Source organism: Dromaius novaehollandiae, chromosome 17, assembly GCF_036370855.1.
Source record: "Dromaius novaehollandiae isolate bDroNov1 chromosome 17, bDroNov1.hap1, whole genome shotgun sequence".
Lineage (NCBI taxonomy): Eukaryota > Metazoa > Chordata > Aves > Casuariiformes > Dromaiidae > Dromaius > Dromaius novaehollandiae.
In genome coordinates, this window is record NC_088114.1 from 14,123,625 (window position 1) to 14,375,179 (window position 251,555).

General features: G+C 49.7%; 1 protein-coding gene across 3 annotated transcripts; it reads right to left on the reverse strand.

The window, feature by feature from the left end:
• Positions 1–19,191: 19,191 nt before the first annotated feature.
• On the reverse strand, positions 19,192–110,846 carry RBM19 (RNA binding motif protein 19). Of its 3 annotated transcripts, none has more exons than XM_026119205.2 (25): positions 110,676–110,846; positions 109,385–109,567; positions 108,687–108,818; positions 108,403–108,441; positions 107,206–107,419; positions 105,816–106,063; positions 105,219–105,296; positions 104,882–104,960; positions 104,031–104,102; positions 103,099–103,299; positions 102,078–102,208; positions 101,538–101,659; positions 100,619–100,715; positions 99,983–100,093; positions 99,299–99,499; positions 98,485–98,602; positions 95,315–95,463; positions 93,630–93,690; positions 91,823–91,902; positions 90,512–90,567; positions 88,150–88,266; positions 55,924–56,029; positions 46,000–46,120; positions 34,495–34,619; positions 19,192–19,599 (listed from the first exon to the last, which is right to left on the reverse strand). In XM_026119205.2, exons 1-24 carry the CDS (start codon positions 110,709–110,711, stop codon positions 34,528–34,530), a joined length of 2,844 nt encoding a protein of 947 aa, XP_025974990.2. In that variant the 5' UTR covers positions 110,712–110,846; the 3' UTR covers positions 19,192–19,599; positions 34,495–34,527. The 3 variants fall into 3 exon arrangements, with proteins under 3 accessions (XP_025974990.2, XP_025974989.2, XP_064378382.1); XM_026119204.2 differs by having other exon boundaries at positions 105,219–105,299; XM_064522312.1 differs by having other exon boundaries at positions 95,315–95,453; positions 98,481–98,602; positions 105,219–105,299.
• Positions 110,847–251,555: the final 140,709 nt, after the last annotated feature.

Here is a 251,555-nt window from a genome sequence, read left to right on the forward strand (position 1 = left end):
CAGAACATAATACTCAGCAGCTTCATCTAGTAAAGTCAAGCGGTTTTTGTGAAGAACTAAGCTGTGAACACCTCCAGCCCCCAGTATAGGGGTTTTTTTTTTGAGGAAACGCCTCTCAGCAGCAGCCTTAGACAGTGGAAGCTTCAAGTATGAGTTGGTCTGTGAATGCATCAGTTGCTAAGTGCAACAAAAAACTTATAGGTGAGGAAAGAGGGGAAGTGATTAGTGCCACAGCCCCTTCCCTGGGGGGAATGAGATGACCCAAGAGCTGCCTTTATCCTTTGTTACCCCTCCCTCATCCCCCAGGTGGGTGCTCAAGATTGCACTTCCCTGGGAGGGGCTGTGCCAAACATCACTGAAATATCAAACTGAGACCCAAAATGTGAAGGTTCCAAAAGCATAAAAGGGGAATTCAAAACAAAATGCCAGGAGTGCCCAAATTATTCCTTGTGACATTTTTCTTGGAACAAAGTACTTGCAAAAGATCATTTTTGTTTAATCTGAGATACACATTTAGTTTTGGTCCGTTCAATATCTACCTTTGATCACTTTGGTCATTTTAACCCAGGAACGTGCTCCTCCAGTCACCTAGGGGCCAGCATCCCAGGAGGATGCCAGGGTTGACGCACACGGTACCCTGCAAACCCTGGAGGGAAGCATCCCTGAGGACGCTGGACTTGAGGAGGAGGATGCACTCCAAACTACAATGCCCAGAAAGCAACGTGCTGCTAGGAAAGTAAGTTTGTGTTTTGGTCAAGTGCTTGGAAGCTTAATGTGTTGAATATATTCGAGAAGATATCTAATTCATCTCTGATTTGAGCCCAAACAAGTTACTTCTGCCTCCTGGCTCAATTAAATTTAACCATTTCTGACAAATGGAGTTTCCATTGGAAAGTTGTCACATGGCAAAACCAGCATTTAGCATCAGAAAGGATCACTTCACTGGAAGATTTCTTAACAAGTTCTCAGAGGTAGTTTGCTGCATTTTGGGCAATAGCTTTTCCAGAAAAGTCAGGAGACCTGGAAGACTGGTTCTGTCCTGGCTATTGCCCTGCTGCGGGCTCTTACACCCTTGGGGCATGATGTGCAGGGGTTTCTGCAGGGACTTGCAGGCCCACAGTCCTGCAGCAGCTCCTGGCCATCAGGGTCCTCACTGTTTGCTGCGCCAAGGGAAGGCAGACCCCAGCACCCGACGTCATGACAAGTCCCACTGCACAGCCCAAGGGGACCAGCTTCATCCTGAAACAAAGCCTTCAAGGGAAGTGGGGTGAGATACAGCTCACCCAGACACCCTGGATCGCAAGCATAAACATGAAGGAGGTTGAACGCAGCAGCAAGAACAACCTGGAGATAGCTCCAAGGGTGGAGAGCACAGCAGACAACTATGCTCACCTAGGAGACCTCCCTCTCTCTCAGCATCTGCTTTTCATCTCTCCCATCTCTACCTCCTCTTGTCAACACCCATAGTCCTCTGTGTAGCAAGAAGAGGAAGGTGTGTATGAAAGGGGCAAGACACCATGGCTTGTGTCCTCAGTTAGAGGAACAGCCCTCCTCCAGTAAACCACCTTGCCATTCGGCCACTCACATGCAAGGTCTTCCAGGAGATGGAGGATGCCGAAGAGTGTCCACATATCGCAGAGCATCCCCCTGCCCTCGCTGCTGATTCAGGAGGGTCAGCTGTCACCGTTCAGAGGAGGAGCCCTTTGGAGCCACGGTTGGAGCCTGCTCACCCTCCCTGAGCAGGGGTGAGACTTTTCCTCCCACCCTGCCTGGATCCCAGGGGAAAGGTAGAAATCAGAACAGGGATTGTGTTACTCAAGGGAGGAGGAGATGCAACCTGCACAGGCAGTAACAAAAGGGGCAGGAAAACATTACCATAATGAGGAGCTCATGTGGCATGATTAAAATACTCCGATTAACTTAGTCCCATTGAGCTGCAGGAGAAGCTGCGTGTGATTAACCCTTATTCACTACAGAGCAAAGTGGTTTGATTTGGAGGGAGGGGAGAGAGGGGGTGTTTTCAAACACCATCAAGGGGAATCTTTAGACTCAAGTGTCAAGCAGTTTCTCAGGGAAGATTGATGGGCAGCTCTCGTCCCAGCAGAGCGAGGTGGGCAGCTCTGTGCTGCGTGCTGGTGGCCAGCTTGATGCCAGTGGGGCAGTTGCCGAGCAGGGCAGAGCCGCAGAGAAGGGATGGGCTCTCAGCAGCTGAGGGGGTGCATGGGTTTAGTATTGCCAGGCCAGCTGAGGACTGAAACAGCTCGAGACAAGGGACAGGCAGTAGGATGAGCAACATCAGTGACAAAGAGGACTTTCAGAAGTGAGGAGCTGGCCTGGGAACTGTACGAGAGTGGGGGCAGGAGCTTCTGTAACGAGCAATGGGAACCTGTGCCCGCCTGAGTTGTCTTTGCAACCTTATTCCCACCCTGGGAAGAAGCTCCAAGACCCCTAGGAGTGACCAAGGAGGTGAAAGCTCATGGTTTGGTTTAGAGGTGCATTGCCTGTGGGATTAACACATTGCTTCCCCTCTACCAAGCTGCAAAGGCCATCTGAGACATGCTGCCCTCCTCACCCTTGATTATTTGTGCCTAGTGCTGCTTCTAGCAATAAAGCACTTGGCTTTCTCTGCCAGAGCTGGGCAGCACAGAGCAGGGCTGAGGCCCTGGGAAAGGGAATACATGAATCATTGCTGAGTCTACAGAGCACCAGGATAATTCTCAACAGGACACAAGGGGAGCTGAGCATCCCTTTGCTGTGCATCCCAAACCCCTGGACTGGCCACCCTCTCCTCACTGGAGGAAGCTCTGACCTTGTTGCAGTTGTCCTGTCTGTCCTGGATGGAAACAGTACTGCTCTGGATGGAAACAACGCACTTTGGAAAAGCAAGTCTCAGGATTCCCATTTCGCAGCCTGTCCCTGCTAGAATGAGAGTCCCTGCACACGCATGGGCCCCACAGGCCTCTCTAGAGCCCTTTTAGGAGCCCTGAGCATCTCAACACAGGCAGCCCGTGAGGAGAGCCAGCCTGCCAAGGCCCTTTGGAAGTCAGAGCTACCATTTCACAAACCAAATCAATTCAGCGTTAATTTGAAAAGCAACACATTTGTCAAGCCTCTTTCCTCCAGCTGACAGCTCAAGGCATGCTCAGACCAGCGCACCGCAGCAGGACGGGTCCGGGCAGCCAGCACAGCCACCCAGGGAAGGGAAGGCAGGCTGCACACAGCGTGGATGGAGACCAGCTGGCTCCCAGGAGGTTCCTGCTTTGCACACTCAGAACACGCCACCGAGCTGACTTCTTTGCTGACAGCCCCCTCCTATAGCACTTGCCCCACTGCCAGGTTGGGAGACCTACGGCAGCTCTAACAGCACACATCAGGGAGCACAGGTAGCAAAAAGCCGCAGGAGGCCTTCTCCATGCAACATGGTTGGCCCAGGCCTGCCAACAGCAAGCCTGTTCCTGCAGTGGCTTTGCACTTCTAGCATGTGCCCAATTAAAGGGATCTCATCCTGTCATCACTGCAGCTGGTCCCCAGAGCTAACATCAGCACTTTGCATCTTCTGCCTGCAGTGGGGCCTTGTCCCACCTCTGTGGGGCTTTTGTTCCACCGTTGCCACTTTCTGGGCAACTTGCAAAACAGAGAACCATTCCCTCTCTGAGCAAGTGGGTGTGCAATTCCCAGAGGCTGGGCTGGAGCACGAAGTCCAACCCAAATCACATCCTTCGCATCTTGCCCTCTGCTCTCCCTGCACGAGCCTCTCCAGGCCCCTGGATAGCTCTCTGCTGCCATCTCCCCAGCAGCTTTCACTCCAGAAGTACAGGAGAGTCACTTCAGGGTGGGGGAAAAAAGAGCCTCTCAAAGTGGGCAAAGCCCTTTTAATTAAAATATGCTTCAACCTGGTGAGGAACAGCATTGCATTCCCCCTTGCGGTGCTCAGGAAAACAAGGAGAGATCTTGTACAGAGACAGTTTTAACTTGCAACCCACATTTTGTTTGCAAAAGCAGAGCAATGAAGAAGGGGAAGATACCAACACTAGCTGCCAGGTTTCCTGCAGTCTGTGGTCCTGGTGTGACACTGGTTAAACCATCCAGCTATACTGTTTGTATAGTTGTATGCAAGCAGAGGACCAGGGATTTTGCTGCCAGTGAGGTTCCCAGCTTGCTCACATGCTTTTGGGGAACAGCCCCAAATACCCCGTGACTTGACTGAAACCCCTGCTAGAAACTTGACCTACTTCCAGCAGCACCACTTGGTCTTTTCCCAGCCACCTCCCAGGCCATGAACCAGGACACCCTCACCCTCTCTAAAGCCATGCATAGCAAGCTGCTCCGTGTACTCGCACACAGCTCAGTCCTTTCCTTAAAGCAGCCGGAAAGACAACCCATGTTCTGTGAACATCTGCATGCAGACGTCTGGAACAGTATCCCTGCACATCACCAGCACAGGCACTGGACCTGGCATGTCCGTGCCTGGACAACACTGCTGTAATCAGAAGATGTTGCCTGCAGATGGGTGCGTATAGGGTGTTTGTGCCACCAGAAGCCAGGGCGTGCAGTATGAGTGAATGCAAAGGACTGACCTCGCATTTGCTGTGTCCTTAGTGCAGAGAAAAAACAAGACAGAAACAGAAAGCACATCTCAAAAGCACTGCAACAACAAAGTTCACCAACAAGCCAATGGACCCTAAGGACTCAGTGCAGTGCAACAACATGTTAAGACCAATTTTGCTACATTAGTCTCCACATGTAAGCTTGTGAAAGACCTGCCATTTATTTTCTTCTATTTAAGAACACATTGTACATGGAAAGGAATTACAACAGTTTTATTGTGGTTGTACAATACCACTCGCTTCTCTGGAGACGCTGCAGATGCACATTGGTGAAATCGTAACTAGAATGAGGCCCACCAACCCCCCTCAGAGGACATTAAGGGGGAAACATCTCCCAGCCACCGAGCAGAGTCCTGCACATCCCTCAGCCCTTGGTAAGGCCAACTGCAAAGAAATCTAAAGGCTTGGGATCCATCTTAGGCCAACAGAGTCATTTGTAATGTTTGCCTTCCTACCCTGTTCAACTTCCAGACATTTAAACAGCATACTTGAGATGGTGGGGAGGAGAAATACTATCAAAAGATGGAAAACTAACACCCATCTGCCCCGCAAATTCAAAGTTCACATGCAAGACTCAGTGCTCCACTGGGCTGAATTCTTAGCACAAACTGATCAGCAGTTGTACTTCAATTTACAGAGCAATCACAACTGAGAAACAAAACTTGAAGACAGAATATTCACGATCAAGCCATATGGTTAAAACAGTCAGAAAAGGTTTGTTGAATACATTCAAATAATTAATACATATGAGAACATTGCAATTCCCTCATTGCTAGTCCACAAACAGAAAGAAGCTAAATTCATTAGATTAATATTTGTTGAGACATATTAGTTTAGCTCTAATTTCACGATCAGATGGCATTTTCTGGAAGTTGAAAAGCAAGCTCTGAAGACTCATTGAACCTAAACCGTGGCATTAAAACAAGCAATTTAAGAATTTTCTGATGAGAAAGTCCATGTAAAGTTGCTGGCTTGCTTTTTACACCATCCTCCCTTCAACTGGGAAATCAGCATCCCTTCTTTCTAACCTTGTCTTGGGCCATAGCCCAGATTTTTTAGTATTAAAGCATGCAAACAGCTCCTCAGTCGAACACATCAGCGGGATGCTTAGTAGAGGGAGATAATGCTAGACCCCTTCCCCTCAGGCACTTGTTTGACTTCAACCCAACAGCCAGAAATTGTTACCTCGTGCACAAGCTCATTTCACACAATCGTCTGAATTAGTTAATACTGCTGTTAATAGCCTTCAAGTACCAAATGCTTTCCAGGGCTGTCCAGTCAATGCCTTTCCAGCTCTGGTTCCCTCAGCTCAAGGTGGAGATGAACTGGCAAAGCACCTCACCCTGATGGAGCGTTTCCAGGCCTCTCTTCTGTCAGTATACAGAACGCACAAACTAGCAATTGGAACTAAAAAGGCATTATTCAATATAACGAAACCATCTCCTGAAGCTCAGCACAGGTAGTTTTGTCTAGGGAATCAGCGTTACTGAATCTGGGTTGCCGCCTAGTTTTAACAGGTCGATGACCTTCTCTGCACACCGTCTGCAAGACCTCAGAAGAAGCTCCAGAGCCTTTAGAGTTACCCTCGTCCTGCTGGTGCAAACTGAACTAGATAAGCCAGACTGTGCTGGGCTAACCTGAGTGTTGTCCGCTGGCTGCAGACCAGAGTGAGGTCCAGTCTCTTCGCACCAGGAAATTGCAGCTAAGCAGAGACCTTTGCACCCAAGTTGAGACTTTCCTGCATTTTATTATCACCATGTGGAGACCTCGCTTAATAACTGGTTTGGACACAGCAACACTGTAAGCGACAACTGCCAACCCCTTCACTCTATTTCAGTTGCTCCACACACAGAAACCTCCAAGTCCCTGGATCTGTACAAAGTATGTCAGCGTAAGGAAGATTTTGAATACCAAAGGACTTCAGTGCATGTGTCAAGGAGCTGGAATGAGCATGTGGCTGCTCTGAGGCTGTCAAGCTACAGGGGGCAGGAAGGAAGGATTTGGAGATCATTCTGCAATTCTGCATTCTGTAAGTTATTCCAATATTCCTCACTCCATCTCAGGCACCAGATCCCAGAAGTCAACACTTCTCTACAGCCAGCCCCAATTCTTCGCGTGTTTTAGAGCTCAGAGAGCAGCTTTCCCCTTTCCTTCGTGATTTCAGGGGAGCCTGAGTTGAGGGCAGAGCTTCTGGCAGATCTTTCATCTCATACCTTTTTGAAGAAGCCCTTGAGCAGCTCAGGGTAGGGGTTTGGAGAGAACAGTGGTGCATGAAACAGCCCCGGTAGGATGATCAGCACCACAGTCATCTATGGGTGCTGATGACCTCATTATTCCCTGGGGCTGCATCAGATTGGCAGGAACAGGGCTCTTCCCACCATTCCGGAGGGATGGCCCACACTGACCAGCAGGCTCCATCCCAGGAGTCGCATCCAAATGGCTGGTTGTTTTGGTAGCAAATCTGAATTTAAGCACTATATATATATTTTTTTAACTCGCTAAGCTTAATCAGATCCCCCACCCTCCCCAAGAAGTGCTCTTCAGCCATGCCCATACAGTCGTGCAGAGCACTACCCACGCAGAACAGCTTGCCGGAAACAAAGCTGGACCATGGGCTGCAGTGGAAGCCAGGACCTGCCTGTCCCTGGCAGCCCTAGGGGCAACCTGGTCCCATCTCTCCTGGGAACGCCACTGCACCTCAAGGTAATAACATGCTTCATTCCCCGCTCCTTAAAAAAACTTTTAGGGAGGCAGAATTGATTCTTAAGTGTTATTATCTTAATTAGAGTGCACATTTGCTACTGCTGACAGAGCCAAGGGCCAGGCTCTCAGCTGGTGTAAGCCATGGGAAGATCTCAGTGGCTTTGCACCAGCTGGAGGGGGGAAAGAAAAAAAAAATCAGGTGGTTCTGTCAAGTCTGAGATGCCAGCTACATTCCCAGAGTGCTAACACATCATCTCTCCCCTCTTCCCACTCGTCCTCCCCGCTGCCCGCCCGGTGTTTGCTTTGGCCTCAAGATCCCACTTTGTCCATCTGGAAAGGTTACTGTAAACTCGTAGGAAGGAAGGGCAAAAGTAATCAACCCCCCCGGGTGACCCCTCACCCCGGCCCTGGCGTTATTTGCGTCCAGGGCTAATACACTCGAACCCAGCTGCTCGGCAGCTGACCCCCAGAGGTCTCCTTGCTGACAAAAGGCCTATCTTCTCTCCGCCTAAATGATTTAAATTCTAATCAAACATCATTTATAGTACATCTCGGAGCCGTCTCCCGGGAACTGCTCCCACGTGAGCCGTTGCCAGGGCAACCAGGGGGTCTCATTTCAGAAATGTCAGATTGCATTATTGTCTTCACACTTCTCTGATAACCTGGTGTCTCTCCCTCTCCTTCCACCATCCCCACGGTTCGCGCCCGCCTTCCCCCCTCCTCACCGCTCAGCTCCCCACCCTCCATCCCAGGAGAAAATGACTGGCTCCATTTCATGCCTTGCCCTACCAACCCCACCCTCCCATGTAGACAACGCGAGGTGCACTTTGGGCTCCGCTGTGTGGTCTGGTGTCATTTTATTTTGCTAGATATGAAAATGAGAGCTCGTTTTCTGTTGACCACGCTGGGGCGGAGCAGGAGATGCTCCCGTTGTCCCCCCGCTGCATGCCCCTGCCTGGGCTCAGCAGTACCGGACATACCGGAGCACTGTGGGGTCGGAGCACAGGGGCTGCACAGGGCTCCTTGCTGCCTCCTTGAATAACTGGCAAGTGCAAAGGGGAGCACAGAGCTCAGAAAAGCTCCTCTTTCTGCCTGGGCAAGACCCTCTCTCCCACAGCATCCGCAGCAGGGAGTTTCCCTCCCAAGAGCATCTCAAGCAGGGTGTCCCTGCAGGACCTGAGGACACTGTGCCATGGGAGGACAACACAACCTCCGCTGTTTGGAGCTTTTTCTGCTAAGCCTTAAGCTTGCACTCCAGCAGAGGCGAGTACTCAGGCCAAGGAGCAGGCGGCCTCCGGACACTTCCAGGCCAAGGGACCCGCATGTTCCTTCTGGAACATGGCCGCTTCTCCACTCCCGTGATTTTCCAGCTACCCCTTTGCTGGCTCCTTTACATAGCTCACCCTGATGCTGGTGGTCCAGTAAAGCCATTGCCCTGTGCAACAACAGCTGCCCATAGGTCTGCTGGAGGCAAACAGGCAGCTTGTGGAGGAAGACCACCTTTGCTCAGTGAAGCTTCTCTCCTAGGATATCTTTCAGGTTTTATCTTTTAAAGTTTTCTTTCAAGATAGATGGGTTTCCTGAGCTAGCTCTGTAGCTATGCAGTGCTCCTAGCCACATTACACCAAGTTCTCTCAAACATCTAGGAAGCTTCCCAGAAAAGCTGAGGAGTTCAGGTCAACTCTATTAGTTCACGACTGTTTTTAAAACAACATAAAAGAGCCACTTAATCACAATCTACAAACTACATGATCAAGGCAGAAACTCCACACCCCCGGTGCAGTACTAGTGAGTACACCTACACAGCAGGTTACAGGTTACAGGAAAAAAAGCAAGAGGTTATCACATCACGCAGTTTTCATTAAGGTCACAGTCGCGTTGAGCTTTGGATTACATCTGGAAAACAAAATGGGCCAAGTTTTTGAGCACTTCTGGCTAAGCTCCAGGCTGGCCTTGCCAGTGTGGGGCAGGACCTCAGCCCAGGGGCAGGAGGGCAGAGACACAAGCATTTGCCCACCACACACACACCCGTGGACAGAGAGGCTGCAGCGGCCTTGGGACACAGGCCAGCTTCAGAGCACGTAGCACCCAGTGCAAGAGGACCAGAGGCAGCCGCAGAGGGAGACCTGCTTTGGAGAGCTTTAGTTAAGCAAAACAGGCACGCACTGGGGCAGGGAGGCCCCAAGGACTAAGGGGAAGCCCTGGTGCAGGATGCTGTCGTTGGGGGGGGGGGGGGGGGGGTGAGGGAGGGCACTCAACCTTTGCCTTCCAACACCACCAAGCCCTACCTGATATAGCCACATAACTACCAACGGAAAAGGAGAAGAGTCACCAAAAAGAGAGCATGGACACTTCACACAACAGCAGCTAGATCAGAGCCACTATCCACACACGAAGCCTTCAGCCCAGGTGGCAGAAAGACCCCAGCTCTCGCCCAGCGCAGTACCTTCTCCTCAACACAGTGCCCACAAGACTCTTCCCTTTGCTGTCACCATGCTCAGGACACACAGCTTCCTGGTGCACCAGCAAGCCAGAGAGGCCTACTGCATCTCATCTCATCTTATCTCCTCTCCTCAAGGGGGAGGAGCTCAGCCCGTATTGCCTCCAGGTTCCTCCTGTTCCCGCATCTTCTGAAGGCCCTGCTGCCCCATCCCAGGCAGTTGCTCTCATCAGGCCCTTGCTGGCAGCAGGTCCAGCAGCACATGGCCACTGCAGAAAGAAACTTGCTCCTTTCCTCCATCTCCCAAACTTTAGCCTGGTGCATTAAAACCATGGCTGGCTGACACATCTCTATAAGGTTTTACACAGATCTGAGCTATCAAAACGCAGTGCAGTCTGGGTGCAACACAGCCATGGTTTTCATATGCCAGCAAGGATCACCAGAAGAACTTTGGGGATTTTGATCGCAGGTGAAAACAGTACTGCTTTTACTACTTTGGGAAGGGTCTGGTAGGGAGCAAAGTAATGTGCCAATACTCCCTGAGGCAAAACTGGGGAATTTTTGTGATTACTCCCTTCTGGAGTGAAAATCCTCCTGCTGTGTGTAAGGATGTCAGCACCAGGGTCTACCGTACCTATGAAAAAATAGAAAGGCTAAATGGGGCAAGGAGATGAAGTCTTAGCCTGTTTTCACAGCCCTGTATTTTGCTGGTGAAATGCACTGTGCCTGGAGAAGAGCACCTGCGGCCGAGGGCTTTGTGGGCAGTGGGATGCTCCGAAAGCCTGAGCCTAATCCCATCGCCTGCCTCCCACATGCCACCGGGCTCATGGCTGATCCCGGGCTTAGAGCATCTTCATTAGACAGGGTTCACCAATTCGGCTGCACCAACAGGGCTTTTCAGTGGAGACGGGGCTCATGCGAGGATGGCAGCTCTTTGTCCAGACGGAATAAGCTGTGCCGGGCCGCTGGGCCCCAGCCAGGTGCCTAAAGCAGGCTGTTGGGATCACGTGCGCTGTGTCTGTCTGTCTGTCAGGCTGTCCCTCGGCCTCCTTCCCAACTCAGTGGCCAATTTGACACAGGGTTTGAGGTCTTCATTGCCTTTGCATTCCTGCAAGTCCTGTAAATCCTCAGAGACACAGAGCAGGTGAGGTCTGTCGTGGTGTCCCCACCAAGGTCAGCGTGACGCACGTAAGATGTGAGATGAGGCCCTTGGGACTCACCCTCATGAAACAGCTTCACTGGACACCAGCAACACTGGAAAAATTAGCCTTGCTCGGACTTTTGCTGGGAGAGTGCCGGTGTCCAGGAGCGGTATCTTCTCACACTGACGTTAGCTTCCTGGCAGAAATATTTAGCCCAGGTCACGCAGCCTGGCCTCCCTGATGCTCCATGTGTCTCTGGGACCTTCATGTCTTGCAAGCAATTTCATTTCTGCGCAGGCACCCACTGGCCGGGCTCCCCTGGCACGGTGAGGGCCGACAGCGACTCCAGGGCTCAAGGCGACGTTTTTCTCCTGCCTCCCCTTAGCATGTCCCAGCGTGCAGTGAGAAATCCCCCTCGCACTGTGCTCACTCCCCGGCAGACAAGGCCATGTCCCATCTGCTCTCTTCCACCATGAGGTGGGTCCCTCCCTTCCACCTGTCTTCTTCTGCCTCCCGTCCTGCCCCCACCCAAACCCAGGCTGGCCACCAAGGCCCTGTTCCCGGTGCACCCAAACCTCCCCATCCCGATCCACCCCGGGCAGCAGGATTTGGCCAAACAGTCCCGGTCCCCATATTCTGTCCCCCCCGCATTCCCGTTCCCCTCCGTCCCTCCCAGGGCACAGTGCTGGGATGGCAAAGCCCGGCTGGCCACGTCCCCATCCCCGCGGTGCTGGCCGCGTCCCCGTCCCTGCGCCGTGCTGGGGCGAGCGCGCTTGCGTGGGCCCGCGCACATCGATCCGTCTGCCGGGCGTCTCGGCTCTCTGATAAATCCCGGCAGCTGTAATGAACCTCCCAACACTTGCTCTTCCCAAAGAATAAACCAGCCCTGGCCCAGGCGGTTAATATTTAACTGAATAAGGGCCATAAATATGGAAAATGGGACTTTTAATTAAATAAGCAGCTTTTAAAAGGGCCCTTGGGCCGAAGAGGCTTTTGTTTAAATATGATTGATTTGACATGTCCTTTCCCTCTCACTTGCTCTCGCTCTCTCCCGCTCGGCGCGCGTCTCGGAAGCCGGGCCGCTCGTCCCCGTCACCCGGCTGCCGCCAGCTGCGCAGGGCCGAGGCCGGGAGACGGATGGCCGAGGGCTGCCGCTGCCCGGGAGCTTCCCTGCCGCTCTCCGCCCTCCCGGCGGGCCAAGGGCAGCGCGGGCTTTCCGCTGTCTGCTGAGGGCCGGGCTGGTGGGAGGCAGCGCCGGGAGGTTTCCCGTGCGGCAAGTTGAGCTGCCGAATTGCAGCAAAGTGCTGCAGCGACTTGCAGGGTGCGGAGGTGGGGACTGGGCAGGACGGGCGGACACGCAGCACAGTTGCCCAAGCTCTGCTTTGGCAGGAAAACCCTGAGCCTGCCGGGGACAGAAACTGAAATCGTTCATGGGAGTCCAGGAGTTACTTAAATGCCCCCCTAATTCAGTCGTTGCTGCCTGTTATTGCAGAAAAACCCTCTGGAAATCCGAAGCGCCTTGCCCTGCAGATTCCCAGCGGCCTCTGTAAAAAAAACGTGTTTCTGCCCCATAACTGGGTGGCCCCAGAAGACGCAGCGGCACTGCTCCCGCTCCCTGAAACAGGCACCCCCAGAGAGGCTGAGCCACCGATGTGCCCCAGTCCCAGGCTCATCTCCCCCCATGGTTTGGGGGCAACACAGCCCCCAATACACCCCCGCAGCCGGCCCTCGTGTGCCATCAGCCACGCGTCTGCCGCCGCCTTCCTAAAGCCCGAGTCCAGTGGGACCCTGCTAAGACCAGGGCTGGGCTCCCTCGGCTCCCTCGGCTCTCGGCGAGGCGGCTGCAGGGACGGAGGGTGGCCACCAGCCCCGCTCCGCAGCAGCGCATCGCGGTGCCACTCCCCTGCCACCCCCGCAGGGCCACGTCCACCCCGTGGCACCCAGGGCAGTGCCGCCGTCGGGCAAGCACAGCCTCAGCAGAGGAGCTGCGCACGCAGCCTTGGCCAAACCTGTTTCTCCTCTTGGGCGCTGGTGCCCGCGGAGGGGCAGACGCAGTGGAGGGAAGAGGAACCACCCAAACGTGGTGTTGTCTCCGTGTCCGACATCTCCCCCTCCCACCCTCGCTTCCAGCCTCCCCGGGCCAGCAGCGAGGAAAAAATCCGCCTCGATGAGAAATGGCCAAGAAACGATGGAGAAGGAGGGAGTTTCTCCCCAGAGCGTTTTATCCCTTGCAGCGAAGAACCCTGCAATGCCCAAAAGCCTGGTTCGGATGTGCCCAAAGCATTGGAAGCCTGACAGCACCCGGGTCTGACCCCAAGCCCAGGGTGTCCGTGGGACCCTGTCGAGGTTGGGGCACCTTGGGGGCAGCAAGCAGAGCCGTGGGTCTCCTGCCATTGCGGCCCTGCTCCCTGGGGCTCAGGATCTGCCGGGGCAGCAACATCGCTGGTGCCCCCCACCCCGAGTGCCCCGGCCCCTTCCTCCCCGGGACCGGCACGAGGGCCCTGCGTCGGCACAGCTGATGGAGAAGGTGGGCAAAATCCCCCAGCTCAGTCCGGGACTCCCTTTCTGGCCGCAGGCCGTTTCTAACACCCACGGCCACCGCGCGACAGCTCTTTTCTGATTCATGAATCATTTAAAAGAAACCACAGTTTGTTTAATCTTAGATGTATTCAAAAGGGACCCCGTCAAGATAAAAAACCTTGATTAGAAGCAATGGCCAGAGCAAGGGCAGGAAGATCACTTCAGCTCATTACCACTGATACAATTTTTAAGATCAAAAATAGAGCAAAACGCTTCCCCTGGCTGCGGAGCCGCGTGGCACCCCTCCTCGGCTGGTGATGCTCCGCCGCAGCCCCCGGGACGGGCAGGCTCCTGCCCGCCCTGTTCGTTCACCCCCGCCTGCTTTTTCTCCCTGGAGGGGAGGAAGCTGCGTGCTGGTTGCTACCTTCTGCCGCCGCACCTCCCTCTCTTCTCTTAAAGATATTAGTGCTCCTTTTTATAGCCGATGCTGTAACTCCCCTCCTTGAGTTTATATTTCCAATAAATCCTCTCCTCTGTCTGAGGTTCAAGCCACAAGGATCTCGCTGCTGGGGCCTTGTGCGCGGTGCAGACCACTCACAAGCTCCGAGGAGCTCGCGGCCTCACTAGCAAGGCAAGGGGTGGCAGGGGAAACTGAGGCAGGCGGCTGGGAAATCACTTGCCAGGTTGGTAGCAGAGCTAGAAAAAGAGTTTTAGTCCAAAGCTTTGGGTGGGATTGATCTCCTCAAATTTCAGCCAGATCCCTGCTAGGGATCCCATCCGGGCCGGCATGCCCATCCCTCCTCCCAGGGTGCCCATAGCCTGGGTGCGTCACTGCGGGTGCGAGCTGCAGCGGTGGAGACGCCTGGGCCGGGGCCGGGGCAGAGGCCTTGGGGGACACTTGGCCTTTGGGTCTGCACTGCTGCCGGCTGGGTTTGTAGGAGCCAGCGGCTGCCATTTACAATGGAGAATATTTCCTGTTTTGGATAGGAAAACAAAAGCAATTAAATGCATCTGAACTACTACTAATGGTGACAACAGCAGCCCAAAGGCACGGGCAATTTGGGCTTTGGGGGGGAGAAAAGCAGTCACGGCAGCGGTTGAATCCTCCCCCGCTTTCCCAGACCAACACTTTGTTTTTTACCTTTCCACGCTTGAAGGAAAGGAAAGCCCAGGAGAAAAACACGGGGAGGGCTGGGGAGGAGCCGGGCGAGCGGAGGGGAGAGCAGCGAAGGGGAGCTGCAGGGACGGTCGCCGTCCCCGACGGTGGGGACACGCAGGGCCACCGCTCCATGGCAGGACGCGGGGGCTGCGCTGGCCCCCGGGGGATTTACGGCCGTGGCGGCAGCCCCGCTCCCTGGATCCCGCTCGCGGCACGCGGGCTTTATGGAGGAAGCCTTGGGGCACACGCGCGGGCCATAACTCACGCCTGCCTCCGCGACACCAGTGCCGCTGCCTTGGCAACGGATGAGGGTTTTGCACGGCGCCGTGGCCTGCCGTCTGCTCGCAGATGAGGCCGGCTGGTCCTGCGAGCTGGGGGGCAGCGGCGCGGCCACGGGTGCAAACAGCAAGGACGGACCAGTCCAGACGAAGGGGTTCCTGGGCCAGGGACATGCAAGGACCCGGCCGTGCAGAGCTGCAACTGCACGGCCACGACCGCTTGCAAACCAGGGCAGAAACGACTCTGCTGTCTGTCGGCAGGAGGGAGCCCATAAATGCAAAGAGGGGATGATAAATGCTCAGGAGATCTCACTACACACTCCAGAAATGCGAGTTTGAACCTCGTTTTGGAGAGCTGCTCCCAGGCAGTTGTGGTGAAACAGCGGTGCCGGGGAGCCCGCATGCCCGCGCCCCCGTGCCGAGCAGCTGGGCAGGGGTCGGGACGCCCCTGGCAGAGCCAAGCCGAAGAGCACTGTGCTTTGGCGGCGAGGAGATGTACATGCACGCAGTTCGGCTGCAAACGTGCCGTAAAAACAGGTCTTAATAGCTTTGCTATTGTTTGACATTTGGGTTTTACTCGCTGTAGAAAGCGGCACTAATTACTTCTTAGTTACACAGGAGTTGCAGTGTAACCAGAGCGCGGGGTTTTATGGAGTGCTGCGGGCTGTAATTGCTCGGTGAGAACCGCGCAGTTTCCACGCCTGAAAAAGTCACAGGAAGATCCCCGTGGAGGCCACCCCAGGGCCCAGGTCAGCTCTGCACCCGACCCGATGGACATGGGGCCAAGACCTGCCTGGAGAGCATCACCCAAGGTGGACACAGAGCCACCTGAGCTGAAGCACTGACACACAGCCATGGGGAGGCCATAGACAAATTCAAGGAGGAGGGTCCACCGTTGGCTATTAAACTTCATGCTCTGGAAGCACCTTGGCCCACAGAGTCCCCTAAACCATTTACCAGCAGCTGGAAGACCTTCCAGGAAAGGTCACACTATACGTCTCATGTCCTTTCTCTAAGTGTCTGCAGATGTCCATTGGCAGACACAGGTTTTGGGGCTGGGTGAGCTTGGGTCTGACCACCCTTGGGGTTTTTATGGTGAGAAGAAGAAGATGACCCTTGGCCCTGAAGCACACTGCCTGGCAGAGCAGCAGCTGATGCCCTCTGCAGCTTGCAACCTCTCTCCATGAGGGAGACACTGCCTTGAAGGGCAGATACAGATGCAGCCGTACATCCCCACCACCCTGGACAAGCTACCTGAGCACAGGCAATCTGGCTGGATCAGCCAGGATGGGCTTTGAAGCACATCTGAGCTTCTGATCTAAGCTTATTGGGGCAGCTTGTGCCTAGACCTCAGCACATCTGCCCAGATGTTCCGCCTTGGCAGATCCCTATGCAACCATGACAGCTTTAGTGCTTAAAGGGGAGTAGCCAGGCTGTCTCCACTACAGCGAGTCGATCCTTATGGCAATGCTGACTTCACTCCCATCCTTCTCCTCTTCTTGCAAATGCTAATGTGCAAGAATCAGCATTGAAATGCCCAGCCCCAGCCTCTGGAGCAGAAATCTCTGCTGTCAGCATCACGTTCATCCTACCGGAGTACTGAAGGCACAGGCAGGGACACTGTTCCCAGAGTGTGAGTCCTCTCATGTCACCACAACCTTCCTATTCACACTTCCCAGATGGGGAAATTAAGGCAGAACACTGCTAAGTGACTTGCTTAGGTGACCTAAAAAGTCTGTGGCAGAGGAAGGACTCAAAAACAGGTGGTGAATAAGGGACAATTTCCTACCACCCCTCTACTACAAAAACAAGAAGGCATCCAATGAACAAACAGTGGCAGGTCCAAAACAGAAGGTGTTAAGCTGTGAAACTGCTCGCTGCAGGGTGTTCCTGATGCCAAAGGAGGTTAGAACAACTCATGGGAGCAAAATCCATGGAAGACCATCAACCACCCTAATTTCAGCTTGGGAAAACCTTCGGAGCCAAGCTCACCGAAGGCTGTGGTGAGAGTACTGGAAAAGGGGTGTGTTACACACATGCCCTGGGCTCCTGTGCTAGAGACTCTGTATGAGCCAGTTTGATGGCTGGCCCCCAATGGCAGCTAATGCTATAGCAATATTAATCCTTCACCTGTTCAATTCTGCGTATTTTCCATTCACCGTTCTCCCATATCTATTCCCCATCTACGCTGCACGCCTCGGGCTCCCTTCATTCAGCACAAGCGTGACAAGTTTCAGCTGAGAGAGCGCACAGTTAATTATCTCCACGAACAACTCAAGGGAAGCAAAGTATTCCCTGGACCTTGACCTGTTGCTTCAATGGGATTTCACATGCGAAGCTACTGAGATGGGGAAGAAAAGAAAGAGCACTAACTTGGAGAAGAGCAGGTTAGAATTCATGTCCTTTACGGGTATCTTCTGGTGTGAAGCCTTGACTGCAGATCACTGAAAAGGAGGTGTCCTCATTCTGGAATCAGACTGCGGTGCTGGTGCTGGTGCTGGTGGGTTGTCTCCCACGGAAATCACAGTAACATTCCTCTGGCCAGCTGGATTTGCTAAGATCATCAACACTTCAAGTAAACAAACTTTTCCTTTGGTCTAAGCATCCCCCTTGCCAGTGGTGACACAACTCACAGACAGCACCTAGGTACGAAGTCTGGTCAATGCCGGAGGTCACCAGAGGTCTTTAAGAGCAGGCAGGACTAGCACTGGCAAGGGGAGACTTGTTCCTCCCTTGGGTCCCTTCCAGTCGACCCTGTGTGATTCTGGGTCCTTTGCGTCACAGGAAATACAGTGCAAAAGGACGTGGTTTCGGCTTGTTTCTAGGTAAATTGAACTCTGGGTCTTAACCTCATGCTTTCAGCAGCTCACACTTCCCCATGACATCCATGCGCTGATCTGGATTCCCTGTCTCAAACGTCACCATCCAGCTAGATTTCCTTCTTGGAGGAGAGCTTCCTTTTGAGCTGCCTTTCATTTATTAGTATGGAAAGCCATTTACAGTGATGTACTCTTTATAGTTATGCATACAAATTGCTAAACATTTTGTACCTTGCCTTTAAAACATGCCTCCCTTAAAAGAAGGCACTGCCCTAGATTAGTCACTGCTGAACACATGCACGCTGCATCCTTCCCACGGCGCTCGGGCAGAACAGCTCACCCTCTCCAGATCATCCTCAGACATCTCCAGATTTGCATGCTTGATGCAAGAAACTGCAGAAGGTCCTAATATTTCTCCCTACGAAATCTGGGCCCGTCTCAACCCTGGCACCTAATCTCTCTGGCCACTTATGGCAACTGGAGCCAGTAAATCCTACTGGATTTGCCATCACCAGAAGCCAGGAAGCACAGGTCTCGGGAGGGTGATAAATCAGACCAGGGTCAGGTACCTTCCAGGTGACACTGAAGCTGGAAAATCATTTTATAAAATGGGAATGATGCTGACATATAAAATTGCCCTTTTGGGGTAAGCAATTTGCAACAAACACTTGTGAGGTGCTTTGAGATCACTGCACTAACTGGACAACTACGAGATGAAACGTTTTCGATACAAGTGGCTTCTGGCAGCTGAAACAAAATCTTTGGTGCCTACCTTTCCGGCTCCTATGGGAAACGTCAGCCTAAATCACGGTCCCCGAAACCGTCCCCTCCAGACGTCACAGGCCCACAGGCATTGAAGGGCTCAGCCCCCACCAGAATCAGTGGCACTTCTGTGGCCTCAGGCTCAAACCAAGATCATGCGAGAAAACCAATCCAGACATGCAGCCTGGAGAGATATAATCTTCCAAGGAGGTCTTATGCCGTTCTCCCACAAACAAATCTAAAAACGGGGGATGCTGGGATCATATCTAGTTCTCGGGGACGCAAGGCAGAAGGCAGAGCTCACCATGGCAGCGGAGAGATAGGGAGGTTTTGCAGAGGTTTTTTTTAAAGGTATGCAGTTCTCAAAAAGAAAAAAAAAGGCCCAGTGTTTGCAGCCAACACGTGTAATCTGTTGCAGTCCTTGTCAGACAAAACAGTTTTGCCGTAAGACAGCGATTCCCAGAGGGGAAAGGGGCGAAGTGAAAATACTTTATCAGCTGCGTACATATGTAAAGCGGTACCCTGGTTGAAAAGCAAAGCCTCTTTCCCTTTGAAAGCAAGGAAGGGAGAGACGGGAGGCAATTGCCTGAGAGCACGGACAGAAATGACACAGGCACAAAGCAGAACGCAGGAAACCCTGGGCCTTGCTCCTAAAGTATGCTTATCTTCCTATCAGACTGAAATAACTACCTAGCTGTGGAGAATAGAAATTCAAAAACAACTCTAAACAAACCTGAGATTCAGCCAATTTTGGAAAACTCTTAAAATATATGTATGTCTTTTAATGTACACAAATTATTATTTAATTCAAACATTAAGAAAAAATTCTGCTGGAGTCTCTGGGGGTCAGCAGGGGACCTTCCATTAACTGTCCAAATTTCTGTGCCAAGAGATGCAGAGTTTTCTGAGGTGAAGGAAGTCCCATCCCTGCCCGGTGCCTGCTGCTGATTTAAGAGGATTTCCTCAGGTGTGAACCGTCCCCAGACAAGGGCTCTTCTTCTGCTCTGAATTCAAGGTCTGTTTGAAAGGCTCTGAATACTAAGACCCGGACTTGAAGCATAAATCAGCCCTCTGGTCCACAGGACGTGCGAAGGGCTTCAGATGGCAACAAGTGTGTTTACCGCAGAACAGCCAGTGGAGGTTTCTCCCTCTGTCCATCAGTAGGTGACCTGAGAAGAAGGAAGAAAAATTAACGACATGTAGCAGTTACCTGTCATCACTGACGAGACAGCGACCCGCAACCGAACGCGCTGCCGTCAGGTTTGATTTCCCCAGGTTTGGCCGCGCTGTGACGGGGCCAAGCGAGGTCCGGGGAGGGGGACGGGAATGGCCAGCCGCGTCTCCGGGCACAGCGAGCAGCCAACGCGCGCTTCCCGCCGGCTGCGAATGCTGATGCAGCCGGGCTGGGTCCTGCGCGCGGGCACAGGGTAAGCAAACGGGATGGGGGGAGGAAGAGAAAAAGGAAAGGAGAGGAAGAGAAGAAAGGGAACGCGAAGAGGAGGAGGGGGAGACAGAAAGAGCACGCGCGGGTGCCCATCTGGGCGATGCATCACATTGAAATTGTCCCGCATTAAAAATTCACCAGCCAGTGAATTTTCAAGGGATTTGTAGTAATTAGATGACAAAATGCTGGCAAATCTCAGGCTTGCCAAAGATGTTACTCAGGGGTCAAAGACTCGACACTTTTGGCTGGGTAATTTGTAAGTGTCAATCACACTCAGTCATCAGAGAGAAAGGAGAGATCTAACGGCTGAATTCTAACTAAGTCCAATGCTCTTGCCTTCAGCCACCCTGGCTGCGCTCACCCCCCGCCGCCCCCCTTTCATCTAATGCAAACGCAATCGTCGCCGCTCGCGAGGGACTCGAGGCACAGCAGCTTAAACACAGCTTCTCTTTTTTTTCCCCCCTGCTTTCATTTCTAAAAACTTCCCAATTTCGATTTTTCATCTCCAAATTTCTGGTGGGAGGAGCGCCTGCCCTGGTTTTCAGCTGCCTGGCGAAGCAGTTGCCCGGCTCGCAGCGTGCCTGCGTTTCCATCCCGTTTCTCCTGCCGGGAGCAGGATTCACGATTCGAGATCCTTCGGCAGTGAGCCCTCCGCTGCCTTGCAGGGGCTGAGAAACGGGTGGTTTTAATCGCTTCTTTGGACATGTTCTTAAAATTGCTCTTGCAGTGGAGTCTGTCTTCCCGTTTCCCAGGGCTGTCTTAGCCCAGTCACACACGCTGGTCTGGATTCGGCCAAGACGAAATAAAGAGGTTCCTGCCTCCAACCTGCCCATCTCTGCCTCCCTGCCGGAGGTTACCGAGCCTTCAGCTCTGCCAGCACAACTGCATGTGTCTGACTGTCAAAACAATCTGGGGCAATTTAGACACTGGTAGGATTTTGCTAACCCGGGTCATTTTGTAGGAGCAACCAAGGGAGCGGTTGCACTGGCAGAGCTGGCGGGGCGCATCCAGGCTCGGGGTGAGCTGGTGGCGGTAGCTCTTTGGTCTCCCCTGCGGCCAGAGCAGCACACCTGCCTGGAGCTCTAGGGGGAAAAGAAATTGTCATGTTTTCTCCTTCGCTGGCTTATAGATCAGACCACGAAATGCAAAATTCAGTTTTACCCAGAGTGTCACGAGAGATCTCTGCCCTGACCACACCACGGGACTGTTCCCACGGGGCTGGCCGCTGCCCTCGCCGGGGAAGTTTGCGGGGCAGGGGCCGCTTGGCTCGTACCCGGCGGACCCCCAACACACGGCCGTGCTGCTCATTAGCTGAGCTGTGATAGTGCCCACAGCCAGCCTGGGGGACGTGTCAACCAACGCACAGCGACCTGCACTCGCCAGCAGTTACAGGCGCGCAGGAGGTGACTTGCCAAGGCACGGGTGGTGGCAAGCTCCTCACTCCTTGCCCAGATGCAGGGCACCGCATCCCGAGGACCGCACCCCTCTGCACACCTTGCCCGGCCGCACCCGGCGCTAACGCAGCCTGGGCTTCAGCTCAGTCTCTTCCCTCCCTCCTCACCCACTAGCACGGTATCGCAGGAGGCGCAGGCAGAGGGCAGAAGTTTGGGCTGCCGCAGACGGGCAGAGGAGGACGGGAGTTGTCACGTTGAGCCTTGGAAGAGCTCTGACGAAGCGCCCAGCCCTCCGCTCCCTCGAGCATCTGGGACTGTCCGTCCGGCAGTCCCTGCTGCGACCCTGTCCCCGGGCTGATGGCCCTGGCCCGGCTACACCGCCGCACCCGCTCCTCTGCGGTGGCCCAACGCTGCACGTCCTGCAAACCACACTGCCAGCTCGGTCTGCGTCTCAACAGACGGATCAAACCCCTCCCTGACCCACGAAAGACGGGGCCTTTTATTTTAGGTCACCAAACGCCGGAGAGGCAGGTGCACAATTTCCTTCCCTTCGCTAGTGGCTTACAGGGATGTCCTCATTACACCTGCTAAATCCCATCCCCGTTTTTGGACCGTAAGGGGAGGTTTAAGCCGCAGGAAAGGGATGGAGGGATACAGGGAGGGCTCTGGCCGCCAGCGCTGCAGTGCTTTAGCTGCCGGGGTGTCTAGCACATCAGTCACATCCCGAGGAAAAACATTCTGCCTGCGTGCCCCGAAATGACTTTCCAACACACTTAAATAAGCCAAGTCACAGGGAAAAAAAAAAAAAGGCTCGTTTGCTCCATGCCTCCCAGTGTGCTAAATTTTCTGAGTGTCCTCAATCCAGAAGCATGAGGGGGCGGGGTGGAAGGGCAGGAGGAAAATCGCCTTTGGAAAGAGTAGCTGCAGTTTATTTTGAATCCATTGCAATTCCTTGCTGTAGGACGCTGGGACTGTAATATCGGGTAACTCAGCCAAGCGGCAGCGTGGTGCTCTCAAGCCATTGCGCTGCCCTATATAAGTGAGCTAAGGGGACTGTAAAAGTGGCTGTAGGTTTCTCCGCAATTTAAAAAGTCATTTAGCAGCTGCAAAACACTGCCTGACAACAGCCAGGCCTCCGAGGGGGATCCTTTCTTTAACTAGTCGATGGCTGGATTTGCAGATTCTATTATACATGTTTAAATAGCATTAATTATGGATTGAGGCACCCAGAGATCTGCATAAGTGCTTTCTGATTTTCTTTTCTTTGGGTGTCTTAACACAGTGATCTCTCCGCTTTCTTTTCCTTTTGGTGGTTTCTTTCCATTTCAGTGATGCCCCCTTCAGCCACCGGAGCTCATAAAACAGCAATGCCCTGTGCAGCTTTTTAGCCCTTTCCTGTACAACACTGATACACTTACAGCCTTACCTCCCCCTCCAAGAGCTGTTTTCCTCCCACCTGGACGGCAGAGGATACCGATGTGACCATGCATGCAGACACAGCAAGCGAAAAAAGCCAATTCTGGGCCTTCAGGCATCAGATTGGACCCTGACCTCCAGGAGAGCAGACTCCTCTCCTGCCTCCTTGCTTTCCTTTCAAACGTCGCAGACCATGGAAGAACCTTGGACCCTGAACGAGCGAGGCACTTCGGACAAACCTTTCCGACGGCAGCAGCCTGACTCGGGGTGCTGTTGCATGATCGGATTCACAGGCATTTCAGCTGCCTTTGAAAACGGACCTTGAGCTCGTTTACATGTTTTTGAACACGTTACTTCTCGCACAAATACCTACGGTGCATCTGAGCGGAGGGCCCAGCAGGACTAGGAGCAGCCACTCATCGTCCCTGCCTCGGATGGGGCTGAGGCCGACGGGGTCAACAGATCCCCCCTGTGCCTTGGTAGCACCGATTCTGGGAGCTCACCTCCAACACAGGCCAAGGCGAGCATGGTCACCGTCCTCGGAGACAGCAAGGAGGAGGGAACAAACTGTCCTCTGGATCCTCCGGGATTCGGACAGGGCAGGCTCCAACAGCAGGGTGGGAGGGAAAGCCTGACCACGGGAAGGTAGCACAGCCTGTGCAACAGAGGCTTTTAAGGCGACATTAGAGGAACATTTGTTGGGAACAAGCAGCTGATCTGCCGTAGGGAAGGACTAGGTGACCTCCTGAGCTCCCTTCCACTGCGGCTCCGTAAGGTGTAAGACGCTGGAGAGAAGTTTCCCACATTCCCCATTAATATCACCAGCCACTCAACAGCGCCCATGGGGCAACGCTGCCTCCTAATTGGAGTCTGCTGCTGGCAGATGAAGACTGATAACCCACCTCATTCCACCCGAACGGAGCTCCCAACGTTATCTCGCTCTCTCTTACAGGAGAAAAATTAACCACCAGACAAAGTAAAATCTAATTTTTACTTGGATGAATATGAAAAAAACTTCTTTTCCCCCACACAACCTCTACTAACACAGGCTAGGGACCTTCCTCTTACAGCCCACGTGTATGATGGGGCAGGAGTGCGAGTTAGAAACATGGGACGGGCAGCCTGTGGGTCAGTTAGGTCCTGGGGCCCTTCTGCAATGGGGAGGACAAGAAACCACTGCCTGAGGGTTGGGACACAGGCTGGGGTCCCCCAGCTACTGCTCCCACCACACGGACCTCCCTCGGCCACCACTCGCCCAATGCCGCGGCCCAGCCTGCGGGGGAACCGCCAGCTCCACTCTCCTCACCTGCCCTCTCCCCGTCTTCATTCCCGATAATCCCACCAGGACAGCTACAACCTGACCACGCACAGCAGTGACCCCAAAAGAGAGCTGATGCTAATAATGTGGCAAAAATTATGGACCACGGCACCAAGAGATCCGCACCCGGTTGTGCTCCTACACGAGGCCAGAGTATCTCCCTGCTGGAAGACACCAGCTGTTGAAATCCTACAGAAGGGGAACTCGGTTGCCTGCCTTTCTCCAAACTCCTCCATTCCCTCACCGTTCCTAGGTCTTGCTGACAGGTTTTTATGCTATTTCCCTGGCGTTTGGCACTGGTTTGCATATTTCATTGATTCAGGTCACATCGCGTACACATATGCCTCAGCCAACGTTTGTTGATATTCTCTCTGCCTCTCCTCCTAGCTCCAGTTTGGGGTGAAAGCCTCCCTTATTAGCCAATTTGGATACCCATTTACTGTGAATTACTGAGCCTGATTATTATTCATGAATGGATAAGTCTGAAATCTCAAGCCCTGCCATGCGATTTCTCTCCCTCTCAAATGCATATATTTAGGGAAAACAGGAGGCAGCATGTCTCAGCCACACGCAGCCACACTCCAGAGAAAGGAAAGCTGCAAAGTGGCTTCTCGCTATCCTATTTTATTTTCCAGCGAGGGTACTCAGACCTGCCGCAACCAGTATCAGCGCGCGCTTAAGGTGGAACGTGATGGTGCCAGGCAAGACGTTAGTCATGGTGTGACCCCGGGGTAAGTCCAGATATGCTGTAACATGAAGCAGAAGTTCACGTTCCCTAAGTCGTGAGCAAATCACCAGCCGGCATCTGAGAGCGCTGTCCTTGCGTGCAGTTGCAGCCTGAGGCCGTTCGAGTTTGCTGCTGTCCCCTTCCATTAAAGGGTCAAACTACCTTGAGTCACCTTGGCTCTGGCTGAAGCTAAGAGCAGGCCTGAGGACAGGCAGGTACTATGGACCGGCTGATCCACGGTAATTGGTCACGCAGTGGTAACTTGTCTGTGTGTCTGATCCCTTAGACACAGTCAGAATATTTTAATGCCGGCTGCAGGAAATGTAAAGAAGGGACTCGGGGCCCGGCACAGGCGGCCCGGGCACGGGAGGCTGGCGGCGCAGGGGTATCAGCGGGCTACGCCATCGTCTTCGCTAATTCTCCAGCAGGGGAGAAGCAAACAGGGCGCAGAACTGCAAGGGGCACAAGGAGGGAGGAAGGAGTACAATCATGAGCTGAAGAAAAGCAAGCCTCGACTGCTAGTTAAAAAGCAAGTTTGCAGCACACCTGCACCCCCAGCAGGGACCTGGACTGCAGGCGGCAGAGATTTAGGTGACGCGCACGTTACGCAGCTGCTCCCACCTGTAGCTCTGCACGGTATTTTGCAAATGGGGAAACTGAGGCAGCAAGGGGACGGTCTCCAGGTGAGAGCGTGCCAGTCAGGCAGCAGCATCTGCCTCAGGACAGCATCTTCCGATCCACGCCATCGCAAAGGAGCAGCAACCAAAGCACTAGCATGTCTGGTCTTTTAAAGCCCAAACCCTTACTGGATTTTTCCTGCCACATCTCGTGCAGGAAGAGAACTTCAGGTATATACAGCCACTGCACTCACTGCTTCTGCGAGCAGACAAGCAGAGCTAGTGGAGTTACAGGGGAGACGGGAATGGCTGCCAACACCAAAAGGCAGGAAGAAAGGCTTGAGATAACACAGCTCCCGCAAGGAGCCAGCAGCTGGCTGCAGCTCGGGCTGGAGAGCAGCAAGCACGATGCAGCAACGCAGGGAGATTTAAGCTGTTCCTGCATCCCTGGCAGCGAGCTGGCAAATGGCATCCACAGTGTCTGCTGCAAAGAGACACACTCAGGTTCTTCTTCAGTGCTTCCTTCTCCTCTGCAAGCCAGGCAAATGCCTGGATAGAAAACTCTCCCTTTTGCAAAGGCAGAACTGGACTAGAGAGAGGAGAACAGCTGAAATTTATGATTTATGCTCTGGCCAGCACCAGTGCAATAGAGATGAAAAGAAATCACCTGGATCCGGGCACAGCGATGGCAGGTGAATGACTCTGGCAGGTCACACAGCGCTTTGCGAGCAGCAGCAATTCGAGCACGCAGCTCAGGAAAACAACAGCTCCCAGCCCTGGACACTACCGGCCTGTCCATGCGCACACAGAGTCCCCCACCTCCTCCTGTCTGAGACGCAGGACAGTGCGGAAAAACACCACAGATCGTGGTCAAGACTTTTCCGAAGGCAATGAGTCATTTTGAGTAATCAAACAGGGCACCTCAACGCAGCCTGACTTGGAGAGAGCAGCGAGAACTGTCGCTCCTCGGAAATGCGCAGCCCTGAAAATGGAGGGACCTGCAGCACCTAGAAAAATCTGGACACGTTCAATATTCTCTCTGCGCTGACTTGGTTGCTGTCCCCTTAAGTAGATAACAGCCCACAGAGGCCTCTGGCAACAGGCAGTAATAAAGTAAAGCTAGTTTTACATTAAAATCCGTTAACCCTCTAATTCAGCAAAAAGGATGCATTTGAATAATATCCTAATCCAATTCCAAAGAAAGCCCTGAGAGGGGTGTACGGCGGGTGCACAGGGAAGAGTCGGTATCCGTCACAGCTACTGCTGCCGTCCATCCTGCCAGGGTCTCCCCCTGCAAGTAGCCAACGCAACATGGCAAAAACCCGCCTGCCAGGGCGGCAGCTTTCTATCCGGGATCTGTGGACCGCATGGGGATCATGCACCACATCCCAGGGCTTGCAGGAATTCAGGGACAAGCAAGTTGCTTGTCAGCAGGGCTTTACTCGGCTGTGCAGGGATCCACGCCACTGGAAAGGCAGTGAGAAGCAACGTGAATCATGAGAGTGAAAATCACCAATTTAAGTTCTCCGACGGGCAGAACACGGACAACTAGGGATGCAGCTGTGCCTTGGTATGGCAGCAGTGAAAACATTACGTCAGTCCTCCCCAGCTCAGATCAGCACAAAGCCACCCACTATTAACATTCTCAGCTAATATTAACCACCCTTAACTGCTCCCTTCCCCACCCCTGGCCCATGGGCAGTAGTCCTCAGGAAGGTGGACACCCAGTGCAGTGGTGTCTTACACCAGCCAGGAGACACTCTCCAGACCTCTCCTGCTGGAGCCCGAAATAATTCACGCAGCCCTCAGGACTGTAACATCTCCAGCACCTCTGGTTCTCTCACCCACAGACTGAAGGGTGCAACAACCTGGCCAAGACCAGAAGCTTGAAACCAGGCTGTTCATCCAAGGCTCCCTCTGGAGTCAACAGGGAGAAATCAGCACATCCTGGACGCAAAGTATCTCATCCTGAAGTTGACTCACAAAGCAGATCAGCATCATATCCTAAAAGTGCCCAAATTTCTGCATGGACCACAAGGCAGCCTAGGGGTGACTGGTCACAGGGTGGCACCTACACTGAAAGCGCAAGCGAGACAGAAGGTCACCAGCTGTCGTGTGCCCAAGGTTATGAAGATAACAGTGGCAGAGCAAAACGATGGTTACCAGTGTCCCAAGTTCTCCACAAGCACTCCCTGAAGTGCCCTTGCTCCTCTGTAGTGCACTATTTGCTGATAACATACTTCCCTCTAATTTATACACACTGAGAAGTGTCTCCTGCTACCATGTACGTCTCCACCGCTACCACTGGAGATAGCCTCCCCGACAGCTGGGCACTAAAGGATGTCTGGATGATCGAGGAATCAACCAACAACCTGTTTGAACTGATATTTTCTCTCAAACTGAAACTTTACGCACTTTCAATCACAGCTGAACCCAACGGGAACTGCACGGAGCTATTCGCAGGCTGACTCCAGGCAGGGAACATCTGACTCTGCTCCAGGTGCTTTCTGGTATTGCCAACTCCTCTGCAGCATGCAGCACGGTGTGGCAAACTACTGTCACTCTGAGTCTGTTCTTCCTCGCAACCTGAATGACGCAAAGCCGACACACGGGGCCCGTTCCTCATCTCCTGCCAGAGGTCCTTACAGATGGGGAAAGACCAAAGGAGAGAGAAAGTGTGAAGCACAGAATCACAGAATGGTTGAGGTTGGAAGGGACCTCTGGAGATCGTCTAGTCCAACTCCCCTGCTCAAGCAGGGTCACCTAAAGCACACTGCCCAGGACCCTGTCCAGGTGGCTTCTGAACATCTCCAAGGATGGAGATTTAAGCTCTCCCTGCATCCCTGGCAATGGGCTGGCAAATGGAGCACCCCACTCAATGGAGAGGAGCAGCCGGAGGAGTGAAACAGAAAAGGGTCTGAGCTGCATCTATCCCAGCTCCAACTGAAAGCACTGCTTTTTGTCCCAGAGGTTTGCTTAAATACCCTACTGACGTATTTTAAACAGCGTGAATAAACGCCCTTTTTGCTCAAGTGCTGTGTGCCTCAGACTACAGCCTCTTGTGCTGCTCCAGGTCTGCAGAAAGATCTGCAAATTGACAGGGCAGCTCCGCTAACTTCAGTGGCCAAACTTTCACCTGCAATATTCAGAATATCAAAATCAAGTGTGTGGAGGCGGGGGAAAGCCTTACGCCAGCCTCCTGCACCCGCTGCCAAAGAGCTGAAGAAAAGGCTCAACCGAGCCCTCTTCCCTCCATCTCTCCATGTTACATCTGCAAACAGGGAGGGGAAAAACTCCTGTCTGGACCCCAAACCACAGCCACGACTGGAGCTGGCTCTGCAGCCTGCACAAAATGGGGTCGATTGTTAATTTGTGGTTTTTCAACCGAATTCGCTGTCCCGCTTCCTCCCACTGTAACTGCTCCACATTTCCCTGCCTCCTGACGCGCACCAGCTCCAGGTCTTCCGCCGACATGCAGCGAAGCGCCGGCAAAGGAGCTGCCGACCCCCAAGGTCAGCTCTCGAAGCCACAAGCGGGGCAGCACAGCGGCCAGGGCTGGACCTCAGCAGTGACCCCACTGCCTAGTTACAACAGTTCTCATATTACCATTTGTTAGAAATACAACTTTTACAAATAATTTTTACTGCCTGTGCTAAAAGTAACTATTTTTACTCCTCAACAAAATAAGCGTATTAAGATAGTGTTCAGCCTGAGAAGCACTGCATAGGTTAGGGACCAATGAGAGACTATTTCCCATGTTTAACTATGTAGACAGTTAAAGAGTTTGCATTATTTTATCATCAGGATCATTTCAGACAAAAAAAAAAGGCAGTGGGGAGTGATGAATTTCATGAAGACCTACTTAGGCTTTCATTGGAATTCAAATTAATTAGCAGATAAATGCCTGTTCTCAGAAAATTCATGTCAAACGTGCTGTCCTTTTAGGGGTGCAATATGTGGGATTCTTAATATCTAACAAAGAAGTCGAGTCTTTGCTTGCAGAGTAGAAATTAACTCAAACTGTACTCCAGAGCTGTGATCAGCACTTCCATAATTAATGTACATACATATATCTGTACACACATACACAGCCCCCCCAGTACACATCAAATAGATTTCTTTGATACCAAATTGTCTGAAAAATTAACCAATGTCAAACTGCTCCACAAGATAAGTATCATTAAGGGAAAAAGAAAATCTTCATTATGTTTGAAGGTATGGAGAAAAAAACCCCTCATGAATGTTTTCCAGCTTGTTTCCAGACAAGGAAATAACATGTTTTAAAACATATCAAAGGGTTAAATTAATTTTCATTAAAATTTAAATTTGAGCAGGCTCCCTCTCTTCTTCCCTCCTTCCTCCCCCTTTGAACGTTTGACTGGCAACCATTTCATATTTCAATCTCGGCAGAACAAATTGAATTAGATGTTGAAACCAAACTCTGCTCTGTTCTCTAAAGCCTACATGCTCTGCTTGCGCTAATCCTTTTCGTCGCTGCTGCAGACCTCAGAGACGCGCAGCAAGAAATCTGCCCCGCCACAAAAAGACAATGAGGGGAGGGGAAAAAAAACACAGGGAAAAAAAAAGCAGGAAAAACCAACCCCAACCCGCAACCCTGCAAAGCTTTGCTGAAACGGGCTGCTGGGCGACACGTGCCTGCGAGGGACCCTGCCCAGCTCCTGCGTCCTCTGCTCGGTCCCTGCCCATCCTCAGCCGAACTGAACGCCGCTATTTGGTCCTTGTCCCTTCTGGATGCTGAGGCACCTTTCTGGTCTGATCTGACTCCCTCCAGTCTTTCACCCAGAAACATTTTTCCCATGAATTTTGGGCGGTTTTTCACCACCGCCACCCTTTCGCGGTGCCACGCGTTCCCCATCCTTCCGCCATCTCGTTTCCAATCCCCCGCCCGAGCCACTCGGCAGCTCGCCCACCAAGAACCGCGTCGTCGCCGTCTGCCCCGTTTTCCCGCTGTGAGACCGCCGCGCTCTCCATGACCTCAGAGCCGTTCTGGGACCCGCGGCGCAGATGGCGAAGGCGGCGGGGAGCAGGAGACGCATCAGGAGACGGGAACGCCGCTTATCAATGCCAAGCAAAGAAAGAAAAGAAGAGATCCCCCGCGCCCTGACGAGCTCATCGCCATTGTTACGTCCCTTCCCAGCTCCCTGACACGCTGACACCCCGTTTGACAGCACTGCTCCCACACCCGTGCCTCAGTTTACCCGCCTGTTTAATGGGCGCAAATACCCGCCTGCTGCGGGGCAGGGCTGATGCTCAAACACTGCGCTAAGGGACGAGCTGTGCTACACCGCAGAGGTCTCGAGGGGGCACCCCCCGTTTTGGGGACCAGCAGCATCGGGTCCTGACGGCGGAGGGTGGGTTTGGGACCTGGCGGCGGCTGGGACGCAGCAGCAGAGCTCCTGAGGTGCTGCGTGGTTCGGGGGACTGGCGCAGGGTGTTAAAGCTGCGGCAGGTCTCAGCGCTGAGCTGCAGCCTGAATTACAGAGGTAGCGTAGCCCACCGCGGCCACCTCCGTCGCTTCCTTCTCCGGGCCCTCCCGAAAACCAGGCAGAGCCTGCGAGCCCCACGTCAGCTTCTGATGAGCGCCGGGCCCTGCGGGAAAATCGGCCTGATTGCAAGTGCAAGGCTGGGGTGGGTTTGCAGGCACCAAAGCTGCAGCGACGCTTTGGCAAATGGCACAGCAAACGGCACGGGGACGGCAAAACCCCGGGGACCCAGGACGGGCAGCAGCAGGAATATGTCCAAAGCACCGGGCCTGCCTCGGCGTAAGCAACACTACCTCTCCTCTCCCTCCCGCGCCGCTGCGTCCCCTCCCCGCGCCTTCCCTCCGGCTGGCTTCTCGAGAAGGTGTTAACGGCACATACATCCGGAAGCATCCTTAAATTAGAGCCGTTCCAAGGGAACAAATGTTATCTTGAGGCCCTGGTACTTATTCCAGATGCACTGCGTGAAGCAGACAGTTATTTAACCCAACTCGGATTATTCCTGTGGTCACGTAACCACCTTCCCGTTTATCAGCAGAGCCCCGGTGCTGTGCATGCTTCCGTCACCGGCGGCAGCCCGGGAAGGCGGCCGCATTAGGGAGGTTATTGGTCGGCTCTGGGCCCAGATGCGCTCGCTATTCAGGAGGCCAGCAGTGTTGTGGGTTTAACAAAAGTCCAATAATAAGTAAGGTTATGAGCATCCCACTGCTAGGTGTATTGGGTACCGCCTTGCAACAATAGGCAGATATTGCTGGGAGGAAAACAGCCTCTCCGGCGGTAATACGGATCGCGCACACAAACACACGCCACGGAGCGCCGGGCGGTTTCCCGCTGGTGGCGTGGAGGAGAGCTCAGATTTCCCCCCTTCCCAGGGACAGCCCGGCGTCCCTTCGGAAGCGTTCGGAGTGGCAGCGCACACAATGACACTTCCCCTTACAAACAGCAGGTTTATAGGCAGAAGCGTTTCCTGAGCTGCCCCCCGAATGGAGCCAAACTCCTGGTGGCCTTCCCAGAGGCCTCCTGGGGCCCATGTTCCATTTTGATGAGCTTTAGGAACCTACGTCATTTATGTGGCTATAAAAATTGGAGCCAGAACGTGTCAAATTTGTTCCTTGCCAGTGCTGAGAAAACAATAAATCCTGCTAGAGGAAGCAATGCAATAACTTTCCCTCCAGCATGTAGGATTTGTCAGCCCAACACCCTGAATCACCTCCCGGCAGGCAACGGGCCAGCGGGGCACCCTTAACTCTCTTCCCCTACTCGAGTTTCTCTGCACAGCATCCACCCCATCGGAAAGCACCAGCTATTCTGCCCATCGGCAAGAGAGATGAGCCCACGGCAAGCAAACACATAAACAGATTGAAATGGGGAGCGGAGGGAGGTCTGGACTATCCCTATGTTCCCTTCCTTCTCCTTTTGGAGGAGGTGTCCAATTAAAATCAATCAAAAAACCACAGAAGTTGAGATTCTTCCTCCCAAAAGGGGGGAGCAGGGCTGAGTCTGAAGCCCAGCAGAGCGGCAGGCTGGACGGATGCCGGTCTCACGGCCCCGGGTAGGGAAGGACGAGGCAGACAAGCCAGCTCTGCTCTCCTGGCCCTCGCACAAGAGCGTGAAGCGGCATGGGCACACGCGCGGTGCCACCACAGCTCTCCCTTCCCTGCAAGCCCCAGAAACCCAGCAGCTGCAAAGCAAATCAAGGACAGTAGTGAATGTTTTGAGGGGGTGGAGAGGGTTAAGAAATAGGGCGCATGTGCCTGTTTACTCTCCAAGCTTCCGGCTAACAGCAGTTCGAGGATATCCCAAGCCAGTAATTCCATCTGGACTACAGTGTTTTAATAGCTACTGATGGGCTTATTCTTCCTGAACTTGTCTAGTCTCTTTTGAACCCATGCAGGATTTGCTAGGAGGTCTCAGGATGAGGTGGAAGGGTTGCTAAACTGTACGCTGTTTGACGGCAGGAGAGCTATTTGGGCCTGGCTCCCTCTTGCCAATCTATGTCATCTCTGGCTCTCTAGCCTCCAGTGATGCAACTAAAAGAAGACACATGCCAAGAAGGAGCAATGCCAATCAGTACTTGAGACGGCATGAACCAGATACTGTAAGCAGCTTAACCAGTCAAAGGGAGAAAGTGGTGCAATTACTGGAGTCCTATTACATCTCACTCGAGCCTCTGTGCCTTCTGTTTTTTTTTTTTTTTTTAATCATATCTCCTTGACTTGTTTTTCTTTTGAAAGTTTTCTCCCAACGGGATTGACAAGTTTTCCTCTCTGCCAAATGGGTACATCTCACTAGCAGAGAGCGCAACATCCCCCTCCACGCTGCCCTGCCAGTTCACCCAGCCATGGAGAAGTCGGTCTTGCCACCGGACAAGGCTGACGTCTCTCCTCCACAGTGCCCTTGGCCTCTCTGTCAAGGTCCAAGCTGGACCTCGTTGTGGCTTACTCTGCCACCAGCACCTTCCCTATAGGTGCTGACAACTTCACTCTGGCCAACTGAGCAGAAATAACTGCAACTGCAAGGAAACCGCTATCAAGAGATGCCTGGTTGCTACAAACCTAGCATCAAGGGACACCTGGCCTGCACTTGCCAGCCCCTGAGCTTGCTGATCCCTTCGAACAGCAATAACAGAACTACACTGCTTTTTGGGTGGGTGGTGGAAGAAAAACCCAGCTTTGCCCAAAAGCCCAGCAGCCAGCCAGCCCCCACAAGCAGCCAGCCAGCGTCCGAGTGACCCTGGGGCGAATGGTCCCCTTGGAGCGAGCCACGGAGGTCGCCAACGGTGGCAGGGGAAAGGTATTTGTCAAACTGTCTCTTTTGTGGCAGCAGCTGCAGGTTGGTCTCTAGACAGGCTCTTTTTTGGCAGCCCATCGGTTCTCCCACAAAGAGAGCGAGGGACAATTTGCGATTTGACAGCTCTGCTGGCTTCCTTGTGGGAAGGAAGAGAGGCTGGGGAGCATGTAACAACACAAGCAGTGCACACACTCGCTTCAATTTGGAGCCTAAACAGCAGAACTGAGCACGATTCTGGGCCGTATCCCCTGAGACCATGGCAAATAGCCTGCCAGGACGAAAGTGAAGACAGGCAGTGGGGTGGGATCCTCATGCAGGGGCTGCCAGCCTTGGCAACAACACCAACAGGCACCAGGACCTGGGAACTCCTCGTTCCTCTGTTCTGCTCAGAGATTTCACAGCATGTCTGCTCCATCCCAGGCACTTAATACCCAGCGTTTCCCCAGCTGAGGGCTCTGGGCTTATGGGGGAGCCCCGGGTGTAATCTTTCCAAAGTGCTGTGGGACGTGTGGACGTGCACCATTAAGAAACTCAAGAGCTGTTGCCACATGCAAGGGAAGCTTGTCCTCCTCCTGTGCAGGGCCTCAAGGTTGCAAAGCTCACCAAAGAGTCACCCATTTCTGAACTGCTGCCAAGTAGCTCTCTCATCACCACCATACCTGTACCGACATGCTTGCCTCGATCCCTGCAGTTACATATTTACACCTTTCTTGGGCTGTATGTCCATGCCATGCATGTCCCAAGAGCTTTGTTCTCCTTCAGTGTCACCCAGTGTTGCCAACCTTGACACAGCCCAGTACATTTTTGCATGGAGGGCTAGTTCTTCCTGCCACCGTCCCCAGTGCCCAGGTACCCACCTCTCTGGACGCCTGGCAGCTGCTGAAGACCAGCTAGTCATTCCCATCTTTGATGTTTTCCTCCTCTTCCAGCTGCTCCATGATTTCATCCAAAAGCTCCGATCGTTTTTTCTTCTTTGGGGAATCTGTCCAGGCCCAGATGGTAGAGAAGGCAATGTAGGAGAAAAAGAAAGGCAACAATTACAAGCCAGGCCTCGCAGCACACCACTGTCAAGGAGAAACCCCAGCCCAGAGCCACATGGGATCTGTCTGTGCTGGGCACAGCCTGCTATTCCTAGTGGATTTAGCAGGGGAAATCTCTGCTGCCTCCTGCCTCTCTGCTTGAAGCCATGGACCATGCAGGAAAACTACCACCAACATACTCTGTTTGTAGGCTGCTTCTTAGGTGAAGCTACCAAGAAGACCACCCCAGCACTACGACGATGGATGGAGACTTGGAGCAGCAGAAGTCCAGGCACAGCCTGTTCCAGCCTCCGAGGCAACTATATGAGGGTATTGCCTGCAATGGGGAGAGAACAGGGCAGGAGCGTGCTGGAGTTGGGGGTGGCTGTCCCTGGTTGTCACAGCACTGGGGACAGCAGAGCAGGCCTTCGGAGGGGATCTGGGCAGCCGGATAGATCCCTCCCCTTGGAATCTGTGCAAGAAGGGCTGGGATTGCACGTGGTCCTCCTCCTTGGGGAGACGGGGGTGTCTGGGAGAGGCAGAGAAGAACCCACCAGCCAGAGGTAGAAGGAGACAAGAGCATGTCAGGAGAGAAAGTGAGAGGCAATCGACACCTTCCTCACCAGGTGAGTAGACAGGGAGAGAACGGGATGCCTCGTCAAGCCCTGGCCACTGCCAGGCTGTCTCCTCATTAGCTCCATCTCCAGCCCTCCTCATCCCCTTCCCTGTTAAAGCCCCTCAACCATCATTTCCTTCTTCATAACAAGCAGGCTCCGGCAGAGCACAATAGCCTCTGGAAATTGGATTTGCAGGGAGGTAACTGGCGGCAGTAAGCAGAAATGCAAACGGCAGACGCGGCAAAGCATGAAGTATGGGCCAGTCACCTCCTGGCCGGCAACAGCAGTGGGACTCGGCCACGGAGAGCAGCTTCGTTCCCAGCTCTAAGGCTTTGCTGGGAAGCAACCTGCCATGCTGTGTGCACAGGCTCGTCCTTAAAACCCTCGGTGACGCCAGCCCGTCCCATTCACCCCAGTTTGCTGATCACATGTCAAAGAGAGGTCACAGGACCTACCTAGACACAAAGCTGGGTTCAGCAAGGCTCTTGGCAGGACACAGACCCGTCCACATGGTTGCGGAGACACACAACGATCTCCAGACCCTGCGGCTCAGCCCGTATCTCCCGCATCTGGCGAGAAGCCCCGGGGCGGTCTCACCCCTTGGTCCCCCACACTGCCGCCAGCGAGCCGACCCCTGTCACGCCTGAGGACCTCTTCTCCTCGCTCGCTCCCATGCCGCTGGCAGGCAGCACCGTCCCCCGTGACCCTGCCAGTGTCTGCAGACCGCAGCCGGCCACGGAAGCCACAGGGAGCTTTCCAGGCACGGTCCGATCCGCTCCGGACACACGGCCCCACACGCTCCCAGGCCCCCGGGCACCGATGCCTACAGGGGTGTCGAGGGTCACAACGCACCAAGACAAAACATGCGCCCTTGAGCAAGGGTCCGAACCCCCAACATCAGCACCTGGTTGAGGTGGCAGCTAAGCCACTCGGCCCACGCGCTGACGGGAAAATCGGTGCTGCCTCGTCCCCGACGGGCAGGAACAGGAACGGCCCTGCGGGCAGGAGCCAGCCGCAGCCCCTCTCCCCCCGCTCCCCCCCACCCGGCGGCTCTCGCTCCCGCGAAGCACATGGCGAACAGCTGTCGAAATCCCGCTTTCAGACATCAAAAGCCTCGCTGGGTTTCGCAAACAAACAAACATACCAGAGGACTGAAGAAAAGGTGTAAAATAAATAAATGGAACAAGCTGTGCATTTTCTTTTAGTATTACAGCTGCTGCGGGAGATAAACAACAAGTAAATGTCACAAAACATCAATACAGAAGAAATTAACCTGACAAAAGCTCACATCCCCCCTCCTCTGCCTCCCCCCACCTCCAAACAATTTTGCATTTCTGGAGTTCCCATCTAATGATTTTATTTTTCAATTAATTCCTTGACAGAATGCCAGGATCCGGCTCCCTCCTCTCCCTGTGCGGCGGCAGCGGGGAGACGGGGGTGCCGAGCCCGCGCAGCCGTTCGCGGCTCCAACTCGGGGCCGACCTTTGGCGGGTGGCAAGAAGCTGCGGGGTCCCATCAGGAGGGGAGGAAACCTGAAGCGTTAAAGCGAGGAGCCCAGCGGCAGCTCTTTGCAGCTCCGCCGGCGGAAGGAGCAAGGGACAATCGAGAACACGGGGAAGCGCAAGCTCCGCGGTCAGCCGTCTCCTTTACTCTGCCCACCGTGCCCAGCTCCGGCACTGGCTCCCAACACCTCCTGCTCCCCGCGGTTGTCCCCGCATGAGTATTCAAGAATTAGAAATAGCATCAATCGCGGTCTTAATTCCCAAATTCTCTGCAGATACAGTTTTCCCCTCTCCATCTGCCAGACTCTTGCAGATATCCCCGCGATGATCGGGGCTCTGTGCAGAAGAGGACGGGTGCACGTGCACACACCTATGATCAGCGTTATATTTCAGACTGTTGCAAAACAGGACCCGACCTGTTTGGCAGGAAGGGACTTTGGCCACGGAGCAGCAGAAGCTGTGTGCCTGGGGCAGCCGGGATCTGGGGCACTGCAAACAGAAAGGAAACTCCAGTGCAACTGAGAGGCAAATGCAAAATGAAACGCAGTCTGAAAGCAAACGCCGAGATGCCCCCAGCACCGCCGCCGAGGACGGCAGCTCACCTTGGCGGCCGTGAGCCGGACACAGCAGCACGCGGGGGCCACAGCTGCAGCAACCTCCCTGGACGGCGGCTCGGAGCCGCCCCCAACGCCGGGCCGGCCGCACAGTGCGGCGCTTCTCGTGCCCCTCAGCGCCCGGCTCTCGCACCTCTAACGCCATGGCCAGACCCCAGGAGAGGCCGCCCGGCCCGGCAGCGCGGTGCACCCGGACCCAGGGGTCCTGCAGCGCCTGCAGCCACGTGCGCTGGGGGGTTGCAGGGCTCCGCTCCATCGCGCTCGGGGCAGATCAAGTGGCAAAGCAAGGAAGGGCTGGTATAAAACCAAGTGGATTTATCGGGAGCACACGTGAACGGGAGGAGGCTTCACTGGAGATTTGGGATTTCCGATACGAAACAAATAAAGGCAGCACTGGCCACAGAAGTGCCCCTCTCTCCAATACGCCCCAGCCCACGCTTACACCCTGATCCTCACTCAGCCCACTCCCACGCGACACAGAGAGGAGCTCGGCGCCCTCCCAGCAACGGCAGCACCCAAACCCCCAAGACACGATGCAGAGCCATCCCTTCGCCCCGCTGCGCTACCCTGACCCCGGCCACACTCCCCGGAGCACCCGGCTCCCGTGGCAGCTTGGGCACAGCCCTGCATGACAGGGCCCCAAATTGCAGAGAAACAGTAAAAACCTCGGCGGGCTGCACCGAATTCCCAGTGCAACCAGGCCCCCGGGATCGGGTCTAGCGATTCCCAGCTCGGCTCAGGCGCGGAGCTGCCTGGGAGCACAGCGAGCGGCTGCGCGGCTTCCTAACGAGGAGGGAAAACGCAGGGGGTGGGGAAGCGAATTGGTCCGACTTCGGTTGTGCTGCTCCGCGCTGGTTAAGGTTTGCCCGCTAACGATCCCATTTGCTTCCTTTAAACAATAGCCAAAGGCGGCGGGGGTGGGCCGAGCGGGGGATTACCACGGGATTATAGCGTGGCAGGGCTGCGGAGGCCACGCTAATCCTGCAGGGTTTTACTCTCTGGCTACGGCATGTGTTTGCATTAGTTACAGATGCTCTCTAGAAAAAAAAAATTTAAAAAAAGGAAGAAAGAAGAAAATAAATACAAAGGGAGCAAAACGGAGAGAAGGCGAGGAAGAGCAAGAGCCCCGTCACGCAGCCGAAAGGCAAAAGGAGCGCTTGGAGGTGGGCCGTGCAAAGCAGGAGCAGTCTGGAAAAGCTTCTGGGGACCAGGCAGGGGACAAGACCCTTCCCACAGGACCTGGCCACACCGGCTCCAACTCCGGCATCCCCGGGGCCGGCGGGTCGAGGGCAGCCCGACGCTCCGCAGCCCAAGAGCCGGCTACAGAGAGGTCTCTCCCCACCAAGGGCATCGCTCAGCTCTGCTGCAGCCGGGACGCGGGCCAGGGTGCTGGTGAGGTTTCCTCTTCAAACCGAATGAAGAAATAAAAGGAGGCAAACGCATCGTACACCGGCATCGCTCCACCGGTGCGGACCGACGTTGGCAAGAGCTCCTCTGCCCCCGGCCAGACTGCTCTGCCTCCAACTGCGGCCAGCAGTGGCTGCGCGGGAGAGGACAAGAAACGGGTCAAGTACGGAGCGCTCCTTCCCCTGGCAAATCCTCTCGGCTTCCAGCAACCAGCTATAAATAACCAGTGGGCTCCTCATCTCGCCGGAGCGAGCTGCAGTGGGGCTCCTCTGATTTACACCGGCCCTGCAGCCTTCTGCTGAGCCAGAGGGTCTCGTTAGAAATATTTCTGCTCCGCTGCCCTCTCCTTTCTCGCCCTCTCCCCATGGCTCTTACAACCGAAACGTGAAATAGGTCCCCGGCCAGGCCCCTCTCCCCGACCCAGCTCATGCAATTCCGTTTATCCGCATGCCCGCCACCCTTCCCGAAGCCTCCGCTCGGCCCTCTTCCCGCCCCGGCAATAAAAGAAAGTCATTCTTTCCCCTTCCCGAGTCGAGCGCAAAATTCCCCATCTGTCAATTTAATTCTTTGATCGATGGGAAAGAGCAGGAAAAACGGCCCAGCACAGCTGGCTTCCCAAGTTAGCCCTGGTAGGATACCGCCAGCCCCGCTGGTGACGGCTGAGTGAAATGTTTGTGAAGCGCAGAGAACACAAGTCAATAGTAATTTAGCCGGATTGGGAGCGAGTACCTTCTCCGCACGGACTGCAAACTCCCGGGAGAGAGGCAGCGCGCACACGCTGGGGCATCGCCGGCTCGCTCGGAAACGCTCCTCGAACACGGCCGAGCTCGGGGGCTGCACCTGCAACGCTCGCCCCGCGGCGAGTGTGCCGTGAAGGCAAGGAAAGGAAAAGGAGGTTTTATTCGCCTACGCTCTGCGCGCAGGGCGTTTATGCGATCGTGGGAAGGCAGGAGAATTGCAGGTTTGCATCAGGGCTCCGCAGAAGACCCCAAACCTCTCCCCTGGGAGGGGGGCACAGACGCGGATCTGCCCCTTGCCCCAGGGCTGGCCGGCTCAGCCACAGGGCGTTGGGACCCCCTCGTCTCTAGTTATTAGCCTCTCGGGAGCAGCAGAGCCAACATATTGTCCCTGCTGGCTCTGAAGACATCCGTGATCCCTCTTTCCCAAGGGGAGGATTGGCACAACGGCTCTCGGGTACCACCCCCCAAAACTAGGGCAGAGAGACAGGCCATTGGTGGTAAGACATGTGGGGGAAGGACTCATCCAGCCCCCACTGCCCTGATGTAGCCTGTTTGCCACAATCCTGCTTTGCCTGAGAGGCCGGTTTAGTGGCCCCCAAGGCCAACCAGCAACCAACACTTCTGTGGCTTCTCCTTATCGCTCCTCAGCTGCCCTTCTCCTAACTCCCTCCCCGCCCGGGGTTGGTTCATGCCCTTAAGCAAAAAGGTTTCTATCCTTCACAATTTTTTTTTCTCTTTACCCTCTTGAATATTACACTAGACAGTCTCTCCATCCAGAGCAGTATCAAAACCTCCCTTGACACCTGCAAAGCTCTCGGCCTCTCCAGCTACCTTGTGACAGCGAGTTCCACAGATTAACAACACGCTGCGGGGAGCACTTAAAACTCAAGAAAAAGAAGTGTTTTTGCTGATACAACACCCTCTTGTCTCAGGATGAAAAGAAAGTACACTGAGAAGTGAGAAGAGGACTTAATCCTTTACACACTGTGCCTGGAGACAACATTGTGAGCACACAGTGTGTTACGACGGTCACAACAGTCAGGACCAGGCTGTGGTCTGTCTTCTCCTGATAGCATTAGTGAAACCATTTCTGGCAGACTGTGGCCACTTCTGGGGTCCCCACTTTCTCTTCGAACATTACAAAGATTCAGGACAAGCCTTAAAAGTGACCTGAAAAATACATAAAATGAGAAGGAAGCCTATTCCATTTTACTGCATCTATTAGACCTATCGAAAAGATGGCTCAGAAGTGGCTTGATTGCTATGACAAATGCTTGCAAGGAGAAAAGATTTAGCAGATCAGAGCTCTCTTTAACCTAACAAATAACAGCAAAGTGAGACCTGACAGCTGGAAGCCAAATCTATATAAATGGTGCCTAGAAATAAGGTGCATAATTGTACCAGAGAGAAGTCAGTAACGGGACTTGAAAGATTCTCTGTCTCTCACAGCCCAAGTGTAGACTTTCAGAAAGTATTTTATTGCTAGGACAAAAATTACTGGCCTGTAATCACCCTGCTGGGTGAGAGGTTTTGGCCTGCGCTACTTAGAACACCAGCCTGAATGATCAAGGTGGTTCTTCAAACCTGGAGACGCTGGAATCAGCTGTGATGGTAGTGAGACCTGTACGATGAGACAGGGCGAGATGAGTTCGTTGCTCGTTCAGGTCGAACTTGTAATCAAGCCAATGGAAGTAGAGGCCAACGTGTCATCTCATCGGACATGGATGATAACAACCCCCAAGACCTTACTGCAAACTTCTCGCCCTCTCCATTAGCACTCTTTAGCCTCTCCTACGCAGAGATCCATCACCTATTAACTTTGGAAACACCTATGTATCACTGTTGTGCCCACAACAAACCAAAAACTGCTTAGAAGAAATAGAAGAAGAGAAAGAAGGAGCTTTTCAAAATTCCTAAATTCCAATTACATAAAACTTGGAAGAAATGTGTCCCGAAATCCCCATGAGATAAGGAATATCAGAGCTGTTTGTCCTGCTTTGACACCTTCACCTTCTTCTGGTATGTGCAGAAAACTCTTCTCGACATGTTCCTCGGTTGCTTTTATTTCTGTGGGATAACTAGGAAGAGTGCCAGGAGCAGCAGCAGAGCCCATATGTCACCCAGTATTGATGGCACGGCCCTGCCAGCACGGCTTAATGTAAACACGCGACACCGTTACAGCAAGCCTGCGCCTCATGCGACCGTCGTCTCCAAACGGCACAGGTGCCTTGTGGTGCTGGAGGGTTCCAGACCCAGAAGAGACTTTGGGCGGGGGAAAAAGTCTCTCGTGGCATGGCAATGCACACCACTGGAAAGAAATTTCGGTCAGGAAATGGGAAATAAGCTGAGTTGGATGGCAGGATAAAACTCACCCCATCCACTGCACCACTGCTTTTGAAGGCATCTGTCTCCAAGTTCTGCTTCTCAGACACGGACCGTTTGGCTCAGCTTGGGTAGCAAAGCAAGGTGAACACAGCAGTGGCTTTTCGTTGTCAAAGAGCAGCTGAGAGATGGATGGCACCAGGAATCTCCGTCTTGACTAAGTGTTTCCTTTGGGTTTCCTGGAGCCTTGAAGACCCAAAATAATCTTCTCTCCCTCCCTCTCCACCATTTTCAGATGGATCCCTTCCTACCTGGAGATCACTGACCATACGGACCTGGCCACTGCAGCCCGCAAAAATGTAGGAAGGACCTCACAAGTTGCCCACATAGAGTTGGGTGAGGAAACTCACAGGGACATCCACAAAGAGGTCACTGCCCTCTCCATCAGAGCACCCAAAGGACTGAAGACAACCCTGCAAGCAGCCCTGGATCCCCAGGAGATGCGTCAGGCCTGGGATCTGCCCCTGACCCGCCCGTAAAGATCTGGGGAGATCATGGGCATGTGATGGGAAGGGCTCTGACTCCCACCAGCAAAAGCAATAGCTGAACCGCAGTGTCCCAGGTGAGATGTAGGCGAACTAAACCTACCACCCTGCTTCAAAAAACAGAGGAGGAGAGTGAAACACCTGAGAGAGCAGCCGAATACCAAACCACTTTCCTTCTGCCCGTGACACCAGCAAGAGAAGATATTTAAGTGTATTTTTGCATCAGATTGTTTCCACCCCATCATGCCTCCTCCACGAATTGACAGGCGCTGTGGCCCAAGGCAGGACCGAACGTGTCCCTCTGCCACCGACCGGCTGTCAGAGGCGCGTCTGGGCGAGCGGGGGCAGCTGGAAACCAGCTCCCTTCCCTCCGCTGCCCTCGTCCTCCTGCTCCGGCGAGCGCAGCCTCGGCTTGGCCGGACAGCAGGGCTCACTCCCAGCAGGGCTGAGCGAGGAAGGGGGAAGAGGGAGGTCTGGCATGAAAGGACAGCAGAAACTGGGACCTGGGCGAGCAAAAGGAAAGAAAAAGCTCTCCCCTTCCCAGCAAAGCTTTCCGCTCCCTAGTTACCTTGCTGCTCTCCGGAGCGCTTGCAAAGGCAGCGTAAGTGCCTGCTGCCTTGCACGAAGCACGTTCCCGGGTCTCGGGGGACCTAAAGCAAACGCGGCTCTGATCTCCGTGGCCCAGAGCGTGAACCCGGCAAGCACGAAGCCCAGGACGAGCCGCCCTTCAGGCGAGGTAAACACGCACCCCGCCGCGCCGGCAAAGCAAAACCCTGCCCGTCCTTTGGAAAGCGCCAGGGCGGGAGGGGGGAGCGACCGAGCGGGCGGCCACGAGCCCCGCCGGCAGAGGAGGAGGAGGGAGCCGAGCCGGCGCCCGCGGAGGCAGCTGGGCCCGGGCAGCGCACCGCGGGTTCAGGTGGCGGCTGGCTGCCCGCGGCACACGTGCCCCCGCGCGGGACTGCTCGTGACCGGCAGCAGATGGAAAGGGCTCTGCTTGGCGCCTCGCCGGCAGCTCGGCCCGGCCCCGCGGGCACCTCAGAGCCGCCCCTGCACCTCGCAGGGACAGGAGCAGAGGGGAGGGAAACAGGGATCGACAGGAGAAAGCAAGCTCGGTTTCTAGCTTGCGGAATCTAGGCTACGTCATCAGTGACATGAGTCGGGCGGTCTCAGCCCAGCTGCTTCGGCAGGTTAAAAGGAAGGCGGAGGACTCAAGGCAGGGCTGCGATGCTTTACCAGCTTTGTGCCTGTCCTCTCCAGCCTGGGCTCCACTCCAGAAAATCAGCCTCCAGCTAAGAGGGGGAGGGAGCGCGAAGGAGAAGGCAGAGCAGCGTCCCCATGGTGGCTGGCAGGAGACGAGAGCGGCAGCGTTTCCCTCTTTCTTGCCATCGCTCTCATTTTCTCCACAACCACAGCAACTGGGGCAGGACCTAGGTCCCACTCTTCTCAGAGCCCCTGGGCACCGCTGTCAGAAAACCCGTGGCAACCCTGCCGTGAAATCAGGAGAGGGAACCCCCTAAACTGGCACCCAGAGAAATAAAATCCCATCTGCCAAACTCCAGCCTGCAAACACGGCGTAGCCAGGCTAAGCCCTCTTGATTTGCCTTCCCCGCTTCCAGGCATGGCCCAGCTCTCCGTGCCTGCTCCGCGCGCCCCAGATGGGCTTTGTCATGGAGATCCGGCCCTGGCAGAGCCCCTTCTGCAGCGGGACTAGCCACCAGCAGCATCGCAGCGCGGGAGGGAGCGGGAACACACGTGTGCACAAGGTAGGGCTGAAGTCATTGGATGTTATTTCTCTCTCTCCCTCCCTGAGATAGGTTGGAGACCAGAGATGACTGCCTTCTTCAATCATATTTTCAGTCCCTGAAGCTGGGGAGTGATAACCTCGCTCCTGTTTCTTCAGCCAAGACCCTGGAGCCATCTCAGCCTCAAAGCTGTATTCCTCACAGGACAAAAAACCACTCTCTCTGCAGGTCTCCGTGAGTGCTCACCTCCGTGAGGAAGACCCTCGACAAGGGGGCTGGAGCAAATGCAGCGAGAAATCAAGACAGAGGCTGAGCCTGGGGGAGAGGTGGGGGCGGCAGAGCTTGCAGGCAGCATCTGCTGCACGTCTGCAACTATCATAAAGCCGAGACCGTTTCCCCCCACTGCTGGGCAGAAGAAAAGGGGAAAGGAGATCCCAAATATAAAATGGGGCACATGAAACATCCCTTCTGCTCCCTGCTCCATCCAGGCAGAGATTCATGTTACTCAGATTAGACACAACGTTCCCCCTCTGATGCTGGGTGGCTGCATCCATCCCCAAGCAGTGCCCATCCTCCCTGCTGTCTCACACATGCTCCCAGCGACACAGCTCTACATTTGCCTAGACAGTGCGGTGCATTTTGGTCTCCTTTTCGGCACCACGTCGGAGATCAGCCTGTTGTTCCTCGCGCTCTCCCAGTTTGCTGCACACCCGGCTGCAGCAGGACCCACCCTCGTCCATTCCCCAGCCAAACCGCATCTTTCCCAACCTGCTGCCTGTCTGCAGTAATCAGCACTCCCCAAAGGCGAGGCAGGTCCCGCCGGAGGCAGGCTCGCTGCACAAGCAAGGCGTGCTGCGCTTTCCAGCTCCGCGGATGGAGGAGCGCAGCCCCAGAACCGCCTATGCCAACCCCCTCGGCGGCGGGCGCGAACATGATGGCGAGGGGAGCTGGGAAGGGATGCGGAAGGAGGAGCATTGATCTCCGGCTTAGTCCTCCTGCCCAGGGGATCACCTCCTACATAAATATTTGCCAAGCAATGCATTTGTACCTGTCAATGGCTGTCAATAGAAGCCTGCAGCACTGTTATCTGTGGAGCTGCCGCTCTCCAGAACCTGATCCAAACGAGACTCTCCGGATCTCAAACAACGGTCAAATTATTTGCCCTTCTTAATCAGGTTCTTATGCCCTGTGAGGGAGATGAACGCCATCACCCCCCTCCCATGCGCCTGCCTTTTACAAGAAATGATCCTCGCTGGGAAACGAAAGGGGTTATCTCAGCACAGCACCGTCTCCAAACTGGCATCTCACCGGCTCAGTACCCCGCGTCTCGCCGCTCATGCAGAAACAGGGGCATCAAAGCTGCTTCCCCCGTGCCCTCCTCAGCCTGTTCACACCTACAGAGCACCCCGGGGTGCAGGCAGGCAGCGCAAAAGCCCTTCAGCAGGCATGTGGCATCACAAGATGCCTGAGCCTGCCAGCACATGGAGAGTTAACACGCTCCCGTGCACGCGGAGAGCTGCTGCAGACAAAGGAGAAGCCAGCCTGGATTCCTCCTGCTTCACCCTGTCTGGGGACGGAGCGCAGCCCTCCATCGCTGGCTTCTCTCTGCAGCTCCTCGGCACAGTTTCCTCCCCAGGCAGAGGAGGTTTCCTCCGGCTTTCCTGCCTCGGTGGGCTGTGCCCGCCTTTGCTGCGCGAGACCCCTCGCACTGAGGTTGTCAGGCTCCAGCATCTCTCTGCCAGCCCGGGGCACACAGCTGCCGGGAGAGGGCTGGCGTGGACCAGCAGCGTATGCCAGATGGGACAACGCCAGCCACAGCGGTATTGACAGGCCAGAAGGATGCCGCTACGTTACCGTGGAAATGTTCTGCTGTTTTCCGTCTCAAGGCCTCCACCGTCTCCTCCGTGTCTGCCCACTCCAAGACCAGCCTCCGGCCGTACAAATGAGTGCTGTGGCACAGGGCGTTGAACGCTTTCTGCAGATTTGGAAAAAAGGAAGAAAATTAGTACAGACTCATAGGACAAAACCAAAGATGCCCATCCCTCCACCCTGAATCTAAAAGGCCACCAGAGAACATCCTACTTCCACTTTTCCCTGATTGGGTGGGATTCATCTCTCACCACTATCCAAGACTGGCTCTGACTTGATCATCTACTTTCTACATACATGCAGCAGAGCACATGTCCGTTGCAAATCCTGCAGGCTGCTGTCCCTCACCAGGGAGCAGGTTGAAATCCAGCACAAAATTTGGATGCAACCTTGCATTAGCCTGGGACCATGCCTGAGCCAGGAAAGCCCCAACTTGGAAAGGCTGACTAGACTTGGTGCAGTGCTAGCTACCATGGCTAAACTGCAGCAGGTCTGCATGCAAAGCCTTCACTCGCCTCGTGGGCAAGTGCTGCAGCGCTGGGTGAGCATGGGTAGAGCAACCTCACGACTCGCCCCCCACCCACCTTGGCAGACGTCCTTGAAGGATGGAAGAAAGATCCAACTGTCTGCTGCATTTGGGACCAGCTCTGTGCTGGCACAGTCAGGTACAACACAAATGGGGGCTGAGAGGCTGCTTTCTGCTCAGCGGTGCTTTGCAAGGCATCAGCCGGGGCAACACCTTTCCAGAACCCCAACCTCTCCAGGGAAAGCTGTCTTTCTCTCGCCACCCTTTTGGTGATCTGCCCATGACGGGAGCAGACACAGGAAAGGCCAGAAGCCCACGCTGGAATCTCCTTCGTTTTTCGCCTCCAGTGGTTTCATGTGTTATAGAAATCAGGATGTATCCTGATTATCAGATACTGCTTAAGAACATCCGTATGACTATAACCTCTGCTAACGTTGAATACAAGCATGTTGGTTAGTGCATTAACTCAGAAAGCTTTCTGTATCTTCAGCTAACCAACAGATGCATTCACAAAACACTGACTGGATCCAGGGCAGATTTACTTTGTCGTCAGTTCCCACAGACTTTCAAGGGAATCCAGGATCGTGCAGGATTGAGCCCATAATGCAAATACACAAACACCTAAGTCAAACATTTTTTCAGAACCACTCATCCCCAGGGGCTCACAAAGCGCTTCACAGCAATCCAATACATGGCTAGGCACAGGGATACAGAAAAGGAGTCCAAAATTCTCTTTTAAAAACCTCAACTAAGACTGAGATTAAATAGGTTCATAAGGTCTGGAAAGGAGCATGTGTGGATCAGATACAGCAGCACACACAAACGTGGAGACTAGAGCAGACCCCTCTCTCCAACAGGGAAAGGCCATCACATGTGGAAGCCCCTAAAGGGGCACCAACGTGAAGGTAAGACTGGCAGAGCCACGCAGTTCATCCTGTGGAGGCACGTCAGCCGGCCAACGCGGCGGGCAGACGGCACGGACAACACGAGCGCCCTTTCAGTCGATCCAAATGTGTTGTTGACAACAAAAGAAAACATGTGGAGTTAATCAGCTCTACTGCCTGCTTTTTGGATGTGGGTTGAACGCCTTTTAAAATCTAGGTCAATTTTGAAAGAAAAAAGCTTCTCTGCAAAAAGCCCAAAATCGTAATGAAAAAGTCCAGGATTCTCCTCCAAGTGCTTTGCCACGCAGGAGTTCTGAATTACCGAGGTTGCCCCGAAACGGCGCGGCTCCGGGCACGCTCGCTGCTCTCGCAAGGGGCTTTGGCTGGCCACCGCGGCTCCCAGGCAGCCAGGGCTCTGCCCGAACTGCCGCGCTGGCGTATCTGGAGTCCTGTGTGGTGGCTTTTGTGCCCAGCTGCTCCGATGAAGGCACAAGAATTTCCAGGGCCGGGTAATTAGCAACGCACTTGCCAACAGGATCCTGTTCATCGCACTGCCTACTAGTCCAGCTCAGCTAACGGCTGCTTTGTGCTACCAAGCAAAAGGCTGTAGGATATGTCTTTATCCCACAGAAAGCTTTGGCTGTCGTGCCATCTCACGGCACCGAGTTCCAGAGATTTATAAAACCCCAAACAACGCATTTCCAGCGACTAGCTTTCCACACCCTGCATGTCCCCCTCGGTCCGATTCTCTTTCACTCAGATCATTCTCATTCGTTACGAGAAAGAGGAAAGAGCAACACCAGCTCCACCTTCTCTGCAGCTCTCACTGATTTACTGCTATATCCCATCGTTGCGCGTTCGCCGCCTCGCCAGACTCCCCCGAACCACGCGAGGCCGCGTGCCTCATTTTCGGGGGTGTCTTCCCTTCCGAAAGGCGGCAGCCTCACCGGTGCTTTCGCAGCTACAGCTGTTTTTATTTGCTGCTGCTGTTGTTTTAAAGGCCTATTTTCACTTGGAATGGTATCCAATTAGCAGAGCAATGTGTTGGCTTAAACAAACACTCGGGGGGAGGTGGCAGTAGGGAGTTGTGATGGCTGTTTACATTGGCACAAAGAGCCATTTCCAAAGCCTGGCAAACAAACTGCCGCTCTCATCGCTGGGTCTCATTCGCTAATTTATACTTTTTAATTTCTCACTTCCTGCAGCACGAGGAAGAGAAAGGCTGGAGGACGGGAACAGCCAGGAATGAACCAGGTAAGGCCATGGCAACCTTGTTTTGCCCTTGCAGCAGGTCCCTGCGGGGGGACAGGTCACACCAAATATCCCTAAAAAGCATCTGCTGGTGACCACCACCACTGGTGCAAAGTGCTGTGCTTAGGACAACCTCATGGGCTGTCATGCTCCGAGCAGTTTGCTCTGTCACCTCCTTCCTCACGCCCTCATCTTTGCAGGATTGCCCCCGGGCCTCATCCGGAGCCCCCTCGTGCAGCCAGCCAGCCCCATCCAGGATGTGGTGTGGGTTCGCGAGGAGCCTGGGAAGAGGTCACAGACAAGAGAGAAGCCAGATGCTGCCATGAAGTTGTGCAGCATGGAAGAAAGCTGCTGGGAGACAGATCTCCCAGCAGCCTGGTCATATGGGTCTTTCCCAGCCTAACACAACCCCAAAACAAGTGGCTTCACACCCAGGAAGACACTAAGTTTGGGAGGCTGGGATGCGCCACATGGACAGTCCCGGCACGCTGGCCATCTCACCCACTGTTCCAGACCATGTAGTAAAGGCATGCTGGGACCAGTAGCCTCCATGGTCCCATCTTCCAGAGGCTTCCCAGGTTGGGCAGCAGAAGAGAAGCTGGGTGTTTCAGATTAAAAAAAAAAAAAAAATCATCTAACACATCATTTCCTTTGGAAAAGGGCCCAAAACTAAAACTTACATGTTCATTGCTTGGTGAAGAATTAGGAATTTTTCACAGAGAAAAAAAAAATACATCCACGATTTAAAAGACAACCGATTGACAAAGCGATGAAGGTGAAAAAGATTATCCCCCTATATCCACATCACTGGAAATCTTCCAGCGAGAAGAGGAAACTGGCCACTGTTGCTGTTCCAAATAAAAGATTAGGTAGGGGAAAATGTATTTAATTACATGAGAAATATGAAACAAGCAAAGGTAGACTACTTTCCAAAGAAAGTGGGGCTGGAAGCGCTGTATATTCTCAGGGTCCCAACCCTCTGCCTGAGTGTCTTTTTCCCCAGGATACCTCCTCTGAAGACCAAACTGTCAAATCACCAGATGCTTATTTAGTTATATCTCAAGTACTGATAGACAGAGTTGTGGCTGTCTGTTCATACAGGAGACAGATTCACTGGAAGAGACCTCTTTATTACAGCTTTGCATCATTACATGCCTTTAAAAAAGCGGGACCTTCACCACAAGGTCTTGCTATCCTTAACCGTTGAAAAAAGATCCCATTGCAGCTGCTGCATTTGGTAATATACCCACCAGAAGGTAACCTGAAAAGCTCAGGTGCCCTGTCCAACCTCCGCCCAGGTCTCCCTTGCTTTCTAAATGCTTTAAGGTTTGCATGAAAATCATGGCCTGGTCTTCCTGGAAAACGGGACGTGAGCATGCTTAAAAAAACTTTGCTTCTGAGCCCTCACGAGTATGATTTTGCAGAGCTTGGTTCAAGCTTAATTCCTGCTCGATATGGCAGAAATTCCTCGTGAGCTAAGTGCTCCTGACAATCCTAAACCGACAGTGGGGCTTTGGGAGAGCTGGCCGGCTGCGGCAGAGAGGCTCCGCACGTGCTACGAACAGACTAGCCTCAGTTTTCTGCGGCGATGCAAACTGCCCCTTCAGATACTCGTCCTTTGTTACCGAGCTTGGCGATATTGTTCATCTATAGCAGCGACTCACAGGGCACTTATTAGGAGGCATCTTTTTCTCTGTGTGTCTGTGTGTGTGTCTGTGTGCGCGTGTGTGACAGGCTAAAGAAACCCAGCCAGCTACATCTAAATCAGAGCCAGGAAATGTTGCAGGCACATGCGCAAAACATCCTTTTGGGAACTGAGCTACTGAACTGGAATGATGTAAAGCAGCACTTTAAATTGCTGGTGGCTAGGGCTTGGGCAGGCTTAGAGCCCTGGCAGTTGCTTGCGAGGCAAAAGGAGCACGGGAAAAGCAGAGGGAAGAAGGAGAGAGGCTGGAACAATAGTGTGAAAGCCATTTTAGAGATCCAGGAAGGGAATTCCAAAATTAAGGGATGGCTGATAAACATACCTGAAGACTGGGCTGCAGGGACAAGGCAGACACTGCTGGAGCAGAGTCTGCAATACTGGGGCTTTGCAAAGTCAGAGATCAAGAGACTGGACCATTGCACTCATCTCCCCCGAGTGCTATGGCTCACCATCCCCAAACGCTGTATTCATTTCGAGGACAGCACTGCTCTGCCTATAGATTCCCCCTCGCCCTATTAAATGCTCAAGCTGAAGAGCCTCAGGGCCAGAGTCATTAGAGGGACAAAGGGTCAACAACATTAGGAGACTGATAAATTTCCACCTCTCAAAAGAAAGTCACAACTGAGGATGTTCTCTGCAATGCCAGCTGCACACAAGGATGTTTTTTTCTTCCATGCGTGTGTTTTTTAAAGGGTTGACTGTCTTTCCCGAATGGGCAATTTCTATTTGGAGACCAGATGTATTTTTATATCAACAGGGGAGAACAGTGGAAACTCTACTTGCAGTTAATAGTTTAAAAATAAAAACAATCCCACAACAACTCTGCACTGGGAGCTTCAGGAAACACACCACGTAGTTAATGCTTCCTTAACCAGAGTTAATTTGTTATTTCCAGCAAATCGAAGTTGCCCTTCTCTTCCCCCCAAACTCCATAGAGTCCCAGCCAGTGGTCATCCCTCTTTGGAGATTTCAAATCAAAGGCTTGATCAGTGCATGCAAGCCCTTTTTGTGAATATTATGAAGCCAAGGTATTGGAAAGAAGGAGGTAGGAGAGGTGCTAGGGGTTGGAGGAGAGGCATGATGGGTGGATGGATGGTATCCCATGTAATGGCACAGTGAATGGGTTATAGCCCTCGAGCTGTCCTGGCTCCTTTTGGAAACTTTGTCCCTGCCCTTGCTTTCTTTGACGTGGTTTTCTCCCCATTTTCTGTCTCAGCACATACATGTGTGCTGTAGTCAGCTAAAAGGATGCTCACAACATACAAGAGAGAAGGCTGCTAATCGCATTTAATGGCAGCGAAACCCCTTCAGTTCATCACCATCCATCACACAGGGAAGTAATTCCAACAAACCAAGAGATAACCCCTGCCTCAGACCTTACTGTGGACAAGACAGGTATGGGATTCGGGGCTCTGACAGTCGAGCAGGGTGCCCTGCAGCATCCCCTGCCCTGCCTGAAGGTTACCTCCCCTGCAGGCACACAACCAAGTTGTGGTGGCATCTTACTTGCCGCCTAATGAGCGCAGTTCAGGTGTTCACCCCTCTCACAACAGCACCTTTCAGGCTCTCCTTGAGCTGGCTGTGGTGCATCAGTGAAGCCAAGGGAACAAAATCCAGACCTACAAGACAGGTCTTCCAGGCCCAACACCAGGGATTTCCAAAGGGGAGCCCCACATCTCTGTCCTAGCTTTGGAAAAATCTCTGTGCACGCTCCCACAGAAGCCACAACTGCCCAGGAAAAAAGACAAACATGGAAGGCCACAGGCTTCAAATGCCCAACAAAGGCACCGTAACCATCCTATTACAAAAACATCATGTTTTGTAAGACATTTATATGCTATTTCCAAATTACCACTCTGAGCAAAAACATCATTGATAGTCCACAGCTATTCAGCTCAGAGGTCTCTCGGCCTGCTCCCCTTCTCTCTCATTTCACTTAGCAATAAACTCTAAGCCAATTATGCCTGTGTTTACAATATTCAGAATCCTATTCATCAATCCACAGCGCATCCTTTTCCAGACAGCCAATGGAGAGTACTTGATGTGCCACTTGTGAGACAATTAAATCCCTCAAAAAGACGATGGCAAAAAAAAAGAAAAAGAAAAACAGAAGGAAGAAAGCTGCTTTGCTGCAGGGAAGAAAAACCCAGCAAATGATCTTTCACAGGGTGACTCACTCGCTGCATGCTTGCCTCCTGCGGGCAGCGCATCCGCTCCTTTGCAAACTGCTTCCCGGTCTGGGGAATGAAGGCCTTGGAAGGGGTGGTCAGGGCAGAATGCATGGGAAGAGCTCCGAGGAAAAGAGCGCCAGCAGAGGCAACGTCAACACTTAGAGGATGGGGCTTGCTGGCTCCATACCACCAGCATGCTGCACAGAGCCGTTAAAGGCCATCCTGCAGCACTGCAAAACTTTCCAGCATTAACCAGGCTGCTCTGACATTTGTCTCTCCATCTCTTGCTGTGATGAGGATGTTTAAACCTCTCGTACCCTGAGTGCTGGAGCTGGGGAGGCCCACTCTCTAGCAGAAAAGGTGCACTTACTTGCAGTTCCCTGAACAAGGGCCCTACCAGAACCTCTCTCTCCTGTCTGGCTGCCCATTTTCACCAAATACAGAAGAACCTCCCATCTTTGAGATCTCTGTTTGTCCAGTGCAGCCGAAATTAGCCAACAGGTTCATAAGTGACTGAAGAGGGACAGGAGACAGGCATTGAGAATATTGTACAATACCACAACAAGCATACATATACAACATATAACAAACAATAAAGAACAAATTAGACTCCCATATAAACCTTTCTGTTAAATATTTACAAGCTTCCTCAGGAAAAGATTCAGTTTCCAAGAAAAACACCAAGAACAAAGCCTGAAAGAACAACTCTGGCATGAACCAGAAGTTAGAGTAAATTTGACCAGAGGCTCAATTTTAGCAAAGAGCCACATGCAAAACGTGCAAAGCAGGGGAAGGGAACCACATTCAAGAGGATTCACTCCACCGTACACTGCCGAACGAGCCAGCCCAGGTGGGGAGGACGAATATTAAGCTGAAGGAAGTTTGAATTACGATCAATACAGGACTAACAAAGAAACTCTATGCACTGTGTTATATGGGAGGTCAGACTGGAACAGATGATCTAATAGTCCCTTGTGATCTCCAATCAATGAATCCTGTCTAAAAACATAAACACAGGCTACGCTTATTCCCTCCTCCTCTCTCCTTCCCCTCCGCTCAGCGTCTTGAAAATTTGGAGTCTCTGTAAGTCAGCAGAGCTATTTGGTTCCTTTACGTCAGCGATATCATCCCTTGGCTCGTACCTACAACTGTTCCACTTCCAGATACGGAGCAAATCCCAGGAGTCAGTGGCAGGGCTGAAACCAGCACTGCTCCAGCTGTGGGAATACTCCGGCAATGGGAAACAGCTGCTCAAGGCCCTCTTCTGCCAAGTGCATGAGACCGACTATGCCCGGTTCATCCTTCTGGCAAAGGGTAAAAGCAGAATACAGACAGGCTACAATCTCCTTATCTCTTCTGGAAATATAGCACTTAACCATGTAAGAAAACTGAGAAAGGGTGGGACATTTTGAACTGCAGTCTATCATGGCTTAAAACACTATGAAATATTTTCCAACATAAAGTGCATGTGGATTGCAAAAATATCACGATACTGCAACAATAAGGTTTTGACCTTTTCTTGGTTAAAGCAAAATGTACTTTTGACCAGCAGGTTTCAGGAGTCCCTTGGCTCAGCTCTTGGTGCTCAGAAGGGAGTTTCCCTTGGCACAGCTGCCTGCTGTGGACATTTTCCATATCGCCTTTAAACAGCCATTCTGAGAAAGCATCCTTGTCCAAAGTAGCACAGCAGTTCCTTCGATTCTGTCAAGGCATTTATCCCCTCTCTTCGGTCCAAGAAAATGACTGCATTACAGAACCTGATCTTTGTTCCTGTGTTTAGGAACCGGGCTTTTCTGCCACCCACCCACATATGCTTCCAATTACCCCAGCCTGTGACTCCATCACAGGGTGCTGAGATAGCATCACCAAGTGACAGTAGCACTTTGGGGACTCACTAGGTAGTCAACATGCAAAAAGTCACATACCTCTTATTCTGTATTTAGATGTAGCCCTATTCCTTCTTTAACATGGCTGTGGAATACCCTGGTGCTTTAACAAGGCAAATCGGACACAGTCCTTCCCTCTGCTTCCCCATCCTTCACCAATTCACAGCTACTGCTCTTCTGTTATGCTCAACATTTGAAAAAACTCCAGAGGGAAACGTTGTTCCCAGAGGGGTCTCCGAGCACAAGGAGGAACAGATGAACACTGGCCTCGTACAGCTGAAAAATCAGGAAATGGCCACTCAGTGTCCCAAACTGTCCCCAGACCAAGTCAGTGGTGGAGGTGGGACATGTACTCAGGGTTCCTGATTTGTCGCATTGGGCCAAAAGCATTTCCTTCCTGCTTGTCACCTTGCTTCTGACAAACCTGAAAAACAATTCCCTGTTCTTCTACTTCAGGAGGTTTTTCAGCCGTTATATTAGTCACACTAAACAACTTTTGCCCGCTGTGGCCCAGTTTGCAGTTTCTGCTGAGTACTGCCCTATCCACCCGCTGGAAACGCTGCCCATCTTTTTAATGAATTTCCCCTGCCTCCCAGAAGAAACCCTGTGCCGGTAAAAAAAAGCCTCACCAAGGCCTCACCCAAACCCTCCAGGACTAAATCCTCCTTTATAGCAATATTGAAGGCTGGGTGTTTGGAAATACTGGTTCTACCCTGCTCTTTCACTGTGTACTCTTTGCCTAGGACACGACTGCTCTTTCTAAAGCAACATTGTTCAGGTCTCCAGGATGTTTTTCTGCAAGGTATTCAGAAAGCACTTTAAAAGGAGCGGTTTTTTCCCTTTGAGTCAGCTACCTCCGATTTACCCAGTGTCAGTGGGACCAAGAGCATTCATCTAGTGGTCCCTGAAGCCCAGATATCCCAGAGCCAGCTGTCCCCAACGGCCTCGAGGGACAGCTCCTCGAGTGACAAAAGTTCGTGTGTGGGTACAGGTGTGCAGGTGTGTGGAGATCCAACTGGTTTGATAGCTAGATGGTTAGTATCATTTCTGTGAGCTCTTTCTCCCAAAGACAGCAGCTTGCAGCCCTCAAAGCAAGGCACAGCAAGGAACCTGGCTGCCCAAACAGCTTTTCCCCCTCTTTTTTCACAGTTACAGATGAAAAGCAGGTTGACCAGACAGAACTAGAGAACGATCCTAAGTTTTAGTTTTACCTCAGGTGGCAATTTGCCAATACCCCAACCTTCACTGGCCGAATCTCCCGTGGGCTGCAAATCCAAATGTAGACAAGGAGAGAAATAGCCTTCAGCAGTTGCCTACAGGGGGGTTTTAGCCTCACTAGATCTTTGATGAGGACTAAAAAGACTGCCCACATCTAGGCTAATCCCTCAATGCGACAGAGCCTCCCATCTCACTTCCTCACCTCCTAGTCTGAGACCAGCCTGGAAAGGAGCCGGGGGGAAGACAACTCAGCAGATTTAAGTCTCACCTTGGCATCCTGCTTGGTGAGGAAATCCACAAAGCCAAAGCCGCGGTGAGATCCCGTTCCTGCCATCTTCTTGGGTAGCCGGACAGTCTTCAGCTCTCCAAAGGCGCTGTGAATCAAAGAGAGAGCAAAAAGCAAAGGCATCTTGAGATCAAAGAAAGGACCAGCTTTTTATCACAAACCACAGCGCTATCCATTATGGATACATGTCTCTGGCTTCTTGGCATAGAGAACTGTGGCCGCTCTGCTTTCCTGTGAGCCGCGTGTCCAAAGCAGACAAAAACTCAGCTTGGATTTCAAGGGCCATCCTTTCTGGTTACAAACCTCAACACAGCAGAAACCTTCTCCATTTTAACTGTTGTAATTCCCCTCTCCTAAGAAACCTGCAGAAACCTAGGACCCAACCTGCAGGCCCATACCCCGTTCTGGCTGGGCAAAAAGCATCTCCTGTAGCACGACGTTAACGCTAGGCAGGGGTGCTCCTGACGGTAATTAAAAGCGACTTGTCTTCACCTTTGAAGATCCATGCCGCAGTGCACCGGGCATTGATGCGAGCCAGCGCCTGAATATCGCTCTGCGAGCAGGCTCTTTCCCCAGCAGCTCCCTCGGTCCCCGGGGGCCTGGTCTACGTGCCGTGTTCACAAAGGTATGATCGCCCTGCTCTGCTGATGCTGGCTATGATTTTTCAGGCTGGGTTTCCTCACTTTTCCCCTTTCCTTTGGTAACTGCATTTCTCACTCTGTAGCCAGGAAGCTAGCCTCTGTCACTTGCTAGAATAAAACTGCTTGTATTTAAGTTTGCTGAGCGTATAAAGGGGAACAGCTGAATCTGTCAGACCCCAGACCCGCGCTTGCTCCGGAGGAAACAACCTCCAGATCCAACAACGTTTCAGACAATTTTTTGATTGCCAACAACACAGAAAGGCAGGAACAGGGAAATGAAGGGGGTTCTCATTTAGCCGAAGGGCGTGCATTAGGGCTGGCAGCGTCAGGTGCTGGACACGGCGCAGTGAAAAGGCAGGCTATGCCTTTGGGACGCCTCGTCACAACGTGCATGTCCTCTCAGAACGAACTTGTCACTTGAACACTAAAGCACGTGGCCAGCCCATCAAGCTGGACCTCGTCCATAAAACTTGAAAACAGAGCCTGAGGGAGAGCTCAGCTTGCGAGAGGGCTCACAACTCATACGGCCCAGCCCACCCCTCCGCAAGCCCTCTCAGATACAACCCCTTGGAGAAATTCCCAGACAAAGGAGAGGTTTTCTCTGCATCCAAGCTCTAGCTTCCTTTTCTCCTCCCCTCCCCTTATGGCCATCTATCAAACACATATGCACAAACTGCAGGCAATAAATATTTAATGTAGACCGGGTCTGAGTAGATGTGTTATTTTATTTGAAAATCTGCACACACACGCACATACACAAAAGCAGCCTGGGATGCAGCAGTGCCAAGGAGCACCCGGGAATAAACACAGTAAAGGCCATAAATGCTCTCGTGAAATGATATAAGCTAAATCCTGGGAGTTAACCTGGTGCACTGGCAGCATGACCAGGCATTCATCTACCCAATTTTCTTAGGCAACGTGGTGTGTAAATGTACCATTATGAAGCCTCAAAATGAATCCGCACGTCTCCTCCTCGGAGCCTTCCTCCCTCTCCTTCCCTCCCTCCTGCCCCCTTCAAGATGACGCTATGCAAACAAACAAACAAAATCAAATGGTGGAGCCGGAGCAGCCTTGGGAAGCAGGGATGCTTGGCTGCGGGAGCGGCAGGAACGCTGCATGGCTTCCCGCAGCTGAAGGATCCTCCTGCAAGGTGGCTGCAGATGACAGCGGACACGGTAGCTCTGCAAAGGGCTTTGTCATTTGCTGCAGCTTTGTAGCATCTTGGATGAGCTAACTGAGTTAAAGGGACAGATAATGAGAGTTCTTGTCCCAAAGAGACTAATACCTAACTAGAAAAGACGGACAGTGGGTGGCATCGGCAGGGAAGGCCTTGCTCTGACCTGTCACACCACGGAAAACACGAACTGTGCCATGGCCGTTGCCTGACGAGGAACAGAATATCGACCAAGGCACTTGCAGCACCGCAGGGGATTTATGAGAAAACACCTGGCTCTGGTAGGCACTACAACGTCATCTCCCTTTAACATGACACCAAGACCCAGTTCACACAGTGGGCAAATAGAGGCACAAATGGGACGACTCTACAAAGACACCTCAGCGACACTGAGCAGTTCGGCAGCCACAGATGGTTGGGGCACCAGAGGGGAAATCGCGGCCACGCACATGAGCGGGGGCAGAGATGGGAGAAGAACGTCAGCCACAGCCACGAGATTGCTCTTTCCCCAGAGCAGCCCGAGAGTTAGGTGGCTGCTGGATATGTGCCACGTCACCTCACACTGTCCCCAATGGACAGACACGTTCACCCAACACCCTGCCTGACCAACACCCTCCCATGGCTCTGATAAATCACCACAATGTCTGTTAACCCCTGTGGATCTTCTATGATGGCTTTTATAAAGCTCTTTAAAAAAAAAAAAATCCTGATTTGCTCAAAAGGCATGAGAGCAATCAGAAGCAGGCTGTAGCCCTCCTCAGGGAGGGACAGATTTCATTCCCTTCTGGGTGCCTCGGGCATCACAGGGGAGCTCCATGCCACACACTGCTTACATCTACATTATAAGGTGGAGACAGGCTCAGGACTGAAGCTTGGTCTGACCTGCTGCCACACTGCGACCACCAGCCAAGGGCTGCAGTGCATCTAGCCCTGCCATTCCCTGTTCCCGTGGCTGGAAGAACGAGGACCAAAGACACGGCAGGGCACCACACACCTTGGGGGCCACTCTGAGAACCCACTGCCACTCCGCGCTGGAGACATGCCCAAGCAAAGACAGTGCAGAGAGCATGGCAGCCCTGATCCGGACCCAAACCAGACCAGAAGTGGCCAAGAGGCATCATGTGTTTGAAGGCACACGTTGCGGGATGAAGGGTGGGGGACAGGCATGAGCCCAAGAACAGCGGTACCCACCAAGAGCTCCCGGAGAGACGCAACCATCAGAGGAAACCGCAGCGCAACTTTCAACAGGGAGCAGGCAGAGAGGGAGGGCAGGGAAAACAGAGGGGCACAACAGCCACTGCTCAGAGACAGAGCTGACCCCACGGGGGCTGAGGAGTAAAACACCCTCCCTCCCACTGTGGCGCTAATTAGAAACCACAACACAGCAATTACCATCCAAGGAGCTGTGAATGAAGTGGAGAGAGTGGGCCTTTAATGTTCTCCTCTCCAGCACAAGGCAGAGACTCACACTTCTTTTTTCCAATTATTTCCTCCAGATTTGGGAGGAGGGGGGCCGAGGTAGAGGGAACCCAATTACCTCCTGCAGCGCAGGTTTGTCGTGCGCAGGGAAGCCAGGCGCCACCACATTCGCTCCCATGCTGGCTGCATCGATGCCACGGGCGCAGCCGTCGAGCTCCGGGATGGCCGCGCACCGGGTGATGCCACAGCTGCCAAAGGCAAAACGCACGGGATGTGGGGACAGGGGAAGGGGAAGGGATGCGGTCTAGCACCCAGGCAAAATCCAAGCAAGACAATAGGAGGGAGGAAAGCAGTTTTTACACAGGCCAATATGTGAACAGCTAGACTGCAGCTCGTCTATAAGTTCCAGTTGAGCTGCTTTAAAACATGTGCTTCCCTAGAGCCGGGGATGGCTGGGGGGGTGGGTGGGCTCCCAGCAACTGGGAGCTGTTATATCTGCCACCTCCTTCCCCTTGCAGCACAGGCAGCTCTGATGTATGCAAATCCTCTGGCGTGCCAGCACAAGTGTGAAAACGCAGCGCCCACCCCAGGAGTGGGGCTTTCCTCTCGGAGACTGATGTCTCTCTCCTCTCTCGGTGGCAAATTGGATGGAGATCAGAAAGCGCTGGCATCACACCCCGCTGTCGGAGCGGCTCACGCAGAGCACAGTGCCGTGCCACGCTGGCTCCCCTCCCTCTGCGCGGTGGCTTGCAAGGAAATCTGTGGCATTAGCACGGGAGCGTGAATACCCAGTGGCCACAGACCCTTTCTGAACCGGGATACTCGCAACCAGGACCTGAGCTCCAAGGTCTTGGTGCTAAGGAGAAACCGAGTTCCAAGGACATAAGAGTGTCCTGGCTGAGGTTTTGCTGTCGGTCTGGAGCAGAAAGTTGAAGTCAGCGACTCCAGTGTCATTGGCCTGGTGCGCAGTGAAACTCCAGCGCTACGATGAAGATGTCTGCGTCTGTTTGCACGCCTGGATGGAGACAGATGGGCGTAAGCGTCACTGGCACGCTGCGCTTGCTGGATACGAGGCAGAGCCCTTCCAGGGCGAAAGGAGTGCAGCCACGTCAACACGGCGCCGTGCCCAACGTGCAGCTAACATGGTTACACAGCTTCCAGACCCAAACTGGCATCGATCCAGACAGCTCAGCCCAGGCACAGCAGCTTGGATTTGTACCCACCTGCATCAACACATTCTCCAAGTGCTCCACGGTCCTCTGTGCATCAGGGCCAGGGCTTAGCTACAGCCCAAGTGCTGAAGGACTTGGAGGTCACAGGAGCAAAGTCTTTTCCTTCTTGAGATACCAACTTGCTTGCAGTTAGCCCAGCTTAACTTTGCATAAGATTGCAACCTCCCTTCGGGTGAATCCTGCCCCTGCCAGACCCACATACCCAGCCCGGGGCTGGATTGCTGGCAGAACACTCCCGCAGCTCTTAGTGGCACATTGCACCGGGCTGCTCTGTGAATTCATCTGTAACCAGCGCTCTCTCACTCGCTCCTGGAGCCAAGGTGTGCGGCAAAAACAAATGCACAATGTTTTATGTAAATGACTTCCACACGGAGCTGCTCATGATTAGCACAGGCAGTTCAGAAGGCAAAAGCAAACAGCAAGAACTTTGCCGCGGAGGCAGCGGGTTTGCAAACCACCCAGCAACCTGCAGTGCGCTCAGCTGGTTCACCACCTCTCTGCTCCTGCCTGCGTGTTCTGGAAAAATGGTGTCTGAATGGCAGTTCTCTGCAATCACAGCGATTTCACTCCTCAGCTTCAACGAAAGCTGCTACCCCGGGAGAGAGAATTAGCTCACTGGAAGTGCAGTGAAATGGAAGCCAGCAAAAGCGGGGTTAGGGTGGAAAGCAGAGCCCAGGTAGAAGCATGGGAGGAGTTTGGAGGATTCAGTTTTCCCAGCCTTAGGCTGCCTATATTCCCTGCGCACCGCAGGCAGCTTGCCAGCCAGGCTGGCAAAATCCAGGCTCAAGCCTGAACTTGCTGTCCCAGGCTTGGCATGTTTTCACCCCACTGGCTGATAGGGATGACAGCCCTGACCAAATACTGGAGCAAAGTATTTCCTAAACCAGAACCTTTTTTTCATGCTGATCCACCTTTACAAAGGGAAAGGGGAAACCAGTGAAGACTTGTATTGGCCCTGGCTGAGCAACTATCAACGGGGATATATATCAACACAGTCACAACCCTTCCTCGACAAGTTACTGATCCCAGAACTCAACAGAAACACAGATGTTCCAGCCGGCTCTGGAGGATCGGCCCGGAGAAGCCAGGAGGGACTGCGAGAGCCTAAGAGTTACCCTCCTCACCACCGGCACTCATCGCTGCCACGGGGGCTGGAGCACTGCCCACATGCCATTCCTGCGTATTGACAATCTCCCTGCTGCTTTGTCAACTCTTCCTGTGGTTCTGCAGATATCCTCTCACTTCACTGGCTAAGCAGAGGGAGGAGAAGTAGATTTCTCCTCCATGCTGCAAGACATAACCTGAGAGCTGGCTGCAGGTCAGAGGAACATCACTCCTTGGGATTGTAATTATATCCTTCCGGCACGGGCCAGCTGGGAGGCAAGTCCTTTGCCTGCTAATTATAGGACATTATATTGCTGTTAAACAGAGCACAGTCTAGCTTGGTAGACAACACACTGCTCATTTGGCTTTGCCTAACTGTTTACTAGAAGCTGTTTGTGCCTCCTCACTCGACATGACGAAGAACCTGAAGGAAGCAGAAGCATGGAGAAGTACAGGAATGCGAGTTTTGTCTAGAAACCCCCTTCCTCCGCCAGCGCCACTCCCTCAGCTTCCTCCACCGTTCTGCTAACAGCACCACCAAAACTCCTCCGGGTTCCCACCTCGGTACTGCCAGGCACACAACTGCCAGCACCGCCGTCTGCCACTGACTCCATCAGCTCTTTTTTAAAGAACTCTTCTTTTCCCATCATGTTTTATCTGCATTTCTGCCCCTTGCCTCCAAGCCTCCTCCTACCCTCGCCGACCCTCCTGACGCCCAGATCTGGTCTCCCACCGCACTGCCTCTGCAGCCCCAGTCAGAAGCAACCACCTACTTAATCATGTTTTACCACTCCGCAGTTTCTTACATGACAGACACCTATAGATCAGGCTGAACACTAACCCAGCTGGAAAGTCTCTTCTATCTACCGAACACAGGAATCTAGTACTGCTACGAAACAGGGACAAACCCTTCTAGACCTACCTGTACCGCTTTTCACTCCAAACTCCTGAAGATCCAAAGTCGCAGACGCCCACAAGGAAACCAGCCAAACACTTGCTGAGCAAAAGACCTCAGTCAGATATCTTCTGACCATCACTGCTCTACCTGTTCTTAACCCTCTTCCATACCATTCTCTGTCTGAAATAGGAGTATTTAAACTGCAAGCTTTGTGACAGGCCTTTTCTCCTCTTAGCCAAGTGCCTATAGTGTCTTTGGTACTACAGCAGTATCACCGAAGACTGTATCAGACGCTTGTGCAGTTCAGACCATTATGATGATAAAATGCTGAAACTGAATCATTATTTTCAAGTTGCAAACACAAAGTTGCCTTCACTCTGCTTAATCTTGATATGTCCTTAGCTACAAACTGATCAAAGACTCTGGCTGCAAAGCTCCATAGGGAGGAACACAACTGACATCTCCAAACCATGCAAATGGTTGAAAAGACCAAGTGTTGTCCACTCCCAGAACAGAAGACCTTTGTGCTAGGTCTTTGTGCAAAACAAACAAACAGAGTCCTTATGTGGCTCCAAATATACACAGATGTCCCACTTCATGGAACAGTCCTAAACCTTCCCTGGTTTATCTCCCTTTGAGAAAAAAAACAACAACAATCACATTGAATCCTAGTCATGAAAACCTCTAGCACATAGCTCTCCAACCTTCTCAGGGGTTGCTCTTGCTGCCACCATCTTCTCTCCCTGCTCCTTTCCTGCTGATTTATAAAGGCTGCCCTACCATCCCCAGAGCCCCGTCGCTGCCTAGACCTTCCCTTTGTGACTGATGGCAGCTCTAGGAGGGAGCTCAAGCAAGAAAGCCAGGCAGACTGGGATGTGGGCTCTGCTCTGTGCTCCGTCACTTGAAAGCCCACCATCTAACCGTTCACCAGCAGCAGTGCTGGACGGGGAGCACAGCGTCCAAAAGAGACAAGTCCTTCCCTGCCGTTCCCACGCTGCACACCTTCTCCAGCAGCAGGCCTGAGCCGCGTTTCAACCCAGCACAATTTATTCAATTGCTTTGCAATGGTAGTCTTAATTTTTTTTTTCTATCGCCCCCAAATAGGACCTTCCCTCCCCCAACAAATTACTTCTCTGACAGTCTCTGCTTCTGCACCGATTTGCTGATTATAGGGGGAAAAAAAAAATAATGGCCCTTTTTTCTTTCTTCCTCCTTTAGGAATGCAGGACCCTGCCAAATGGTTTTGCCCCTGGGCTGAGTCATGGTCAGTTCCACCCCCTGCATGAGAGAGTTAATGAAATACCCAGCGGAAGGTCCCTCCCCGCCTCCCGCTCCAGGACTTCAGCTGACTCCAGGACGGCTAATCCCATTACAAGAAAATAACGTGGATAATTCAAGCTAATGAAATCGTTACAAGAATGTGGACAGCCAGGGGTGGACATTCAGAGCCAATTTAACACTCCTTGGTGTTGTTATCCCCAGCACAGGAAACATCTGAAAGGAGGAAGGGAAAGGAGAGAGAGAGAGAAAAAAAAAAAGCCTTCCTCTCTTGTTAGCTTAAATCCTGTTAGAGAGTTCAGGAATTAATCGGCCACCTATCTCCCCTATTACCATTATCATCATCATCATCATCAATAATGTCTCCTCGCTAACCTCTGAAAATTACCAAATGAATGCGCAGGTGGGCACTGAAGGAGTAAAGCCTCCCGACACGCCAAAGCAAGTGCATTACTGCTGCTGCTTCCACCTCCGGCAGAGAAACGGGGAAAGATGAGGGCTGGAGGGACTTCGCAGCTGCCCAGGCGCCCTGGCTGTTCCCCAGCACACGGGCTGCACAGCTGAAGCAATCCTGAAAAGCAGGTCCTTGCCTGCCCTGTCCCCACCTCGAGCCAACCTAAAATCCTGGTCCTTCAGTTCCTGCAGGAGCTCCTCACCTACTGCTCTGTCTGCACTGGACAGTCCTGCTGGAGACGCGCTGGACAATCAAACCACCTCCTGGCCCTCAAAGCCCCTATGAAAACCAAGCGGTACAAAGGCATGTGCACTCCTTGCTCTTTACTACACAGACTTTCAGTCTTTCAGGCTTCCTCTCCCCTCTGCCCACAACCCTCGTCTTTGTTTGGAGGCCTCTTGATCCAGCACTGCAGCAAAACTGGGTTTTGCCTTAGTAAATACCCGATCTTCACTTCCAGCGCTGGCTGAGAACGCTGCTGGGAGAACGGCAACTTTCCACTCCAGACAGAGCTGCCTGTCAAAGTGACACAAGCCCCTTACTGAGACCAGCCTTGTGGGCGAGATGTGGACGCTAAGGAAACAGGTCCCACTTTTCACAGGAACTTCTGTAGTAGGATGTAGCAAGCCTGAGATCAGATTCGCCTGCTGCTGCCTGCTGTGGTCACATGTGTCAAGTAAAGCACAACACAGCCAGCGCGGATGGGACATGCCCAAGGTCAGCCACTGGCTCTGCACAAAGCAGCAACAGCAGTTCACCAGGATTCACCCTTTTAGCACTAAGCATATCCTGGTGCAAGCTGCTGCTTGGGTTGTGCTCATGGATGCGGTGGGGCACCTTTCCTATGTCACGCAAATGAAGCGGCACTATCTACCTGGGTTAGGAGTTTCATCAGCTCTCACCGTGACAAGATTTCAGAGTTATTCGAGCCCATATCCTCACCTCACATGATATCATGGAAGTTCAAAACGCCTCCAGGATTTTCATCTGCATACAAGTATTTCGCACCTGCCCCTTTGCTATGCTACTGGGTAACAGCAGAGCCAGCTGCCTTCCCATGATGGCACGATCTTGCCCTACATTGTACATACCTTTGTATTGCCCCAAAAGCACAGGTAACTCATTCCCTGGAAGCTTGTAAAAACTGCTTGACAGGCCAGTAACAGCACAGTGAAGCAAGGGGGGAATGCGTCACGGGTCTCAAAGAAACACCACGTTTCCCGAGGACACAGATTTCTCTCTAAAACAGGGCTTTAAATACGGAGCACCATTTAACTCAGACCTATGCAAAGAGACCACAAAAATCAGGAATGGTTGTTTCAAGCCACAAGGTTCTCTGGGATCGGTGCCAACGTCAGCGGTGACAGCCAGGCAGGACCAAACACCAAGAGACACTGCAGCCCTTGAGCGACTGCAGAGGCTCCCGGGGAGCTGACTGCCTTGCAGTGACGCTGGGGAGTGAAACGAGGACTCCCGGGCTCCATTTCAGGCTCAGCTTCCCATGTGCTGGTGACCTTGCAAAAGCCACATCTTTCCCATTTTTCAAGCTCGCTGCCTGCAAAGCTGCAGCTGCTGCTTACCAACGTCATGCAGTCATGCAAGGCTTCAATCAACCTGTGAAGGCAGCAGAGGGATTTGGGATTAAAAAACAAGGTGCAACATGAATGTGAGCGTCTTCAGTGCAAGAGACAAAATAACAGACCCACTGCAAAAGCAGCAGAAAAAGTGGAAGTTGTCTAAGAGGGTGATTTGGCTCTGCAAGAAAGAGAAGCCACCCAGGGAGTCTGGCACGGCGTGGAAGGGGCTGGCTGAAGGAGCCTCTGCAACCGAAGAGCAGCTTGGGATGACCCCGTGGCGTGAGCACGGCCGTGCTTTGCGGGGAGGTCGGCCAGTGGGATCTCTCCCCTCTCCTTAGACGAGGAAATGAAGGCCAGAGAAAGGTATGAGAGAAAAACACACTGCGCTGTGGGACCTGTAGAAGAGGACATCTGGTTTCCAGCAGGCCCATTCCTCTCCTCCTGCTCCTACATGGAGATTCTGTGATGGTTTGTACAGGGGAATTTTTCACCTTTCTGTCACTGTGGCACAAACAGCATCTTTCCCCTTTTCTCAGGCTCTATTTCCAAATTAACACCAGCCAGATTTCCACCTTCCCCCCACCCAAATTTGGCTGAAAGCGACCAATGATTTCCAAAAGCAGCATCGCCGGCGGCAGGGGAGGGAAGGAACGCAAGGAGCCCTCCGGGACGTGCCCAGAACGAATGGCACCGTTCGACTTCTCCGGGTGCTCTCTCGCGAACATGTCTAATTACATCCAGACGGCGCTTTCGGCACACCTGCCACAGCAACTGTTTATCTTGCCGAGGACTTAAAGAGCATCATTTGCAAAGTTTGCTAGGAAGGAAAAGCCAATTAGCATGTCGCCGGCGAGGCACAAAGGACCCTCTCACTTTATCTCTGCCGTGGCTCCCTCTCCACGGCTCGGCAGAGGACCCTTTCATGCTAATTCCCCCTCTCCCTCCCTTCTGCAAACACCCACTCCCTCGCTTTGGCTCCTCCGGTCGGAAACATGCTTCTGCAGTTTCTCCAAGAGAAAAAAAAAACAGACCCAAAGCAAACCTGTGAGATAGCAGAGGGAGGGGGCAGTGGTTGGAAGGCAGCCAGAGCTGCCGAAACCCAAGACTGCTTTCACACAGTCTCTTCCCACCTGCTTCCCAAACACCCTGGGAAGGAGTAAACAGCGCTCCGAAGGGCTCCCCGGACCAGGGAGATGTCGAGAGGCAGCAGGGCAGAGCGGTGCTTGAAGCAGAGCCCAAGACACAGCAATGAGGGTGATTCTTTGTGCTATGCGTAGTGGAGGGGCTTACAAATTTTTAAAATTTGTGTGAATTTGGGGAAGAGGCAGGCGGCACTAGCCAGTCAGACCTGCCTTCAGGTGGCAAAATAAAATGACACTTTGCCAACAAATACATGCAAAAAATCAACCCGACAGAATGACAGTGGCCGGGGTGATGTGTGGTGGAAGAGGAGTCTGCAGCGCCACGCTCCTGCCTCTCCATCCCTGTCCCAGTGCCACACTTCCAAATTCCCCTCTTCAGCCCTGTGGTGGCTCAGCACATCTGCCTCTGCTCAGCCTTGCTGGTCACGTCTCCCTCATCCCACGCTTGCTTCGCTGCCTCGCAGCACCCAGAGCCTGCCGCCCGGGAACGCTCCCCTCTCCCATTCGACACTTCCAGCCAAACCCATCCTTCTTCCTTCATCCCCATCCCCACCGTCCCGCTGGTTCAGGATACCACTGTCGCAGGTTTTGCCAGGACTCTCCTCTCTCCCCCTCTTCCGGCTGCAAGTCTTTGGATCTCATCCCTGTTTTCTGGATGTCACTTCAAATCCTCTTCCTCTTAGTGCTCCTGCTAATGAGTTGATGTCTCCTGCCTTCCCTCTCCTTGTCAGCTCCCCGCTCTCTTCTCGCTTGGGACCACCAGTTGACTCATTTGTTTTCGTTGTTGATTTAAGTTTCATCGCTGTGCCTTTCTGATATGCCTTCCCACGCTCTCCGGATTAAAGGCAGCTCTAAGCTCCACGTAACACAGTGCCCGAGCACGGCACGCTGGTCACGGCTCCAGGACACACAGGGAGCTCGCAAGATCAGCATGGCAACAGCCCGGGGCCTGCTTGGTCTCAGCCTCTGGAAAAGCTGGTCCATCCTTTAGATTGCCCTTGTTTTCCAATCTCTGAGCCCCTTTTGGGTGGGGTGGTGAAAACTAAGCACAGTTTAGCTCCTTCTGCATTACTCCTGAATTTTGGCCCAGATCTTCAAAAGATGTTTAGAAACCCAACACTGTGAATGTTCCCAATGCCGCAGACTATACGGACATAGATGTGCTGCTTCCAGGGCGTTACGAATTTACCCGCTCATGCTAAAGAGGCGTTAAGTCCCATTTTTCCGGAGAAGGCTCATTCGGCAGCAGCTTCCCTTGGAGCTCGTGGTAAAGCAGGATCAGAACTGCGACTGCCTTGGCCCCAGACCAACATGTAACCACAGGACTTTCCCCCTCCCCAAGAGACAGGACAGGAATTCAGTGCCCATTTCTCACTGCTTAAACCGCTTGTTAAAAATGCAGCAAAACATTTTACCCCTTCTCGATTTATTTTCCTTAACAGTTGCTTATAAGGGACCTTATCAAAAGCTTTCTGAAATTCCAAGTAAATTAGTCATTAGGCAGGTTTTCAGAACAGTAATTAGGCCACTCCATGCCCCTGATGTATTATTTACCTGAGAAGATATACATAATTAGGGCTCTTCTTTGTAACTGGTATTACACGCACTAAATTCTACTCCAGTCTATCGTGTAATTATGCAATTAGGCTGCATGCTAAACAGAAAGAAACCAATTCTGAAAACCAAGCAAAAAGAAAAAAAAAAAGTAATTATTATTTTTAAATCCTTCATCACCAGCATAGTGGCAGGTTTGAAAATTTTAATATCCCTCCACTTAACTCATCTTTAAACAGGTGCTAGAATCAGGTTTGGTTTCCTAATTTGGTTTTGTTTAATCCTACTTTGTACGGTTTAACGTTGTGCAAAAGATTCAATTCCTTAAAGAGATTTGCTTTAAGGCTGGGGTTAGAGGGGGTATTTCCCTTCCTTGGTCCGCACAGCTTTTGCGGTGCTCGTGGAAGGACCCACAGCCTCCCTTTGCCTCCCTGCGTCCCCCCCCCCCCAAATAACGATTATTTTTCAACAGCTTCCCGGCCGCAGACAGGTACAGTTGCTATGGTACAACTGTCACAGTAATTTAGCCCTACCGAGCTGGCTCCCACAGAATAATTTAACTGGGCAACGTGGCAAAAAGGAAGGTGGGGAGCGCTGGGTGGCGGAGCTCCAGCGATGAGACTTCTGCTGCAGGAGAATGCAACTCCCAGGCTGCAGCCTCCGGAAGAGACGTGCACAAAACCGTCTAGCTAGCCCTGTTGTTCCGTCTCGACAAACCTGTACGCAGCCTTTGTGCACCTTTCTAGGAGAGGATTGGACTCAGCAATCTCCGATTTGTTCCTGTTTTCCTTCTGGTTATACTTAAAAGCGCGATCTCTTCTGCAGTCCCTTCCTTCTGAGCTCCTCGCCTTGATATCCGAACGCATCCCACAGCGTGCTGCACAACCAGATTAACATCTGTCCCATCTTTGTTTCCTCATCCCTGCTGCTAGGGCAGCATGTGCCATGGGGTGAAACATACGGCGGGGAGGTTTTTTCAATCTACCTATTGTTATACATCTATTTTAGAGTTGCAAGATCAAAGAAAAGCGCTCGGGACTTACTGAGCATGCTTACAACTCCCTGAGAAGATACCTGCTTATTATCTGCATTTATTTTCATGTTTAAAGACTCCCGTGATTCATTATTTAGTGTGACAAGATTTTTGTTCTGAAACTTTACATCTTCGGGCTCAAAATTTCTAAGCCACCTCAGGCAGTTCCCAAGGCACAGATCCTGAGGAAGGACACAGAGAAAGGTGCGCTGGTCCAGCGAACTTCATAAGCTTTAGGAGGCCACTGGTTTAAACACTACTGTTGGACTTAAATTGAACTCTGCAAGAAAGTTGAGGGTTCACAGCTGTCTAATGGTCCAAAAATATGTGAGCTGGTGACTTAGAAGACTTAAAAATAGCAGGTATCGCACATCTATGTCAGAAGAAGTCATTCAAACCCAGCAGAGAGGTTGAAAATCCCACCGTAATTTTATCTAGATTTTTTTGCTGCTTTTCTCCACTACTGCCATCTTACAAAATGGCGAACTCACTCAGTCTCCAAGCCTTGTCCCTGTAAGACCATTCCTCTGCCGCTGCACTTCAATCACTGCACAGGCTCTGCTATCTGTGCTCAGGCTAATGCTTGTTCCAAAAGATGCCACCAAGGGTCCCCATCTAGTAGAGCCACTAACGCACACCTATCCTAGCAGTAAGAATTCTCCAGGAAGACCGTATATCACACAATTATTCTGTACATACACAACTTATAACCAAAGGGCTGGGACTAGTGCTGATTATGAGGAAAAGAGTTAATCCACCACTGTTTTGTTTGTGGTAACTGTTTTTCAAAGCCTAGGCTCAGCCCTCTTGGCTACTCTCAAATTCTGTGATTTCACCTAACTGGCCATTTTTTCTTTGAGGTTACAGTAAATTTTTCTTTCTAGGTGATGGAAAAGACATTCAGGCCTAGCAGAAACCAATACAGAAGAGGTTTCCATTGCAAGAGAAGACCGTCTCTACCAGGACAACCAATAGAGGACTTCTCTTGAGCCCTCATATCACACCAACCTCTAAGCACTATTGCAGGACCAAACACCTATCAGGCAAACTACAGCTTCTGATCTGCAGCTCCCACAGTCATTCTCACCGAGATGTACAAGAGAACAGTCATGACCCTTATACCCCAAACCCCGTGAAATCTCCACCAGGCAAATCCTTGCATGGACTTCAGTGAGAGCCTCCACACTTGCAAAGCGTTTCTCAGAGCTTGTGGTCCTAAGCCATAATTCTCCCTGTATGCAGCACCTTGCAGGACCAGGGCTTAGGAGTTACCAAGTCACCACAGTAATCACCAGCAGGTCAGGATTTCAAAGGAACCCATGGCTTGAACAGCACTGAGATTTGGGGATTTATCTCTCCTGGGCTCTTTTGAAAATCCTGATCAGAGTGCAGCTATGGTCAAAAATAAGTTATGCTAAAAATAGTATTCACAGGAGAGCCCAGTACAAATTGACTTTCCCCTATGATTCTTATGAGTCAGCTAGTTGCAAAGACAGAAGAGAAAATTCATATAACTAGCAAAGCAGTAAACACAGAATGGAGACCCAGTCATGCCTCATGGGCCCTCAAAGGGGTACCTTGGGTATACTTCTGAAAAGGCAGCTTTGCAGTTAAAATGCAAGGCTGAAATGACTGTACCAGCAGTCAAAAAGGAAAAAAAAAAATCAGATTCAACTGTAGAACCTCCTGCGCAGAGCTGAAGGAGAATAAATATAGAAGCAATGAGATATTTATAGGCAGACAGCTATTTTAACATAGCTCTGCTTTAAAGAGAATCCTTATTTAAGTCTTGTTTCAGTAAAGCTGCAGAGTGACTTAGAAAAATAACCAGATTAATTATTTTCATCGGGAGAACAGAGGAACACGTAGGGAAGATCAAATGCATGCAAATGCATTAAGAACGTGGATGCTCAAGTGAAGTGCTTCTGTTCTAGTTACTCAAATACAATAAGAATCGTGAGATCTCCCTAGCACAGGGTTGTCTCTAAAGAGCCTACCCTAACCGCATCATAAGTCTTCGACAGCTCAGAACAAGACAAAGCATTAAAAATAGGCACACATCTAATCATTGACGAGGTAGGGCTCAGCGCTTTCCCCTCCCTGCAGCTGGCGGGCTGAAGCTTCCCATGTGGTGGCACTTCAACTGTCCAGTGCTGTCTGCTCCAGAGAAACAACCAACAGCAAAAATTATAAATAAAAAATACAAAAATATAAAATATATAAAAATATTTTTCATTGCTGGACACAACTGAGAAGCACTCTGTTACCTGTGTAGGAATATTTCTAAAGGCACATCACCTCTGCCTCAACGGCAACATCTGGTTCCAGGAAAGACTGCCCAACTCATTAAACACAGGTCTTCAGGGCAAAGACTCCACACGCACATGACTTGCACCCGCCCAGCAGAATCCCGACTTTGGCTGGAACAACAACTCAATCCAACTGAACAAGCAAGAGCGCGTGTCTCCACGCACAGTTACGCTGGTGGACTCCATTCTCTTCAACACAGAGAAGAAGATCCTGCTGGGATGGATGGACAGGACGAGCTTCCGAGTTACCCAAGCTACACAAGCTTCCACCGCCAGCAGGGCTGCCTGCTCACACTGCTAACGCACTGCAGCAGGGAAGCAAAAACAGCAGCAGAAGTCCCAGGACAGCTCTCCAGGGCCCGGAGGCAGGAACCACCAAGGCAGCGACGTACCTCTCTGCTGCTGGTATGTGGCAAGAGGCAGTGCATGGCGAACGCCGCCAACCTAACCTCGCTAATTTAAGAAATGGACTTTGATATGGGTAAGCATGTGCTTCGCTGTTTCCCCATCCCCCCCCAGCCCGGCCCCTCCCAACTCGAAGCCTCTTAAATAAAATAAATTAAACCACCCAACAAAAACACACAGCCTGAGCCTTTTACAGCTCTGGCCTCCGGCGGGAGCCAGAAAAATGCAAATGAGGCCAGAGCTCGGGTGAACGGTTCAGAGGCAGCTCCAAATGCTGAACTGCGGATCGGTGTGTTTGGGTTCAAGCCCTCTTCATCCTCCCCTTTCTGCTGCTGGTCCCTCCCAAAAACCCCCAGACCTGCAGGAATGCTTGGCACAACGCCATGGGCGTTCGCCCTCGATTGCAGCAAGAGCAGACGCTTGCACCTTGCTGACAGATGCCATCAAAGCAGCTTCACGATCACGGGCTTGACGTGAACATGAACGTGAGGTACAAAGAAGGGGCTATCGGAGAGGAGAGGAACCACGTTCTTCTCAGCCTGCCGGCCACGCACGCGCCAGCTAACCTGCAAGAGCTGCAACGCACACACAGACGCCGAGAGGGAAAACCAAGGACAATGACACACTTAAAAATAACCCACCATGCCTGACCGGGGTTAAAGAAACATGCCCAGAAAGGAATGGAGGAGTTCCTCGCCCGGACAGTGCACTCGAACAGCTCCCGCCTTTGTTTGCTGGCTGCTCGGGCAGGCCCCGGCCCCACGGCACGTTGCGAGCGTGACGGAGCTCGATCCGCCTCAGCAAAACGCAGCCACTTCTAGCACAGGCTGAGAGGGATCATGCTGTACCTAGAGCATGTTCCTATCGATGCTATTTTAAGGCAGGGAGGGGAATGACTTGCCGCATTGGCAACACGGCAGATTTTACCCCCACCTTGCAGGGAGTTAAAGGCAGAACAGGGAGCTCATTTCTCGGTCTGGGGAACGTGCTGCGAGGCTCCCAGGTCAGAGTTTTCCACTGAAGATCCTAACTTCCAGTGGCAAAACAAACAGGCCTTGCTGTCTGAGCTGGTACACAAGCTGCCGTCACATGCTGGAGCTGAGGACTCGGACAGGATGAGAACAGGCAATGACTCCCCAAGAAGAGATGTTCAGTTTGAATAGATGCACTTGCTAAGTTACAAGCTTTCCTTAGACTCTCCCAACAATATTAAGCCACAGGGCTCAGAAGAACCACCACAATTTGGTCGTCTCTCAACAACTGCTACACTTGGGGGTTGGAGAGGAACAAAACCCACAAATATCCCAGAAGCAACATCTCTCCTGCTTATTTCTGCTCGAAACCTGTGTTCCAGTGTCAGGTGTAAACTGGGACATGCACAAAGTGTCTATACCTTCAGTTGATGATGTCCTCAAAGCATGCTAGATGCTAAATCCACTTGGCTGATGACAACCTGAATGAAAAGAGCTTCTGATTTTAAAAGATGCGAATTCTTTTTGGGGACAGTTTGGAACATTAGGAGCTACCACTTGTTTCTCATATCAAATCTGGGTTTCTAGCTGGCTGCCAGGTGGATTCTTCTACTAAGAACTGAACATACCCTGAAGCCATCCCTGTGCTGGGGATACCAAGTTTGACCTCTCTTACTTGACCATCTATTTGCCTAAAATTCATAGCAACTTAATACTGTAGCTCCTTCTGCTGCCAGGCAGATGATACCAACAGCACGATTATAGACCTCTTTTCCTCCAAAGGGACAAATATATCTGAAAATGTAATCTTAAATACTTTGCCTAACACCACTTTAGCACTGAACATTTCTGAGGGACTCCTGCGCACACAAACCGCAAGACCCCAAAGCGGCAAACCTCCCCTTCGTACCACCCGGAGGGGAACCGAGGCATGGCTTCACGATGAGACTTGCTAGCAGCCAGTCAGAGGGAGACAGGCTTGACTGTTCCAGCGGAGTGCTGGCAAAAGCCATTTCCCTAACAGATGCCTGATGTCTGCAGGAGAACCGAAGGCACATCCTTGCTGCCTCTGAACAGTGGGACGTGCCACGAGCAGCGGCACAGACGAGAGACCAGCTCCCACTCAGTCGCTTCAAGTGGAGGATCCCTGAGGTGGGAAAGAGTAAAATCTGATGCTAAGGATTGTCACCACAGATCGGTCACATACAACAAGCCTGCCAACAGCTAGCTGCTGTGTGGTGCTTTAGCCTTGTGAAAAGACAGTCCAGAGAGCTTTCCCGCAAGCTCCCACTGCTCCAGAGGTCAGTGCAGGGAATACGCCGCACCACAGAGACGCCAGCATCACCAAGGGATGCAGCCAGGTAGAAAGATCCTGCTTTCAATGCGCGTGTCAGTGGGCAGCCTTCTCAAGGCAGAGGGGACTTCAAAAATGAACAGGAGTCAGGAAAGCACTAGTCTGATGCTCAGAGGTAACAAAATAGATCCATAGATTCAGGAATATTTAATAAGCGTGAGCACTAATAATGCTTAGTACTTGGCACCCTGAAAACCCAAAGCCACTTTCTTATCTTCCAGCCAACTGTTTGGCTTTATGATACCTGTAGAAACCCAGTAACCTCAAACCCTCTGCCTAGGGGTTAAAAGTTTTTGCAGGCAGATGGACAGGCAAATATGGCAACAAACAGCAAAGAAAGAAAGGGGGGGGGGGTCACCAAGGGAGACCAGCTCAGAGTGGTCTTCAACCACATGTCAAAGTGTGTTATTGCCCCAAACACTGCTTGGAGCCACAGGATGCTGCCGCGCTCCGAGCCGTGGGCAGCACAGGCTTTGCCGATACCATCATCCACTACCGGGGCTCTGCCAGCTCTAGAGCTCCAGCCCTCAAGGGTACCTCCTTCCTCCAGAGGCAGGCAACTCCCTTCCCCAAGTTTATTACAAAGCTTCTCAGTCTTAAACGGCAAAGCCCATTAGCAAACTAATATTGAGAGGGCTATTCCCTTTAAAGTGTCATTTCCTTCTCTGCTGTGCAAACAGGGAAAACCAGGCTGTTGCCACTCCTCCAAAGCAGATGCATTTTGCCAAGTGCTGTAAAAAGCGCGGCTGTAGGTGATGCACTGAGAGAAAAGGAGAGAAGTTCATCCTGAAGCTACAAAAAATAAAAAAGCACACCTGGACACAAGCTGAGATACCTAAGGATAACAGAAACTGCTGGGACTGGTGCAGAATCCCTGCTGCTGGGGAGAGAGGCAGCTGCCAGGGAGGGCTCGGCGTGCTGAGCCTGCTTCGGGGCAGGGGCGAGCAGGCGCTGTCGGAGCCCCGGCCCTAACTCGTGTGATAGCAGAAATGCAGAGATGTCCCTGCAGAGGTGACGGCTCCGAGAGACACAGTAAACAAATGGCCAAAGATGCTGCAAAGGGAGGAAGAAACAAGAGAGGAGGCGATGGCAGCAAGGGAGAGCCAGACTGCACCTGCTTGTGCTAAAAGGGGGAGGCAGGCAACTGGTTAAAGACCAACTTTCAAACAGCATCTGTGCTGCCCACAGGTAGGGCAGAGCAGCTTGCAGGCTGCCCGCCCCTCCCCGCTGCGGGCAGGGACGACTTCCCTGCTGCAGCAGACCTAATTTCATGGGGTTTTTGCACAAGCAGCAGGGTGGAAAATGATCATCGGGAGGCAGCGCGTGGAGAAGCACCCCCCTGTTCCCCAGGCCCCCCGCCAGCACAGCGCAAGGCGGACAGCCCGAGCCCGGGCACACTGGGCCAGCGCCGCGGCGAAAATCGAGGCTACCGCTGAGCGCTCCAACTCCCAGCGGCGGGGAGACGCGGGCCTCCCCTGCCGCCACCCTCGCGCAGGCTGACGAGGGAGACAGCGCAGTCCTGCGTGACACCGTGAAATTAATATGATTTTGGGGAAAGCTGGCAGTGAGTAATGAGCAGCTGAAATACCTCGTCCCCACCCCCTCGCCCCCGAACTCGCTTAACCCTCCGGCTGCCGGCCTGGCAGCCTGGCACAACGAGAGCAGGATCGAGGCGGGGGGATTCAAACCCGGGCTAAAGAGAACCAAGGAGGGCTCAAGCTCCCACCTAGCAACTGCACTTGCAGGGCAAGTTTGGTGCAAACCCAGATGGTGCTGCTTGCCATGAGGCCCAGCGTGTGACGACGCCGAGATCAGTGCTGCTGGGCTCAGAAACACAGGAATTGTGATGCTGAGCCTTGCCCACGAGGGAAGCAAGGAGCTTTCTACAAGCCAAGCTCCGTAAGAAGATGTCAGAAACAACGGGGGGTGGAAGAGGACCAAGCCTCTCCTCCAAACCTCCCTGGGCAAACCCCAAAAGGCCACCTGAGAGGGGAACAGCCTGGCACGCCCAGAACACACCAGTGGGTAACACCTCTGCTAAGAAGCTGGTTTGCGAGGAGCAGATCAGAGAAGGCTGCTACCCCATAGACCGTTTTCCCAGGGTCAGTTTCCCTGGCATCCAGTAAGATGAAAACTCACTCCGAAAAATGTCCCTTCTGCAGCAAATGCTTAAGGGGGTCCTTCTGTGAACTCCTGGCCATCTAATAGCTGTCAGTTCCACACCATCTTCCCCCAACGACAAGTCTCAGGAGTTTCCTCCCACACTTATTTTTACCAAGTTCTCAGATTTAAGAGCTCTTCTCCTCTGCCAGATGCTTGGAAGTGGTCAGCTGGTGCAGATATTACTGAGGGAGGAGGAAAGGGAGGCAAGAAGACAGATGGTCAGTGTGATCTGCCTTAGCTTGGTTTCGTACGGAAAAGCAAGATGTGGGCAGGAGCACAGACATAAAGGTTCACAGCGCCGCAAACTGCAAAAGCCAATGCAGCTCCAAGCCCCAGGGCAGGGCGAGCCTTCGGTGGGGGATCTGCTCTGTGGGAGGCGAGTCTGTGTACAGGGAAAGGTGGGCAGTTGTAACTGTATCCCAAGGGCTTAAAACTCACTCAGATTAGAAGAGGCAGAAATGCTGTAGCAGGCTTGAGGTTAAAAAAAACGCTAATAATACAAAGAGAGATGCAAATACAGGAGACAGTGTCATCCTGAGCAGAAAACTGTGACTCATTAGGGGCTTGTTCAGGACCTTTTCACGAAGTGAGACCAAAAACTACCCGCACATCTATGCTAGCAAAAGAAACAAAGGTGGATGGGTCAACGTGCAACAGAGGTGAATTTTAAGATCAAGAAAACAATCATTTTGATTGTTTCTCGAGTGAAAAGCTAAGACATCAGCTTAGAAGTTAGCCCAGTGTAGTTTTGACACAGCAGATTCTGCAACCCCCCACCGCCAACCCAAAGGTAGCCCGACAGGTAGCCTGGCAAAGGGGCAGTTTTGAAAATGAACAAGAAAAGGCTGCAACCTAAGACAAAAAAAAAAAGTCTGTTCTTCTAAGGCACGCACATACTCTCCACAATTCAGACAAAAGGAGACTTTATAATACTAATTGCACTGAGTGGGTTATATATAGGAGATGGCAGACAGGGTTACTATAGGCTTCGCTGCTTGTTTCCTATTGAGGAGAAAAAGCACACGTACACACATGTATATCCACTGTGGTCCCACTTGGCATAGAAAAGTGCCCAAAACCCCAATACCAGGGCTATTTTTGAATAAGACATTTCAAAACAGTCCCTTCCCCATCTCTGCTTACTTCCCAAGCCCCTCTGCACTGATGAGCAACCAAGTTTGTGCATAAAACTAATTAAGTTCCATCAGCAGGTTCAGCTTAGTGCCTTGGCGAGAGACACTTCTGCAAGAGCCGGAATGAAGCAGCCTCGAATGTCCCCAGTGTGCACTGGACAACTGGACTGAGCAGAAGCAGGCAGCTGAAAGCTCCTCAGCAGAGGTTTCAGGCGAGCAAGAAGGGGACCTGCAGGTATGGAGTATTTGGAGTGTGTGTCGGGGGAGAAAAAAATCAAATATTGCAATGAATATTCAAGACAGGGAAAGAGATGTACAGAAAAATCTTCCTTCTGCTCTTGGGAAGATCCACCTTTTAAAGCAACCCTGTCAAGATAACACAGAGTTAAACATTTCCTTATCTATGTTAAACACCTTTATAATTCAAACTGCAAAACAGCACTGAAAACCTATTTCATTCTCCCCCGCCCCATGGCTCATTTTGGATAGTCAAATTAACTGGTCAGTTCCATTGCTGGTCTCTGAATACTAGTCCAATATTGCTGCGTCTGGATTTCCAACACAGAAGGAAGCGACTTAAAGAAGGACCAAAAAAAGAAAAAGTTTCATTTACACTTTTAAATAAGGTGAGGTAAATAAACCAGCCCAGCAGATCCCTGCTCTCTCATCTGGATTTCTCAGCTCACAACGTTAATGCACATATCTGCAAGCTGCTGCCCAGAAAGGCACCTGCATCCTGCACTTCCAGGCGTGCTGCTCCTGCTGACCTGGAATTTGGAAGCGGGTGCAAACAATGCCGAGTAAATCCGCCGCGCTAAGCCGGGCTGTAAGCACGCACCTGGGGTAGACTGCGCAGCAGAGAACAAGGTCACGCACAATCCAAACGCGTCAGAAGAGCGGATTACACGGGGTGGTCTAACTGTGGCAGCTGCACGGGCCGGATCCGGGGTTTGGGATCCGCCACCGCGGCAGGCAGGGGCACTCAGCTGCTCGGGCAACCGCCGCTGCCAGCACTGCTGCTCCCAGCCGAGGGGCTGCCCGCTGAACCACGCCAGGTTGCCTGGCCTCCCTGCTTCCAGGTTGGGATGGTGCAACCAGGCTCCGAGCTGGAATGTGTTAGGTCCTGTATGAATGTGACCTAAAGGATAACGTACGCAGGGCTTCAACTCCCCTGAACGGCAGAAGTAAGCAAGTTTTGCATGCAGAGGGAGGACCATCAGGTATGACAGACTGCAGCGCACAGCCCGTAAGAGGCGAGACTTTAATCTTCCAACAGCTTCCAGCAGGGAGAGAAAATGGGGCGATAAGAGACAAAGGGAGGGAAGAGATCCAGACCACGCAGTGCGATCACAGGTGAGACCGCTGCAGCCCGACACAACGACACTGCGCATCCAGGATCCGTTGCCAACACCTCCGAGTCTCCCGGCAGGCTCCAGGGACGGCTCATTGCTAGAGGCACACCACACCGGAGGATAGCGGAGAACCTAACGGAGCAGAGGAACTCCACCTTCCCCGCACAAACCTAAGAGCCACTGAAGGACACCGGTGGGATGGAGGTCCAGACAGCAAGGAGGGAGCAATCAAGAAGGCAGTTTCCTAACACCATGAGAGAAAACATCTCCAAAGATGCATTTGTATTTTTACAAGTGCCTCTGGGTTGCATTCGCAGAGGAGGCCCACAAAGCAGGCGGGCAAGAGGTGCGGAGCTGCACTGGAAGCACCATGTTTGAAAGCAGGTGGTTTTAACCAGACCCCAGCTTCAGTGATGGAGTAGCAGCCCAAAATGCCCCAGATAGCAGACACGTTCCTACTCAGACGCTCAGGAGGCTGACGCACAGTCCTCGCATCCTAATTAGGGAGCTGAAACAAAGTGCCACATCATCTGCTGGCACCATCTGAAGCTGCTTTCATCTACACCTCCTGAGGATATGGCCCTGGACTGGCTCACGGATACTCTTTCCAATGCACGCAGCCCTGCAGTGCAATGGCTCGATTTGCGCTGTGTTCAGGAAGCCACCTTTGAAACGGGACTCTTACAGCACAGGGCTTTTTCTTCAGAGATGGGCCGCATCAGGGCGAAAATGCTGTTGGCATGGGAATGCACCTGCCCACTGGAGACACCACACCACGCAGATGCACCTATGCACGCGTTTGGACAGGAACTGCCACCTACCACCAGCGTAGCTGCTCAGGCTCAATCTGTGAACTCGGAAAGCTGGTAAACCGCACGGGGCTGGAGCCTGAGCTCAGCTGCCTGCCTGCCTGCGAGGGTCCAGACTGCTTCACTGGCAGCACGTTCCCAGCTCAGTTTTGGTCTGGGCCAACGACCCCTCTCACCAGGGCCTGGCTCAGGGAATACCGTCGCTTGCCCATGCTGTCCCCCAGGCAGCAGGACAGAAGCCACCCTTTCCAGAGGAAGAGAATTTGGCTGTATGGATGTGAGCAGTGCTGCCCCACTGGCCATCAGGCTGCTTTAGTTACTAGTAAAGGAGCTTCATCTTCTAGTGCATTTATCAGAGTGATGGAAAGCTGCTACATCTCTGCTGTACCCCTAAACCCCAGCCTCCCCCTTCCCGAATCCTTTTTCGGCAGCCACTGCCTTGCTTGCTGTATCTTCTTCCAGGTCTCGTCCCTCCAGCCTGCCGCTTCTGCTCGAGGCCTGTCCCCCTCTCAGGGCAGCCTTGGCAGCTCGCCCACAGCTGCCCCCGTGGCTCCCCGTTCCGGGAGGAACGCAGGGACCCCAAGCCCCCCCCTCCCCACCTTCCAGAGGGTCTCGTGCTCCCCACCCTGCTCTAACTACATTTCCCCCTCAAACAACAGGATCAGTCTCTTTCCAGTCTCAGGCTTTAAACGGAGGACTTTCTTCCCGACATATCAAATTCTCTTTTCGCCTGCAACAGCCACAGATTTACCACCAGCAACGATGATGGAAGGGGAGCCTTCAAGCTCCTCATTCGTCCTCGGCTTTGCTGTCTCATCTGAGCTCCACGTGCAATTAAGAAGGCATGCCACTTGGAGCAAGCCTTTGATATAGCCACAGCCATTGGAAACCACTCAGGTAAACGCACGCTCCCAGCTAATCACCATCGCTTCCCACTCAACAGTTCGATACCAAGCAGGGCATGTGTTTGCAGTACAGGACACTCATGCTGCCATCAGCTCGAACATATCAGCCAGTTCAAAACAGGCTTATCCGGCTGGGCGTTCAGCCGCGGGATCTCTCTGGAGGCTCGAGAGAAGGATCGGTCACGTCTTTAAACAACCCGTTTGCTTCCTCAAGAACACGATACAGCAATCCCGCTAAACACCAACCAAACTCCGGAGGCACCGTTAGTGCTACGAGCACTCAAATCTAAACAGGTTCTCCTCTTACTGAGGCATATTTAACTCTTGTTCCTAGAACTGTTTTTGACAGGTTTCCACCTGAATGCATAGCTCTCGGCAAGATATACGTGCCACGGTACTTCCATGCACTGCTGCCAATATCCTAATCCGCAAGTGAAGCCAGAAAGCTGGGATCACACACAGGCCTGAGGGCTGGGTGCAGAAAGTCTAGTGATTTCACAGGGTGCTCCTGCTTGCTCAGACTCAGCCTTAGGCATCTCCTTCTGGGCGCAGTCACACAAGCACGGTATCATGGGGCAGGCAAAGGTGTGAACATTGCAGAGTAGCCAGCACGCTTCAGGGCCTCCGAGGCACCCCGACCCGGCTTTCCGCTTGCTCAGCCACAGGCTAGGTCAGGGCGTTTCTACCACGGCCAGCTGCACCCGGAGTGCAGGATACCTCCCGGCCTGCCCAGCCAGGGCGATCCAGGTCTCTGCCGCTACCTCCTGGCACATCACAGCCCTGCTACTGCTGCATTTGAGCAACCGTTTTCCCCATCTTTCTCAGGAGTACAGCGTGTCTTTCTCCGAGGCACAGAAACCCCAAACCACAAAGGCAGTTAAGAGAATGATCAATACAGGCCTAAACAACACGAGCGAAGAATTGAGGAATGCAGCCAAACAGTCCCTGGCCCACAGGCCCAGCCTTCCTCCCCTCATCTGCAGATTGCTCCAGTACAGGATTTGGCTAATCTGACTTTGCAACAAGCAACAAGGGAGTTTTCTGGGCCACACGCATCGGATTTCAGAAGAGACCAACCGGCTCTTCTCTCGGCACAGGAGCCCCCCTGGTGACACGGGCTGCAGGTTGCTCTGGGGAACATCGCTCTATTCCCTGCTGGGGGAGTAGAAACTATTGGCTTTAAATCAGCGACTGCACACAGGTGAGCTAAGAGACATCTAGCTGGTAGGCTTTGCTTGTTACCCAAGCAGCTACCCTCCTCTTCTCTGAAACGCGAGGCACCGTCCTTCGGGCTGCATCTAGCTGCAGACCAACAGCTGGACCCTCGTGCTAAAATGACACAGAAACACAGCTTAGTCTGTTCATGGATGTGACCCAGACGAAGGAGCCACAAACCCAACAGTGGTTTCTCCCAACCTTCTCATGCAGGGTTGCTAATCTGCTTCACATCCTTCCACCAGTTTTGCTTTCCAGGGTGCCTAACAGCTACACATGTAGCTATTTTTCCGTCTCCCTGTGACACTCAAGTAACGTTCCCAACATATTTTATCTGTGCTGATTTGATTTTGCTTCAGTTTTAAAGGGCTAATAGTATAATAAACAAAGTTTTACAGTCCTATGAAGCACAATTATTTTTGTAATGCATGCACCCTTACCTAGAGTGCTATGGGGAAGTTTCCAGCTATTAAAGAGTGGAGAAAGATCTGCACATCAGTTTGAAGCAGCTAAGAGGACGCAGCAATGGATTTGAAAACATATTTTTAACACGATGTCTAAGGTTTTAAAAGTAAAAGCAGCACTTGGGAGAGTAATTTGACACTAGACTGTTCAACAAATGTTTCCAACATTATGCATCCTAGGGCTGTTTGCACCGAATACTCTAATTAAAACTGCCCAGCACTTGCATTGGGAGAAACCCCCATGTTTATGAAGGGACTCATTTTTCCCTCTTCTGCCTTTAGCAAAGATTTCCATGGCTTCGACAGGGCAGCAATGCTCAGGGAAGGAGAAATTGTCTCCAGTCATGTAGACTCCATTACTGGGAGAAAGGTGTGAACAGCAAGCATGTCTGGCAGACGGATTCATTATACCACCGTGTCCTTTATAATGGGAAATGAAAAGCCCATTCTGATAACTACACTTTGTTATAATAGGTCAGAAGAAGTGAAAGGCATCATCTTATAAAATTAACTTCATAAAGACTGCCTCAAAAAAGAAAAAAAACACTCTGCTCAGTTTATCCACCATATCTTTCTTTCAGAGATTTTTCTTCTTGTAGAAGAGACACGATTCCAAAATCTTGTCCCACTGACTCTGCTTTCACTTTTACCCTCTATCACAAGGAATAGATCTGTTTTCTTCTAATCAGTCTCAGGCACTTGTTTTGCCAGATGCAATAAATGCCATGTCTTTGTCAAGACCAAGAAATTACTCAACAAAGAAGTTAAAATTAAAAGAGACACCCATCCCCGAAGGTCTTTCTAAGAAGCAGTATTACTTTCTTTAAAAGGAAAGTCAGAATACGGAGATAAACATATCTGATAACCTGTTCTGTGCTCTGGTATACCTTTCAATTGCTTTTTCTGGTAGCTGTTTCCTTAGTCAAACTAAAGTCCAGTCTTTCAGTTAATTACAATTTTTATGATTTAACAGCTTTACACAGTGTGCTTGAACTCAGTGCCTACAGCTGAAAGACAAGAGATGGCCAGATGTGCAGTAAAACATCTTCTAGGACTTCTGACCCCTGGTCTTGTTCTGAACACCACCCTGAATTTGGAGGATTAGCGTCTGTTGTAACTAACTGGCAGAGAAGGGCTGCTCCGTTTTCTGAAAGTGATGGTCATTGCAATTTTAGGGGAATTTTATGTATAAAGGCCCAATTACAGATTCTCAGCTACATTTTGTAGAGCAGACAGAAGGAAACTGTTCCAGCCCCAAAACAGGCAACTGGAGAGACTCTCCAATAACTGTTTCCTTTGACGGTACAACTGTCAGGTATGTCAAATTCTAGGAAGACTCTATAGTACTTATCCCTCTGGTTGCATTTGATTGGGTGAAGTCTTGAAGAAGCCCTTTTTAAATCTAGTTATTCCTCTTTTGGCAAAAATAAAATAAATATCTCCTTGAAATGCTATACAGCAATTGCAAGAACACCTTTGTTTTTAATATTCAAGAAAGTTGGCATAGATAGGGAAAAGGAGAAGGGAAGAGGATGCTATGAAACAAACTGCTAATTGGAACTTCAAATGAGTATTGCATGGATCTAATGTGATAGATTTTAAAGGAGCCCAATTTTCAGAAATTGCCAGAGCTCCAATCTGTGAAAATGTGGCCTTTCACAAGACTCCAATTCAGCGTGCCACATCTAGAGTTCCTTTTGAAAAAAGTCTTGCCATAAAAGCCCCCCAATTTGGCAGCCAAAATTAACAGCCTTCATGGGATATCAGTCCTTTTGTCTTCCTTTCCTAACCATGGCTCTTTGGAAAGAGCTGTTGAAGGACGATTTATCTTTTGTCATTTTTCCAGGTAGCGAAGATGAGAGTAGAATCTAATAAAGAAAAAAAATGGGGGGGGGGGGGGAACCCACCCACAAAAGCTAAATCTTCACACCTAGCCCAAAAGCAGCCACTGTAATTGAAAAGCATTTCTCCCTCCAAGGAAAATAACACCAATCGGGTCTCAGAAAATCCCCAGGCGGTGTGACAGAGCCCGACACCTTCAGCACAAGCACCTGGCAGGATACGTGCTGAGCCGAGAGCCATGCGCCCGGTGGCCCCAGCAAAGCCATCTCGGAGGGTTGGAGCATCCTGACCAGAGCAGTCGTTTTTTCCAGCCCAGGTCTTGTGTGGGAGGTGGGCAACAAGTAAAGCTTACAAGAGCCCTGCATGGAAGACATTTATTTTGCAGGCAAAGGACTTCAGCCTTCGAGGCCATTAACCTGAGTGTTCACAACTTTCAAGTACAGAGAAAATAAAGCATCGTCTCTCTCCACCCCAAGGATTAAAACTCTATATCCCCAAACTCTGAAATCAAAAGAAACATGTTTGCTTTGAATCTCCTGTGAACTATGAGCTTGGGGAAAAAAATCAATTTGAATTTCACACCCACACACAGATCTTTCCAAAGGCCTGCTCCCTCCCAGCGGTCCACCCGTCACCAGGAACGGGCAAGGAGGAAGCTCTTGGGAGCAAAGCATCCCCAAATTTGCTGGCGGATGATGCAGAACGCACCTGCGGTTGCGTGCTGGGAAGGACACGTGTCACCAGCCACTTCTGAACCACAGCAAGGTTTTCCCCCGTGGTTTGCAGAGTCAGCTTGCAGGAGCTGAGGAAAGGCAACAGCAAGGAAGGGTGCACACACACAGCCCCAGCCTGCCTTAGACTGCCAACACAGTGCCCTGCACCATCATTCTTATTCTTAAGGCAAGTTCAAGCAGTTAAGTGATGGAACCATAAACGGTGACATCAAAAGTGTAAAGACAACCAGGGCAAGATTTCCTGAACCGCCAATGCTGAGCTGACCATGTACAGAGGCTTTCAAAATTTGCCATTCAAAACACCCAGCTCCATCATTTTGCTGTGTTTCACTATCATTAACACACCTACTTTGGGGTAGATTTAAAAAGGAGGATAGGTATTTCTCCTTGAGCTGCTCAAAGCTCAAAACATGAAAATATTTGTTTGGGATACAAAAAATTAATTTTCTCTTGCCAAGACAATTAGGAGGGAAAAAAAAAAAGGCACAAAAGGAAGCAGGCAAAGAAACAATATCAGCTGCACGGCTACAAAGCGGCTTTTGAACATGTGAAACAATAGAGGAGATGCTTGTCCTGCAAAGCCTGCCACCCCCGCAGGCCCGGGGCCGCTGCCCCGCGCGGCAGTGCCTGGCGGCAGGCCGGCGGTCCCCAGCCCCGCGGTCCCCAGCCCCGCGGTCCCCAGCCCCGCGGTCCCCAGCCCCGCGGCTCCTGGGCAGGCTAAGAGTGCCCCCTGCAGCCCTCACGCCTCCGCCGCCTCCAAGCGATTGCTCGCAATTTCAAATAGATAAATAACAAAATACAAATAAGACAGGTTCCTAAATGCAGAAAGAGCTAAAAGCTCTAGAGCAAAGGCATCTGATTTAAAACCACAAAAAGCAATCTTGGAGGATGAAGTGCTTCGTGGTGCTCTGTCATGCCTAGTTTCAGCCTCTCTGAAGGGAAAGAGGTATGGCAGGGGTAGAGGAAGGATTGTGGGTCCCCCCTACCCCAGCCATCGGCTTTTGTTTTGAGGATAAAAACACATCTCTAAATATCTAAGCAAATGAAATGGACGTTCACGCATCGTTCTTAAAATGCTGTCAACGGCGCACACAGCTAGAAGCTGCATGTTCCCTGCAATATTAATCAGACTGCTCCACTGCTCCCTCCTCTCCGCAGCACTAAGGTGCCAGACAACAAGACAGAAAAAAAAAAAAAAAAAAAAAAAAAAAAAGAGTAACAGTCTCTGCTGGGCACCTCTGTCCTCTAGGATAAGTACACAAGTCTGCCAGCTCTTTGCACTTAACACAGGACCCTAAAAGCCAAAGAGATCCCTCTGGTTTTGTTTGCTCTAGTGTTACAGAAGACACAACTGCGGCCAAACTGCACCGAGTTTTAAATTGGTGCTGTCCCACATGCTGAGAAAACTCAACGCTGAGCTTTGATGGCCAAATTTTTTTGCCCTGGTCCAAAAGGACCTCTCATAGCAGTATATCAAAGCAAAAGCACTCAAGACCTTTCTAGTGCTTTGCAGCTTTAAAAGAAAACAACCTTTTGCTGTTCTGCAGGAATACTCATGCTGTGCCTACCATCTCCCCTTTAGCAACAAAGTGTGTGTGAGAGCCGAGCCACAACCTGGGTCTGGTTAAACCCAAGGAGCCGACTCCAAAATGCTGATGCAACGCACAGCTTTCCTCACAACCTTACGCCTTTCCTCCACTCTGCCAGAAAACAGCCTAGCAGCAAAGAAACCACCGTCCTCACCTGGGGTCAAGCCAGGAGATCATTACCTGTTAATAAAATTGGTAGAATTCACTGCATATACGGAAACGCATTGCTTCCCCTGTTCCCAACAAATTGCTGCACAACGGCTCCTCGCAAGACAGTTTTCAATGCTTAGTTTTGCGAGGTTTTAACGGTTTAAGCAATTCCACAACCCAGTCCCTTTGGAAACAACCACCACAGCCTTGACAAGACTCAAGAGCCTGCCTTCTGCTTAGGTAGATTTACACTAACCCAACAGAAAAGCCACCTCCTAACGCAGTTCTGAATTCTGCCCTGCAGATGGAAGCTATTGCCCCTACTTTGCAGAAGGTTAAAAAAACAAGGGACAGAAATGGACATCAATTCCCTGAACTTTCCTCTGCAGGTCAGCAGCAGAGTGCAGACCCTAGCCTGGGTCACTCAGCAATCAAAATAACATTCTCTTCCTGGGAGCAAGAAACATGCCTTACTTTACAAAGTTTTACCTCTATTCTGGGATGCATTACATGGCTTCATAAGTCACTGCACAAAAGGCTGAGGATAGAAAGAAAATGGACATCGGCCAACATACAGACGAGCAGGGTCACTCTTTTCCTGTAGGCTAGGATCCTAAAGCCAGTGCTACCGCAGGCAGATCTCAAGTCTGACAAGATAATTCTTGCTGGAGAGGCTGTTACAGATAGCAGAGTCTCACATCCCTGCAGTCACAGGGCTGCTGATGACAGAGCAACACCACACCGAATGTCAGACACATCCACGTGTACACAGTAAAATGCACCTGGAAGGCAAACTGAGATTTAAGCGCCCCATCCACAACGTAAAGGAAATACACTGTCATGTGCGCAAGACAGATGGGGGACAGAGCCAGTTCCCGATGAAAACCAATCATACCAGCTGTCCACAGCAGCTCTCCTGGTGCTCCTCCTCAGCCAGGTGTGCCAGGCACCAGGAAAGCTGCTGCACATGCTTCACACAAAAGGGGGGGGGGGGGGGGAAATCAGTGCTATGTCATTTGTTCAACAAGTGAGGAGATCTCCTAACTCTGCTGATGTCCGCTGCACAGTGTGACAGGCCACACACCTCTCACAACTCCCAGCAGCTCTAGCAAAAACGTGTGCTGATGCAATCTTTCTTCCAAGCAGAATTTCTATATCAGTATAATCTGCTAAAACATTTATTTTTACATTCAGTAAAGGCTCATTTACTCTCCCCCCCTGCCAAAAAAAATCTCATAGATTCCTTATTAAAATACATCAGCTCCAGCAAGGAGCACTTCGCAGACCAGTGAAAAACACTTTCCTACCTGAAGAGTTCCCTGATTTCCTTCACGGTAGCTTGGAATGGGATATTTCGGACCAAGATCTTGGAAGTCGTTTGCTTCTTGAGAGTTTGTTTCTTTCGGGATGGTTTCACAGTGGGCCTAAGGAGTCAACAGCAAAGGGCAGTTAAAGACCATTACAAAGTACCACATCCAGGGCCTTCTGGCTACTTTAAAGTTTGGAATCTAGAAAAATTAGCCAGGTAGCTCACAACTGACATCCTCACTGGCATTTTACTGGCAACAATGGAAATTTCAAAGAGTAGATGGAGAAGAAATGAATTTAACTTACTGTTAAATCCTACATCTAAAAAAATCAGTTTTCAGCTTTCTTATTGCAATCACAATTTTAAAATATATTTAATCCACTTCGACATGCACACTTGGCTACTCCCCCAAAGAAAAGGTCACGCATCATGCCTGTACTCACATTTGCCACTAACTTCTGTTTTGACAGCAAGTCTCGTATATTCTGTTGTCAGAAGGATGTGCACTATTTCTGCATATTTAAATGATTAATGCATGCTAACTTTTTCTTACTGACTTAGAAAATAGTTAATGAAACTTTTAAACAGATTTTTTTCTTTTGCTTAGGACTGGTTGCATTTGAGTAAGATAAAAATTTATCCAATACAAAAAAACAGCAGCTTGTTTCATAAAGTAAATCATTCCACATCATAGGCTGGATACCAACCAAAGGAATTTCAAAATGCAAAATGGATAAAAATGGCTTATTAAAGAACTGAAATAAAAGCTGTAGATAGTGAACTGTCAAGACTGCTTTTGGTCCCCAGGGACCAGATTTTCAAAGCAATTTTGACATTTAAGAGATACATCCTCCAATAGGGTTTCCAAAGTCTCTAAATGACAATTTTCAGGTGCCAATATGCACCTTTAAACATCTGGGTTCACTTTCAAGCTTGCACTTAGAAGTCTGTATTCAATAAAAACTACGAAGAAAACCCTAAAGCAGGGCTCCAACTCATTTTATCCAAAAGAAACCACCTCCTTTGTATCTGGCAGTCTAAACAAAAGAAGTTAAAGCCAAAAATTTTCAAACAAGAAAAAACATGATTTTTTTTGATTTATCTGCAGCAGATTGCTATTTTTAAGCCCTTGGTTTCCCTGATGAATTCAGTTTTATTACCCAGAGACTATTTGTCATCTCAAGAATTCTTTAAGCCCACTCAAACTTAAATAACTGTTGATTTTGCGACGCTAAGTTGTCACCACAGCCTAGGCTGTGCCAGAAGACTTCCCTTCTCACTACTGTTTCAGAAGCTGCGAAGAGTATAACCACCCCCCACTGCTGTGGGAGGCCACTGAACTCCTTTCCCCATCCTGCCTCCTAACCCTCCAAAATCTGGAAGCTCTGCAGATACCTCTGCTGACCCTCAGTAAGGTTTGGGTTGTGCCCCCTGGAAAGGGGACAGACCTGTCACACACGGGGCCCCAGGCATGAGACTTCACAGAACGAGCACTCACTCCCTGCAGCCAGGCCCGAATCCCTGCACTGGCAGAGCAGATCCACCAGCCACCCACACCAGGAGTCGCAGAGAGGGACAGGCATCGAAGAACACTACTTATATCCCTTCTTCAGGCCCCTTATGCTAAGGTCCCTCACCTTCACTTGTGTGCAATTGCAAGCAGTAACACACTGCGTGCAACGAACTCCACCTCCAAGCTCAACTTGCAGCAACAGCAGCCTCTGTTTGTGTTTAATTCCTTGAGGCTGCTTTGACCACTGGTCCCCTGCCCTTTGCCTGCACCATCTCTGCAGCTGATACAAGGGAAGGGACTAGACCTAGTTAGTCCCAGATGAACCGCAATATCATGGGTGCAGTTCATCAAAACCCCATGGAGCAGGAGTCACACAGGCTTCAGCATTAAAGGTATAAATCTGAGCTAGTCACCCTCTATTCAACAGCAAAAAAGGCACCTCCAGAGAAAAGTCAGTCTCACCTGAGGTACCAACTCAACGGCATCTTTTAGAGGAGTCTTTTTCTAGACTGTAGGGAAGTGTCACGTGCCTGGTTCAGACTCACTTTTGGGGTCACACCACTGCATGCTGCTTATGGGTTTCACTGAAGAATACATCAATTACTGCTGAAAACAGTTGAGCTAACACCTTTGCATCATTCTTCACTGTTTTTCTTTTTTTCCTCTCCCAAATAAGGCTAAGTAAAGCAATTCCTGGTACAGCATTACAAAGGCTGATGTGTTTAGCAATCAAAGCACTACTGATCACAGCCCTCATGATGCAGAAATGCTAGCTAAGACATGAAGAACCCAACAAGAACTACCACAGCTTAAACTTAACCACAGTACAGAGGAGGGACAGCTTTACCTGACAGCTCTCTCTGAGATTTTCACTTCCAGCTTATGGCCATCTACGGAGCAGCCCTAAAAGTCAAAACAAAATAAACGGAAAAACACTGAAGTCACAACAGCTTTCAAGCTTCCAGGATATGAGCACAGCATTTCAAATCTTCGCTCCTTCCCATGTATTCCTCTTTCCCCACACCAACGCTCTCTGTTGAACACCATTCATGCAAGACAAGGTTTTCGATACAAGGTTAGGGACTACTTGACTAACTGAAGGAGCAGCCAACATCCCTGATCTAGCTGTCCATCAGCCTCAGCTCCACCACTAAATTAGCAAAGGCAAGCCACTTCACTTGAGCTACTGTAGCCTCTCCCTCTAGACTGCAAACTCTCCAAAGCAGGGACTGGCTTCCTATTTCTGCTGGACTGAGCCAAGGACATCTCATTTGCAGCCAGCAGCCAATACAGCAAGAAAGTCTTTCATCTCTTGCTTCCTGTGCCTTGGTGATTCAGCACAGGAAACAAACTGCATTTTGTCTCATCAGTCCTGACAGGGCACACAACATGCAAGGCCATTACACTGGGAACCTGGAGCTCTGCTGTTCGCTCACTGTCCACTCCCTCTGCAAAATATCCTTTTCCTTGCTTTCTCTGCTCACACATCTACCATAAAACTATGTAGACTATGGAATATGTAATCACCACCTGTTTAAGGTGGGATTCACAGACTGTGGTCACTGAATGTGCATGGTCACAAGCATATGCAGCAGTTCCTTCAAATCCATCTAGAAAAGGATCATTCCAATTCTCTGGTCAGTAACACCCAGGTAACATGGGCTGAATAGTTCAGTTAAGTTCTTCTAACAGCAACAGGAATGATTCCTCCTCCCTTCGGAGCACAGCCCTACAGCACATGTCATGGAGAAGGCATGAGGCTAGAAGACCCTGGAGCAATGGCAGACTCATAGAGAATAAAACGGTGAACCGCACAGCACTAAACACTAAGCAGTATTTAATTCTTTGTTAGTTGGGCCTGAGTCTTTGTCACCTCTGCAAAGGAAACCTTGCAGAGTGAATTCATTAAACTTCAAGCCTTCTACATTTTCTGCCACCTCCATATTGGATCACTACTAGAAAACTCTTTCCTGCATGAGGTCTTGTCCCTTACATACCCTCTTCCCTTGCAGGCCTAGCCCATTTTAGAGACTGCTCCATCAGTACAGTATCACTCATAGTACCAACATCCTTGGCTAGATTCTGAACTTCACTGTTCGTCCAAGCCTTTGTCCATCATCTGTGAAAAGAAATCTGGACCAACACTACCTAAGCTTACCTGGAGCCGACGTAGGGCTTTCTGAGCCTGCTCTGGCTTCTTGTACTCGACAAACCCAAAGCCCATTGAAAGCAAAGCACCTATCGGAAAAGAAAGGAAACGCATTAAATTAGTAGGAATCAAGGATGATACTAAGCAGGAGATCACCCACCACTGATTGATTTTAAGCAAGATGCCGCTCTAGAATGGATGCTCTATTTGAACAGCCTGGCCTTTCTTGTTTTGGTGCTGATGCCAGAGGATAACTGAAGTTGTATGCAGAACAGATTTTTGCTTTGCGTAATTGCAGTGCATCCACATTAAATAAAACAACAACAAAAAAATCCATGTTAAATAAAACAATAAGTCCTGCAAAACAGCCGCTGTTTGTATTCAGAGTGAGTGATCCTATTATGGATACACACTCCCCCCCCGCCAATGCCCAGGGATTTCTCCTCACGACTGAGACCTTCATTTGGAAGGTTTGGCAACAATCCGGAAATGGGTATGACTTCTGCCTCTGGGATAGAAACGCACAGGCTGTAGGGTGGTCCCAAGACGATACTTTTCTAATCCACAACCCATTCAAGAATTAATTTTGGCCAACACTTGAAAGTCAGTCACTAAACAATGTTGGGAACTGAGCAATTGAGATCTGCTTAAACTCAGACTGTCACATGCTGCATTTCCCATCCTCACAAAGTGCAAGCCCTGTGTTTCACCTGAGAGAGAGAAGGCCTTTGAGGTCTCCAAGACACCACTAGCAAGTGCATACACAAACCTGGGTGGACAGCTCCAGCTTCCAAGCCAAAGATGAGGCCTCTTTCACACAGCCCTTTAGTTCTTCCCTGAACCAGCAAAAGTTTGCAGCACCCCCAGTCACACCATGCTTCTGAGGGATGCACTGACAGTTTCAAAAGCCCATAAATAAGGCTGGGTGAAAAAAGGAAAAACCCACAACTGAAAACAAAACATCGAGTTTCCGACTTCAAAACTGCAATGGCAGCAGGCTAACAGAGATCAATCACCTTGCAGTGACAAACAGATCACTTTGGAAAGGAGAATGAGATCAGCCTAAACAAGTGTTGCAGACTGGTATTGGGCATGCCTACAGCTGTACATTTGAGCAGCACAGTCTCCCTTTTTTTTTTTTTAATTTCTTTTTTCCATTGAATGGATCAGAGTTTTCAAGCATCTCATGCAAGAAGGGCCCTGCACAGAGATTTCCTAAGATAAATCCCCATAAAGCTGTGCAACTCTCTAGTTTAAAATGTGAGAACAAGACATAGCCCATGTAGTCAGTACTTGCCTTAAGCAAACTCCTTCCCATCCAACCAGCCAGAAGCCAGGCACAGTCAGTACAACAGACACAACCAGTCGTCACAGCCGCAGCCTGGGGTTCAAAGGAGGCAGGCAGAAGGCAAACTAACCACATTCAGCACAGTACAGAACCAGACAGCCTCGAAGATCCTGGTCACTACTGTGTATAAAGTATTTTGTGCACAGGTTTAATCAACACAGGGCACTGGTTCCATTCAACTTTCATTCTGCTCTCTTCTATGATCCTGAAGGAGTTGGCTTCTCTATCCTGATCTCAAGAGAAGGCCACGTCTCCACATATCCCACAATTGAGCTTAACCTTCTAGACTGAACCCTGGGGTATTTTTGGTTGCTGTTTTCAGCCATTTCAACAGGCATACTTCTAGCCATATTAAGGATTTCACCAACGACAGACAAACGCTCTGCCAGATGAATGCTAAAGCAATGCCACACCTGAGCCCTCCGCAACTAGCCGAGGGAAGGAATTGAACAGCAACATCTAGAGTACCTGCTTTGTCTTTCTTCTTGGATATTGTGCAGCTCTTCACAGCTCCCACTTTGGAGAATGTCTGCAAGGAATTTGGACACGTGACTTAATTCTCTTTGTCAAAGGCTTACAACTCAACTCAAGTGACAACGTGGCCCTCTTCCAGAGCTGGGAACACACGCTCACGGGCCCACCTCCCCCCCGACACACACCTAACAAGGAGACAGTGCAGCTGTGTCTTTTCTTATAAAGATATTTCTATACAAATACATATAGACACACAAACACATACACACTTTTATGCAAATCTGTGCATATTTACTCCCAGAAATTCTCCACCACTCCTCAGTAACTGTGCAGGGACCTGGAACAGCTTTGGAGGAACATTATAGATTACAAAACACTTTCACCCAGGTATGGACCTTAGGGGACAGGCGACTGCCATGGATGCAATATTCTAGACTGTCCCTTCCAAGCCCAAACAGGAGGGACTGCAAGGTAGCAGGGGCTGCCCTGCAGTGGCAGATGTATTCCAGAACCAAGGTACAAGGTGCTAGCATGGGCTTTGGCTCGTTTAACTGATTTCCTCTATTCCTGATCGTTTCCTGCAGGAGGATGTTGGCAGAGCTCAGCCACCTGCCATGCAGCCAAGAGCATGTGGAGACATGCCGAGTCCCAGGATCTGTACGCTGCTGGCTTTGCTGTCATCTGGATCAAAGTCTCCACGTTGCTTTTATGAAGGTAAATGCTTGGGACACCTGCCAAAGTACTGGGACCACAAATCACTCAAGCTCTTTCTGCTCCCAGTCTGTCCAGGCCCCATGAATGACAACACAGGCTGAACGTGCTGAGCTCTGCCCGTCTGGCACCCACACATAAACCAAGCTCACTTGCCATCCATAAAAAAAGACAGCTTGGACATGTTTTGCTGCCATGTCCTCAGTGGAGAAAGCAGCCTCCCTTAACAGAGAGCTAGGGTACACAGACTGCTCAGACTTCAAAGACAGGTAGGAGATTACTAACTAATAGGTATTTGGGCAATTAAGCTAGCTTTTTAGAACTATCCTGGCTCTACTATTAACATCCCACATGGCTTTAGAAATGCTACAATATCTCCCCTTGCTGAGGTAAAGCAGCACTGTCTCTCCTGTTAAGGCACAGACAGCTCAAGGTTGGTAGAAATGTAGATCAAAAGTGCCTCTCAGTGAAATCATGCATTAAATACATTAACACATAAAGCAATATCACAGCTGCAGAAGTGCTGGTCCCAAGAACAAGCGTTACAGAAAGCATGGGCGGTGGAGAGTCTTAGAATATTTCTACCGCTTCCGCCTGTCCCAAGATGGAATTAATCCCCACCAGAACTGTTTCAGACATGTTTGTCTAATTGATGCCTAAAACCCCAAAGTGGAGGTTCCCTGTCCCAGCGTAATGAGCGATCTCCCTCCCATCATTAGAAGGTCACACTGGCTGCAATTTAACTCCTTTAAACACCTTGTCCTCACCACATTACAGCTGCAGAACAGCTTGCCCCTTCCACTTTGCAGAAGACTAGAGCCCTTGCTTCTAAGCCTGTGCAGGGAGCAAGGACATGACTCCAACAGGCATCGCAGTCTGGCTGTTAACCACACACACACTGCCTTCCTGCTCCTCTGAGCAGACTGTGCTTGGCAAAACCTAGTCCCCCCTCCTTGCTCATGGCTCACCTCTTTCAGCGTGTCTTCTGTGGTGGCAAAGTTGAGGTTTTTGATGAACAAGGTACACCCTGGAATGCTTTCTTCTTCCTCTTCCTCCTCCTCTTCTTCCTGTGCTGCTGTCACCTCTGAGCCCTTCAGAGTTGCATCAGTATCATTACCTGATAGAGAGAAAACAAACCCAACACAGTAAGATGCAGCAAAACCAAATTCTGGGTGAGCTTGTCCTCTGTTCCAGCTGCTATTTGCAGCAGGAACAAGCCACTTCTCCGCTGGCTCTTTCTAGGTGAGCACAGACTGAAGCAGTATAATAAGGTATATAAACATGTCCCTGTGGAAACTAAAATACTGCCTGTTCTTCAAACATGCAGTTCCATGAACCTTCTTCCTCAGCACTCAAACACCCTCACATCAAACCTAGCCAGACACCTGCTGCGCTGTGCAAGCGGCCTCTGCCTCAAAGCAGAGGGACAAAGGAAAGGCCAGGCGGAGAGGGAGGAAGAAACTCACATTTCCCTAGAAGGCCCTTTCACACACTTTGTTTAACAGGCAAGGAAGTGGGAGGCAAGGCAGGCTGCAAAGATGGAGAGGGTCAACAAAGGGAAACGAGAGCCAGCTGAGGTGCACAGTGCACTGAAAGTCATCAGTGCCAACATCAGAGACTTTCCTTACACCACCAGCTCCAAAGGAGTAGGAGGAAAACCAGCATCTGCCAATCCTTCTACAGACCAAAATGCTCCAAAATCCCCCACTGATACCTTCCAGCTTCAGCTCCAGCACTGGGGTGGGATGATCCTTAGCTTTATTGCTCCAAGCTTTATCTACTAAAACGAGCAGCCTCTCCTGACATCTTGGTATGCAGCAGCCTTGCTCCAGGTCTCAGTACATCCCATTGAACATGCCGGGCCACCGAAAGCCAAGTAATCAAGCAGGAATTCAACACAATGACTTCCTCTGGGGCACCTAAGCCCTGCTGCTGAGTTTTGAGGTCTTGTCCGAAGTAAGGGAAGTTAACACAAGCCTGGCTACTGTAGAGGGCTTAACGCAGATCAGTGGGCAAGTCAGCTGGTATTTGCAGTTTGCCTTACTAAGGAAGGAGGCTTTGCCAATTGCTCTTTGACACTGTCCATCCATTCATTTCCCTCTCTTCCAAGCTTCTAAAATGTCTTAATAATTTTGACCATATTTAACACAATGAAGAGGCCTCAAAGCTACTGGGTGGCTACCCATTTCACGAACACAGAAGGGTAGGAGAGAGGAGGGCTGTTAGTCCCCTCTCTGAAGCAGAGGCTGCAGTGGGACTAGGACCTTATTAGACATCAGGGTAAGACATAAGCTCTCACCCTTTGGCTCACCAACTCCTTTAGTTGCTAGATAACTTGTCTTTCAGACTGGCTTCATCCCCTACAGCACAGCTGATGCTGTGCTCAGGAGGGCCAAGCTAATCATCTCCCTTTGGCATTAACACATCTCCCCTCCGTGATTTTTATAGGCTTAGTTCTCTCTCATTTCACCTGAAGGGAACCTGCACTGGCTCAAGGGCACTCGGAGACCCCTCGCTCCGTCCCAAGAGCTGCTTTTCCCCACGTGGCTCCATTTGGTTGGCCTCCCTGGCCCCTTGGCATCACGCAGCCCAAGCTTTTTCGGTTGGGTGGTCAAATCCTGCTCACTACCGCTGGCTGGATATTTGCCAACATTGAAAGAAGAAAAACCCATCACCTTTGAAGAAATCTCATTTGAGGGAGGGGAGGGAAGAGATGTAGCGAGATGGGGGAGGGATGAAAAGGTGCTTCCATCTGTGGCTGGCGCAGTAAAAGGCAGCCATGCACCGCCACGCAGGGCCCTATCGTAGGCGAGTTGAGGAGTTTACTGCACATCCCCTCCCTTCCCTCTCCCCGATGCAGAGCGTCAGACACTGGCAGCAAAGACCATTATCAGCCCCGAGCAGCCTTCCAGGAGCTCCTGCGCTTAAAGCCCTTTATCTGGAGGTGAGGGTCTCGGTTACAGGGAGATAAAGTGGCTCCCCCACCTCCCCCTGACTCTAGCCCTCCCCTGTGACCTGCATGCAGAATTGCAGCCCAGGAAGATGCTTTTTATCAGCTTTCCTCCCCCCTCCCGAAACCTCAGAGTCCTGAAAGAGCTTCCAGCAGAGAAACCCACATAAAGCTATGGTTCTCGAGCCCCGCCCTTAAAATGAGAGATCTTGAAACATTTTAAATATACAGGGAAGATTTAGTTTTCACAGGTCCTGGGATGGGGTATACTGGGGGGAGAGAGCAGGTTGTGTCCATGCAGCAGGAGCAGTGGGAAATCACCCAAAGTGTACGGCAGGGCTTAAAACACAAGAGCACAAAGAAATACACGCAGGGACCCACAGCCTGCCACGGGCAATTCAGCTGCTCCAGCCACTGCCGTTGGGTGTTCCCGTTGTCCCTATGAGCCTGGCTCCTTACGGGCACTGCCTGCATCCTTACACAGCACACATCTGCACATATGCTCAGCTGGGGTAGGGCCTTGCTTACACAGAGCAGCTAATGCTCTCCTGACAGCTGCTGCCAAAACCAGGCCTTGTCCTAGCAACAGGGAGGTAGGACTCAATTTGGTGTCGCAGGGCTTATGCTTTGGCAAGCCACAGCTAAGCAACAGCCAGTCCAGGCTGGACCATCGTCACAGCTGATAATGGCATCTGCGTTCCCATCCAAGTACCTGTCCAAGCATTTCCAAGTCCCTCAGCACTGCATTATCCGGGAGACTACGCACCAGTACCATATTAGATCACCCTCACTACTGTCCAAGTAGGGACACATACACTCAACAGATCACCTGCCTTATTGCAGCTTGCCAATATCAGACAAAGAATAAAAATTTCTTCCCATTGCCAAAGCAAGAGCTCATGTCAGCCCAACCCAACCCGGACTGTGTCCTGCGCACTGTGAGCGGCCCTGGATTCTCCACACCGCATCCAGGCAGCGACGAAAGCCGAGACAAGAATAAGCATACCATTTGTGTATAAGAACAACAAACGCACTGCAGAGAGACAGGTGCCCCTAAGGACCATACAGAGGACTTCAGATAACACTGGTTCCATCCCAAAATGTCAGGAACCTCAGTGTTGCCACTTTACATGGGAAGGAGCAGGGAAACAATCAGAGGGATTTCTGTTTCAAAGTCAAAGCTCTTACCTGATTCCAGCCTTGTTTTCCCTTCCTCTTCTTGAGCCTCAAGGGTTTTTTTCTGAGGGGCTGGCCCAGAAAAGACACCCATTGGAGCCCATTCCAGATACAGTGGCACCGAGTGAAACTGTAAAGACAACACAGAAGAAAAAGAGTGGAGGGTGAGGCCTGAAGAAAGGACTGTTCTCAGCAAACACTTTGGCATGGGAAACTGGAGTGGAAAAGCTGAGCAGCATTTTCAGCTGACTCAGTTCTCTTCCACTGAAGTGAAACTGCACACAGGACCAGTCTGTCATATGACAGCTAGAGGTCATGCAGCAAGGTCATGGCTAGGCAAAGGATGTCCAAGTGGAATTCTTGGCTTCAGTACCACACTGCTGTATCGCAAGAGGTGACAGACACCCTCTCCAGGCCACTGAGGGTTTTGTAGAATTATCACAGTCTTCTCTCCCTAGTTGTCTCTGCAGGCTGAGCGCCCTACTCTGTCAGTGTTGCGTAAGGATGCACTGGGCATCTCTCTAAATCCAAGTGACAGAAAATAACAGCTGTGACTCTTTCTGCGGTAACCTATTTCCCTCAAAAACCGTTTGGATCTCACATCTGTAGCAAGTAGTCCTTTCTGCAGGATCACAGTTAACCAAGATCCTGTATCGCGTTCACTCAGGTGAACCGCTCATGCTCATCCTCAAGACTTTACACAGACAAACCAATTTCTACCAGCCAACCTGGCAGGATTCGGTGCTCCAGCTCCTTTTGCCAGCCTGGTAGGATGTCTTACTAGACAACGCTCTCTGAGCAGCTGCCTGCTCTGTGCCATGCTCACCTTCGAGTAGGCCAGCCTGGTGAAAGCTTGTTTGGCCTCAGTTAGCTCCAGGAACTCCACAATAGCTGTGATGCCACCTTCTGGGAGTAGCACCCGGCCCAGGCTGCCGTGTTTGCCAAAAACCTCCTCTAGCTCTGCTACGCTTGTACCGGCAGGGAGGTTTTTTACCAGGATCACAGTTTTACTCCGCTCACCAGCAGCCTGCGACATTTGGAGGGAAAGGAGGAAGGGGAGAGAGAATAAAATAGATTGTTTTTTGCTTCTTTCAATAACTGATGATTTCAGATCCAACATAACATGCTCCCTCACTCCATGTCACACCTTTCCAGGATACAAAAGCGCCATCAGCCTTTTAGAATACACTTTCTACCAACAAGATCCACACCCCAAAACAAAACCTCCGTTCCACACATGCTCCACACAAGGAGATTTCAGCTCCAGGTCCACCCTGGTACGGACACAGGACACTCTCTGCCTACAGCCAACTGTCGCACTGCGGCACACTTTCAGCCATTCTGGGGGTGGTCGCGTATTCAAATGCACAGAACAGTTCCTAACCCATCTGAGGGTTCAGTCCTGCAACATGTCGAGGATTTAATTACTAATTTCTATGAGAGCTAAGTACCCCAGGGCCAGACAATCCATTTAGAAGAGGTAGCTCCACTTTGCTGCTGGGCACCTCACCTGACTGAAGGAATCCAGGCTGACTCCATTTTCAATGAGGAACCGGCGTATTTCCTGGACCAGCTCAGTTTCTCCCAGAGCAACCCTCACTGCCACGCTGTCTTTACTTTCCTGTAGGCAAGAACATCAGTCAACAGCGTGACACAGGTCAAAACAGAGAAGCAAAGGGCTTGATCTAGGAAGGTGCTGGGCACCTGTTTTTCCTGCTGCTCTCCGAATCAGATCTAAAGAGAATTCTGCAGGGAGCTTGAAGGTAAAACGCTCCAGCTCCTTTGAAGCTGCTGGGAGTTTTGCTGTTGGAGCGAGAAAACCTCCCCAAAGGTAAAGTGAAGTTTCCAGGAAGAATCTAAGTTATAGGGTATAAATTTCCAGCAGCTTCTAGTCACCTAGAAATGCAAAATCCAGGGTGGAGACAGTCATTTTGCCTTCCAATGACAAAGGGGTCATCAGGCTCAGATCCCACAGTAAGGCTATAGGACCATGGATCTTTCAATCTGACTGCTTGGTGTTCGTGACTGCACAGAGGCTTTTGTGGCACAAAAAGACCAGGTAGGCTCTGGTGAAGAAGCCAGATAGGTGAAGAAACAGACAGGAAAACAATTTGCCATCCCTGGGCTGATCGATAACTCAACTCACGTGATCCAGCACTTTGCTTTTGGAAGCATTGTATTTCTGAGCAATAGCATCAGCTACGGCATTTGTTCCCACAAACAGCGTGTTCCAGTTGTGCGAGCTAGAGAGAGAAGGAAAAAGTCAGGTTCAGAGTCGTCCAGGCCCTTCTTCCCCTAGCATTTCTCTATTCAATGGCCCTGAGAAAAAACAGCTTTGAATGTTATCACCAGCAGCCAGGGGGATAAGCTAGAGGAAAAGGGTGAAGATCCTCAGACAAGGGACAGGATGAGGGAGATGCAAACAGCGAGTAAGCAATCAGAAAGGTGGCAGTGCAGGCAGCTTAGCTCTTTTTCCCTAGAAGGTTACCGGCCACTGCTATGCAGTTACAGAAATCACTGCCGGAAGTTAAAATGTTGGCTCAGATGAATACATCACTGCAAACCAGAACACATCTGTAGTTTTTCACCTGGTTTCCTAACAGCACAAAGCCCACACGAGCAATGCTGTGCTTTTTCTCTTAAAGTTTGAAAGCACTGCCCTCTTTCCAGCAAATCTGTCAGAGAGAGAGATATCTCAAATGTTTCTACAAGTTTTAGAAATACAGATGGCCACACAGAGAAAGATCCAGCCGATTTGGAACCACTACCCTGAAGAGTCACAGTATTAGACCAAAGTTTATCACACACCACAGCATCCAATTCATATACAAAGTCATTGAAAACCAAATTTCTCAGGGTTTCTGCTGCTCACTGAACTACTAGAGTCACCTGGAGAGAAGAAAAAGAACCAAGCAGCTAAGAGATAAAGGAAACTGAAAGCTGCACAGCAAGTGTTTTATTGACTTTGGTAATCTACACAAGCTCTGCAAAGAATGCACAGTCATTCTGGTCAGTTGAGAATTTGGCACGTTGCGTTCTTATCCCACTACAAGACACCTCTGTACCTGGCCCTGTTGGCTTTGTCCTTGGCCTCTTTCTGCTTCTTGTAGGAGGAGGATTCTTCTTCATCTGCATCTTCCTTTCTTTCTTTTTTGATGGTAGAGGGTAAAAGATGCATCATTCTGCCCTAGAAGAAAGGAAGATGACCAGCAGCTCTGAAATTAATACCCAGAAGCTCACGAACTAAACAGAAACTTTCTCCCAATCAAGTGATATAGGCGGAAGAAAGGAACTTTCCTTCCCTTTTGCTCAAAGATGACACCACAGCAACTCAAAGTAGCTGCGCAACATGAGAGACTGCAGGACTCAGATCTCCTTCCATGACCTGTAGCTCAGAGTTTGGTACTTGCAGGGCTGCCCAAACCAGCGCTGGTCTGCCATAGCAATTATGCTTCCCGTATATCAGGGCAGAACAGACTCTACCCCCTTACATCAAGAGGGATCTGTTTTGGCAAAGCACAGAAGCAAACACTTAGCCACATTACTAACAAATGGCCCCCACCAGCTGCGGTCTGACAGCACAGGAAAACCATGAATCACCATACCTGGAATACCTGCCCATCCATTTCTGCATAGGCCTTCACTGCATGCTCAGGAATCATATATGTGACGAAAGCAAATCCTTTGGGTTTCTTGGTCAGTCTATCTATAGGGAAATGGATCTCCGAGATGGGCCCTGCAAAAGGCAAGGCCTTTCCATGAGAGATGTCCCTTGTACAGCCATCACCTGCTACAACAGCACTCTGAGCTGGCATCTGCTGCCAAAGCCAGGGGAGGAAGGGAGCCAGGGAGAGCAGAGCAGCTCCGCACATTACAGAAAGGTGGGCAGGGAGACACTAGTCTGCGTAAAGAGCTGCTGACTGGAGACTGACAAGGCAGGCCCAGCAAAGCCACCCCAGTCCGGATCTGCAGCACGTTGCAACTCACAGGGCTTTACCACCTGAGCGGAACAGCCCCACTTATGACACAAACAAAGCAAGTTCTGGGCAGCTACATTTACCTGAAGTCAGGAAGAAAGATCTCCACAATCAAACTCACTCTCCTCCCTAGGACAATCGAATGCCAAGATCAACTCAAATGTGTTCAACTTCAAGCTACAAAAGGGCAGCCTGGAAGTCCCACCTGACACATCAAACACGGACACGAGTTTGGGCTGCATTTTAGCCACAGAGATTCACCTGTCTACAGCATCTAGCAATCTCCTGCGTGAGGAAAGACTCTTTCATGCAGCAGGCACTTTCAGTTATCTTCTCCTCCTTCCCATCCCACTAGAACCCATCAGATTGGAATCTGACTGGGAAGAGCTTTCACTGTTGGATCAGAGGAATGAGGGCAGAGACACACAACGGTACATGCACCGAGTTAAGCAGCATGGAGACAGCACCAGTATTAACGCCAAGTAGCCACACACTGGCACACCAGGCAGTAAAGATGATAGGAGTTGGTGCACGTCCGAGAGGTGCGGAACACAGACAGCTTCGTCCATCTGCATCCGCTGAGCAAACCTCCACATGTAAGAAGGAATGACATCGTCCTGCAAATCCACATCCCACAGTAGCTGCTTACCATACTTGGAGAAGATCTTCTCCAAGTCCTCCTCAGTGCTGGTGAAGGGAAGATTTCTGACAAAGAGCCTCCCTGATTCAGACAAGTCCTCTTCTTCCTCATCATCCCTTTTCCTTCTTTGCCATGGCTGGTCATCACTTTTTGCTGTAACTTCCTTTTTCGGGGTGTTCTCATATCGGAATACCTCAATGTATCGCCCGCCTAATCCAAAAACACATACAGAGGTACATCAGACACTTCAAGGCCACGCATCATTCTCAGCCACAGGCAATCATTATCAGCGCTTAAAGAGCCTGGGCTCACAGCAGTAATATAAGCAATTCCAATTCCACAAACTTTGAGCAGAACTCAGCCCAATTAATTAAAAAAAAAAGGGGGGGGGGGCAGCTGTGAGAAAGATCATGCTTCATGAAAAGCAGGATAACAATTTCACAGTTCCTTTCCCTTTCCCACAGCCAGGACGTAGAGCTTCAGGCCTTGCATCTCTGCCAACCCAGTCCACAGGCCTTTAATTAGATATTCCCATTCAGCGTGGGATTTTTGCAAATATAAGTCTAGTTCCATTAAGGACGAGGCCAAGAACAGGATTCAAACAGAGGCTTGCAGAATCATTTTTACAAATCCCTTGCACTATTCCAATGAGATTTAAACAATATCATTTCTATACCCAGAGCAAGATACACTTCAAGCACATGACAAAAACGAGGGCCAAAGAGCAACACACAGCTCAGTCTCTTGCCAATTCTCTGCTACTTCCGAGGGCACTAACATGACACCTGGTTATCCCATGTCATGTAAGCAGAGGAAACCACCCCCACCATCTGCCTGGAAAAAAATAAGGCAATAGGAGATACTTTAGCAGTGAACACTTCAGCAGCTGAGCACCACACCATCTACTTCAACCGGAACAAGAAGGAACAAATAGCCCTTACCTATGTATTCTTTATTTCGCTTCAAGGCTTTTTGCACTTCTGCTTCACTCTTCAAGTCAACAAAGATATAACCTTGGAGGAAGCAAAGGTTCAGCTGAGCATCATGTGGGGAACAAACAGCCACTAATTGGCTAATTCAGGGTGAATCAGGCTTTCCTCTATAGATTCCTATAGATTAAGCATCTGGCTCCATTAAAGTTTCAATGCAGCCTGGAAATGGCCATGTCAGATCTCAAATTGGAAGGCTGGCTTTTAAAAGCTCACTCTCTATGTACAAACCTAACGAGCCCAATTTATCAGCCAAAGTAGCCTTCGACAGGTGTCCCCAAGCCTATGACAGCAAAGAAAAGGCAAGTCTGCCGTAAGGCTATAAAAGGAAAGTAGCATCTAGCAAAGTTCCTTGCCGGCTCCAAGGACCTGCTCCAAAATCCTTTCCAGTGGGCACCTCCAATAATCACAGCCCCCGGGGAGACCCACTTTGGCTGCCGCAGCAGCTCTGTGGCCGATATGCACATGTCAACAAAGCCCCTGGGTGCTCATACAACTGTCCCAAAGAAGGATATTTTTCCTTGGTATGGTTGGGGATGTTCAGGGAAGCTCCAGAGGCAGACCAAAGGAAAAGCTCCTGCTGCTGTGTTGTGCCTCTATAGGGAAGAACAGCCAACATCACCCTGCCCACAGCATCCTATGGATACCAGTGAGGGCAGACGAGCTGTGAAGTCACAGAAAAGCATGTAAGAATCGGGGCACAAACTAGCGATTTGGAAGCACAGATGACAAGGGCAGAGGTTGAGATTGAGAGAGGTCCTCTAACTCACAGATCCAATCCCCCTTCTGCTCAAGCACATTACCTGTCTTCTTTCCCTGGGCATTTTTTCCTATCCGGATTGCCACTGGCTTCAGAGGCAAGAGGAATTCCCGAACTTTTTGCTGCAGAGAAGAATAATAATTGTTTAAATGATTTCTTGGATACAGGCAGCGTCAGCTTTCAGACATCTCTTTCTGTAAGCGCTATAAAGACACAACATGCAACGTTTCTGGACAGCTCCAGTTCAAAAGATTCCCCCAATTGCCCATACAACTCTCAGAACAGTTCCATCTTGTGAAGCTAGAGGCCTCTGCAAAGATAGTGAGTTACAGACTGGGAATACCCTTGAACCACCATTCCCAGCTTAGGGAATCACTTACCTCAGTGATGTTCAAGGGGGCACCCCGTAGTTTCACTGTGTGTGGTGTGGTGGCTTCCACTGAGCTGACTTGGTTCTTCTGCTGGATAAAAGGACAGAAGACAAGATGCCCGTGAAACAGCAGAAGCCATAGCACAACAAGCAGGTCTTGCCCAGCAAGCAGGAGGCGGCGGCTGAGGAGCAGAAGAGCATCCTGAGAGATTCTCTCATAATGGCATCAGCCTGGGCAGAAAGTGCCAGATGAGGGTGCGAGGTCTGACTGGGATACACTTAAACTCGGTCACTGAATATTGAGCTCTGCAGAATAGCATTCCCTGCAGGCATTCAGAGATGGACACAGGAAGGAGCAGAAAAACCTCTGAACAGGGTATTGACAGCACTTGTTAGGAAGTCTGTTTCCTGGAAAGAGGAATTTAGTCAGCACAAAGAGGCTATCTGGCAAACTTCATTAGTTTCCTCCTGGAAATCAAGAAAGCTGGCACCTAGGGGTCCTGCAGACCTCAAGTTTTCATCCCCTTTCTTGGACTGATTGACAGATATATATTATCCCATGGGTTTTCTGCTTCAGATAAGACAAAAAAAAACAGTTCAGTTATACCTCTGGTGGGGAGCCTTTTTTCTTCTTCTCTACTGGTATCTCTTGCTCCTTTTTTTCTGTGTGGGTGCTGATGGTTTCTGCAGTGCCTGAATTCTCCTCACTCTCACTTTCCTCTTCCAGCTCTTCACTATCTGTCTCTTCTTCTGTACTGGAAGAGGAGGAGGAACCCTTCACCACTTTAGATTTCAGGTAATCCATATCTGAGAGGTCTCCCCTAGCAGCTGCCTTCTTCTTCTGGCTCTTCTTTGCTGTAAGAGAGGAAAGAACAGAGAAGTCTTGCACACAAATATTCCCACTCTCTCTCCAACCACATAAAAACTGAAAACAGCCAGAATCACTACAACGACTTTCCTCTTCTCTGCCCTTTACACATGGAGGAAGGAATCGAAAACAGCAGGGCAATCTCATCTTAGCGCCTCCAGACTGACATGTCATCTTTTTTCAAAGCAACACTTTTTACATATAATCAAATTAGAAAGGAGCTCAAAGAACTCCATAGTGAATTTTTTCTCAGTTTCAATAAAATACTTCAAATTGACCCCAAAGGTGATTTTCCATTGTTCAGTTTTATAGGGGAAGGGGCAGAGATGACCATTTCTCAAAAACAACCTCCCACAAAGGTCAATCAATCATACCTGTCTTTCAATCGCCTGAACAGATGCAAGGAGAAGCAGGGTAAACATCATTCACTTCAGCAGACCAGCATAAGGAGATACCGTAAGAGGAGGGAGAAAGGGTCTAAAAACAGACTGATCACTGTACCGCTGGTGCAGGGAAACCAGAGACTAACACTGTAGATGGACCAGACTGCACTTCAGATTTCTCAACCTTCTATATGTTATCCCACTACTAAATCACTGCTCCACTGGCTACAGCTTTCTCTCCAGGATCTAAGGTGCTGAACTCTGGCCATTCCCATCAACTCTGACAGGGCCCAAGGGGATAGCCATTTCCAGAAATACGCATCAGTCAAAGACAGACCAGACAAGTTCACAGAAATCGATTAAGGGTTCATTAATAAACAGAAACTACATCCAGCTCAGGAAGTCCTGGTGCTCAAAGTGGCTACAGGCTAGGAGAGCATTAAGGGAGAGGATAATGTTTATCCCATCACTCTTCCCTAGGCATTGACTTAAGGGCTCAGGGGAAAGCACAAATGCCATCTCCTCAATATCAGAAATCACATTTTCCCATGTTCAAGAAAACTGGAGGCATCCGTATATCCACAAAGCACAGAGTAAGTCTCAAGCTAGGGAAACTACCTTCCTGACCACAGCGTCTTTCTTTGGAGGCAAGACAGCGGTTTGGGTGGATCTTTGGTCTGATCAGTATAGCTGCCCTCACGTTCACTGAGACAAAAACAAGCAAAGGGTGACAGTCATCTTGGTACCTTTGGTTTCCTTTTCATCTTCAGAGGGTTCATTCTCATTCTCCTCCTCACTCAGTTCCTCAGACTCATCTGAATCAAAGTTGAGGTAATCAGATGGTGGCTTTGATTTTCCCTTCTTGGGCTCTTCTGCCAAAGTGTCGTTAGCCCAAGTGGCCACCTGAGAGCGTTTCTGGTGAACCAGCAAGAACTCCTGGAACGTTTTATCTTGTTCCAGCTGTTGAAAAAGAAACAAAGGACACAATCTGTGAAGACAGACACAGGACAGCTAGTCATCAGTTGGAATTCAAAGACATGATCTCATTTCCAGTATAGTTTAAAAGAAAAAAAAAAAAAAAAAAAGGAAAAAAACACACATAAGTGGGAGTCTATACTCACAAGTTAAGGACTAAAGTCTTCAAGGTCTCTTAGCCCTACTCTACCTTGGTTTTAAACAGCAATTTAAAGAAAAAAAAATAGAAAGGAAAAAATATACATTTTAAACATGGCAAAACTTGTATACAGTTGGAAAAAAATAGATTGCTGAGGCAGGGCTAACATGGATGCAGTGTTTGTTCACACAGGACAAGTCAACAACTTAAAAAAGGAAAAGGGGCTTCTGATGCTAGGGTTGTTAAAATCACGGTTTGTTACAGTGGAATTGGACTGTACCTCATGGAACTAGGTTAAACCACCTACCTTGTTTGAATTAATAGCATTGGTAGCGGTACAATAAAGAGCTATTCAACTATGGCTCTTAATACAAACCAGAAACGACGTAGACGCATCAACCAAGTTCTGAGCAGCTTAGATACACAGCACAAACACCTCTCTGGCACCATCAGTGGGATGTCCCGAAGACCGTTAGGCAAGCAATGCTGTCCACGGGCAAGAGAGACACTGAGGCATGCCTTGGTGAAGGGGCAGTTTTGCAATCCCTCCCCTTTAGGGGCATCACAGGAAGTCACATGTGGCTGCTGGCACTGCTGCCCTAGAAGCAGCTTCATGCTTCTTCATGAAATCAAAAGGAGCAGACCAGATAAAAGCATCCTTCAGGCCACCAGGGAACCGTTAGCTACGCAGTTTGTCATTATCACAGGAACTGGGACCAGAACCCAATATTCTCACTTCTCAGAGCAGGGCAGGCAGCTGGGAGTAAGAGCAGCTATTTTTATCATTCCCTGATCACAAGCTAGGGATTGCAATTCAACCTTGACTCACCTCCTGTAAGTTTCCCGTTGGATTTTTCTTCTTTTTATCCTAGAAAGAGAAACCATTTTTAGAAAGGCTTATTAGAAATACAGCCAAACCACTTCTCAGGTAGCTTAAGGGTACAGTTAGCACAGGTCCTAAGGCAGAAAGTGCCAAAATAAGGACTCCAGCATGAGCTGTGATGGCTACTCTGTTGTCTTTTGCACACACTAGGCTACCCTTCTCTTTGTCAAGGCTCTGTCTGCCAAATCACTGGCATACATCAGATCCTCAAGGAAACAAACAGGACTTACTTTCTTTGCACCCACAGGAGCTGCATTTGTCACAGGTTTCTCAGTCTGCTTTTCTGAGGCAGGTAGCTTCTGAGAGTGCTTACTCCATGCTTTGGGTTTTGAAGGGTCACCAAAAGACTTGCATAATTCAACCTGAAAAGAATCAAACACTCTTTAATTAATAGCTCTGTAACAGCAAGATAAGCCTGACTCAAGAACCTTCCTTATACCACTGAGGAAGTGGAAGGGTGAGCCAAAGAGAACACGTCACTCCATGTAAATGTTTGCTTTATAAGCGCGTAACTGCAGTTTGCTCAACATGGAGAAGAAGAGGTTACTGTGTCCATTCAAGCATACTCAAATAAGTTATCCTATTTATCATGAATCACTGCACTCTCTATCCAGGAGAGTATGAATGCCTTTAAATAAACAAAAAGAAAGCACAAGTTTAAAAGTTCAGGTTATTACAGCTCAAAAGTTGGCACTATTGATTTGACCAGCACTGAAATCACCACTAATGCAAAGAAGGGAGCTCATGTGAGCCAAACGCTTGCTTGAGACTCCAGCAGTGAGGCCTGTCACCAGGTTTTGCTATTTTGTTGCAGAGAACAATCTTCAGGCTTCCTTGGCCCCTGCCTGTTCACGCTTAATAGTACAAAAATCTCCAATTACAAACTTTTTTAAAAATAAAAATAGATCGTCTTTAAAGGTCAACTCACTATGACTCTGGAGGTGTCTATAAAACTTCTGTTAAAATGGTTCATTGCCGTTTTAGCTTCATCTTCAGACTTGTAGCCAATGAAGCCAAATTTCCGGAACTTGCCATCCTTGGTGAACTTCAAGCAACAATCGGTCAGTGTGCCAAAGGCTGCAAACAGTTTCCTAAAGCGCTTCTCATTGATCTGGGAAGAAGCAGAGACGTAACAGGATGGCAAATTAGCAATGCAACATGAGTAGAGAAATGCTTTATGAACAAGTCCAAAACAAAACTTTCCTATCAAAGAACTTTTGAAGTTTAGAAAGCACAAAGCATTGCAGCAAGACTGATACACTTCAGCTACGACACCCCTTCCTCTCCCCCATGAATCCACTACATCTACAGATCTCCCTCTGCAAGATCTTCCCAGCTAAGAGGATGCACCCAGCTCTCAGGGAGCCCAAGGTCCTGCAGTACTACCTGCTGCAATTAAGTACCCAGTTCAACAACAGGCAGCTTCTGGTACCCCTAAGAAGAACCCGGACAGCACAGCAACACCATGCACACCCTCACCCAGCTCCCTGGGAAGGAGGAGAAGGCAATACCCATGACAAGCTCTCCTCCTCCTCCTCCCAGGGTGATTGATACCTGCCCTCCCCTCCTGGGAAGCTTCCCCCAGCCCATGCCCCCCACACCCTGTATCCCACCCCCTCAGGCATGTCCCTAACCCTCCCCAGTAAAGACCTCCTTCTAGGGCATCTCCTTGTCCAGGATCCTCCCCAAGTCCCCATCCTCAAGGGGGTCTCTCTGCTCACCCCAAATCTTCTTTCTTCCATGACATCTCCCTGTTCCCACTCACCAAAGGCTCCCTCGGGGCATCTTCCTACTTCCTCCTTCACTGAGCATCATCTGCCCCAAGGCCTCTCCCTGCTCCCCTCCAACCAAAGACCCCCTCCCTCAGGGCCTCTCCCGGCTCCCCCCTCGAAAACCCCCTCCCCTAGGGCCTGTCCCTGCTCCCCCCTGCCCAGGACCCCCTCTCCCATGGCCTTTCTCTGCAACCCCCCCCCCCCGCCCCAGGACTCCAACCTCAGAGCCTCTCCCTTCTCCCTCTTTCCCAGGACTCCCCCTCCCCCAAGGATCCCCCCGACCTCCAAGGCCTCCCCCTGCTCCCCCCGAGGACCCCTCCCGACCGCCCCCGTCCCCAGGACCCCGCGGCCCTGCTCCTCACACGCAGCCTCTCCACACCGTCTCCCTGCTCTAGGCCCAGAACCGCCCCCCAGGCCGAAGAAGCCGCAGCCCGGCCGCGCGCTCACCCCGTTGGGGAGGTTCTTCACGATGAGTCGCGACATGTCGGCGAGGGGCCGCCGAGCCGCCGCACAAGGCTAGTCTGCGCTCAGCGCCACACACGCCGGTCCCTGGGCGCCGCCATCTTCCCGCAGCTCCGCGTCCCCGCCCTCGTCACGTGGGCGCGGGAGGGCAGTGCGCCTGCGCGGCGGGGCGGGGCCATCTGGCACCCGGCCCTAGCAACGGGCCCTAGCAACGGGGCCTGGCGGGGCGCGGGGCCTCCGACCCGGGCCGGCGCGGCCCCTCGCGGGCAGCGGCCGCGCAAGAGCCGCCGTCGGCCGGGCCGGCAGCTCCCCCGGGGCTGGAGGGCGAAGGAGCGGCTTCGCGGCGCGCGGCTGGGGGCGGCGTGCGCCGCAGCCGGGGCGGCCTTGCCCGGGCCGGCAGCCGCGCTGCTCGGCGGGGCCGGAGGAGGGAGCTCCCCGCCAGCCGATGGCCCCGCACGCCGAGGCCGGTGCTCGTGGGCGCACGGTCCTTGCGCCGAGGGGAGGGAGCCCACGCGGGGCCGTGCGGCCCGGCTCTCCCGCCTCGGAACCGAGGTGGCGGAAAGGGCGGGGGAGGAGGGCAGGGTAACAGGTTCCCTCCTCCCTCGGCTTCTCTCCGGGGAACGGCTCGCGGGAGCCGGCGCCTCCAGCCGGCGTGGGGTGCAGCCGAGGGGAAGGCGGGATACAGGCGGTGCCTCCTCTGGCGAGGAGCCGGGCAGGCTGGAAGCCGAGCTGCTGTTTGCTCGCACCTCGCTGCCGGCGGGTGCTGTGCTTGCAGGAGCTCTCATGGGCAAAAGAGGCAAAAAAAAAAAAAATATATATATATATATATATACATATATCATAGAAGAAAAAACCTTTGAGGGCTATTAGATATAGAGATCTCTCCCCTGCCCTAAGCACCGTTGCTGGAGGGCAAGTGTATCTTGGGGAAACAGGACTATTCTCCTTTAAGCATCTGCTCTTGCTCCTGGCCCTGTAGTCCAGCTCTGCCTGTTTTACATGGGGGGCCCAAAATCCTGCTTTACACTTAAATGCCCAGAGAATGATGGTCAGCACAGCTCTTAGCCTCATCTCAAGAACCCAGCCCTGCCCTCACTGGTTTTCACCCCAGTTTGGCTCCATGCCTGATTTACCCTGGGCATGGTGTTAACTGGAGAACCCAGCCTGAGCCCATGGTCCCCCCAAGGCAAGCAGCAAGGGAAATGCACTTGCATTTTCCAGGCAAGGAGAGATGGGGGCAATGCCCAGGCTCAGTGCCCAAGGGGACAATGAGAGAGAGTGGGTTGCTCCCAAGATGGCTATTTGGTGTGCTCCTCAAAGGAAAAGTGCACAGGACAAACGTCTCCCTCATTCCTGGCCATGGTGTGGGTACCCAGGGGGAGATGATCCCGCTCTTATTCCCCAGCCCAACCACAGAGTCTCTGTGAGATGTCGCAGCACCAGGGACCCAGCTCCCTCCCCTCCTCCCTCCCTCTCACCCTCTGCTCCCTGCCTCATCCTTGGCAGGGCTGTCAGGCCTGTCACTTGGGATGAAGGCTGGCACTGACAGGACCACACTCACACACCATCACTGACATATCCGGACCTTGTCCTTGTCATTGCTGTCCTCTCCAAGACAGTTTCCCCCCCTCTTTCCCTCCTGATGTCCTCCTCACCTGCTGCTCACAGCCAGCAGCGGTGTCCAGCTCCAGCACACAGGCCATGCTGGCCACAAAGGCCCCAGAGAACAACAGCCTTTGCTGCTTCCTGCCTCTTAACCAGACAGCTGGGACAGCAAGGATGCAGACATACCCCAGTCCTAGCCAGCCATTCTGCTCTGTGGTGCATCCTCACCTACCCCAACCAGAACATCACCTGGGGCAGCAATTTCACTCCACCACCTCACAGTCTCATAATAGCATCTCCTGCAATTAGGGTTGATTTCATCCAGCTGAGAGCTTGGCCCCAACACTTTGCTGCTGAGGCTGTATCCTCTAAGGGGTGCCTAGTACCAGAAAGAAGAACTGGTTCTCTGCTGAAGCTTGGGAGAGACATGCTTAACCAAGCCAGAATTTGGGTCAGATACCTGGGCTGATTCTCAATTCCAGCAAAAAAACCTCAGTGGCCATCAGGGGACATGGCCTTTGCAAAAGACCACGGAGATACTGAACACTGATACTCCTGCTCCTTTGAAAATTTTAGCTCACTCTCACCCCCTCAAAAATCTAGCTAGAGAAACAAGCGCTTTAAAAACATTGACTTTAGGATTGATTTTTTTTTGTGGTTTCTGCTCCCCAGACTACCTCTCGGTCACATTTTTAGGTTTTTCTTTGCAACTGAGAGAGCTAGAACAGCATCCTTTTTTTCTAGCAAAACCTGAGATTTCTAGAGCATCAGAGAGGCAACAGAGTTGCTCCTTCAGATGGTTCTGCTGCACAGAGGAAGGTCCTTCTCCAAGCCAGGCTCACTTCTGTCCAGAGATCCCAGGCCCTGGCAGACAAGAGGGCCCTTCCTTGAGAAGACTCGGACAAGCCTGTTTTGAAAAGCAGCACCCAGTGCTTGAAAGATCTGACCTGAAGACAATCCTTTACCCCTTTCACTGTTGTAAGGCAGACAGCATGGGTATGGGACAGACCAGGTGTTGAACAGTCAGCTTGGATAGCTCATTGAGTACAGGTCAAACAGGCCATGCTCCAAAACCCAAAGCTGAGATTGGTGAAGAGCTTGAATAAACCAGTTTTTAGCCTCTTTTACCATGGAAAAATATCTAATGCAATCACATGGGCATGTCTGTGTAGGAGTCTTTCTGGCCCACTGCCCCCACACCACATTAGCTTTGGAACTGTTGGACACACTCAACCATATCCAAGAGCATTTCACATTCCTAGGAGTTTGGGGCAAACAGGCAACACCACCAAGGCAATAAATCTATTAAACACCCCCCACTGAAGGAGAGGCTGAAGGTTGAACTCAGTCACATTAGACAGCAGAGAATCCACACAGACAAATGGTGTTTGAGGCCCACCAAGTGAGGGAGGTCCCTCCCAGGAGTCCAACCATGAGGTGGAAAGCCAGAGGAAAGCTGGTTTCATGGTGCCACTGTTGACATGATCATTTCATGAATGAGGTATTTACTAGAGAGAGGTGGGACGTGTGTGGGTATAAGTGTGAGCATGTCTCCTCCTCTCATCCTTCAAACAGGCTCCTTGGTGCCACGCACCATGGTTTGGTGGAATTGCCTTTGACAATGGGAGATACTCCTGCCCCCGTGCCACAAACTGTCCCCACAATAGCACTGTCCTGCCAGAGACCAGATCTGCTCCTAGCAAGAGAGTCCCCAGCATCAGATGGGATTGATGGAGAAGGCCAGGCTGGGAACTGGATCAGGAGATGAAATAAAAACAACACTGCCCAACTCTGGTTGGGTTTTTTGTTTTTTAAACTGGTTCATAACAATGAGGGGCAGCAGGCAGCTGGAAGGTGCCATTCCAGCAAAGGTAACGAAACACCAACTCACCATCAGAGTGCCATCCAGAAAGAGCACCAGCAGCAGTGGGGTTTACCCTCCTGTCCCCCCAGTTAGCACTACGCTGGGGCATCAAAGTGGCTGGCAGCCAGGGTCCCAGTGGTGACTGGCCCTTCCCCATCACTCCCCCGGATCATTCCCCCGTGGACGGGAGAGGTGGGCCAAACGTTAGTGTCAAATCCCACTCCCAACAGGAGGGGGGAGACATGGTCCCTCTGCAAGTACAAGCCAACCTGTCACAAAGCGTTAGGTGACCGGCTCATCAGATAGGCCGGACAGGGAATTGCACAGCACAAAAGAGCAGGGGGTCACCTTGCTGTAAAATAGTATTATGGGTTGCCTGCAGCCAAGGGGCTGAACCTTGGAAAGCACATTGAGAGGAAAGGAGTGTGGTGTCAGGAGCATTTTTCAGTGGGGAGAAGCAGGTGCAGGTAGAGGGGAAAGTTGGCCTTGAAGCTGTTCTCTGAGAGGTGAAACACCAGGAACAAGGCACTGTTGAGAAGGAGAGAAAGAAAGATGCTGCTGCAGAGCCTGTCTATCACTAGGTTCGATAACAGAGAGGTCAGGGCCTGATGCAAAGCGTACTGAGGCCTCTGAAGAGATGTATCTCTTGGTTTGCCACCCCTGCAGTATCCAAAGGGGAACCAGAAATTTCTCCCCCACTTAACCCAGGTGTCACAGCACAGCCTGTCAGTCCTGCCATTCTGGGCAGGCAGAGTGAAGACCCTGAGTCAGGACAGCTGCTGCTGCAAGTGGGACACTGAGCCAGCCTGCCCTTGACTCCTCAGGGATGGAGGCACATGCTGCCAGCCCTCCCCAAGAAGGACAAGTGCAGCCCCAAGGAGCCCTTCACGCTTGTCTGATCAGGAGCGCCTTGTCCATGGCTGGACAGCAGTGAAGGTGAACGGGGAAGGTACAAACCGCTTCTGCGGGTCACCCTTGCTGGGACAGCCTCCCGCACGGAACCTTTCTGGGCAGCTCCGCTCTCGTTCTGGTGCCAGCGGGATGTTGCTGAGCTCTGTGGGGAGCTGAGCACTGCACAGAGGTGCTGGGCATGCCCAGGCCCTGCAATGACAGCAGGCACTAGAGGTGCTTCGTTTCCCTGATGGTCAGACTTTGAATCCCTCCCTTTTCTGTTAAATGTAGATAATGGGCAGAACTCAGCCTGGGAGGGCAGGAGCTGTGATCTGACTGATAGTGTTTTCCACCTGCTCAAATTAGCTCACAGATACCAGTGAAGTCAGGGATGGATGTGACCCAGCACTATCTGCTGACTTTGTCTGCTGCACTCACACACCAAAGGTGCCATGTGTGTACAGGTAATACTGCCTTAACACCACTGCTAGAAAAGCTGCCTGAACCTCCGTATTTTTACTGCAGGCAGCTCCAGGCTGCTGGAAGTGTTGGTCCTTGGGAGCAGAGATGGGCCAGACCTGCCTGATATCAGCAAGCTGTCCTGCTTTGTCCCAGAGAAAAGAAACAAAAACCTGTAATCTTAGCCAGTGCTTGGAAATATGGTGCCCGATACACCTGGCCCCTCTTGTGCTGCACAGCAAGACAGGTCCAAATGAAGGGGCAGGAGAACAAGCTGCTTTTCTGGAGGGTCTCATCCCTGAGCTTGACCTCACTGCACAGTACAAGAAGTGAGACCGCTGAGCTCCTCATTCCCTTTGGCATCTGGGACTCTGCCCAGCCAGACCTGTCAGGACCATCTGCTAGCGGGACAGGATGTTTTGTCCATGCTTGCGGGGGATTTGATTGCTGCAGTGTCACCATGGGTAGCAGAATTTGGCTTTCATCCAGATAAACCATCACATGATATGTCCAGCTCAGCTAAGGAAATGGTCTGCAAGTGTGTCCCATGTTCCTGTTCTCTGCTATTTCTCCTGTCTGCAATTTTGGGGTAGAGAATGTGCCTTAAAGTTAAATTGTAATGGTTAGTAACAAACACACAGGTATGAGGATGGGGAAGGGTAGAAGAGTTTCCCCCCTCTCCCCAGGTCTCTGAGCCTGAACTAGTCAGGGGAATCCATTGACACCAGCTAGAAGTGCCATGGAAAAGGATTGAGAAAGGACTTGGAAATCCAAATAGTACAAGTCCTTTGAGTAACAGGAGTTAAGGAGTAGAGGTAGAGCACCACATGCATGAACAATAAGGCATCATCTGCCAAAATACAACTAACAGGACCAAACTTTGCCTGGGGCAGAGCCACTATTGCAGCACCACACAGATGAGCCACCCTCACACTGGTCACAGACCGCCTTCCTCTCCCTTTGAAGTGTCTGATGCTGGTGGTGGCAGGCCAAGCCAGAGGAGATGGTCCATGAGGTCAAACCCTGCATGGCACCACCCTGCCCATGGGCTGGTGAGGAACGTTCATTCGCCTCTAGCCCATGGGACTCTCACTTCAGGAATGATGAGCCTCGCCTCCTGCCAGAGCCATCCACAGTCCTCTAGAGGAGACTGAGTGGACCTGGACATTGGGCACACAGGAACTGACAGGATCAGAGTGGTCTTAAAAGAGAGGGCCACCTGGTCCCCCTTATTACCCCACCGTAAGCCATGGGGGATGTTGGCTGTGCTCTGCTGGCCATAGTTGTATGTGGTCCAGGCAGTTTTGTACATGACATCTGAGCAGTTCATCTATCTTCACACCTCCCAGAGCAGGCAGGCTGGGAGGTCACCCAGCTTTACAGAGGAGAGGCTTGCACAATCAGACAGTTTTTTTTCAGGTCACAGGCAAAGTCCAGCCCCTTCACACAGTGCCCTGAGCCAGCCTTCAGCATCTCTCTTCAGACCCACAAAAGATCTCACTTGGAAGGGACCCTTTGTGGGGAGACTGGGGAGGAGGATTTTGCCTGCTGCTGCCCCTTGCCTAGTCTCTCCTCCATCCATCACCCCTTCCACCTCCTTCAGTTTCCTTTGTATTTCTGTATTTTTGGTTGTGTGTAAATGGACTCAAGGGAGGGTCTAGGCAACAGCTGCCTTTGATCAGCACAACATGTGGGAGATGGAGCACTTCAGGAATGCCGACTCCTGATCAAAGGTGGGAACACAGTGACAGCCGGGACTTGGCAAAACCTCATCCCTGTTAATCCCCACCCAGGAGCTGGGGGGGAGGATCAGCAACCCACTCCGGCAGGCCAGCCAGCGGCCTGTCGAAGGGGCAGAGCTCTGCCCCCGAAGCAGAGAGGGGCAGGAAGCCACACTACAGGGTCACTTCCATCTGCCCTATGGGGCAGTAGGGAAGCATTCCAGGCTCTCCCAGTCAGGGCTTTATCCTGTCTGAAATGAGGCCAGCAACAGGATTTCCACTTCTTTTGTCCTCTGCGTCTTCAGTCTTGTTCCTGCACACAGAATGATGCAGACGGTGCTGCCAGCTCACTGCTGTCTTGCCTGACGCTGCCAGCCAGCTTCACCAGCCCAGCACGTGCTAAACTAAACACTCCAAGCAGTCCCTGGCACTGAGGCCACCTGAAAGGGCAGCCTGCATCCCTGCTCCTAAACTCCCCTAGCCTCCAGAACAGGGTGATGGCTCCCAACCTGCCTGCTGGCCCCGGTGCCCTGCCATGCCTGGCAGCACCCTGTGCCAGCAGCAGACCAGAGGCAGCCTGGTGTCCCCCAAACCTGCAGACCTTGTTCCCTGCACCACCACACCAGTGTCCCCACTCCTTCCCATGTCACCATGGCCTGAGGTTAGCACGCCAGGCTCTGATGCCAGGCCTAAATGTCACTTTGGAGATTTAGTGCTTTTAAATCTTGCAGAGGCTGAGGCAATTAATTTAGCGTCACTCAGACTCCTCACTGTTGAACAAACTCCTTCGGAGGAGGAGAAACCCAGAGGTGGGCAGGGAGCGAGAGAGTGCTGGAGTGTTGGCTCTGCCCCGTTACGGGAGCGCCGTGCACGTCTGGTGCTCCCCGCATGCCACGGAGGGGACACCCGAGGGAAAGTGGAGCGGTGATGTCCTAACACTTTTATCACCTCCATAAAGATGAGACTTGGGTTGAAAGGTCACTTGCTATAAAAACAACTCTGAGGCAGAGGGAAGATAAATTAACCTCCTCCTGATAGACAGCTGGGGTTCAGGGACACAACTCAATCCCCCCCCGTCCCAGGCGCATAGGGTGGCGGTGTAAGATTGCCCAACTTGTGGGTTTGAATCCAACCCCGGGAGCCTGTCTGGTGTCACCTTATACCCACAGACGCTCTTATCTCCCTTTCGACTTTGTCTTGATAACCTTGGGTGTGAAGCTGGGAAACCCATCTGTCCAGAGCAGGTGGACTCGGGCAAGCTGTTAGGCAAGGGCAAGCTCTTGGCCCTCCTAAGGCACAGGCTGGCCCCTGGCCAGGGCCAGCAGCAAACTACAGGAACGCTGGGAGGGCCTGGCTTGCTGGATGAGAATCAGGTTAGCAGCTTCACACAGGCAGACATTTCCCATGCTGCTACCCTGCCTTCACCTGAGAACCCCAGCCAGCCCTCTCATCCCACTCCTGTGGCACTTAGCAGAGATTTCCACCTTCTCAGTTGGGTCAGACACATCATTGCCCCAAAACTATGTGGTCTCCTTGCCCTAAGGGATGGAAATATCCATGCTTGCTTTCAGGGCTTTGGTTCAAAATCGCTTCAAATAGATCAGTGGTCAAGCTGAAGAGGCAAAATTAGAAAATCTCATGGAAAAATTCCAGCTGCCACAAATGGAGAGCTAGAAAGCTATGCTGAAGGGCTGGCCTCCGTCCTGAGGTCCCCTGGGAGCACCATGTGAACACATGGTGTCCTACACAAAGATGTGCAGGGGACAGCACCACAGGATGTGCCCCACCATGCCAACAGCCTCAGCATGTTGCCCAGGCCAATAAATCTCTCCTACTGCCACGTGCTCTTTCAAACCTCAGCCATACTCAGCATGTGGTCTCAAACTGCCAGCAGAGACCATCCCACCCCAGGCATCTCCAGTTCCTGCCACGCTCTTGTCCTCATCCCACCCCAGGCATCCCTAGCTCCTGCCACCCTCTTGTCCTCATCCCCCACCGCATCCAGGCAGCCTGCACAGAACAAAAAGCAACCCTCACCTCACGTCCACACACGTTCCTCTGCCCCAGCTCCATTTAGGTATTTCTTTGCTTGGACAAGGCTCCTCTGTCATGTTAAAAAGGGAAGCTTTTAAAGGGCCGATAAGGGTTATTCCCTCAAGGTCTACCCAGGCAGGGTCACAGGTCGCTTCCTTGCAGCGCATTGCCTGATAATGAGTCAATCAAGGCTGGCTTTATGGAGACAGGATTTATCAGCAAACCCTGGGAAAATTAAGACATGAAAATGTCTGCTAATTCACCAAGCTGGGGAGAACTGGAAGGGAGAGAGGGCTTTGGGCTTAAAAGCTGATGCAGCCAGCACAGTTACATGGGGTGGGATTCAGGAGGCAGATAGCAGCCGGAACAGATGGGCAGCTCAAGGGTTGTGCTTCAAGCTTGTTTACAGAGCAGGGATGCTCTGCACCATGATGCCGCTAGCCCTCTGCACAGCGCATACCCCACAGCCAGAGCATTGCAAGGCTGCAGCAAAAACACAGGTGCCCCATGAAACACTCCTGGGAATTGTAAGCAGCTGAGATGTCCCACTGCAGACCAAGACAGTGCAGCAGCTGGAAAGGGAGCTGCATGTGGGCCAGGCCCAAGTCTTGCACTGATGGGACAAGGTGGCTCAGGCAGGATCTGCAAAACCCAGCTTCTTTCACGCTGCTGGGGCTGGCATGGCACCAGGCTGGGACTGCTGCATTGCTCTGGGGTGTGAACAAAGCTGAACAGCACTGGGAAAGGTCTGCAAGAAAAGGAGATCCTTGGCAAGGTTTGGGGGAAAACAGCACAGGAAGGACTGCCTGAGCAGCACCCCTGGGCCACCATGAGTGCAATCACGTAATGCAAGTCCCAGTCCAAAGGATCCACCTGCCAATGTAGTCCACAGACCACAGAATGGTTTTCTTCACCCAGTAACAAGCCAAAGATCCACAGTCCCAGTCCACAGTCCTCTCCACACACAGTCCTGGCCTGAGTGCTCAGAGGCCAAGCATGAAAAGCAAAGAGCAGAAAGGAAAGCTGAGGCACAGGGAGGGGAAGCACATGGCTGGCAAAACAGCTAGGGCCAGAGCCACAGTCACCTGCCCCCTTCAGCTGCTGGCCTGTTTTCACTCCTGCACTAGTAGCAACCCAAGGACCATGCCAAGATGCTCAGTTTTTTATGGTTTCCAGAAGCTGCTGGAGGTTTCCAAAGCTACCAAAACATCTCCCACCACTCAAGATGCTCTTGGGCAGCATGAGGGGACGAGTCCCCCACCAACACCTCGGCACAGTGGGAAGCTGCGAGGGAAGGGCAAGGCGCAGGGAGAGCTCCAGCGGCACATGGCCCCCACCATTCCCTGCAGGGACCGGCTGGGGATCTCACTCATGGCAGTGCCAAGGACTCAATGCCTGCTCCCAGCGAGGTTCAGCTTCCTCCTCGGCCTCTGCTGTGCCATATGCATCTTGCAAACACTTTTCCCTATCAGGGAGGCTTAGCAGGGCGAATATTGAAAGCACCTGCCTCCCTTGGACAGGAATCAAAGGCCCCGGCTCTGGGATCCTGCTGCTTGCACAGCACAATTATCCCAGACCAAATGCTGTGTGCAAGAATGTAGGGCACCCCCTCTACTAGCAGGCCCTAAATTGGAGCACAATGCAATTAAAATAAGCAATGCCAGATGGTTTATTAGCAACTACAGAGCTGGGGGCTGACACTTGTTTTTGTGTTCCAGTGTGAACGTATCAAAAGCGGGTCTATCGCGGGCATGTTTCCCCCCATGCCCCTGCAAACACACGCAGACACCATACAGAAAGGCAGGAGATGTTTGATTTATGTTGAAACATGGCACTCTGATACTGCAGTAATGAGTTCATCAAGCAGAGGGATGGGATTAGATTAGATTATTGCATTAATGAGGCAGATAAGGGAGAAAAATTGCAGTATCAGGTAATAATCGTACATTCGTAGAGTTAAAGGGCAAATGGGCTGTTTTGCTTCCGCCGCTGGCTGCCTCAGCCCCTGCAGAGCACATTTTTTTTAGAGGAGCATCCGGGCTTGATATGAAGACTACAAGTGGTACAAGCTCCATTGCATCCAGGGTCATTTCTTCTCCCACCCCACTGGAAACGTATTTCTCTTCCCCATATCTCAGGTCAGCCCAGCTCTATCCCCTCAGGCTAATCACAGTGAAACACTGGCTTTTTAATAGACCTGCAGCACAGAGTCAAACTACCTCAAGGCAAAGTACATTCAATGTCCTCATGCTTGCAAATAGGCCTTCTTCAATACCAGGCTGCCCAAATGGAAAAGATTTGTTTGTTGCATTCACAAAGGCTCCTATTAAATAAAAAAAACCCAAAAAATAGGAAACCTGCTGGAAGGTTGTCACACTGAATACTGAAATATTTAGGGGGCATTGACTAAGATCATAAGCTTGTCTCCCCAAACCAGCTTCTCTGATGCAGTTTCTGACCTGTTGGGCTTTGCAAAATTACTGAACCTCCCGTTTCTGTCATCGGTTTAGTTCACATGCCTGCCTTTTGTAAAGCACCATGCTGATGTTACGCAAGTCTCAAATATTTGTTATAAGTAGAACAGTCACTTCCAGGCCTCTGATAAGGACAAAGCCAGAAAACATGGCTTTCATGTCAACTGCAAGCTGAGAAAGAAGGTTTAAAAAAATTGAAGTGTATTATGTTTTCAAAAAAAATTTCAAAGCCTTCTTGTAACTTTCTGAAGTCTGACAAATGAGTTTTCCACAGTCAGGGTTTGCATACAGTGCACAAGGGACGCAAAAACCCGCTCCGTCTTGCGTACCGTGCCTGTTTGTGACTTGTGTTGCTTGCACACGTGGGATGCCACCTCCACACGGTGAGATGGACCTTGGGAGGGAAGCACCAGAGCACTGGCTGTAGCTGCCTCCAACCCAGAGACTTTACAAAACACATGCAATTACGCCTTTTCACTGATAAGCAGTCTAATTTCTTAGAGGGCTTTATGAAGCCCCTGGACCTGGATTTGAGTTCTCCATATTTATTTGCCCATTTTTGCTGTCAGGGACGGTGCCCTCAGCACCACAAGCGACAGCAAACACGACTCAGATGCTGTAGTCCTGCATGGCGTCACCCTGCACAGCCCAGGAGCACTGCAAGCGCACGGGGAGGCACGAGCCCTTCGCACGGAGAACCAGCGATCATCCACCCATCTCCTGCAAACACTTCAACACAGCCATAACATTAAGACAACACAGCATGTCTCCTGGGTAGGACCAGCCCTCTGAATGCTTTCATCTGGAAAGCTGTGTCCTCGGCTTTATAGTTCACACCTGGAAGCATATTTTGGCTGGAAGGGAGCAGTTTCATCTTGCCTGGGAGGTGTTAATCCCCTCCAGGCAAAGCGAAACACATTGCTCCCTCCTTTCCCTACAGCTCAGCACCAGCCTCCAGCATTGCAGCCTGCCGTGTTTCCATCCTGTGCCATAGACACCCCTCTGCACACCCACGGGGTGGCTGGGCACTGCCCCGGGCTCCCAGCACCCAGTGCCCACTGCCTCCGGGGCAGGCACGTTGCTGGAGGCACCTGTAGCACCAGCAAGATGCTGTGGCCCCACGGGGACATTTTGGGACCTCAGTAAAGCTGTGCCCTGCAGGCAGGGGCATCCCTCTGCCACAGCACTGATGGGGCAGCGTAACTGAGCAAAACTGCCCCAGCGTCTCGCTGGACTTACTCCAGACAAGCTTACTCCACACACACGAGCTCAGCCTAGCCCCACAGAAGCAGACCAGCCTCCAAGGCCATCGGGCACGCACAAGGCCCGCACTCCACAGGCATACCCAGCCCCATGGCCACAGGGACCATGACCATGCCCACGCTCCCCTCTGCTCCTCCGCAGCTCCGTCCTGACCCGCCTCGGTGGCACTGCACCCTCCCCAGTGTTTACAGCCCTGTAAGGCGACGCACAAACTGCTCACGGGACACCTCCAGCAGTTTATATACTGCTCCAGGGCTCCCTGCCGCTGGTAGTGGGAATTTTAGTGCCCTTTTAAAGTCCAGTGAAGCATTCCAGCAGCCCAGCCCAGCCAGGGGATGGGAACAAGCTGTTCCAGCTGGGGAAAGCGCAGCAGTTCTCCCCTGGCGCGGGGGCTTGGCAGGCTCCGTGCAGAGCACTGCTCCATCCCAGCAGCTCGCAAATGGGAACTGAGCCTCGCGTGGAGCTGCCACGGCCGGGCGAGCTGCAGGAGGGAGCGCAGGCTCTGCGGCGATTGTCGGCCGCAGGAGCCCAGCAGAACGAGTGCCACCCACCCCGCGACACGTGCCACACCGCGCAGCTTGCGACAAGGAGCATGTGAAGCACTACCCAGAGGGCAGCACGCAGGCAGGGGCCAGCTGAAGCTGTTCAGGACCAGGCAGAATAGCAATATCTGTTATTTTTTAACCCACTGCAAAAGTGCAAACAGGTCAGTCCAAGCTGGCTTTGCCTTTCCAGCTTTGCTGTCATGGTGTGACACCCTGAGCAGGGGGTCACAGCAGCCAACAGGGAAATTCCTGTGGTGCCCAGACAGGGAGCAGGCACTCACACTCTGCCATACACTGGCATCTCCCCCATGGCCTGTCCCACTGCCAGAAGGGCTTTAGGGGACCCCAGAACAGCTCTGCACCCCAGCTCCAGGGAAGCCCCCTTCTCCCACTAAGGCTGCTCCTGCTGTTTGTTTTTCTGCTGGCAAGGCTGGATGTTATAAGTTGCCAGGCAAGGGGCTCTCCAAGCAAGGAACTACAAAGAGGGCTGACACCTCTAATGAATTACAGTAATACCAGCTCACAGTGAACTCTAAAGTGCCTGTTTACACAATCACTGACCTCCCTTCACCCACTCTCTGGTGCAAAGAGCCCCCCTGCCTTGATGGATCGCAGCTGAATGGAGGCAGATCCCAGTGTTTATCATCTCCCAGCTTTGGGAAGGGAAGAAATAACAGTATTTCCTGGCACACCAGCCTCCACTGGCAATAAAATGCCCACCCAACACTTTGTCCAGGAAATATCCTTGGTGGCCTCCTCTTTTGCAAATCCCGCTATTGTGGGAAAGCCCCATGTGCTGGAGGTGGCTTCAGCAGCATCAGGTGCTGGGACCTGCAGGGGACCAGGGGATGGGTGCTGCTCTGGGTGCCACAGCACCAGTTATGTGCCAGGGTGGGCAGCAACACAGCCAATGCACTCACATTGCCCACTGGCAAAGAGCCCCAGATAGCTGGCCCACAATGGCTCGTGGGATGCCTTGTGGCCAGGGAGCATCTTTTAGGGTGTTATTCTATGATTTTTATTTCCCCCCCGCTTTTGGTGTAGGATTTTCACCATGTTCTCTCAGCCGAGGGCTGTGCCAGCTCTCAGGTCTCATGGACCAGGGATTATCAACACAGCCAGCTCCCTCCCCAACCTGCCCAGTGCCAAGCCAGAGGGAACAGCTCACACAAGAAACTCACTGCTCGATGCAAAGATAGGGAGTTGGTGTTTCAATCTCAAGTGAAAACAACTAGCAAAGCAGCTATTTCCCATTTCCACTACCTCTAGCATTTCCACCCAGATCTTCCTTGTAGCCAGCTGAGACCAAGCCGCGGCACCTCACTCTGTCCAAATCAGGCCATGCTCTGAAGAGTGGAGGTGGGTGCCAGGCTCCCCAGAGGAGAGTGAGCACATCCCCAGGCTGGAAGAGCACCCAGCGTCCTCTGCCAGCTGCTGGGCAAGTACTCCTGTTCCCACATCTGGCATTCCTGTCCCTCAAGGAGAGAGGGCAACGTGGGGCATAACCTGACCAGTCAGACACAGGAATCTGGCCAGCTCTGGACATACAGATGCAATGTCTGCACACAGCAAGAGACTGGACCAGGGCTCAGCCGAGCCTAAGAGCCCTGCTGAGCCTGCGCACACAGCAGAAGAGCAGGGGGGTTTCTCTTACTTATATTTGTTTTATCAGGTGGTTGTTCAGAATAAGGTATGTCTGCATCTTTGGTTTAATTTCCTGGGTAAAATGACACGGATTGTCTGCCACCCCCTTTTTTCCTACTCTGGAAAGCAAGAGGAATAAGAAACGCAGAGCTGGAAGGGAGACGGAGAAGCTGTCTGCTTTAGCTCCCTGCCCTGAAGCGGGATCAGCTCTGCCACAGAGCTCAGCACTACCCTGGGATCAGCCCTAGTCACACCACGGCTCTGGGGCTGCAGCCCGATCCTGCAGGGCTGGGGGGGCACCTCTGCCTCCTGCAGTTGGAGCTACATGGGGAAGTTGTTCTCCTTGTGCTTTTTCCTCAGAAGCACTGGGGACCGGTTCCCAGCTCTCACAGGACACCAGGGCTCAGGGTCTGCTGAGGGACAGCCCAGGTTGGCCAACAGCTGACACAGAGCACCATGTACAGCTGCAAGTCACCAAGTCCAGCACTGCCTCTCTCCCCTGGAGACTCCCAGCCTGCTACAACGCAGGAGACCAGCTCAAGCTCCCACCTGGCTCGCTCTGCGTTTGCATGGCACTGGGAGCCCATCCACCACGGGGTATTTCATGCCAGCTACAGGACAGCACTTGGGCAGATGTCCTCATCTGCTCGGGCTTATGCAAAGCAGATCCAAGTCCTTCCTCCCTCTTTCTAAGTCTCCCCTCTGGTGGGAGCAGAGCCTGGGGCAGCCCCAGAAGCACGTAAACCTGCTGGATAGCCCCCAGGTGGTCTAACTTCAGAGGGAAACAGGTCAGAGTCCTTCTAGCAACAGCAAACACCCAGGCCAGGAACCGTGGCTGGGACAACACAGCCTGCCTGTCTGCCCAGAGCCAGGTCTCACATGTGGGCTCCTCTCGCCTGGCCAAACACCTACACCAGCCCCAAGGCCCAAGACGGCTGCAGCAATATAAAGCAATCAACCCATCAGCATCTCAGACACGAGCATGCCTGGACACAGACCAGCTCACATGCAGGCAAGGGGCTGGTGGAGCAGGAGGGCAGGAGACATGAGGTCTCTCAGGTGCCAGCCCATCCCTTGGTCTCCCTCCTGCTGTGACCTCGCAGAGGAGAAAAATGCACTTAGACAAGGGGCCGGGGGAGTCTTATTGCAAGCAGCAAGAAAAGACGAGGAGCTCCTCCATGCAGTCACCGAGCTGCTCTCACGCACGCCTGCGCTCTTCGCCATGGCTCGTTTTAGCCCTGGCAGTGGGGGGTGGCCTTTAGCACTGCCGAGCTTTTGCTTCCTCAGGTATTTGGAGGAAGAAAGCTTCAGTGCTGGCCCTTGGGGAGGTTACTGCTCCTTTTCCCTGCTCACCCCCTGACCTCTTCATTTTGTTCCAGGGTTATTTTTGGAAATAAAAGCTTTTTTCTTCACCCTTCCCTTGGCCCCCATCTTTCTGCCAGCCCAAGTGCCATTTTAAGCCTCCTGCCCACCCGACCAGAAAAATGGTGGCTAAGGCAGGGTAGAGTTAACCTTTCATACTGCCAAGGAAGCGGGAGGCCTTTGCAACCGATTAACCCTCTGCTAACTCAACCACCCAAAGAGTTGCTCTCTGCAGCTACCCATGCAGCCAGGAGACTGCAAGGGGAAAGGGGCCTGAAAGACAAGGATTCACTCCAGGTCCCCTTTCCTACAGCGCTGCAAAGCCCACTCGGTTAGTTATAGCCCTGCAGCCCCCAGTGTTCACAAGCCCAGCTGCACACCAAGCCCTGCCATGCTCCAGGCTGCATAAATCCAGATGGCCTGAACTCCCCAATTGCTGTGGGGACTCAGACCAGGTCCCTTGTGCTGCCAAAGGGAGATGTGCAGAGTGGAAGATGGGCCCCACTTCCCATGGCTAACAGCCAAGTGAAACACCAGGAAAGGGAAACTGAGGCAGGGGTGATGCCAGTAGCTCATCCACCTTTGCCAAAGGTGGCAAATACCCAGGGCAAGAAGACAAGAAGCATTCTAGCTGTGCAGCGTGAGCATCACCACTCAGGCCAATAAATCACACAACCCCCAAGGCACCTTACCTTCCTCAGGTCCCACTTGTGGCATGCCTGAGGACCTGCAAACAGAGACCTTGCGCTGGGTCCCTCCTCCCTGCCCACCAGCCTGGCACTGTCCACAGCAATCCTGCCATCACCTCCAGCCTCTCTGCTGGAGCCGAGAGCAGCTGGACATGGTGTTCCCAGAAGGGCTGCACAAGGGTAGGCCAATGCAGACAGGAGATGTGACCTGGTGAAGCCAGGATGCCTCTGAGATAGCCCGCTGGGGCAGGTGGGCAAGCAGCAATGCTGGCTGCAGCACCCAATCCCTGGGCACCTTTGGGCAAGGTCCCTCAGATGGGCAGGGTGTGGGAGGGAGGTTTAGTCCCTGACACCAGGGACCTTGGAATATCCCTGAACACGGGAGGGAGCATTTCTAAGCACCCAGCCAGCCACTGGCAATGCACAAAGCCTGCTGCCTTTCCTTGAGAGCCCTCTGGTCCATGCCTAACAGCTGCCTGCAGCCCCAAGTTACACCAGAGCCAAGAGAGCAAGTGCCTTGTGATATGCAGGCACCAAAATCCCCATAACAGCACTTTATTTGGTGCCGAAGCCCTGCCTGTTGAGCCCAAGCCTGGAAGGAGGCAAATAGCACATACAGAAAGGTGGATTTCTGTTTCAATCACCAAGAAAGAGGGGAAAGGGTGAGCAGGGCCCCTTAGCAGCTGCAGTGAGCCAAGGTAGCTGGGAACAACAGGAACAAGCCAAGTGCAGAGAAGCTGCCGTTCAGCCTTGGGTACCTTGCTGGCCTTGCACACCCCTCCTCACTCTCCATGGACTCCTTTTGCCCTTGTTCTCAGGCTTGCTTTGAGCATTTGTGTCACCACCTACAAGAGGGAGCGATGGCCTCAGTGTCTGACAACCCCTGCCCACCCCACAGGCCCCAGCGCTGCCACGTCAAGGACACGCTTGGCATCCCTGACTGGAAAGGTCGAGGTTTTTTCCATGCCAGCTTGAAGGAAACAGCTCCCTGTCACTCGCAGAGAGACAGTCGCAGGAGGCTGTTGGGAGCCAGGGGACAAGACACACTCAAGGGGAACGAGAGGATCCTGGAGCTGCTCAGCAGTAGCAGTCCCAGACATTACCCCTGCCTGGGGATTAACCTTTTCCTCAGCAGAATAAGCAACGAGAGCTAAGTCCTAAAGGACATGACACTTAAATGCTCCACATGTCCTGGGAGAGAAGGGTCTGGTATTCCTTCATTGGCCAGAAATCAACACCAGGCACTTGCTGCCATTGCAATTGCATGATGAATTTTCAGAGCTCTGCCTTGATAGTAATGTCTCAGCACCTGGAACTGAAATAGATTTCAACAGACACAAAGTCCATAAAAGCAGCAAGAGATCAGGGCACACATCCAGATAGCTCAGTGTCGTCCTCCTCACGCTAGCCAGCTTCGGATACTCAAGGAAGAAAATAGGAATAACTCTATATATGTGATATTTCCTGCGTCAGCTTCTGGCAGTCAGTGGCCCAAGGAGTTCCAAAGGCAGAAGTTACTGCCAAACTACTGTGCTTAACATCCCCTGACAGACCAACCTCTTCCTGAAGATTTCTAACCCCTTTTTGAACCCACTTATATTTTTGCCTTTCCTGGCAGCTTGCAGAAGTGAGTTCATCTTTAATTACAAACCCTCCAAAGGGTCTCAGGTTCACCAGGCAGGACAAGGTCTCACTGTAAAGCATCAGGACAGACTAAACTGAGGCACCACTTGTCTGCATCAAGGCATGAACCCTCTGACTTGCAAAAGTCTGGCCAGGTCTGTGCTTATTAGGGTGGCAGAGCTTTGCTCACTGACACAGGTGAGCAAAGCCTAGGAGCGAAGCTTCACCAACAACATTGCAGCAAATCTGTCTTTAACCCAGAGTACCCCACAGGAGCTCTCCCCATCTCCTGCTCCGGGATTTGAGCCGAAATGGCTGAGCAGCCTCTGCTGTTACAGCAGCATCACTGCACAGGCCCGGACAGGAGCCATCACCACAAGATGTCACCCGCGCCCTTCCCCAAAAGCCCAGAGCCCCCCAAAAGCCCCCACAGCGCTGCTTTCCCAGGCCGGGCAGGGGAAACCCACCCAGAGGAAGCTCTCCCCAGCTCTGCCAGGGAGCTCTGGCCCTGCCGCTTCGGTCCCTTGAGCAGAGAGGAAGCAGGACCAAACCGCAGCTCAGACTCAGCATCCTCCCACCATCACCATGGAAACCTCCCAGCTACAGCATCCTCCTGGGTGGCCGGAGCCATGCAGGGCAGCAGGATGCTCCCGATGCTCCACGCAGGTCTGCTGCTCTGGACAACACAGGCGAGCAAGGGGAGCTGCAGAGCTCCGCGGCAAACGCAGCAGCCCTCAGTGGTACTCAAGGCTGCTTTGAATTCTGAATCCATTTGTGAACTGGGGCTTTTCTGCTTAAACTTTTTGTCCATCCAGAGACCTGGGACCCAGAACTGACCAGTGAGTGAAATAAGTTGCTTTCAATTGATTATAAGCTTTCAGTCTCAGAAATGCAATTGGAGGTCTGTCAAGGGAAACATTAAGCTGAATGAGTAGAGTTTTTGTGTAGTATTATCCTAATTCAGAACAAAACCAGTTTTCTGCAAATAAAAGCACATTGAAAGTTGCTTTAGACTATGGCTTGATCCAAGATATTTTGTTCCAAAATAATACACTTAATATGAATAACCTGAACCTCAAAATTAAAGATAGAAAGGAAAAAAATTAAAGCAAAAGATGTCAATACAGAAGTGACATAACTGTTCAGGAAACATGAAGAGGGGATCAGTTTTGACTGTTGGGAAGTCAGATTGTCCTAGATCAGCATGTCAAAGAGACCGGTATTCCTAGGACATTCCCATACTGACAATCCTTTTCCACCCCACACACCCTCCAACTCAAGATGCTTGTTAAGACTGCATGCCAACCTTGGTTTCAGTACACAGAGCTGCAGCAAATGTAGAACATTTTCTACAGTGACACCCTTTCCTCCCCCTGCCCTTGCAGGACATAGAAAGCCACCCAACAGTTAAACCCCCAAACTTTTCTCTTCCAAATTGAAAATCTACATGCAGGAAACATTTTGACATGAAAGTGAAATAAAAGCACACAGGGAAGGCAAAACAGCCACAGACCTTCCTGCACTGCTTGCAGCCCCCTTGGCAGGGGCAGAGCCATGAAGCTGTGCTCAAGCCATGGAGAGCAGGAGCAGCCAAGGACTGAGGGCAGCTGTTGCAGAGAAGGGAACTAGTGGGGGTTCAGAGACCAAACTGAGGGTTTTTTTTCCTCCCCTCCCCACCAAGAGTTTTGCCACAGCCAGGTAATCTTCAAGCCCTGCGCACAGCAGGCTGGGTGCCACAGGATTTCCACCCCGCTGCCTGCAAGGGGAGGCTGGGGAGGAGAAGTGACCTTGTTTAAGTGCTTTAGATGGCAGCCTCTTTGAGAAAGCGCCAGTTGACTCAGAAAGCAAATAAGCTAGTGAGTGCCTGCACCCTTTGCATGCAGTGGTTCAGCCAGGGCTGCACGGGGCAGGGGGGCTTTGCCCCATCACTGCATTCACAGCTTCTCCTGCCTGCTGCAAGAAGAGAGCTTAATGCTTTCCTCCAGCCAGGTCCAGGAGACAGACTGACCAGTGGAGAGCCATGCAGGGCAGAGATGCCAAATAGTTATTTCCTACCTACCTAACAGCCCTCCCTTCAGTCAGGGCACTTGTTGCCTGACAAACCCAGCTTGTAGCCTTAATTGCAGCTCAGTGTTCAAATGCAGAGCCTGACCCTCCCTGGGTCTCTGGCTTTCAGCTATAGCCATTACACCCAGGCCCTGCTCCTGGGGTTCATCTGAGCCCCCAGCAGCTGCAGGAAAGGAGCCCCACAGAATGGCACATATGGGGGACAAGGCTCTTGAGCTTTGGATTTGCATCAGATGCAGATCAGAGCACAAACAGGGCTTTCACCATTTCTCACAGTGCAAGAAGGGGACTCCAATGAACTGATTGGGACACAGATTTCAAGCAGGAAGGAAAGTCTTTCCTTAAGCCCATGATCCATCTGTGGACCTCACTGCTATGAGATGTAGATACCAACAAAGAGCTCAAAGATTAGAGAAGTTCAGGGAGAACAAGTTCGCTGTGGCCCCCAAGCATGATGGGCTGGGTGCCCTCTCTGGCTTGGGATGTCCCTCAGCCCAACTGCTGGATCACAAGAGCTTACCCTTTTGCCCTAAGCACATACCACAGGGACTGCAGAGACCAGCTGCTGAGCTGTCTTGTGCTTCCTTCCCGGTATACAACATACACAGTCCCTTTTCTTTGAAGCCCCCAGGATTATAGAAAGTCTTGTAGCCAAGAGATCTCCATCCCCCTCTCCTGCTCCCCCTCCAAAGCAAACCTTTCACTGGTCCCTCTGCTCTCCACACTTCCCTACCAGGGCTGCCTCAACACCCTGAGGAGCTGCAGTTTTCTGAGAACACCTGCTTTCCTTCCAAAGAGACCTAGCCATTGCTTGGCCAAAATTCACCCTAGACAGAACCAAGACCATGGAGTGTAGGTTGTACCAGGACCCAACAGCTTAGGCAGGATTTCAGGAGCGCCCAGGAGTGATGGGATTGCAGATGAGCTTAAGTTAGGGAACGGGACCAAAGGGTTTGCTGTCTGGGCTACACTCCAGACTGTCATTGTCAAGACCTGGTTGCTGGGCCTTCAGCTCTCCATCCCTGAGAGCTTCTGAACTCAGGAAACACTTGATTGTGCTGGGTTTTATTTTGCTACAGTAGCACACTGGCCCCAGAGCTCAACACCCCTTGTTTTGTTGTGCCTGGCACTGTACAACACACAGGAGATAACAGCCATCACATTACGCTCTCTAGAAAGAGACAGAGCAAGGCAGAGGACAGCCAGACCACAGGCAACATACTGGAAGAGCCCATGCTTCTGCAGCCCATCTCACTACACCAGGGACACAGACAGCTAGGCAGCAGAGGGGAAGAGGAGGCCAAGCTCAACAAGGTGCCCAATATGCCAAGTACAAATGATACACAAAAACCCTCCTGGTCTCCCTACCCATCTGCTCAGGAGTCACCGACTCCTACAGGATGCAAAGAAGGAATCAACACATTGCCAGGAGCAAGGCTTGGATAAAAGAGACTGAGAAGCCCCAAACAAGACCACAGAGACTTTTGACCCAGACATTTTAGGGTGTTCCTGGAAGTGTGTTCTGCATCCACCTCCCTGTGGCATCATTGTGCAAATAGCCTACCATCACCTATACAATTCGGGTGAGCATCCAGAAACTATCTGTGCTAAGAAACCCCTGCAACTGCTGTCCCTGTCCTGCTTTGCTTGCCAGACTTCCTATGCTGCCTGTTTGTCATCAAACAGGGGCTCAAAACACCACCAGGAACAGAAAACCCCACACAAACACCACCATGTAAACTAGCAACATTCTGGCCACTTATCCTGTAGCAACAACTAAACACTCTGAAAAGACCCAGGCTGGGATTTTTCCATACTTGACCTTCTCCGCAGCAATACATTAGCCTCTCTGTATAGGCTCTTTGCTGCTTGAGCTAAAAGCAGGATGCTGCTGAGTTTGTTACAGCAGCAGAGAGGTTGACTCTGCAAGGTCCCCGGAGGCTCGGTCCCCCACCACTGTTTAGATCAGGTTGTGTTGTTTAATGGACTGGTTTACAAAAACCACATCTGTTGCAAGCCCCCACAGTGTCTTATAAAAGTCGGCACCAACAATAAGCCACAAGCTTGACTGTGGCTTTGCTGCTCTGCTTCACAAACAGGTTATGGCTTGTAAAAGCCCCTTGCTGGAATGAGCATCGCTCTATGAGGGCAAATCAATGTTGCCTTTTGATATGTCAGATAAAGAGGCCCCCACACTTAATTTCTTTCCCAAGGAATATTTGATATTTGTTGCTCTAGGGTGTCCAGAAAGGAAGAAAGTTACTGGCCCATTAACAACTGCCCCTTGGCCTGCTCTTCCAAATTTAAAACAATGTACTCAAAATTGGCAGTCACATCAGCCTTAAACATTTGTTTTGCCTCAGATTTGCAGCACCCTGTAAACTTGGTGGCTTTGCGCTCCCTCACTAAGGGGATTTCTCCTATTCATTTTTCCATGAGTCTCCAACATAGGGAGTAATAAAAAAAATCCTAGCTCATAGCTGGTGCCATGAAATATTTTGTGGGTGGGGGAGGCTTGAAGAGCAGGTGTAGGACTCAGATCAGTATGATCTGGCAGAAGCCTGGGCCTGAAGGAAGCTCAAGTTTTTAATGAGCCAGGAAATTGCAGGCTCAGCTTGGGCTGTGCCAGTTGCCCACGTGTCCAGGTTTCACATCGTAACTTGGTTCTTGATGGAGCCATGAAGGTGGAGGGAGAAGCCAAGGTGGACAGGATGGCAGTTGGATGGAAGAGTCACCTGGATCCATAGCCAGACACAGAGGGATGGATCAGCAACTGGCCAACAGCGAGCACAGAGGGACAGTCAGGAAGAGAGAGGTTGGTTAGGGGGAAGGTAAGTGCAGAGCTGCACAGACAGCTGAAGGAAGAGCTGCTGGATGCCTGGGCAGACAGGAGACTGGCCATGAGGAACAGCATGAAGGGTAGCACCGAGCTGTCTGGGCATGTTTGCTACTCCCCAGACTCTGCAAGGCCTCGCAGGTTTGCCTCTGGGTGCTGATTCACAGTGAGGCCACTTTGCCCTTGACAGGGGACAAGCAGGGACAAGCACAGGCCACCAGCCCTGCGCAAGGGAGGGCTGGGAAGGCTTCCTGGGCAAACAGAGCAAGCCCCTGGCCAGGGTGAGGTAGGACCAGTCCCCAGCCAAGCTGGCTTTGCTCTGCAGCCCACCCCAGTGCAGGAGGGGTTTCTGCACTGTCCGACTGCTGCCTGCTCAGCACCGGTGCCCAGCACAGCTGCTCTGCCTGCAGGGCCGAGTTGCTGCTGTCAGCACCCAAAGAGCAACCAGAGACTCCCAGCTGGGGTTACTTGTCACTTCAAGACTATCCAAGAGCCAGTCAAGGGGGAAAAATGAGAGTTCATCCAATTTCCCCCAACCCCCTAAATGGAAAACAGACAAACACCTGATCAGTTGTGAACAAGCTGCCGCGATTCCCCATTTCCTCAGAGGACTAACCACCCCAGAGCCCTTCCCTCACGCCATTTGAGAGCAGAGGTAACAGTCCCCCTGCACAGTACTAGCTTTTCATGACACCAGTTATCCAGGCCTTCTCCCTTCAACAGAATTCAAGCCATCGCTTCCTGCTGCAATGACAGACACAGACCAAAGCAAGATGGGCTAGAGAGATGGGGCTGATGGAAGCAGGGAATCTGGAAGAAGAGGTGAACACAGGTGGACAGAGCAGGGGGGAATAGGAAGGCATGACGATGCCTGAGCTAGTTAGGGGAAGAGAGAAAGTAACAAGCAAGAAGGCATGCAGGTGAAGGAGCATGGAAAAAACTGAATGATGGAGAACTGCAGAGGGAAAGGAAGACAGGAAAACCAATAAACAAAAACCCTGTAGTACAGATGTAATGGCCAGTGAAAGGTCTTGGAAGCTCTTACAGGGTTTGCTCTACATCAGCAGGAGACCAGAGTTCAGTTATGCCTGCGTCTTCTGAACATACTTTCTATCTTTGCCTGGAAGTTTTGCTGGGACCGAGGGTATCTCACACTCGCCAGGGATTTCTGGGTGCCTCAGAGGCTGCCCCGAGCAGCAGCTCAGCTCCAGCTGCTGCGTGCTCCGAGGTCTCAAATGCATCTACTCCCCTGGGCACTGCATATGGACCACTTGATCATTTGCAGCAATGATTCAAAAATACTGACATATGCAAAATACATTAGCCCTGAAGTGCATAAGGTGCGAGCAGTAAAGCTGGCATTTCCCAGAGTGTGGCAGTTATTACATATTCACTATACAATGTATATGCACATATTGCTACCTAGAAAATCCCTCTGAACAACATGGGAAACCTTTGTGACACTTGGTACAGTATCTTCTGCTATATACATGCACAACAGTTATACCTTACTAATTCTAACCCATACTTGCCATTGTAGATTTATTTCCAGTTGCTCATAACTTAGTCATCTGCTGAATGTCTTTCAGGCTGGGCTTGAGAAAACATCAGTTAAAATGCTCCAGGGTTTACAGAGAAGTAGACTGGAACCTGCAGCCTGGGGAAAAATGTTCAGTATGGCCAGAACAGGCCGAGTTCCCACCAGCCTAGATCCACACTCTTACTTCGCCATCAGCAAGAACCTGTGACCCCTCTCACAGAGCTGGTAAGAGCTTAAGCAAGCCTACACCTGCCCCAAGGTCCGAGTTAGGCCGGCCACAGGAGGCACACGCAGCAGGTCTGTGCTCCAGCCCCACACAGGAGCAGTGCATGCACTGGTGAGACGCATCATCTTTGAGTGGGGAGAAGAGACAGGACAATGGAGGCAGAAAGAGGGGACTGCAAACAAGGTGATTTTAGGAGAACATCAGCAGAAAAGCAGTCACCTGAGTGCTGAGAACACTACAGCTGCGTCTGCCTGCAGGCATTATGTTCACCTGCAATTAGGTGGCAGGTTCCCCCTGGAACCCTTTCCTTGGGATGGGGTAGACCCAGCTGCATTTCAGGGATCTCCCAGGGCTGCCCAGTGATCACCTGTGACAAAGGCAACAGACTGCAGGCAGTGAACCCCAGCACTACCGAGCTGGGTTGGGGTTCAGTGTGCTTTCCAGACAAACAAGTCTATAAAGCCTCGAACCAGCCATAAAAGAAGAGTTTTTGACCTTCCTTTCTAGTCCTCTCAGTCTGTAAAATGGATAAGAAACTAACACAACCCACCAAGACACTGTAAAACTTAAATTCTCGCTTTGCAGAACCACAGAAGCTGGTAAGGAATGCAGTGAGCACAGCTGGCACCCAGCCTTCCCTGGGTGCTCCCTCTGCTCCTACCCAGAGGAGTTACTTTCACTGAATTATAGGGCTGTGATTTAAGTTTTCCAGGCATCCCATTGCCATATAAGAGCAGCTGGACATTCAAGATCCCAGCTTTACAGCCACTATATCTCAGCTGTTCACCAGCCACCACCTTGCATAGGTGCTGCAAATAGCCCATGCACACTAGACACAACATACTGGGATTACCTGCACACATCACTCAGGCTCCATAGGATATCTGTCAGGGTAATCCAGGACCTCAACAGGACAGCCAAACCCAAAGAAATACATTTATGTAGTCCCATATTTAAACGCAGAATAGAAGATCACCCAAGCAACCCCAATTCTGGTGTTTCCTAGGTTGCGCGGGTTCTCACTTGGTCACTTCTATCACATTACTTCAGTGGAGGTTTCAGAGGTGAATTGCACAGCCACGTACTCCTCCAGCAATAGCCCAAGGATTCTTGCCCAGGCTTAGCAGTGCACCAGATTCGTTCCCCTTGTACCTCCCCGTTCAGCTGCACATTTTGGGGGAGTCTCTGCCCCATCTTCTCTTGCCCAGGTTGTCTCAGCTCTTCAGGACAGTACCTGGGCCAACCCCATCAAGCTGGGCAAGCCTCACTGGGCACCAGAGCCAAGTCTGCTCTGGGAAAGACACATCTACTAAGAGCATTTGAACCCACCGCTGGCAGAGCCTAGAAGCCTCAGCCAGTTGTTTTCAGCTAAACTCCTCATGCATAGTGAGGATTAGTTTCTTTGCCTTGCTTTTCTCCTTGCCTTGGAGAAACGTTAGAGGGTGACAAAACCCCACCACCCTCCTGTGCAGTGCATGCTGGAGTGGGTAAACCCACTTTTACCTGTCCCTGCCCAGAGTCACCCTGTTGAGCACATGCTTCTCATGTCCTGCCGCTGTTGGGGCCTGGGCACACATCCAGAGTATAGCAGCCTGTGCCAAGTGTCCAAACAGACCTCTGCCCACGGCCATGGGCTCAAAGAGGGCCCCTATATACAGATTTCTTGAGGCAAATGTGAACACAGCTCTCCATGCTCTCCTGGGGAGGGTGAGCTTGCAAGCAGGGCTGGAGTGAGCAAGGGCAAGCAAAAGGCTGGAGTTTGTAAAGTTGCATCCAGCTGTCATCACTGGCATTTGTCAAATGAAGTGACCACTCTTGGGACAGGTACTATTTCAAAAGTGGACATCACTTTAAAAAAGTGCTAATGTACAAGGCTGTCAGGTCCCGGCCTCAGGAGCAAGATCAGTTCTCTGATGTTTGTGGGAAAGATAAGGCCAGTGCATAATCACTAGCCGTGGTCACTCTCCGGGAGGGGCAGCAGCCTGGGCTATTTCTAAAAGCCACTCAGCAAAGCACACAGAAATCTGGTCTTCCAGAAATGTTTGATCAACAGCCACCACCACCTCCTCTTACTGTTATAGCCAAGTTGTTTTATGCTAGGAGGTAAACTCCATCCTGCTTAATGTTTCGGGTCTACAGCCCCTCCCAAAACCTTCCCCTTTTATCTGCACCCCACTGTGCAGAGTGCTGCACAGTACGTAACAGAGCCCGGGCAGACAGGACAGGAGGCAGAGCCCTGGCTTAGCAGCAGAGAGCTGAAGCACAGAGCAACTGAGACACTTGAATCAAGCTCTCCAAGTCAAAACTTCACATATCTCAAGTCTCTTTCCAAACCATCTGCCACCTAGGACTTACTTTAAAGAACACACCACAGTTTCCATTCCTGTGCCTAAGTCTAAGTGCTCTGCTCACAAAGGACCGCTTCATCAGAAGCACTTGAGAGCATTCCCCAAAACCCATCCAGCTCTTGAGGCTGGGAGAGAAGGAGCAAGCTGCTACCAAGGGCTCTGACCACAGGTGTCCATCACCTACCCACCCCCAGCCAGGGCACAAGGCACCCCGTGACCACACCATCCCCCCCAACCAGGCTAATTCTACCACTTATCTCCCTTTACCCCTCACCTTATCTATCACCATTCCAACGGAGAAGTTTCCCTTGCACCTCATTTCTGCATTAGGGGCACCCAAAAGCTGTTCTTCCATCTCATTTTAAGAGAAAGAAGGTGGCAAGAACCCTCTGAAAACATTAATTCTTCCTTATTTTCAGATGTGGAGACAACTCAGCCCCTAGCTAAAGGCTTTTAGGATTTTCAGAGATTAACTACCTGGTTACTTTGTTAGCTCAAAGACTACCGCAGCTGGAACAGGAGGCCTTCCTTCTGAAGGAACACAAAACCACCTCTGACAGATGAAGGACTCAACACAATCCTCTTCTCTTGAGGACAGAGCAAGGAACTGAACCCCACCTCCTCACTCTCCAAGGGTGCACACCCGGGCACCCACTCACAACAACATCCATGCACATCAGCACTCTAAATCTAAAAAGTCTAAATTTAAACACCAAGAGCATCTAGGCCAGAATAATTCAAAAAAAGCCAAACAAACAAAAAACCCCAAACCCCATAAATAAACAAGCAATAGCCTATTTACCCCAGGTTGCCACATACCTTGCAGAAAGCAGCTCTTGCTATCACCCCCAACACCAGCAGCACCCCAGCAATCTTGGGGGGGGGGTGGGTCAGGGTTTATATAGGGTTTACCACCCTTAAGCCACTCCAGGGAGGGGGAAGTCCTTCCCTGTCTCTAATTATTGGCAGGTTGTTATTAATTAATACTAATTAGCCATCTTTGCTTCACTCCTGGGTCTTTAACAGCCATGTTGATCAGGATATCCAATTCTTTCTTAAAATCAAGGTGGAGTTTAACTTGTATCTCCACTGCTGTGTAGGAGCTCTACATCTGGTCTACAGTGCACAGTTAAAAACAAAGCACTATTTGGAAACAATGCCTGAAAATATTTTGGTGTTTAATAATCAGAATTTTACTGGGATATGGGGAATTTTCCATGTTTATCAAAAGCCATGGGGGCCTTTTTCGAGCTAATTTGTAACTTGTTTGGACCATGAGCTAATACCCCCATCATTTAATATCAGTGGAGCTGGTAGATCTTTTTTTTTTGAGGTAACAATTTTCACAGTAAAAAGTTGCTGTTGGTTAAACTTCACATCATGGGAAAATCCAAATATTTTGTTATATTAATGTAATTTTGATGACTTTTTGTTTCTTTCTAGAAAAATAAAAATTCCCTCACATGATGTTATATTTATTATATATGATGTAACACAGTACAGTTAGATAACATTGACAAATCAAAACCAAAGAACCAGAATGATGCTACAGAAACAATGTGAACCTTTGCTACGGTGCACCATTTCCATTGTTGATTGATCTTTGAAAATGATTGTTTTAGGGAAAATTGGAGGGAAAAAAAATCCATTCTAAGTCAGAACTTTTCCTGTCCATGGATAAGGCAATATACCTATTCATTTATAATAGCAATGCATCTGTTTATTCCTTATCAAAAATAAGTAAGGAAATGCTTTGCAGAAGATGCAGTTAGCCTGAGAAACTCCCAGGTAGTAGTTTAATTTTTCTAATTAAAGCTAAGATCTGTAAGACATTCAGAAACATATATGGAAAACAAAAATAAGGAGGTACTTCCACAGTTCCTTTAAATACGATGGGTTTAATCAGGCCTTCAGACTACAGAGCATGAGCCTAGTTTCCTCTGATGGAAGAAAAGGAAGAAAATCTGCTCCTCTGTGGTTATTCTGTAATCCTGCAGGACCTGGGGAGAGCTGTACCTGCCTCTGAGGCGTCCAACGCTGTTTGTTGTCAGACAGGATGCTGAGCTCTCCGTAATGGATATGGGGATTATTACAAATATATAAGGAGATCATAGGTGCTGATCACCGGACAGAGCTCAGCTTTGAGCTGCGGAAAATGCTAATTAATGAAATGCTCCAGATACCAAACGCAGAAGTATTGGCTCGGTCCTTCATCAGCGTGCCACCCTGAGCTGTGCTGCCCTCCCTACAAACTCTCACAACATACCAGCCGTGAAAGGGCTCTGTAGTTTTGCAAAGAAAAGCAAAAGAAGACTCAAAAGCTGAAGCCATGCAAATTCCAGGGAGAAATGAGGCACACATGCTTCAGTGAGGGTGATTAACCGTTGGAGCAAACCACCATGGGAAGTGATGGATGTCTTCAAATGGAGACTGGATGCCTCTCTGGAAGAGCCCCTTCCCAAACCCCAGCCCTGGGATAAGCTGGTGAAACTGGACGTGATCTCCACGCAGTCCTGCAACCCTGACACTGTGCGCTGTGATTACTATTATTCATTGTATAGTCCCCTAAAACAGTGGTGCAAGGATATGTATCAGTCCCTGTTATTCAGTATGCAAACAGTAAAATCATGATTATCAGTGTCAGGATCGTCATCAAGAGGTCACTAGTGACATGGGCTGAGTGAGCATCACGACGGGTTATGGAAAGAAACAGAGAGACTTTAAGAGACCCAGTTTCTCTTCCCAGCTCTGCTGCTGACCTGCTCTGTGACTTTATCAGTTATTCATCTCTCCATGCTTTAGTTTTCTGTCAATTCTTCATCCAATCTGTGAGTGTTTAGGGCAGGAATGCCTCTCACAGTGGGTTGCATGGGACTCAGTTTGATGGGTGGGTCTAAGCACAGGGCTTTAAAGCATGGGTTAAGTCATACACGAAGTTTCATGGGTTACATACCTTTTGGTGAGGATAGTAAGCCTCAAATTATTTCATTTCCAGCAGGCTTCATAAAGATATTGACTATATGAAAACTTTCAGAACTCATCCTTGCAAAGACCTTGTTTTCATCTGGAACAAAAATAGGAGATTGCATTGAAAAAAGAACTTGAGGTTAGAGAAGTTCGAAGAGGGAAGTGGATCAGTGAACACACTACGGAATAAACCAGACCTCTCTGCCAGGGTGCCATGAGCTTTAAATATATCAACAAGGGTAGAACGTGATTTTTTAAGAATTGACCTCCTCTGTGAGGAAGAATTCACCCAGGGCCAAGAAGCCCAAAGCAGGGGTTGCCATTACTGAGGTATCTCCAGAGGACAGAAAAGAAGAAATGATCAACTAGAACAGCACTGTGGGAACCAAAAATAAAGAGAAAAACAATCTGATCAGGGAGCTGGGCTGGATCCATGGACTTGAATCAGACAAAAACTGCTCACATTTCACAATGATTTTTATGGAAATGTTAAATATTAACCATTACGCAGAAGCAAAGTTTTTATCAGCTGGATAGGGAGAGAGGAGATTTTGAAGCAGAACTGCAGCATATTTTCCTCATGAACCTTTCTGCAGTACAATGGTCAAGATGCTGCATGAGTCTTGGCTTCCAGCCATGGGAACCACTGACATGTCAGACCAGGGGGTCTCCTCAGTCACCAGCGAAGGATTCGGAAAGTGGGCTGCCTGCCCCGGGCCTGCCAGGGACCCAGGGAGCCTCAGCGGCCCCGTGGTGTTAACCCCACCCTTACCTCAAGCATGACGAGCTCAGTTCGGGAAAGGCAGATGAGACATTCACTTAGTTATACAGCGTCTCACTGATGTCTCCTCCTACCTTCACCTGTGAAGTTTTGTAGCCTGTGCTGAAGCTGTTCCAGGGGGAGTGCTGGAAACTACAAAAGGCCAGTGGCCTTCGCCTGATTTTCAGCCTGTTATTGAGCACGGAGACTCAGGAAAAGCAGGTTTTTTAAAGACATTATCATCTGGGTACTGGAGCAGAAGCTCCCTACGTCCATCACTTGTGCAGATCTGTGCCAGGACTTGGGCCCTTTCTAGGACAGGAATTTCAGGGCTGATCTGAGCATAAGCTGCAGGTGAGCAGCTCAGTTGGGGCATTATTCCTCTCTCCTCTTCTTTGAAGTGTTTGTCTCGTCCCTTTCTGACACCCAACTAGGAGGAAACCCGCTGTCCCCCACTGCAGCTTCCTGCTTACCCCTCGGGGGCCGGTTCCCTCTCCTATGCCAGGGCAGCACCAACCATCCCAGTTCGGACCACTTCCCCTAAACTCTGCTGCTCCGTTTTCCAAAGCCCATCTCTTTTTTTGGCACTGCTCAGGGAAATATCAGAGGCACCCATGTGGCCTCCATTGGCTCAGAAAGGAGGCACTGGCCGTGGAAGAAACACCCAATTATTTAGCAGCTGTCAGGGTTAAGCTAAATAACCCCAGGGTGGGGAAGGCTGGGCTTTGTGTGTGTGTGTATGTGCGGGAGAGGCAGCAAGCGCCTTCCTAAAGCAGCCCGGGGGAAGCACAACGCGCGAATCCGCTACGTTGCACAACGCTGACCAGCAGGACGCCTGGTTTCTAAGAATGAAAAGAAGCTGGGGATGTCCTTGCCGACGCCGGAGCAGGGCTACGAGCAGACAAGCACTGCCCATTCATCAGGGGCCGTCAGGCTCCCCGAGCCGGCCATGGGATAAATCAAACCACAAGAGGAGAAGGGAGAAAAGTGCTGAGGGGGAGGTGGGGCCGAGAGGAGGGGGAGAAGAGGGAACGAAAAGGCAGCGCGAGGGAGAGGAAAAACTAGATCAAAGGCAGAAATTCATCAGAGATAACGGAATTATTTATTTTTCCTGCTGCTAGTGGGGATTTTTTTTTTCCCTTTGAGGCCCCCCAGGCCTTCTGGGCTCCTACGTCTCCAGCCAGTCTGTTATTCTCAGGCGTCCCATCACCCCACCCCAGCCACAAAGCAACATGTTCACTTCATCACACTGCTCTGCTCTGCACAGCAAGACCTTTTGATCTCCGTCTCTCCAGTGTTTATGTGTGACAGTGCAAGAAATGTATTTACAGTACACGGGGCTCTGTTAGACACTGCCTGCCTTCATTTGAACATTAATATTGGGAACAGGGAAGGGGGGGTGAGCAGCTCTCCTTTAATTCACCCGTCATTTATTAAAATGTTTATTTGGAAATCCACAGGCCCATTTATCTGGTTATTACTCAGAGCAGGATCAAATAATAACTCAGGTTCTCTGTGTCACACAAGACAAACCAAATATACTCTAGATGAGGTCTTTCAATGGCCTGTATATCCATCCTCATGCCTGGCCTTTTGCCTGCTGCAGGGCCCTGGGTGGGCTCACAGGACCTGTAATGGAGCTTTTCATCTCTCAGTTCATAGGTTCAAATCCAGCCCGGGCCAGTTGCTACCGCTAGCGGTCCCCGCAATAGCCCATGCTCCAGCTGCTGGCATCGCCGGTGAGCTCCAGCGGGGCGTTCGCCGGGAGCCCACCCCTCCGGCAGGGCCTGGGTAGGCAAGGGGGACACGCACTGCGGCAACCGCGCGGCTTCGTCTCCTTCTGCCACGGCGAAGCACTGCCTCATCCCAGTTCCTCCCTTTTGTCCAAAGTGCAGGGCTGCGTTTGCGTTCCTCCCAAGCCTTGTCTTTTCCTCGTCGTGTTAATGAAAGTGGAGTTTCTTCCCAGCTCTGCCTCTCACTCGTGCTCTGCTGTTAAAACTGTCACCTTCGAGCTTCATCGTCTCTCCTGGAGGACCAGGTCGTGGAGGACCAGATCAGCCCAGCCTAGTTGCTATTGTATATTAGTAGCAGCAAGAGAGCTCAGAGTCACCACAAAGCTCCGGTTCACAGACCCTGAGAACAGAATAACAATCCTAAGACTGGGAATCCAGAATCAATTCTTTTATTTCTGGAGATGAAGACAAGTCAATGGCCACCAAACCCTTTGGTGGCCAGCTTCTCCTCCATCTGCCCTGCCTTTTCCTTGTGACATTCCCTTCCCTATCTCCTATTTTCCACTTTGTTTTGGGTTGCCTGATACAACCACATGATGAATTATGAGATTCTGAACTGCTAATTTCCAGCTCTTGCTGTATTAGGCTGACTATAATGCCATATTCAGATGGCGTAAGTGCCCGTGCCACACGTTTCCTGGTGACTGGCTATAGGCCTGCAGAGGCTAAGGAAATGCTGCAGCCGTTTTCAGGTGGTACTTGGTGCGGAGCGAGGTGCCTTTTGACGGAAGAGCCTTTGAATATCAAACGGTATGACTGTTTTGCCAAAGCAAAAGTGATTGTGGCCCATTTCACATGGTGTGCTGAAGACCCAGAAAAGTGGGTTGATTAACAGTTCTCATACAGGTCCAAGGATAATGCTGGAGGTGCCGACAGAATTAGATTTCTGAACAAAAAGCTTTGGAAAATGTTGGCAGTTGATGAACGGAATAATTATAGAAACTGGCTAGTGCAGGGAAAAGTAAGATCAGCAGAAAAGATTCATCACACATGGGCCTGAGTCGTTCATGCACCTAGCGTGATTGCTTCACATCCCTCCTATGCTGCTGCATTATCCTTGACTACAGATGATGAACAACCATGAAATCCCAGTTTTTCTTTAATGCTTGACAATATTAACGGCTTTCCATCAGCAGATGTTCTCAGATTTTGCTTTTAAATTGTGTTGCGTTCCAGAAGATGTTCTATCTCAGGCTCTATTTCAAACCCAGCTTTCCTAGGATAGCCAAGTAAGTGCTAAGCGTAAGGTTGAGAAAGAGGAATGAAAGAATGAAGAACAGAGTCTGGAGCTAGAGCAAGAGACATGTACTTGGCCAGCATGTGGGGCAATAAAACAAACCCTTCCCAGGCCCCACTATAAAGCACGCAAAAGCTTTAAAGATGCAAAGGTACTAACCTGAACCCTAAGAGCCCCCATGATCGATCCACCTCTGGCAATGTGACTCCCCCTTGGCCCAGCTGCCACAGAGGGCCTCTCTGGGCTGTGCAGTGGCATTATAAGGAGGTATTTAACTGCAAGATACTCTGCCTTGATGTGTGCCATGTGCTCTCATGAGCCTATGGCTATTAGCATGGCAGGTTTGGTCCTGAGAGTATCCTCAGAGCATCCCCTGGGGGCACAGACACCTGCAGCCTCTCCGGGACCTGTAACACATGCTCATGTGCAGGCCTCATCTCCAAAGTCAGCAGGGTAAAGCCAGCAGAGAGCTGGCCCACACCATCTTGGAAAGGGATTTTTTTTTTTTTTTTTTTTTTTTTTTAAAGACATAGGGCTGGAAGCTGGCACTGTAATACACAGCAAGGCAAAATCTTGCCCTGCCTCTCAGTGGGGACTGTGTCGTATAAAAAGTTCCGTCCACCCGTAGTATCCTGCCCCGAGAGAGGAAAAGCACCGATGTTCATCAGTCAGTTACAAATGTTCGTTTTTAATGCGGCTTTCTCTACATGTGGATTTAAGATGCGTATGATAAGGTGTCATAAAAATATCTGACAACAGAGGAAACATTAAGCCTGCTACATGCATATTCTTTTGACACTATTTGTAGAGTTGTCTTTGCTAAACTCCTTAAGTCCAGGATTCTGTAACAGAAGCCAGTGGAGGCAGTGAATACAGGGCCCTGTCATCTCCCAGGGGTATATAATGCTTTATAATCCTGATCCATCTCATGGGATCAGGCCCAGAAAATAAAGAGCAGTTGTTTTTTCCCCTGCTTAGCGTTATGTCACGCTGCAAACACAAAGACCTCCCCAAAACATAAATATGGCATTTTGACAGAACTGATTTTTTTTGGTGAAGTTATATGAATTGGGAGAAAATTTTGTTGAAATTTTTGAAAAAGGCATATTTTCATTTTCAAACAAAAGGAAGCTTCTATTTTCCAGTTGAACTGAACTTTTCATTCTGATTTTTTTTAAGATATTCATGTATATGTATGCAGAGAGAGAAAGCAGTGCATTTCAGTTTCAAGCATTTGCTATATATGCATTATATGTAAGTGCAATGTTTTGACTTTATAAAAAATGATTTGATTGCTCTCCAACTTTTTTGCCTTATGCTTTGTAAGAAAGTTTGCATTTTGTCCTCCCAACCTACACTTTCCAAGTAGCAACCATTCATTTTGGAGTCCTCACTACTGAAATCCTGCAATGATTTTAATCCTTCCTGTGCACGCACACTCAAAACTCACTGATAGCATGAATGCAGAGACCTCACAGAATAAAATTTAGTAATTAACTGCTTGAAGAAAGTTTCTTTTGTTTTATTTTTCTTTTTTACTCTTCTCTTTTGGTCCTAACTCTGAAAGAATTGGTGAGTCACGGCTTTGAAATCTGCACTGGATGCCAGCTGAAAACAGAGGCTTTACACGATCAAATTGACAGATGAGTCAAAGGCGGCCCTGCTAGGCACAGACTCATCCATATTCTGAGTTAAAAGAAATATTGCATTTTTAAGGGTAAAGAAACATATTTAAGAGATAAAGGAAAGAAAAGTTTGCTGGTCATCAATTATAATAATAAAACAGAGGAGGGGGGAGAAATCCACTTTCAAGACATGTTAAAGCCCCCTAATCTTCAAAGAGATAACGGAGGGCCGGCTGCCCTCGAGCGCGTGACTCCGTCAGGAGGCGGCCGCGGCTCCAGCGCTGCGGAGGAGCCCCAAAACGCTCATCCTGGGGCCGCGGCAAAGCGGGGCTGGGGATAAACTTGAACTGCGCGTGGCTGGTTCAGCTGATGATCAGGCGGGAGGAGTGAGCAGAGGGGTATCACCGTCTCGATGGTGGCCGACGGCTCCTGGGTTTGTGAGGAGAGCGCGATGCCATGGGTGACACCAGAAGCCGGGGTGTGAAGGTAAGGGGAGATCTCGTGTCAGCTCGTCACATCCTTCTTCCTCCAAGCCCAAGCCAGGACACCGCTGGCCTCCAGGCAAGCACGTGATTGCTGAAGCTCAGAACGGCTCAGCAGAAGGCAAGAAGTTGTGATTTTTGGTGACCATCTTCTGGCTGTGGTCGGACCCGCAGGAACGGACCTTGTCGACAGCCCTCTGCAGGCAACGAGAGTCTCCCCCCGTTCTCCAGCTGGGTTTGGATTAGGTCCTTGGGACATGTCATTATCTGGAGATAACAACAGACAAGATAGTCAGGAACAGAGAGACGGGCTAGACAGATGAACTAAGATAATATATGCCTTACGCCTCTGTGCAATTGAGAACAAAATGGGTCTACAAACACTGTAGCAGTGTCATATTTCAGGAAAGTATCAACACATCTTCATGTGCTCACTGCTGTATAACTCTAAACCTGGACTGTTTCCAGAGGATACCTAGAGAAGTTGCAGCAAGGTGGAAAGCTCTACACATGCTTCCTGCTTTTACGTATTTCATAGTTTAAATTCAGGCACAAAATGGTTCAAAGTGCTTCCATGTTCTAAGTAGCCATCCACAAAGTCTTCAGTCTGTCTGCCCAACAGCATGAGTAAATGGGAAGGATTCATCTATTAATTGCATTTCAGTCCACCAGGTGAAGGAGAGTTTTCTGCAATTCTAAATTAAATTCCCCAAGTTTACAACAAAACTATGCACTTTTTTTAAAACAATTCGAGGATGCAAACTTCAAAGATCCAGGAGAAAACAGCAGAATGAACAACAAAAAGGCCAGGAGTACGGAATTCTTCTATTGGAAGAGTGAAGTACCTTACAGCCTAACTTAGATAGAAATCAAGCAACTGTTGAGGGAAAAAGGAAACCATGAAGGCAGCCTCATCTTGACCGTCTGTAAAACTGTGTTGGCACAGGGACTCGGGTCCATTTACCTAGTCTTTGCTGACTGACTAGGGTAAAAAAGGTGGTGGCAGATGAGAGACAGGAGGATCCTAAACCTCCACTGTAGGTGAAAGGAGTGGTCCAGGTCTGAGCACAGCAAATAGAGTCAACAGAGGGGGGGAAAAACATCTGAACTGCAGCCAACTGGCCAGTTGGGTTCCGAGCTGAAAATCTGCGTTTTCTGCCATTGTTTTCCCTCTCTCTCCTGCCTTCAGGTAAATGATGGGTGCTCTGAGCTCCAAAACAGATGAAAACATCACAGAAAAAGCAGAAGAGTGAATGCTACAAGGGATGTACTTGTCCAGCATCCCAATGTGAACAGGACTGAAAGGACATAAAACCCGGATTCAGCAAGAAGAGGCTATGCCAGCCTTTTTAGAGAGTCACACTGGGCCACGGAGGGGAGAGAGCTTAGCACGTCAAGGTACTCGCTCCTCCCAGTGCTCCCAGAGGAACTGCCCAGACATTGAGAGCTCTCAGGAAAATGGGAATTTGCTGCAACGTGCCTGAATTATGGTTAATGCTTTATAACTGCAATTTACTGGATTATTAATACTAAATTATGAAGAAAAAAATGGATGTCAATTGGTGATCCACCATCTGGATGCAAATCAGTTCAGGCAAACAGTCTAAGTACTGGAGTTCAAGCTAAGCCACTGGGCTTTAGAGTCACAAGCTGCAATAGATTAACATCTGAACCTGTCTAAGAACTGGTATTTTTCCTGCTTTCACAAACAAATCCACATGCTGTAGACAATCCAGACTTACCCCAGCTTTATTATACTGCAAGTAGCAAACAGTTCTCCCTTGGCAACATCAAACTCAGCTCAAATCCACTCCTCATGTTGGCTGCTTTTGGGGCCCCTCCTTTAGCACAACTCAGCCCAAACTCAAGAACTCCTTTTCCCAGGCATTAACACATAGTCACTCATCTCAGCAGGTCAGCGAGCCTGCTGGTCCCTTCTCCTTCAGAACCAGCACTTTCTGAAGGACTGGATTATTTTGGCCAGACAAGACCTCTTTGCAAGACTGGCTGCCAGGTGACATCAACAAGACGGGCAGAGGCAGAGGAGGGAACTAAAGATGTTTCTCCTTGGTTTAAATAGGCACACACAGAGTTCCCTTCTTTCTCTTTCTTGGCATCATGGAGACCAGAAGCAGTTACAATGATCATGTCTGGGCAAAACCAGTCCAGAAATGGAAGGAGAAGTTGCCCATTTATTTCTTTCAAAGGCAAGAAAGATAAATGAAATTAACTTTAGCATAGCAGTATGGATATCTGGGAGCTGAGAAGACCAATCAAATAAACCATGCTAAAAACCCAACCTTAATGCAGCTCACAAACTTCCTTCAGTGCTCCAGAATGACTGCTTGGAAGGCATCACAAATCTTTCCTGCCATTGCAGAGCCCTTGAACATCTAGTAGGATTGCAACAGAATTATTCCTCATCCATCCATCAAGCTAGACTGTGTCCCATTAACCACTTGTCAGGTTTTTCTAGAGTACCTTTTCCTCAGACAGACAAACTAGGCCAGCTCCACTGTGAGCCATCTAGTCCCATGTTAAAGCTTGGGGAAAAACACAGTGAAGTTCAGTACAATTCTTGCAGCTCTGGCAGATTCAGAGCGTGAAGCCTGTTTCACATAGATGATCTTGACTAAGGATACTGCTGCAAAGCTGGCAAGAAACCCTCATAAAGACAGATGATGGCTGATTCATCGCAAGGTGAAGAGGAATCCCAAGGCATCCGAGTGAGGTGTGAATAAAATATTTTGAGCGTGGAAGTAGATGGACATTAGGAGATAAGGCTAATTCACTGTGTTCTTGAAGCAGATGATGTGGAGACTGACCCTAAAGAGCAGGAAAATGGAGGTGTCCAGGCTCTGGAGAACCCCTCTGGCAGCATGGTCTCATCCTGCCCCACATCTCAAAGCATGGCTATGCCTCTCATCTAAGTCCTAGTGCTCTTTGGGCTTGTGATGTGCCTGTCTCTCCAGCCTTGCAGATCCTTAAGGCTTAGAAAAGTTACCAGTCTTGGAGCCTGCTAGTGTAGAGAGTTTATCATCAAGTTCAACACCAGAATTTTTCTACAGCTTGCCAGCCAAGACTAACAAAAACAGCCAGCTCCTCATCCATTATTCTAATTCCACCATAAAACATGCCAAACCAGTTCTGACTGAGGTTTCAGTTGATTTACTGCCTTTTCAACAGGCAGTGTCTAATGAATTGGGTAAGCTTGCAGGTCAAATTTATCCTGGAGCAGCAGCTGTAAGGGCAGCTGTAAGCTCACACTTAGCGCAGCCTCTTCCAGCAGGCATCACTGTGCAGAGAGCAAAATAAATGTTCCTTGCCTTGTGAGAGGACATTTCCAAGAATTTCCTATTTCTTACCACGATGAAAAGGCCACCTTCCAAAACTTCTCTGTTAACATTGAAAAGAGACATGAAGGAAGAGCTTAGAGGGTTAGGACCATCTCCCACGAGGCTGAAGTGCTTTGTTGGACGTGGGGATTTGAACCTGGGCTGCCCACTGCCAGCTCCGATATCTGTGACCCTACCCGCATGATGAGAGGCACCGGGCTCTGGCACACATTGCACCACTGAGAAGGGCACATCATCAAGAAGTACACGGTTGATCAAGGCACCAGGCTTGTGTCTTTGCAGGTGTGGATGGGTAAGGAGATCCAGCGTGAAATCCAGCATCCCCGGATGCCCCTGCTAGGGGGAACGAGGTCTCATGTTTCCGACTGCCACGAATAGCTCTACCCAAACGCTCCTGGCTTGGAGGCTCCAGCACAAAGCTATTGTTTATTCTGGATTTACACTTCCTCTCAGCTGCTGATGGAGAAAACCATTCCCTGCTTAAGCTTTGTCAAAAATGAAACATTTCACAGCTACATGTGGTGCCTGACAATTCAGCTTTGTCTGACCAAGAAATTCCAACACGTGTTTTATCAGAAAAAATCCCAGCCAGGTGTACTTCCAGTTGCTCCAGACTCCCCTCTCAAGACTTACTCCAGCAAGTAGGATAGAAATGTCATCCGTAACATACCTCATAGCTTTTTTTTTTTTTTCTCCCCTCAAGCTTTCACCATCAGAGCCCGTCTGTGGAATGGTGCTGGCTTTGGATACTCCCAGCTATGTTAATCCCACTCAAATACAAGATACCTGGCATTTTCTTTATCAGTTTGAAAAACTCTCTCTCAGGAAGGTTGGCACATTGAAAGGGGAGGAGTTCGGCTAATTCCTTAACCCTTTGACATCCCCATGGCCAGTATTTTGGAGTTCCCTGAGGAATTCCTTTTCTTCCCCCCCAAGATGTTTCAATCTGAACCACAGCCAAGCTCACACGTAAAGACTCCCGAGCACTGTTTTGCAAAGCAACACACCACCCAATTAACAAATCCAGTTCCTTTGTGATGGCACCAATCAAATGCCCTGCTTCCTAGGTTGCAAGGAAAGGAAGGGATGAAATATTCCCAAATAAATAAACAAACAAACCCCTTTTAATTACAAACATCCGTTTCTCCCTGGACAGAGCTGAGCATATGAGAGCAGCCGTTCCCTTCTCCAGAGAAAGCCTCTGACTCGGCACCTCCGTGTACTACTCAGAGCTACACCCAGACGGCTCTAGACAGCGTGATGCCTTCCCCACGGGCTCTGGGCCGTGCTGTCCAGTGCCAGGGCTTTGCTGAGGCAGGCACCGACAGGAAGCAAAGTCTCCAGAGATGGACACGTGGACGTCTCAGGTCAAGGTGGAACTAATTCGAGCCCCTTTTCTAGAAACCCTGAAAAGTGAGGGAATGCTGTCCCTCATCAGCACACTAATGATCTTGGACTGCAGAGAGCTTTTAGTCTGATGCCTAGCTTTGCAGCCCACTCCTGTCTCTGCAAGAGATGTGCTGGAATGCTGCCAGTCAAGGTTCTCCAAAAATCCCAATGGTGAGATGCAAAGAGTAAAGAGCCAGGCTAATGGAGATGAGAGAGGGCCATAATTGCCCATCACTACCATCACCAAAGCCTGAAGGACTTCCTTTCACTTCCTGATCCTCTCTCCTTGCCTGGGTAACATTTTGGGAGCACAATCCAAGAGCAGAGGTGCTGTCAATAAACCAAGGTGGTCCCGAATCCAGCAGAGCACGGTGCAGAGAACTGCAATTTCCCACAGCTCTACCAGCTGCTAGACAGCCCTGACATCAGCAGGATGCTTTTCTTTCCTAAAGCTGAGACAGTTGAATGAGCTGGGGAGCAGCACAGTACACAGGCCCATACTCAAGGTGTTGATGATGAAATTCTTCAAGCAATGCTGCTAGTGTGACAACATAGCGACTTTCTTCCAAAGTGACCTTTCAAGGCTTTCAGCCATGCCACCTACCATGGCCTCCCTTCCTCACCTGCAGAGCATCTGAGGCCCTTGTACCACGCTGTCCTGGAGACCACCTGGAAGCCCACGTTCCTGCCTTGTTTCCTACCCAAGGCACCAGACAAAATGGTGCTGGAGTTGGACACTTAGTGTAGCGGGGGAAGGCAGCCTGAATTTCACATCGTGGTTGTGAGGGGAGGGATTTTCTGTCCTTAAACTTACTGGGCCCAACTGGAACTGATTCCCCCTTGCTCCACAGGCTGGACCCTTTAACAGTACAGCCACTGTCACATTTCAGTCCAACTCTTTCTTATGCCTGCTGCCCAGAGCCACACCAGTCTGATTTATGAGTGGCCTGGGGAAGAAATGAACCCTGAAAGGGACTGGAGGCATCACATTAGGACCAGAACAGTGGTTCCTTCTTCCAGGCCTGCAGATCCTGTAGGTATCGAGCTCCTAGGTTTTCATCCTCACTGGGAATACTGGAAGATGCATTTTTCCTCCAGTGTCTCCAGGCTGCTTTGCTGCCAGTGAGAAGACAAGAGATGCAAAGGAGAGGAAAAAACAAAGCCTTATCTCGGTGTAGATGTTCTTCTGGCCTGGCAAAAGACAGATGGAAAACTAGTTTAAGGCTCAGAGCAAAGCACCCCAGCAGATTTAGCTGATGAGGTCAAAAAGGTGGGCACCCCTCACTGCTCCCTGCTTTCAGGGACTACATGTCTGCATGATGGCTGTCAAGAGCCCCCCAGTCACCCAAGCCTTTTGCACATCAGCTAACAACAGCAGGAAAAAGACCTGTGAAGCTGCTTCAGCCTGCAGCACCAAGCACTGCTACCTTCCTGCAAGCCAGCAAAGAGGATCATGTTCACTTGCATGTCACAGGTCCCCAAATCATACCAAGCTTTTCCCCTATCCTCAAACGGCTTTAGGGGGCCTTGCCTTATTGATCTGCTCACTCAGATATCCATCCTCTCCACCAAAGAAAATGTTTGGGGATGATTCCTTGGACTTTGGTGTGAGCAATGGGGCAGGTTAGATCAGGATTTGTATTCTTCTGCAGCTTGGGTGTGAGGGCATGTCTCTCTTCGCTGGGAAGGAACCTCTCCTCCTGCATCATTTGCACTGTGCAGAAATCCAGTCGCTTGTCCTCAGCCCCCCCAGAAAGGGAAAGTGCCCTGGGTTTTCTCTGCCTTCTTCCTTATCTGAGATGAGAGTTGCCAGCAGCTCAGCACCGCGTTCCCCCAGGAGCCGCAGGAACGCTTCAAGCCCTGTCTGCTAGCGTCAGCTTGACTCCTGGCGTGGGGGGGCCGGGAGGGGGGATCTGCGTTATACCAGTCACGGCAGTTTCGCCAGAGCAATCAGCTTCTTTAGCCAGCAGAGCTGATCAAAATCCCTCTGTCCCCTGACTTTAGTCCATACTGCTGTGGATACAGGGGAAAAAGGTATCACAGTACATTCATTAAACAGGTGACATTCGAATTCAGCAACCTCCCCCACCTTCCTCTAGGCATAACCACTGTGATTTAAATTACATGGAGGGGTAGGATTTAGTGGGCTGCTGGGAGTGGACTTGGCCCACAGATTCCCATATCTGGAAGAGGTCTGTCCTTTGTGTATTGTGTTATGAGACAAAGACGGAAGAAAACACCTGGAACATTGAGGCCTGGGGTGGGGGGAGAGATGTTGCTATAGCTGCCTGCAAGATTTGGGCCAGATTTGTGAAGGTATTTGCAGATCTGCCAACTCTGCCAGTGGGAGCAGCACACCATGACTCTGAGCAGTAATCTGATGCCCAGCGACATGGGCTGGGGCTCACTCTGGATGGCCAGAAGTCCTGGACGAACCCCCCTGCACACACGTGGAGCAGTTCTGCATTGCGTGCGCCGCGGGGCTGACGTGTCCCCGAGGCACTGACCTGTTCCATGCGTCAAGCAGAGTCAGTCTTGGCCTGAGACGTGTTGGATTTGCTGTGTGCACACAGACCGGACCACCTCCTTTTGGATGTGTTGACAGGACTGTACTCAAGCACCTAAAGATATATAAAAACGTGCCTAGTGGGACTGAGAGCTGGGCTGAGCTGAGCGGCTGACTCCCACTGAACTTGCAGACTTGCACCTTGCAGACTTGCTTCCTCCCAGGTCTCAGCTAGGACTTCATGCTCCAAAAACTGTGGCACCCTTTTTGACCAGGACTCGAAATTCTAGCAACTAGCTCTAAATGAGCCTTTGGCTCTCTTCTACCCGGGGGGATACTGTGCAAATATCTTTTCCAGCCAAGAAGGCGAATGTAACAGCCAAGGGAGGAGAGGAAGGAGGATAGGAAACGCGGATAAACCCTCTCCCCTAGCTCTTCACTGTCAAGGAAATCCCCCAGCGCAGGTGTGAAAAGAGGCGTGAGAGACGCAGCAGATGCGGATAAAAGCCTTCAAACCCTCCCAAGTTCACTGCGACACCGGAGTAAATGCAAAAGCAGAAAGCTGGACAGCAGACCCAAACTGAGTTATGCTCCAAAGACACCGAGCACCAGGGCAGGGTCCACACCGTCTGTCTGGTAGCCGGGGAGCACTGACAGTCCAGGGGCACACGACGAGGTTCATCTGGCACCCGCAGGACACAGCCTCCCCCTTCGTACGGGGAGGGAGGGAAAGCCCCATAAATAAACGGCCACAGCAAAGACGCTGCAGGTTCTCCCAGAAAGTGCCTGGAAGCCGCGCTGGAGGCACAGGAGGAGGGAGGCAGCCTGACTGACAGCGTGATTTAAGACCCGTCTGAAATGCAAACAAAAGCAATTGAAAACTGCATCATCTAGGAAAACTTAGTAGGTTGTATTTTCACAAGTGAGGACTGATGGTAAGACCAGCTTAATCCCCCAGTGGACTTTCCACACCTCCGCACACCGGCTGACGGGGCCAGCTGTTCTGTCTTGCAGCTGATTGCTGAAATAACATTGCGAGGCGCGCGCGCTATTGAAGCAGGATGGGCTGGGAGAGCCCAGCCAGGGACCCAGGCAGCCAGCATTAAAAGAAGTGTGTTTGTTTTCTACACCCCCCACTTTCTCCAGGCAGCTCTTGGTCTCCCTGCAAGGGCCAGGAGGTACCTCTTGGCCTTAGCAGTGAGCAATGATGCTCCAAGTACTCTGAGCAGAGACTTTGGTTATGACAACTGAAGAAAAATCCCACCAAAACAGTCTTCCCCTGTGTTTTCAGCTAATTTGTGGTGAACAGAAAATGCAGTAGAAAGATAGAAGCATAACTCTCAGTCTTATCTTTCCTTGGTGGGGAATGAACTGGGGACCTACAGAGCCGTACGCAAGAGCTGCGACATGTAGCTTTGGCTGTAATGGGCTCCTACTGACCAACTTCAGTTAAGATGCTTTTGAGGAAAAAATTTGAAAGATTATATTATGTACATGCAAACAGGAAGAAAAGCTAACCCAAGTCACTCTGAAGCTTTCATTTGCTTTTAGTTTGAACAAAACCACAGTGTTCTCTTGTACTAATTTCAAAATTCCCCCAAAATTGCAACAGGGATAGTGAAAATACCACCTTGCCCAAACCAGGCGATGTTCAGTGCCCACTGACACCTCTTATCCCCTCCCTGAAGCCTCCACTCAAATTATGAACCAGAATGACATTTCCTTTCCCAATGTCAAATTAGTTAACAGAGGAAAGAAAAAAAAAATCTGCATTTTACCCAGCTCAGTTTATCTCCTGTAAGGACCAGACACAGGGATATGCTTAACATTGACACTCTAGCCCCTAGCATAAAAATGAGACTACACGTGAGGCTTTCTGAATTACTACACGGCCATGCAACCATCAAATGAACACACCCCTTTCATGGGCAACCCCCCCACGCCCCGAACTTCTTTCAGCTGCATGTGGTTTAAAATACCTGTCTGATGGTTAAAGAACAAAAAGCAAAGTAAATATATTCCTACATCCATTCTTTTCAAATGTCATATTTTTAACTTGCAAGCTGCAAGACTATTTATATATTTATGTATGGGTATTTGTATATAATTAAATGAATATGAGAGGTGGTTAACCTGCAATATTTGAACATTTAGGGCTGACAGTCTAACAAGCTTTCCTGCAGGGTAGTGAGCCTAAGTCTGGCATCTGGGAGCTCAGGGTATGTTCATACAATTAGAAGCAGCTGAGGTATCTCTTGGTAGCTGAATGTTAATGACCAGATTGTGAACATGAAGATAAATACATAGGCTTAAGCCATTCAGTCAGAGAATTCATTTAAATAACACTTTAAATTTACACTAGGCGAGGACCGTGCATGCAGCCAGTTACACCAGCCTGGCTGACGGGTGGTAACTCCATCAACAGTCTGGACGGGACAGATCAGCTCTGCGCAGCAGAGCGTGAAATGCAGGACGAAAACAGCAGGCGCATACGTGCATGCCGCCTGCATGTGTACGGCCGCTTGTGCATATGTGTTGCTGCTCAGTCCTGTCTGCACGAGTGTACAACGCTCCCAGATCTGAGAACAGGGATAAGATGCACCATTTCTGCACCACAGGTAGGAACAGAGCAATCCCTCCTCCCCCCCCCAACCCAAACATCTGGAATCCAGACCAGCGAGAGTTTGCTCTGTTCCCTCTCCCGAAGAGAAGATGAATGAATCTGCCCATCTGACTTGAGAGTGCTCAAAAGGACAGGTGATATATCAAGGTCCTCCTCCCTGTCTAGTCAGCGCATGTAGAACCTGGGCTTAAGGACTTCTGTCCCCGGCAGAAGGCAGGGCCGGGTGGAGAGCATCCTGCATTTCCCCGGCCAGCAGGAAAACCACCTTCACTTTCTGGTGGAGCTGGAGAAGGCTGCAACTCATTTGATGACATAGATTACCCGCAGAAAAAGCGGATTTGCTGCAGTCAAAACATTCTGCAGAAATGCTGATGAAATTTTCACCGGGAGAATTTACTTGCTTCCTTCAAATAACAGCAAGATGTTTCAGTTCAGCCAGACAAATAGCCTTTCAGTTTGCCCCCACTGTTTCATTTCCCTTCATTATGACTTCTTAGGTTGAATTACTGTTTTTGCTGGCAATTAGGTTAGCAAGGTAGCTGTTCAGTAGCTTACGTTTTGACTTGAACAGTTTTTACCTAATGAAAATGTGACATTGCAAACAAAGCAATGATGCTTTCAAAGCAGAAAGCTTTTTGCATTTCAATTCCATAGTAATGTTTGAATTTGTAAATTCTTCCCCATGTTTGCAAAGAAAACAGATCTCAAAACAGCAATGTAACCCTCCCTAGCTAAACCAACCCCACCTCCCTCCTTCACATCCCCGGGGCTCCGTGCAACTAGCAGGGCCAAAGCCCAAACAGCTTTGAGCATCTGGGGTTTATGTGAGGAGCAAAGCAAGCAAGAAGGGACATAGCCATAAAATACTGAGGACAAGTGACATTACCAACCAGAAAAATCAGAGACTTGGTCTCAAAGCTGGTGCCTCAAAGCTGGGTCAGACTACAGCAACCTGAACTTTTAGTTCCAAAACCCAAGACAGGCCTGCTCCTAAATACACACAGCCCTGTTGAATCCATCAAGCCTGATCCATCAAATGACTTGCTTTCCTTATTCCAACAGGCAAAAAGATAGAAATATTGATCCCACCACCACGGTCTGGATTTTGTTTCTATCATTAAAGGCCTGTCTCTACAACTCCATCTCCAATTCCTCTTTAATCCTAGTTAAACAACCTCACGCATTACTATTTCAACGAGTTAAAATTTCATTAGTGCAACGCAAACTCAGCAAAATCAGTAAAGCTTAAGGAACAAAACATTAAATACCTATTTACTGTAGCTACAAATGCATCCAGGACACCAGAGAATGCTCTCAAGGTGTAATGAGGGCTGTGCTTTGGGTTTATATGCCATCTCTACCACCTGCGAACAATGTGGGCTGTTTCAGACCTGTCAAGCCAATTGTAAAACCTTCCTTCAGGTGCTGATGAGCAACATTTGTTGGGAAATTTGGGGGGGGATAAGTGAGAGCCCCCTCTCCTGCTCATGCACACACTGGTTTTGGGTGGTTCACCCCACACCAGCCATGGTGCCAAGAACAATGCTGTAAATCCATGCAGGAGAACACAACATCAGCTCAGAGGGAAGAGATGTCTGTAAACTTTCATACACTGCAGTGAGGAGCGCAGGGGAGTTATAGCATCACTGCTAAAATGCAGAGCTTTGCCCAGGAAGGGATCCGAGTGGGAACCCCAAGGTCCTTGGCAGGACTGTGGCTGGCAATGGCTGCAGATCAGAGCTGAGGAAGAAGTCCTGGAAAAGCGGTGCGGTGACTCAGGGCTGGGCCAGCAGGGAGAAAGGAAGCTCTGTTGTCTCGGGGAAACCTGCACTTCCCCAGTCTGCAACACATCTGACCTGAACCGCTCCAAGTTTCTTATTGCCAAACACCTATTTTGCCCATTTTATTCCCGGAGTCAGTCTGTGCTAAACCTATTGTTATCCTTTGCCCTGACTACGGACTGATTTAACCCCCTTCTTAGTCCATTCTCATCTCCGAGCAAGCTCAAAAATGCAAGCACAGAGCAAATGCATCACAGCCAGTACTTCTACAAACCCTCCTCGCCCTCATCCCGAGCTTTAAAACCGCTAACCTCTAGCTTTGCACTTTGCAGGCTGGGCCTAACTCTGGCGATGACGCATCTCCATCTGCGAGTATTTCAGACGCGCGACCCCACCAACCTTCCCAGCTCCCGTCACTCTCATCGAGCGTCCTAACGGACCGGGAAAGCAGCAGGGCAGCGTTAAGCCCCAGAGTGGTGGGCTTCGCTGCACTTTAGCTGTGAACGGAGGTAACGGAAAAGCAACTGCCTCCAGAAGAGAACGCTCCCATAACCCTCACCTTAGACATTCGCCTGAAAAAGGGAAAAAGAGGGGAAGGGAGGGGGGGGAAAACCCAACCCCAAGGCCTCACATCTAATTGATTTCCAGATGCAGACTCCTGTTTTATCGCTTGCTATTTATTGACTGTACCTGCACCGGCGAGCTGTAGTGTTTCGGCTCCCCGGGGGCTTCTCCCCGTCTCCCCCTCGCAGCCCGCAGCGAGGACGGTGGCCTCGTTCGCTTCCCTGCGCCCTGTCAGCAGCCCCACGGAGACGGACTACCCGCCGCGCCGGCAATCGGGGGCACGTCGTTAATACCGTGTCCCCGGCGGCGGGGCCTTGGGATGGACGTCCGCCCGGCATGGCCCGGGTCGGCAGCGGGGGCCGTCCCGTCCTCTCCTCCGCACAGCCCCGAGAGGAGGACCTGGCCCGGCTGCCGGAGGAGCCCGGCACGCAGCGTGTAGGGGCCCGGGACACTGGCCTGCCTGCCTGGGATCTTTTATTTTTTAATGTCAAATAGAGCAAAGTGCCAAAATAAACTTGTTTCTCCACGAGAGTGTCATTTTTCTGTCAGAAACGTTGCATATCCATTGAAAATGGAAAACTTTTCATTGAAAAACTAAAAATTCATTGGTTTTTAGCTTGGCAATAAAAAAATAAAGCTCAGTTTTTCCTCCGCGGTGGATGGGGCAAGGGGAATGTTTTTTCCCCGACCACCTTTAACTACGACACATTTGTCATCAGAGAACCAGGAATTTCATGTTTTCCAGATGTGGAAAATGCCCTGACGAAGCCGGTGTTTGCTGCCCCTCGCCTCCCGGGGCAGGGGGGAACAACCGTGCCAGTGCTGAGCCACGGGCAGCACTGCTGCAGCTCGGTCTCCCTTCGGCAACGGGAACATCCCATATCCATTAGCTCTTCTTTCCCACGTGCTCCCACCAAACATCCTGCCTCCTCAAACAGATTCGCACCAGCAACCCCAGAGCAAGAATTTTTACCCCAGAAGGGCACCGTGGCATGAGACAGTGTGGGTTTTGGGCTGAATTCATCCCGTATCAGCTCCGTACCTAACTCGCCCGGACACGGCCAAGGCAGCAGAGCTCCGAGACTCGGGGGAGCCCCGCCAAGCCGCGGGGGGAGATGGCTGCACGTGCAAAGCATCCTCACCGTGCTCTGTGCACTGAGGTTATTTGTCCTCCCCATCCCATTCCCAGGGCAGCTGTAAGCCACTCAACACACACCCCAAAAAAAAGAAAAAAAGGCCAAAAAATTAATTGCAATCACTATTAGCAGCCAGCTCAGTCAGCTTTCAAACCCTGGGATGTGCGCGATGCGGTGCAGCATCTGCTGGGGGCAGCTCCCCACCATCCCTGCCACCTCCAGGGCACGGGAGATTTACTTGGCATACCGGTAAATCAATGTATTGGTCAAATCCGAGTGCCCAGGCTGCCGCGGCCGAGGGGCCAGGCACTCCGGCCTCCCGCCTGCAGTAATGGCCAGCCGCAGCTGCTTAAAAGGGTTCAGCAAGGAATCTCCGTCTGGGCTCGTAGGCCGTCGCCTCCTCCAAGGAAACATTTGCTCTGCGCAGACTGTGGAAGAGCTGACCGCCACACTTCAAAGAGAAGTTCACGCATGGGTAAAGGTCCTTTAAAATGGGATTAAAAATTCACATTTTTGTTCCTTTTGTTTTTTTTTTGACGTTTCTAATCAAACCGATCCTGAGACAGATATAAAAACTGGCTTGGCTCACCGTTTTTCATTGATAGGGATGGCAGAATCTTTGGCTGGTATTTCTAATCATAACTTTTAGAAATTCCTAAAAAAAAAAAAAGTTATGAAAAACACTTATGTAAATCAAAAAGGGCCTATTTAAAGCTTTTGTAATGAAAAGTTTTGTGCTCCGTTTTAAATCTTTTCCCCGCAAGGATTCAGCTGATGCGTTTTCACCAGTTTTGCCCGAAGTCGGACTGCACAAACGGTTCTCCCCTCCACCCCAAACTCTAGGGCCAAAGATCTTCGGGAGTTTATCACTCCAGATACTCTGCTCTGGCAGATACGGCTATACCAAACTGGGGGCAGGAGCTCAGCAGGGCCCTCTTTGCCTGCTTGTCTCACTCTCCGCAGGAAAATTAAGCCCTGTGTCGTGCTGCCCTTTAAAGACGTTGCTCGCAGGCCAGGGCAGGGGCGCGGGAGGGGGTGCCCGGGGCAGGCTGGGCTCAGCAGCAGGTACATGGCCTTTTGATCCCGTGCACCGCCCGGGGCAGGAGGGCCCGTGGATGAGACTCCGTGGAGACGGGCTCCGCGGCAAGGCCTCCTTCGCTAATTCCCTTCTGAAGCGCTGGAGCCACTGTCACTTCTCATTAAAAGAGGCGAATGCCCTTGTTTTAATTTCTAACCAGAGCAAACCGGATAATAATATTAATCCCGGCGGGGGGTGGCAAGAGAAGGCACCTCCTCGCTTCAAATGTTTGGACAAAAAATTTGCTCTCATTAGGGCCGAAGTCCAGAAGATGTCGCCTTTGCGGGCCTGGCGGGAAGGCGAGCGCCGGGGCTTTGTTGCGCTTGAAGTGCTCCTTGTCTCCGCCAGCGCCCGGGCTGTAATTGGGGCCGGGCAACGGCTTGTGGTCAGGGAACCAGAGAGGGGAACAAAAAGAGAAAGGAAGGCAAGGCCTTGGCTTCCCGACATTGCACAGGGATGTCCTCTGTTCCTTCGAATCTGTACGTGGCTGAAAAATATGTTACTGGACAACTGGCCCCATGTGCTTCTGAAAATCAGGAGCAACGTGGTGGGAATCAGAGAATGGATCTGCGCAGCACGAAAGGGCCAAATTCTGCCTCGGGCTCACAGAGAATGATGGTACCTGCTGCCCTGGGAGAGGGATTCGAGGCCATGACAGAAAAAATGAGCACTGGGCGTAAAGAGACCAATTCTGCTGAAGAGATCTGAGCTGGAAGGGAAGACTCACAGGTGGGATCCAGAGGTGTCCATGGGCTTTTTCTTTAAGTGAGAGAAAATAATAATAATAATAAAGCACCCAAGCTGCCCATGCTGCATTCATGCTTCTCCCTGGACACATCCCAGTTTCTCCCATGATTTTCAGGAGAACTTTTCTCCAAACTGGTCACTTATGTCTGCCTTTGAGTACATCGCTAGTGTGCAGGTGGCAAGGCTGCTGGAAGGCTAGGCAGGAACAATGTTTTTGCTGCTGGGAGATTCCCAGTCTCAGGGATGCTAAGAAGCAAGAAAGAGCTCATTTTTCCACAGCAGCAGATTTTTTCTGTGGCTGGCCTTTCCCTCTGGGGAAAGGAGCTAAACTTGTAGATTAGCTGCCCCTGAGTTCAAGGATCGTAGCATCTCTCAGAAGCCACACCTGGCTCCCAAGCAGGAACATTCACAGCTAACAGAAGGGCAGTGATGAGAAACGCCAAAGAGCCAGTCCTCCTAACTGAGCCTGCTGCAGCCCTTGGCCTCTCTGGATCACAGATGATGTGAGCAGGTGATAACAAGGCTTTGCATGGACTGAAGTTACATTTCTGTATAAGAAATGCCTTCCTGGGTCAGACCTGACTGTGCCTTTGTTCTCCTTTCTCTTCCTGCGACACCCTGAAATTATGGGAGATCTGGAGTCTTACCACCAAAAAGTCTCTGCGAGAGAAACTCAGTGGCCTTTTTCCTGGCTCATCACGAATGAAACGTCTTCTCCATAGTAACCAATAATTGTTGGAAACTCCACTAAATGCAGCGACCTGAATGTGCCTCCTAGCTCTACATTACTGGGAAAAAGAGCACCAAGCAGTGAGGTCTGTAAAAGGAGCAAGTAGACGGTGAGATAGGAGAGAAAAGTGCAAGTCAGTCTAAGAACTGCACAAATCCAGCAGGAAAGGATGGGAACACCAGGCAACAGAGAAAAAGTAACCACCGCCTGCCTTTCCTCTGCCAGGAAGCACATTGTCAGCTGAAGAGATACACATTTGGTTCAGGCTCAAGTGAGGGGGGAAATTAAAAGAAAGCGTGCAATTAATTCCTCATTTATAACCAAATACTGAGTATATTGCTTCCCTCATTCTCTGAATTGCCCACTGTCAGTAAGTTTAGAAACAGGTTGGAAATTAATGTTTTTCCTGTGATTATCTGTCAGAAGAGATAAGGGATTTCTTGAGAGGGTCACTTTTTTATTATTACATCATCATTACTATTACTGTGTGAAATACACAAAGCTACTGTGAATATACACATTTCTAGAAGCCATTGAGTCAGATATGAAGAAGAAACAAAGTAAAGCATTGAGATAATGATAATTTGGGAGGACACAGATTCTCCACTCGTTGCTGCAAGGACATGACCCAAAATACAGGACTCTGCCCAGGGACCCTAAGAGAAGCTGTCTAACCTCAGTAGCTGGGGAGGAGAGGAAAAGAGAGGGGAATCCCAATTTTAGCACCTCCTCTTTGAGCTATGTCGATGCCACATGAACAATAGTGACCACGGACAGATAGATATTCAGGATGCAGTCGAGGCCCAAGCAGCTATTCCTGGCCTCATCTGCAGGTGAGACATCCCAAAATCTGCTTCTGGCTTGCAGGTGGCTGGCTGGACTGTGCAGGGCTGGAAGCAAACTGGTTTAGGTTGCCAGCTCCCCACCAACCTCGTCCAGCAGCTTCACCTGATGATGCCAAGAGTCTGAGAACTGCAAAATTAACAGTGTGACAAGTGCTTAATGCATTGGAAGAGGACAAAGAAAGCAGAAGGTATGGATTCACCTGACTATATGGAGACCTCTACATGTGAGCTAGGCATTGAGCTCCCATTAGCTCCTCCAAGGAGAGAAATAGGTGCTTCCCAAACACGAGACCCCTTATCCTGCAGTAGTTACCTAAAATCACGCCCTCAGAGAACCTCTCTCACCAAACTCCACCCAAGGCATTTGCTTTAGGTCAGAGGACTTTGTGCACCAACATCAATGCTTGAAATCTGCTGCTGTGATTGACTATAAAGAGCAGAGACCGGGAGGTGGTGACTGCACACAGACACCTTGACCAGGATCATTTAGATATATATTCATCACCAGTTTCAAGCCGAAGTAGGCTCATTAGAGGCATACCTATCTTTAGTATATGATTTTTGCAGAGACTTAACAAAGCAACATTTTTGTTATTAAAATCTTGTTTTCCAAGTAAAAAAAATACAGCAGTGCCATTCCATAAGGCTATTTATTTGTTTTCAATAGAAACTTAAAAGAAATCGGTCAGGTTCCCAATGTTTCCTTTCAGCTTGAACTAGTTTTCTGAGCAATGCTTCTACCCACAAAATCAGAATTTATGCATTCGCTCCCTTTTAGTCTTCTTGAATATGATAGACATTCCCCCACGGGTAAAAACAGACACACTAAAAATTAGAAAAAAAACCAAAAACACGTGCTTTAACTCTCAAAAATCTATTCAGCCACCAACCAGCTGCAGATCTATTGAAGGTAAATTGATGGGACAAACCTTAACTGTGATGGGACAAATGCCAATTGTCATGTTATTTTGAGAAGGCTTCTCCTAACATCAAGATCAAGCAGAGCCTCAGGGAATGGTGCACAACCTTGGTTCAACCCTGAGTTTTTTCCAAGCAAGTACCCTCCCCTCATCCACCCCCCTGTCCAATTTTACAACACAACCAGAAAACTGAGCCTCTCCTAACACTGAGTGTAACCTTGCTGGTGCAGTTGCCCGGGTAATTAGTTTTACTGCAAAATTAGCCTGGGCACCGCATCACACTAAAGCAACAACCCAAGACACAAGCAAGTACCAGCTGGACTGTGCAGGCATCCCGGCTTATTCCAGGTATGGTGCAGCACAGCATGCTGTGGCTGTGCGTCCCAGCGGATTTACCGCAGGGGTTAAGCGGGCAGCTTCCCTGCAGTCCCTCCGACCCTCCGTCCTGGCTAGCGCAGACCACATGCCCCATTTGGTACTGGAAAAGTTGTGTACCAGCCACGTCGAGGTATGCTCAGAGTCAGACTCTAAGTCTTGGCCTTCCCTTAAGCTCTCCTACATGGCTCTCCCTATGACTTGGCTTCCTTGTCAGTAAAATGAGAATAATGAATGATTTTGCCTTTCCTTGTGAAATAAGGTGCTGAGATAATTAAATTTAAGAAAATGACTAAAAGAACATTTTTGAGTGGTGAGTGGAACTGGGAAGACACAGAGCAAAAGCAGTTGGTCAAAAAATTATTGATGGAGGCCTTCTTTCCAAAAACACATCTGGACTGAAATCAGAACATTTTGCAAGAACTTGTCAAATTCTATTAAGTTTTCAAAGTGAGAGGGGCAAAGTGTTTGCCTTGACTTTCCAATGGCAGTGCCGGAATGTCATTTTTGACTTTATTGTGTTGGTGCATTTGTTTAAAATAAATTAAAATATTCAATGCCATATTATTACATATTAAATGTTGTAATGTATTGTATAATATTAATTACGTCTGCAAAAGTTCAAGCAAAATATTTTTTCATGTTAAGATGTCGGATTTTTATTTAAACAAATGGATTTAGTTTAAACACGATCATGAAGCATTTGAGAGCTCTAAATAACTTATTTTTTCCTGTTGAATTCTACTGCAAAAAAGGCTGGCTTCTAACTGCCTTTCAGAATATGAAAATTCCATTTTGAATTGTTTTCAAACTAAAATTTGCAATTCTCGGTCGACTCTAAAGTTAACAGATTTACTCAGAATTATTTTTTCCTTAGGAAAAAAAGAGAAAGTAAAGACATTCATTTCCATCAACATCTTGGGGTTATCACTAAATCAAAAATTTGGAGGTTGACAGGTTGCCAGAAACTGAAATATTTTCCAAGAAAGTGCAACTGTTTCCTTAAATTAAATTTCTGTTTCCTTAAAAAGCCAAAAATTTGCAAATGCAAAGGACCTTCGTGCATATCGATTACCATGTAGGGGCTCCTGATTAGCAGGATTGCCATGCCAGTTTGCATGTCCAAGATTTCCAGCCCTGTACTGCAGACTGTAGTTAAGTGATGCTTTAGAGCAGAATTTGGATCACCTCTAAACCCTGGATCCTACCAAACATCAAAGGCATTTTACCTTTTGAGGATGGAAGATAGTACATCGTGGTCCTCAGTCAGCAACCTCTTTACTTGATAATTCCTGTCATTATTTGCGGGAAGGATAAAAGATAAATCTTCTTTATTGTGTGCTTTTTTTTTAAGCTTGGGGAAAAGGGGGGGGAAAAATCCCACTGTGCTAAGGCTTCTCAGCATCTTCTCACATTTAACTCCCCCAGAGATGGTCTTTATGGGCAGAAGGCAGGTGACAGTCATCAGTTCGTAATAGATAGTGTTCAGGCTACGGCTGCAGACAGCCCGCTCAGTGGCTTGGGAAGTGTGGGATTACTTCTTGCACAGGGGGGAAAACGCGCACTTACATCACGTGTGGTGATGAAAGCCCTCCCACAAACCTTTGGCTGCAAGACTATGGTGCTGCTTTCAATCCCTTATCTAATGCAAAAGAAGCTGAGAAAAATGGTTAAAAAAATAATAATAATTATCCCCTTATTCTAGTGTCATGGCCTGCTCACGGATAAGGAGATTCCACACAAAAGAAAGGCAAACTTTTGCCCCTACCAACCCCCAAACCTCACAGGATTCATATACGATCATAGAATAAATCACTTTGGAAGGGACCTGGGGAGATTTCCAGTCCAACCTCCCACTCTAAGCACGGTCGCCACCAACTTCAGACCAGGTTGCTCAGGGCTTTGTCCCGCTGGTTCCTGATCACCTCCAGGGATGGAGATCCCGTAACCTCTCTGGGTCCCTCTTCCAAAGCTGAGTTACTCTCACAGTGAAACCTCTTTTCCCGATACCCAGTCAGATCCTCTCCTCTCAGTTTACACCCACTGCTTCTCATTTGCCTGCCACGCACCTGAGCAAAAAGTCCCCCAGGCCCTCCAGGCCCTCTTCAGCAGAGCTGCTGTGCAGCCAGCCAGTCCCCAGCTGCATCAGTGCAAGGGAATAGTCTTGCATCTAAATCTATAACTACTATACACATATGTGCATGTCTGTGCATGTGCATGAGTGTGTGTGTGTATATATATATATATATGAAAGAGAGATGCCCCTCCAATATTTTTAGGCTACAAAAAAACCTCTCCCTTACCCTGCATGATCACATTTGTGCACAGTTTTTTGTTATGACTAACGTCTTTTTCGGTATGTTCTTTGGTCTGACTAGTCACGTCAGCTCCTAAGACCACCAACTACCGAATGACACTGCGCTCTACGTCTCTTTCTGGGGTTGGAGGACTGATCTGACAACGCTGCTGTACTTTCACCCAGCAGGTCTAGGGAGCTTCAGTTTTTCCCAGCTGATGATTCAGTCGCCAAGCAAAACAAAGGACATAATAGCAATGTTGGCAGAAGACGAGGGGTGACAACACCATAGCATTGAGTCAGTTCACATGACACATGTCTCATCCAGGACACGTAGTGAAGTTTTTATCGGCATGAGCCTGGTCTGCCTGCTCACTCACCCACTAGCAGAGCTACGAGGCATTCCCCGAGGGGATCTCATCATGCAAGCAAACCTCCTACTCCACTATTGACTCTTGGGTTTATGACACGATCAAGACAAGCTGTTTCAGAAAATGTTCCAGTGACTGCATCCTGCCAGGGGTTGGGCTGTGCTGGAAGGAACCACGCTGCACGAGAGCAATTGCCGCTCTCCCTCTCGCAATCCTTCGGCTGGAGCCACGACCTCGTTTCCTTTTTCACTACTGGGCGCGTGCTGCCATTTGAGGTCTCCAGACTCAGCTGGGGATGCTCTGGCCTAGTAAATAGCGCGTAGGTCTGACTACCAGGATACCCGTGTTCCTCCTCCCTCTCCCGCCATGCAGCTGAGCGGCACTGGCAAAGCCACGGCTGTTTCCCGTCACACCCTTCACCTCTGCTCTTCTCAGAGACAAACTTACTGCTGTGTGCTTATGTGGCACCTAGAACCTCTGTAAGCTGCGGCATCCTAGCACTACCATTAAAACAAAATAAAAACGACAGGCTAATCATATCCATGTGCTTTTAGGCACCTCCCTTAGTCATTGTTGCTCCCAGCTGCCTCTGAAAAACATACCACTACTAACCGAAAAAGGAGACCAAGCCCAAGATCTGATGAGCGGAGGCTGGGGGAAGGAGTTTCATTAGAGTGTTGAACTGGAGTCTAGGACCAAAGTAAATCTGAGTCACAGCTTCCCAGTGACTCAGTCCTGAAATATCACATGTTGCTCAGACTCCACAGAAACCACTTGTCTTATTAGGAAACTCACACCTTGGGCCTAGTTAAAATAGGAGATTATTAGCCCAAGTAGGTCATAAGAATTCTCTGCCTTAAAATTCCCACTGCTTTACAGTTGATTTTTTTTGGGGGGGTGGGCTGGGGTGGTGGATTTCTATTGAATGGCTTTAGAGTAGAGGCCACTTGAATGTTTCTCAGGGTTTGGAATAAGAATAATAGTCCCAGCCAAGCAGCTTTACTGAGCAGAGTGCAGGTGAACCCCTTAGAGCCACTGAAGAAAGACTGCTTCTCTTGGGGTCCTGCCATTCATCACACAGTCGCAGAAATAACAGCATCCACAGTCAGGCTGTCGTTAACATGTGTCTGTGTGTGTCTGTGTGTTTACACTGGGTATAAATGATTGTCACGGTTTGGGCTGGAGGTTTGATTGCCTGTCAATTCTACCATACTTATGGCTTGAGTGCACAAGTTCTTGAATGTTTTCATTATTTTTTCATTTGTAATTTTATTTCATAATAGTAACAAGACACCCTGGGGCAATGTGTTTCCAGGGGATTATTGCCTTCAGCTTTTTGCTTTATGACACATGCCATAATCGAAAAGAAATGTACAACCTGTCATATCTCATTACCTAAACACGGGTTACATATCCATGTATTAGGTGATATAGATAGACTAGGGCCATAAAATTAAATGGACATTGGTGGCAAAAGTTAACTCGTATAAGCAGTTACTGAGAATGGCTCAGAGCTAGGATAGCTCAGTTTGGACCCACGCTCAACCTCAGACCGCTTGCAGGCTGGTTACAAGCTTACCCTGCCCATGGAGCCACTGAACAAGGTGCATGAGCTAGTTCTGTGGTCTCATGCTCCTCTGCTTCCCATTTAGCTTGGCGAGGCTGATCCTGCCTGCAGGCACTGCCAAGAAACACCCTCCGGACAAGCTCAGCCCCTGAGCTGGCTCTCAAGAGCCCTCTGAGGACTTGTAAGAGACCAGTCCCAAGCTGGGCTCCCTCTGCCTTTTACTAACCCCTGCCTATAAATAACTGTTCATAGATTTCCTGGAGACCTGAGGTGTGGATGAGGAAAGAGGAGAGAACACTGAACTTGGGACATGAGCTGTTTTCTTCCAAGAAATGGCGTCACTCCAGAGTTATTTCATAGTTTCACAGTCTGCAGGAAGCCCAGTGTCTGAAAACATGGGTCAGACACAGACACCCCAGCTTTTGGTCATCTGCCAAGGGGCAGGAGAACAGCAGCAGTCAGTAGGTGACCCACAGCAAGCGTGCTCTGCAAGTGAAGTTCTCCTTCACCAACAGGATCTGGCAAGATAGGCAAGACCCATGTTCAGAGCGACCTCATGAAAAGTCCACCGCGCTCAAGGATGCTTTAACCAGGGCTGTTGCACAATGGCCAAGAAGAACTGGTGGTTATGAACGCTACTCTGGTGCTCGCATGGACTTTAACAGGAGGCCACTCATGGCAATACAGTCATTCAAAACAGCCGTATTGGCTCAGGCTCCTGGCACTTCCCTCCTCCATTTACAGGGTACCAGAAGGTAATGTCATCCCCAAGGGCAGAGCCAATAGACAGACGCTGATGCCTTTTCTCAATGGTGCACAAGGCTGAGGTTACAGTAGCCTGTTGCCTGGAGTCTAGTAACTCCAGAGAACATCAGTAGTCAGTTAAGCACAGAAGTAAGCTGAAGCTAATGAGGAGTACTTTTGAACCACAAGTGCTCTTCAGCTCAAGGGCTGACAACCTAGCACCTTGCTAAAGCCAAGATGGAGCTGAAGACTAACTATACAGAAACACCAGGCTGGAGGGGACCTCTCTGGATGGCTGAGACTAGCTCCTTGTGATGAGGCAACCACAGTCCCCAAATCCTTTCATGAGGTGTCAGTGGATGTAAGGGACAGCATGAGGGAGCAGGAGAAATCCTCATATGCATATAACTGTAAAATGCAGTTACGAGGTGCTGTAGAAGACACTCCCGGGGGTTACCCTGACCTGCTCCTGTGGAGCACTCTCACGCCTTTGCCACAGCACTAAAAGTGACTTTTTCTGTCTGGGAACACTAACAATGAGGCTCTGAGACCTGGGCCACCAGGAAGAGCACTGCTGAGAGGTAAATTCAGATTCATGGTTTTTCTGGTAGACAGTCGCCAAGCAAGCACTGCCACTTGACTCTGAACAACAGCTCTGTGCTAGCTTGAACGGCACATACAACTGCAGACTGGTCTTCCAGCCCATTCCTTCCTTTACCTAGACCATTGGGAGGCTCAGTCCCACCTCAGTTAAGACAGGATGGAGATTTTTTTGTTTGGCTGAAGATGGCAAGCGCTTAACCACAAGTTAGAAGAATCTATGACCTGGCCCTTTAGAAATGCAAGTGTGAAATAAACTCACAACATGACTTTTGACCTCCAGGGAAGGTCATCTTACCTGAGACCCAGAACAGTGTTACAGGAGCAGAGTCTTCTTTTCTCCGGGAAGCATTGCTCTTGCAGCTCACAGGGCTTTCAATGTACTGTACCTTTAAGCTTGGTATACTCCTGCCTAGACTTCCAAACAGCAGCCTTTTTGTTCTCCAGGCTACTACAGCTTGCAGATATATGCACCATGCCCTCTTTTGCAGGGGGATTTTTTTTTTTTTTTGGCTCTTTCTTGCTGTTCTCCATAATCTAAAGCCAAAGACATTCATACCGAAAATACATGGTTGAGAGGTTTTTTTCCAAACACCCCCCCCCCCTTCAGATACCAAAGGGACTTTCTCAATTGAGCAGAATCAGCATCCCCCAGATGACAAAGGCAATTTATCAAGATATAAACTACAAACACACACAGCCAAATTCTTCTCTTGGATATATGGAGACAAATCCCCTTTGCTGCTATCCCCAGACAGGCACTTCACAAATAAAGTGCCTCCATAGTTTCTGATATACCCTCTCACACTCAAGTTTCCCTTTATTCTCTACTCTAGAGGAGTTAAACATAAATCTTGGTCTTCCCAGTAGCTTCTAAAGTTTTTTTCCTCCTTACCAGCTTTCCTCCCAGCTCCCTGAGAGCAAACAGCAGCCACACAGCCCCTTTGGTATGAGGGCTGGGTAACAGGCCCCACCTGGGCTTGGGGCCGGCTAAGTCCGGAGGGCTGCCCTCCCCGGCTCTCAGGGGCCTGGCACGCCATCAAAGCAGGCTCTGCCATCGGGTGTCCCATGGCAGGAGGACCTTGCCAGGCCTCAGCACTGCGAAGGCACCGCGGGAGTAGTCGAACCGGATGGCATTCGCCAGGCAGGGCCTTCGGGGTGCCCAGTGACAGCACTGGCTGGGATACTGGAGGGCATCCTGGGAGGATGCTGCTTTCAGGTGGAAGCAAGGTTATTTGGCAGTCAGAGCACAAGGGATTGGCGGGCATGTGGGACAGCTGGGTTCTCTGCATTTCTGTTTGAAGAGCCCAAAATACAGACCTGAGTCTCACCAAGTTAACTTCACTGGCTTGGGCTACCGCTGTCAGAGGGATCAAAATCAGACCCTCCAGCTTTTGATAGGGACTTTCCCACCCCAGTCTCACTGGGACATAGGACCTTGGACCTGGAGCGGATGGACACCCCTGCTCCCAAGAGAGGGCTAAAGCTGCTGCTGCCCCAGCTCCTGCTCACTCCCCATTGCCTGGAAGTCCGCAGTCCCCCAACTCTGCCATGGAAAGACACATGCGAGTGCTCCCTGATCTCTTCCCATGCAAAATCAGCTGGGCCACCCAGGGCACAGTCAACAGTGGCTTAAAGCAACCTTAAAGGACGCTCACGTGCCCTATTCTACCAGCTCGCCCTTGAGGGCAACTCCCAGCAGAGGAAAGGTAACAACGAGCTGGTATCTCCAAAGTCTGCAACCCCCCGGCTCTCGGCAGCACGCCCTGCAGCCCGGGGGCTCCAACCCGCGCGGCACAGCACCCGCGCCAGCCGCGTTCGTTGCCTCTGTCAGCTGCCGAGCCTGCGCTTCTGCACCACAGTGGCCACCGTGGTCTGGCGGCAAACGTGGGACAGCCGGAAACCTGTGCTGTGGGTCACACACGAGTTAGTGAAACTCTAGAGTCACTGCGGGACAGGTTCAGGCCAACGGAGAAAGGAGAAAAACAGGTGAGAGAGAGCAATAAATCCTTCACAATAACTTCTTTTCCTCTTGCTTTCCCTCAGCTGTTTTCCTGTTATTGCACTGGTTCTTTGGCTTTCTTCTGGTCTTTGACTTTTCTGTATCACATGCTTTTCTGGGTCTCTCCTGTTTTCTTTCCCTTTTTTCTCCCTTTTCTACACTCATGCTTTCCATTTCTGCTCTTTTTCTCCAGCATCTTCTGTGCAAACTGTGTGGCTCCATGGGCCACATTTCATTTACCTCTTCACTGGCATGCCCATCTCCTTTTCATACACAAGACCATGCTGTAGGTCATGGTCTGTGTGTGTAGATGTGTTCCCATTTCTTCTTCTCCCTCTTTTCTTTTTTTTGGTGGTAAGGAGGTATATATAATTTTCCTTAGTGGTCCCTTCATATTAAAAAAAAAACTCACTTTGAAATCTTCTCTAACAGCACCTTTTCTGCTTGAGTTTTATTCTATTTACCTACAGGGTCTAATGAAAACTCTGCTCTTTTATGAGCCTCCTTTGCCTCCCTTAGTTTCCCACTGGCCCTCGAACAACTCTCCTGAGATGCTTGGGAAAATCCCCTTCCCTCCCCAGAGCTTGTTAGCTATTTGATTACTGAGGAAATAAATGTCGGTTAAAGGGAGAGAAATCCCTCAAGAGCCAGCAAGCGGGTTAAATGCACCAAGCTAGGATCTACCCTGCAGATACAGCCTGGCTGCGCCAGCACACAGTGGCTTCAGCAGGCAGGTTAGGAAGAGCCCAATATCTTGAACACCTCTAGGCAGATCACAAAGATGGACTGAAAATGCATTTCACCTCTTGCAGCGTCTTCTCCATCTGCTTGGCCCTTTGCACATCAGCTCCCTTGGTCCTGGATCAGACGCCGCCGTTGTTCCTGAGCAGGGAGGACTAGCAAGTGCTGGAGGTTTTAGGAAGGGGTCCAGCAGGCCCCATAACCTCCCACCTGTGCTACATGTCTCCTCCGCTTGGGGACTGCCGTAACGGGCAGTTCGCACCTTGGAGGTAGTGTTTTGGGCTGACTTCAAACTCAGGAAGTCTTCAGTTATACTTTCATCATATTTCCAACCTGGGAAAGAATGTGTTTATTTATAAATGCAAAATGAGACTGTGATCTCCTGTCTGGGATGAAGCAGGTCCTGACAAGCCCTGCAAAATGGTTCCTGTTGCTGCAGGGACCCGAACAGCAACGTCCAGCCCAGGGCTGTGGTAGTGGATGGCTTAGCTTCAGAAAGACACTTTGGGAAGGTGCCCAGGGAAGAGCAGGGTATTTCTGGGGTCTGAGTGATTCTCATGTATTAAGAGCAAAGGGAAAGGTGGGCAAACAGTGCTGTGCACAGTTCTTCCACCATCCTTGGCAATGTGTGAAGTTTTTCAGTCCCGTCTCTTTCCCCTACATTTCCAAAGACCCTCCATAGGGGTGTATCAATCTCAGGGGTTACACAAAGTCCATTGCCTTTAAAAAAAAATCCCGCTGTTCCCTGAGCTTGTCTCTCAGTTTCCACCTTTGCTTGGGAGGAGGTGCTCCTCACGCGCTGCTGCTGCAGAGGCTCCGGGCCCCTACGTGGTCTTGCTGCCTCCCGTTTGGCCGCGTGTCCTACAGACCTCCGGGCTTCTTGGGCGTGAACTTTATGAAACGAAGCTCTTCTTGTCAAAAAGTTTAAGATGTGTTTAAAATAAAGCCAGGGCGTATTCTGAAACAAACTGCCCGCACGTTTCCTTTGTTTCAATTGTTCTCTGAAATCTCAAATCTGAGGAAGAAAAACACTTTTCATTGCTGGGGAAAAGCCTTTCCCAAAGTAGGAAACGACCCAGAGACAGGTATAAGTGCACATCGGCCATGTCTTCGGGCTGCAAACCGGGTGTTTTACATGACACCACGGGATGGGAGGTACAGTTTGACACATATGGGATATATGGCGCTGGAGACGAGGTGCTACCTGATCCACGAGCCTCTGGCTCTGTGGGTCACCAGGGATGTGGGAGGAAATCGGCAACATTCTTCGGTCCCAGCAGCGGGGACCTGTCTTTCCCCGAGAGAAAAGCCACTAGAGGGCAATCTCAGTATGTCCCACCACCCAGACAAGGGCTGGAAACCGGGCCGCGGCTGGGGAGGGGGAAACGGGGGAGCCCCATTGTAGGGCAGGGAGGGATGCGCACAGGGATGCTGAGGCATCCACGGCTTGCTGGGACGTGCCAGGGCGTTTTTCTTTTCTGAAGCCCGAAGCATGCACTTTTGTGCACCTTTTCTTTACACACCTTAGCATCAGCACGAGGCACCCGGGACATTGCGTGCATCCGCCAGCAGTCGTGTGGGTTGCTGGGGCTCAGAGCCGGTACTCTGTGCAAACACAAAGAGCTGGGAGTCCCAAGCCAGCTTCCTTTAACAGCATACTGAGTAGGCTAAATCAGGGAAAATCTGCTTCTGCCCAAGATAGGCAGGTGTCAGTGCTTAGTCTCCCTTTTTCTCAAAATATTGGAGCTGTTTTCTCCAGCATGCCTCTAACCTTCAGGGGGTTGCACACCCCTGCTCCCCGAGGGTCACTGCCATCCCCCCCACGGTGCATTCCCACTACGCACCACGCCCAGATGCCTGTTGCATCCCAGCGCTTTGTTTGCTCTCAGCGACCCCTTCAAGAGGAGTTTTTCTGCTTTCCTTCCCTCGGGCTTGTCCCCCAGCGTGATGGGATTCACAGCAGCGTGGGCAGAAGTGCCGTGGGCCCAGCTGACCTTCTGTTTGGCTGGTCCCCAGCTCCATCCCACGCTCTGGGTGCTTCCCGCGGGTGCCGCCAGCACCCCCGTTTATCAGGCCCCAGTGGTGGGAGATAGGAAAGGGCTCTGATAAGCCGTCAAGTGGCAGCGTGCTGTAAACATTCCCACTGGAGCTGTTAGATTAGAGCGCTGGGAAAATGCCTCCGGCCCCCCGGGCCACCAGTGCGCTGGGCCAGGGCCGGGGGGCTGCAGAGCTGTTGAAAAGCGAGGAAGGAGGAGCCGTGTAGGAGCTGAAGTGCTTCACTGCCAGGCTGCAGGGCTGGCTACTACCTCCCAGGACACGAGGGCAGCAGGGCCCTTGCTGCAGGAGCCGGCTTGCTTCCCCGAGCTCACGCTCCGCTGGCACCCGGCCAACCTTGAAAAGTGGCCGAGATGCAAGGTGCCCCCTTGGGTGGGTGGTGGGTCTAACCAGCAGCCTTAGGAAGGATGTTCCAGCATCTGAGCCTGCAAACCATCTGCATCTACATCCGTAGGCATTACAGCCTTCTATTCCCACCTGGCAAGAAAATTATTTTCCCTTCCTCCATCTCCCAGTCCACTCATAGCCAGAAGCCTCCAGCTCACTAGGAGCACCCTGCTTCTGTGCTACCAGCTTAGCTCTTGCATAGCAACTCTGCTTTCCATGCAGACCTCTCTGCATGCACCTGGAGGATTGGCACACAGTGGAAGGCCATGGGTCTGATTTCCCAATGATGCAAATCTATTTTAATTGCATTTTCCAGCAGTAAAAACAACGGATCACAATAAGGTCTGGCGAATCAGAATCTGAATACTGTATTTTGAGTTGTGGTGGGAAGTGCAAACCTTTCCTGTGTTCTGGTCCTTGCCAGGAAAATGAGTGCTCTAGCACCTCTGTATTGGCCTGTTCCTTTTCTCTTTAGCCTGGGGAGGACTCTGAAACACTCCTGCATTCAGACATATCCACGAGTGATGGAAGTTTAGTGCTCAGTGGAGGAGTCTCAGCTGCCGTTCTGCACTGCTCAGAGGAAAAACTGCCTCCTGCCTCCCATTCCCAATGTCTCCTTGGGGCCTGAAGGCTGCTTTCAAAGCCTGCAGGCAGGCAACACTGAGCCACGGGAACTTCCCGCTCCTACTTTCTCCCTAATATTTCCACAGTAAGTAAATCTCCATCCTTTTAGGACTCTCAAATCTATTATTTTTACATTTGCAGTGGATTCCCTGGCCCTGTTATTAATGAAAACCTCCAGGAAAGTTCCTCAAATACGGCTTTGACTTTTTGCCCAGGACCTGTGGACAAGGGGAAAAAAAATAAGGCAACATTAATAAAGCAGGAGGTTTCTATTAAGTCTGAGGGACTGGACGCTCTTTCTTGGATGCTGAAATCCTCTAGTGCAGGATAAATCTTATACATTTCATTTTCCCAATCTCTCCCTCAATATATTTTAAGAGAATGTTGCTAGTATCAGAGTAAATAATGTCCTAACTGCAAATGTGGGGTCTGCAGAATGGCATGGGTTCAGTTTGTGGGCTGTGGCATCCTCCAGTGTGGTCTGCTTGTGGTCTCAGCCCTCTCGCCGTAATCAGCGGGTTGAGCTAGGAGAGGTTTTAATTAGCCACAAATACAAATAACAAGCAGTTCCTCAGAGGCTGGGGAAGAGGAAGTGGGTGAGCTAACGTTATGGTGTACGCTAATTCACAAAATATGCAAATCAACAAGCTCTGTAACCAACACTGCCTTGGTGCTAGCAAACCTCCTCCAGTCCTATTTACTCCTAGCAAGCAGCTTTTCCCATTTGCATGCAAGGGAACACTCCATTTACAGGCTCTGCAAGCTTCTTTGCATCCTGAAGATGCCTGTTTTTCTTTGTAAGAGCTGTTATCTGTAAGTGTGCACGCTGGCTTTTGTTGTAGAAGAAAAAGGGAGCAAGTCCATGGGGGGCCGATGCGGCAAAGGTCAGGGTGGGATACAACCTACCTTTTATTTCCTGCCTTTCATTGCTTCACAAAGCACGCTGAATGCGAACTAAATCCAGAATTGTCAGTGCAGGTGAGCGAAGTAGTTCTTTTGCGTCTCATTTCAGCACCAATAGCTCGCACGCAGCCATGGACCTGCGAGGGCTGTGATGGATGCTGTGAGTAAGGGTGTAAGGATTGCATTTTACTTGCATGTTGGTACTGCTTTCATCCTGGATCCCAGCACAGAGGTGGAGATGGGGATGTTGTCCTCGTGGAATATGTGAGGAATCGATTGTTGGCTCGGATTGCTTCAGAGAGTAACAATGAAGGACTTCACCAGTTAGAAAGACAGGGCACGCATAATCCTTCCTCGGGACTAGGAGCATTGCGTGTTCTTTACAGAGTCGCTCATGCTGGTGCGTTCTGACCCAGCAGGACTCCTAGGTGTTGCTATAATGCAAATGCTGATGCTTTTTGACATAGCCAGCATATTAAAAACAGCTCTCTCCTACCTGAAAAATGACAGGCCATCCCGATCTGCAGAGACAGCAGAGTTCAGACAATTTAGGGCAATCACTAGCAGAAGCCTTGAACCCACAGCTTCCTGATGCTGAGGCATATACAGCCAAAGTCCCCTGCAACAAGTAGTAAATGAGAAGAGAGGAGAGCAACATCCAACATTGCTTACAGGACAGTTTTAGGGCATAAGAAGCCATCTGTGATGGACTCGGACCCCAAACCAGGAAGGTAGGGCTGGAAAGCATCCTTGGTATGAGGGGTGCCAGTCCACTGACAGTTCTGACTGATGAAGAAAAGGATGTTCTACACTATCCATCCAGTCCAGAGACCACCTAGCCTGCAACCACATCCTCGACCTCTCTACAAGATCAAGATATTTAGGTCACAAAACAAATTTAAATTGTGCGTTGAAAGCTACAGTGGACCTGCCACATGGAATTCTGTTTCTCCTACATAAAAACAGAAACTGAGATGTAATTGCATCTTTTGATACAAAGGCTAGAAAGACTGTCTTCTCCAACTGGAATTTCCCCTAGTGGAGAGATGCATCTTGGATCAGTGCTGGAGTGGGCAGTGTAGCTCTCGGATTGAAATGATGTATTCTAGGGCTAGAGCAGTGTGAATCCGATCCGTTCCTAGGACTGCCAGAATTGCAATAGGCTCTTGCTCTTCCTTGTCTGGCCAGGACTGGGAGGGGCTGAGAACTGAGCCTATAAGTAATGCTCTGCAAAAAGCAAGAGGTTTTTGCGATGGGTTAATAGCTGCTCTTTACAGTTTAAGATGTGTAGTTTCAGACATACAACTGGTGAAGCTCCTCTTCATTTTGCCAGTACTCAGACACACAACACACCAAAGGCTCCATTGCCATCATCACCAAGAGATCAGCAAAGTATCCTTTTAATAATGAGGTGCAACTTGTAGCAGCATCTTCATTAACCCCCATCTTTGGCCTTCACCTTACCGGATCTACCACAGATCAAACTCAGAACTGCCAGGATGAAATACGTAATGTGCTCCTGTTGAAGATACGGGTCTCTGAATGGTGCTGCAAACCACCCCTGTATCCTCAGTAGACGAGGCATGAAACAGGTCCCTGAACAGATGATGTAGCTTTAGTGCTGGGAAACCACAGTACCGTGTACACGCAATGTCTCAGCCACGTAGGGCCAGTGGCATGGAAAGACATTTCCTCTCTGCAGGCTGTGTTGTGGGAAGCCCTGCAAAAGGCTGGATACAGAATCGCTCCAGCTCCATCCCCCTGCAGCGGTTTTACGGTTCCCAGCAGGATTAGTATTCTGTTTAAGTATGTGAATTTGGGGGAGAGAGAATAGCTCTCTATGAATGGCCAAATGTAATAAACACAGTCACTAACCACTTTTCTGAATACACACATAATAATATGTGGTATTCATATTTTTACCACCCCAGTGGGACTTTGGCAAGTATATCGGATTTTCCCACCCTGACCCAAATAAACATTCAGGAGTAGAAATAACAGATTGCCTTTGCTTGAAATAACCACGTGCTCATTCCAGAGGGATGTCAGCTGAGTGATTTTTGCTTCTCTAGACCAATTAGACCTTGCAAAATTTTCCTCTCTTCTCTCTGAGCTCTATGAGGACCCACTTGCATGAGGCCTGATCCAAATTTCACTGAAGTCAATGGAAAGTCTCCAACTGGCTTATGTAGATTTTAATGATTCTTCAGCCATTAACATGCTGAAAAGGATGCATGGGTAAAATCCAAACAATTCTGGCCCTGTCAAAGTCAGAAAAAATCTCTGCCCATTTTTCAGAACTAATCTCTGAAATGTCCCTCCATCTTCTCCTGATTGGCTTGGAAAACTCACCAGTGGAAACTGTGCTTTCTTTCAAAAACTGTTTTTTCTCTTCCTCCCTTTCCTTTCTCCTTATACACCAAACCAAGCCATTCTCCTCCTCCCTCAGCTGCTGCATGTAAAGCAAAGGTTGAGAATTAAAGGAAGCACCAGGTTTTTCTGTCTTACAAAGACATTTTGTACTGTTTGCATTGAATGCAAAAATTGTACAATGGTGTGCCCTGCTGCTCCCAAGCAGGCACAGTGCCCTCCACAGATGTGCAGCGCATTGCTGGATTTTCATTAGAACTTTCCCTCTTTCAGCTTCTGGATGGTGTCTGAAGACAGTGAGCCACAAAGCTGCAGCAGAGCAATCTCCTACCATGCTGCCACAGCTGAGATCTTCCCCAATGCTCTGGATTGGACGCTTTGTTTCTCGACAGGGTATGGGCTTACCGGAAAGATCAACGACTGTTTGAAAATGAAGGTGTTTGGTCTGTGGGCTGCCCTTCAAAAGAGTTGCCTCCTGGTGTGACCTGCTGAAACTGTTTGTCTACTTGAGGTGGAGTGTCTTGAAGGTTTTAAGCCTGCAACAGCTGTATGGATTTGGAGGCCCTTTGCACAGTCAGAAGCTAAGGATTAGAGAACAAGAAATGATTGCCCCTGTGGTGTGCAGAGACCTCAGATGGTTCATCGTTAGTCTGGCAGCCCCTTGCCACTCCCACCCATTGCAGAAGGATCATCATCTCAGTTCAGGTTCCATAACTCTGACAACAGAAACAGCTGTCATCCCCTTTCTTGCCCTTGATCGATATTGTCCCAGTCGCAGCGTTCAATGACATAAATAATTTATCTCTAATTGTATTGGATGCTTCTTTGGTCCCAGTGAATCAATTAATGAGTATTTGCCATCGGAGTTCTTGGTGCACTCCAGAGAGTCTTGTCACAGCAGCACCCGTGAGAACTGGGGATGGAAAGGTTGGGAGGAGCAGCAGGGAAATCTCTCAGGAGTTCTTTCTTCAGAGGACAGGTTTAGTTGCAATGGCCATCAGTCATCTGATCTGGAAAAGGACCTACATATAACCTTTGTTCTAAATGCAAGACATTTCCTAGAAAACTAAAGCTTCTTGAGATGCACGCGAGACATGGAGAAGGCTTAAGTCAGCATCATCTACTCTGCATCTTCATCAGTTTCTTCTTTCCTGCTCTGCCTTTAAATGAACAGTTCTCTGTTCCTGCCCTTACACCCTCAAGCTCCTTTTCAAGGGCAGTGGCCACCCATCCTACTCCTCTCCCAATATGCTTGGGGTAGGTGATCTGCAGGAGTATATCCTCACACTGATATGCTGTTGGATAGCAGTGGTCCACTGCATGCAAACTGCTGGCTTTTGATAATGAAGGAGCCTCCCTTGCAACTGTATTTCTAAACAATTGGGTGGAACCACACATCAGCACAATACCTGCCCTGCTTGCCCCCCAAATCATCCATATGGCTATAGAAAATCAAATCATGTGCTGCCATGAATTGTGATAACTGGAGACACTCAGATATCATTTTCAGAAGTGCAACAGAACTTCTGGAATTCAATACTTAGGGTGGAATTAAATCCACCATTGTTGCTGTTTCACAGAAAAATCTTCAGTTAAGGGCCTTTCCTCAATTTTTAGCAGCAAGGCTATGAAATATCTTTGCAGTCCTATTGTTGCAGATTTCTTGTGCTGTTAAGTGAAATTGCTTGTAAAGACCACATCAGTGGGTCTAAAGAATTGCTTCATACCCCTGCAAGTGCTAAACACAAGAACCAGCAAGTATGTTGCTCGGACGTGTTCCTCCAGGCCACAGACAAAGAGGGCCTGGGGATATTAGGTACTAATCAGGCCAGTCCAGGAAGAGAACAAAGTCAACATGTTACTCTGAAAGTTGTCCGTGAGTTCAGTTCCTCTCCCAGAGAATGCCTAGCAAGTTGATGCTCTTTCGGTGCTGCCAGGGCAGAAAAGGTCTCACTGGGGAGCAGGATAACTGGTAGAAAGTTTCTCTGTCAGGCCGGGTTTGTTACGAATCAAAGTATTCCTGTATGAGTGTGTGAAACTGGCCACTCAGGAGCATTGCAGAACTTCAAAATGCATGAAATTGCATCTCTGTCCTACTTCATGGCAAATGCAGAAGTGATGTGCGTGAAATCATGTGCCACACTGGGGCTGTACCTGTGATAGTAAGAGACCACCCGGAACAGGCAAGACGAAGGGTAGAGACCCACCCAAGATCAGACAGTTGGACAGACTGGCCCATCTCAGTTACCTCGGGCAGGTGAGGACATTGGTAAGTGGCTGCTTCACGTGTGCAGCTGCTGGGGAGCAGGAGCACTAAGCAATGCCCAGGAGGGGCAAAGACATTGTCTCTCTGTGGAGGAGCATTTTCTCTGCTCTCATCAGAAAGCTTTTTCAGCAACTGCACCAGACCTTTCCATGCTGATTTTCAACAGATGTTGTACTAATGAATAACAATGTAATCTCAGTACCTTAATATAGTGCTGGGGTGTGATAAGTCTGAAATTGCTGTCATCGTTGGCGTGAGGATGATCTGGTCATTGTTCAGAACTGTCCTCCTCTGGTGATTACATGAAGGGGAATTTATTTTCTTCCACCTACTCCCACTCTGCTTCCAAATTTAAAAACTATTCAGGCATTAAATGTATCTATTTTTCTAAGGGCTTAATAAGAGGCCAAGATGCAGATGTTCTGATAAGGCCATGACAGATTGCAAGTGGAGAATCCACATAAAACGTGACCTATTACAGGATGCCAGACAGCTCTGTCTTTAGAAACATAGTGACAGTCAGAAAAAGGACCCAGTAGTTCTGCTAGAACAGCTGCTACCACCATATGTAATATTCTGGTGTGGGTAAAGTAGATGGCTTATGGCCCAAGTAAATATTGTAATTCACAGCTGAAAGCCGGAGATGAAATATGGGAGTTGGGGAGAGAGTAGACAGATGGGTGAGGGGAAGGCTTGGCTTCTTTATTGGCTCCTGGTGATATCACCAAACCCAGCTCAGAGGATGGAATAATCAGCAGCGACACACTAGACTAGGTCAGCTGGCAGGGGCCTGGCCATCACAAGGAAAGGCTGAAGGTCTTGGGCAGGAAGTCTCCAAATATGTGAAAGCTGTTCTCTCCACTCACTGGAGATGAAACAAGAAATTGTAGCTTCATTTGCAGCAGGGGTGGCTCAGGAGAGACGCAGGAAAACCTGTCTAGCAGAGAGGATGACTGAGCAGGGGGAGGAATTGCTGCAGGGACGACAGAGCTCCCATCCTGGATAGCTTTGGGAACAGATTCTCCAGATAGCTCTCTGGCAATGCTGCTTGGGCCTGGAGAGATCATCTTCACTGATCACCGGCCCTTTCCAACCCTGCTTTTGCATTTCTGCACATCAGGACAAGGCAGGCCTAGCTGAAGGCCTGAGGAACATGCCTGTCTGGAGAGGGCAGAACTGCAATAGAGGCTGATGTCTTGCTGCCTCTTCCCACCTCTTCACCTGTAAAGGAGACCCTCTTGCTTCAATCCCAGGCCAAGTTTAACTTGAGTGTTGCACACGGGGAAAGCCAGACCAGTGGACACATGGGATCATTTGGGAGAAATTCATCTAGCAGAACTTGAGGCCATGCTTGGCATTGTAAACTCCACTCTGCCTTTGAAGGGGCTAACCAAGGGGCCATATGACCACTCCCAGCCAGAAAATACAGCAGGCTGTGTGGAGAACTCAAATGGGAGAGTAAAGGCCAGTCTGAATGTGGGGAGGAGAGAAGAAGAGACAGAAGATGAGCCTCTTTTCTGGGAGAGGAGATAAGAAGTGATGGGAGGGGAGCCTGAAGAAGTGACACACAGTGCAGCAGCAGCACCTTGGAGAGAACTTGGGGGCAGAGCAAGACAGAGGGTAGGGGTGAAGGAATATGTGTGAAATCATTCAAGGAAATAAAAGGAAATACAACATCAGCCTTTGCTCCACTGGAAAAGGTGAGATTTAACACACAGCCTAGCCAAGAAGCTGGATCTATCAGATTCTTAAAGCTCCAAGATCCATAGAAGCATGTAGGTCTGGGGGGGCTTCTGGAGGTCCAGTGGCCTGCTCAGAACATCTCCCCTTAGCCTTCTCTTGAGGCTGAAGAAACCCAATTCTCTCAGGCTCTCCTGTACTTTACATACTCTAGACTTCCCCCTGCTACACCTCATCTTGGTGGCCTCCGCTGGACTTGCTCCAGTATGTCAGTGTTTTTCTTGTACTGGGCAGCCCCACACTGGACACTGCTCCAGGTGCAGCTGCTCTCTCTGGGGACTGGTCACGTTCCACGACCTGCTGGCCGCACTCTTGCTCATACAGCCCGGGGTGCAGTTCAGCTGCTCTGCAGCAGGGGCCCACGGCCAGCTTCTGTTCAGCTTGTTGTTCACCAGAACCCACTTTTCTTCAAATCTGCTTTCAAAGTTGGCCCCAGTTTGCCCTGCTGCATGGTGGTAATCCAGCCTAAAGGCAGGACTTTGGGTTTGCCTCTGCTGAACTTCATGAGGCTCCTGTCAGCCCGTGTCTCCAGCTGGCCAAGATCCCTCTGAGTAGCAGCGCTGCCCTCCGGCATGCTGACTGCTCCCCCGGTTTGATCAGTTTAATATTGACAAGAACAAGAACCACAGGCAGCAAAGCCGTAGTGCCAAGGTGCTCCAAACAAGGGTGCCTTGGGCTGGTAGCCCAGACCACGGCTCTGCCGTGAGCGTGTATTCTGAGAAACGCTCCTGGCAGTGAGGTGATGAGGAAACTGGGTAAAACTAATGGCTGCAAGATTCCCATTCTCCACCACAGGCCGGGGTTTCTTCCCTTGCAGTCAGTCTGTTTGGAACTGGTGAAACCAAAGAAAATCATCAAGATCCTTTTTTTGGTCCTTATGAATACCGTGATCCCTATTTTGCCATATAGGACAAATTCCTGTGCAATCCTATGGCAATGGGGAGCCGATTCGCTGGCAATCTAAGCTGCTCTGGCTCAGGACTGAGACTTTGACTAGCCCCAATCCAGAGTGAGGGCAGGTAGGAACTCAAACTGAATTATCTCAAGGGGGGACGATGACATTCTGCCCAGTTTTGGTGCCAGAAATCCCTTCTTCACCACATCACTGCTTCAAGACATGTCTCTGGGGAGGCTGCATCTCTCCAGAGTCACATGAAACTGTTTGAAACTTCTAAATCTCAAAGCAATTCCCAAAACCCAACTATTGAAGGAGGATAGGGGCTAAGGAAATGATCTATATGAAAAAGCTACCTGGAGAAAGTAAGAGGAGTTAGTCCATAACCTGAGGAATGTACTGGCCTTGCTGCTTTTTCCTGGGTGCTGTGTAGCAGCCCATGCTGTTGGTCCCTTGCAGCATTGTCCAGACTCCTGTGGAGGGCTGAAACAGCTTCCTCTGGAAATATCTGCACCCCCCCACACACACGCTGCATCCATGGCAGAGAGCCTGGCCAAAGCTGCAGTGAATTTCCGTAAGTGAGCACGGCCGGTCACCTGGAATGCATTGCTTCCCCTTGTGCTGAAAGCCTCAGAAACGAGAACTGTCTCAAGCTTGCTGGTCAAGTAAGGGAAGTCTGGACAATGGATTTCCTGAGCCATGCTTTAGAGGCTGCTCTTGGTCAGCCAGGAAGCTGATTCTGATTAGAAATAGAGCCAAGCTGCAAAATTCAGTTTTACTGTTTTCAGGTTTTGACCTAGGGTGTTAGTGCTTGGGGTTCACCACCACCACCACCAAAGTCTGATGCAAAAAATTAGGAGGCAAAGCTAGAACACTCCAAGATTTAGGTATCAAGGTGCAATTCACATCCATGTGCATTTCCTTGGGGAATCCAGGCTATTCTTCCTTCGGGCAGTATTTCCTGGCTGAGGCAGTACCTCCCAATCAGTGATGACTAGCCCATATCTACCAGCATTCATCAGGTTCAATCTCTTTTCAGAGGTGAGAAGAGGTAAAAATATGTTCGCAGACAGAAAAACCCGATTTCATCCTGCTAGAGCACCTTAGGAGGAGACATTCACCTGCAAGTAGCTCTAGTGTCCATATAACCCTTACTCTATACCTTCCTTTGCACAACAGATTCACACAACACAGCATGAAGTGCTGAGCCCAGATCAGCTCTCCTTTGAAACTCCTGAGCAGCAACTGAGATCCTGCAAACTAACTATTAAAATATTACAGGCAGGACTCACTTCCCCACTGCCAGGTTTGCCAACAGCCATTGCCCACTGTGGAGGCGGGATGACAAAGGACCAGTAAACACAGCCCAAAAAAATGCCTTGATTATCCAGGGGCAACAGAAAAGTTGAGATTCGTCTAAGTTATACAGTCCTGGGGACTGGGGAAATGCTAGCTGTGTTCCTTTTCTTCCGGACTTCACTGGACAGCTAAATCCCATTCTAAGCTTATGAAATATTGCCTGCTCTTTATTTATATATCTGATCTATTTGCTGACGGCTAGAACCGACATCACTGTAGCTCCTTCCTTCTAACCCCACAGTCTTTGGATCTGAAAGCAGCCCTGGTAGAACAGATGAAAACTCAATGGTAACTCAATCTAGCTTGCTCAGTGTAAAATGTAATAAAAAGGGGGCCCAGAGCCCAGGCCTGCAGCTGTAAATCTTCCGCCAGCACCATGCCTGTCATCCTGCTCATTGTTTCTGCTGTGTCTCTTCCCTGCTCTGGCCAGTTCCACCACCGGGACTTGTGTACTGTCGCATTGCCTTTCTGATTTAGTGATTTCAAAGGAGCTCATCCGATGGGTTTTAATTCAATAGCTTCTCTGACAAGGGTAAAGTGACTGCGTGGGGGGAGAAAACCAGGACAGAATCAAGCAGCTTTTGCCGATACCCAGAAGACCAAATTGGGATGGAGGCAAGTCTGATACAAGGAACGGACCCTGCTGTGCTCCATAGGGACAGCTGGGGGGAAGAGCTTGGCAGTGCTCATCGCTGACTTGCGTGCAGCAGGGGAAACACCACAGTAAGAAGCTAATTATTTCAATATAGCTAATGGCTTCATTATATACTAAGGAATAAAAAGCCCCATGTATTACCTACTGTCCCGACTTCTCAGTCTTAGATCTGTCTCTGCTTTCCACCAGCTTGTAAATAAATGGAACTGAAAAACAACATCTTACCTGCTGCCAGCTCCATGTCTTTCATGCTCTTACTTCCATATCCATTTTCATCTCCCTTGTCTAGAAGGGAATCAATACCGCATCAGTTCACACCTTGTTCTAATTGTACCGTGTCATCAGAAATAGCTCAGAGCCAGCAGGGAGGAAGCATGGTCTAGTGGCTGAAGGGCTAATTCAGAGTTGGGGAAATCTCAGTTCAATTCCCTGGGCTGCTGCAAACAACTGCTGTGACCTTCCCTGAGTAGGGGAGGGCTGGGACCTGCTCCACCAGGCCCAAGAGACAGGTGCTGCTCATCACACGTGGTCACCCCATGCAACCTGCAGCCTAATGCCATGGCCCCTCAGCTGGCCCCACGGAAGCTGAGGAGGGAGAAGGGGCTCTGTGACACCCTGCAGCTGAGGGGGGAGAAAAAGCTCCCATGTGGGCTCAGCCCCACTCAGCAGAAGAGAACATGGGCTGTGGCTCCAGCTGGGATGCAGACTTCACAGGAAACTCTCCTGAAAGGAGTTTCTGCAGCAGAGACATCCAAGTGTGAGGGGGCACTTCTCCTCTACAGATCCCCCCCACACACACTTTTTAGCTAAAACAGATCTGTGTTTGATAGCAGTTTTTCTTCAAACTGGCAGTTCAATGCAATGAAAGGAGGGTGGCATATACACACTGTCTTACACTAAGCATCTAATTTAAACAGCGGAAGAGTTAAGAGCTCAGGGACCCTGGATAGGCAGTGGAGAGAGAAAGAGAGAACCTGTTTCCAGGGGAACTTGTAGGCCCACAGACCATCCGGGAGCCTGAGCACCTAAGCACCATGCCATGAGCACTCCTTGCTCCTCTCCCAAAGACTTTCCTCATATCATCGGTCCTTCCACTGAGAGCCTGCATGCAGACCATCCCAGCCGGACATCCCCTCCCCAGATGGGACCCCTGAAGACAGGGCTGGATGGGGGAAGCACTGCAGGCAGGAGGACCCATCACCACTCTTGCACTTTGGGTGGGAAGGAGGCTCTCCCTCCTCTTCCTCCCTGCAAGCCAGGGCCAGCTGTGCAGCTTATGCCCCGCAGCCACCAGCAGCCCAAGCCTCCTGTGCTGGAGCTACCTAAATCCTGCAGAGCACCTTTCCAAATTGCTGGCCACCAGCATGCAAACAGTGCTCGCATGGAAACACCCCAAGCCGGGTCAGGAGCTGCCCCACCTCCAGCAGCAAACCCAAGCTGGGCATGAGCGGAAAGGAAAGGGAAAGAGCACAACCCTGCTCATCATCCCTCCCTTTAAAGGATCCCCTCACCCCAGCTGAGCTCACGCGGCCATGGCAGCGGGCCAGGGTTGCGACGCACTGCACCTGCCAGCAACGCGCTCCGGCCGTTATCCCTGTCCAGGCACAGCTGTAATGTGGAAGGGAGGGAGGTGGGGTATTGAATGTCCCAAATCACATCATCTCTATTGCTTTGTATTAAAATCGCCCATGACGCATGCTGCAATAAATACACAGATAAACAGTCATTTTAAAATGTGATCCCAGCAAGCTGTTTTGAAACTGAATTATCTCAGTAGTGTGTTAGCTAGAATTACTCTGGTTCCTCTCCGCTCTTCTGACTCCCTCACTGTAAAGCCATGACCTAGTATCTTCTGATTTACGGTGCTTGAAGACACAGATCAGATTCGTTATGGGGGCTGGTTTTAGAGCTCTTGGTTTACAGAGACACTGAAGTCAAGGTGGGTTCACCTCCAAATTTGACCTGCAGTGACAGGAAAATGATATTATTGTGTACAAAAGATCTTCCAGACTCTAAGTATCAGTTATCATCTGGAGAAGCACTGTCTGTGTGCGAAACAGAATAAGGAGTGAACCGCCCTTGCAGGCACCAGTGAGGATAATGCATTAATTTTACCTTAAAATTCTCTTGCTGGTACATGAAAATCTTCAGTTCCTATAACTAAGTATCTGTGCCATCTTCCACAGGACTATCCTTCCCTGAAATGTTAGCACAACTCTTATTTTCCAAAGATGTTGTGTTGCAAACTAAAGAACTGATAAATCAGAATTTCCCCAAAATAACAAAAATCCCTCCAAAACACAGAGGGGGTTCCACTGTAATTTTCTACAGGAAAATGTCAGCACTTGACCAAGATATTCAGTTTTCTCATACATAGTTCGACAGCAGGTAACTTGTTTTGAACAGTTACTTCAGATGAGATTGTTTCACTTCGGTTTTAAATGTCATTAACATCAGTTATTGGACATGTAAAGATTCCTATTTAAAAAAAAAAATGGGGGAAAAAAGTTGGACTTGATTTCTGAAACTTGTTTTTCAGTCAAATCCTTGAAATCTCAATTAACTAATTTAAATGAGGAACATTTCCAATGTTTACAGCTTCCCATTTAATATGCAGCTGTAACGTTGACTGGCATTTTTGTAGCAAAATGAATGCTATTTCAGTTTAAAAAGAGAAAGCACAAAATGTAAAAAATTGAGTAATTTTCCTCATCATGATTCTTTGTCTTTCCTCCACATAGACACACTGTTCTAGATTAAGTATATTCCACTGTTGCATTGCTGAAGAGAGCATATTCTTACAGGATAACATTCTCTGATGCTTGAATTTCATGCCATTAAATTTTATTAAAAGGCTTTAAAGTTCTGGATTGGCCATATGTTTTTACATTGTTTGAGAAAAATGCAATTATATTTAGTCATGCTAGCGTATGAGTCAGGAAGACCACAAGACCTCTGGTGGTACAGCGGGAAGAGCTGCTCTGGAGGTACGGGGTGCATCTCTTAGATGGCCAGAGGCATTGGTGCCCGCCTGGGGAGACACGGCACCTGGAAGCATTGCCCTCCTCTCTCATTTCCCAGCCTGCCTCCAGGGGTGTGAAGTTAGGTATAGCCTCCCATGACCATTCCGAGGAGGAAGGTGCCATTGCTGCTGGCCTGGAGCTCCATGCCTCCTCACCCCCCCAGCTCCAGGACATGGTGGCTCCCTCTTGTCCCCTCAGTCACCGCAGCAGCTGGGGCATCACTGGGGGTCCTGCACCGCCAGGATGGGGTGGCTGGCCGCGCTCAAGGGGTGCCGAGATGGAGAGATGGTGCTGCTGCTCACCAGCTTGACCCATCCCAGCTGCACCTCCTCTAGTCCACCTAAACTGGCCTAAAATTTCAAAAAGTACCAGGGAAATTAAGTACAGCATTCTTCTGTGATGAAGCTCAGGAGATATTATTTTTCTTTCTTTTTTCAAAAACTTTGTGCCTCTAAATATATCTCAGGTCAGGCCCCAAGAACTGAGGAATATGAAAACTCAAGATGTTTCTGACAGACCTGGAAGTCTAACAGGACACTTTGGCTTTCATCCCCTCTGACAGGCAATTTTCCTCAGTTTCCTTCTTACTATTCATGATGGCCCTACTCTTCCCAGACAGACTCCTATGCTCTTCTATCTTATTTCAAAGGTGGTTGGGAAAACAACTTCCTATGAAAACTTTTATCAAAACTTCTGTGGTTTCCAGAATGCCATTTTTCCTCTCTTTTCTGCTGCTGAACGGTGCTGTCTGCCGGCAGGGAGCTTTCAGCACCAACTAACCATATTTCAGCGTAAAACTGCACTTGTTCCAAATCGTTTTTTTATAAAAATTAAGAAAACAGAAACTTCCCTTTCCTTTTAAAATGCCACTCACTGAAACAGTGTCAAGGGAAGACACTTCGAGCTGCGATGCTTCCCTCGCTGTCCTCAAGTGCTTGCCCTGCTCGTGTCCCACCGGCGAGGCCAGCAGCTGCTAGGGGACGAGGACAGGATTTTGGTGCGGGCTCCTCCAACTGTCCTACTTGTCTCTTCCCGTTTTGAAACAACGGGGGGGAAGCAAGCGCAGGGCACCCCGGGACGCGTGACGTAAGCACGCCTCTGGAAGCCCATTACTGTTTTATGGAGGTCACCCTCACCTAATTACGCCACTGTTCCTCCCAGCCCCGGCCTGACCCTGCCTGATCCTGCAACGGATTAACATGTCTTGGTCACTTGAGCGTGTGGTGTGTGTCTGCTCCGGGAGGGCAGCGGCTGAAGGTCTGGCCGTATCTCAATGTTATTTTGACCCCGGCCGTTTTTTTCCGTGGCGAGTCCTTCGCAGACCTGTTGAATGGGGCTTTCATTTCGGTGACCCCCGGGGTCATCTGTTTTCGGAGCATGAAATATGGCTGCCGGTGGGCAGAAGGGAAGAGATAAACTTCACTGAGGAGCCTTAACAGGCCAATGAGCCGTGACTAATGATGATTGTGGTTTGTCTTTCGAGGGCATAATTTATTGGGCTGCTGACCACTTAGTGCACCGGCTGGGGAATTAACTCTTTCAGGTGTGACGCCAGGCGCACCCTCTCCATGCTCTGTCCCAAGAGGAGCTTGTTTTCTCACTGCTCAACTTCTTCCCATGTGCGGAAGAAGCAAGGATTTCCCTGGCGTCTTTCTTCCCTGGCATGCCTCCTGGCCTTTCTCATGATTTCCCTCCATGTCCCCAAAAAGCCTGTCCCTTGCTACTCTTGTCGGAGAAAATTTCCTTTGCAACTGTGCTATTGCTCTGCCATTGGTGATGTCCTATCTGTTTCTCGTGGTCAAAAAAAAGGCTTTGAAATGCCCTGACCCTGTGTGGCTGGGCTTCCCTGGGGCTGGCCTGGTCCTGGGGCTTCCTTGCTGGCTCAGCACCCAGCCTCGACGGGCAACAGCACGGTCCTTGCTGTCAGACAGCCGACATGAGCCACAATTGTGCCAACAAAGGAGTTTAAGTGTCAAACACTGCTTTTACATCTTCATCATGGGGCTCCCTGAAGGCCTGCAGCTCTGTCTTGCAAGGAATGCCGGAGCCTGACAGCGCATTCCCGCAAACGTGCTGCCATCCATCTCTGTCAGCGCGCGGCCAGGACCAGCGGAGGGAGGGGTCCCAGCACCCTGCGATGGGGATGGCAACAGCTCCACGGGCCGCGGGGTTTGCAGCAAGTCCCAGGCTCCAGTATTAGTATGAGAGCTGTAATTTCACCCCTTTAGCATTTTTTTCTTTCTTTTTTTCCACTTGATAGTCAACTGTCAGGGCTTTTTAATTGCAAAAATTTCCATTAGAATTTTTTTTTTGGTGGGTTGGTATTTTCTAGCTGAAGGAGAAGCTAACACATCGAGGAGTGCTCTGCTCATTTAAAATAAGTCCTTTCATGCACATCAGTGTTGTGGAGGGGAAGCTATGCCCAAGCATCTTAGTAGCTTTCTCCAGGATCGTTGAAGCTGGGCCTTATGAGAGAAATCAGAGGTTGTAGGAGTCTCCTGCAGCCCTTACCCTATTTTAATGGCCAAAAGCTGCCTTCCTATATATTGCTGCAATCCCCACAGAAGCCAGCCGCCCAGCGTCCAGTGAACAAGCTCAGGGGATAGACACGCAGCAGCCATCACCTCAGGGAAGCTGCACCTGCGCCGAAGCGAGGGAATACAACCCCCTTGCAGGTAGTGGGGACACACAAGCCATTTTTCTTTAACTCCCTTTTTATAGCAGAACTAGATGAATTCTGGACTTCAGAGGTGAACAGGCCCCAAATGTCCACTTTCCCTGCAAGTACCTCAATTTCCCCACCTGAAACTAATGGGGATGTTAACACTGGCTTTCTGCACTGCGTGTTTGCAGATCAATGGGGTGAAAAAGAAACAACAGGGGCTAGCAGAAGGATTCAGGGGAGCAAAACCAGCTAACCATTCCTCCTGCCAAAAAGGTGCCGAAAGGCGTGCACAACCCCGAGATGCCCATGCACGTCCCCGTGGCACCGCCAGCGACGAGCCCCCGGGAGTCCCGGTGCCAGCCCTGCCTTCCCCAGGAGCAGCGGCAGGGGATGCCCTCGCCGCTCCGGCGGGCTGCGGGAGCCGGGACCGGGGCTGCGAGGTCCTGCAGTTTGGGAAGCTCAGCACAGAGCAATCAGTCTCGGAGCAGGCCAAGGCGGGGATAGGGGAGGGTATTTCTGGAAATCCCAGGCGCTGGGAGAGTCCTAAAGAGCCGTTTTCAAAGTAGTCATAGATCGACTCAATCAATCAAGTTATCAGTCAAATTGTATTTTAAATGATCCCATAAATTTGAACAAGAGTGGACTCCTTTAGATAACCCCCCCTTAAAAGCATGGAAGAAAGATATCAGAAAGCCTGGGGAGAGACTGGAAGAGTTCCCTGAGGGCTTACAGGCTTCCACATTTATATCACCCTTTAAAAAATACAAGTATTTGTATATTACAAAGCATAATGGCAGAGGAGCTCCTACCTTTGAAGACACATGAACTACCTTTACGCCAGCAGCTCTTAGGTTTGGGGATTTGGACACAACAGCGGACCACGGGCATGCAGGGCTGGCAGCACTCACCAGCGTGGCAGGGCACGCTGGCTGGGGACACACTGCAGGTTCCCACCTGTCCCTCGCCGTTAGGCTTTTTGGGGTCTTTGGAGCAGGGTTGATAAGGGCCCTGAACACTTGGGTTGCTCCTGATTTATGCCAAACTGGGGAAAACCTGGGGCTCTGCAAGTTCAAACATGCTGCGATTCATTACTAGAGAATTATGGGAGACCTCCTCCTCCTACCTGGGCACACTGGAGATTTCTGGGAAGAAGGCATGGGAGGACTACAGTTGCTCAAATAGTCATTTGAAATAAGATTTCATTAGAAATTGAGAGACTTACCAACTCAAGACAAAGCCAGAGCGAAACCAGTTTGAGTTACAAACACCTCCTACTTCAGGAGAGGGGTTTTGTGCATGGGTGCTATGGCAGCTGAAATTAGCTCTGTAGTTAACTGGTTTTTGGGGGGACGCTTTGGCAAATGATAAATATTTCACATAAATACTCTTGGGAAAAATAACTATATATTAAAAAAAAAAAAAAATGCAAGTAGAGTCCAGCAGCTTTTCTCTGTGTGTGCCTTCATGTTTTCATTCTTGTGTTTGATTTTTTTTAAACCAAAAACATTCTACTTTTCACAGCCTGAAAATGTATCAGCAATATTTATTTCTCTGTAAATTTCTTGTTAAAAGAATAGATGCCTTGAAAGAAAGAAAGAAAACGTCTCCTTTCCCACCCCTGCCGGTCTGCGAGCATCTCCCGGGCTATGCTCCCCAGCAGCCGGCCGGCCCCGGCATTCCACACCCCGTTTGATCTCTTCTTGCGAGAGACCTTCCTCCAACTGTTATTGTTATCACTAAATAGTGCCCAAGCAGGAGAGACCAAATTGCAACACTCTGCCCTTTTCTTCCCAGGTGGAAGACCACACACGAACACGGCAGGCCGTACGTGCTCCCATCAACCTGCGCACCGAGGTTTTCGGAGGCAACAGTGTGAGATCAGGCAAGTTGAGAAATAGAATAGGGAGACATTGAGAGATAGCAAAGATGCATAGGAAAGCGTGAGGGATGGCAGCTGGCGTGGTAACGTGTAGAAATAAAAATATGAGAAAGGGGAGCTGCTGGACTGAGTCAGCAGAGAGCAAAAAAAAACCAAAAAGAGAGCGGGAGAAGTGGAAAAAAGGGGGAGGCAGGCTCCCAAAGTGAGCTCACAGCATCCCACAGTAGACGCAGACCTTCAGGGCTCCAATCTGCAGCCCCGGTGATTAGCCAAGACATGATCCAGCCTTTGCTGGCCTGATACAGGGTAAGAGGTCAGCAGCAGGCTGATAAAATGGAGTATCTTCAGTTCCTCCTGGGGGGTGAGATGACTAAAACTCTATCTGCAAAGGTCTCTGTGCAAACAGCCTGCAGCCCCAGACACACACACACACACAGACACCCCAGTCCCAAAACCATTCATGGTCCATGGCTCGGCCTTTGCTCCCCAAGATGGGCCTGTTTGCTTCTGGTGTGCATGTGGATGAGGCATACAAAGAAACAGGGCGCCGGCTGCCCTTCCTATGTTGTGCTCAGATGCTGTTTTCAGCAAGTTTAATTTGGAGAGGAAAAAAAAGAATTGTGCTAGTTCGGCCTTTTGGAGTGATATTGTTACCTGCTGTCACAGAGCCTTAATGGATGGGAAGATGGCTCTTGGCTGGGCTGGAATTCCCAAGCGGAGCCTTGTAAAAGAAGAGCTGGATGTAAAAGAGAGGGGGAGATGTTTAACAGAGCCAAGACCTGGTGATCAAGAGGAGAGAGAAACATCCCAACAGATCAGGTTAACCCTTAGAGTACCAGCTTCTATGGCTCTGAAAACTGATCTGGAAAAATATCACAGCTGAGAAACAGTGCGGGCTAAGCTAGGAAGAAAAAGGCTGGGGACAAAAAAAAAAAAAAAAAAAAAAAAAAAAAAAGACAGCAGAAAACTGTCCTTCAAAAATGCCTGCTCCATTTTTGCAAGAGACTGAGGAGATAAAGCTATCTTTCCCCGAAGTCTCTCCTTTTCTCTCTCTTGCTCTCAGGCAGCAGCACAACTCTAAATCCCGCAGCCAGTGGATGAATGGCATTATTGCAAAATCATTAACTCTGCTACAAACACTTTTGTTGGTTTGGATAAACAGCCTGCTGTTGTTCTGCACATGTGAATTACAGTAAGAGTTGGTGAAAGGTTCTGGATTTATAGCCTTGGAAAATGATTTATTTTCTTAAGCCCCACAGCTGATAAAGCTGGGGAAACGCCAGTGTGTGATTTCCCTGTACTGCCTCTTGCTCAAGTACTTCGTCTTGGAGACACCATTCATACGGAAGGGGGAGAAAAGAGCGAACTGAAAAGCCACAAAATCTGTCGCTCACCATGGTGGTAAATTTTGTTTATGCAGATTTGTGTCTGTTTGGGCACAGACCCAACCAATCTCCTTCGTTCCCACCACTGAATGATCTTCCGATAGTAACATGCGCGGGCTGCAGAAGCAGCAGAATAGAGACATCTTGCGCAAGAGTGGATCCTCAGCAGGAACCAGCAGCCACGCTCTGGGACTCCAGCTGGCAAATCCCTTTGCCAGAAGAGGGGATGGGGAACCAACAAGCCCAGAAGAGAGCTCAGCTTGAGGTGTAGAAGGATTTTAGAACTGGGAGAGTTGCAAGAACATCCAGTTGCTTGGCTTTGGTAGCTAAGGCTCCTGGAGGGTGAGTGGACTTGGGAAGAGCCTACCTGCCCCTCCACAGGCTGCTGGTGAGTTCAGAGGAGCAGGGATCTCTTTGGAGGAAGACCAAGAAAGACAGCTTGGTAGCTGGGATGTGCAGGCTGCCTGATGAACTCACCCAGGGCCCACAGCACTGCGGGGTGCACAGGGGCATGGGGTGGTGGCTGATGACACCAAGGAGTCTGTCTCGTGGCAAGACTGGGACCTTGGCGACTTGCATTTCTGCCCCCCCCCCCCCCCCCCCCCCGGGAAGGAACAAGCAGCCGCTGCTGGAACAACTTCAAACCAAAGACTACCAGACACTTCAGGATAACTCATTTGATCCTCTTTCTCCTGGACAAAATGCTCTGTCACTTCATCCTTAGGACGCATCCAGCAGAGCTCAAGTTGGGAACCTTCCCATTAGACACCTCTGTAATGCCCTAACTGGGAAGTTGCTCCTACCTCTGTCCTTTGTGAGATTCAGTGAGTGTTAATCGGTGCATGAATTAAGATCCAGCATCTGTATTTAAGTGGAACAGAAGAGGCCACATGCTCCAGCACAGATGGACTGCAGGACAGGAGGTGGAGGGCCAGCGTGAAGGCTCATGACTAGGGGCTTCTCTTGGACTTAGCCCCTGCCAGCCATCCCCTGCATGACAGACATAACCACTTTGTATAGGAAGGGTCTCCTCCCTCCACCCCTATTCAGTAATTAGGAAACCAGCAGAGAGAGCAAGGGAAAAGGTGGAGAAAGTCTGTCCCTCTCTATGAGTTCCTCCAAGGAGGCATTCACAGTCAGCAGGCTCTCCCATATGAAAAGGGCAGCAATGCTCCAATATGCTCAGCCCAGCCCCTAGAAAACTGGTAGGGGTAAGACCTGTCTCCCAGTGGGACAGACCCCCTGAGGAGGGGCTATGGGCTGCAGCTCCCCTCCTTGCCCAATTTAATCATGACACATGACGTGAGAGCAGCTTTATATCCCCTGTCCGTGCTGCAGCTACTTCTGATCCTGCCATGCAGCCAGTGTCACTTTGCGAGGGAAACTAGTCAAACCTCTAAGCTTCTGGGTGTTGCTAAGCTGATCTTTGCAATGAATTGATGTGCCATTGGTTAGCAGGTTGCTGCAGGCCACCCCAAATGCTAATTCATCTCATTGGTCCCAGCTGGGATAAAAAACAGACACAACAGCTCCAGGATCCATTGAGATGAAACTGCTTATGAAATCTGGTGCTACACCTGAATAATCAGAGGCTACAAAACCCTCCATTAAACAAATCGGGGTTAGCTTTCCTGAAGATGGGTTGAAAGGCAAATGTCTCCCTTTACAAGTGCAGCATCTAGAAAAAGAATAATCCCAGCCTGTTCTAGATAAGAGAAAGAGTAGGTATGTCTTAAATATTTCTATTACTTCAAAGTTCATAAATCTATTGGTTTAAAACTGTCAACAAGAAAGAGGAAATATGAGCTACAGGCATGGTTATCACCAGTAAAGGAATTTCCTCCAAAGGGAGAGCAAGACAGTAAGTCCAGGAAAGAGGGACAGATAGGGAAATACCTCTATGAGATGTTAGGAATCTGGACGAGTCTGATCTATGAACGTCTTTTCATTGACTCCAGCAGACTTTGCCTCCGCCCCAGCACAAGAAAGATGGTCAAGGAAGATTTGTTTTCAACTCATCAGGAAAATGTAATAGAAACTGTGTGGTTTTATTAGCATTATTTTGGGTGGGTCTGGGGTTTTTGTTTGTTTTTAGAAAGCCTTTGAAATATTTCAGACTTTTGTCAAAAAAGCCTTTTGCCCAGTTGGCCTGATTCCCCTTTGTCGCAGACCAAGTGGTTGCCCCAGGGAAAAAAGTCATAGTGCAAGCAGAGCATACAATCTTGGGGGCACAAAGAGAAAGCAGCAACCCATAGGAGGAATAGAAACAGGTCTTTAAGGAAGGGTATTCTGGTTTCTGCCTGAGAGAAGAGGAGCAATGAAGAAGGGAGGAGGAAGAGGGGAGAACAGGGCCCGAAGAAAGAAGTGCAGGACTTGGTGCTGGTCACAGGGTGTGGATTAGCACACGGTGGAACAGGAATATCACACCTGCCCTCAGAAGCAGATATTCCACCCAGAAGAGTCCAGACCACCTACCTGTGCTCAGCTTTGCTGTAGTAAGATCAGGATCAGTCCAAAGTCAGGCCCCATCTGAGATATGAGTAAACATACAGACTGCTTTGAATCCTCTGAAGCTCTTCGTCCTTCCCCAGCCACTGAGCACCAGCTGGGGCACTGCTGCCGATAGCAAAGGAGATCTGAAGAATTGATATGTCTCAGTGACAGAAAACGGGCAGAGCTGGTGCTGGGAGTGCTCAGCGCCAGCCCAGGAGGTGACTGCATAAGGCTGCGGCATGCAAAGTTAGGGTCTGGTACGGTGACCTTCACCACTCCGGAGGGCAGCAGGGCACCCTACAAAGAGGCTGAGGACCACATCGCCTGTTTGCCTGAAGGTGTATCTTCTGGTAAATTTTTGAAAGATGGAAACTGGCTTTGTTTTGCGCAGGGACACAGCTGGGCTACACAGATTGCGGATCTGCAGTTCCCACAGATCTTAATTTGAGCTGTGGCCTGCCCAGCCTCTCTGGATGTCAGGGCTGAAGCAGAACTGAAAACTGAGTATATGAGAAATCATCTGCTTTGTAACCATGAGGCTTGGACGCCGGCTGGGTAGCCCAGGCGGATGGCACAAGCCCGGTGACTCCCCGTCACCCTCTCGCTCCTGGACACAGCTTGGCCTGATGCCTCTGTTCTGGGAATGTGCAGAGGACTCCAGTTCCCAGAGCTGTCAGAGCAGCACTAAATTCTCGGAGAGCATGTTCAAACAAACACATTACGATAGATAGAGGATCAGATAGTTTGATGTGTTGGACTCCTACCTGGGAGTAGCACGGCAACACAGTCATAACCAGGCCTGAATTTCATCCTCTGTATGTATATTTTAAAATATTTCTTTAATAAGCACCATCCTCCCCCTGCCTTCACTTCTTTTATCTAATTCTGCCTAAAGTCACCATCCTATGTGAGGGCAAAGTTCCCACCGCTGCCAACCCCTCCCCTCCTTTCCCTTGATAACTGAAGCATTTTCAGCCCAATCTGCCCGTGCGCTGCTCTGTGGGCAAGCAGTAACTTGCTCATATAAGAATGTTTACATTTGAATATAAGTACAATTACACCAGCCGATCTAATAGTCTTCTCTGTATATGTTACTGAGTACTTAGGGCCATTTTTTTGAAAGCCATTATGCTCATGTGATTTTCCTCAAAGCCTTTCGAAGGGATTTTGTTTTGACAGGAGGGCATTAAGGGGGTGAAACTGATAGCATAAGTACCACTTACAGACTTTGATCAGCTTGGGTCATAATTCTCTCAGAGAAAGTCTTGTATATATTAGAGGAGGAAATTAATTTTATTGCCGCTGTGGCTTTTTTTCCCCCTCCCGGTAACATCGCAGCACTTGTGCTCAGATTTTTTTTTTTAAGCCCCTTGTGCGCTGAGCTGAAGCACAAGCTGAGCTGGCAGCTTAGGCCCTGATGAAAAACCAATTCCTCCTCCCCAAGAGGCGGCACTGGAAGGAGCCTGTCAGCAGCTCGGGCCCTTGTCTCGGTGCCTGGACGGATGGCTCTCTTAAAGAGGCAGTGGGGGAGATTTGCAAACCTGTTCCTTCAGATACCCTGGATTTAAATAAATGACCTAGGGATGAGCTACAGCCAAAATATGCAGAGCTGCCTGTAAATTTCCAGAGATAAGCAGGTAACATGAGCTCGCAGATGCCTAAGAAGTATTATTTGGGGTGCCCGATTCCCAGGCTAATGATTTGAAAACAGCTACGTGAAAATGGGCTGAATATTGTATGACAAAATACGTTTCTGCACTGATGGCACAAGGAGGAAGGTAAACTTTTGCCTCCAACCCAGATAGGACACTAGGGAGAAGAGAAGCAGAATTGCCTGCCACTGTAGATTTTGGGGTGAACAGATCTTTTCTCACAACTGGCTACAAGTCAGGCTCCTGGCTCGATGGCTGAGGTCCTGTGTGCACACACTGTCTACCTGGCACATGCCGGGAACAGCCGATACTGCCTTTGGCCCAAGAGCCTGTGGGCCAGTCCAAGACAGCTGCCAGTGAACAAGATCACACCGCTTGCCACAAGCTCAGCTAGAAAGCTGCACGAGCTCAGCTGCAAAAGCAGGGTAAGCAGATGGGGAGAAGCAGCCATGTTGCATGGGAAGAGTTAAAGTTGATTGTTGGAGTTTCCTTGTCCAAATGAATAATGCAAAGGAACAGCTCAGCCAATGTGGTAGTGGGGCAATAGCAGGACTACCACACATCAGAGCTGGTCAAAGAAGAAACAAAGGGGCGGGAGGAGAATTCTGAAAATTTCCCTTTGCGTTTTGCTCTGTTTGTTACCTGGTCAGATGGCGTTTCAACTATCACTTTCCCTTGGTGCCATTCAATGAGATGAGAGTGCAGGAGAGCATGGATGAGCAGTCTCCAGGCACTGACAGCCATCTGCAGTTGTCACACGCATCTCACAGCACCTTGGCAGCAGGTAGGAGCTGGCTGCGATCTGTAGCCTGCAGTTGTCAAGGATGTTCCCTCCTTAAAGACAAGCTGATGATGTCAGCCAGAACAGTGGTTTGTGCATCCGTTCCCTTCTTCTAAAAGATCTTTTATCAATCTATACTCTGGTCTTCACCACCACCAAGGAAGAGAGAACGTATGCCCTGGTGTTCTCCCAGTATTCATTGCAGCACATTTCCACAAGATGTTTGGAGTGGAATTAATCCCACTGAACTTTGGCAATCTAAAAAGTGATGTCTAGTCTAAGCTAATGTTTAGTCTCTCACTGCAGTGAGGAGATGGATGGGCCCCTCAAGGAGGAGTCTGTCCACCTTAGCCACCTTGAGATGTGCCAGCCTTTTGCCAAGGGTAGTAGAGGAAGCACAGACAAACGGTTAAAGCAAACACCTACCTTTCCTTTGGCTAGAGCCAGGAAGATGCCTACCCTCATGTGGTATCTTTATGGAGATCCTTATGGGATGAAGAGCATCATAAAGGGAAAAAAAATAAGGAAGCCTAGAAGGAGAAACATCAGCATCATGGCAGAACAAAACCCGTGCAAGGCAGAAATGGCACGCATCATCTGCGTTGGCCCATTTGGGTCAGCTTCGACAGCATTTCAACCCGTCTGAACAGAAACCTCTGCAGAGACTTCTGCTACTGATATTCTAGTCTACATTAGCATCTTCCATCTGGCAATGGGCTACAGCTTAAACAAAGCCTAAATGAACTCCCAAACCAGTCCCAGCCATAATACACTGGGAGATCCACTATTAGTAGTAATAGTAAATGTTTGTGGGAAAAAAATACTGGGATATTCCATCCCATTTGGAGGCTAAATGTGACCTAACTTCAGCTCAGCAGCTATCTAAAGGTAATTCAATTCTCACACATGCAAATTTCACATTAAGGGAGTGCTTTAACTTCTGCCCAGGTTAGCCAGCCAGTTAAACAGAGCGACCCTTGGTCAAAGATCTCCCTGGAAGCATGATGCTTTTAACAGTATTGAGTCCTTTGACAGGGCAAAACATCGCCGACTCTGGTACTGAAAAGAATAGCCCCTCTTCATCCTTACCCCCACTGCCTGCCAAATCCAAACTGGAATTGAGAGTGGAAATGCCTGTGCATAACTAGTAAAGCTGGTTGGAAAATTTTTGTCAAAACAGATTTCCATCAGAAAATGACACCCTATTGGCTTTGGCAAATTTTTGTTCAGGAACAAAGTGGAGAGAAAAAAAAAACATAAATGTCAGCGTGCCCTTTTGACATTTTCCCCAACGACAGGGATGGGCTTTCTTGCTTTGAAATGACTTTTCCTTGACATTCATTTTCTACATTCAATTCAAAACAAATCGACTTTTCTACCAAAATGGAATTTGTTGACTGCTCTACAAGGCTTTTTCCTGTTTGGAATTTGTATTTTGCAGAAATTCTAGAACACAGGCTTTTTCCTGATCCTGAACGAGATCAGAGGAGGGGGGGAAAAAAAAAAACTTCCATTTTTTTCTGGTGAGTCAATGTTTCATTTTTCACACCAGCCAGGCCCCTGTCACCTTCTCAGCTAAATTTGTCCTCCTTTTGCTTACTCGTTCTGGAGTGACACTGTATCTTGCACTTTACTGTTCTCTGAATTTTCAGCTCTAGCACAACTATTTTCTGATTCTCTTCTCCCAGTTCTGAGCCTGGCAGCCCCCTCTCAAAAAAAAAAAAAAAAGAAAAAGAAAAAGAAAAAAACTTATAGAAAAAAAAAACCCCAAAATTTAAACCCCGTGGTACTACATGTTCAGCTGGAATCCAGGAGATGTGAAGTGTTTACCCTGGAGATTACCACTTATCTCTATACTTCCAACCTCTCTCCCAGAGTTCAGCTTTAGCTCTCCGCCTTGGTGGAGCAGCAGCAGCTCTCCCTGTCCTCTCCCACTGCTGCTCGGGGTAGGAGTGACGGCATTTGCTCATTCTGCCTTCACCCAAACTCCTTTTCTCCATCAAGGACTGCTAATCTGCAAGGATTCCTCTCTCTCCTTCTTGTGCAAGGGGAAGAAATGCTGGGAGAAACTTGGCCACGTCTTCTGTAAAACTAATTCCAGTTTCTTTCATCTCAGTAATTGTCTGGTGAAATGTGAACTCGTTTTTCCTTTACGCAATAGGTTCCCAAAGCTATTGGGAATTTAATTCAAGAGAGTGTAGGATGGATCTGTTTTGCCTAACCTTCACCATTTACAGTTAAGTGTCTCATCTGAGCTGATTGTGTAGCCCTCTTCTACCATCAGCAGGGGCACCTGCAGGGAGAGGGATCCCCTCTCTCTCTCTCCACTGGCTATGAAGGGCAAGTGTCTCACACTTATCAGTCTAACTTATAGTCAGCCAAAGTTTGCTAAGACACAGCCCACTTCATTTCTTACCTTGGAGCGCAGTTCTGAGCTTGTACCACCTTTGGCAAACTGGGAACCTGGGACTCTCTTCCATCCCCACAGCATTTCTGGGACCCTTTGCTGTAAAATAAGGGCGAAGAGGTCTCCAGTACCTTTTTGTCCCTTGTCTGGATCCCTCCACAGTAAATAAGACTCCCAGCTACTGAGCATTAACACCGCAAACAAACAGGCTTTGTAGTGAGGCTGTAAAATGAGCAAAGTCCCCAAAATTCTTTTTTTTTTTTTTCCCCCAGATACAGCCTTCTGATTGAGTTCATTACTGTTTGTGTTGAAGTTAGTGTCTGTACACCAACACCCAGAGAGCAAAGCCTTCTGGGCAGAGCAGAGGTATGATCTTTACTGTGCCATCCTACACAACACAGTTTTCAAACTACGGCTCTTGGACCTTTGCGGAGCCATGGACTGCTACAGAGAGATCCATGAGAGAGAGCTAAGGAAAGAAAGCCTATAATCAAAGGCTTTAAATGCCTGTGCATGGCTCCAGTGGAAATCTTGGGGGGCCAGAGAGGGAGAGAAAGGGGTTTGCAACTCAGGGGAAAAAAAAACTGAAAACAGCTACATTAGCCCCTTACTTTTTAGCCAGCTGAAACTGATGAAATGTCTCCCTCCTCATCCCCACATCTCTCCTACATGTGGTGGATTTATCTTGCTTGAAACTATCTAAATGTTCCCAGAGGGACTTTTCAGCTCAGGTCTGTTCTCCAGTTAGCAAGCAAGCAAGCCTGCAAAACTTAAGGCTGTGCTCAGATTTGGCCTTGCCCAGAAGCGCAGGAGTTTCTGAAGCTGATGCCAAGGATTTCCCTGGGGTTTGTAGCTCATTCAAACAGCATTAGGGCCAAACTCCAACTGCATTTCACTACAGGCAAAACCAGGCACCTCGGAAAGGACTGCCCCTCCCTGGTTGGCAGACCTGGGGAAATTGGACCATGAAACAGCAACCCGTTTCTGCCACGCTGGCTACGGGCTGGAGAACCGGGGAAATGGCCTCCGAGCTCAGGGCTGAAGCATGACCATAGCACTTCCCAGCTCCTAGCACCGGCCCTGGGAGCAGCAGATGCCCCTGAGGGGGAAATGGGCTGCAGGACCTCCCCGATGTGACGGAACTCAGCTGCTGGGGCAGGAGGAAGCACTTTAGATAAGAGGCCACTGAAAGGGGGGGGAAGCAGCAAGCATATTGTGTATTTGATGCTGTCAGTCATGAATCTCCCAGGGTCCCTCTGGACCAGGCTCGAGTTCAGAGACTCACACGCTCCTCCACCTCCGTCCCTCCAGGCGGACAGCTCAGGTGGCTCATGCTGCACATATCCGCTGGTCCTTGTTGGTCTCCTCTAGTGAAAGTGTTCCCCACCTCTGCCAGAGCCTCCAACACTGTGGTCAGTGACTGTCACCAAGCCAGAGAAATCGAGGCTGACAATTTGTTGATAACCTCATGACACTTGAGGTTCTCCATGGACCCGAGCGCTCCTGCTCAGAAGGATGTGGGCAGCAGGGACGGAGCAGTGTTTTCTGAAATCCCGCCTGGCCTCGCCCTTTTCTTCCTGCTGCTTCCAGGGTCGGTCATTTAGGAAGATCGATACCTCCCCAGCATGCTGACAGTCCTGCTCTGTCCTCCCTCGCTGCACTGGGGGACAAGGCACAGCTTCCTGCAGTGACCCGTTTGGGGCTGCACGGGGAACGGGTGCTGCACCCATGGTGGAGGGAGAAACCCCAGGCTGCCCGCACAGAGTCACCTTTCAGCATAGCCTTTCTTGGCTTGCTTCTTCCTGAAAGAGAACAACGAGGAGGAATGGAGCTGAACAGACATTTAAGCAGACACACACACTTACTTGGTAGGTCAAGTCTTCAGCTGCTATAAATCAGTCTAGACCTTGCACATCAGCAAGGATCCTACCAAGAGACAGTCTAGCCCTAAACACTAATCACAATATTATCTACAGTAAAACCAGAACTTTTTCAAATCTTCACTGTTGTAATGTAAAAATTGTGTAATTCCAGCCACCACGAAAGGCATATTGATGGCAAGAAGCTGTGTTGCCCATACTCTGTGCCTTATATGAAAAGCAGCGGATGGTGATGTCCAAGCACAAAGCTGTGAGGAACCCTCTGCATAAGTTCAGAGGGGTGCAGAGAGGGGCTGGCATGGCTGTATTTAATGGTTGTTGCAATCAGGGTGGCATGGCTAACTGACCTGCACAGTGGCAGTTCTGAAAAAACAGACAGCATTTATTTTGGCTAACTGAAAAATAAACAACGTGGGGGAGAGGACTGAATTATATATATTGATACACATTTTTTTTTTTTAAGATACAAGGAAATTCTTGAATGGAAAAATCCACTTGTTTCCCAGAATTAAAACATACTGTTCAAGAAAATCTCAGCATCCAAAATACAAAAGTTTATTCTAAAAAGGTTTCGATTCTCTCAGAATTGTTCTTGCATGCTTGATCCAAGCAGTTCAACAAGGTAAAAATCCAAGATTTCTCAATCTGGATAATGCAATTTCCACACATTATTTTTCCTCCCACTTGCACAAAGAGGCAGACCTTCTAAAGTATATATATATGACTCACCATAAATTGTTCAGCTGGGGTTGATTGTCTTTTGATTCATACACCCTTATTACAACTACTAGTGTGACTCTTTTCGTAAACAGATACTTGATACTGCTACAGCTCATCTCTTCTCCTGATGCAGGAATACCACTATGAAACTCTTTCACTCCAGTACAGCTGCTTCCTAGCTGGGAAGAAGATAGTTGTACTTCTTCCTCATGTTTGAGCGATGTAGAGGATGCCACACGCAGTATAGTCAGGACTGGATTTGTGATGGGCTGAAATTGCAGATCAGTTTCCTGGTGCTGTAGCTGATCAGCAAAGATACATTACCTGATCAGCAAGAAAACAAACAAACAAACCACACTCCTAACTTGCAGCTGTTAAGGAACTCCTCCTGTACCAAATTTGCTTTTTTAAAAAAGTGGTAAAACAATACTGATCTAACAATGTATTAATACAATAGCAGCACACACACAATGCATTATGCACTGTAACAGTACAATTTCTAGATGTAGGGCAGACTTTACCTATCATAGATAGCAGTTTAGTCACCTTGGCTTTAATGAGCACTAAGTTAACGCAACATTACACTTCAGGAGAAGGGGTTTCACCATTGCATGCTCTTAAATGCCAGCTAGACCAAAAGCTGCCCAGTCACCCCTGCACCAGCTTGCAGCTGCCCACGTTACGCTGGGACCTTGGCTCCAGCACTGGCACAGCTCTGCACTGCTGAGGGCGGCAGCACAGGCGAAGGCTGTGGGTCCCATCCCACCGCGGGTGCCCATCCCGGCTTGCCCACCATGGCTGGCATGCTCACCCCTCAGACAAGGACTAGCACAACCAGAGAGCCCTGAAGGCTTAGGATCAAGTTCCCTGAGCATCATTTCATTCTGCTTTGACTCCCATCCTGATTCAGACTTGTCTGCAGTGAAGACATCAGCAATGAGCAGATGTGGACTCATAGCTATGAAAGCAGGGGAGTAAAGAAGGAGTGGATGGGCTGACCAGCCTGGAGCTGCTGGTGTCTCTCCAGCAGCTGTAGCAAGGCTCTCAACACCCAGGAGACACGGCATGCTTCCTCTCCAGGAGACACGGCATGCTTCCTCTCCAGGAGACACATCCATCAGGGAGTAGCAGGAGCAGGGCTGTCCGTGAAAGTGGACAAGCTGGGAGCCAAGGGCAACCTCTCACCAAGAAGGTGCTATCCTGAAGGGTCTGAATACAGCAGGATGCTTGCAGCAGGGTCCACTGACAGCCCCGGACCAGCTGAGTGATGAATCAGGTCCAGGGTCCACTCCAGAGCAGAAGCAGACAGGGCCAGAGGAAGGACTGGAGACACAGCTACAACACACATACAAGGTGTCCATCCAGGAGAAAGGGCTGGAGACAAGCTACCTACAGCACAGGTCCAAGAGCCATCTAAGCAGCAAGACCAGAGACAGGCACACCTACAGCATAGTCTCAAGTAGGGAGCAAATGCCCAGGGCTGTGCCTAAATAGCACTCCTGGGCCCATGGGCAGAGGGGTGCTGTAAGCCCCAGGTGAAGCTGCTCAGGGTAGTTAAGGCCTCAGGGCCCTGACAAAGTCCCACCCCAGCTGAGCTCAAGGGAGCTGCACTTTTAGGAGCAGAAAAAAGGGATGGGGTCTGATGACAAGGCAAACCTACAGCCGTCAGCAGCAACAGCAGGATGTTCAAAGCCACCCACTTTTACCGGCTCCCACTGTGGCGCCTGTCCTAGCTGGGGAGAGGCTGGTGGGACATGCACAGGGGACCCTCGATCAGGGCTGGAAAATCCCACTAAGGAAACACTCAGCTTCAAAGAACAGCAAGGACCTGAATGAGTCCCACCACCCAGGCCTGCGAGTCAGGCTGATGGGGAAGAAATAGAAGGATCTGATATGGTGGCTTTTTTGCATGGTGACACATAGGGCAGACATGCCATTTCTGCCTTCCTTACCTTGCTTCAAACAACACACACACAAAAAAGTAGTTTTTCACAGTTATACACATGCCAGTGGCTTGCTCAGGGTGCTTCATCTGTACCAGTTTTGGGTGCTCAAGGAACTTCATTTCAAGCAGAGCTCTCTCCCTTGGAGCTCTCCTTTCCCACCGATAGACTCGCAATACAGGTTACAGGCCCTAGCCATTAAACCACCTCTTTGCTTCTCAGGTTCACAAAGCCGCGTTGCAGGTGCCTGCACAGCAGAAAGGAAAGATTTAACTCTCCTTAGGGCATGTGGAAGGCAACTGTTGAATGCACATTTTGGAGGATGAATGGACTTTGAAGACACATAAAGACTCATGCAGCCTGAGATTTTTATAGTTGTTGCTCTGCCTCATGTTTCCATAAGCCTTGCAGAGCAAAGAGAGTTGCCAGTAGTGGGGAGGAGGGGAATTCGAAACACTCTCTGCCAAGTCCTGAACCGCCAGACATGAGGGCAGTTTCCAAGAACACACTGACGTATTGTGCAGCAGAGGGAGGCCTTCAGAGCACACTTTGACTCCATGCCAGGCCTAGGCAGTGTGCTGCTTTGTATTAATTTGTGTAACTTCATGAATAAACTGTGCTTGGCTTGTATATGAATTTTAAATGAATTGTTAACACATTTTTATGAATCGGGGAGGAGGTGCTAGCTGGGGAGGTTGACTGTTGTTTAAAGCAGAGGAAATCAATCATGTTTTTTGCAAAATAAAACTTTATTGAGCTGTAATAAACAGATACTTCTAAAAACATTTAAAACCACATAAAAACCAAGTGGAAGGTGCTTCGCTGCTTCAGCATGAATTGCAGGTCAGTGAATGCATATCTGTATTAAATCTCCTAATTTTTTTTTTCTGGCATCAAGAAGGTAGATGCATTAACGTGCTACATTGCTGCCTTCGTGGTGGGTGGAAGATGCATGCACTGCCCAGTGCTTGGGGTCATCGACAGAATCCATGCAGCAGCTGCTGGGTACCAGTCTGGAAATGCTTTGATCCAGGATGCTTTGCAGTGCCAAAAGCTGCCCACTGGACTCCATTAGGAAGAAATGCACCCCCAGCCTGTACTTTCTGCTTCCATTCCTCCCCTCCCTTCCTTCCAGGGACTTCTGAACTTTCAGGGTGGTTGGGAAATACATCCTCCCACATCTATTTCTTCATCCTTCTTTTAGCTGCAGCGAAGGCAATCTTGCTTAAGGCTGTTGCGGGGGAACATGGAAAACAAAAGTGAGAAAACTCTGTGTTTTTCCTTTGCAGATCTGAACCAAGTTGGCTTTACTTAAAGGCAGAGGAGCAGCTCCAGTTATGGTGGGCCCCTCTCTCCTGTCATCCACTGGCTACTGTTGTCTGGAAAGAGGGGTCACAGAGCTAGAGGAAGACAACACACCGTCACGCAGCTAAGGGGCGGCCTCTTTGCTGGCCTTCCCACGTGGTGTGAAATGACTCCTTTTCCCTGTCACACGGCCTCCTTTGAGCCTCAGGCACAAAAAACTTCCAGTGTAAGTGGGGATGCAAGAGACACAAAGAAGAAAAATGTGCAGGTCCATGTGGTGTCCCAGGCTTTGGCTAGTTCATGGCAAGCAGGTCTCCAGCTTCCAGTGATTCTGTAAGACAAGTGTAAATAATAGTTCATGTTTCTGCCTATTCCTTCAAGCTGAGGTCTTCAAAGCCAAATGCTTCCAGCCAGGAGACAAACCAGTTCTGCCACTTTCTCCCTGAAGTCAAAGTCATTCATCCTGGAATGGGAAAACCAGTCTGGAAAACCAATGGGTGCTTCCATTACATGCTTGTGTTACAGTGTTGTTCATAAAAGGTCCTGTAGACCGAATGACCAATTCCTGGACTGCTTTCAGAGATTATTTAAACTTTTCCATCTTTTGTAGGTCTCGATTTGAATGTATGACTTTGGCCAATGCATTGATAGATATTGCTAAAAAAGCTAGCCGCCTGCCCTCCAGAAAGTATGCATTTTGGAATATCTCTGAATTACTTTTAATACTATGTTTCTCACTTGCCTGGGATCACCGGTGCTTGTTGTTAAAATAAATAGATTACTTCAAAAGGCAGTTCCCTGGCCCATGGGCTTGGGCTGCCATTTTGTGGGGGCTGAGAACAGAAGACAAATTTTCAAAGTTCATGAACAGAGAAGGAAAAATACAAAATAGTAGTTCCTTCAGCTGCAGAAGCAGTAAAACCGGTTTCCTGTGCTTTCGTGTCTCATGGCTACAATCTCATAAAGCAAAAGCTCCAACTGGAGTGTTGCCCAGGGTTGGATCATTTTATAGCATCTCCATCCTTCATGTATTCCTGATGTTTTTATTTGGTGGGACCAGCAGAGCTCCTTCCTCATCACCAGGCAAAGTTTATCCCAGCATGGCAGCATCAAATGAACTTCTTCATCTCACCTAACACTAAACATTGAGGTTGGAGGTTAGACTGAGAGTTATGCAGACACCTTCAAAATCAAGGGTAAAAGGGCAGCTCTTTTAATGTGCGATACATCCATTCCCACCTGAAGTATGTCCCTTGGGATGGACTGAATTGCCCTAGGAAAGTGCCTCCTTTTCTCCCCTGAGTACAGATGGAGCTTAAAAGACCAGCCTAAACTAAAAGCCAAACTTTTAGACCACTGAAGTGAGATGAAAACCGCCTCATCTACATGAACTCTGCAGCCAAATTTGTGTTGTCCACAGTCACACAGACACCAGAAAGTCCTAGAGTGCTTCCTGAACCAGAGCGCGCAAGGTTTATTTGCAGCTTGTGTCCTCATTGCACCTGTGAGTGGGGAGGAAGAACAGCATCTTCAACCCTGCTATGTGGGTTTAAAAGGAGGGGGGAAACAAGTCTAAATGAATGGGCAAAAGAATTCAAAGCTGGGTCCAGAACATTTATTGTGTAGGGACTGCTGCAGTGTAGGATTGTGGTTTGTCTGAGTATAGGAAATGCAGGATCACTCAGCAGAACAGAGCTCATAAAGAACTTGAGCTCTTCTGGGAGGCAATTAGACTTGCCCAGCATAAACTCAGGGCTTTTTTGGTGGAATTCAAAACAAAGGGTTGATCACAGATATGCTGTCACCAGACGAATCTTACCTGCAAAGTGTTGGTTGTGAAGACTGGGATTTTTGACCTTTCAGCTTACCTTCACTGCCCCATCACACAAAACTGTCACCTAGAGGACAATATTCACAATAAGCTCTTGAAGTCAATGGAACTGAGATGTCAACACCACCAAGGCACAAAGCCAAGATTCATTTGTAACAGCACAAGACTCAAGGGGTAGAGAAAGAAGAGTTCCAGCAGCCCCCTAACTGCAAGACTGGGTTGTAAAAATCATGATAGGAAATTAAAAAAAAAAAGAAATAATAAGAAAGAATAAAGGTGGGATTCTCATTGTGTGGTTTCTGAGCTCGTAAGAGGTCACATTTTCCAGCTATTCTTTGCAAATACATGTGCTAGAAATTTGCTTTATTTAAAGAAAATGAAAGCTCAGGTAATTACATGGCTTCAGGAGCCGGGGCTCTAAGAAAAACATCAAATATTTCAAGAGTTGGCAATGCTGGCTGTGGAAAAGGAGTGAGTCATGGTGTCTCTTTGGCCTGCTGGATGGGGGAGGGAGATTAGTGCAGCAGCTCCAGAGTGATGGTGAGTTTGCTCAGCGGTCTCACGTAGCTGCTGACCCTTGTCTCCTTGCACCCTCAGTACATGCGTCCCCCAGAGCGTCACTGGCCCTGCCTGCCTCATCCAGCTTGCTTTGCTTTTACTGGGAGTGGGATAGAGGATTGCCCAAATCTCCCTTCCACAGCCATAGCAGCATATTTCTGCCCTGCCAGCCTTCGCCCACAGGGTGAAGAGGTAGCTGATGTCAGGCCCCTGGCCAGGGGCTCTGCAGCCTCAGCAGCCGCCAGGGAGGAAAGGCGAGTGATACGTATTTTCTAACAAACCTGCAGTTCAATGAGACGGTCATCAGCAAGGCCATGCATCTCAGAGGACTCACACCAAGAAGCCTCTGACTAGCAGAAGTGATTGCTTAGGTGGTGGCAATGGGACAGAGAGCAGCACTGGGAGAGGAGCCAGGGAGAATCCACTGGTTTCTGAAGCTGCACGTGCAAGAAGCGTGAGCAGCCAGGCAAACAGCCAGAGCCTCCGAATGCCGACACAGGTGTGATGTCCTGGGCAACGGCTGGAGTCAGGCAGGCACCCCGCTCCCAGCTCCCTGAAGCCATGCTGTGGGTTCATCTTAAGGAAATGTGGGGCAGCTCATTGCAAGAATTACTTCCAGCCAGCCAGCCGCATGGGCCAACAAGCTCCCTATTGATTTCTGACTGCCCACTCTCCCAGCACAGGGAGTTTGGGAGATACTTCTGCATTGATCCAACCTGTTGTTTCCATAATGGGGATTTTGCTAGATGAAGTTCACAGTTTAAAAAAAGAAAAAAAGAAAGAGAAAAAAGGAGTTGCTGAAGCTCCCACTACTCTAAGGAGTGGCAACATGTCAAAGAAGCACTCCTCTTTTCCTTGAAAGCCAAGCAAGCGGGGTGACAGCTTCACTTTTCCTCTGTTACGCCCAATGTCATTACTGATGCTGACTTGCGTCATCTTGAGTTCCTCATTGGCTCTATTGCAGTCCATGGCCAAGATCCCACAGTGGTGCAGGATCAGTCCCAACATCCTCTTTACGCTATTTGTGTGATCAGCTTGGATATCTGTGCTAGACCTGACTGTAAATAAGGAGATTGGGATGGGGACCTCTCTGAGGGGAAGAGGCTCACAGTTTAGGACGTGGCTTCCCCTGAGCATATGTGCAAGCACTTGCAGGGCTGCCTGGCTCCCCTAGGACAGCAGAGAGGACACCAGGGAGCCCTGGTGACTCCAGTAGGTCTCCTGCAGGTGGGAGGAGATCCTCCCTGCAGAGCCGGTGGCTGGATCAGGGTTTGAGTAACAAGTTCTGAGAAGAGAGACAGACACCTGCATCGGGCAATACGTCCCACTCTAACAGATACACCTAAAAGAAGGGGCTACATTTTTCCAGGAGCTCTCTCTCTCCCTTGCCCTGAGAGAGAGCCTGCCCAGCTAACACAGGTTAGAGGATTTAATCTGGGCCCTAAGAAGCCCACCTTCGAAGTCATATAATTCATACAGGCATTCTTTACCAAAATTAGTTTTTTCCCTGGTTGCCATTAAAATGTCTCTCATTTGGTGGAGAGAAACTATTATTTTCTGACTTAGAGAATCCCATATCCCCTCATAGAGCAACTGAAGACACTAATAACCTGCATCTAATTACTTAGCATCCTGTTACAGGAATGGCAGATACACTGCTATTATTTATGTCACCTGCTTTGCTCCCTTCAATGCTCAAGCAAGCTCCACTTGCTTTCTTCAGCAAGCACATTTCATTTTTCATTCCCCATTTTCATCCTCTTCCCTGTCTCATTCAGAAACATTATTATTATTTATCTTAGCCTGAAGGTGATGCATGCAAACGCAAGCTCTTCCGTTCCCCTGGTAAGGATCTTAATGGGCTTATTGCCTTGACAGCCCAACTGCAACACCTTATGCGGCGTTTCCTAACAGGGCCGTGCCCGTCTGGTTCGGCGTCCCTTGGCTTGAGTTCATCGGCTGCCCCGCCGCGAGATTCATGGCCTGGGCTAACTGCTCCCATTCACGGAAGCAGTCAGGAAGGAGCACTGAATGCTACGTTTCCTTGCGAGCATCAGGCTCGCTTTAGGATCACTCCCTACCGCGTCTCCAAAGCCGCTAGCTTTGCTGGGTGCTGACAGCACAGGGTCCTGGACCGGGACAAGGTGGAGGGGGGTCTGCATGGGGTCACCTAACTCACACCTGCATCATCCCAAATGTGTGCAAGGGAGGTCACACAGACAACTTCTGTCTGGGATTTTCAGAGCAGTTGAATTTGCAAGCGTTAATTTTTTCCCCTCAGGTTTATCTCATAGACTGTGCAGCAAAAACAGCACACACAAATAAACAAACAACCCCGGCCCTCTCCTCCCCTTTCAGGAAAGATGAATGCAGGAAATAAACTGAAACTAAGAAAGCTGGAAGCCAACTCGAGCTCCTGGAACGGTCCCAGGTCTGACGCAGAAGTCAAGGTGGGAGTTTCTGCTTTGGAGAGGGTCTTTCATCCCCAAATTGCAACAGCACTGATAGCACGCAACCTCAAAAGCCAGCTCTCTCCTTCCCAAATGCCAGCCAAAGGGCAGATCTCTGCCCTGGAGTCCCTGCAAGCTTTATTTTCCAGTCCACCTCCTGCTGTGCCTTGGCAGGACAGGAGCAGCCCCGCGCAGCCTCGACCGTGCGAGCTGACCCCCAGCCCCGCAGGAGCAATAATGCATCCGAGTATCGATCCTCGCACTTGTCACTCCGGATCGAGGTGCCACCGCTAAATCCCTAACCTTTCGCTGTGCCTGGCTTCTGTAAGCTCCCACTCTCTCCTAACGCCGACGCGGCTAACATGATGTCCGACAGCCTATTAGCGGGAGAACAGCCCGTCCCCTGTCAAAACACCCGAGGTGCCACGGTCCCCGTGGGAACACCGGCGTCTGCTGTCGGCACGCGGGCTGGCCCGCCGCCCCGTGCCAGCGGCCTCGGAGAGCCGCGGCGGCACCGCCGATCCCGTCGGCGTAGTGAAATCTGCGGGAAGCAGCGTCACCGGCAGCAGCGGGGCAGTGAGCTCCGGCCAAAAAGAAAACGACCGCGGGGCTAGCAGAGGGGGGTGAAAAGGTGAGCCCCGTCCACTTTCCGGCTTCGAGATCCACTCGCCTTGAAACAGGAAGGGGGGCATGTGACCTTCCTCCCATCAGCCCTCCTCCTCCTCCAGCAGCAGGGAAAGAGGAGGTTTCCAGAGCAGGACCCATGCAAGGGGGGGATTTTAGGCTCGTGCTATATGAATTTCAAAGAGTGCAGAGATCAAGGGCCTGATTCTCTCCTGTTCCATGTTTCAGAATAATCTGCGAGCATAAAAGCTTCCAAATGAGATAAGGAATATTTTCATGATTGGTTTCAGGGAAAATGATGCAGCCAGGTGGACGCAGGTCATGAACCCAAAGCAATTTACTTCTAGTAGGCACTCAAAAAAACCCACAACCACTTAAAACAGTCATTAATTATTTCATTGAAGACATGATCACATCCGATTTCTCAAGTAGCCTTTACTTCACCCCAGCCTCTTGGCCAAACCTCCGTCAGGGCAGTCCCTGCAGTCCGATTGCTCGCACTGGTGGGTCTGAGGTCGGTCAAACGCCTTTGCACGGCCCCATCTTCACCACGTCTTGCTTTACCGTACGGAGGGTTAAACCCTGTTATAGCTCGAGCTCCTTCACTCTATTCTCCCAGGCTCTGCTCCACATGGGAGCTTTCCTGACCAACTTCCTTCTGGGATGAAGCACACCAGGTTTGATCTCCATCCCCGGTCGATTTTTCCATGATTCATGCGGAATCATACTGTCCCTGCGTGCGTCGCTCAGCTCCCTCCAGTAATAACTTCTGAAATCCACCGGTCCTTTTCAATCAGCTTGGACACAAAAAGCCCCCAAAGCATTAAAAACTCGCTACGATTCATGGCTGTAGGCAGCTGGACAGGAGGAACGCTGTGTTACTGCCCTCGCTGGGAGAGGGGCCACAGCCTGAGCTCGGCAAGGCTGTTCGGTGCCGGGAAACACACGGGAGAGAGATATTGGAAAGGCCCCAACCTCAGGAAGTGTTTCGATCAGAGCTCACACCTTATTAGGCACGCGATAATCCAACCGCGAGACACAAAGCCACAGGAAACCAAGCACCAGAAGTTCTGTTCCTTGTGGATCAGCTTTGGCTAAGGAAAAAAATAAAGAAAGAAGGAAAGAAAAGTACAAGTAAAATCAGTTCAGCCTTTTGTAAAGCAGAGGCCTCTGGAGCAGGCGTTTGAGAGACCTGCTGCCTTCAGAGACGTGCGTCGTGAGTGCTAGGAAATGCAAACACCGTTACATTGCGTAAAAAAGGAGGGAAGGGTTAGAAGAAGACAAAAAGGATTTCAGCCCAGATCTAGACAGAATTTTAGGTGCCAGGGTCCATTTTAATGAGACTGAGGAGCTAAAAACCTTTAACAAATTCTACCTGCTTAAGAACGGCCTGGGTTTAAGAGCAGTTCTCTCCTAGATGATTTGTTCTGGTTTTATGCTATTTCTATAAATATTGTTACCAGATCAATAAAAACCTTGAATTCATATCAGGACTGCACTGCTCTACCTGCAGAAGATCCCCTTTGTTTATGTGGCAGCTACACGCAGGTAGGAAACGCCGTTTTATTAATTTGATCTGAATTAGGGCTAAATTACTTTTTTTGGCTGTGGTTTTATTTTGAAGTTAAACAAGCAGAAATTCAATCGCAGGGAACCATTCCATAACGCCTTTTTTTTTTTTTTTTTATTAATACAAATAATCTGGCAAACCCAATAATGGAGAAAGCCCAATTTGTTTTGCTATTTTAAAGCAAAAACTTTAATTGCAGTTTAGTTTAGTTTAAAATGTCTTTCTATTTTCTTCAAAAACCACTCTTGAGGCTCTTGAATTCAAATTAAATGTTCATTTCACGTTGAACAGACCACTTTTTGGCCTGAAAATATTGCCGCTTATTTTCTAATTCATCCAAAAATGCAACTTAACTGCTGTTCATTTTTCTGTGAACTGAACCGAAATGTTTTCTCTCTTTAGCTCTGTCCCAAAGTGCTAACAGATTCAAAGCCACAGGCTAAATAAGAAGCTCCAATATACAAATAGGAAGCTCTAATATACACTCTTCAGTGGCCAAGCCTGTGGCCAGAGGGAGGATTTGAAGTTCTGCTTTAAATGCTGCTTCTTGTTCTTCTAGCTGATATGTATGTATATAAAAATATTTTTAATGAGAAGGGTAGAGCACTCATACTGGCTTTTTTATGCAATGTATTACTAATACGGTGAGGCTTAGGAGTCAGGAGCTGTGACCTCTGTCGCACCCGACCGCAAGCAAGTCAGAGCGTTCGCTAGACTGGCAGCCACAGCCAGGAATTCCCTCCGATTTGCTATTCAGACCACTTGATTCCTCCTGCTTCCTTTTTATTATGTTTAATGATCCCTGACATGCATTTGGCAACCTTCTCAGAGATAATCAGGTTGTAGTGCTTGAGACCAGCTCCACTCAGATAAAGAAAAAGAAAAAAAGGAGTGATAAAAAGCAGGGATGTATTTGCAGATCAGAGGCTGAGCGGCGGAGAGCACATTGTGTTTTATACTTTCGATCAGAAGAGAATGCACGCTGCTTATTAGCGCTGCAATACAAGCGGTCACAAGATTTTCTATATCAATTGTCGAGCTGAGTTGGGAATGAGAGCCTGCAGCCCTGTCTGTAAGGCTCTGCTCCTTCCCTGATGTATTCAGTGAGTTGCTCCTATTTTCTACTCTCACAGGTATTTCATAGAACAAAAAATACCAAATACTTTGCTTCCTAATAGAGGTCAATTCTCTTGCAGCTACTCATCAAGCCATGGCCTTCCCAAGAGTTAAATCTGAAAAAAACTTTTTATTAAAAGTACCACTCCCTCTCCCCCCCCCCCCAAAAAAAAAAAATCACATAGAAAACTTGGAGGGAAGGAAAGGAAAAAAAAAAAAAAGAAAAAAACTCAACAACAACACTAACCTGACAAAATCCACCAGAGATGGTGGATCTGCAGAGATCCCTGCTCAGATCGAACAATGAGCAAACTGTATTGATTTCATTACACCTCTGCTGCCTGACCCATTAAACACGGCTCACTGGCAAGGTGGTAAGATATTCACATTGCACTCTGTTATATCCTCAGACATCTCTTGCACCTGCAGATGCTCAACACCTCCAAACCTTTAAGTTTCTTTAGTTTAGCAACAAATTCACAAAGCAAATGCACATAAGCCTCCAAGTGAGAGGTTATTAGGAGGAAACTCTGATGAAGCTGAAGGGTTTTAGGAGACAGGTGACCCAAGAGGGATTTGTTCATAACTCAGTTTGAAAGTGCTACATCCAGTTTGTGTCTGAACGCATAAGGGTTGATATGGTGGGTCAGCTCATAGCTGGGAATTATTTGCCCAGCTTTGGCCATCGGTGGTTCAGTGTGCTGTCGGCCGTCCCCAGAGCATGTCTGTAGAGAGCGGGAAGGGGCAAACACTTCAGAAGGTCTTTCTTCCCACCCAAAAACTGCAGCCTGGTTGGGGGGATGTGAGAGGGGCAGGAGTGCTCTTTGGAGGTACTGATCACTCTCCACTAACTATGAATGGAGCCTAGACAGCTAGAAATCTGGTTTGATTTGGAGATGAGGAGAGTTACTTCAGAAGAACCGCTCTCCTCAAGTCATGTCGCACAGTGGCTGATTCCAGAGGTGCTCCCAGACTCGGGAGATCCAACCACATTGGGGCACACTGAGGGGCTGCACGTGACACCCTTTCCTTACAAAGCAGAGGCACACGTAGGGACCTCTATGGGGACAGTTCAGGCCTGATTTGCCCTGGCACTTCTCCAGAGATGTTTTCTTCCCACAAAGAGCTAGCTCAGTTTTGGTGCCAACATTTCGCCCCCATGCTCCAGGATCTTGTTGTCCCTTTTCTCCAGGAAGCCAAGAACTCCAGAAAGCTGGACTCTCCCCGCCCCCCTGCACAAGTGCAGGGCAGGGGGTTATCCGCTGCTTCCCCAGCAAGTGCACATGCCTGCACAGAGAAGCAATAAACCAAGCTGGGGTCTGGGCTCTGACCAAGACTATGGTGATGCCCTCTCGCCACATGTGATTTCCAGTCACTTGTCAGGGCAAAAGTCTTCCACCTTTGTCTTTGGCAAGACATCCAGGAAATCCAGGCTAACGTCCATGAGCCTCAAAACCTCCCAAGTACAGTGCTTGGGGAGAAAAGAGGAAGGATATGTGGAAAACCCAACCATAGGCTCACCCACTGACACCCAAATCAGGTTGGGGTTCCTACACCCCTCAGCCAGACTCGTCACAGCACCCATCAGAGGCCGACTGATAGGTCTCTGCAAAAGGATACTCCTGAATTTGGCATAGGCTTGCTTAGGACTGAAATAACAGAAAATGCTGCAGATCAGCAGGGAGTCACCGAGGCAGAAGGAAAGCCTGACAGGCACAGGTCTAGCCTGAGTTTAGAGTCCTGCCTTTGCATCCAAGGTTGACTTGAAACCTAATCCAATTCTCTTATCCTGGAATCTCCAAGGGCAATAAATCAGGGCCTGTTCAGCTCAGTGGTGAAAACTTCACTGGAGAAAACTCCTCCACACGGGAAAACATTTTGGAAACACCCGCCCTGAACCTGCAGTAGGTCCCAAATCTTCCAATGCGAGAAACAATCTGTCTTTCCCAATTTTCTTCCCAAGCCTCTCTGTACGCTTTCCAACACACAGCGCTTTTTCCTGGAAGACAACTAGGTCAGTGGTTTTCCATATAGTTCATAATTCACCCTCATGGGTCAATGCACAGATTTTTATCTCAACTCTGAGTTCCCATCAGCCTGGGAGATTAAGCTCTGATCATCTGTAATGGGTGTGCCTCGGCTGATTTTTCAGCTTGATCCAGTTTCCTACTCAAAGTGAATTGCAACCACTAGTCAGCAAAAAAGTGCATTTCTCCTATGGTGATGACCCTGTACGTTCAGGCACTGGGTACCTTATAGAAGGTGCTGGCTAACTCTGAAAAAAGCAATAGGCCAAACCCTGAAAAACTTACCTCTGATCATAGTTAAATTGCTACTAACTTCAAAGAAAATTTTATACGAGTGAGAAGTACTTAAGAACTGAAGACCACCTGTAACTCAGGTTTGCCAGTGCACCTCTCAGATAATCCCACTTATTACAGAGAGGTAACAAGGGTGTTTTGGTTTTATTCCTCAGACAGCAGAGGATAAGTAGCACGTTATGGAAACCGCTTAGCACTGTCCAGAATCAGACACTTTGTAGGAGCAGATTTTTCCAGGCAGGTCTCAGATATTTCCTTGTTCTTCCCTAGCTGGAAATCCACAAGTCTTTCTTTCTTTCAATATTTTGGAACTGCCATTTCTAGTCTCACCCAAACCCCCAAAACTTTTAGAGCCCGATGCAAAGGTCTCCTGCTAATTTGCATGTAGTTTAGCACAACACAACTCCCCAGCCCTACTCCAACTTGTCACTTAGCCCCCTTAAAATACACAAGGGGCAAGAGGGAATCCACAGATTTTGTGACACCTGCTGTAATCCACACTGGAATGCCCCTGAAAAGACACCGGAGAAATTCTTAAGATATATTTCCCCTCAGACCACAATATATTCCATATGCTCAGAAAGTGGAGGAGAAGGAAGCTGGTACATTCAGTTACCTCTGGTAAATGTATTGCTCCCAGCTGGGGGGGGCCTGGGGGGCAGGGGGAGCTTATCAGCATTTTCCTCTGGCTTTACAGCTGGAAGAAATTTACAGCCAAATGCACACTCCCATTGCAAAGGAGGGATAAGCCCTTCCCAAAAGTGCTTACAAGCCACTGCTGTTATCAGAGGATCAGGGGCTCTGGGTCACCTTTGCTGCTGGCCACCATGAACCTGTGCCAAAGGACTGCTGCTGGCATCTGCTCTTTGCAGGTGCGATGGGGCAAGCGCCTCCAGCAAGAGACTGTGCTCGCTGCCCTTTCCTGAGCAACACTCCAGGTCATCTCGCTGGCAAACACGTCGATAAGTTTTAGGTTACTGGTGAGCACACATCTTTCTAAAGAATGCTGACCAGGCACCTTTTTTCCTCCCTTCTCTCCAAACGCTCCCTCTTTGGAAAGTCCATGACCAAACATCTTTTGCATGCACGCTGCGAAAACCACTTTCTGCCTGGGAGCTTTCAATTCCCATAGCTGCCTCTGCCTCCTGTTGCACGTCAGCTGCGTAGCTAGATTGTTACTCTTTGCACATGTAAAAAAGTAAACATGCCTGGGACCCAAATGTCTATCTGTTTCGTAGCTTCCTTGGGACCGCACTGTTGAGCGGGGAGCATTTTGTATCTGAAATTCATCTTCTGTTTTTGACACAGACAAACCAGGAGCCATCAAATACTCAGCTACAATTTCAGTTTCTGGACTTTTGGCAGGTATTAAAAATTCAATTTTATAGTCCTTTTAATTACTTACCATTCAGCAGCTTCGCTTAATCTTCAGTTTTTAAAGCCACCACTGAGCTCCTGAAGTCCTATCTTCTGCAGTCCAGAGGGTGAGCGCAACGGCAGCAGGGAGCTCTGCTCAGGTGACCAAACTTGAGCACATGCTTAAGAGCAGTTGCTGACTGAGGTCCTAGGGAAGGGGCCAAGACAATTACAGAGCTCAGCTGGCATCACTTGTCCCCAAAACTAACTGCAGGTAAAGCATTGGCCCCACTAAACTAGACACTGTTTAAAGTGTTTGCATCTGACCACCTAATTTCTGTTTTTTACATAAAGGACAGCACTAAAAGTGATGAAACAAAAGGAGAATAAGGGCTCTTTTGCCTTTATCAGCTAGTAGATTTCATGTGTGCTGTTTTTCCTTCAGAATAAATTTTTCTGCATTTGTTTTTTCCCCAACTACATAAAAATAGCTCGTTGCTGACAAGGACCTGTAGAATAACAAGCCCTGTATATACCTGCACGTACACGCAGCCCATGATTCACAAAAAAAAATGTTCACAGTTAAACCAGGCTTTGCAATCTAGGCCTTGTGAAAGCCGAATATAAAAACAAAGGATTTGTCTCATAATAGGAGAAAAGAGAGTCCATGAGGAAGCAGATGTAAAACTCAGGTTTTCAATACAGTCTAGCAAATAACCAATGAAAGAATAATGACTTGAAAGACGCCGGGCCAAGCTCCGTGCTGGCATAACTCCACCAAAGTCCGTGGAGATGGGCCAGCAGCGGATGTTTCCCACTTCGTCAGTTGAACGTGAAGAGTTTATTTTCCAAGTCACCCTCCTCTTATTTAAATTCCCTGTCATTGATCGATGGGTGTCCCAAAGATGCTGAGTGGAGAAATCTGTCGCTTACAGAACTGGTACTTTGCTGAATAAAAACAAAAGGTCTCCAGTCTGTAAATGGCAAAGATATTTCTTCAAGTAGCTGCCAAAAAAAAGATAAAAGCAAAATCAAATGCTAGAGGCTGCGCTTGCTGAGGGACACTGCCAATTTTTAAAACGATAATCCCCGTAGATAGAGCATTATGCGACAAAAGTCCCGTCATGGAAATACTGCCAATTTTTAAAACATTGGCATGTAATCTCTTGGCGATAATATGAGTCCAACTGTGCTTTTGTTTTCATTTTTTACAGTCACTAATAACATATTTGCATCCATAATCGCCACAACATACGGTCTGAAGAAGGTTAATTTACTCTTCAATTAATAGTCAATGGCATGTAAATCCAAACATAGCTAGTATGGACTGAACCAAAAGACAGAAAGTCGTTGATATTAGAGCTGAAATATGGGGAGCAGGGGAACGTTTGCCAAGCGCCTGACTCCATTTCAATCTGATGTTCTTTCCAGAACAGCTGATAAAGGAAACAACAGGTTAAATCCAGTTTTATCCAAGCAAAAATCCTCCTAGTTTTTCACAGTTGAAATTTTACGGGATTTGCAGAGAGGTTTTAAGGACTTGGGACCCAAAAAAAGGATTTAGGGCAGGATTTTCCCAGGCAGTAGAGCATAATGTCATGATCCATGTAGCACCTGCAAATGCACTGAGGTGAAAATGGGCAGTGGGAGAGAGGGGAGCGCCGACACGCCGGTGAGAGCTGAGATGCGATGGGAGGCTGCTGGGGAAGAAGCCAAGAAGGGGATCTTGGAGTGGCTGTGAAAACGGCAAAATGCTGATCAGGGCACTCAGATCTGAAGAAAGAAAAATGCTTGCTCTTATTATTTACAAGTAAAATGTTCAAAGTTCAGTAACAAATATATATATACTGCTATTACAGTACTATAGCAATAGTGACTCTGCACAGATGGATAGTTTTTATCCAGAATGTATAAATCAAGGAAATAATAACAAGTGTAATGCCTGTTCGTTGACACCAACCTGGCACTGGTGTCCCTCTGCTCGCTCCCGCGGTCTGGCCAGCCTGGCCCGCTCGTGACGGAGCCCCGCAGCTCTCGCGGCCGAAGCGGAGATGGTCGCGTGGGATCGTTCACCCGTCATTTCGCTTCGCTGCAAGCCCTTTTACAAGGGGGCAGGGCTAGACAGCGAGAGCCCCCCGTGGAGGGGAAGGAGGAAATAACCCCCTCTTCTGTGTGCGTTGTGCGGTGCTTTTGCCTTACAGCGAAGCAGCAGGAGTTGGGGAGCAAGTGAGCAGAAGGTCACTGGGTTTTGCAGGCGGTGGCTCTGCTGGCGGGGGGGTGGGTGGGCAGGCACGGGAATGTCTCCAGCCTGCCCGGCTATAGCATTTCCTGGGTCTTTTGTAATGATGTGGTTTTCCGGGGTTGCTCAGCTTTAATGAATCAACTCATGTCCGGTTTGCTAATCGCGTTGGAGAGGTATGGAGCTGCCTCTGGCTCCAGTCTCTTGCTCTGAAGATGGATGTTTTCCATCCTGGATAACAGGGAATGAACTGGGTGAGATTGTTTATATTGCCCAGCCACTCCACGTTCCCAGATGTTTGTGGAGGATTATGGCACAGAGTCCCCAACAGACCACAGATGTCCATGAAGCCAAAGCACCCAGTTCACCTGATGTAGTTAAAACAGCTTGTCTTCGGTCTGTTAAAGCAAGGCTCCTTCAGTGAGAAGCTGACCCCGTGAAAGAACCCCCGTGCCTTTCCTGAACCTCAGGACACTGGACATTTTTGGTTTTCTTCAAGCCCCAGCTTCTGGAGTTCCGTAATTACAGGATAACTCAGCTATAGTTAAAAAAGAAAGAGAAAAGGGGAATGGTTCGAGGTCTGCTGGCTGGGGAGGCTGGAGCAATGTGAGCCTATGGAGCAGCAGCAGCAGAAAGCGGATAAAAATTATCCCCTGCTACTATTATCATCATTATTATTGATAATGACAATCAGAACATTTTAAGGTGCTTTCATGGTCTGGAGACATACCAAATTATAAATTCTGAATGCTTGAATTCATGCTCTATGGATGAGGCAGGAGCCTAGAGCCACCAAGGGGAGCAACGGCGACAAACCCTGCACCGGAAAGGAGCAGGTGCTGCTCATCCTCACTGGAGATTTCAGCAGCCTCGTCCACAATGGGGGAACCAAGGCAGAATGATTTCCCCAAATGGGGGTTCTGGAGCTTGAAAGGACTCCTGGAGTAGCAGCTAACCTAGGCTGCAGTATGTAGCATCAGAAGGGTCAGCAGAGAGCAGCACTATCTATCTGACCTTGCAGAGGGACGCGGGGAGGGGACAAGAGCCCAAAGGGGAGCACACGCACGTGCATGGCTGCAAACAGGAGTCTCGGCAGAGACGGCCCCTCTGCCACGCAACTGCATATCTCCAAAGTGAAATGGATTAGCAGCTCACTTTCAATCAGGCTGAATTATGAGTGCAGCGATTTGCTGGACATTTTACATGAACCAGAAGATGTGTTATCTGATGAAAATTGCTTAATTTAATATCCTGGCCTGACAAGCAGTGAACTGTACATCTCCTGGAGAATTTACCAGTGCAGATGATTTTACTTAGCTAGAAAGATTAAGCAATCAGACCCCCTTTCTTCTCCCCAAAACTCACTGCAGAAAACAGTTCAGAGAAACTCAGGAATGGGTGTTGTCAGGGTTACCAGCACCCTGACAAACTAAAAGGCTTTTTTTTTTTTAATCAGAAAACATTGCAGAATTGTATGAACTCTACCACTGTCACTCCAAAAGATCAGTTCTTGGGGAGGGAAAGTAGCAATGCCAGGAAGCAGATCAGATCTAGGTCTCAGAACTACCTTGAGGATACAGTGCATGTCCCCCTACTATCCAAAGACCAAACTCCAGGGCAGGTCTTCTGGTTATGTTGCTCCAGTGGGTGGGAAGCCCTCTTGGGAGCATTCTCCAGGACCTCTGGAGTACTTGTTGGTGGAAGGGGACCAGACACCTCAGGCTACGGCTAAGCAAGCGTGGGCAAAATCCAAAGCCTCTCTGGGCTCTCTTCCTCCGGTGAGTGCTTGTTAGTAGGGCTTTGCACCGAAATAATTGGATAGAAGTGTAGGCTGGGCTTGGAAATGGGCTCAAGTTCTCCTTTACCCTCCAGTAAGGACCTAGCCAGCCATGCATTTCCCAGCAGAGTTCTCCAACAGACCCAGATTTTCGGCCGTGGCCTGTAAGTCATAAGCCCAAGGTTATGCTTGTTTTCACATGGAAGCCTTTCTAGGCTGAGCCATAATAGGGGAATCTGTGGGCAGGGTCAAAACACAACTATAGTGTGGAACAGAATTGCTCCTCCAGCCTTTGCAGACTCACAGGGAAGCAAAAGTCACAGAAAAAGCTTCCATTTCCCTGACCTTTTTCCTTAAAGGCAAGAGACCAAAGCAGTTAGCAAAGATGAATAAACCTTTCCTAACTACACTGTGAAAAAGAAAACAGATGCACAACTCCATATAAACCAAGCCCTGCTGAAGCACATGCCATTGGGCAGCCGAGAACTGAAAAATCCTGAATTACGTGCCATATGTATTCCTTGCACTTTGGTCTGCAAAGACACAGCCATTGCTGTAGACATAATACATAGATGTAACTATGTAGATTTTTATCAGCACTGACAATCTTATCCAAACTCAAGGCTTTTATTATAATTGAAGGCTATTATGATTTGTGGTTATATTTCTAAGCAGCACATAATTAAATGGCAGAACTCATTGCCATGGGATGTGTAGAAACCAAAAGCATAAATGGCTTCAAGTAGCAACTAAAGACATTGAAAGGTCCATCAAGGGTTATTACATACAAGGATGTGGGTGTGACCCACAGCTCAGGAAGTCTTCAGCTGCATATTGCCAGGAGTTGGAAGGGCCTTAGGAAGTATCACCAGGGGCTTGCCATGGTCTTCTATCTTGCACTAGACAACTGCTACTGGCACTATTAGAGACAGGATATTGGGCTAGATGTGTCTTTGATCTGAGCCAGCCCATCTGCTCTGATGCCTGCATAGCAAGGTCTCTAACAGATCTACTCGTTCTAAAAGGCACAGGGCCAGGACAAGTCTAGATTGTGGTTTAGGCCTACAAGATACAGGCCTGACTTAAAAGCTGTGCCTTCTTCATCTGCTAGACTGAGCCAGAACCTCTGGTCAGGAGATTGGCACATCCTCCATGCTTCAGTCTTCGGAAGTCTTTCAGAATGGGAGTTTCCACTAAAAAAGTCCTCTATGACTGCGAAGAAAACCTTGAAAAACAAATGTTGCAATGTTCCCTACAGTTTTCTGATTGCCTAAGTTGGCAATGCTTAAAAAAATAAATTATCAGGGGAGGACATGAACATCATCCCTTTTCACAGGACATGCAGCATCTCCCACAATTGTGGCAATTTTATGGGTCAGTATAGCCAGAGTGCAAGGGATGAGCCTCAGCCTGGGGAAATCATCTCACCAGTTGTGGGATGTCCCCTTCATTTGGAGGATTGATGAAACAGTTCCCCTTTGAGAAGAAACTTGACGGACCTTTGGTCTTACGCCTCGGGGGGTTGTTCCAGGCCTGGATGAAACTAAGCAAACAGGATGTCAGATAATAATAATTTGATAGTGCCATACCAAGTCCTTGAGCAACTCTAAAGGAAAACCTCTTCAATTTCAAGCAACGTAACTGAAGAATAATTAGGCCAAACCCTTTGCTGGACTAAATTGGCAGAGCCACGTACAAACCAAGAGAACTAAGCTTTTTTGTACCAGCTGAACAGCTGCCTCTGGAATATCTGTTCCAAAGCATGCTCCACTGTCGGCCTCATGGTGACATGCTGAGGTACATTAGGAAGGGCAAAGCTTCAGACCTGCTTGCCTGTTGATCAGTGACCTACCAGGAAACCTCCAGGGCAGGCTGCATTCCGGTTGCTTTCACAGGAACGTGGGATACTGGATAGTCATGGAATCCCATCCCCTGCCATCGCAGGTGATCTAAAGCACCTTCACAGGCTGTGAAGAGCCACTCCAAGGGACAGTAAAGGTGAATGCCTATGCATCATTCCTGAGGGAATAGCTGATGATATTCCATTAAGTCAAAGAGATTCCTGTTCAAAGAGCTCAGATCTTTATAGGACAATCAGCAACATTTTGACAGGATGAATATTCCCACAAAGGGGACACATCCATGTGTCCACTTAGACATCTTTTGGAAACAACCGCAGTATGATACAGTGCTGGAGCTGGATGGGAGGGGGTGAAGATCTACCTTTTGTCAAGGTTATGCAGGTAAGCAGAGCTGACAGCTATCTATCAGAGGCATTTTAAAAGACCTGTAAGCAACCTGGAATTTCATCTGGTTGGAATTTCATCAAATGACTGCCTAGAAAATGAGGCTGATTTCTCAATAGTCCCTTGCTGAAGTCACCTTTGATTGCACCATTAACACCAGCACAGTGGATAGTACAGATCTCTCTGGTCTGGGTCTTTGGCATGGCACAAAACCAGTGGTCAATGTTCAACAGCAGCTGGAGAACAGCACATCTGGAATTTCCTAGGCCTTGGCTCAAGGAGTCCTCCAGCCACTGAAGATATTCTCCCATGTAAGAAGAAGCAGGAGCTGAAGTGAAGCAAGCGGGGCCCAAATCTAATGGCATTCAGGTGTCTAACTCCCACTGGTGGAAACCAGGTGCCGAAAAGCCTTTGAGATCTTCGACAAGATCTGTTCAGCCATGTAGAGAGTGTGTAGGAGAGGCAAAGGAGTGAAACTGAAAATATTTACAGATATTTTTCAGGGCTGTAAATGACAGCATAAAATAAAATACAAGGGAAAATCTGGCCCTAAAATTCAGGCCTACGCCTTTTAGCAATTGGGCATTTTGCAAGGTCAGAGAAATATCATAATCAAAATTAGCTCTTCAACTTTTTCTGAAATGAAAATCAGAGGAGCCATTGCCTGAGAAGCCTCAACATTCGGTCTGTGAAGATTTTCCATCCGCTGAATTTTTGGCCAGCTCAGGCCTAGAGAGGACTTCCCTACAGAGTCTTGGGCTGGTTAAAGAAAGCCTTAACAAATAATAAATGTCAGGCTTGTGTGGATGCAGGGATGGGCTTTCACAGCATCTTGCTGCCATAAGCCTGAGAGTACGCACATCACATTAGGTGACAGTAAAGGGGAGGTGGCAGCGCTCGAGAGGCCACAGCACAGAGTGGCAGGGGCAATTCACTGAATCTGAGGGTAGGATTTAGGCGGCTCTAGGCCACAGCCAAAGTGAGCCATCTGACCAGAGCTAGGGTAGGAAGCAGTGGCAGATGAGAGCTGGCCAAGGGGGCAGGACAGGCTCAGGAGCAGGCTTACTCTGGCAGAGCAGCAACCAGAAGAGTTGGTCTCAGTGCAGTCTCTGATTTGAACTAGCCCTTACCTAACAAGGCCCCCAGCAGAGCCAGGCATCTTCAAGACACTGGCTGATACGTCACCAGAGAGGCCCTGCAAGGTCCAAAAGAGCATCCCAGAGTCAGGAAATAAGGCTTCCTAAAATCCCTGCACCTCCCTGCTTGGCAGCCTTGGCTCTATCATGTTTTTGCCTTCCATTTATCCAGGTGGGGCTGGGACACATCTCCTCTGCTGATGGCATTGCCTCCAACGTGGCCTCAGCTGAGCACCTGGCACCACATAGGTCCCCTCACCCCGACAGCCAGTGTGTCCCCCCAGCCCACTGCAGCCGCAGTAACGTGTGTTAGCACCTCTGCACCAGCAAACCTGGCTGCTACTGCCCGAATGCGCCCCAGAGCACGTGGGCAGCGAGCAGAAAACCCACCCTTATTTATGAAGACTATTACCTGGATTGCTAGGCGTTGCTGTACAGAGCCGTAAGGACACAACTGCCACAACACAACACATCAAAGCCAGGAACCCCTTTTTTCCTCCCATTTTGCCAGGCAGATTTTGAGAAGCTGTTTTTGTCAGCAGCTGCAAGACAGAAGCACAGACTAGCGAACACACATTTTGGCAAGTAATGAATGTGGCACATAGTTGGAAAATAAGCTACTCTAAAAGGAGAAATATTTTAGGATCATGAGAAGGCAGGATTCTTTTCAACTTTCCAGACAGATTATATTGGCCAGTTCATGTACCATTTATCACCTCGCCTAGCAATTTACAACCTGCAGGGTTTGCTCTTTTCAGCCTTACAAAACGCTCTTGGCTTTGCATGTCTCATTTGTATGAAGTTACTAAACTGGCACAGGTCAAACTGCTCTCTGCCTGCGCAGAGTTGCTTGTGTCCAAGTAGCGCTACAATTCTATTACATCAAATCTGTTTAGGCAAATGAGCTAGCGAAGGTTTCCTATTACTGTTCACTGCAAGGAATACAAGTGCCTTCCATACTCATAGTTTCAGAGCAGTCTTTGGATGCAAGATCTCTGCTCAGAGAAGGAACAGGGAGCTGATTTTTCTTACATGGTTGATTTCCTCCTCTATTTCTGATTTGACTTAATGTGGGAGTATGTTCAGGTTATAGAAGGTGACTTGCCTAACTGTAGAAAGATTTCTTCAAAGGAATAGCCTTTCCTACAGCCAGCCAAGCCGTGAGTTTACCCACTCATCTCCCAAAATCGATTGTACAGCCAGATCCCTTCAGCCAAGAATGCAGACCTGTCAAATCTCAGGCCCGAGCAGGAGCCACGCAATCTGCTCTGACCCTCTGCTCCCTTCCAGCACAGCCCAGGTCTCCTGCATTCGTGGCCTCTTTCCTGCTCCATGACCTCCCGTGCCAGACACAGCTGGACATCTGCGTGGCCAAGCAGCCATGCCAGGTGCCGGGGGTGGTCGCAGAGCTGGAGAGAAGCCACCGTGCTGAGCTGCAGCTCAGAGCCTCCTTCCTGCTACCATAGGGCGCCCTGGGCACAAATGCTTTTCAGGCCTTAACTGTCCTCTAGCCCTCCTCTGGTGCCCTTTCCCTCCTCGCACGACCTGCTTGAATGCCTCCTTGCCTCGTGGCCAAGCACAGTATTGTCTCACCCGTCAACACTGAAGAAATCTGAGAATGCGCTGTCTCCAGTTTGCGCACACTTTTATTCTGGCTTGTGCAGAGTATCCCAGAAGAATGCAGCTGCCTCAGCCCTGGATCATTTTTGTAAAGCAGGAGAGAAGATAGACTCTTTCCCCTGCTTTTTTCTGATTTATTTATTCATTGCATAACGGGTTGTCCACAACCATCCCAGCTTGGTTAAATCTTTGACATGTAAAACATTTCCAGAAATTCTTGCTGCCATCCAACAAGAAAAATAGGTAAGACTTTGCCTTTTTTTTTTTCTTTCTTTTTTAAAGGCTCCTCACTTTTCTTCTGTGCTTTCTTCTTTCCAGGGTGACTTTGTCTCTGGCTTTCCCAAAGCAACGCGCTCATTTATCAGGCTTGCAAGTTCTTACGCATTGGCAGGCTCCACGGCTTTCCGTTTGGCTCAGGGCTTTCAGCCACCATATGGAATGAGTTGCACATTTTCACTCCTTATCAGAGTTTAAGATGGAAATATTTCCTTGATTCTTCTCGGGGTATTTCTGCAATTGCACACATGCTGGGAGTATTTAACCCTGACATTGCTGATGAGTAGCTGTTACTATTAAAATGCCATCAAAGATTGAACTGAAAATCTTTTACAGTGAACTACGCCAGCGGTTTGATTCTGTTCCTAGTTACAAATAGTTCCTTTAATAGCTTTGGAGTTACATGCATATAACAGAGAAGAATCTGGCTAGCTGTCTATTTGTCTGTCTGCTTGTCTCTCTAAAGAGACAACTTTTCCTCCCTCTCTGCATACCGATCCAGTTTCGCTGTAGTGCTGTTGTAGCTGTGATGGTCTAAGGAGGTAAGAAAAGCCGTTTTCTCTCCATCCTGCCTTTATTAAACTAGATGACAGCTGAAGACAGACAATTTTTCAGGCACAGATCTTCCATGTATGAGTATACCACCGCTGTGCATTTTAGCTGGGAATTTTTTTCTCTCCCTTCTATGCAAAGACATGCATCATGCTCAGAGCTTATTCCAGCCCCCTTTTTAGCACGGGCTACTAGTTAGAGCTGTAGTGGCAAACAGAGTGTGACCCTATCAAAGCCAAGTAAAGCTCTCTGAATTAGCAGTGTTAGAAGTGAAAGCAGAGCAGCCCTCTGAGACCCCCTCCAGCCTGGGAAGCTCAGGAGATTTTAGGACTCCCTTGAACTATTGCTCTGGCTTCCTCAGCCAGGTCACGTCAACATGCCAGCAGCAATGCCGGGAGGCAGCCGTCCTGTGCCACCAAGGGACAGCTCTCTGAGACACTTCCTCTGGGAGACACCGCGGCTGTAATCGAGCCCAGGGCAGAGTTCAAAAACTGCCTCCCTCGACCATGAAGCAGAAGCCGCAGATGCACGTTGTCCATAGCCCTGGTGTGGATCCCCAGTGAGCAAGAACCTCTCCCTCAAAGCACAGAAGGTGCTTGGGGGCCTTGGCTGCCCCAGCACAGGTGTGAAAGGCCTTAGTAGGGAAAACAGAAGTGGGTAAGATCTCTCCTGGGCTTTCTCATGTTCCCTCTCCCCAGGAGCCATCCAATTTTCTATTTAAGCTGTCATTTCCAACTCTATATCCAAGGCTTAAACATTTTCTCTTTAGGCATTCAAGCCTGCAAGCTGTTGGATGACATCACTGAGGATGGACAGATCTGTGTGCAGCCTGGATAAAGCACCTGCTAAGTAGGGGAAGCTGAGAGTAAAGGATGAAACCCCTAGATCCAACTGCAGCAGAAGTTAGACCCTAAATACAACACAAGATCTGGATCTTTGTTGGATATGGACCTCAGTGCCTCTTCTTCAGGGTCTCTATCAAGGAGGTGAAGAACTTCTGAGATTTTCCATGACGAAGGGTACAGTCTGGTTCAATTCAGTCTGCATTGCATTTGACAGCTTGCTGCAGCAAATACATGGTTGGGCTCTGTAAAAATAGACATTTCACACACTTGTCAATTCTGCTTTTCTAATTGTTTGTGGTTTCTGGACGTGTTAAGGCTAGTTCTCTATTATCCTAAAACAGTTCACAGTACTGGAATACACAGGCATTCAGTGGGAAGGGAATTAAGCACAACTTCAAGGCTGAGGAAGGCTGCCAGAAGGTTGTAAAGCAATATTATTATAAATGGAATTCAGGGTCTGGTGTCCATATATCTGAGATTAGACATTAGCCCTCCGATTGGTTATTCTTAGTCAAGTTTGGTGTTTTCTTCCATATTAGCTTTACCTGATCGTGCAGATGACCTTAGAGTGTTTCACTGTCAGCACCATGTTTTCCCATCAAGCTCAGCCTTAGTCCCATGTTGATTTCCATGTCAGATCCACTGGTTTCAGCATTACCTCCACCAATTCCAGTATCAGTTCCAAATGTCAGAACTTCACCTTCAGTGAACATCCATCACCATCAGTCTCCAGAACTGTTATGAGAAATATGGCGTCCATGGAAATCATTACTGATACTAATCTAAATATCTTTTTTTCTTCTGTTCTACAGTTAATTCAGCAGGAAAAGAAATGCGTGAGTCTTTGTTTTTCAAAGCTTCTCTTTTCCAAGTGAAAAGACAAATAAATATGCCTAAAAGATCAAGAAGGGGAAGGGAATCTGACTTCAGTGTCCAGGGTCCAACTTAACTGGTTGGTAGGAGCTGGAGTTACACTGAGGCTGCAACCAGGGACAGGAAGGTGCTGGCCTCTTTCGCACACACCTCCTCCCTGTCTTGTGCAGGATGGGGCAGTGGGTGCACAGTACTCATTTATTCATCCTTGTTTACCTGGGTCCAGAGTCCAGGAGAGCTAGACAGAACCACGTCCTCTGCTCACCATTCTGCCTATGAGTTTAGAAGAAGGCAGATCTTCCCACAGCCAGATGGAGAGCCTGCAAGGTTACCGGCAGAAGACAGATCAGGTAGAGGTGGTACAGACCCGCTGAAGGACTAAAAAGCAAGCACCCATTCGTATCAGCCGGCAGAGCACATGCCCCACCTATGGCAGATGCAGTTGCTCAGCTTCCCCGTTTGGACAGAAGCAGCAGCCAGCCACGTCTGGAAACAGCCAAATCTGGGCCGGCCAAAGAATTTTCCTCCTTCCTTATAACTACTGAACCTGCGAGAGCACTACAGTCACAGGTCTCTGGACACTTGGGCAAAGTCATAGGAAAAAAAATACCAAACTATTGGCCAAATTTTGGCCTCCATTATTGGGAAGCCAAATATTTTAGAAGCCTAATTCAGCTTCCCATGTGTTTGTCTCCTTCCTACACCAGCCCATTCAATACAGAAAGGCAGTTGACCCAAGGGATAATTTGGGTTGAGTTCCTAGCAAGCAAATGACACTTCCCTATTGTGGTAAGCCTGGAAAGGCACCGTGTTAGCCATGTCCAAGTCAATTTTTTCCTTATGTTCAAAGGAAACCTTAGATATGTTTTCTAAATTGCTTTCCAGCCCTTTCAATGAACAGGAGACTTTGAAAACATATTCTGAAATCCTCCTCTTCATCTCAATGCATCTGTTCTTTTTCTTCTCCATCTGGACAGCAGCGCAGGTACGCAGACTAGGCCCTGGCCTTTGGCCGACATGATCTTTCCAAGTAATTTTTGGACATGAAATGAAAAATCAGTCCAAAGCTCGCTCTGCGAAAGGCTTTTATTTCCATTTGAGTCTGCTTCAAGGGGCTGCAACAGCCTTAGTTTTGTTATTTTTATTCCCCTTTCCAAAATAACAGCTGAGCAATCCAAAGTTTGGATTTAGAGAATTATTGGATAGTTGCTGAAAAAGTGAATAGCAGAAGCAGCATCTCTTTGCTTGTTTCTCTAGAGCTGTGTCTTGACAACTAATCGTACATGAGATTAAGACCTCGCTCTCATTCTCTAATTCAAGATCAAACTCCTGGACTGACTTCACACAGTTTCCTTAACCAGAAATAAGGGCTGGCGCAGGCAAGTGATGCCATTATTTATCCAGCAGGAAAAGCAGAGCTCTGGAAGTGACACTAGCTGGTAGAGAGCAGGCACCTGGAGGCAAGACATGACCACCAGCCGCAAGATCATGCTTGCGGAGCGAGGAAGGCAGGCTCAGGTTGACTTGGCCAACACACAACTACACTCTTACTGCTTCATCAGTTAATGGAGGAGGGAGATGCTGCTGGTAAGGAGCGGGGGGAGAAGAGACAGCTTATAAGGCATTGTGCCAGATGCTCCAGGAGAGAAAGTGGAAAAGGAATCACATCTACCTGTGATTTAAATAAATAAATAATAAAATCAGTCCAGGAGGAGAGTCCCTGCCAGCTTCCCCCAAATACTTGAGTTCACAGAGCAGGTGTTTTGGCTTCTCCCAAAGCACTTTGTAAGCTTATGGACAGAGCAAGCAAGCTGAAGTGTGGGAAAGCAAAGGAGCCAAGGCTTCCCAGCAGGGCAGAGCTGCAGCGAGTTTGGGAAGAAGAAACTTGCCTCTGACTTCACCCTCCTCTGCAGGGTGCTTTGTTGCCGACAGGTGACACAGTGACAGAGTGACACTGTGCCCTTGGGGAGGGGAAGGTGGGTGTCACTGAGACGGCTGGTAGCACAGCTCAGCTCACTCACCGCACCCCAGGAGCGCAGGCTGGAAAGGCACAAAAGAAGAGGTTTCTGGAGGAGGAGAGGGAGGAGAAGAACACCCACCTGTAGATTAGAAGCTGAGATCTTGATTTTCCAAAATCGATGTTCAGCCTTTCTAGCCTGACACCCTGCTTCCCCAAGCAGCCAGGACATGAGACCTCCTATGTAACGAGCCACCCTTTCCATGCACAGAAGGGCTGCTCTGTGCTGCCTTTTCAGGGCCAGATGGGAGGAAGTAGTTACTGCTGGATTCAAAATAGCCAATGTCTTTTCCAGTTGTGATAGATTCTACCATCTCCCTGTGCAGAACGCTCAGCCACTGCCATGACCTAGAATTAGCCAAGAATTTCCTAAAGAAATTTGCAAACATTTCCTTTTTTATTCCTCCCACTTCGAGCTGGAGCAGGGGGGAGAGAAAGAATTAGGCTTGAATTTTAGCACCTATTAGCAAACTCAAATCCAGACCAAACTTATTCTGATCAAACATCAGTTGCCTATTTGTTGCCTGTCCAACACGATTTTCAGTCTGGTAGACCCTCATCTGCCCCACAGCATACAGCCTGTTTTGCAGAGGAGCTGATCACACATGACTAGCTGACATCTAGGTTGTAAACAAATGATTAATCCAAGTGCAGCAAGAGTGGGACCCACGCCCTAGAAATCTTTCTTGTAATTTATACAGACAGCCCTTTCCCTTGCGAATTAGCTTTCGTTTTCACTTCTGAATGCAAGAAAAATCCCGAAGCATTTCACTTTCATGGCTATGTGAAGCAGCACTTCCTTTCTATCAACTCACTTGGGCGAGTGAGAAAGTTTCCACAGATTTTTCTCAGGTCTCTTCTTTAAAAACAAAGCAAAACTATTCCTGGAAAGCAGTCCTTTTCTTGCAGGCCAAAATGTTTGCTTTGGAGGGTACAAGGAATATATTCATCACTGGGGTGGAAAATAGGGATTAGTACTCTTAAGCAGGTGTTGATCTCCTGGGTCCTCCCTTCTCTGTGAAAGAGTTCAGCAGGTGCGTATCTAAGTTTACTACAGGAAAATAAAAAGGCACGGTTAAGTATGTGTTAGATAGGCACAAAAGCAGTGCTGGTAAAGACGGCAGCATGGGCTCAGCACGTGCTCAAAGTCAGAGATGGTTTGCACTTAGCTGCCAGCTTGCACAAGCAAACTTAGTGATTTCACCTTCGCTTTGTTGTGTGGCCATAAGCTGGCTGGTCCCCTTTGGGTCAATGGATTTAAATAAATGCTTGACATGAAGTATTAAGGTGCTTTACTGGCCCAGGACTTGGTAAACTACAAGTGCTCCCTAAGGCTAGTCCTTGAACAAGGCTCTTGGCCTTACACAAGCTCTCTCTCTCTCTCCCACGTACCTCGTCAAATAAAAGCAACCGGAGAGTCTAGCACTCTCCTTTGGTCCTACCTGTCCAAGCCCACATCTGCTGAAGTGTTCTCCACTCCATCACCTCGCATGCTTGCCAGTCTCTGTAGATGTTGGTTTGGAAAGGATTTACCATCTGCGGGGGGGAACAGAAGGAAAAAGGCAGGGAAGAATTACAGGAGCCCAAGCCAGGAGCAGATCCACCTCGCCACATGCTGCCCAAAGTTCCTCTCTTCCAAAGCGGGGGAGGAGGAGGCGGCAGAGGAGGCTGCTGTCTTCTTTTTTGTTTGTCATCATACTCAGGTGATCTGTGGAACTGTCTGCCACAAGAATGCAAGTTCATCAGGATTTTTTTAAAGAAAGAATCAATCATTTTCCTAGTACTGGCAAGTCTACAGCTGCCTTATATACCTAAAGCGGTATATAATGGCATAATAGTACCATTTAATGATGCTTAAAGAAAGTCCTGGAGCAAAGGGCTGCAGGCAAAGAGCAGTTGTGCTATGGTGCACATGTCATTTGCCTCGTTTGATGCCTTGATCCCAGCATATTTGGTTAAAGTAGCGGGGTTTCGGTGTTGACCAGAAGTTTGAGCTACTGCCTGTCAAAGTGAATGGAAAATTTGTCCTTTATTTGTGATGCTGCATCAGGTTCCTGGGTGTTGAATCACAGAATCAGCCCTGGGGAAAGCCTGAAGCCAGTCGGTTTCCTTTTGTAGCACTGTATCTCTCTTTCTATTTCTAGTGCACTTTAAAGTACAGGAGGTTGTGTGCTTCTTATCACGACCAAACAGCACTATAACACGAGAGGAAAGCAGTAGACAGACCATGCCAGAGCTGCAATATTATGAGTTAGGAAACAGGCCTAGTGGGTACTTTTGTTGTTGTTGTGATTATTGTAGTTGTTGCTTTCTCCATCTTTGCTTTAGAGGAATTCAGACACCACCAATAGCAAATATTAGCTTGGAGGAATATAATTACCAGTGAATTCAATGAGAATAGAAGCTGCTTCTCTGTTGATCCGGCCACCGTTCCCCACACTCTATTTATCTTTCCGTCTGGGCATATGAGGGATCCCGAACAGAAATTCGGCTCTGTGCCAGCACTGTGCATTCACCCAAAGCCAGCGGGACATCTTGCACTCCCAAGGGCATCCCTGCAACTGTGCTCTTTATCCGTACTTTTGCTGCAGCACTGAATTGCGGTGTCTCTAGGAGCCAAAGGGCATGCCTGTCTCTTAAAGAAAAGCCTGGATGGTTAGCGTAGATTCAGCGTCTGAATTTCAGATGGCTAAAGTTAAATGATGAGAACTCCCAGCCTTGACTGCAAAGACAGTTGATCTCCCTAGGAAGTAGAGTTTTTCCCCACATAAGCAAAGCATATGATATCTGGGGACGTTTACACAGCCAGCAACGCCATTCTGCCCTAGAAGAGTAAAGGACTGCTGAGCCCGTGTGATGCTGGGGCTGCCAGTGTACTAGAAGTACTGGTACAGTCTATGCAAGGTGAGGGTTCCCAAGCCCACACTGGTGGCTTGCTATCTTTTCAGTAGGCAGCTGATGGCGGTGCTTGCGAGAGCAGCATCGGGCTAGATGCAGACACAGTTCACAGGTTTGCTCCGCCCAGAAAAGCCTGAGGGCCCTGCTCCAGATCTGCTCTTCCCTGGTCTTGGTTCTAGATGCAGCTTCATACACAACAAGCCCACGTGGGAGGCTGCTGGAAGAGTCGCTTTCAGCAGGAGTTCGGGAGGTCAGGGTGCAGAGCACAGGCAATTCTTGAAAAGGGCTGGGAGCCCCAAAACCTCTCCTCCTGCTCCAGAATATTGCATCCCATTCCCCTTTCCTTCAGTCCTTTCCCTCCGAGCTCGCCTGCCATCCCCCAGTTCTTTCTCTACAAAAAGGTCTAGCTAGGTCTTAAACACACATAAGGCCTTTGTGGCCGCCTTGGCAACTGACTCCACCATTTTACTGCCCTGTCAGTAAACAGCTTTGTCTGGAATTCCCTTTTTACTAATGGCCGGACTGTGGCCCCACTGGCTTTGAACCTCCTCCTGCAGTCTCCCCAACACCAGTGTGAGCCATTTATCTTGCTCAGTCCCCTCCTAATTTGGAAAACTTCTTTTTAGGTCCCCCAAGAGCATCCTCAGGACTGGAACCATCCTGATTGTCCCAGTCCACAGGGCAGTAATGTCCTTCCTTAGGACAAGTGAACACAGTCATTATTTTAGATTATGCCAACCCAGCTACTCTCCTGAGACAGTATCTGTATCTCATCTTTAATTTTCCAGCTGATTCCTTGGTAAAGAGAACTCCGATGCCTCACGTTCTTTTTCTGGCTGTGTTTTTCCCACCATATTGTAGCCTTAGGCAGAGCTGAAGGCATTTATGATTATGTGATTTATGAAAAGGCTTTATATGTCCCCCCTCTTCTCTGCCTTTCCCTTTTGTTCAAATAGTCTGGCTTCTTGATGTGACCTTGAAAGTGTTTTGATGCCTCATCATATGGTTTCAGATGTGCATATCTTTCTGCCGAGAAGAGCCGTTACTGACCAGGAAGGAAAGAGATCTGGAGAGCTGAACAGAAAGAAGCAATTTGGTAACTCGCCTTCTGTAAGAGTAGAAGCAAAGTCTATAAAGCTGTCTGTCTGCCTGCCTGCCTGCCTCACTCCCTACTGGACACATCCTTCAAAGTTTCACCTCCAAATGTGAAATTCCAAAAGCTGCAACCTTAGCAGACAAGAAAGAACATAGTCCAGTCATTGTCTTTCCCCAGAGAGTTCAAAATGACGTAAGACAAGGAAACTCAAAGATCACATTACAGAAAACCCTACTGATGCATTTGAGAAGTACAGTACATATATGACCATATATTCCAGAAACCGGAGCATTGTAAGCTCCAGGGATTCTCAAACTCCCCCATTTTAACAACATTAATGAGACAGGACTTGAGATCTTGGCTCACGCTGAAAGCCAAAACAAGCCAACTTCTCTTACCTGCTCCCTTGTCTTCATTCTCCTGGAAAACACTGTTTATCCATTTTGCCATCTTTCAGACCTGCTCTGGTTATTTATCCAAACATAAAATGGAGGCTCCAGTGCCACTTAGAAAAGGAGCAACGGATTTATTGGAGCAATGGCTTTCCGCCTGTGGCCATCATTCCCTGCGGGGCTCTGCAGCCCATATTAAAAGGGAAAGGCTGGTGCCAGCGGGGTGAAAGTTCACCCCTGCATTGTAAAACTTTACAGACACTGGATAGAAAGAGAATGAAAGTGGTGGTAGTGGAAGAGAAAGAGGAATAAAATGCCTCTCAGGAGACCTAGAAGAGCAGAGACAGGGTGAGATTACAGCCCAGCTGTATTTTCCTTTATTTCAGATGAAATTTCTGCCATTTTATTTCCTCCAAGGCAACCCAGCATGGATAGGCACCTGGGGAGACCGACAAAGCCATGGCAGGCTAAGGGAGAGAGGTATCTAACTCACAGGAGCCCCTTCAACAATCTCCCTAGGGACCAGGCACCCAGGTTGTACCAAACTTCGCTGCCAAATGAGCACTCCCAGTTCCCAGCTTATTTTGTGATTCCCCAGCCAATGCGCCCGTTGCCCAGAGGGCTACTCACTGCTTGCTGTACCTCAAAACACCAGCCATCTGGTTTCAGCTCCATCAGCCAACACACAGGAAAGAGTTTCTTCTCCTTGCCCGAGGAAGCACAAGCCCAAAGCTGTAGCCTGGGAGTCCCTGAAGTAATCTTCTCCCAGCTGAAGCAGCCTCCCTTTCCCATCGCTCCTTTCCCAGGAGCCAATGCTCTAAATTGCTCTCACCTGCCAGGAAAGAGGAGCAGGAATGACTGGTGTTTGTGGAGTAAAGAGACAGGTAGACAGATAGATGGATAGACAGACCATGTAGATAGATATACATACACCGGAGTGGTTGTATAGAGGTATTTGCAGTGTTTTTGAAGCAAGTTTCTGTCCCACAGCCTATTTGACCTCATATTCTGTTTCTCCCTCACTAAGCTAATAATCTCAGTCATGGAATCTTATCAAGTGACGTTTGACAATCTGATAACTATATTGCATCCAAGAATTTTTTGCCCTGCACCATAGCAGCAATATCTCCAAAGAACTCCTGCTAAAGCCAGGACCACTCCTCATAAATCACCCACACACATTGGCCATCGCTTAATCAATCTTTCCCAGGTGTTCCCTCACTCAACCTTACCACAATCATCTTGAGGCTTTTCCTGGCAACTATGGTGTTTTGGGGTTTTTTTTTGTTTTTTTTGTTTTTTAAAAAAAAAAACCCGCATGGCCATACTCAGAATCTGTGGCTTTTGTGCTTTCTCCCTAGTAACATCTTGCTTTACCACTTTCCTGTTTGCAGAAGTCTCAAGGGTCCATAGATACCTTCTTCAAATGTCAGATGGAGCTGTACCTCCCAGAAAGATTTTCTGTTGGCATCTCTACCTCAGTGTTCAGTTACCCACCAATCGGGTAGAAGAAAAATACTTTATGCACACCTTTCAAATACCTTTTCTATATCAGCTGGCTTCATTCCTTTTTGTTATCATCATGGCATGAAGCTACCTGTCTCCAGGAACCCTTCACTAGTACCTAGAGAAAGCTCTTTCTCTCAAAGCATTTTTCAGGAGAAAATGTAATTTTTCAGCAGAATGATGATTTTCAACAGAAATTGTCTGATATATTTGAAGGCAGTTGATAAATCATTTAAAAAGTCAAATATTTCTCAGCATTGAATCATCCTGTAATAAAAATACTGAATTTTTCCATAGCTTCATTTTTGGACAGCCTCTATGAAGAACACTGTTTTCTCATGAAACCTCTATTACTTTTCATTTTTTTAAAAAATAGTAAAAAACACTGACCATATTTTTAATTCCTATTTTTGGTAATAGCTAAAGCTTAGCACCACGCTGACAGAGCTACATGCCTTCTAGTGTGGAGCTGGCTGCCATCCAGCCAGCTGAGGGTACAGGCAGAGAAGGTCACGTCTGCTTGCAAAAGACCCCGCAGCCATCCCCCAAAACTCCTCTGAGGTTCTCTGCCTGGACACATGAGGAGGTGTCAAAAAGCCCCATTCCTAAGATAGCTTTGATGATCTTTTACAAACAGGAGCTAAGAAACAGTCCAAGGCTGCTCCTTCTCCATCCTCCCCAGCCTTTTCCTCTCTCCCTTCAGGCTGCTGGAGAACCCTTCCAGTGGGAGGATTTGCTGCATGACACAGCTCCAGGAGCCCTATCCTCTTCTCCTGGGCCTCCTTACATGAGGCTGCTGCTTTGGACCTTGACAGGGACCCCCACCAGACCTCAGCTGGCCCCAGCTCCCTCAGCATCACGTTTTTTAGTGAAAAAAAGGCCAGCACTGCCCAGCCGTCCCCTCCCCACTGTCACCTCTATGGAGGGACAGTGCAGCCCCAGAGCAAAGCCGTGCTCAGGAGCAGACGGTGCATGGAGGAGATCCGCTGCTGCCGGGAACATTGCTGTCAGCCTGTCTGCAGCCACATGGGTCTAGTTTAATCCGCCTTCCCCCAGCCAGAACGGGGGTTCCCGGACCAGGGGGCACAGAGCTACTCTCAGTACACAGGCCACTTCAAAGTGGCATTTGAAGTGCTTGAACGCAGCCCAGAAAGCTAAGTGCCTTCTCCAGGGCAGCACGTGGTCCCCGCACAGAACCGGGAGCTGCTGCTTGTTGGCCCCTGCTTCCAGTCTGCACACGAGCAGCTTCCCAAATGTCTGCTCCCACACTGGGGACCAGGCGCTTCCCTCTGGCTGCAGTTTGGGGTTGGTGAAATGAAGGGATCATCATCGAGGCGGGGGAAATAATAATAATAGGTGTCTCTCTGTGTTACTGCTCTGAAGACCTTTGCTTGGGTCAAAAAAAAAGAAAAGTTTCCTGAGTTGATTTTTTTCCTCCATAGCTGTTAACTTCCTATGCACTGCAAATTTCATTCTCTCCCCACCTCACTCTCCCAGGTTTATTTTCTTGAGAGCAGTGCTCTGAACCATCACTGGAGCTGCCTGAAAACCTTGGGTTGCCCCAACTCTCTGAACCTATTTGTGATTTTGTGATGTTTTAAAACAAAGGATTTCCCAGGGGAAAAGGGGGGGGGGGGGGAGGCAGGTTACTTACCAGCATTATTATGTAGCCACAGAGGGCCCGGCACTTCTGTAATTTAGCCTGTAGTGCCTGAAGAGTGTTAGACACTTTAGATAGCACAGAAGAGTCATGGTCCCTTCCCTTTTTACATCTATTGCCTAGTTCTGGAAACTATCTTGTGAGTAGCCACTTCCACTTTAATAGGATGAATCATTGTTAAAGCCATTATGTGCTTATAAATGTTTACATGAGTGGGCCTTAAATGGAGAAATACTGCAGGAAAAAAGAGAAATGAAGCTAGAAGTCAGAGCTGAACAAAAGACCCTTGTCTGGAGAGTTTCATATTTGCTGTTTCTTGATTTGGAATCAGACTCTGATCTTGATTTGGAGATCCCCAGAAGTCATCTGCTAATAAATGACACCAGTAACAGCAGTGCCAGCCTCCAGGGGTAAAAAGGTAGGTAATTCAAGGGAATCGATGTCTACAGTACCAGGAGTCACAAGACTTCACACACTGGGAATGGCTCGGAGAAGGGATGAAGTCTGTGATGAGAAGCCTCTGTTCATCCAAAAGAGGACGTGACTGAGAAGAAGCAAAGAGCAGCAGAGACAGGGCAGCCCAGTAGTGACTTTCCTCTGAAGAGCATCTGGAGCACAAATACAGACATATTTTGCTTCAATGAATGATTTTGCCCTCTGCCATCTACCTTTAAGAAAAACGTCCATGGTCCCTCAGTTATGGCTATGTCTTTCTTGGTTTATCTCTCATTCAAGTTATGACATTATATTTTTGCATACGTGTGACCAATTCTAACCTTGGACCAAAGTTTAGGAAACTTTTGGAGACTGTTTCTTGCAACCACGCATGTGTTATTTTTAAATAACATATGCACTCAGGATATGCTACTGGCCAGATAGGCAGGGTATATTTAAGGGCACGGTAAAAAAAGCTCCTCAGGGTTAGTGGTAAGATTTTCACCAACATGAGCAGCTTTCAGATCGAGCCCTCTACGAGATAATCTTTAGGCCCCTACCAGACTTCTCTGGCATCAGATCTGGGAGGTTTGCCGTTGGCTTTGAGACTTTGAATCAGGGCCAGATGATTGCAGCTCCTGGTCTAGGGAAAAAGGAAACAGAAAGGAACTACAGGCTTAAAGGATTAGAAGAGCTAAAAATAAAGTACCAGCAATGCCAGGCCCCAAACTTATACTGCTTTCCTTGCAAATGGAATGTTTTTTCCTGTTGTTTTTCTGAGGGGAATCAGACCTCGGTGCGGCTTGGAAGAGCAGGACACTGCGGTGGAAAACTTTCTGTGATGTTACTCTCCAAGAGCAGAGTTGTTCTTGTTCTTTCTTCCCTCTTCATGGGACTCTTCCTCCAGCTAAACATGGAGAAAAGCCTCTTCCTATCAGCATTTCTCAAACACTGCAGCTTATTTCAGTGAAAAAATTATGGCTGATCAATGCCAAAAAAACAGTTTAAAAAAAAAAAGTTGGGCATTTCTATTTGTGTAGCCTATGATGGGGACTTTTGAGAACATAGAAATACCCCTGCCTTGACTTCCTCCTGGGTTGCTGTGAACATCCTCCCTTTTCCTTCAGGCTGACACTGTCCTGTCTGTACCATTTAGGCAGAGACGACACCCAGGAAATGCAGGTGGAAAAGAGGGGGTCAGGAGCAGTAAATGGGAGAGACTAAGCTGTCTGGAAAGAAAACGGGATGGTAGGATAAGGCAGGGAGAGCTGCATGGATGAGGTAGTCCTTGAGAGAGGGGAAGGCAGTCGCACGAGCACCATGGGCTGGCAGGATATTGTCACCTACAAATCAAGAACCAGACGTGATTTCAACTGCGGAGGCACGAGTGGGCTCCAGCACAGCCGTAAGCCCGGCTCCTGGGTGAGCACCAGCACAGTCGTGGGACACGAGCAGGCACCTACGGAGCTTTTGCAGCCTGCTTGCTGCTGACGTCAAACTCCAGTGCTGCGTGGGGCATCGCCCACTGCTGGGATTACCAAATTCCTGCCCAAACCCTTGAACCGAAGTTCCAGTTTTAAAGCTAGTTGATCCTGCCTCAGGTCTGGGTGACCTTTTGTGGTCCTTTGGATTGCATCTCCCACCCTTCCACCGGGTCCCTCTCCAGGACAGCTCTGGTGCAGACGGAGAGAGGAGGAACAGGTGCCAGTGGGCCAATATTGAGCCAGTTCAGGCTCAGGGAGGGATTTTTCTGGGAATGAAAGTACAGAGAGCCATGTTCAACCTCTCTTTTCCTGAGCAGACCTGAATACACAGTTCATTCTTGAGAGGGAGCCCAACTCTTGGACCTAAAAACTATACACACAGAGATATGTTACATATTTATTCGAGGCAGAAATTGGCCAGGAAATGGCTATAAAGCACACATTTGGAATAAAAGGAGGGAGATTTATGGCTCTTTTGCGAATCTGAGTCATATCTTTCTGCATCCCCCAGGCAGGAATACCCTAATCACTAACATACCCCAAACATGTATGCGCAGTGGGCCGAGAATTGCTTCCTTCTGGCCACAGCTCCAGCTAAAGACGTGATAGGGATTGAGCTACTTTATCTGACAGTTGGTAAATGAATTGCCAATTCATTCTGAGCTTGGAGGGGGATTTTTTCCCCTTTAAAAAAAGGGTCCTTTTATATGCGTCTTTGATCAGTCAGGGCCTTGACAAATTATTTTCCGAGGAATTTCTTTAGCCTTAATGCCACAAGGAAGAAAAAAAAATGGATGTGCTCTCAAATAAAAGCTTTTATGTTTCAGAAATTACAGCAGTGTAAGGGTCTTTCCTCCATTTCCCCTCACCTCCTTCGCTTCAAGAAATGGAGGCGGGAAGCCTGAAGATACCCAAAACCAGAAGGTAATAGGAGGATGGGAAGGAAACACCACCAGGTCTCCCAGCCTTACTCCTCCCTGGTGCGGGGAAGCATCATGAACTCTAGCAAAGACCAAGCAGAAAGGTCATTGGCATCAGTGACACTAGTAAAGAGGCACTTTGGCACTGGCACAAGCAATCGGAGCAGCAGACAGCTCGGGGTTGCGACAACAAGACACATCTAGAGAAAGGACACGCAAGCCGCTGTGCCCAGCACTTTGGAACGATCTAGATACCAGGAATCATCTCTCTGCCTGCTGTCAGGTTCATGCCCCGAAGCACAAGAACACAATGGTGTTTGCCTTTCTTTTTTAGTAGAATTTGGGGACAGGGAGATGGGGGGGTGGAAGTTAGTTTTGCTCTGGTTTTGCCATAGTAATGGGGTTTTTTTTATCCTATTGTTTTAATTCTGCATGTTCCTTTTCTCCAGAAATGTATTGAACCCTTGACTGAGTCCCAAGTGATGTGGGCAATGAGTTGCACAAGCCAGGTCTGGGCAATGGCTGCACATTTTGTTATTATTAATAAATGTAAGAATAACTTATCCCCCAGTTATCCCACAAATTCACCTTCTGGGAGGGTAGACTACCAACAGCACAGGATCCCAGGAATACATTTCTGCTATACTAAACCTTGTCAGACTGGTTTAACAAAAACACCACACATCTCCACACCAGGCTTTTTCAGGCCTAACCCTGCACGGGCACATACTTAACCTAGCTACAGGACTATTGCCATTTGAATCTCAATAGCAAGGCTGCTTGATAAAGCCTTTTAGTTAAAGGCTATTTGGGCCTTAGAAACTATTGTAGTTTAATTTCCTAAAGAGATGAACCTAATCAAATCACAGCACCTGTCTTTTGGGAGCTTTTAAACTTTGTCAGACAGTCAATAAAAGAACAGAACTGAAATATTTGGGTTGACTATTATTGAGGGCCTTAACAAGAAGACATTAAGCTTGAAGAGTTTTTCAAGCTGCTTCACTCCTTGTTAAAAAGTACCTGTCAGATTTTTTCCGGCCTCCAAAAGCCTCCTGATCTGGCTTCAGTTTAAGCACTGATTTAGATTAGATATAACTAGCTTCAAATCTCAGCGAGATTTGACCTCTCAGACAGAGTGCCACCTCTCCTAGCTTTGGAAGTCAGGAAAAGACTCCAGGAAAAAGCAGCAGGTCTATCAGCTAGTGTGAACAAGTGATAGGGCTATAAGCTGGACCCAGCTAATGAATTAGAGGTTTCTTGCCCTATCCATCAATAACTGATCAAGTTGTTGCACTTGTCCTTAAGCCTGCCCCAATCAAATGAGAAAGGAGATGATATATATAGCTTCCTTAATTCTCATTAACAGCTGTGTAAATACAAATAGAATAAGAGCAAATCAGCATCAAAAATAACCCCATATAGAGATCAGCTATAGCCTGTGATGGTGATGACCCTGCTCAGCCCAAGAGCTCACTTCCGTAGTAGCAGGAATCTTCAAATGTGGGCATAGACTAAGGCATGCCGTCAGCAAGACAGGAAAATATTTAAGACCTTAAAAAAAAAAAAAAAAAAAAAAAAAAAAAAAGATTTTCTTTTAAATACCATGGACAACTGGGAGCAAGGTGCTGCTTCTGGTTCCTAATCCTGACTTTGCTGTGTTTCATTTTTCTTTTGAAAAACAACTAGTGCTGAGCACCATTTCAGAAAGGTGGGGCGGCATGGGGCGAGAATTGTGTTTTTGCACCCAAAAAAGGCAGACTGCATCAAGCTGAACAGTCTGTGACTTCTCATAGCGCTTGCTGAATCCTTTTGCCAAGTCAAAACTACCCTCACCACCCATCCCAGCAACAACGTTTTACATCAAAACTTAAGAAGCTTTGCTGTTTCCTATTTGACTGAGTGCTTTACTCAGAAACAGACTTTATTGTTTCAGGTTTTGTTTAAAAAGGGGGAGAAGGGCGGAAGTACAATATTTCTTTGTAAGCTAAGTAAATGATCTCATTCAAGCCTAAGCAGAGTTTTGGTGCTGGTGCAAAGGGTGCTGATCAGAGGGGTCTCAACCAGCTGGAGAAGGGGCTGACAGACACCTCATCAGGTTCAAAGGCAAAGTCCTGCCCCCAGGATGTATAACCCCATGCAGACGGGCAGACTGGGGAAAACTGGCTATAAAGCAGCTTTGCAGAAAACCACCTGGAGGTACTGGTGAACAACAAGTTGAACAGGAGCCGGGTGCATGTCCTTGCAGCAAAGGAGATGAGCTGCACCCTAAGCTGCATGAACAGAAGTGTGGCCAGTGGGTCCAGGGAAGTGACGCTTCCCCTCTATTTGGCACTTGTGAGACCGTATCTGGAGTACCGTCTCCAGTCTCACTGATCACAAAGGAGATATTAGAATTCCAGACGCTGCACGTTAGGAAAAGAGGAAATAACGCTCCATCATGACCACCTTATTACCGCTTGATGAGAATGTTCCACCAAAAATCCCAAGGAAAACAAACAAATTCCTGATTCATGACAGCCAAGGTCTGAGAAAAAGCTGAAGTGAAATACTGATTACTTGTGGTACCCCGGTGCTGGCGATGAGGAGAGCACAACAGCGCAAAGCCCAGCAGTGCTATGATCTGAGTTAGACCTGCGTTAGCAATTGCACTCTCTACATGCAAGATGACAGTGTGAAGAAAGAGCAGCAATACATTATCATCATAATAAAAATAGTAATATATTTGGTTGACCTTATACAACAAAAAGATCACAATACCAGCATTTATGGATATAAGTATTACTAGAGCCCTCAATCCCATGCTACTAAAGAGCTTGTTATGTGTTGTTGCATGGTCCTATCCCCTCCCCCCTCCAATTTATGCTTGCACTTTCCCTCCATAATTCAGGCAATTCAGTTTTTGCCTTGAGGCAGGTTAAAAGTCATTTGTTCAGTCTTAAGTGGAGGCCAAACCCCCTGTGACTTTTAGCACATTAGACACCCCTGAGTAAGAGCACTGCACGGGTTGCATAGAAACCCCATTCATACCAACCAGCTTCCAGCTCAGCTTCACACCCTCGTTTCTGACTCACCTCCAGCTCGTGCTTAACTATTTTCCCCAAGAAACAGCAGTACCCACGAGAGTGGTCAGCCTCCCCTCCCCCTGCAACACAGGTCAGCTTGCTGCTGAGCTGCAGGATCGCAAGGTGCTGCTGATGCAAAGCCCCCACAGCAGAGCCCAGCTAGCAGGCTGCCTCTGCCTTTAGTCACTGGTGGGAGGGCTCGTGCAGGTGGGAACGGTGCTGGTGGAAAGCCTGGGATGCTGCCTCCAGCTGCTAGCTAGTTCAGGACGGCTAGAGACCCTACAGTCCTCTCCTCATGCTAACAGGCATCGCCCAGGTGTTCCTAGGATGCTCTGACAACAAGCAGCATTGCCCCACTACCAGTCCTGCTGATCCAGGGTAGGAGCCATCTCACCTGAGTATATTTACCTGTCTCCCAGGGGAGCCACAACAGACACAGCTGGCTGACTGTTAGCTCTCTGCATTACTGTACCTGAGCCCTCCCAGGTGCAGGGTGAGGCCTGTAAAGCCCAAAGCAAAGCACAGTCAGTACTGGCTGCTGATGCTGTACAATATGTTTCAACCTGAAAAAAGGAAATGAAAGACATTGGAGCAGGCAGGTTTGAGGGCTTCCAAGGGAAATACATCGGTAATTCACTTTGAAATGACTGCAGCTTGAAAAACTGCCTTTGAAATTTCAAGACTAAAATATTCTAAATTTAAACAAAATGTCCATCCCTTTTTTGGGATGGGGGATTTATTCAAGCCACTTTTTGGACATTTTGCATTCATTTCAAATTTTGACTTTTGATCACTCTAAAAAATGCAGCATAGACATTGGCTTTTCCAGAGAGAACCCAAAATACCAGATCTTTTTTTTGTCTCATGATGAGTTCTAATCCCAGATTCAGACAAATCACTTCTCTTCTTTGCCTCACTCATTAAAATTTCCTGCTTTATGATATATCCCAGGGACTAGGAAAACCCAACAATGAAAAATGCAGAAAAAAAAATCCCTCAGAATCCCTTTAGATTCTCACATAATCACAGGACTCCAGGAACTGGAAACTTAAAAAAGGAAAAAAAAAAAAAGAAAAAAAGAAACCCACACAGGCACACTTTGCAAATCACATGAGACCCATCATAAAATTGTCAGAGTTGGCAGCACTGTAAAATCTATCATATTGCGGGCTGGATTTATGACCAAGAATTCCAAGGCTTTGGGTTATTTTTTCGTTCAGCCCTGGAGGCACAAAGGCAGTTTTCTGTTTTTGTCTGCCACCGACCTGGGAAGCGTGGAGGAAGGATGGCCCTGGCCCTGGGACCTGCTGCCCGTACCAGCATGCCCACCTCCTGCAGCAGCACTTGCTGGGAGAGGGCCGCCCGCAGCCTTGGGGTACCTGTCTCTGCCCTGCCAAAGTGACCTTGTCACTAGGGCAAGGCTGACCATTGCAGGATTTTGAGCTGCTGGTTCCCGCAGGTATCAGAGGGGAAAGCCACCTCCCCAAAACACCCAGCCTTCCAGCTGATGAAACTCGAAATGTGCAGGAAAGCTGACAGGAGCACACAAAGAGCACTCTGTTTGCCCACTCAGGGCATCTGTAAGCTCCCCAGGTACAAACTACGGTAACTGTCGGGAGTATTTTAGCCCAGGAAGGCAGCTGAAAAAACAGCACTTACAACCGCAGCCTGGGGATTCATGTTCACTCTTTAAAAGATGTTTTCAGCAGAGGCTGGGTTGGAGTTTTTTCTCTCTTTCTCTCTTTCTCTGGTTGAAGGAATTGCACAGCCTGAACTTATTCATTATGGTTCATGTATAAAGCCCTGTTTTTCTACTGCCTGGTGATGTTTCATGGCTACTTTCCATGCTGCTTGCATACCACCTTGCTCCAAGACTGTCACCAAGAGGACCAGGGGAGAGGTTTGCAGAGAGGGAGGCTACCTGCCTGCGAGGAGGGGGATGAGCCACTACCGACCTCAGCCCACTACACCAGCCCTCCTCCCTCTGCTTGCTTTGTAGGGCTTCTCCCTTGGTGCCTAGCTCCTTCCTTGCGCAGCACCAAGGTGAACCCTTCAGGTCACTTCTCTGAACTCTAAGCCCAGCCAGTACTCAGCAGCAAGGGACAGCAGATGCCTTGAGTAGTTAAATGTTGCAACCCCAAGGTCCATCCTGTCTGGAAGGCCTTACAGGCTGTTGCTGCTGAAAGAAAGGTCAGGACACGTGGCGTGGGTTTAACCCTGCAGGAGTGGTTATGTGCCCAGTAACAGCAGGTGCTGCTCACCCCTCTCACTACTGTGATGGCCGTGGGACCAGCAAGTCCAGCTCCCCTGGTCTCCTCCACCATCTCTCTCCCCAGGCTCTCTTCTGTAGTAGAAGCTACCTAGATCCAGCCCACCACCAGCACCTTCGGTTTTGCCTACAGTGCTGGGAAGCAACCACCAGCTCTGACTTTGAGGAGTGTTTTATGATGCCTGGGATTTATAGTCAAAGAAGAACGGGCGGGTGGTGGCTGCGTTCAGTCCCTTGTGCCAAGCCAGACTGGTCTTCCTTGTGTTTCAACCGCTTTAATGGCTGAATTGCCAGTTTAACTCTGAACAAGGTGAATTTTGCAACCCCTTTTGTCTCCTTCTTTCAATGAAAGTAACTCCTGTATAGTTTTTCCCTTCATTTTTGGTTTTTTGTTATTATTATCATCCTCATCATTCTCTGTTGCAGAATCAGTCTTTAAGAAGAGAAATGAAGGCAATCGCTTCAGGCTTTGTAATATACCATTGCAACCAAAGGGAGAAGACACCCTTCTTGACAGCTTCCAGTATTATTTTGGGCCAAGCGGTGAGTTGGTGAGCGGCTGAGAAATACAAGCTATTCCTCAAGGAGCAGGTGCAGATAATACATGTTCATTTCCCAGCCAGGACTGGACATGTGCCTTTGAAGGAGTCCCCTCACCTTTTTCTTCCACATCCTATCTCACTCATTACTGTCTTACTCATTCAAGTTGAAGAGCAGGCTGTGCTCATCCACTAACGCAGCTGGGCTCAGTTAAGGCTAAAGCCCAGAAATGTCATATTGAAGCTGCAGCCAGTAACAGACTCTTTGAGAAGAGTAGAAGGTGGCTATACTGTGTCCTCCCACCCATCCTGGCCTCCATCCCAAATTCTGCCAGTCAGTGCAGTAGTGACTTTCTGAGACAAAGGTTGTATCTCACTATTCGTGTTGAATTGCCACTGTCAGGTCTACCCTCCTCCCATGTATGCTTCTGACCTTCTTACTCCCCATACCAGCATGGCTCCACGAGGCTGTGACCATGGGGAGCTCCCCAAGTTCAGCCGTAAAAAGCCCAGAGACCAGAGCCCATTGCAGCATTGCAAGAATCCACCAAAGAGCCTCATCATTTCCCTGAAGAGCCAAATAAATAACACAGGGAGCACAAAGGAAATTAGTCAAGTTGAAAGCTTGAGGCTTTTCCTTCTGAAGCTTGAGAAATAATTTACCATGTGGGTTTAGTTTCCTTAATACTCTTTACGATGCATGGCACACATTTCTGGTAAGACCTCTTTACTTACACAGTAACCACTGGCCATTTGATTACATGTAAATTACCATATAGTGATAAGATTATTACATGATTAGCAGTGGGACAACAAAGCCTGGAAAGTACAATGTAATTGACAACTAAAAACAGTATAATTTTTTATTCCTTAACTCAAAATGCAATTTACTCAGTCATTCATCTTGGATAACTGCATATTCTGGAGGAACAGCATGTGATTTACTGAGCACTGCAACATTTGAGTAATTCCCTGGGGGTAGCCCCACGAAGAGAAATGGCTTTGCATATAACTTGAAATCCCAATCATGTCCGCAAAAAGGTTACATGATACCTATGCCTCTTTCTGCCTGCAAAGGTGGCTGATAACCCGAGCCAGCTCCCAGCGAAGTCACAGTAGCACAGCATCCCACTGGACTGTGCAAGTCCCCTCTAACCCAGCCCTGGCTATGGCATTCGGTGCTTGCAAGTGGACGACAGTAAAAGCAGAGGCAGATGAAGGAACACAACAGCGCTGCAGCTAGCTCCGGATAACCCCAGTGGACACCATCCCCCCAAGTCCTGCCTGCCATAGGGTGGCTGGGTGGGATCATCCTTTGCTAAGTGGCTCTACCAGTTCTACTTGCTTTCTGGTCCCCATCAAGCAGCCCCATGCTCCCGGAGCA

What these genes read in the sequence shown, in the direction of transcription:
- RBM19 (XM_026119204.2), bottom strand. Translation starts at nt 110,711, where the DNA reads ATGTCGCGACTCATCGTGAAGAACCTCCCCAACGGG. An exon ending in CAACGGGAAACTTACAGGAG is followed by an intron (nt 107,420 to 108,402) that starts GTGAGTCAAGGT and finishes CTTTTTCAACAG; the next exon opens with CTGGAACAAGATAAAACGTT. An exon ending in GAAATCAGGGAACTCTTCAG is followed by an intron (nt 56,030 to 88,149) that starts GTAGGAAAGTGT and finishes TTTGATTCACAG; the next exon opens with CGCCTTTGGAGAGCTGAAGA.